The following is a 231,475-nucleotide window of genomic DNA, read 5'->3' as shown; positions in this document are numbered from 1 at the left end:
CTTCCCAGAAGTGGAGCGATTTTTAAGTGGGTGTATCTTTTCTGTGAAACTGTAGCTGTTTTTATTTTAAAACTTTTCATTTAAGCTCCTATTCCGAGTGTAGAAACAGCACTAGCTATGAGGAATTAATAGTTTGTGATTTATGGGGCATATTATTATTATATCAGAAAATGGTAGTTTTTTTTGTTAAATATATTTTTTAAAGGCTCGGTGCATTCTTTTTTTTTTTTTTTTTTTGCGGTACGCGGGCTTCTCACCGCTGTGGCCTCTCCCTCTGCGGAGCACAGGCTCCGGACGCGCAGGCCCGGCGGCCATGGCCCACGGGCCCAGCCGCTCCACTGCACGTGGGATCCTCCCGGACCGTGGCACGAACCCGCGTACCCCGCACCGGCAGGCGGACTCTCAACCACTGCGCCACCAGGGAAGCCCTAGGCTTGGTGCATTCTTAAGTGTGATTTTATTATATCTTGGGGTGCCTTTTCTCCCCATAAAGAATAGATCTGTGATTTATAACACACCTTCACTACTGAAGCTTGTCATGAAAGTATTCTAAGGTGTTACATCATTCCCACAGGTGAAGCTTCCAGGAGCTTCCAGGTTTCCAAGAATATTTCAGGGGAGACCAAATTGCAAGGTTCTTTCTAGAAAGCAGGGTAACCTGACACTAGCCATGCCTATGTCCAGCTACATATTAAGGGGGTCTTAGAAAGGAAAGGGCCCTTAGGCTCAACTCTCTTGTCATTTAGATGAGGGAAACTGAGGCCCAGAGTGGAGAAGTGACTTCCTCAGAGCACTCCATGTCTGTCCCTTGCTCATCCCACATCCCTTACCTGGTCCAAACCCCAGTCCCTGACACGTGGACACTGATGCACAACGCCAACCACTGCTTATGCCTGGGGCAGACACTCTATCTCATGAGTTGCTTTCCAAGGGCCGTGTGATGGAAGGGCTGCTGCTAATTCAGCATTCCAACCAGCTCTACTTGCCTCGGACACATTTTTGTTTTCACTAGCTAGACACTAACACCCAGCAGAGAGTTTATTGGCATAATTTCTCCAGAAAGAGGCTGGAAGACTTCGCAAGTTCAAACTTTAACATTTTTATCAAGAGTCCCAAAGGGCCACCCTTTCCCTCTCCCATTATGACCACCAACCCCAATATGGCTTTCTCTACCACGGGCAGTCAGGGCCCGCAGAGCAGAAACAGCATAGGCCAAACCGGCAGACATGCGGCACATAATCAACTGAGCAAGGAACCGCCTGGGAGCCATCTTTGTTAAGGGCAAAATAAGCCGCTCATGACACTGGAGGATACAGAAAAGACAGGACTATCTTGATTCTTCTGAAGGAGTGAGGGAGGCTGGATGGGGTAAAAAACATGTTCTCAGAAAGCATGCAAAGAAGCTTCACAAACAACTAAGGTGACACAAATATCTCCCAAACTTCCCTTTTCAAAGATGGCCACCCCCGCGGTCCATTCAGAGGGAGCGCGCAGCAGAATCTACTGGGCATGGAGAGAGAGACAGGCAGTGGGAGAGATTTAGTTTGCCACAAAGGTTGTTAGTTTTGTTTTTGTTTTTTCCTTTATTGATGGAATTTAAAGTGCATATAACTGAAGGCAAAGTCCAAGGCCTAGAGAAAGAGATGAGGCCCGAGAGAGAGGCTCAGAGATTCTAAAGGCGGCAGAAGGATACCCACCTAAAAAGGCCACTTGAGCTGCAAAAAGCGTGGGGCAGAGAGATAGAAAATGGGAAAACGAGAAAGGGGGTAGGGGTGGGGTGTGGGTGTGGGGAAGCGTTTGGGAGGAAGAAGACAAACAGCAGTTCAGAAATTCAGACAAAGGTGAGTAGTAGGGGTTAGTCTATATCCCAGGTAGGAAAAGGCGGGCTGAGCTTAAGGTAGGAGCATTAGTTTGGGGAAATGTGAGAAGGGGAGAAACAAGAAGAGCAATAGCCTCTGGCCAGGACACAGCGCCCCAGGGGCCTTTCAGATGATGGCAGTAGTGGTAGGGCTTCTCCAAGCCTCTGTTATGGTCTTCCTTGGAGACCCCACGAGGGTCTAGGGAGACTCCCTCCAGCCAGGGGAAGACAGGGGCTGGGGACCTGGATCTGGGGCCTCCCAGAGCTCCCCAGTGGAAGGCAAGTTCCCTTTGCTACTGGACTATGGCAGGGGCTCCACTCACCCACACAGGCTGTGCCGTCCTCGTTGGGCTCGTAGCCCCGACTGCATCTCTTGTTGGTCCGGCACCTGTAGCTTCCGTACGTGTTAACACACACGGGCTTGTCTCGAGGGCACACGAATGGGAACTGGATGCATTCGTTGGTGTCTGAAAGGCAAGGGGAGCCACTCACTGGGGGCTGTGGGCAGTGGATCCTTGCTCAGGCTCTGCTGCACACCCCTCCCCCGCCGTGACCTTAGGCATGTCCTTTCTTCTCTCTGGGCCTCAACTTCCTCGCTTCAGTCCCCTTGGCTGGCTCCTCCTGTGCTTACCTCTACACGTGGGGGGCATTCAGGCTTGGTCCGGGGTCTTCTCTTCTATCTACCACACTTTCTCTAGGTGGTCCCTTCGTACATGGATGATTCCAGAACTTCCAACTCCAGCCACGACCTCTCCCCGGGGCTCCAGACTTGTAAATCTGTCTACCGTGCATCTCAAACTTACTGGGTCCAAATGGAACTCTAGATCCCCCCTGGCCCTCAAGCATCTTCTGCCCCCTGTTCCCATCTCCCCCAACTCAAGCAACGCCACTGTCAGTCACTTGGCTGCTCAAGCAGACATCGGAGTGATCCCCGATTCCTCTGGTTGCCTGACCTCTGCAGGTGATCTAACAACAGATCCTGTCAGTTCTGCCCCCACAGTACCTCTCCCATTTGGCCACCTCCTTCTCACTCCTCTGCCACCAGCCTGTCCCCAACCACCAGCAGCTCTTGCCTGGATTTCTGCAGCTGCCTCCCTCCCGGCCTCCTGGCTTCCCCCCTCCCTCCAATTCTATCTGCAATTCAGCAACCAGGTGATCATTTGAAAATGTGAACCACATGTTTTTTACCCCATCCAGCCTCCCTCACTCCTTCAGAAGAATCAAGATAGTCCTGTCTTTTCTGTATCCTCCAGTGTCATGAGCGGCTTATTTTGCCCTTAACAAAGATGGCTCCCAGGCGGTTCCTTGCTCAGTTGATTATGTGTCCCATGTCTACTGGTTTGGCCTATACTCTCCTGCTTAACTGCAAAGGGCCCTGAGAGCAAAGTCCAGACACCTTTCTAGGGCCTCAAGACCCTCCTTAACTTGGCGTTTGGCTCGTCCATCGTCTGCTGGCACACTGGCCTTCTTCCTGTCCCTTTGACACACCAAGCCTTTTACCTGTATCCTGGTCTTTGCTCCCACCCTTCCCTCTGCCAGGAAAGCTCCTCCCTCCAGTCTTTCTGTGCCTGGACCCTTCTCATCCTTCAGGTCTCAGCTCAAAGGTCCTCTCCCTGTCCACGCCATCTAGAAGAGTCTTCAGAGAGCACCTTGCTTGAAGGTTTCTTAACTCATCTCGTCCAGCGTTCGGGTCACATGTTTGTGGCCTGTCTCCCAGACTAGAGCAGACGCCCCTCCAGGGCAGGTGCTTGGCCTGCACCCCCAGCTCCCCGAGCGGGGTGCTATGTACGACGCACACAGATGTCTGCTGGATGGTGAAAGGAAGCGGCGGCTGCACTGGGGGTGTCATGGGGTCTGCCCAGCACGTGGGGAAGGAGCTGGAATTTCTGTGTACATGCACTGTCTGTGGGGACATGAAGAGCAGAGGGGACTAATTTCTTCCTCAAGCCCCCCTTCGAGCCATCCTCCTCCACTTCTCACTTGTGGCCCTTTGCCCATGCAGCGCCCTCCACTGGAACACTTTCTCCCCTCTGCCGGGCGAACCCCTCATCACCCTTCAGGTCTCAACTCACACCTTACTTTCTCTGGGACACCTTCTTGGACCCTCCCTAGACTGGTTTAAGACCCCACCTTTGTGCTCCCACAGTCCCCTCCCCTCCCCCGCCCCAGCCCTGCTCAGGCTGTGTGGTCATCGCTGTTTACTTGTGTGCCCCTCCCACTGGCTCTAAGCTCCAAGAGGGCAGGGACTGCGTCCTCCTTGTTTACTCTTGCATCTCAGTAGCAAACGCATTCACCTGGGGCTGATGAGTATCTGCAGAGGGGACTTGGCAAGAAAGCTGCCTGAGCATCTAAAGGGCAGGTGGAATCCTTGGCCTGACCCCTCGTTGCTGGTCACTGGGATGGAAGACATTGGGTTGAAGACCTTCTGGGTGCTGAGCCTCTAGGCTGCCCCTTGCCCATTCCAGATCCTCGGGGGACTTTTAGAAGGTCCCTGGACCCTCACAGAGCTGCCTCACGGAGCCTGGCCATGCTGTAGTTACGTGCCCGCCAGCACTGCACAAGGCTGCAATTTCCCTTCTGTACTGTGACCACATGCTGCACTCTGGTTTGCTCCAGTGCCCCCCAGCCATGCCCACCCTTGCTCACCGGCCCCCTTGCTTGCTGTTCTGTTGGAAGGAGGATGCACGCCCGCCCTAGCCACCACGGCCCCCTGGGAGCCAGGCCTCCCTGTGAGCTCTGTCCAGATGGTTGTGCGTCTGTTCCCCATGCTCACTCTCTCTGTATGCATGGCAGGAAAGCACTGTCAATTCCCAGAGCGGCAGTCATTCAGCCTGCTGGTCACTACCATCACTCCCACCTTGCCGAGTCACCTGGTGGTGGTCTTGGCATCTGAAGCCTCAGGGACAAACAACACATTCGCCTCCTCACCCTTCCGCCCCTTGTCTGCAACCTGAGCCTTGCCAGGGCCCAGGCTGACATTCCCCAGTGAGAGGCCGGCCTCTGCCTTGTCCCCTGGTACCGGCAGGCAACTCACCCATGCAATGGCCATTTTCCTGCTGGGAGAATCCTTGGCCGCACTGCAAGGTAGGCAGAAGCAGAGACACTAGTGAGTTGAGAAGATCCCATCTCAGGTCCCCTCCTAGTTACAGCCGCAGAGCAGCTGTCACCCTGACCCCAGCATGAGGGCTGCTCTTAGCTCTGCGCCTGGGAGATCCCCTTCCCGCCAGGCCCCTTCCCTTGCACTGAGAATAGGAGACTGGGCGGGGAGGCCACGGACAGATCCGTGCAAACTCCTGCTCACTCCCCTTGCATGGGATCCACACGCCTGTACCGGGACACCTAACAGAGTCTGTCCCTCCTGTGGCATCATCCTGAGACAGGCCGGGTCTCAGGAAGGAAAAGTGTAGAGAGGGGTGGAGAAGCTTTTAGAGGTGTCTGCTCACTCCCCGCACCCCCTTCTCTGAGAACCTTCCCCACTCACAAGGGGTGGGTGCCTGCAAGCCAGGCCGTCCCCCACCTCTGGGCAGGGCTGACTGGACAAGAGGTGGACATCCCAGCAGGAGGAGGGACTCAAAGGCTTTGCGGCTAGAAGCTGAACTAAGTGAGGCTGAGACGGATTTTGGCGCCTGGTCACGCCGGGCTGTGGAGGCTTTGCTGTGTCTATGTGGAGGTCTCATAGACAGCAGGCTGGTGGCTGGAGGTGGGGTGGCCGGGGACTCGAAACAGAACACTTTACACAAGACAGCAATGTTGACTGTTGGAAAAGACAAATGATGAGGTGCTGGTGCGGCTTCCTGGGGAAGGATAATTCTCCCCCCAGAGCCAGTGCACTAATGGCAAAGGTCTTTGAGCTCCTGGGGCCACTGAGCTGCCATGGCTCTCACCCTGAGCATCCCTTGCATTTTGCGAGCTCCTCTAGAACCCTCCCTGTAAGCCCCCTCTTCTGTGTGAGTTTACGTGGGCCCCTGTTATCTACAATGGCGTGATCCTCTCCAGAGAGTGGTCCAGATCTCTTTCCTGAGGAGCCCCCAGAGGCCCTGCCCCGCCCTCAGAAGCAACAGCTCTGTCAGAAGCTTTGGAAAGAGCCAGAAGTGAAGCGGGAGACCTGGGGCCAACTGTTAACTCTGCTCACAAATGGCTGTGCGGTTTTGGTGGGTTCTCTTTCTTGGTCTTGGTTTTCCTTCTCTATAAAATGGGTGAAAAATGCTTGCCCTTCCAATACGCCAGGATTTCTGCGAGGAGCAGAAGAGATGTGGGTGTGACACTGGTGTGCAAACTACGCATGGAGGGGTCACTATGAAGCCTGCCTTTTGCTAAGATGATTTCCATCATTCTAGAAACAAAGTCTGCAGATTCCTGGGAATCCAGCTTCAGCCCATGGGTGGGGCTTGCTTTTCTGGCTCTGAGGCCCAGATGCCTTTGCTCACCTCCAGGGGGGCCTGGTCCCGAAGTCTGTCCTCATCCCGCGGGTAGGGAATCTCCAGCACCGAGTTCATCTCCGTGCTGGCCACGTTCCGGCTGGCCATCTTGCCATCGGGCCATGTCACCTCCACGCTGCTGGCCTCATCCTTCCCTAGGGGATGAAAGGATCAGCTGCAGAGCAGGGGGCGGGGAGGGATTCTCCACAAAAGTATCATCATTCATTTATTCACTCACCTAATAAAAAATATGAATTGAACACTGTTCTAAGTGCTGGGGAAATAGTGAACAAGGCAGATGAGGTCCTGCTCTTTTAGAACAATGCCGTCCAGGACAACTTCAGCAGTGATGGCGATGTTCTCTATCTGCTCTGTCAGCTGTGGTAGCTGCTAGTGGCGTGATTAAGGAACTGAATTTTAAATTCAATTTAATTTTAACTGACTGACTTGAAATGGCCACACATGGCTAGTGGCTACCATATTGGACAGCACATTTCTAGAACTTATATTCTAGTGGATTTTGGAAGGGAGAGAGTAAAGCCTGGTGGTAAACATGTTGACTTTGGAGTCCTGGGTTCAGATCTTGGCTGTACCACTTACCGAGCATGCTGGGAAGGACATGGAGGGGGGTGGGCATCTGGGAGACCTGGGGACAAATCTCAGCTTTACATCTGACTTAATCTCAGGCGTGTTGCGTTTATTCGTATTTGTATTTATATTGGATGTTTATAGTCTGCTAGGGGCCGTCACTGGGAATAACCCTCTTTTTAGGGAGCTTCCACTCTAGTGGGGATAGACAGGCACACAGATGAACAAATAATGCCAGATATTGACAAGCTCTGTGAGGAAAACAAAAATAGGGTGATGGGATAAAAAGGAAGTAAGAGTAGGCTGGGGGCTTTTCTAGTCAGGGTGGTGAGGGATAGGCTCTTGGGGAGAAAGCATTTGAGCCGAGCTCCAAATAAAAGCTGAGGCGACAAAGAACCAAAAGGCAGAGAAAGGCCGTCCTACAAAGCTGAGATGTTTACAGAAACGAACGGTGGTGGAGCTCAGAGAACATTCATGGTGAATCCACCTGCACACATCCTTAAAGCAACGTGTTACATCACTGGCAGGAGCAGGTTGGAAAGATTTGTCAGGTGTTTAGGCATCGTCAAAGCCGGCCCCAGCTCCCTGCTTAAGGCAACAGGCCCGTCACCGAGGCAAGGTCAGGCTCATGGTGATGGACTGGGGTGGAGAGGAGTGGGGGGTGGGCCTCACCTGCTGGGAGGGGCCTTTCTCCCATCAGTCACCTGGGGAAGAGGGTCGTGCTCAGCACATGCAGGAGGGAGGCTGCAGCCCCCTCGTCGGTAGTCACCCTCCTGGGCTGACCAGACGTGGGCCTGGTGCTCGGGGGTCCACCAATCCATACACTCCCCCAAGCACCATTCGTAGGCGGAAAAAATGATGTCGCCCACATGTGTGCACTACTTTCCCCTTAATGCATACAGACACTGTTAGAAAACAAGTGAAGCTGAAGAGTGCTGTCAGATTTATAGCAGCTTTTGGTCACTGCTGTCAACCAGTGGATTTTACAATGATCGCTGCTATGGGGGTCGAGGGTGGTCTGTGCAACATTTTCACGTATGAAAGGGGTTCCCATATTTTAGAAAAGGGTTGAAGCTACGTCTAGACTTTGTGGGGAATCTATGTACAGACGCCTCTGTGCAGAGGTCTGCTCTGGGGTGGGAGCTAAGACAGGACGGCGTGGAAGGACTCAGCTGCATCTTTCTCCCCAAGGCCCGGTGCGTCAGTCCGGGGCTTCCAGAAGAAGGTGCACCTTGACAGCCACATCATCCACTTCCTGAGCCTCCCTGTGTTTGGTTCTCTATTACCGTCTCCAACCCAAGGCCCCCAGAGAAGTCTCTTTGTAGCGTTCCAGTCTCGGGCCGCCGTGAATTATCGAGGGCAGGGACCAGCTGCTACCGTCCGGAAGTGTCAAAGGTGAGTAGCCCCTGCCCCTGTGCCCGCGATGGGGCAGCAGCACCAGAGAGAGGCCGCTGGAGCAGAGACTCGCACACAGTGCAGAGACCCGAAGACGCGGTGCAGCTTCTCTTCCTGCGGAGACTCTCCCCTTCCAGGCCTGGTCTTGCTGGTTCTGGGGTTGGCTTTATTAAGCCAGAAAACATTTCTCATAAACTCCTACTGCCCCGCTCCCTCCTTCCACAATAATTCATTTTGGGGGAAGGGGGTGAAAATAGGATTGGGGAGGTATCAACTGCCCCCTCTTCTACTGTTTTTTTTTTTCTTGTGGTACGCAGGCCTCTCACTGTTGTGGCCTCTCCCGTTGCGGAGCACAGGTTCCGGATGTGCAGGCTCAGTGGCCATGGCTCACGGGCCTAGCCGCTCCGCGGCATATGGGATCTTCCCGGACCGGGGCAAGAACCCGTGTCCCCTGTATCAGCAGGTGGACTCCCAACCACTGCGCCACCAGGGAAGCCCCTCTTTTACTGTTTTGAAGCAGTCTCTTGAGGTTCAAGAGATGTGGCATTTTTAGGGTGTTCAGCACCCAAATTAAATGGCAGATGTAAAAAGTAAACACTTGGGCTTCCCTGGTGGCGCAGTGGTTGAGAGTCCGTCTGCCGATGCAGGGGACATGGGTTCGTGCCCCGGTCCAGGAAGATCCCACATTCCGCGGAGCAGCTGGGCCCGTGAGCCATGGCCGCTGAGCCTGCGCGTCCGGAGCCTGTGCTCCGCAATGGGAGAGGCCACAAGAGTGAGAGGCCTGCGTACCGCAAAAAATAAATAAATAAACACTTTTCTACTAAAAAACAAAGGAGACACAGAAGAGCAAATGTTTCTCACCTAAGCCAACAGAACAGCTACATGAATACATTTTCCAGCCTGACAGAAGTGCCACAAATAACTCGAAAGAGCTGCCGAATGTTCATAGACAACCACGAACTTACATCCTGCCTCTGAATCTTGCTTCCTCCCTTCCTCCACCCAGGGAGGGGCAGGACTAGGAGATAAGTCAGCCGCGGGGAGAGCACACCTCAGCAGGGCTCCCTCCTTCGTCACTGATTACTTTGCCGACTTGGGTCCTTGGTTTCCTCATCTGTAAGAAGCGAGCGCTACCCCATCCAGGAAGGACAGCTCTTGCTTGGATGTCAGCCCTGCCCCGGCCGATGTGGACCCTCTGCAGCCCCATCCTCATCATCTCTTAGACATGGGGGGGCGCCCTGCAGTTCCCAAAGGGCTTTTGCGTGTTGGCAATACTGCTAGAGAGTATGCACCCCAAACTGTACCAGGTGATTCTCAGTGTTAGGGCACTGGATCCTCACGGCAGTCCCATGAGAAGGTACTAGTTTTATAATTTCTATTTTAGAGTCAAGGGGGATGAAACTTGGAGAGGAGAAGGGAATTGCTCACAGTTACCCAGAGAGGGAGCATCTGATCCCAAAGCCCGTACCTGCTAAACCCTTGTTCTACTGCGCACCCCACCCCGATGACCAGCCCACCATGGGCCAAGCATCAGGCAGGGATCTGGGATTCAGCAGGAAGGACACAGACCCAGGCCCCATCCTGGAGGAGCTGAGCCCCATGAGGGCAATGAACACAGTGATTATGTTATAATAAACTGGGAAAGTGCACCCACAGTATTGGTACCACTTGGTGAGAGAGGTGGGTGTTAAAAGTCATTTCGTTGGAGGATTCAGGAGGAACAAGAGCTTGTGAGGCAGAGAAGGGAAGGAAGGGGCATTCCAGGCAGAGGGCACAGCACTGGCAAAGGTATAGAGGTATGAAAAGGGCATGTGTGTTGAAGATCAGGGAGAAGCTCAAAGTGGAAGAAGCAGGGTGTGAGCATGTGTGTTAGGTGGGGTGGGTGGGAGAGGAGACAGGGCGGGGGGGGGGGTGATGTGGGGAGGGACTTCGGAGCCCTCACAGGTGTGGCTGGCTTGAATCCTCCCAATTACTCTGAGAGGGAGAGTTTATCCCCACTTCCCGGATGTAGACACTGAGGCTGGGCAAGATGCAGTGACCTGCAGGTGTCTGAGCTGGGACTGGACCCCAGGCTCCTGCCCCCAGGTCCCGCCGTTCCCTCTGCCCCAGAAATCTCAAGTCTTCACGCAGCTGCACAAGCCAACGGGGCCTTTAAGCTGCCAGCCTGCGGGGCCAGTGTGCCAGGGAGCTGGTGCGCAGAGGAGGGCCCCTTAAGAGCAGCAGGGAGTCGCCTCTGGCAGCTTTTAAAGGACAAAGGCCAAGGAGGCACAGAGAATCGCGCTTTTCAGAAGCATTACAAGCAAAACAGATGGTGGGAATACAGTTGGGGGAAGATTTCTGCACTTTAATAAAGCGATTTTTATGTGGGCCACTGAATTTTCCTTCCCTAAATGAGCACCAACCGGCTTGGAGGCAGCTCTGAGTCACTTGCAAACCATCAGCTGAAAGGAAGGAGGGGTGTATGTGCAGGGGCTGGGGATGCCATCAAAGCCTGGGGTGGGCTGGCCCAGGGGGTGAGCCACGGACGGGGGCTGGTGGGGCAAGGAGATTATTGGCGCTTGCTTTCACTTACTGGGTTTGGTAGAGCTGCCTCAGCTCCGAGCTCTCTCGCTCGGAGCCAGGGAGCCTGGGTGTGGGATACGTGCGGTGGGTGTGCAGGGCTGGGATGTCGGTTCAGAGCAGCCGGGGTCCAGTGGGGCACTCAACAAGGGCTGTGAGCAGAAACGCTGATGTATGAGCCTGGCGGGCCATCTGCACCGGGGGGAGCAGGGGGAGGCCAGGGCAGGGTGGAGGGCGCAGCGAACGAGGCCAGGGGCTCCCCCGAGCGGGGGCGCGTGGAATGGTTCTATAGGATGAAGCTGAAGGCCTCTGCACAATGGAGTGGGCCTGCTGGGAACCCCCCGGAAGAATGCAACACAGCAAGGTCCCCGAGTTTTCATTGTGTGATGTGATGCAGTCTGGATCCTCGGGGTGCACAGGGAGGGTCTGAGAAGCTGAGTCCTCTAACCACAGCTCAGTGCTGACCAAGCAAAGGCCTGCAGAGCTGGGAGGCGTTCCTTCTCCAGCCACCGAGAGATGAGCTGGCCAGGCACGTGGGGAAGAGAAGGGCCCAGGAGGCGGCTGCCGAGAGGCGCACGTGTGCACCCACACACAAGTCCACGGACAAGCCGCTCACCGCACCTTGCTGCAAAGTCAGGAGGCAGGGGTGGTTGTGGAGGGAGGAAGGAGCAGGGTCAGAGGGGGTGAGCACGGGCGTCGCGGGTGCTGGAAGGGGGGCTTCCCGCAGCCCTCGGCCCTTCCCTCGCAGCCTCAGGCCCGCATCTCCTTCTTAGTCATGCAGACGTCAAGGCAGCCCTTTCTGCATTCCTGTTCTGGACCTGCCCCTTCTCAGCCCAAATACCACAAAACAAACTGTTCAGGATTGGAAACCATCAAACTGTCCATCAGTAGGGGACTTGCTAAACAAATTGTGGATGCGGCCACACAATGCAATACTGTGCAGCACTAAAGGAAAACAAAGGAGACATGCACAGACTTGGAGTGATGGCCAGGATATTCCGTTAAGAGAGAGACAAAAAGGCAAGTCTGGGAATAACAGGGAGAGTATAATAATTTCTGCTAAAAAAGGTTCCAAGGCATATTTATCTATAAATGTGCTCCTGTGTATTTTGCATGCAATAAAATCATATCAAAAGTATGGAACTGGGAAAAGGCCACCCTGGGACACTATATTTGAATCTGCTCCCTGCCCCTTCCCCTCTGCGTTCCTAATCCCCTCACCCTGTTCTGCATTTTCTTTTTTCATAGCACTTAACATCTAACATTTTATATATTTACCTAGTTGTTGCGTTTATTAGGTGTCGTATGCTACTCCTCCTTCCGCTAGAATGTAGGGTTAGCCGTGGTAAGGCTCTTTGTCTGGTTAGTTTTTGGCACAGAGTAGGTGCTCAGTAAGTGAGTAGAGACTAAATGAATCAAATGACACTGGCGGAGGGTGAAGAGGGAATGTTTCCTTTTTGCTTAATATTCCAAACATAGTGGCGAGATTATGGGTTATTTTTACTTTCTGTTTTTAATGATGTTATATTTTTTAATTTTCCTATAACCAGTATGCATTATTCCTGCAGTCAGAAAAAAATTAAAGCCTTCTAATTTGACTTTATTACATGCAAAATACACAGGAGCACATTTATAGATAACTATGCCCTGCGAGTGGCTCCTGGGCTCCTTCGCGGCCCTGCCCTCCCACAGCAAAGCCTGGCTTTGGCTTTCCTGGCTCCGCAGCTCCCTCTGTTCCGCCCGCCCTCTCCACCTGGCTCTGCGTGCTCCTGACAGTTTGGCCCTGACCTCCCTTTCCAGACTCCGCTCCTACCAGACCTTTCCTACTCTGTGGACACAGTGAACACTCCCACCTCTGGCCTTTTTTCAAACCAGCCCAGCCCCTGGATGCTCTCCTCAGCTCCCATCCACACCTTCCAAATTCCCACCATCCTTCTAGACCTAGTTCAAGGCCCACTTCCTTGGGAAAACTGCCCAGAGCAGAGAGAATTTCTCCCATCTCAGTCCTCACAGCCACTGGGCCAGTATGACGGGGCATCCAAATCTGCTTGCAACGAGAGCTCCTGTGTCCCTCTGCCTCTCTCACAACCGTGAGCCTGGAGGGGAGGGAGCATTTCTCTGTTCATCTGTCTCTTTGCCATGTCTCTCTGCGTCTCTTGGTTTCCCCTGGTCCCCGTCTCTGTCTGTCTCCCCGCTGTTCTCTCTCTTTCCTCAATCCTTCCTTCCATCCAGCCTTCCCATCAGCTCCCTCTCTTCCTGCCCCACTGCTGGCCCTCCATCAATCAGGAAGGCCTGTGCTGTGCTGTCCATGAAGTTCCTTCTGGACGTGGGGGCCTTGGAGCTGCAGGCATGGAGCCACCTGCCCCTCGCTGTGTCCCCGGCTGCTGGCCCTGCTGCCTGCTGAGTGGCCTCAGGGAATCTCACTGCCAGGCCCAAGGCTGACCCACCGGGGCCGGTCTCCAAGAGCAGCCTTCCTTCTGCGCCTCTCTGGGAGTGGATCCGGCAACAGGGGAGGCTGCATGGGACCCGTGGAGCAGTTTGAACCAGAGCTCAGACCCAGAACAAATCCCACAGCCTTGCAAAACAGCAAAGACTGGCGTCAGGGCAGTCAGGGACTCCCAAGCAGGAGCAGGATCTGTATCCCTAAGCAGGGGAGGCAGACTGTTGTGAAGAGGCGTGGAGGCTCTTGGGCCCCTGTGATCCCACCAAACGAGCCAGCTGAGGCTGCCCAGCTGAAGAAGCAGATCTGTGCTCTCGGCGGGGACAGATACTGGCCAGAGAAGAGACCCAATAAGACCTATAATACACGTCTCAAAATAGCAGAGGCAGCTCATGGGACGTGTGGAAGGAGAAACCAGCCCCAGTCCTGGCCTCACCACTGATTTTCTTTGTGAGCCTCAATTTCCTTATCTGTACAATGGGGTGTGGGTTGATATCCAAGCCAGATAACTGGATAAACATCCTACCTATGAGACCATGGCAGTCACCTTGGCATGGATGGCCTCACTTGGGTCATCTAGTAACTGAGGGGTCATGGATGTCCAGTAAGAAAGGGGCAGAGCAGAAGGACCTTGGCTGGCTGTGCACAGAGCAGCTACGGGAGGTCTGGCAGTCAAGTCACAGTGGTTAAGACCTCAGACTGTGGCGTCCAAGGAAGTGGGGTCCAAATCCAGATCTCCCTACTTTCTGGAGGTGTGATTTAGAGCAGGTTACTTAACCTCAGCCTCAGTTTCCTGACCTGTAAAATGGGGGTTATGGTTCTTAATTCATCTTGTGGTGAGAATGGAATAAGGTACCTTATGCAGAGCACCTGTAGATTCGTGCAACTACCACCACAATCAAAACACAGAACTGCTCGTCACCACAAAGACCTCCCTGGGGCTATCCCTTTACAGTCGCACCCACCCCTCTCCTTTTCACCATTTCTAGCCCCCAGCAACTACTGATCTACTTTCCATCTCTATAATTTTGTCATTTTGAGAATATTATATAAATGGAATCAACAGCATGTAACTTTCTGAGATTGGCCTTTTTTTTTCACTCATCATAATGCCCATGAGAGCTATCCAAGTTGCTGTATCAGTAGTTTATTCCTTTTGATTGCTGAGTAATATTCCATGGTGTGGAGGGACCACAGCTTGTTGAACCGTTAACCTACTGAAGGACATCAAGGTCGTTTCCAGTTTGGGCTATTACAGATAACGCTACTATGAACAATCATGTATAGATTTTTGTGTGGACATGAGTTTCCATTCATCTGGGATAAATGCCCAGGAGTGCAACTGCTGGGTCCTATAACGGTTGTGTAGTTTAGTTTTTGTCTTAAAAGGAACTGCCAAACCATCTTCTGGAGTAGCTGTTCCAGGAACGAACGAGAGACCCGGCTTTTCCACTTCCTTGCCAGCACTTGGTTTTGTCACTATTTTTCACTTTAGCTGTTCTAATAGGTGTATAGTGATATTTTATTAACACCACAGGTATACTGTGTACCTGGTTATGTTATATACCTGCACGCACACACATAGAGATATATATACATACGTATGTGTGTCTATATATATCAAATGCTAGTCTTTAATGTGTGTACACACACACACACACACACACACACACACACACACAAGACTAGCATTTTTTTTCATACCACCCCCAGCCAAGAACCAGTTTTCACCCTCTCGGGCCTGACATCACTCCCGCTGATCACGCATGCTTTCCCCAAGGCTTCTAGCCAAGAGAAGGCACCAGGTGTTTGGTGAGACATTTTAACCACTGAACCGACACCCACGCGGCCAGGGAAGCAGCTGGTTTGGGTAGGTTCGATGCAGGCCATTGTTTGAAGGACAAGGCCATGGCCTCGGACAAATGGAGGATTAAATCCTCTGACCCCAAGGTGAACTAATTCGACAGAGGCACCAGGATGCGGACCCCAGCAAGGAGGGGGCATGAAAACCTCCGTCCTGAGCTCAGGTTCACTTCAAAGCAGGGCTGCCTCCAGTGGCTGGTGTCACAGTAACGTGGTATCTAGAAGATGCTCAGGCTGTGAGCCCTGCATCTCGCCGGGATTCGGGATGCAGTTTCAGCACCCACCGTCCCGCCAATAGCTCACTCGCGCACTCCCACCACCGCCCCCCGCCCCGAGCTCTGACTCACCCAAGCCAAAGTGTGCCACGGGCTCCATCTCGCACAGGTAGCCTGAGCCCCCGTCGATGATCCTCAGGTGGGCCCCACTCTTCTTGGTGTAGAGCACAACCTTAGCGCCCCTGGCGAAGGCCCCAAACCGGGTTCTCGGCACCACCCGCAGCCAGTTGTTGCTGAAGCCCTGCAGGGAGGGAGGAAGGTAGGCCCGGGCATCAGCGGGCTGGGCAGAAGGAACAGGGAGGGAGGGTAAGGGAGGGACAGAAGGAGAAAGAAGGGGACAAGAAAAGGGGCAGAGGAAAGAGAGGAGGAGGGAGCCGGGCAGGGAGACAGACTGGCTGAAGTTTGCAAAGAGCAGTCCTGGAAAAGAGGAGGGAAAGCCAATAGACTCGGGGAAAACAGGGTTTGGAGGAGTGCCAGCAGAAGGCTGAGGGGCAAAGGGCTTCTGGGAGGCAGCTCTTCTTGGAGTTCACTGTGCTGCTGGGAATTTGCTTCCTCCAGGGCCCGGGTGTCCATTTCCTGCCGCTCTGGTCAAGCAAGCATCCCGGGCTCCTTGGCCCTCATCCAGCCCAGGCTCGGCACGTTGGGCTGGGCTCTGTGGGTCCCCAGGTCCAGGCACACCTGATTCCCCCGGAAGACGGACAGCGGCTGAGCCATGGACTCTCCGTGGGACAAGATGAGGTCCAGCATCCCGTCTCCATCGAAGTCTGTCACTACACCGCCTGCAACGGCACAGATTTCACTCTGTCCATCGGCCAGGAGACCCACAGGGGAGGGGGGCTCCTGACCAGTGCCAGGTCCACGCCCTGAGTGTGGCAGGAAAGAGCACAGCGCTGGGGATCGAAGACTGGAGCTTGAAGCTCCTCTCCTTTCCAGTGGCCGCTCATTCATGGAAGAGGGGGTCCACTTCCTCCCCGTGGACTTCTGAAGGAAAGCATGGGTGCAAATAATTCAGACCATGAGGGCTGCTTTCTGGTCTTTTATACACACCCTTTATATTTGCACGGTTTTTGTCAGTCTATCGGGGGTTTGCATATACCTGGCCTCCTTTTGGTCCTCACTACAACCCAGAGACGTGAGGAGGGCGGATGCAATTAGCCCCATTTTATGGGTGTGGCGAACAAGATCCGGAAGAGGAAGCGCCTTTTCCAAGGCCACAGGCGAGGCGATGGCAGGGCCGAGTCTTGGGACTCCTGATCCAGTGCTCGCTCGCTGACACCAGGCTGAGTGCCAGGAGGGGTGAGACGGCAGGACGCCCAGCTTCGCCTTTGCCTCTCCTCCCGGCAGAGCATTACCAGAGATGCTACTGCCCGCGGAATCCCACGCCTCTGACCCTGCGGCCCTGGGACTGGGAGAACGGACCGTCCCCTCCTCTGCTTCCCGCCTGGCACTCCCAGGGCCTCCTCCCCCACTCTCACCCCTGCCCCAGGATCTCAGCCCTCAGAGTGGCAGGGATAGGAAAAGCCCTGCTGTGGGACTGGCTGCACCACCCCTCCCGCCCTCTCCCCAGGCTAAGGGCAGCACTGAGACAGGGGAGAGCAGGCCAGAGCCCTCAGGTGCCCTCACCTGTGCCCCGGCCCTCGGGCTCCAAGGCGTCGCCAGGATTGAGCTCCTCGATGAGGGGGTCGCCGTGTTCCCTACGGATGATGCTGCGGGACAGGAGACAGGCTGTTCATGGACGACAATGTGCTGGCAAAGCCCCAGTGGGCTCCCTGGACCTCGAGGCCCACTAGCTCCATTCTCCAGCCCCTGAGCACCCTGAGACCCTGCTGCACGTGGGCTGCCACCTGCATGCCGACAGAGCCACTCTGCTCACAGACCCTGCCTGCGCCTTTCTTGGGTTTTAATTCACGTTGGTAAATATTGATTTTTCCTTCTCTAATGGATGAATTATAGACAGCCTGGGGAAGGGCAGCTGATGGATGGAGAAGGGGCAGGGATGCAACTACCTTCAACTGACCTTCACATTCCTTCTAGCGGCCCTGGGTTTCTGAGTTCTGAATGCTACGCAGGGTTCCACCCCTACTCCGGTGCCACCTCCTCTAAGCCCTCCCTGATCGTCCTGCTAGAAGCGATGCCTTCCTGCTCTGCCTCCGTCACTTTCCTGGCCTTTATCGCTTTCTGCCTTGTGTTGAAGCTCTATATGAACGCATCTTATCTCCTCAGTTAGCCTGCGAACTCTTTGCAGCCTGGAACCATGTATCGTTACTCTTCTTTGCATCTCCCGCAGCATCTAACACAGAGCCTGGCTCTCAGGAAGCTCCAGACATGTCCGTGGGGTGCATGGAGGAATCCAGAGACAAAAGGGAAGAAAGGGTCCCTTTGGGTTGCTAGGGTTTTGTCTGTTTTGAACTCTGAATCGTGATAATATTTGCTGTAGAAACGTCCACTGTGAAAGTCCTGTTCTTTCTGCACGTTGAGCTGAACGCTGATGATGGCTTTGAGCTTTCCTCTCTAATTTTTCTCACTGGGTAGATTCTCACAGCCTTGGGCGCTCTGTCCTGGCTGTGTGGAGCAATCTTGGGGCTGGGGTGGGGAGAAAGGACCAGAAAGGATCTGTATCACTCTCCCCTTACGTTGCAGGTGGGGCTGTCACTTAAATCACAGTCACCAGAGGGCTGTGCTGTGGCCAATGCTTTCTTTCAGGAGGGAGCCAGGGTCCCCTGAGCTGGAGCTTCTGGTGGCTGGATGGCAGAGGGTGCTGGCAGAACTGCAAGGTGTCTGCAGGGTTGAGCACATGTCCTGGGAGGTGTCCTCTGTCCGCGCGGGGCGTCTGTGCTGAGCACACCCACGTGTGCAGTCTGGGCAGTGAGCCGCATGCCCGGCAGTGCTTTTGTGTGTGTGCACACCTGCCGGGGGTGTGTGTCTGCCTCAGCCCGCTAGCATCCACAGTCCCTTCAACCACTCGTGTCCTGCAAGCTCTGTCACGGCTGGGCAGAGCCATCCCTGGGTTCAGGTGACAACGGAGTTAGGGGTTTCTAAGGCTAAAGCCCAGAAGTTCCAGGGCAGAGCTGGGCAAACTCACCCAGATTTGGGCAACCAGGGCAGGCTTCTCGGAGGAAGGGTCAACAAAGCTGAAACCAGAATGATGAGTGAGTCTGTGTCACTCAGAAGCGAGAGAGAGGCAGGTGGTGTGGGCAGCCTGAGAGGTCCAGGCCTGGTGCAGCCCAGAACGGAAAGCTTGGGGTGTCTGGCACTTAGGTGTAAACTGGGGAGCGGAGAGTGACAAGGCTGGGGACAAAGCCAGCCTGTGGGATGTATCGAAGGGAAGGTAGTGGGGAGCCTCTAAGGGGTTTAAGTGGAAGAGGGGTGTGGTCAGATTCGCATTTTCAACAGCTTGCTCTGCAGGACTGGACACAGGGCGGCAGCTAAAGAAGAGGGAGTGTGCAGGGTGGAGCCATGGGACCAGATCAACGCACATCCTGCCCGGCCTGGGACTGTCCCTGCTCACGCCTGTCACCCCGCCATTGTTAACAGGGCCTCTGCACTCTTCTTAAGCACCTGGAGTGGGTGATGAGTTCCCTGGTTTCCCAGGCATCGCTGAAGGGCCGGCAGACTCACACACACCGAGGCTTTGCATCCCTGGTGACTCCTACAAGGAGCCCACCATGTTTCCTTCGGTGACACGTGACAAGCCCACGTGGTATGGGGCAGGTAGGGGCTCAACTTCTAGAGTTGCCAGCTGAGTGGTGGCCCCAGCTGTAGCCCCTACACTCTCTGCTGCGAGCTCCAGACCCAGCCGTCTGCCACAGGGACTCGGGGCACAGCCACGGAACTGGGAAGTGGCTTCCACTGACGCTGTGCGGAAACAAACACACTAACCCATAGGGTGACCGTGTGGTGACCCTGTCCGCAGACAGCCCGGGGCCAGCCTGCCCTTGGGGTGGCGGGAGGGAAGCTGGGAGGTTTGACAGAGGCCAGACAGGCAGAGGAGGTGCCTGGGTGCTCGGGCCACAGAGACTCCTTGGTGCTCCAGGCCCTGGCGAGTGACACTTTATCAGCCAGAGAAGGAAAGCAGAGTCTCTGTTAACGAGCAATTGATCTTCCGCAATTAATCTGGAAGTTGTGAAAAAGCTTCTTGCAAGGCACCTAATTAGCAAATCTGGTGCCTTCAGGGGGTGATTACAGCTGGTCGGGATTGATGCTTTGTTAATAATTATATTTTAAAACACGCTTAGTCACAGCTCTCGCCTTTTATTAATAGTGGAGGGCCCTTCTGGGGGAGGGGACGGGGGCCTTGGGGAACTGAGCAGGTGCTCTGGCCCATTTCCTGCCTCCAAGGCCCCTGGCCCACCCTCCTCTTGCCACCTGCTGCTGAGGCCCATTAGCATGTTTTAGGCCAGGAACCAGGGCTGCATGTGTCCTGAGGTTTGTTCCCCAACAGCAGTTCTCAAACGTTGGTGGGATAAGAATCACCTGATGCCTAGTGTACGCGTTAAAAAGACAGATTCCTGGGCCTCAGCCCCTGAGATTCTGATTCAGGAGATCCAGGGCGGGCCCAGGGATTCTTTACTTTAAATAAACACTCTGGGTGGTTCTGAGGCCAGTGGTCTCTGGACCCCAATCAGAGAAAAATCGAACCTTTCCTCCCTGCATGCAGTGCTCAGTTGCCTCCATTCTTGTCTACCATTCCCTCATCTACCATTAATTGTTTCATTCAGCATTTCCCAAAGGATGTTTAGCAGAGCACCAATCCCAAGAGAAAAATCTCTGAAAGAAGTATCTTGTACTGAAATCTATTTGGAATACTCCATTCACCTCTTGGAAAGTAAAAATACTCATGGTCACGTTAAAGGCTCTGAGAAGTCCTGTAGTCAATACACCTGCCTGTCTTTGCTTCATCCAGATGCACCCAAACAGATTTGGCTCTGGAACCCCTTTGGGTGGTAGAGTGGAGCCTGGCTGCTAGGCACACTTTGTGCACGTCCCCCTGACCATTTCCTCCCCAACAGCAGGAGGCCCAGGACTCCCCGCCTCACCTTTCCACCCCCCATTCTCTCAGCCTCTTGCTCAATCCCTGTCCTTCCAGCTTCTAATGCTCCTTCGTCAGGGGACCTTCCTCCTCCCTCCCCTTGGAGCTCCTCTTTTGAGTCCTAAGCCTTCCTCCCTGACCCCCACCCACGAAGGCTGAGTAGCCGCGAGCCAGGCTGAAGCATCTACCGGAAGAGGCGGTTGGCTGAAGAGCTGCGGTGGGCAAAGTTGTTGAAGAAGATCTCCAGCTCCTGGTCATTGTCGAAGTCGGCAGCGATGACTGTGCGGACAGGCGAGGGCATGGAGAACTTGGGTGAGGCGATGTCCTGGGAGGAGAGAGGGCTGCAGGTCAGCGGACAGATGCGTGGGGCGATGGGGGTGGCCTAGAGGCCAACTCTCCCCACCCCCGTGTGTGCGCGTACGCGCAAAGATAAAATCCTGACCTAGCACGTCCTCCGTCACCTTCCCTGTAAGGGCCCTAGGTATGCTGTGTTTAGGATCACATAAACTTCAGGCTGCTTGTAGGAGAACAAGGAGGTAAGAGGAACAGTCCTAATTCACACTGGTGAAGCACCTTGCTGTTCCCTGGTCCGGACCACATGGGGCCCTCCCATCAGTCACTCGAAGCAAGGCTGATGTGAGCACTCCCATTCTACAGGTGAGGTAACTGAGTCCTGGAGAGGAAGGGGAATTGCCCACTGTCATAGCTAATGAGTGGGGGCCGTCACCAGGGCTCTGATTCCAGACGCTATGCCCTTCCTAGTACGTGCCCTTCGTCCTCCGCAGTGAGAGGCGGAGGCCGGGAGGGCACTGGGCAGCGCTGTGCATTTAAATCCAGGCTTCTCCGCAGACTAGCTGTGTGGCCTCAGGCAGGTTACTTAACCGCTCGGATCTCACCTTCCTCACTGGTGACACGGAGATGAATAACAGCTGTCCAGGTTGTGAGCACCGCGTGTAAAGCGCCTGGCACAGGGTGGGCACCAGGTGGATCCCTGGCACTCTGTCCTGGCCCTGCCCACATCAGCCTCATGAAAGGTGGCAGAGGTGGCCTTTAGCTGTGTTTTTGCTGCCTTTATTACCTTACTTTGTTTCTTGGGAGTCTTTTGATTTTTTTTTTTGAGATATTTGCCTTGGGGGGTTGCAGTATCAGATACCTCTGCGCAGGGCTCACGAGGAGACCCCAGACCCAGGACAGCCCAGCAGGGACGTCAACGTGCTAAGAGGGCCTCGGTGGGCCTGGCGAAGTGTCCCACCTGTGGAACTTGCCTTTGAAATAGAAGAGCTGTGGAGGGCGACCTTTTGGTTCTCAGCAGAACATCCATTCTGGGTGGGTTTGTCCCTTAAAGACGCAGGAGCCTGTCTAAGTCCCAGGGTCCACGTGGGGAGAATTGGGAAGGGCACAGTTGGGGTTTCTGGGAGTGGTCCTCTGCCCTGGCCCTGCCCCTGGGCCTCCTACTTCAGGCCCTCTCCCCTGGCCACAGGAATGAGCTGCCCACTCTGGGTTGCCCAGGGGAATAGGCTGTCCCCAACAACGCAGTGATGAAGCTGACTGGGAGCCTGGCCCGCTGTCCAGGGTGGGCTGAAGAGGGCCTTGAGAGCTGGTAACAAAGAGACCTCAGGATCTGGAAGTTGTTATTATTCTAACGGAAACCTACATAGGCCCCTCGGGGTTGCCCCACTGGCTGCCTGGGCTTCCAAGGTAATGTATGTAAGATGCTTAGCACAGTTCCTGGCACACAGAAGGCACCTGATAAATGGGGTCTCCATTCTTATTCTTATTCTTATTATTGCTCCTGTGAGCTCTGGGGCTGGGCTATCAGAAGAGTTAGTTGACATTTGGGGCTAGATTATTCCAGCCGGTGCGTTGTAGGACGTTTAGCAGCACGTCTGTCCTCTGCACACTGGATGCCAGTAGCACCTTCTATCCCATTTGTGACCACCAAGAATGTCCCCAGATATTGTCAAATGTCCTGGGGTAGGGACGAAATCACCCCTGGTTGAGAACCTGGGTTAGAAGGAAAAGCTGAATAAAGGTGGAAATCATCCAGGATCCCAGGAGCAGCTTCTCCATGGCCAGGATGCACCTCTTTTTCACCCAGAGAGCCTGGGTCTCGAGCCTCTGCAGGGAATGAGTGGCTGGCCCTGAGCACCCCAAGGCGGCTGCCTACAGGGGAGGGGCTGTGGCAGTGCCCCAGGCATAAGGGCCCTGCTGACTCCCCTGGGACCATCAAGCTTCTGGCAAATGCCGCCACTTTCTTGCTTCCTCGGGGGCTTTTGGCAAGACCAGGTACCTCCAGAAGCACCCTGACTCCCGGAGGTCAGCTCTGACCACCCCATGCTCTCCATCACCCTCCTGAGAAAGGCCCAGACTCAAGCTCACTGGGCTGCTGGTACATCCCTTACTGTCACCAGTCTTTCTGAAGAATTCTTGGTGTCACAGACGGTTGATAGCTCAGGGAGGGGGCACAGAGAGGGGTTCAAGGTTACCTTGTCCCCCACCTGCCATTTGTCCAGAAGGGGCAACTGTTGGGAGCTCTGTGGCCTCAACCTCCCCTGTCCCGCCAGCCCCACTGTGCCCTTGGCCTGAGCCTCAATTTGAAAAGCTCAGGCCCAGGCTATGGGAAAATGCTCCCGACCCAGAGTGAAGCCCACCTCACTGGGCCTTTGCCCTGCTGCCGCGCACCTTGCAAGGCTGCTCTCTCTCCTCTGCCCATGACCGTGCGCTGGGCACTACAGACATCACAGCAGCCCAGGCAGGAGCCCATCGTCCCCCAGATGCTACCTTCCTTGTGGCCACCCCGCCCCCAGGCTCTGCAGAGCCACAAGCCCCTACTCAGCCTGGGGGGAGGCACAGGCGGGGCTGCAACCCCAAGATGACAAAGCAGGGGAGCGAGGCAGAGGCTCCTTCTTACCCGAAAGTGCACCTTCCCATGGGCGCTCATCTGCAGATAGAGGCGGTGGGGGCCATTCCAGTTGCCATAGACGATGTCCACTTTGCCATCACGGTTGAAGTCGGCCAGGGCGACACCTCGCCCGTGCTGGTGGGGGTCATCCACACCTGGGGAGGAAAGGCAGGCGCCCTCAGGGCAGCGCCCCCTGCAGGCTCCACAAACACTCACCTTGCCAGGGCCCCGTGAAGAGCAGCAAGGGAGGGTGAGTCTCATCCTGTCCCGATCTCTCCACAGGGGCAGAAGGTGGGCAGCCACCTGGTTGCAGAGAGAACCAGAGACTTGCCTTCAAGCTGCACTTGCCCAGAAAGTACTATTTTTACCCGTTTTGGGGGCAGCATGGGCTGAGGGAAGGAGACTTGTGGAGATTCTGGAGGACTAAAGCCCTCCCCAGCCACCCCTGACACTGGGATACATTAAGTTGATCATCACTCTTTTGCTCAAATTTCAGTGCTTCCCCAGTACTCTTGGGTCAAGTTCAAATTCCTGCCCAGGGAGCACAAGGCCCCTGCCTACCTTATCTGGTCTTTAACTGGTACCACTCTTCCCCCTTCCGCATATGCACCGGCCACCCGGGATTCCTTTCATTTCTCAAATGACCCAAGCTCTTTCCAGCTTCTGGGCTTTTGTTCAAGCTGGTCTCTCCTTCTGGAACGCTCTTGGTTACTTGGCTCCTTGTTTTTCTTCTGCTCCCAGCTGTAATGTCACTTCCTCAAGGAAGCCTTCCCTGACCACGCCCATGAAAATAAGCCCCTCCCACCCACGCTGCTATTCATCCTGACAGCCTCCCATTCTCCTCCATTGAGCTGATCACACGTGCAGTTATGTTCCTTTGTGGGGTCCAGTCTTCCTACTAGACCTTACACTCCATGAGGTGAGGGTCTGTCTTCTTGTTTACCTGTGTTCCCACAGAGTCTATCTCAGTGCTTGTGGTGACCAGGTATTTTTCTGTAAACACTTGCTGAATGAATGAAGAGACATAAATAATTTGACAGAAGGCGACCAGGGACTTTGGTGACAGCAGAGAAAATACAGCACCATGACTAAGAAACGCACAGTGTGCCTTGTGAGATCTGGGAAGAAAGCTTGTGGGTCCAGTGTCACCTGTTTGTGCTGTCCCTGCATCTACCAGTGGTCAGTGGGACTGAGCTGATCCTGGGGGAGGATGGAAGGTGGCTTTGCCCAGAGGGATGGCCTGACCTCCTAGTTGCCCAAGGCAGACATGATCCTTCAGGTCAAGTGCAGAGCTGACAGGCAGTGGAGGCCGGCTCTGAATACCCATGCTGAGTCTTCTGGAGGACAAACTGCCGTTGGTCATCAGGCCCTCAGAGATGGCAGGTGATAGGACAATATGATGGGGGACGGGGATCACAGACCCAGGACACAGCGAGCTCTTGCCAGCTGCAGATACGGAGATCCTGAGGATAGGGGCCAGCAGAAAGCAAGGTGGGGCCCCCCTGAGAACCTTGGGGGCTGGGCATCCCCTTGGGGAGGCGAGGATGGGTGGGGGTGGGGGAGAAGAGGCAGGGAGACCCAGGCTGGAGAAAGAGGGTTTGCAAAGGCATGGGGGCAGCCTCCAACCTCTAGGATGAAATACCCCATTAATTCTCTGCAAAACTCCCCAGCCCGAATGTCGGTGGCCTTCTGTGTTGGCCCATTTCTCTCCTATCTATGAGGCACCTTGACAAGGAGCTGGTTCCCTTTCACGAGAATAATCGGTGCCAGGCTGCACTTCACAGCAGCATCTGTTTGGGTGATGAATGCCCTCTTGACATGTCTCGTTAAACCCCTGCAATCACTCTGACTTTCAATTACGGGCATAGCACCTTTCCTCTCTCCTCCCGTCTGATACCTTCTCCTACTCCAACTTGCTCGCTCACCTCTGCTTCCGTCTCTTTAACACCTTATCAAATCCTCTAGGTTTTCTCCACCACCACCTCCTCTTCATTTTACGATTTTTCAGCAATGAGAAAATTTGCTGCTGGAGCGTTTAACAGGTGAGCTGCATGGGAGGACGGGCCGGGGAGCTGCCTCCTTTTTTAGCTTTGCCCGGGAAGAACAGGGGAGCTGACTGGCTGCAAGGGTGCATTTGTGGGGTGTTCAAAATGGGAACTCCGGGCAGAGTGCTGGAAGGGCAGGTACTTGTAAGTCACAGAGAATGGATTAGTACCTGCTCAGGAATTGGATGCTAGCTGCCAGCACCAGCTGGCGCTTGGAGGACCTTGGATCTATGTGTCTACAGCCCCGCTCACCTCTTCTTCCGGAGGCCGAAGCTCGTCCCTACGCCACCAAGAAGGAGAGATCAAACCTCCCGTTCCTTGGCAAGGTGGGGAGGAAGTGGGTGGGGAGAAGTGGTTGAAGGGCAGACTGATTACACCCACATACTTTTATTATGTGTCCCGGTCTTTGCAGACACAGACAGATTATTATAGTGATGCAGGAGCCTGAGTGAGTGGCACATGCAAAGGCAGTGGGAATACAGAGGAGGCAGTGCCAATCTCTGCCAGGCGGCACAGAAAGAGGCAGGAAAGGCTTCACAGATAACACCTAAGCTGAGTGCTGAAGGACAAATAGAAGTTTTGCAGATAGAGAAGGGGGAGAGGGTACTTCAGGTGGAGAGGATTGGCAGGTGCAAAGGTCCTGCGGCAGACGATGGATGAACACAAAGGGAGGAAGGGGAGCAGAGCTGGGAGCCTGGAGCACTATTTTTGTGTAGATTTTATTCTGCTTCATATCATAGCTATTCGTTCATTTGTCTGTTTCCTCCTCTAAAATGTCAGTGCCTTGTATGGGCGGGTGGGGGGGTGGGGTAGGGTGATCTTAGCTTTATTCAGGTCAGCGTCCCCAGCTCTTAGCACCAGCCTGGCACTTAGCACAGGTTCAATAAATGGCTATTGGATTGAGTTGCATGTTTAAGATGGATGTGGGGAGAAGAAATGGAGAGAGGCAGCTTAGAGTGGAAACCAGTGCTGAGAGACACAGGCAGGACTCAGAGGGGCATGGGCCAATCCCAGTCGCTGGAGAATGGATAACAGTCAGGCGTTCCAGACGCTGTCTCCCCAGCCACAAACATCCCCTGCGTCCTGAACCATGGGGATGTGGAATTAAAGGTGACAAGCAACATTTCCCTGTGCGGTGCAGACAACGACTTGTCCCACTCTCCCTGGGGCCTGTGGGACCTGGAGGGAGCAGGGCAGACCAGAGTCCCCTGTAGGGTGGTGGGGGTCACAGGACAGAGGCTGTTTTACTCACCAGCACTGGCCGCAGCATCCACGAAAGTGCCGTCCCCCCGGTTGTGGAAGAGGAAGTTGGGCCCGTTCTCGTTGTCGCAGAAGATATCTGAGGAACTGCTGCTGAGGATGGGGCCCACGCTTACGCCCCGGCCGCCTGGGAGAGCACAGCGACTCTCACCGAGCGGCAGAAGCAAAGCCCCAGGCCCGCATGGAGGATGGGGGCCGCCTCGGAGGCCCATGACGCTGCTATGGTGATGCCTCGGAAGAGGCAGGGGTGGGGGGCGGGGAGGGGCGGATTCTGACATTCCAGATGCTTCCTGGAGCCCAGATCTGGGCTCACGGTTCCATAAACCAACGTGGAGGGTGACTGCACTGATGATGAGGCAAGTGAGGAGCAAGATGGAGTTACTTTGTGCCGAAGGAATGATTCCGTGAGCTGAGGAACACAGAGGCCACCACACAGAGCCTTCTCTTCCCTTTGGTAGCTGAATGGCACTAATCCTAAACCCATCTCTACCTGCAACATTTTGATCAAGTCACAGATTCCCTGACAGCCCCCAGCCTTACCCTGATCACACATATGCTGGTCGAGATACTGGGTGTGTTCCTGTTCTAAGGACCTAAAGAAACAGGTTCCAGCCACAGGTACAGGGATGCTTACTTTGTTTTGCTTGATGTAGGAAACAAATGCGAGCACCTGCCTGTCCATCAACAGCGGTGCAGAATGGATTACGGTGCATCCGCATGACGGACTCTTCTGCAGCTACTGAAGAGACTGTGTAGAGCCCCGTGTATTGACTTGGAGGAACGCCCATGACGTATTGTTAAATGAAAAAGCAATTCGCCAGGTAATGGTATTGTGTGATCTTATTTTTATTTTCCAGAAAAAGGAAAACAAATGATACTTCTGAATATACGTGTTTGTGCAAACTTGTTTTTGAGTTTGGGGAAGAGTGGGGAAGGCCACACTCCGAGCTGTTCGCATTGGCTGCCCTGATGGGGTAGGACTTAGGGAGGGAAGGAGAGACAGTATGTTGGCCTTTTTGGGGAACGTCTGTATCGTTTGGCTTATTGTAACAAGAAGTGCTTCTGTAGTTTGAAAGGAAAAAATCCAATAAGGTGTATATTTTTCTTAAGAAAGAAAGCAAGCAAGCCAGCTCTCCGTTAGGGTTTGAAATGCCCAAGATCAATGTGGACATGTCACGAAGTCTAATCTTAAGGTGTCTTGAACAAACCACCCCCAACCAGTGAGTTTCAAATAGAGCCTTGAGAGCCTCCCCTCAGCCTCACTCCTACCCCAGCTATGGTGCAGAAAACAGCCTGACCAGAAGCACGACATGCATTCTAGTCCCACCTTGGCTTTTTTACAAGTTGTGTGATCTCGGGCAATTTACGTTACCCGTTTAGCCTAGGTTTTTCTCATCTGAAAAATGCAGATAGTGTGACCTGCCTTTTCTATTTCAGGGCTTTTGAGAGGATCAAATGAGGTGAGAAAAATAAGAGGATCAAATGATGGTAAAGGTCTTTGTGAATCCTACAACCTTGCTACTAAGGTGTATCACCTGTGCGCTTGTTAGAAATGCAGAAGCTCAGGTCCCCACCCACCCAAACAGGACCCCTGGGGGGTTTATGTGCGCAGTAAAGTTTGGAAAGTGCTGCTCTGAAGGGCTGTTCAGTACAATGAGAGCAGTTATTAGAGCACCAGCATGTGATTTTTTAAAAAAGTTAATGGGCACTCAGGCAGACCTGAGTGATGCTAAGCCAGGTGCCCTCACCAGCCCGCTTCTGGACAGGGCAGAGGTTCCCACTGTGCTAATTTGGGATGGAGGTTCTTTTGGTCCCCAGGCTCCTCCCATCCTCTGAGATTTGTCCCTGGAGGAAATCATGGGGCCTTTCTCACCTGTGCAGGTGGAGCTTGCCCACCAGGGGCCGGCTTTGGGGCCAGAGTGGGGCAAATGGCATTGCCGCAGTCATGATTCTCCTGGTGGGGCTCCTCGTTAACACATCCTGGGCCCTGGGCCCCCGGATTTCTCCCAGGTAATCTAATTAGCTCTCAAGGAGAGCTCAAGCCTTGTGAAAATGGAGCCACTGAATCCACAGTACTCCCGGGAGAGCCTTCATTAGGAGAGCCCAGGCGTGGGGCAGGGCGGGAGGCTTTCAGACGCCTTTCTTTTCCTAAGCCAGCAGGGAGGGTGCTGGGCTACAACCTGGGCACCTCTTCTGCCCATTCAAAGAGTGCTGCTGAGTGGCTGCTGGCAGCTGTCCCTGCCCTGGTTCTGCCAAACTCCAGCCCAGGATCAGGCTTTGGTGAGAAACCCTCGGCCTTGTCTGGGTCCCCAGCAATTCCAGGTGGGGGTCCGGGACTTGCTGCCATGCAACTCCATCCTTCTTCCACCGCTCCAGCATCCTCCAATTTCCTCTCTGCCTCTGGCTCCCAAGCTGTGACACATTCCCTTCATTTTCTACAAGGCAGGTTATTTCCCTCTTGGACAAATTTCTAAATCTTTCTAATTAACTAATTGGGTTGGGTTGAAGCCTTGCACCATTTGTAACCTGTAATTACTAGAAAATTGCCATGGTAACCACACTACTAATTAGTGACAATTTATTGCCATGGCAACTGGACCATAACAGAGATGTTACCCACACCTCTTTCTTGGCAAGTTTGCTGCACAGTTGGGGAGCAGGTGAGTCGGCAGCCGGGGAGCCAGCCTCTTGGGCACGAGCCCCAGCAGCCTCAGGATGGAGAGCCAAATGGGGGTCTGAGGCAGGGACAGCCAGTGCCTGCACCCCTCGCTGGGGCCGCAGGGGAAACTCTACTTCCAGGTCCATCATGTTAGCTCTCTTCAAACTAATAAAATCCATCCATCTTAAGTGTAGCCTGACTCTCCCACTCCCTGCCCGGTCCATGACAGAGGCCCCTTATTCTGCAAGTATCTTCTACCTGGACCTTCCCCTCCTCCCCTAGCTCTTCCCCCTAAGTCTCCCTGTCTTCTCTGTTACATCCACCCTGTCTCCTGGCCTCCTAAGGTTTAGCACACACCTTATGGGGCTACTGGGGGCAGTTAGGAACATCTTTATTTAGCCCTGGAAAATGATGTTCCAATAGGGAGTTGAAGTCCACTTTACATCAATTAATTCTTTTATACTTGAGGCAAGAACATCCTCTTGGGGGCAAGCAGTTCCCCAGTTGGGGCTGGAGAGGCACACCGGTTGGTAGGAAAGACTGGGGATCAGGAAATTCGAGCTGTGTGACCTTGGGCATGTCACTGAACCTTTCCGGCCATCTGGTTTCTCACCTATAACGCGAGACTGATAATAATAATAGCCCCTTCCCAGGTTGTCATAAATATTAAGTGAGCTGGTTTTTGGAAGGTACCTTGGAAAACGTCAGATGCCACAGAGTCATTAGTGGGACTATTTCCCACCCGTTGGGTGAATAATGTCCCTTTATTTTTCCAGCACTTTCAAGCTTCAAAGGCCTCTTGTTCTGCTGCTGGGTGTGAATGCTGCTCCCTGCCCATCCCTTCCTGAAGGCTTCTCACTCTGTCCACCAGGCGGGGTGGAGGAGGTTGTGACAAGGGAAAATGCTTCCCTACGGCCCCCTCTTCCTCCTGCCACATTCTGACACCCCCTCTGATCCGCTCAGTGGGCCTGAGCCCACGGGGCAGCCCCGCTTACCCTTAAGAACTGCACCCCTAAACCTCTGAACCCCTACACTTGGGAGATGTAGACCCAAGTCCAGTCTGGGTGCAGCCAATCCCTCTCTTAGACGGCATCAGGGCAGCCCTCGGGCTTGGAGGTGGGGAAGGGAAAGAGGCTGCAGGGAGCAGGGCGTTTGCATGCTGCGGCAACTGTACAGCAGAGGGCCCAGGATGAAGAGGCAGGGGATTCGCGGTGCTAAGCAAAAGCCTCCAGGGGCTGCCCGGCCTCTGCACTTTCTCTGGAGGCAGGAACTTGGGAAGTGTGCCCTCCAGGTCTTGGTCTCCCTCCGTGAAGTGGAGGCGGGAGTGAGAAGGTCTGCAAGGCTCCTTCCAGCTCTACTTTCCAGTGCATCCTCCTGGGCCCCTCTACAGTCTGCACCATGGGGGCTCCGCGGCGAGGCTGTCAGACAAGGAACCTGGACCTGTGGGACTATTCTGCTGATTAATGATTCTAGTGGATGCTAAGGCCTGCAGGTTGCCGAGAACATCCAAGATATCGTAAAAGAATAGCAAAGCACTGGAACATGCAGGGGTGGAGGAATGGACAGTGTGTGTGTGTGTGTGTGTGTGTGTGTGTGTGTGTGTGTGTGTGTGTTGGAGAAGGAGGTGTGAGAAGGGCAGGATAACAGCCTAAACTTCCTGAAATTCTAACACAGAATCATACTGTGTTAGGGCTGGTGTTGCTACCCCCGGGTCCTCTGAGAGTGCTCCAGGTGCTGGGCAGGGTTCCGAGTGTACTGGTGTGGAGGGTATTAGACAAGGACATTCCCACTCACCCCTAATCCCTCTGGTCTGTCCCTGCAGGACATTGAGGGAGATGGGGAGGCAGGAGGACAGGCTCCATCATTTGTCCACTGGTGGGGATTTTCAAACCTTGGGCACCTGGTGGGTACCGGAGGGAAGTCGTTCCTCTCTGTGTGCCCACCCCCCGAGGCAGGAAGGGGGCTGGAAGTAGCTGTTTCACGAGGGAGGGCAGGAAAAGGAGGGGCAGGAATAGCTCCAGTTCAGTCCCGTGTACTAGGTATCACGCACGATTCACCTCACCTCATCATTTTCTAGGTGAGGAAACCGAGGCTCAGGGAGGCATAACTGCAGCCAGCAGGCAATGGATCACAGTTGAAACCCACGTCTGAGTGACCCCAGAGCCACTCTCTCCCCACAGCATGCTCTCAAACATTTCTACTCAAGTTCCCGCTCAGCAGAAGAGGGATCTGTACTCCTGGTAAGGCCCAGAATGGCCAGTCATAGGCTTGACATTAAAAAAAAAACAACTCTCTTGTTTTAGCTGAAGAAAATGTGTACCAAGATTGCATTTGTATTCTATAACATCTGTGTTTGCTTTGAATAAAAAATGATGTCCCTCCCTGTCAATCATCTTATGCTTCTGACACTCCGTGTTTCCTGGGGCTTTGGCGGGCCTGTGGCTGTACTCCCTGGGGGTCCCGGGCCCTGGCTGAGGAGCCTGTCACTCTAGCCCTGCCTGTCCCCAGCTGACAGGTCTGGCTGCACGCCCACTGAAAGGCCAGCACTGCCTGGGAACCCGGGAGACTCTGAGGCCCCCACTCTGCCACCCCGGGTCACCTCTCTGGAGCGGCTGGTAGGGGTCCTCCAGAAGGCCTCAGCTGGGCTGTAGGCATCTCCGTCTCCTCCATTTACTTCCTGTAAATCAGATCTGCCCTCTGTTTTGTTCTACGCTGCTCCCAGCCAACAGCAAAACTCCCCACCCAATATCATAAATCCACCTTCATTTTCTTTCCAAATTTCTTCTAAGTCTTCTTTAATCACCACCTTGCAGCCTGGACAGATGCTCCCTAAAAGGGTGAGGCCAAATTGCAGAGCTCCTGGGGAGGGAGTAGAGGCCAGGGCGAGACAGGGTCCAGAGTGAAGAAGGGAAGAGAGATGGATTCCAGTGGGAACAGGGCTGAAGATGCCCACGCCTGTGCCCAGGACTGGAGGACATGCCAGGAGACACATGCAGAATACCTCCAGGGCAGGGGTTAGCCCTGCTTGCTTTGTGCTTCCCCCTGGGCTCCCTACACCCAGGAGATGCCCAGCAGAGGGTCCTGGCATCCTTCCTTCAGAACCTCAGAGGAGGGTGTTGATGTCTGCTACACTCGGTGGGTACTGCCTGTATTTATCTCCTTTAATACCCCCCATTTTTCAGGTGAGAAAACTGAGGCCCAGAGAGGTTAATAAGTTGCCCACTGCTGCCTGGGAAGGAGGACATGGTGGAGGTAGGATCTGCACCCAGTACTCTGGCTCCAGATACTGTCCACTTAGCAGCTCTGCTCGACGGCTAGTTCAAGGTCCTCAGAGAGCCTATGGGACGTTCCGGAAATCATTCGGGGCCAGAGAGGCAGTGCAAACTTTTTGGTCCCCACCTTCCCCCACCTTGAGTTCCTGCCTGTCTCTCTCATGGGGAGAACTAGTTCTCAGGATTCCCATGCAGGGCAGTTCAGGCTCCAAGAGGCTGCAGGCAGCGGGGGTCTTGGAGAACCAGGAACCATGGGGGAGTGGCCTTCCCTCTGCTCAACTCTGCACCAGCAGCTCTGGCTGCGCCGCCCTCCAGGGGCCCTCGAGTACCCCGAGAGCGGGCGCGCTGGCCGCTAGATGGCACTGTAGACCCAGTAGAGCGGCGGCCGCAGGCAGAATCCCGAGTCCGGACGACATGCCTCCCCTCCTCCTCCCGCGGAGCCGGACAGCCCGGTGCGGGCTTCGCCATTGCCCGGCCTGCAGACCGGTATGCCCAGGCCAACCCACTGCTACCCTGAGCAGCCCAGGCCAGGCAGCTGTTTCAGGCAAAAAAACAAAAACAAAAACAAAAAACCGGGAGCCGCAATTAAAGTCCAGAGGGCCAGTCCCGGGGGCTGAGTTTTCGGTGGTCGGGCCCCTTCCTCTTTCACCAACCCTTTCTGTCTTGCAGGCTGGAGCAGGATTCTCAAGCTGGAGGTCATCAGAAAGGTCAGCTGGTTGTGGCAGTTTAGGCATCAGGGGCCGGGGCTCTAAGTGCTAGTTTCTCTGCAAACCTCCTGTGTGACCTTGGGCAAGTCTCTTCTCCTCTCTGGACCTGGATTTGTTCTTTTGCAAACAGGAGGTTCTCCAGGGTCTGTCTGGCAGATGGGTGTTGTGTGCCTTGGCTCCGGGGACCTGACTGCACATCTGGCCATGGCTTGCTTCCCTCACTGCTTGCGTCTCTCCCCACTCCCCAGGCCCCAGGGCACCAGCCTGGAGCTGAGCACTGGCCACGTGGCAGAGCCTCGGCAGTCAGGCGCTTACATTGGGGTCCATTCCTGGGGCTCAGGAGGTTGCTCTGGGCTAGTTTTCCAGCCATATGTCCATGTGTTGTGAACAGAGTGACGACGGGGGCTGCACGGTAGCGTTGCGGGGCTTGGAGGGCAGGGAAAGGGTGGGCTGGGAAGGCGGGCAGACGGAATAGTAACTTGGTGGGCCAAATAGGTTCTTGTCAGCCAAATGGCTTTTGGAAGTCTGCAACGCTGCTCTAACATGTCCTCTGGGCATGCCAGCTGCCCCGGCCTGCCTGCATGCTCCACGGAAGCTGCTTTCCCTTCCTTGAGCTGCCCCGTCCTTCCAGCACAGCCTGGCACAGTTGGCCGGTGCCCCTATCCCCACCCTGTGCTCCTCAGCGGTCTCCTCTTGGTCCCCTCCTTCCCCGTCCCTGGTTCCTGCCAGCCCTTCTGCCAGCCCCACCAGCGTGAACAGTGTCCCCTATATGCTCACACCCAGCCTTCTGAATTCTTTGATTCTGTGTATAACCCTCGCTCCCAGACCTTGCCTCCCTTCCAGCTCATCATTTTCAAGTGCTTCATCTCCCCAGTCTCCCCTCCTTCTCCTGCAGATCAAGGCACTTAATTGCCAAACCAGCCCAGTGCATAGAACTGAGAACTGTTCAGAAAAATTGTCTGCACAAGTCGAGGCTGAAGCTCCTGCACGTTTATTCCTTTTCCCAGGAAAACATGGTTTATTACTGACATTCAGCCTCTCTGCTGCACGTTCCCAGGCAGAGCTCTCGCGCATTCTGATGGAGCTGAGCTGTGCAAACTGTTTTATTGTCTAGCCGTTTGTTCCCACAAACTTTGTCAGACAGGTCAACATCAATCTTTCCCTCTCACTGAGGTGGAGAGCTGGCTGGAGAGAGGCATGGTAAACTCGGGAGAGGCTGTGGCAACCCTTTCTGGGTAGGGCTTTGAGACGATGCCACCACCCAGGTGTCTGGCGGCAGGGGGAATGGCCCAAATGACCCTTCAAGGATCCTTCCGGCCCCCAAATTTGGATCCAGGCCAGCTGCCACTTGGAATTCTGTAGTGTAAATTGGGATGGATATATCGGGAAGGTCAACCACTGAGGGAATTTCTACACCCAAAGTGCAGGTTGGGTGTGAGTGAGGCCAGAGTTCACGTGAGAAGCCGTGTACACCTCTGGCTTCCTGATTTTTGGCGCCCCAGACGGGAACTGGATTGCTCTGCCATCAGCAGTCTATTGGCAGATGATCAGAGTTTAGTCAGCAGCCGTGCTGGAATTAGAAAAACAGCCTTCCCTAGAACAATCTCCCTGTCAGAGACTCTGACAATAGGTCCCCCATCCAGAAAGATGTGCGGGGAGCGTGACTTCAAAAAAAGTGCTGGAGAGGTTTTGGAACAAGAACACAATTCTTTGAGCTCAGTTATCTGAGACGGGACCCAGCTGCAGGTTAGGGATTTAGCGCTCACTTCCTGGCCGCTTATGTGCAGGTAAATAATTTTACCTGCTGTTTGGCAATAAAGAAGGCTTTAAGTCTCGGCCTCTGTGACTTGTCAGTTTTCTCCTACAGAACCTGTTCACCCATCATTCGGGTTACAGCAGGGAATGGGGCAAGAGGTTCCAAGGAGAGGATGATGTGGTGATGTTCTTGGCTGTCTGACGTCACCCACTGGCCCCCCCCAAAAGCCCACCCCTGCCAGATGTCTCATCATCTGGAGAGGTCGCGTGGGAAGAAGCCGTCTATGGGTGGTGGGATGGAATAAAGCCTTCATCCTCCCTCCCCAGAGACACAAACCCACCCTCTCCGGTGGTCTCTGATGTATTAGACTCAGCCTTGCGGGGTTCCAGCCCCCAGCCCCTCCAGCTCACAGCCCCCCCTTGTCACTCCGCCTACCTGTGTATTTGCTGACCCCAGCCTCAGCAGCGACGTCTCTGAGCGCCAGAATGCCCCGGGAGAGGTCACTGGCCTCCGGATCCATTTCAATGAGGGCGTCAGGGCCCACATTACCGTAGGCGTAATTGGCGATGTAGATGGAGTAGCGTCCGGAGCCCTGAGGAGGAAGGGAAGGAGGGTAGTTGAGCAGGACCACGGCGCGGGGTCGGGGGGCGGGGGGCCCAGAGAGCAGCTCCCCCGCTCCTCTCGCAGGACCATAGCTCTTTCACAGGTTCGGCCTCTGCTCCCGGGGTCTGGCGTGCGTGACCTTGCACGACACAACTCCAGAGGTGCTTTTCATAGAGGCTACGAAGCGCACGACACCCCCAGAGTCCTACAGCAAAGCGGCCCCGCTTTTCCTTCCATCCTGTTCCAGAAGAACATCCCTCCCTCTCCTCCACAACCACCTTTTTATAGACAGTTTTCTAATGTGCCTTCTCCTCTGGCTGAGCTCTCTCCAGCTGCCAGCCGGGGTAGCTGCTCAATAAATATTTGCTGATTGATTGATCTACCAATTCCCATTATTCTCAGTCTCGCTCTCCCATTCTAGCTCGCTCCAGCCAAGATGACAAGCAAATTCGTGAGCCATCTCCCTGCCCCACCTCCACCCTGTACTTCTTCACTCCTCCACTTGGGTAGCTCGATAGGCTCAGCTACGCCAGGCTCCTCCTTCCCACTTCCACCCCCTTGTTTTTCCCACGTTACCAGAAAGAAATAGTATATTGCTCCTGCCTTTATAACACTGTCTCAAATATGTATGTATATTTTCCCCTTTGCATCCAGGAGAAGCCCTGGGCACCAGCTCCTCCTTGCTGTAGGCATTCTCTTCTCTAGTCCAAGACACAGCCGATGAAAGATTCTTTCCTGCCTGTTATTATAATGGTGTTTCTTCAATGGATACCTTCTTTCCCCCAAGAGATCCACACAATTTCTCAATCAGTTTTCTAGCTTTCCTCTTATCCCTTGCAGCATTTCCCTCCAATTAATCAGACAGTACATATTTCTTGAGCTCTAATGATGTGCAAGGTGCTGGGGTATAAATGTACTTAAGACCAAGTCTTTGTCCTTAGGTTGCTTATAGTCTAGTTTAAAGGAAGCTGACAAGGACCTGCTATATAGCACAGGGAACTATACTCAGTATTTTGTAATAACCTATAAGAGAAAAGAATCTAAAAAACATAGGTATATATGTATGTATAATTGAATCACTTTGCTGTACACCTGAAACTAGCACAACATTGTAAACCGACTATACTTTAAAAGTAAAAAAAAAAAACAAAAAACGAAGGAAGCTATAAACACAAAACAACCCAGGAAAAACAGCTGAATTTAAGGCAGCAAAGTGTGCTCTGTCACCACCTCTTCTCAGCCCTCTTTGCTTTCCTCTATTTCCCGTCCAATGGTCCCATGACAGCCCCTCTCACCTAACTGGTCACTTTATCCCTTCTTTGGGACCATTTTCTTTGGGGAAACTGATTAGGAGACACTTGGGTCTAACAGGTGGGTGAAGCCAAGGAAGGAGTTCAGGGTCTCCTGGCGGAAGCAGGTGCATCAGCAATTACATGTCTGATTGAGTGTGTACAGGGTTTCCTGGGTGCACAGAAGAGGGGCTCTTAACCCAGAGGAAGGGCACCTCGCCATGGGGAGTTCAGAAAAGGCTTTCTAAGAGAAGTCTTGGCCAGGTGAAGTGGAGGGGAAAGAACCTTCCAGGCAGAGATGAGACAGAGAGTGATGAATGTCGGGAAGCCACAAACAGTTCGTTCAATGCTGTCAGAATGTACAAAGCAAGGCGGGGCCTGTGGGGGGAGGACGCTGGAGAAGGTGGCCAACCTGTTCTGTAAAGACTTCTCGGCCCCTTCATTTTTGGTTCCCTGAGTCTCTAGCCTGCTATCTGGGAACCGATGCTTTACAAGTCTTTTTACTCAAAGTGGTCCCTGGACCAGCAGCATCCGTGTCACCTGGGAGCGTGTTAGAAATACAGACTCTCAGGCCCCAGCCCAGACCTGCTGAATCAGAACCTGCATTGCCACAAGATCCCCAGTGATCCCTACACAAAAATGAACTTTGAGTTGCACTGCGTTACAACATGGTTTTGTGATTAGGGGATAACTTTGAAAGGTTCTTGCCCATCACAGGAGCTTGGTATATGTGTGTGGAATGGCTGGATGAAGAGAGAATGAGTGGGGCCAAAGGGGAAAGTGCACCACCACTGTGACGCTTCCTGACCGTACCAGCTGTTAGCAATCTCATCGACAAATGGGCAATTAAGCCCAGATGAACTGAAATGCACTCTGCTAGAAATTAGGATATTTATAAAATTCATTTATACCTAGTTCCTTACTTCAGTGTATTGGGTTGACAGAAAAACATAGATGTGTTACAGTTATAGAAGACTGAAGAAATTCACATGTGAACTTGACCCAGTAATTCTGGGAGGGGGAGCTGGTTCCAGGGGAAGGAAGGTGTTTCTGCAGCTTTGCGTCAAGGGCAGTGGGTCTCACCCTGTAGCCAACCTCAGAATCACCTGGGGGGCTTATGAAAACATGGATGCTGGGTCCTATCCCCAGAGTTTCTGATTCAGGAAGCCCCAAGAATCTGCATTTCTAACAAGTTCCCAGGTGAAGCTGGTGCTGCTGTTTCAGGAACCACACTTTGAGAACCACTGGTCTGGGGCTGTCAGTCTGGATCCTAGTCACAGCTCTGTCCCAACTGGCTCTGTGCCCTTGGGCAGGTCCCTCGCCCACTTTGGCCGTATCTCCTCACGTGTTAAGTGGGAATCATAACCCCCCTGCTTCCTGGCAGGGCTGCTGAGAAGATGAAGTGAGACAACGCATGTGAAAGGTCTTTGAAAAGATAAAAATGCTATATAAACATGAGGCAGAATCATTATCGATCAGGGAACGCTTCTTGTAAGAGATCGGCTTTGAGCTGGATCCAGAAAGGTGGATGAGTGATGAGGCACCTGAAGATGAAGGGCAGAGGTTCTCCAGGTTTGGGACAGAGAACGGATGAGGGCTGCGAGGGGAGCGGGAGAGAACGGCACACCGTAGGGGTTGAGGCTATTACCTGGTGCGAAGCTGTCAAGCTTTAGCATAATTCAGAGTCACCTTTGGGCCCAGTTGAAACCAGGGCTGCGGGGCCCCACCCCCAGGGGTTCTGATTGGTAGGTCTGGAGGGCGGAGTGGGGTAGGACCTGAGAATTTGCATTTCTAACAATGCTGATGCTGCTAGTCTGGAGCAGGTATGCTAACAGGCCCCAGGTAGGGGTTGTGGGGCTGAGGAAGGAGGAGGTCAGACGTTGTCATAGAACCTGGGGTTAGAAATGTGTATCTGACACGGGTTTACCCGGAGGCAGGGCAGCAGGGAGGTGAAGGCATCTGATTATTTTCAGCCAGCAGGGCTCAATTCCTGCCTTTGCCTGCCGCTTACTGTGGTGACCAAGGCCAAGTAGCTTACTGCTAGAAGCCTTAGTTTCCCTACCTGTAAAATGGGGATAATGATAACATGTACCTCATAGGCTTACTTTGAGGATTCAATGAGATGGTATGTGGAAACCACTTAGCACAGAGCTTGGCACGTGGCCAGTTCAACAAGCGTTAGCTATTATTATATTATTATTGTCTTTGTTATGTTAATGTTATATTCTTAACGTTATGACTGCTCTTGTATTTTCCCATACCACACTGCATCCCTGTCTCTCAACTTCCACACCGGCATTGACCTCTCCACAGTTCTCAGGCCTCAGGGGTTGCCAAGGTGGTGGCTGGATGCAGCAAGTAGCCCCTCTCCTGGCGGCAGACCAGCTGTGTGGGCGTTTTCTAGTTCCCTGAGGCTGGGCCTGGGTAGGGAGTGAGCAAGCCACTAAGTGCCCGCCTCCTGTGCTTCTCTTTTTGCGCTTCACGTGGCGCCCCCCTCCTGTGGTTAAGTGCGTTGGTGTTCAGATGACCTTGTTAGGACACAGCGAGTCTCTGTGATTAACCTTCAGGCCCTCCCACCAGTGCTGAGAAGATTCCTGCCTTAGCCGAGTGTGGCAGTCCTGGTCCTGAAGGGGTGAGACAGGGAGCCAGGAGGAGACACGGGAAGAGGCCTGGCAGCAGCGCGGCCAGGCCTGGCGCCCCCCAGAACCCCCAGTCCCCGGGGCGGCTCGCTGAGCCGCCTCCCGGTTTCCTCCCACCAGGCAGGGCCAAGTGTGGCTTCACAGCCCGGCCTGGTGCTCTTCCCGGCACCAGCTTGATAAGCAATAGTATTTATACCTGGCACCTGCCTTCTCCCAGGCCTGGAGGCCCCCGCTGTGAAGATCACGCTGAATGCCCAGTCCCCTCAGTGCCACATCAGTCCCCATCTCAGTCCCGAAAGAGTTGGCCCCCTTGTGCCTGTCCCCAGAACGGGGGCCAGAGATGCTCCCATGGAAGCTGGGCAGCAGCTGGGTCCCTGACTTAGTGAGGACTATTTCGTAAAGCCAGGGAGGGGGCGGCAGGGAAGCAGGTGACGGGCGGGATAAATCACCTCCACTCCACGCTCTGGCTCTGGCTGGTTGGCCGGGACGCACGCCCGGGGTGGGGGGTGGGCGCCCCACAGGGCAGATGGCTGCAGCTGCTCCTGCCCTCGCCACTTGGCCTTTCTACCCCGCACTCCGAGTTGAGCACCTGTGTGCCGGGTGGACCAGCCGGGCGGGAAAGGATTGATGGAGCTATGGGTTAACTAAAGTACTTGTCATTCAGGCAACCCTCCACTCACCCACCCACGAGCCACTTTGCTTGTGCCTTCACTTGTTCCATAAGTACTTATGGGGGAGAAGGCCTGATGGTGCAATGCCTGGCACATAGTAGGCACTTCGTAAATAAGAGTTGAATAAACGAATGAATGAGCACAAGGTTCAGAGCTGAGAGAGTCTGATTCATGTCCGAGCCACACCACCAATCTGTTTTGGGTCCTCAGACAGGTCCCTGCTCCAAGCTGGGGCTCAGTGCCCTCCTCTGCCCAGTGGACACAACGATGACAGCCCCTGGTTGCTGAAAAGGCCTCGGGGGAGAAAGGATGTGAAAGTATGTTAGCACCTACTACGCGTAAGGCCCTGCGGGAGCGGCCTTGGGCTCTGCCCTCGGGAGCCATGCTCTGTCCGGGGACGTCTGCCTGGGTCTCCCCTCCTGGCCGACACATCGATGTGTGCCCCCCTTCTCCCCAGGCCCCCATGTACCCCTGGACTCACCCTCCTGTCCACGCAGGCCACAGAGCGCCCGGCAAAGAGGCTGGCCACGCCGCGGGCCACGTTGACCTCGTCACTCAGGACGTCTTCCCAGCGGTTATTGCGGAACTTGAACAACTTGTCCGTGTACGTGGCCACCCCTGGAGAGAGGAGGGAAGGGAGGGCTGGTGGCCGGTGCGGCACCTACCGCAGGGGCTGGGGCCACAGGTGAACAGGTCGCCTGCGGCACGGTGAGCGCTTAGGCAGCTGCGACCCCTCTCCTGGGGACATGCAGGGATTCTCAGTTGAGAGAAGAGACTCTGAGGCTTATGAAAATGGTCGGCCCAGCCCTCAGGAACTTGGGAGGCCGTGTGCCCACTCCTGGTGCTGAGCTGACCCTCAACACGGGGTCTTGGGGCCTGGAGCTGACCCGGGATCTCGCGGTCTGCACTGCGCTCCTGCCGCGCCACGAGCACGACCCTGGGATTGCCAGTATTTCACGCCCAAACTCAACCAAGGACGTCTCTTTCTCCAGGAGCTGCCGCCCACATTCTCTGCTGAACCACAGGACCTGATCTGGGTCTCAGAAGAAATGGTCCGGGCTGGCGGGTGGGTCTCTAAGTCCAAATCGAGGAAGGGGCTGGAAGTTGAGCTCTGACAGGTGTGTCACCAACACTCCAGGAAAACTGGATGGCAGTGGGGTCGGCACTCCGATGGGGTGAGGGTTTGTGGAGAGGCAACGGGCGCAGCCTGAGGGGAGCAGGTGACGCGGTGGTCGGGAACTCGGGGTTCAGAGTAAACGGGGCTGAGTCTCAGGCTCGGTTCTACCGAGATTCTACTTCTGGGCTCTAGTTGTTGACTTCAGGCAAGTCTGAGCCTCAGTGTCCTTATCTGGAAATGGGGACAATAACAGCTGCATTCCAGCTTAATTCAAGGGGTGAATGAGATGATGCACCTGAAAGAGTTAGCACGGCGCCGCCCATCCCCCAAGGGGTTGGAGGTCGATTATTCCCGTTCATAGACAGGGGGACCCTCTGAGGTGCTTCCGGGACCTCAGCTCTGCACTGCAGGGGTGCGGTGAGAGTGAGTGTGGGGAGAGTGAGTGTAAGAGTGAGTGTGAGGATAAGTGTGTGAAAGTGAGTGTGTGGGAATGCACAGGAGTGAGTGGGTGCGTGAGAGTGAGAATGTGAGTAAAAATGAGTGTGAGTGTGAGATCGAGTGTAAGAACGAGTGTGAGAGTGAGTGGATGAGTGTGAGTGTGTGCGGCGAGGGCTGTGCACAGGAGGCTCCTCAGGTGGCTCTGCCTGGGAGAGGACCAAGGGTGCGCTCTCCGAGTGGCCTCACACAGGCACCTCCTAAGACCCCGGGGACACTCAGGGGCTGGCGTATCGTCTGCGGGGCCTGGAGCTGGCCTTCGGGATGCTCCCCGGACTCCAGGGAGCTGGCACGGGGGCAGAGCTGTGCCACTCTGCCTGGCCCTCCCGGCGGCGCAGAGGAGGAGGGGAAGGCCCTTTCCCAGCAGAGCGGAAGGCAGATCCAGGGGTCCTGCCGGCGTCTATGGGGTGGGGCTTGGGCTGAGGAGCCGCAGCTGGGGTCTGCACAGAGCTGCCTGGCTTGGGAGGGTGGCCCACGGGGGCCGCTGAGGAGCCTGATCTGGACAGAAGCGCAGGTGCCGACTCAGAGGGCCTGAGCCTGTGTCCAGCTCTGACTCCTGTTTGCTCGGGGCCTTGGCCGGTTCCTTATCCTCTCCGCAGCCTCGGTTTCCTCATCTGAGAGTTGGGGGTGACGGCTGTGCCTCCTTCCTCCCAGCATCGCTGTGGGAACCGCAGGGGAAAACTCTGGGGCCCCGGGTCGGCACGCGGGGACTGTCCTCTGGCCGCTCTGTGCCACCCCGGCTCCCGGGCCCTCGTCGCAATCCCCGGGGACCAGATGTGTCTAGAGATTGAGATTCTTTTCCTTTCACGTGTCAGAAAGGCAACACAGTGCGTACACCGTTTATTACATAACAGCCCCATCAGGGACCGGGGCAGCACCCTGTAATTAAACACATTAATATTTCTGCAGTGAAATATACAAATAGTCACACTAGGTGGGATAAATATAGCCCATAAATAGCTCACGTCAGCTCAGGACAGGTTTTGCTATCAATTCACTTTCCCACGAACTTAAAAAAAGCACTTGAGGCTTTCAGAGCGTTCTGGATTTCAGGACTGCGGAAAAGGGACTGTGGACTGAGACTGCCATCCTCATGCCTGTTCCCGAGGCAGTGGCAGCCTTGTCATCGCCTTCTGACGCCTGGGGGGCCTCCGAGGACGGCACTGCAGGCTTCCGGGTGCTCAGCTTTCACAACAGCGAGCAACCTTGCCCTTCTCTGTCAAACCAGGGCCTCTTTAGACAGTACCTCCAGCTCGTCTAGTCCCACCTGAAATCCTGAGGTTAAACTCTACCAAAGCTTAGCCTAGGTGAGAAAGCAGCTGCGGGCAGCTGGGCTCTGCAGAGCTCTGATGGGCACCTCTGCATTCAGCGGGAGAAATTTCTCAAGCTGCTAAGTTCCTGCCTCAGCTAGACAAGAGGAAAAAACAAGCCCAGGGTGACTCTATACCCCTCTCTTTGCCTCATCACCCCCAATTCCCCCTGCCCACATTTCCCAGCATTTCCTAAAGTGTGCTTTGTGGAACCCTGGTCTCTGCCAGCTGCCTGGAGAAAAGATTTCGTGAGCGTCTGTGTTCAGGAAAGACTGCACCTTCCATCCACCCTTGGAGATTCTCAGTGGACATCAGTCTATCGAAACTTTGAAAAGTCCTGCAATAAATCACGGGCTTAATTTGACCTGAGCCAGCCTTTCCCAAACACACTCGGCCATGGAACCCCTTTTTGCAGCTCACCTGTCAGCATCCGGCAGAACTAGCCTTGTTCTTAGCAAACTGCTGCGCGGGGGTGTTGACTTCGGGCCACGTTCTGGGCTTTGTGGCCAGAGGGGTTAGGGCGCCACGTACTGTTAGCCTCTTCCCTGCTTCCAGCCTCCTGACTTCTGAGCTGACCAGGGACGCCCAGAAGAATAAACTAAGGTAGAATGTGCAGCAGTGATGCACAGCCTTGTAGATCATAAATGGGAACGGCAAAATCAATGGCAGCCCTTCTGCAGGCAGAGGCCTGGAGGCCTGGGCGACAGGAGGGATGGGAGCCTGTGATTTAGGAAGAGCAAACGCTCTGGCAGCTGCAACCTGGGTAATTAGGTGTGTCAGGAAGACAGATAAACAGTGAGCTGTGTGGGTCGATGGCACTGGCAATAAACACCCAGCACTGGCCCCTGGCCCATGTCAGCGTGTAATCCCACCTTCTGGCTCCTTGTAGCTGCACTCTGCCCTGGGGCCCCTCACTGAGTCGGGGGCAGCAGCTCGGGAAGAAGAGAGGCTGTTAGTTGTAGGAGAGAGGGGCTCTCCCGAGTCCCTGGGGGTGACTCCTACAGCCCGGAGGCCTGGGAGAAACAGGGCATTCGAGGGCAGGGTAGGGGGCTCTGGAGGTCACGGCCCCTCTGAGAGGCACATCTGAGGACTTCCATTCCCACCCAGACTTTGGCCTGTTGGCATTAAGGGAGCATTGAAGGTCTCAGAGCTCAGTGGAACCAGCAGTTGTCGCCAGGTGGCCAGTTGAGAAGGCCAAGTGGAGGAGGCTCAGGGGCCCACCACTCCCTGCTGGGTGCTGGGGGAGGCCTCATGGAAGTAGGAGTCTCAGTCCCTCACTCAGGGCACTAATAGTTCATTTGATGACAGGAGGGATAGGCAGAGGCGATGCCATGGGACTGCGGTAAAACTAATACTACTTCACATTCCTACGGAGCTTTCTACGTGCCAGGCGCTTCACACACATTCACTCACTAACCCTCGCCACAAGCCCACAAGGTAGGTACTATTTTCAGGACCAATTTACAGATGAAGGACCTGAGGCACAAGAGGCAAGGGGACTTGCCTATGATCCCCCAACTAGCAGAGCCCCGCAGAGACAACAGGACAGTACACCACGGAGATGCTGTGAAATCAGGCCACAGTGATCAGGGAGGGCTTCGTGACAGAGGAGGCACCTGAACCAAAGCATCAGAGTAACAACAGCACGGCTCCAGCGTGCAGAGCACTTAGGATAACCAGGCTCTGCGTGAAGCACTTCTTGTTTTTTTACAATCATCATCTTGCCTAAACCCCTCAGGCACCTTGAAAAGTGGTGTAGCCCCATTTCACAGATGGAGAAATTGAGGGGCAGAGAGTTTCAGTTGCCCAAGAGCCAGTGGGTGGTGGAGACAGAGTCAAACCCAGGTCTTTCTGACTCCAAAGCCTGTGCTTCTGAGCACTCACTCCACTGCCCGTTAGGCAGAGAGGAGGGGCGGTGCTAAGGCCAGGTGGGGAAGCATCGGCAAAGGCACAGAGGGGACACTGAGTTTGCCTAGAGGGGAGGGTTTGTGCAGGTGCAGGAGGGACAGCATGGCAGGCCAGGAGATAGCCGCTAATCCAGCACTGAGGGTGAAGGAGCCATGGGTGGTTTCTGATCTGGGGAAGACAGTGTTTCTGGAAGATTCACCTGGCAGTGGAGTGAGGTGTGGGCTAACAGTGGGGAAAATGAAGTGGGGAGGCTGCTTCTGGAGTAGCTCAGGCACGATCCCGGGTGATGCTACAGGGAAAGTGGGGAAGAAGCTCTGGGTGCAGGAGGCTGGAGAAGGAGGGGCGGGAGGGCGTGGCTCGGTCTGGCGGATCAGAGCCAGTCCACAGTGCGGGGTTAGTGATGGAAGCAGGGACACTGGGCCAGCCGAGGGTGGAAGCAGGAGCTTGGCCTTTGAGGGGATCATAAGGTCGCCGAGAAGGCATGCCCAAGGGTTCGCTGGCCATGAGGGATGGCAGGTTGCAGAGCAGTGAGGCTGGAGCTGGGGCGGAAGGGAAAGACCAGTCTTTCTTCCTTCTCAATCTTTCTTCTTCCACCCCAGGGAGAAGAGAGAAATCCGATGAACCTCTGCCGAGTGCATCACCCACATTAGCTCAGTTGGTCCTCTCCACAGTCGCATCAGGAAGACAGTTTCTTTGTTTTACAGAGAGAAATTGGGCTCAGAGGATTGAACCGTTTACCTAATGCACAGCTGTTGTTAAGTGGCAATGCCGAGCCTCCAACTAGGGTCTGACTGCAAAGCCCCCCACCACATATTAAAGAGCTGGGCAGACTATGGAGAACAGTATGGAGATTCCTTAAAAAACTAAAAATAGAGCTACCATATGACCTAGCAATCCCACTCCTGGGCATATATCCAGACAAAACCATAATTCGAAAGGATGCATGCACTCTGATGTTCACTGCAGCTCTAGTTACAAAAGCCAGGACATGGAAGCAACCTAGTCCATAGACAGAGGAATGGATAAAGAAGATGTAGTACATATACACAATGGAACATTACTCAGCCATAAAAAGGAATGAAATAATGCCATTTGCAGAGACATGGATGGACCTAGAGATTGTCATACAGAGTGAAGTAAGTCAGAAAGAGACAAATATCATATAATATCGCTTATATGTGGAATCTGGAAAAATGGCACAGATGAACTTATTTGCAAAGCAGAAATAGAGACACAGATGTAGAGAACAAACTTATGGTTACCAAAGGGGGAAGGGGGTGTGTGGGATGAATTGGGAGATTGGGATTGACATATATACACTACTATGTATAAAATAGATAACTAATGAGAACACACTATATAGCAGAGGGAACTCTACTCAATGCTCTGTGGTGACTTAAATGGGAAGACAGTCTAAAAAAGAGGGGATATATGTATATGTATAACTGATTCACTTTGCTGCACAGCAGACACTAAAAATAAGGAAATAAATAGCTGGGCGGGGGCTGGTGGAGGGCAGTCCTGGCTCCCGAGGAACCGCATTTTTTGTTAGGACCGAGGAAATGGATTTCAGGGCTCCATGCTCTTTTTTTTTTTTTTTTCGCGGTACGCGGGCCTCTCACTGTTGTGGCCTCTCCCGTTGCGGAGCACAGGCTCCGGACGCGCAGGCTCAGCGGCCATGGCTCACGGGCCTAGCCACTCCGCGGCATGTGGGATCTTCCCAGACCGGGGCACGAACCCGCGTCCCCTGCATCGGCAGGCGGACTCTCAACCACTGCGCCACCAGGGAAGCCCTCCATGCTCTCTATGATGCTGCTTTGACAGCCTCATCCCATCCTTGCTTCTTCTGGGGCCACGTGGGAATGAGGCACAGTGGGGATGGGGGCGGGGAGCCTGAGCAGTTCATGCGCTCGTCTCCCCAAATGGGATCATGCTGGGGGAGCCGAAAATCTGGGCCTTGTGTCCAAGGGAAACACGGCTGGAGATCAGGGACCCTAGGATCCATTTTAGGGCTTAGAGGATCCTAGGAAAAGAGGGTGGAGCCTCAGGGTTAGTGCATGTCAGGCTTTACCAGGCACAGGAAGTCCTGGCCATCCTGGTAAAATGCAGATTCTGGTCTAGTCAGTCTGGGGTGGGGCCTGAGATTCTGCAAATTTATGAGCTTCCAGCTGTTGCCAGTGCTGGGCTGCGAAAGCTGCTTTGAGAAGCGAGGTGTAGAGCATCTGGGTGCAGCAGGACTGGGCCTGAGTGAAGAGCTGTGGACAGTGGTGACCTCTCAAGGCAGACTCATTTGCTGTGGGGGGCAGAAGAGCCTGGAAGTGCAAGGCGCCCCCGATTTCCGTTCTTCTCTCTGGCACAGTGACTGAAGCCTCCTCTCTGAGAGGTTCCAGAAGCCCTGCTGAAGGCCTAAGTATAATATGGAGCTCAGAAGCCATCCGAGAAAAGAGTCATAAATCCAAGTTCATAAAAGGAAAAATGTTCTGCACTGCAAACCCCACCGTGAGCGAAGACAAAAGAAAAATGACAAACAAGAGGAAACTATATGCAACTTGTATGACAGACAGAGGGCTGGTTTCCCTAATTTATAAAGAGGTGTTACAAATCAGTACGAAGAAGGCTGATAATCAATAGAAAAAAGAGACTCAAATATAAAGAAATATGTTCAGCCTCGCTCATTTTAAGAAAAATTAAAACTACACTTAGATCCCAATTTTTTTCCTATTAGATTAGCAAATATTTTAAAAAATGATGACATGTATTGGTGACACTATTGGGGTGGGAAAGGCTCACTGGTATCAGGGCTGATAGGGGTGTAATTAGGACTGTCCCTTTGAAGGACATGCCATGCCTATCAAAACTACCCCTGTATATTCCTTCGATGCAGCAATTCCATTTCTATGAACTTACCTTACAGATACAGCTGGAATTGTGGAGAATGGCATGTTGTACAAGCTTATTCATTCGGTGGCACTGTTTGCAAGCAATCTAACTATTCGTCAACAGAGGCCAATTCAACAAATGGCAAATCTATACAACGGAGTACTATACAGCCATAAAAAGCATGAGAAGGCTCTCTGTGTGCTGCTGTGAAATACTGTCCAAAGCTGATTGTCAAACAAAAAAGTAAGGGGCAGTACTGTGAACAGAGCGTGCTACTATTTGTGTAGAAAGGGAGGGAGGTATGTGTAGATTGAAGATGGCGGAGGGTCAGTGACCATCCTGCTGAACTGAATGAGTTAATAAATAAGGTAGGGTGTGGGGCCCACAGTCCACAGTGACCCATTCAGCACCACACTCCTACTACCCCAGGCCAGGTCACGCGGGCAGGAGAGCTCAGGGCCACGCGGAGCAGCAGCTGGAGTAGCCAGTGCAGGAACTCTGAGGGATGGGCTCTGGGCAGGAGCTGCAGCAGGTCCTGGGCTCCTGGATGTGGAGGGGGTGTTGGAGTGGGCCTCTTGTCCGTCTGTCCTGCACACACCCCTACCTGGTTTTTTACAGAGTAGTGTTGCCTGAAACACACTGGCTAGTACTCTTCTAGGTCAGTTAAGCTGTACGCTGCTTTCCTGCTCCAGGCCTCTTGGGATTGTGGTCGGTCTTCCTCTGTTCCCTCCCTCTTACTACTTTCCAGTTCTTAACCCTTGAGCTGTGCCTACCTGATACCCTCATCTGTGTGGTGTCTTATTTACATGATGGTCCTTTTCTCTTTCTGCTCCAAGAGTCTCTCTCTTCAGGCGGCCAGGAGGGAGGCCTGTGGCCCCTCCATCCAGGACGTTTCTAAAGTCTCTGCCTTTCTTCAAGCCACAGAATTATGACAGCCATAGCTTAGAGAGCATGGATTAGGTCCTAGACACCATAATAAGTACTTTTCATTCATTATCTCAGCTGTTCATTCAAATATATATATTAAATGTTTATGGGCTTCCCTGGTGGTGCAGTGGTTAAGACTCCGCCTGCCAATGCAGGGGACATGGGTTCAAGCCCTGGTCGGGGAAGATCCCACATGTCGCGTAGCAACTAAGCCTGTGAGCCACAACTACTGAGCCCGCGAGCCACAACTACTGAGCCCGCGTGCCTAGAGCCTATGCTCTGCAATAAGAGAAGCCACCGCAATGAGAAGCCCACGCACCGCAACGAAGCCCCCACTCGCTGCAACTAGAGAAAGCCCGCGCGCAGCAACGAAGACCCAACACAGTCAAAATAAATAAATAAATAAAAATTTAAAAAAATGTTTACTAAGTGACATAAGTATTTCTTTGGTCCTAGAGATACAACAGAAAACAAGACAAAGTTTCTGTCCCCATGGTGTTTAGCAGAAGAGTAGAAGAGATGAACAACAAACAAATATATAACATATTTTCAGACAGCAGTAAGTGCTCTGAAGAGAAATAAAGCAAGTTAAGGGCGTAGGGAGTGATAGGGTACAGTCTTAAGGCTTTCAGGGAAGACCTCATCTGAGAAAGGGCCTGAATGAAGGGAAGGAGTGAGCCTTGAGAACAACGGTGGGAAAAGCATTTTAGGCGGAGGGAACAGCAAGTCAAAGGCCTCGGGTAGGAAAGCGGCGAGCAAGAGGAAGAGTGGAGGAAACGGAGCCAGAAGGGCGACTGGCTCACAGCCGGAGGGGTGTGGTGGGTGACGGTAAAGACTTTGGATACAGTCTGTGGGGCTACAGGAGGAAGTTGAACTTATGAAGTTGATATGATTTTCCTGTACTACATACAGGTGAAGGGGTTGAGACCGAGAGAGGTCAAGCATCTTGCCCAAGGTCACCCATTAGGTGAGGGGCACGTCCCAGGTTTGTACAGACTGACTCCCACGGGACACTGCCAGGACGCAGGACCCCAGTGCTGACATCCTAAAAGCTGGCTGAGGGACAGGGTGGGTCCGTCCTTCCAGAGGTCTCTCCAACGCTTGGGCACAGGCTAAAGCAGCCCCCAGTCATAAGCCATGGGCAGGTGTGGGCTGGCTGGGGCTCCTGGAGAGGATCGCCAGTTCCTCATTGTGGGCAGGGTGGCAATGGCTGAGCGTCATGCCAGCTGGACCCAGGGAAGTGCTGACCTGACACAAATGGCTCCACACCCCACCCACTGTCGATGAATCAATCGAATCACTCAACTGAAAGATTAACTCAAACCCACAGACATCCCTCAAACCCACAGACGGTCACTGGGAGGTGCACGCCTGGGGCCGAGGCTGGGGGGCAGTGTCACCCTTACCCCAGCTCTGGGGGCCGAGCGCCAGCCTCTCCCAGAGGAACCTTCCTGGGGGCTCCATTTGCCTGCCTCTTCTTGTCTTCCCTCTGTTGTTAAACCTTCTCTCAGGCCAAATGCTTGTGCCTGTTTTTCCGGATTTATTTATCAAGTTTTAATTGTACTCTTAGGATGTTCAAGTTCTGGCTGGGCCAGAGGGAGGCACAAAATAACCAATACATGGACTTTGCCCTTGAGGAACTTAGTGGCTAGGAGAGTGGAGTCAGATTCCTAGAGAAATATAAGACTGCACTGGAGAGACAGGGCAGGATTTTTGTGTTACATTCACTGGGGCATCATCAGTGCCTAGAACAGTGCCTGGCATACGGTAGGTGCTCAGTAAATACTTACTCAATGAGTGAATACATTAGTGAGTAAATGGGGTGATGGTGAGGCTGAGCACGGAACCAACATGACTCTGGGGTATTGCTGTCAACCTCGACTGCACGAGGGAATCACCTGGAAAGCTTTCCAATCTGATAACTGGGTCCCGCCTCCAGAGGTTCAGATTGGACTGGACTGGGATGCTCCTTGGGAACTGGGCACGTTAAAGCTCCTCAGGAGATCCTAGTGTGCAGCCTGGGCTGAGCACCGCTGCTCGAGGATTCCCGATGAAATGCTCTAAGAGCGTGGGAGGGCAGCCGCTTCAAGACCCCTGACGGTCGGGTCCCAGCCCCGGTGCTCCGCACTCAGTGAGTAGAAGAGTCTGTCCCCTTCCTCTGGCACAGTGCCTGCTGAGCCCACGTTAAACACCTCCTTCCACAGTTCTCCCCATTTCTGCGTCCCTCCAGCATCTTCCTGGGCACTCCCTCCTTCCACAGCCGTCCCTTGCTGCTGTTCCCCTCCTGACCTTGCCCCACATTAAAGGTTGATCAGCCCATCAATTAATTGTGTCCTAATCCAGTCTTGGCTTGGCTGGAGAGCGGGCAGTGAATCCAGCTGGGTAATCGTGTCCTGATATTTGTGTGGGATAATTACTATCTCTCAGGCCTCACTTGGTGGCAAGATGAGATGAAAACCCATAAAACACCACTTGGGGCTGTGGCTCATTGTTTCTCGGCTGCACAAAGCTGGCTGTCAGCCAGTCAGCTCCGCCTGCCCCTGCCCCTGGCACCAGCCCCAACCCCTTCCCTCGCCATTCATGCACATGGCAGGGCTCAACAGCAGGGGCAGTCTGGGGCTGGATCCTGGCTTGGGCTCAGCAACCAGCAGGGGCAGCATTATGCGCCCAGGGTAAAGCCAGTGTGTGTGTGTGTGTGTGTGTGTGTGTGTGTGTGTGTGTGTGTGTGTGTGTGTGTGTGTGTGTGTGTGTGTGTGTGTGTGTGTGTGTGTGTCTATGGGAGCAGGGAAGGTGGTCCCCATAGCCAGGCGGTCACCTGCCTCCAGGAGGTTGGGAGGGTCCTGAATGGTGAATTCACAGGTCTGAACCACAAGGTGTTGTTCAGACCAACCCGAAAGGCTGCTGCCATCTGGAATAGTGCAGTGCATGTCCAACCTGGCCCCAAAGGGGCACTGGGCCCTGCATCCTTCAGGAGGAAGCCATGGCCTGGGACTTCCCTGCAGATGTTATGGCCCCAAGGGAGTAGACTTCCACCTGCAGCCCCAAGAACACAGTCCCCCAACTCATGAAACACTGAGCACCAACCATGAGCCTGGCTCTCCACTAGGCCCCGAGGGCGTCGGATTGAGTAAAGCCACAGAGTGTGTTGATTAAAAGGATGGATCTGGAGTCAAACACTTGGGTTTGAATCCTGGGACTTACAAGTTGTGTGGCCTTGGGCAAGTCATATGACCTCACTGTGCCTCAGTTTCCTCAACTATAAAGTGGGCCACACCAGTACCCACCTAACTGAGCTATTGTGAGACTTAAATGAGGTGATGAATACAAAGTGCTCAGGTCGTGGCCCGGCACACAGTAGGTGCTACTTAAGTATTAGTTGTTATCGTTACTCTTGCTATCATGTAGCCTCTGGGTATCAGTTTCTCTCAGCCATTCCTTGGTGTGTAGGACCTCACACTCAAAGTGTGGTCCCTAGACAAGCAGCAGCATCACAGCCTGAGAGCATGTTAGCAGTGCAGGATCTCAGGGCCTAGCCAGGCCTGCTGAGTCAGAACCCGCATTTACACAAGAGCCGAAGTGACTGGGATGGCACTCTGGGCCAGGACAGGCCCCAGATCTGTCTTCCACCAAGTTGTACCCCCAGCACCTACCGCCTCTGGTCTGGCGTGCTGTAGGTGCTCTGCAGGAATGTGGGGTGAAAAAATGAGCTCAGCTGAAAGCTATGGGGGCCTTTGAAGGATTTCAAAGCATTTTAGAAAGTTCCCTAGAAGCAGCACGGAGGGCTATGCCAGGGAGTCGTCTGCGAGCTACGGGAGTGAGAAGCGCTGAGTGGCTGAGCCACCGAGTCGGGGAGAAGGGAGGAGGGGTCAGTTAGGAGGACCGGGCTGCCGCTCGGAACGGGAGGTGAGGAGGACATAAAGTCCGAGGGAGGGGACAGGTCTTCTGCTCAAGGCCTCCCTCTCCAGGGGCTGGGAGGTGAGAAACAGCTTCATGTGTAAGAGAAGAACGGAGCCTCCTGGGGCTGTCTCTGTTGGAATGGAGTGAGGTCCTGGGGAAGCCGGGGACAGTAACCTAGTGCCGGGAGGAAGAAGGTGGGGGCCAGGGGAGGCCCAAGGCCCCCAGCCCTTACCGGAGAAGGCATTATTGGTGTTGAGGAAGTAGATCTCCTCACGGCCATCCCCGTCGATGTCGCAGGCTGTGACCCCGATGGCGTTGCCCTGCCGGTCCCGCAGCGCGTAGTAGGGGGAGCTGCGCTCGTCCACCGCGATGTTCACCAGCCGCTTCTGGGCCCGGTCGTACTTCAGAACCAGGTTGGGTCCATTGTACCTGGAGGAGGAAGGGGGAGGGGACGTTGCGGGGAGGAGCTGGGCCCACCTGGCTCTATCCGACCAGAGCAGTGGGCTCAGAGTATTCCCGGACAGGTCTATGTGGGGACAAATCAGGCCCGGAACGTTCCTGGGGAGCTGCTGTATTCCTGGGGAACCCTTGGCAGCCTTGCCTTGGGGTCCCCGGGTATTTGACGAGTGTCCCTGAATCAGATGTGCACCGAAGCAAAGTGAGAGTCAGCAGGTCCCACGTGGGATGCAAACAAGGAGCAGGGTGGTGGAGGGCAGTGGGCAGTCAGTGATAAGCCCCTTACCACAGGCTTTGCTGAAATAAACCCCCTGACATTTATCTTGCTCATTTCAATGTAAAAGGCACTTTCATATTTATGATCTCATTTATTTAAATTTAACAACAATCAAGTGAGGTAGGCATGGAGTCTGCATTATTAACCCATTTTGCAGGTGAGGCAACTGATGAACTTCATCAGGGAAAGTGAGGCTCAGAGAGGTTGAGTGCCCTTCTCAAGGTAACGCAGCTAGTAAGCATCAGGTGCTGGAACTCAAACCCAGGCCCTCTCTGCTAACCCAAGGGACCTGGAGTGAATTCTGGAAGCACAGAAGGCTTTGTCATTGAGGTCTGGAATGACTCTCTCTTGACAGAAAGTCCCAGCATTTAAACAGTAGGATGAAACTGGCATCCCAGACAGGAGATTACAAATGCATCTAAAGCCATCAGGTGGACCTGCTGGATCGCTTTGTCCGAGGCACTGGAAGGAAAACACTACAGACCTCCTCAGTCCTCACCTCTCTTCGTCTGACTCTCCTGCAACCACGCGACCTCCCTGACGCTTGCTCTTGCCTCAGAGATTCGCACTTGCTGTTCCCTCCACCCAGGATACTTTTCTTCCAGGTACCCACATGGCTGTCTCCCTCCTTCATGTCCTTCAGGCCCTCACGCAATCTTCCCTTCTCTGAGAGGCCTTCCTGCCCACATTCCTGAAACCTGCAACCACCGTCACCCCGTACCCTTGCCCCTCACCCATGCTCTCTTTCCCACGGCTTTTTACCACCGGTTGACCGGTCTCTAGCTTCCCATTTAGCTCTTCCTTCTCTGTCTGGTCCTGCTAGAATGTCAGCTCCACAAGGGCAGAACTTTTTGTCTGTTTTGTCCCCCAGGACCTAGCACAATGCCTGGCACACAATAGGTGCTCAGTAAATCCTTGCTGACTGATTGAATGAGTGGATCCTCAGAGCCCATGTCTGAGTCATAAGGGCTTAGGTGTCCCGTGGTCGATTTCTTCCCATTGCCTTCCCATGTGGAGAAAGTGGTGTGTCCAAGGTCACCCCAGGCAGCACAGCCAGGAATGTCTGGACTCCTCCCTCCTCCTGGAACACCTGTCAGGCTCTCCAAAGGAACCTGGCCACCCCCCATCCATTAGTCCCCGGGCTACTGCCTTTGTTTGAACCTGAGCGTGTACATCCCGAGTGAAGTTCAGCTGCCAGCCTCTGGACGGTCCCCAGCCGAAAACACTGTGGGGAGGGAGGAAAGAACCCTCCAAGGTCTTTGAGAGAAATCACTTCTTGCTTTCCTGAAACAGAACCAATTTAGCCCTTTGTCACCAAGATGCAGAGCCAGTGAAGTCTGGGGGATGCTGAGTGACTGGCCACGCGCCTTCTGGCAGCCACAGTGTGCGGAAGGGGAGACGGAGCTTACTGGGGGCTGAGTCAGCGCTCGGTAACGGGAGGTTGCGCCTCAGACACCGTGACAAAGAGCGTCTGAGGGCTGTGCATTGAGGGCGCGGCATGACCTATGGGACGTGTCTAGGCGGCAGAGATGGAACACTTGGGTTCCAGCACCGTCAGCAGCTGGCTCCAGCCCCCAGGGGCAGGAGGGGCCTCGTGGGTGCTAAACCCTGAGCCTCAAAGCCTCCAGGTCTTCTGTTTACTACCACTGCTGCTCCTCACAAGATAGTACAGTTTACTGTTTACTACCACTGCTGCTCCTCACAAGATACTACAGTTTACTGTTTACTACCACTGCTGCTCCTCACAAGATAGTACAGTGCTGCGGCGCTAGGCCTTGCTAAAAGCACTTTCCCATGCGTTGCCTCACCTGAGCCCTAGTGATCCCAGAAAGAAGGTAGAGAAGGCATTTTTCTAGAAAAGGAAATAGAGGGTCAGAGAGGCAAAGTGAGGTTACACAGCTCGTACATGGCAGCACTAGGCTTCTAACTGTCTCCAGGTCCAACCCTGTGCTCTTTCCACACTGCCTATGATGCCAACACTCTCTGTCCTCTGCATTTTTTTTTCTTCTGGTGGCCTCTCTCAAAGCAGCGACATGGGAAATGCCCAAGAACTTCACATGAAGTGGAGATAATGACCCTACATTTCTATCGCACTTTACAGTTTATGAAACACTTTCTCAGCCTTGATTTCATTTGCTTCTCTGCAGGTCTTGCCTCTTCCAGAGGTTAGTTTTGTGACCTTAGGCTGGTCAGTTCCCCAATCTAGGTTCTGAGTTTCTCTTCTGCAAAACGAGAGTGGGACGAAATCAGAGGGTCACAAAGTGCGTGGACAAACGCGGTCTTGGGGACGGGCTTCTGCCCTCTCCTCTCAGCTTCATCCAGAGCATTTCTATGTCGATGCATTTTCTTTTATGCGTCACGTTCCATAAAATGTTGTTTAAACAAGGCATTCCAGAGCCACTGGCCTAGAAGCCGTGTGAGAGCACTTCTTAGTCTAATGCTCTTGAAACAATAGTGCCTTGCGTCTAACCCACCTCGGGAGACGGACAGAGCGGGCGTGGCCCCCCCAGGCTACGGCTGAGGAGCCTCCACATGAAGTCCAGCACTGACACCCCTCCTCGCACCCCCTGTCCCTTGGGTCTCCCCCAAGGAGAATGTCTTTACCACCCCCAGTGGGGGGAGAGGCCATGGCCTCTGCACTTATTGGAGGCCAGTCCTTTCACCCTGAATGGGGGGTGATGGGCGTGCACACAAGGTCCCTGCTCCCATGGTGGTGGCCCTGGGGGAGTGGATGGCCCTGGACCATCTCTTGTTTGAAGGACTTGGGGGTGCTAGTTCCAGTGTACTCCCTAAGGTGTAGAGGGGTCGGGGTACTAGGCTGGCTCAAATCCTCCATCTGTTACAGAGTGAGCACGTGCCGCAGAGTCCTCCCAAGCCTACATGGCAGCCTGGGATGAATCCTGACACTCTGTCCCCTTGCGTCCCACCACCCGCCCCCCCCCCAAGGGACTACAGACACAAAGCCAGACCAAGGGCTCCTAGGTAGGGGTCCCAGCAACACGGGGTGCAAGGCTGAGAGGTGGGGCACGGAGCTGCCACCCCTTCCCCCCACCCACCTGGCTGGGTCTGCTGCACTGATATCCAAGCCTCTCACAATCTCCCCCCAGGACAGCCAGCCTTATCCCCTCCCCCTCTTCTGCATGAAGAAGGCTTATCCCCTCCCCCTCTTCTGCATGGGGCTGACGCTCCAGTTGGTTCCATCCCACCCCGCCCTGCGCTCCTCACACGAAGCCTGCCCCAGCTGCCTGGGCTACATGTGATCTTCTCTTCCCTGGACACCCACAGCGTTTTGCACCTTGCTTATTACCACGAGGCAGAGTTGTTTGTGTTCCAACATCACTTCCCCTCATTAAAACATATGCTTCTTGAGCCGAGGAAGCATGTGGATACAGCTCTGTGTTTGCTGTGCCTAGAGCCATAGTTGGCAGAGAGAAGATGCCCAGCAAGTGTCTGTCATAAAAGTGAGTGAGTGAGTGAGCAATAAAGGAAAATAATCACGGGCGGCATTCGCAGAGCAGCCACCACGCGCCAAGCACCCTTCTGAGTACTTCACGCCCACTACTTCACTTCATCCTCATGACGATCCTAGGATTTTACAGGTGTGGAGACTGATGTTCAGAGGTCAGCCACAGTCCCACCACGGTCCTTCTGGGGCTGCAGTTCCCACCAGTCGAGGACGATGGATGTGAAGGACGTGGGATTTCATGTTTCCTCTCTCTGACACTGCCCGAGATTGTTGGGCACTTCTAGAAATTCAGGAGGCTTTGAAGCTCAATTAAACAGGCTTAGGGGGCTTCCCTGGTGGCGCAGTGGTTGAGAGTCCGCCTGCCGATGCAGGGGACGCGGGTTCGTGCCCTGGTACGGGAGGATCCCACGTGCCGCGGAGCGGCTGGGCCCGTGAGCCATGGCCGCTGAGCCTGCGCATCCGGAGCCTGTGCTCCGCAGCGGGAGAGGCCACAACAGTGAGAGGCCCGTGTACCGCAAAAAAAAAAAAAAAACAGGCTTAGGAAGTGGGACAGGGTCCTGTGTTCTCGAAAAGCAGCTGCGACTTCATAATATCAAAGGCTGGGCCAGCAGGCACAAGTGATTGGCTCAGTGGAAATTTAAAAATCTGCTTGCGAGACACCAGCGGGGCACAACCCATCCTCGTGTGAGTGCCGCCCAGTTTTCACGCTGGTCCACTGTCGACAGGGAGGGGCCTTGGGGTCAGGCCAAGAAGAGCAGCCAGGGCGTGGGGTCCTGGGCCTGCCACTTCCTGGCTCTGACCTTGAGCCTGTCACTCAATTCCTCTAAGCTTCAGCTTCCTCAACTATAACTCTGTGAGGATAAGAGACAGTGTGTGTTATGATAACGCTTGGTAAACTGTGAAGAGGTTACACAATTATAAGTTCTCATCGTTACTTAAAAAAAAAGCCGAGGAACAAGCTCTCACTCTCTATAGTGATCACTTCGAGTTTCCAAACACACACTAACATTTCTCATCCCCAAACATCCCACCTGTGACCTCTCATCTTCTGCTGGAATATTTCTTCATTCCCCTTTGTCACTAAACTCAAAGAGATTTCTTTACAAGTGCTCTCCATTTTCTTACCGACAATTTACCCCACCTGCTATCCACATTCCACCCCCGCCCAACTCCAGCAAAGCTGCCCTTGTTATGGCCATTGGTGGCTTTCATGAGGCCACAAATAGGGATGCCCTTTCTGTCCCATCTCCTGGGGACCCTCGGCTGTATCTGGCACAGTGGCCTGGGCTCTCGGCCACTTGCCTCTTATAACACTCTGCTCTCTTGGCTCTGAGGATGCCGTCCTCCTCTGGTTTTCCTTCTTTCTCTCTGGTTCCCCCTCCTTTTCCTCTTTGTAGGCACTCCCTCCTCTCTCTGCCTCTTAATGTTGGAGTCCCCAAGCCCGGTCCAGGAGCCCTTTCTCCTCTCTCCATCCCCTTTCACTAGGGGATAATATCCAACCCCATGACTGACAACTCCCAAATTTATACCTCCAACCCAAATCCCCAGTCCAACCTCAGACTCATATATCCGACTGCCTACCTGACATCTCCCCCTGCATGCGCCACAGTCATCTCCGATGGAATGTGACCAAAATGGAACTATTGATCGCTCCTCCCTGCAATGGGCATCCAAATACCAAAGCCAGAAAGCTGGTGTCAGCCTTGGTTCTCCCACTTCCTTGACTTCACATCTAATTCATCAGTCAATCCCGTCATTTCTACCTCTTAAAATATTTCAAATCCTTTCTCTTCTTTCCCCCTCCACTGCTACCATCTCTGGAGAGCCTCCTTTCTCTGCTTCCCCACTTCCCCCACCAGTTGAAATCCCCCACGGCATAGCCAGAGTCATCTTTTTAACACATAAATCAGATCAGCCATTCTCCTGCCTAAAACCCTGTGGTGGTTTCCCATTATGTTGGAATGAAACCCAGACCTTTTATCACGCCTGTCCTGGGAGCATATTCGCTTTGCTTCCTGCCTTGCTGACCGCATAACACCACACCACCTCCCTTTCAGCTCCTAAAGGTCCAGCAGGCAGGTCCCAGCCCTCTGACCAGAGCACCCTCCCTCCACCTCTCTCCTGGGCCGGCTTCATCTCATCCTTTAGGTCTCACCTTGAAAGGCATCTCGGAGAGACCTTCTCCTCCTCCGTATTCCAGTCACGGCCTCCTCTGTCCTACTCTGGTTTGGTTACCTATGTATTGCCCATTTCTCCCAGGAAACTATAAGCTTCAGGAGGGCAGGGACTGTGTCTGCTGTGTTCACTTCTGTCTCCCCATCACCTAGGGCGTAACAAGCACTCAATAAATACTTGCAGAGCGAACGAAATAGAAGGAGCCTCTGGGAGGTACCAGATCATCACTGGGTGGCCGAGCAAAGTCAACTGAGCCACCAGTCTCTTGCTTGGTCTTTGATCCTCTGCTTACATTAGTCCTCAAGTTATGTACAAACATGGTAACGACACCAGGAGGAGGCCAGGAGCTGGTGTCCTGAGTAAAGGTGAGAGAGAGTAACAAGGTATTATAGATAAAGACAGAGGACCAGCCTTTCTCTCTGTTGAGAACTGTTGACCTACATGAAAAAAACTCATTTAGGCAGTTACATAAAGGGGAAGCCAGATGAAGGGATGCAATGATTATTGGGTACCTACTATATATTAGATACTGTGCTACGTAGCTTATACACGATATCTCACTGTACATAAATAGAAACTTGGCTGAAATTTGAAAAATATACTACTTTGAAAACTAAGAATAGGGAACTTTTTTCATTAAAAAGGAAAATAATGAAAAATATATAGCTATTCAACGTTATAATCAGGGGAGAGATGCAGGGAGACGAGACAGATGCACGTATAAATCCGAATGCAAGAGAGAGACACACGAGAATACAGAAAAATGGAAACTGAGGGGCAATGAAGCCCTGAGCATAGAGAGAAAAACACTGTAAACACAGATAAAGAGATTGGCCTGTAAAGACACTGGGACACACAGAAGGGAGGATACACAGACCCAGAGAGAAAAAGAGAGAGATCCCTGGAAAGATACAAAGTCGTGGAAATATCAACAGAGCTCTGAGATATTATCATAGAGAAACAACTCATCTTATGGCCTTTCTGGGCATTTCCTTCAAAGGTTTTTAAAGATGTGTGGCATTTTCAGGACTACAGGTGTAAGGGGCTATTTTGTTCTTGGTTATTTCAATACCCTTATTTTATAGATGAAGAAGTGAATTTCAGAGAAGAGTGACTTTCTGAAAGTCAAACAGCTAATCATTAGACAAAATATATATTGAAAGACAAACTGATCCCTTAGTCTAAAGCAGGGATCAGCAAAATCAAGACCTTTGGGCCAAGTCTGGCCTGCTGCTTATATTTGTAAATAAAGTTTTATTGGAACACAGACCTGCTCATTCATTTACATGTTTTCTGTGGCTGTTTTTCCTGTACAACAGAGCTAAGTAATTGCAACACAGACTGTATGGCCCAAAAGTTGAGAATATTTACCATTTGGTTCTTCACAGGAAACGATTTTAAAGGCTTGTCAGCCTTATATTATGGGCATATTACAGGTTCTAAGTCATCGTTATCATAACAGAACACAAAATTAAAATAAGCTTTAGTAAAAATTAATTTGAGCTCAGTACTTGGGAACACACAGTTTTCTGAAACAAGTATTTAGAGAGAGTATAAGTTGAATGGAAGAAAGGTGTTAGGTCTTAGAATAGAGATTGTGAGGTAAAATAATCTGCAGGGAAAAAAAGAGACTGAGAAGAGTTAAGTAAGATGAGAACAGTGCTCTATACATGGGGTTTATCTAAGGTTAAGAAATGAGCACGTGCCCTCTGAGTGAAGTGGTTATAGGGATACGGTAGCTGATATCCAGAGATGGCTGCCATCCTTTTCTTTCCTCTTTGTATGGACGTGTTACTCCACCCATGAAGAGGTGGAATCCATTTCGCCTCCCTTGACTCAGGGCTGGCTTTGTGACTTGACTCGGTTGGCAGAACGTGGGCCAGTTCTGGGCCTAGCCTTAAAGAGGCCCACCAGCTCCCACGTTGTCTCTGGGGGAAGCCAGGCACCATGTAAGAAGTTCGGCCACTTTGAGACCACCATGCTCTGAGGAAGCCCAATCTAGCCCCAGGGAGAGGCCATGTGGAAGAACACCGAGGCATCAGATAAATGAGCAAAGACTTCGTGGGCCTTCCAGCCCAGCCAAGCTGACGACACAGTGCAGCTGAGTGAGTGACACCAGCTGATGTCACATGGAGCAGAGCACCCCTCCACCCCTGCCAGCTGACCCTGCCCAAATTCCCGACTCAAAGAACTGTGAGAAAGGATAACTTGTTTTTAACTAGCTACATTTTTGGACAAGAAAGTAGACAACGATGACCTATCATTTCAGACCTAAGGGGAAGAAGAATTTATCTCTGGAAAATAGGAAAAAACATTACTCAGTAATCAGTAGAATTCTCTAAGATAGCCTTTTTTTTTTTTTTGCGCAGTACGCAGGCCTCTCACTGTTGTGGCCTCTCCCGCTGCGGAGCACAGGCTCCGGACGCACAGGCTCAGCGGCCATGGCTCACGGGTCCAGCCGCTCTGCGGCATGTGGGATCTTCCCGGACTGGGGCATGAACCTGCGTCCCCTGCATCAGCAGGCGGACTCTCAACCACTGCGCCACCAGGGAAGCCCTAAGATAGCCTTTTGATTCACAGTAGGCAGGTCTACACAAGGGAGGCCTGGATCTGTTGGGTTGACACATGGATCTCAGAATATCTTGAGGGTCTGTGCAGAGCATAAGGGTGGAAGGGTAATGAGAAATACAAGGATTCCAGAAACCCCTATTTTTCTACTCCTCCTTTGAATTCTTCTTTCCTTTCTAGCCACATCTGTTTCCCATTTTGAAAGCGTAACCTTGAACATGGATCGTTTCTTTGGAACTGTGTGTAATGCTCCTTTTTCCTTTTTACGCATTTAATTCTTTGAAAGCCATTGAAGTTAAATAGGACCAGAAAACATATGGGAAGGCATTCCAACAGGAGACTCACAGACTGTATCCTAGAAGGGGACATAGCCAGAGGCCAGGCGTTAGTTTAAAGGAAAGGAGACTGTTAATGGGAGGTTTCTAGCCATGATGAGAAATCTGGGGCTGGAGATCTTACAGGGGAGTGAATTGGATAAGTCTGGAAAGGGCATCCCAGAAAACAAACAAACAAACAAAAACACTTGATCCTGAACTAGGAGCTAACCAGGGTGGAAAAGACCCCACAAATGCAGTGCAAAGAAAAAGAAGGTTACTTTAAGATGAAGGATAAAAACCTTTTGTCCTAAGGGATGGATGGTTTTTCAAGAAAGGGATGTTTGGTACCGAAAGGTCAGAATAATCTGCAGTGATGAGTGTCTCTGTTCTGTAAAAATTCCACGCAGACTGATTGATTTATGCCCTGTTCTAAAAAAGATCTGTGCTCAGCACGTGCTCTGTGCCCTTGGAATTTCTTATATTTTGATGAACATGGAGGCAACCAGAAGGCAGAGGCTACTGTTTGCAGCTCTAGCCCCTCCATACCTAGGACGATGCCAGGAAAAGACGGGTCCTCAGTCATGGTGTTCATGTTGATGGTTGATGATGATGAAGAAGACCATGACTCCATCCCTCAAGGCATGTTTATCTCAAGAAAAGAGGAAGACAGGGAGGCAGGAATTGCATACACTATCAAAGGAGGGATTCAGGTGACAGATGGAGGCTGGGTGAATCAGGACTCTTTGGTTGCAAGTGGCAAACACTCCACCTGAAACTAATTGAAGAAAGTACTGGTTCAGGTGTCCAACCTGCCAGAAGAGCAGGGGAACAGAGAGGCCTTGGGGTGCCTGGAGCCAGGGTTCTGACCAGGAGGTCGTCAGGACTTCCTCTCCCCTGGCTTCTCCCCTCTTCTCTGTTGGCCTCATCGTCTCACACCACCCTTCTTCACGAGGCCTGACCTGTATACACTCTCAGCCTCACACCTCAGCCTTAGCACGGAGTGGACAGGCTTGCTTTCCTCAGTTCCGATGTGAAAAACCCCAGGAAAGGGCCCTGATTAGCCCCGTTTCAGTCACATGTCCATCCTGAGAGCCAGGAGCTGGAGCCTACGGTTGACAGCCTTTGACTAGGACCAATGCTCATGAGAGCAGCATCTCAGCAGTGGAGCGATCACAGCAGGGAGGCCGGGACAGGGTGCCAGGAGCTGGCCTGGGGAGAGGCACAGGCAGAGGTGGAGTACAGGTTGGGCTGGCTCAGGGTGGGGGCAGGTGAGGGCAGGCATTTGGAGTTTTGAATCCAGAATGGGGACTGCCTGCCTCCAGCCCTTTGGAATGGCTGGGAAAAGGCAGTGGGAGCATCTTCTCTTGGGAGTGAGGTGGGCTCTGTGTGGGCAACACGGGACGGCAGAAAGCACACTGGACCTGAAGTTAGAACAGAAAGGCTGAGAGGCAGTACAGCTCCGTAATGAGAAGCTTGGACCACAAGCCAGACTGCCCGAGGGCACGTCCCTGCTTGCAACTCTCCAGCTGTGTGGGCCTCCTTGAACCAGTCATCCAGCTGGTCCAGGCCTCAGCTTCCTGATACCAGCTCCTGTGCCACGGGTTGTGCCAAGGATGAAGATAAAGCCTGTAAAGTAGTCAACACAGTGCTGAGTGTGGAGCAAATGCTCAATAAACCCGAGTTAGTCAGTCTGTCTTCTCCCATCTACACTTAGTACCTGACACGTAACGGGAACTCGATAAATACTTTTGAAAGAATGAATTATTATGATTATTACCTCTGTAGCCTTGAGCATAGAAGACTGTGAGCTCCAAGGAGTTCTAGACTGTATTTTATACTTCTAGTCTCCATCACAGTGTTTGATAAAGGAGCCTGTGTACATACATTCCCGAGGATTCAGTTTCCTCATCTATAAAGTGGGGCTAATAATATTTGCTCTACCTCAAGGTCAGATGAAAGAAAATGTGTAAACTATGACACAGCTGCAGGTTTTGCGTGTGCGCATACACACACATGCACACACACGCATGCACAGACACACGCTCACACACACGCTCACACACGCACGCACACACGCACACACGTGCACACAATATATGGCTGTTGTCTGCAGCAGAGATAGCCTCACTGAGCCCCCCAGGAGCCCTCGTTCTTCTACCCTGTTTGACAGGAGCTGAATGATAGACCCATCGAGCTGCAGGAACGCCCCGTGAAATGGAGGCGACAGGAATTTGCTGAGGGTCTGGTCAGAGACAGCTGTGGTTTTCTCCAGCAGGCAGGAAGTCCGGAGCTGGGCGCTGGACTGGATGCGAGGTGTACAGGAGGCTGCCCTCAGTCAGCCTGGCCTGATGCCCGGGTTGGACAAGCAAGCAGACATAGGTCACCAGACACAGGTCACAGGCCCTGGTGAGGGCAGAGGACAGACAGGTCTTGGCTGGTGAAAGGCAGGGCTGTCATGTGAAGACAAGGACCAGTGGGGTCCTGTGGCTCACAGTTCATGGGCAGATGGAGACGGCCAGCTTCAACTTAGAAAAGGCCTGTCCTTCTAGCCCAGGGCTCTGTCCGCCCAGAGTCCTGGTCCAGACTCTAGCTGGGTGCAGGCCCTTTTCGTGATGACGAGCTTCCCCCGTGACAACTATCTGCTTGGAATTGCTAATACAAGTCACTGCTGGAGCGCTGCACCCATGCCCCACAGGGTACAGGGGCCACACACGTTGTCCCCACTTTGCCTGCTGGGATCTCCGCTTGCTCTCTCCGGACCCTGCGGACGGTGTCGTCCCGCTTGCTGGCCTCCATTCCCTACGCACCTGGCTGTCCCCTCCCTGCGGTAAAATCAAGTTCCTTCCAGTTTTCCCTCATGCTGCAGCTAATGGAGGCATGCCTGGCTGTGTCTTGAGAAATAATGGTTGGAGGAAGCAGCAAAGCCTTCCAGTTGCTATGGAGTGTTAACTGATGAATTAAACTCTTCATTTTGATTTGGAGGAAATAGTCCTAGAAGAGACTCTTGCTTTAAAAACATATAAAGCTGTCAATTATGAAAGGCGTTCATTCAGAGGGGTCCTTGTTGCCACGACGGCTTGAATTCCCTTAGCCACGCATTAACACTAATCAGAATCTGGCTGCTGGAGAGAGTGTGCATTAAAGCTCTAGGGACAGAAAATGTTGTGTGTTAAGTATTAGTGAGAAAGTATCCAATGTACCTAGATATTTATTCCTTAAAGTGCTTGTAGTATAGAAATCACCTACCTGACTGGCAACTCAAGATAAACAGTTGTTTTAATTACAGATGAAAGGTACGTGACTATAATCTAAGGTCTTAGGTAACGCAGACATTTTACGTTTGAACCGTCCATCTAGACTAAAGACCTTGCAGGGACTGGTACCTCGGGATTGCAGAGGACCAGCAGGTAGAGAGACCCTTGCTACTCTAAGTGGGGGTGGGGACGGGTGGCACCAGCAACGTTTGGGAGCGTGTTAAAAATGCAAAATCTTGGGCCTCAGATCTCTGAGTCAGAATCTGCATGTTAATAAGATGCCACAGTGATTCATGTGCACATTGAAGCCTGAGAAGGGCGAGTCTGGATCAGTATTCCTCAGAGAGTAGCCTGTAGACCATTTACCTCGGAGATACCTGGTGAACTTGTTAAACATGCAAATTCCTGAGCCCAGGGATCAGCATTTCAAACAAACTCCTGGGTGGTTTTTATGTTCACCAAACTGTGAGACCCAGCCCTAGTCCTTTCAATCTCCTCAAGATCCGGAAGGACCAGTTGACACGCGGTGTTGTGAGTCCAGTACAAAAGGATCTGGATGGACGTGATCTCTGCCATCCAGGGGTTTATAACAACATTGCTCCAGGTGAACAGGTAGAGAACAAGCTATGGTGTGAATACCTAGAAGCATTATATTATTGACGAATTCACAACCCATTTGAGTCTCCCAACCACACTGGTGGATGTACATCCTCCCTGAGGGTGAAGAATAACAGACAGGTTGTCGTCACCCTCCCTAGCTCTTCTCCTGGAACTGAGTCGACTCCCACTCCAAGGGACCATTCATTCTTTTGAGCTACCAAGCAGAGCCCAGCCCAGGGCTCAGCTTCTTGAGCGTCCCACTCAGAGCAGATAGGAAACTGGTGATTCATTTCATTAGCCTTTTCCTATAAACCCTCCCCCCTCCCCCTCATGCCCACCACCCCTTCCCAGGACCAGCAGGGTGCAGACCTCTGCAGCTCTGCCCACATTGTTCCCCACACACAGGTCAGGAAAGGGTCAGATCAAGCCTAGGAGTCTGCCAGCATCAGCCCCTGGGGATGGCGTGAGCTTTCTTCTTCTCCTTTTGATGTCTGCATTTGGTTCCTTCAGAGAGAAAGAGGCACGACCATAACACTCTGTTTTAGAGATAAGAGAAAACCAGCCAGCATCTTTTGAAATTCAATGTACAAGTGGAGATGGGGCAACGTGTGATGGGAGCCTGGCTGGGGATCTCTCTTGACTCAGAGCTTCAATAAATGGCAAGGAGCCTGGCCCTCAACGGCAGTCCTTTAGTGGAACAGTACCTGGCTAGGGCTAACCTGGCCCAGATCCCAGGACTCAAAACACAGAGACCTCATGGTCTCGTGGGGTGCGTGTGCGGCTGCCTAGTGCTTTCTGGTTTACCTACACATATGGCTTAATCCTCTCAGCGATCCCGTGGGGTTATTATTTATCTCCTCTCCCCTTTAAATGCAAAACTAAGGTCAGGGGTTAGTCATGTGCCCATCACACCGCTGGAAAGTGTCAGGGCTGGGTCTTGAATTTGCTTCCTTTGATTCCAAATTCTAGTTTCTTTTTACCCCACCATAAGGCCTTATTTTTCTTCTATTCATGAACTAACATATTATTTTGACTAGACCAGGGATTCCTTTCGGCTAAGCTCCCTCCAAATTATACCAGTGAGTGCAGAGCTAGCATGTGATATAGTCCCTCAGCAGGTGTGGTGGCCCAAGAAGAGTTACTGCTTCTTTCCTTTGTGGCTCTGGGGAATTCTCAAAGGTGGAGGTGAAAAATCAGTGCCAGATGGTTCTCACGGAGAAGTCTCCACAGCCTGGCGGCCGAGGAACCACCAGGGGAAGAATGTCTCTGCAGCTGAGGAACATGGCACGACCCGGCCGGACCCCAGACCACACAAGCCCCGCACGGCAGCACACACCTGACCTGGCTCAGCTCCACACGCAATGTTCAAGACTGACAGTCGAGTGAAACGAGGGCAGAGGTGCTGTAGTGAGAGCTGCCTCGAGGAGGCGTGACTGCTCGTCTTGAGAGCCCCCTCCGGGCCCGGATGTGGACAGTGAGGAAGCTCAAGGGTGGCAGCACGACAAATAAGGCTCCCGTCCGCACAGCCACTGGCCTCAACAGAGAGACACAGACGTGTTGTCAGAAATGACAGTCTGGGAATTACAAATACCCGACCGAACGTTGTGATTGTCGGGGATGAGGTGCAGGGGGAGAGTGGATATCTGAGCAGGAATGCACAGTGACCGGGAGACTCCACCCTTGGAAAGGTCTTGTTGGAGATGAGAGGACTCCCGCCTGCTTGCCCATGTCCAGGAGTGAGGTGCGTGCGCGCCTTTGACGTCTTTTTCCAAGGATTCCAGCACGTGCCCTCCGCGCCTGCCTCTGTGTGAGACAATCCCCGTGTGTGGAGTGTGCGCTGGGGCCGAGCGGGGGCAACGAGCCCCTGTATTAGTTTCCTATGGCTGCTGTAACAAACGTTACCACAGCCTGGGCGGCTTAAAACAGAAATGGATTGTCTCACAGTTCTGGAGTCCAGATACCCCAAATCAAGGTATGGGCAGGACTGCATCTCTTCAAGTTCCAGGAGAGAATCCCTTCCTTGCCTCTTGCAGCTTCTTGCAGCAGTAGGTATTGCTTGGCTGCGGGCCGCCTCCCTCTAACCGCTGCCTCAGTGGTCACATTACCGCCGCCTCTTTTAAGCCCCACCTGTGCCTCTTTCTTTTAAGGAAACGTGTGATTGCATTTAGGGCCCACCTGGATGGTCCAGGACATGCTCTTCTCAAAATCTTTAACTTAATCCCATATTTTCCCATATAAGGTAATGTTCACAAGATCCAGGCATTAGGCCGTGGGTGCATTTTTGGGGGCTCACCAATCAACCCACTACAGTCCCCTCTGAATTAACTCTTATTTTCCCATAAGACGTACCAGTTAGGATAATACTGATAGTAGCCGGAGGGCGGGGGCCTACTAGATGCTTCATACGCATTAGCCACATACTCTTCCCCACAACTCTGGAAGGTCAATACTTGTATTCTCCAACGCAGAGAAGAACCAGAAGCTCTGAAGCCCACACTCCTTCAGCTTCACCAGAGCTTTTTGGTTTGTGTCCTGTGGGACCTGAAGGTCCTCAAGGATCCGGGGGAAAAGAAGAGAGGATGATGAGAAGGGCTCTGGGTCCCGAACCCTCTTCCACCACAGCAGCCCCACTTTGGTCTGATTTAGACGTTTGGAGACTGCAGAAGATTTCTCTTTGCTCCAAAGGGTTAGGCTGAGAAAATAAAGTTTGCAAGCCACAGCTCTGCACTTCACTGCCTGGCATTGTTTGGGCATCGGCCCAGGTTCAGGAGCCCCACCTTTGGAGGCAGACACACCTGGGCTCTGTGTCTTTGGGCAAGTTACCTAACATCTCTGAACATCATGTTTCTCATCTGTGCAGTGGAAATAGTAACGCTGTCTACCTCAAAGAGTTGGCGTGAGAACGGAACAAGCTTAGAGTGCACCTATAATGCTTAAAAATGCTCAAGAAAGAAGAGCTATTATTTTCATTGTTATCTTCATTGGCTTGTGCATTTCTCTACTGATCAGTTCCCTTGATATTCAATCTGGGACCTCTTGAAAGTGAAAATGTTTCTCCAGAATAGGTGGGTTTCCCCTCACTAGAGCTTCTAGAGGAGAGGGGTGGTGTCAGCCCAGGACAATGACATGTGACGTCACTCTTCCTGGCTCACGTATTAGGAGCTGTCATCCATACTTATGTCTAAAGGGTCTGAGTTCCAGTCGTGGTGAATTCAAGGTGCAGCCATTGCCTCAGACAGGAGTCCCTGAAGAGGCTCTAATGATGAAACTTGCAAAAGCTGGGCCCTGGAAGGAGGGGTGGGACTTTTTTGACATCTTTGGTAGTCACGAAAGTTTACTTGCCGATATCTGTGGGGTTCTAGGTGACCTTGCAGTATGCAGCTGCTGCCTCGATGACCAAGTACAGCTCCTTGTAAGGTGTGATGTAAGTGGCAAAGGGAAGCTTACCTGACTCTGCTAAGGGCTTACGATTACATTTGCTTCCGTTTGAATGAGACACGTGAGTTTCAGGAAGCAGGCTGACACCAACCTCTTCAATATATTCCAAAACAGCTGCTTTTTTAAAAAAAATTAGTTTATTTTTGGCTGCGCTGGGTCTTCGTTGCTGTGCGCGGGCTCTCTCTAGTTGCAGCGAGCCAGGGCTGCTCCTCGTTGCGGTGCGCAGGCTTCTCATTGCGGTGGTTTCTCTTGTTGTGGAGCACGGGCTCTAGGCGCGTGGGCTTCAGCAGTTGTGGCTCACGGGCTCTAGAGCACAGGCTCAGTAGTTGTGGCGCACGGGCTTAGTTGCTCCGTGGCATGTGGGATCTTCCCAGACCAGGGCCCGTGTCTCCTGCATTGGCAGGCGGATTCTTAACCACTGCGCCACCAGGGAAGTCCCCCAAACATCTGCTTTAAGCACAGGTTCCGACGGAATTTTAGAACGTGTTATAATGAGAACTTAGCATTTATTGACTGCTTACAGCCCGCCAGGCACTGGGCTAAGGACATTATCTGAACGTTCTCATGTTCCCTCCCAGTGAACCGATTATCCCTTTTTACAGGTGAGGACCAGGAGGTCATGTGACTCCCCAAAGGTCACTTAGTTGTGAAGTGGTGGTGCTCGGTGCAGACTTGGTCTGCGTGAGCCTCTGAAGGCTGTGCTCTCAATCCCGCCCGTGACCACCCTCTAGGACCAGCGCTCTAGAGAAAGGATTCGCACTGCCTGTTCGTTTACATCTTCATTTTGGAAAGAATCTTCCCCTGATCATTAAATGTTATATTCAGTCATAGTGGTAATTAAGCAAAAAAAAAAACCACAAAACACTGCTACCATCAACAAAACCCAAACTAAGAAAAATTTTGCTTTGGGTCAGATTTTCCTCTAAATCACAGAAATCTACAGCTATTGGTTCACAAAAGGAATGAGCACTAACACAGATCTTGACTGTTCCTCTTAAGGCACAGTGGTGTGCCAGGGTGACAGACATGCCCCCAGATGGAGGTGACAGGGCAGGGAGAACTTTCTGGAAAGTGCACTGTGAGAAGCAGAACACTCATTTTACGAGAAGAGGCGGGGCTTCCCTGGTGGCGCAGTGATTGAGAGTCCGCCTGCCGATTCAGGGGACACGGGTTCGTGCCCCGGTCCGGGAAGATCCCACATGCCACGGAGCGGCTGGGTCCGTGAGCCATGGCCGCTGAGCCTGCGCGTCCGGAGCCTGTGCTCCGCGGCAGTAGAGGCCACAGCAGTGAGAGGCCTGCGTACCGCAAAAAAAAAAAAAAAGAGAGAAGAGGCATGGCTCTGGGGCAGAGTAGGAAATGCTCCAAAAAGACGTTGGGGCAAGGGTGTGTCTGGCATTGGTGGGCTCTCTACAGGGGCCAATGGTAGATGTTTTTAGAACGCGGCGAGAGGTAACAGAATTGAGGGGTAGGGAGAGAGGGAGTGAGTGATAACCAAAAGAGTATGTTTTCACTGGGCCCTGGGAAGGCGGGCTTGTTCCTAACAGCATCAGCAATGTCAGTCAACAGCAGAAGCAGCCGCTGATATTCACGGAGTGCTTACAGTGAGTAATGTGCACTTTTGCCAAATGATCTCATTTAATCCTCACAACAACCCTATAAGGTAGGAACTATTATTACCCCTATTTTACGGATGAAGAAACTAAGGCTCAGCAAGGTTAAACAACTTGCCCGAAATTGCACAGCTGGAAAGTGGCAGAAGCCGATTCAAACCCAGGCCTGTGGGATCCTAGAGCTCATGTTCTTACATAGCCTTCTGCTTGCCTTTCAGCTGGCTGGTCCCCTGCACTCAGAAGGTGGTACCTTTTTGAAGCAGTGGGGCTGTCTCCCTGCATTGGTTGTAGCTATTGCATTAAAGGGAGATGAACTGTTCACACCCTTGAAGTTGGGTTTACAGCGTGTGAAGAGTTAAAGACACATTAGTGGGGTGATGGGGAGGATGGGGGAGGGGCTTAGAAACCAGAAGTGGCGATGACATTTGTTCACAGGTACTATAACCTCTCATCACTTCCCGTGTCAAGCAGCAGAAGTGGGTTTGAATTTGGGTGCACTGGGGCAGGTCCTATGAGCCCTCCTCCTTCCCGTCCCTGTACCACCTCCAGGGCTGCATGCGGGAAGTCCCTTCCTTCTTTGCCTCCTCTAACTCCTGAGAGGGTCCTGTTGCAGCCACAGCAGACAAGGGGTGGGGGGCACTGGAAACAGAATACTCATACAAAAGGTAATTCCACGCTAAACCTCTGGCTCCCTCAGCCCAGGGCACCTTAGGTGAAGGATGCAGTTTAAAGTCAGAGAACTGGGCATTCCATGCCTTCTCAGGCTGGAGGAGAGGACAGACATATCATATCCCAGTTGGCAAAAGAAAAGGGACAATTTCTTCTCTTTCAAAGATATTTCAGTGCATTTAATAAAGATAGTAGCAGGGGACGTTAGAAATTACTTACCCTCTTAAGAAAGTGGTGATCTTTTGCTGCCCTAATCCATACCCCAAACCACACCTGGAGAGCTAGAGCATGTCCTTTTTTGTTTTTTTTAATGAATAAACTTTATTTTTTAGAGCAGTTGTAGACTCATAGCAAAACTGAGCGGAAGGCATAGAGAGTTCCCATGTGCCCCCTGATCCCACACACATATAACCTCCTCCACAATCAACATCCCTCACTGCGGTGGCGCATTTGTTACAAGCGAGGAACCCACACTGACACATCGTTATCACCCAAAGTCCATGGTTTATGTCTTGGTTCTACATTCTGTGGGTTTGCAGCATGTCCCTTTTCTTATCTGATAGGAACAGGGAGGGATGACAGGCTCGTGGCCATGTGGTGGGGTGAGGCTGCAGCCAACGTCAGCCCCTAACCCTTGGTTAGTCTCACACCGACACCTTCTTCACCAGAAAATACAATCAACTGGTCTTCCTGAGGCAGATAACAAGAAAGAGGCGTGGAGAGAGTCCACAGGGATGAAACTAACAGGAATAAATGCCATGGGCCTGAAGAAGTAGGAATCACCCCTCACCCCTGTTGCTTCAAGGTGAGCTGTTCAGTGATTCATTCTCACCCCCAGAAGACACTTAGATGAGCCTGGGAGACTGTCTGGAAATCCAGGAACAGCAGGACTCTCCGTGAAAGTCTCAGGGCCCGTGTCAGAGGGAGTGTGAAAGAGCAACACGCTACTCTGTGATTCCAAAGACAAGCGAATCTTTGGAGTTAGACCTGGTTCAAGCTCTGGATCTGTGAGTTACCAGCTATAAATATAGAATTGCTATAAAAATTCTATGATGTAATGAGAATCAAGCCTGTGGATCAGGGTTCCCCAAGTCTACCCCACGTTCAATGATTCTGCAGGAGGATTCTCAGAACTCAGCATATAGTATTCACGGCTACAATTTATTAGAGAGAAGGGGTAAAAAGCAAAACAAGCAGAGGGAAAAGATACACGGATGAAGTCTGGAAGAACAAGCTTCCAAGAGGCCCCTGCCAGTAGATTCACACAGAATGTGCTTAATTTCCCCAGCAACAGGTTGTGACAACCCGTGTGAAGTGCTGTCTGCTTGGGAAGCTCCTTAGAGACTCAGCACCCAGGGTTTGTACTGAGAGCTGGTCAAATAGGCACCTTTGCTCAGACATACCAAAAATCCACACTCCCAGAAGGAAAGCAGGTATTCGGCATAAACCACAGTCTAGGCGTGGTAATTCCTGGGGGTAGGGGTAACTCTCCCCAGGTCCGAGTTCCCATATGCCAGCCAAAGGCCAACTCTGCAAACGGGGTTTTCTAAGGATAACAGGCTTAGGCCCACTATGTAAACTCTTTTCTGCACAGCCTGCTTTGTCATTGGGCACACGGTGGACGTTCCATACATTGCAGCTATCATTACCAGCAGTGTCATGTTTTTTCTACCTTTCTCTACGGGAAGGAGAGCTCATCATACCATCACTAGTGTCCTCCAAGTCAAACCAGGTACCCACTTGGAAAATGAAAAACACTTGTGCACACAAGTGCACACACACACACACACACACACACATCTATACATGCAAGTGTGTTTCTAAGATAAAGTAACTGCTTGCATACTAAACCTTTTCCTCTTCAAATGTCAGATCATAATTCTTTCACCTCTGGTCTTAGTTGCCATTTACAGTTCTGATTAGTACGATTTCCATTTCTTCAGCCGAGTCATTGATAAGAAAGAGGTTCAGCAAGGTAGGACCCGGGACAGAGCCCCAGGCAGTCTACTTTAAAGCCTCCCTTTCGGAATCAACTTTCAGGACCGCGATCCTGCTAAGAGAATGATCATCTGCCTCATGGGTCAACATATTAATTACAATAATACGTGGGGAGACTGTTAACTGCTTCACTAAAATGAAACTAAGCTATGTCCCTAGATAGCATCCTGCCAATCCACCAGCCAAATGCCTCCTTGCAAGGAAGCGAGGTTAGTTGTGTATCGATTATTCTTAGGCAGCCGGTGCTAGGTCCTGGTGATCACACGGTGTCCTAAAAGTATATGAGCTATTTGTTCCAACTTACTGTTGGTTAGTTGACAGGCACTCTTTTTTCCCCGTTTGAAACAATTTGCCTCTTCTCTTCTCCAACTGCACCATTCTTCCAGCATCACCATGTATCCTTAAGAGCACAGCTGCTGGTTCCCAGTCCCTGGGATGTGCCTTGTCTTGTGATTTAATTTCAGTTGTGCACCTCACCTGCCTAGGCTGCGTTCCCTTAGTAGATTATTGGTTCTACCAGTCCAAGTTTGAAGACCCCTCAGGGAATGGAAGTCAACAGAAGTGGTAAATTCTGCTCTCTATCACTTGTAACACTGTATTCCACCCCACCCCCTACCTACTCCAACAACCTGTTCTTTTTCTCATCTTTTGTTACTTCGAACAAGAGATACCAATACTTCACTCCAGGACATCAATGACTGGGAAAAAACCCACCCCAATTACAGGGGGTTCATTATACTATTCTGTCTACTTTTGTATATGTTTTAAATTCTTCAATATAATTTTTTTCTAAAACCAATGAAAATAATTTCAATGATATTAGAAAACATATCAGTCTGGATCTTGGGTCAGAGGGAAAGGAGAGGGGGGGAATGTGTTCATGGAGTAGACCAAGTCGATGTAGGATCTTGGGGAAATTATTAACTCCTCTAAGGCCTCCCAATCCTAAACCCAAAGCCAATATACACTCTCTTCTCGTTCTTCCTCCCCTTAGGGTGGTGGTGGCTAAGGAAGAGAATTCTGACTCCACTTAAACATAAACACCCCAATGCTCACATGCATTGATCTCATGCCTTTGTCTACAATAAGCACCTACCCCAGGCTTGCATCTAATTTGAATGGTAACTGGTTAATTTCCATATGCATTTATTGCTGGTGTCTACCCTTTTTGGTGGTGTCTGTTTTAGAACACAAGATCCCAGAAGACAGTTTCCATGTCTTTAACTCTCTTCAGAAAGCCCTGGGACCTCACTGTGCTCAGGAACAGATCCCTATTCTTGGGCGTGCAGCCTCCATACCTGTGGCTGTGCCCTTCACTCAGCGCCCGTCTGTAACTGGGTCTCAGGTCACAGGGCTGGGTCTCCCTGTCCAGTTTCTTAGGCAACACTCTAGGTAAAAGAAAGGAGAGGTTGAGAGGATCCGAAGCAGCCTTCCCAAACAAGACCAGGAGGGGGGGGGGGCACAGCCAGCTACCCAGGAGAAGTTTTCTGATCCACAGAAAACAGGACACCCTGCATCAGTAAGAAATACTCAGAACCATTTTTCAAAACTAGCAGCTGGAAAGGAATTAATGCAGATCACCGTTTAGTGCACACACAGACTCATTCCAGCCTCAAAGAGCTTCACAGTCATTATTAAAGAACACATTTCAGAGCATAATATTATTAGGCTATTGATTGGTGTTTGTTTCGCTGTTTGATTCAGTAACGGCTCCAGTTGCGGAGAGCTTTAAACGAAACGGATGTTCTGAAGACCTGCACAAATGTTCCAATTTTCCACTGGCTTTCACAGGAGCTTTGGCAATGCCGCGGGGACCGGGGGTTCCTGGTGCCACGAGGATCTTACAGGCAGGGAACTCGGGGCCGGCTGCTGAGCAAGCCTCTGCGGTCTTTCCGTACAGAAAATAGAAAAGGTGGAGAATTCCACATGAATCCCAACAACAGCCGCTCTCTCTGTCACCATGCATTAAATGATCCAGGACCGAAATTCAATACACACCTCGGGCACTCTTGCGGAACGGTACCCGCGCAACTTGGCGGCATCAACATCCCGGGAGGAATAGAAAGGCATTTAAAAAAAAAAAAAAAGGCTCTCCTCTGAACATACACAGAGATAGAGAGACCACATTGGGAAACCCTGCTGGGACAACAGGACTAAAGATTCCAAAGGTACGGCCAGCCCACAATGGCCAGCACCTCCTCCTTACCCCTGAAGCTGGTGGGCTGGCAGGACCCCAAGGTGCACAGAAAATCCAAGGACAAGCAAACCTGGAAGCTGGATGCAGAGGCTGCCCAGCCACAGTGTCCCTGGGGCCGTGTCATCACCATTTCCTGTCCGTTTTAGAACCAGCTCCGCACCATCCCTAGTTAGTGCCTACATCTTCTTTATGTTTTCACGTTCTCCTCTTTTGCCTGGACTGGCGGTTCTCAAAGAGTGGTCTCCTGACCAGCAGTATCAGCATCCCTGGAGCTAGTTAAAAATGCAAATTTCTCAGACCCCAAACCCAGACTCCTCACATCAGAAACTCTGAGGATGAAACCCAGAAAAATGTGTTTTTAAGTAGGCCTCCAGGTGATTCTGATGCCCATTCAAGTTTGAGGACCACTGGCTTGGGCCGTCGCAACGGTCTGTAATGATCTCTTGCCTCCAATCCATCCCTCAATCCAGCCACCAGAGCCGTCTTCTTAAACACAGACTAATCAGCTCCGGTGCTCATCGCAGCCTGGCACGTAGTAGGTGCACAATAAATCTTTATTGGCTGACTAAATGAAATACAAACTCTGCTTTTAAAACCTTGATGGCCTGTACAAGATAACCTAGAAACTCCTCAGTAAGGTAGAATCGTATTTGACTGTTACTTCTTGTTAGTACGATTTTTATTAGTAGCTATCATTTGTGGAGCAATTTACTGACAATTTGGTAAATACCCTGCACTATGATATTTATTCTTTATTCCCTTTTTAAACCTGTCAGCCCTGAGAGGTAGAGGCAGGTAGGTGCCCTTTATGGATGAAGAAATTGAGGCTCAGAGAGCTGATATAACTTGCCTAAGAACATACAGACACCAAGTGAGGAGCTGGAGTTCATTCCAGTTTGTCTGTCTCCAGGGCTCATGCCTTAAACGTATTTCCGTTCAAAATCAGATCTCAGTGACCATTTTACTATCTTTCCACCTACATGAGTTCTCAGGCTTCAGCTTGTGCTGTAAGCCTCCGTGAAGTCTCACTTGATCCTGTTTCAAGACAGAAGGAAATACTTGCTAATGACACCTATGATCCGAGGCCATCATGGTGGGTGGCTTATGGGCGACTGACAACCCTTCGATGAGTATTTCCTAAAGTGTGGTCGTCAGATCACCTGCATCAGAGTCACCTGGGGAGCATGTGAGAAATGCAGAGCCCCAGGCCATGACCCCGCCCCCTCCCCGCCCCACAGTTCTAACCCAGTGGGCTTGGAGTAGGGTCTGGAGATGCCTCTCTCCTAAGCACCCCCTCCCCCAGAGTTATTCTGCACATTGATGTTCAAGGCTCACTGCCCTGGACCATGAGCTCACCTTGTCCACTTGGGTCCCCCTGCAGCTAATGCACAGGGCTGCCTCTTGACCCTTGACAGGCCGTCAGAGAATGAACGAATGAGCTCTTTTCTCTTAAAAGGATTGGGGTTGGGTGTCCCATAAAACACTCATAGGAGAAAAGAAGTCTCAGCAGAGACAGGCTTTCCAGATGTGGCACCAGCTGCTGGCACATAAGAAACAAGCCCGAGCGTGAACAGAAGCCACATGTTTCAAGTCACAAAAACTTGACACATTGACTCTGGCGGCTTGGCAACCACACGGTGCTGATAATGTTATTAATGCTGAATGTATTTGCCTGACCTTATCAGGTCTTATAAGGAGCACAGGAGTCTAATTAAGTTCAGATGCCAGCACCTCTAACTTCTTTCTCAGTAGCTACTGAACCCATCATTTACCCTGATGTTCCTGAAATGACTGGTCTTTAAAAGCAAAGGAAGCTGGTCATTAGCATGTGTAAGGCGCTTGTCATAATTTGTGCGGAGACCAATCTGGTGCCAAGAGATGAAGGGTATTTCATTTTCCCAGCGTCACCCCAGCCCAGCTGGTGGGAGACCCAGCCTTATCACCCCATCACACTTACCACTGGGCTCTTCCCTCCATCCCCTTCTATTCAACATGCACACAGATGAACTGGAACGGGACACTGATGGGCCTCCTGATCAAATGGGCAAATGACATAAAGCTGGGAGGGAGCCAGGATCCAAAAGGGACCTGGGTCAGGAGTGATTTATAGGGGCTGCTGGCAGGTCTTATACTTGGACCATCTCCATCTTTGAAACAAATATTAAATAGTAACTTCAAATAATAGCAAATGCTTATAGAGTACTGTGTGCTAAAAACTGTTCTAAGTGCCTTTATACATATTAATGTACTTAATCCTCAACACCATGCAAGGTAGGTTCTATTGTAATTCTTGTTTTAAAGATGAGGAAAGTGAGGCAGGAGCAGTTAGGTAACTTGTCCAGGGGATTTTAAATGTTATTGGATTCAACTTCCTTCTTCAGTTCCACCTGCCAAATCTCCCCTTTCTTTGTACTGCCAAGTGTACTTGAATACTCCCATTGATGGAACACTCACTACCTCCAGAGGCAATCCCCCATCTTTTGGGTAAGCTTCAACTTTGCAGAGAGTTATTCCTTATGTTGATTGTAGTGAGTCTGTTTGAAAAACATGGGGTGTTGAGTTGAGATATTAATATGAGGTGGCAGCCCCCCAAAGTACAAGTCATTGAAGTCACTGTGGCTTATACTAATAGAGATATAGTGTACCAACTGAAGGAGGTGACAGAGCCCTGCTCTTCCCTGGGCTGAGCAGCCACACTCAGAGTGCTGTGTTCAGTTCTGGGCAAGTCAATGAACTCGGGGGGCAGTTGTCAAACTGAGCTGCCTGGAGAAGGGTGATCTGGTCAGTGAGAGACACTGAAACCAGGACTCAGAGGATCTGATAAAGGAGATGGAGATAACTGACTTGGAGATGAGAAGGGGGAGAGGTGAGTCTGATGGCTGTGCTGGGGAGTGGACTCAGGCCAAGGACAGAGCCAAGGTGAGTGGTAGGCAGGAAAGGCTGACTTTCTAAAAAAGAAACGTTTAAGTTTGGGATAGTTTTAGATTTACAGAGAAACAGCATATATAGCACAGAGTTCCCATATATCCCATACTCAATTTCTTCTATCATTAACATCCTACATTAGTACGTTACATTTGTCTCGAGTCATCAACTAAAGTCCATGCTTTCTTCGGATTTCCTTAGTTTTGACTTAAGGTCCCTTTTCTATCCCAGATCCCATCCATGACACCACATTACATTTAGTTGTCATGTCTCCTTAGGCTCTTCTTGGCTGTGACACCTTTTCACTTTCCTTAGTTTTGATGACCTGGACAGTTTCAGGGGTACTGATCAGGTATTTTGTTGAATGTCACTTAGTTGGGATTTTCCTGATGTTTTTCTCATGGTTAGACCCGGGTTATGGGTTTTGGGAAGAAAAACCACAGAGGTAAAGACCCATTTTCATCACCTCATATCAAGGGTACCTACTATCAACAGGACTTATTCCTATTGATGTTGACCTTGATCACCTGGCTGCGGGCGTGTTTGTCAGATTTGCCCGCTACAAAGTTAGTCTTCCCCTTCCTTGACATACTGCACCCTTTGGAGGGAGGTCCCACACTTAAGGAGTAGGGAGCTATGCTTCACCTCCTTGAGGATGGAGGATCTATATAAGTTATTTGGAATTCTTCTACATGGTAGATTTATCTATTCTCCCTCACTTATATATTTGCTCATTTATTTGTTTTATACTTTGGGTTATGATTCAATACTTCTTTCTGTTGTTGTTCAAACCGCTCCAGCCTTGGCCACTGGGAGCTCTTCCCATTGGCTCCTGGCCTATTTAACATACCCATCATTGTGGATTTTTGATCACGTCCTGACATTCTAGCACTACCAGATGCTCCAGGTTTGTCTTGTATATTTCCTGCCCTAGTCCTAGAATCAGCCATTTCTCCAGGAAGCCCTGGTTCCTTTTATTGAAGAATGTTTTTAGAAACATAGACATAGGGACTCAGTGTGCTCATTGCTACTGAAGTGTCCACTGCTTCTAGGCCCTCAGATGACAGAGCAAGGAAGTATACTAACCCATGTATATATACGTATCTATAAATATTTTTATATGTAACCATCTGTATCTATATTAAGCTAGACGTGAGGTCACAATGATGTCTCCAACTCTAATCTATTGCCACATGAATCATTCGATCTTAGGGGAGGCTGATTTTTAAGCAGCAACAACAAAAAACATTTTGTGAGGTGATGGCTGTGTTAACTAACCCTATTGTGGTAATCATTTCAATATATATGTGTGTATCAAATCATCTAGCTGTATACAAAAATTATACAATGCTATATGTCAATTATACCTCAATGAAGCTGGTGGGGACACCATTAAAAAGACATTCTGCAAAGCTGGAGCTGGTGCTTATGGAAGTAGCGAGTGCTCTGTCACTGAGTATACTCCAGCAGACGGGGCAACTACAAGGAAGGGGGAGATCTGGTGGGTGGAATTGGAAAAGCTAGTTCAACTTGCCCATGTTCAAGATCCCTTCCGGCCCTATGATTGTTGAAATCGTTGTGCCGTATAAGGAAAGGGTCTGTATGGCTTCCCCTAAAGATTCATCGCCTTTTGGGACTTCCCTGGTGGCATAGTGGTTAAGACTCCGCGCTCCCAATGCAGGGGGCCCAGGTCTGATCCCTGGTCAGGGAACTATATCCCACATGCATGCCGCAACTAAGAGTCCACATGCCACAACTAAGAAGCCCACCTGCAGCAACTGAGACTGGGCACAACCAAATAAATAAATAAATATTTTTTAAAAAAGAAGCTATTAGTGCTTCATTAAAAAAAAAAAAAAGGATTCATCGTCTTCTACCTTACAGGAGTCTAAGAGCTGGGCAAGGAGAAAGACCTGATATCTAGGACAAATAAAGGAAGCACTATTCAACAGGTCGAAAATTTATGGCATTTGTAATCCAAAGAAAAGAAAACAAGCTTAAAATATAAATGAAACTCAAAAGGTTTTAAATTCACAGACGACAGAGTCAGAATGGGTTATGAAAGGGGAGTGGCTGGCTTGTGGGCAGGACACATGCCAGGCAACTGACATCTAAGGAGTTAATCCTGCTGTCCTTTTAAGAGTCCTGAGTGTGCATAGTCAGAGGGATAATTCTTTGTCTTACCATCACAGCCCAAGGTCTAGTCAGGGAAAATGTAGCAGCACAGTGTCCAAGAGAAGGAGACAAGGAATTGACCGTCCTGAACACATGGTGAGGGCTGGGTTTCCCAGGAAGGCGATGCTGCCACAGTTTTAGGATGAGTTAGAAACAGAATGGCAACCCACTGTAGGAAAAAGGAACCCTCCTCAACCAGCAGTTCTTCCTTCTTGCTAAAGCCCTGTCCAAAAAGACTGTAAAACACCTCTGGAGGAAAGAAAAGAGAGATGAAGGGATAAAGAGAGACTTCCTCCCCCAAGGGGGAGTCCCATTCCCAAATACTTTGAGCCAGTACATCCGGAGATGGGCTCAGAGATTTGTCTTATTTTTTATTTTTATTTTTTTGCGGTACGCGGGCCTCTCACTGTTGCGGCCTCTCCCATTGCGGAGCACAGGCTCCGGACGCGCAGGCTCAGCGGCCATGGCTCACGGGCCCAGCCGCTCCGCGGCATGTGGGATCTTCCCGGGGCATGAACCCGTGTCCCCTGCATCGGCAGGCGGACTCTCAACCACTGCGCTACCAGGGAAGCCCTCAGAGATTTATCTTTAAAGTAATCTCTTTTAGGTGATACTGATATTGGAATTTCTCAAGCACATTTGGAGCTATGCTGGTGGTTTAACACCAGGACAATCCCAGTTTGTTTCTTGTTCTGGGAAATTATTAGGTATTTGGGTATTATGTCAGAAGTGCCCTGGTTTGAGTGACAAATTATATAGTCATGCTTCTTAACACTGATATGTTCCTGAGCCACATAGGAGAGACTCATGAATCTGCAAGGCATCCTTTTGGCCAAGCTATTCCATCCCAGCTACAATCTGAGAGTATATTTGCCCTTGAAAGTGAGGGCTCTCTATCGGGGATGGGGAGAGGTTCATGTTGGGGCAGGGAAGGGTTCTAGAATCTCCTGGGGTCAGGAGTATGGGGGCCAGGAAAAAGTAGGTTGATAAGCTCCGTAGGTGTTTTGATGCTCCTCCCTTTCCCCAGCCCCTTAAGCATCACCGCTTTAAAGAAGGAGTGGATGGATATGAAGACAGTGCTGCCCTAAGCCCTGAGCCTCCCTTTGGACCCCTTGCTCTTCCTCTCTTTCTCCTCCTTTCTTTCTCCAAAGCCTGCATTTCCCCATGTCAGTATCAAAGGGCTGCCAGTGTGCTTCGTCCTGTTGACGATGGCTCTCGAGATTAGAGAGTTAGCTGATCTTTGGTCAAACGTAAATGGAAATCTGAGACATTCACCATTGCCTGCTGGGGACCTCTAATGGGAAGCTCTCATATTCCCTCCATGCTCAGGGGAGATGGGATAAACCACGGGTGACCCTGCAGAGCCACTGATGTGAAACACAGATCCGATCACGTCTTTGCCCCCACCCCTGCCCGCTCCCAGCCTGCTAACCCTCAGGATGCCAGCACCATGCTGCAGGGTGCAAATCTCTCCTAATGTTGGAGGCAGCAGCCTCAGCTCTGGGGCTTCTCCCTCTCTCCCATCCACTTCCTCCTCCTTGGTGACCTCATACAGTATCAGGGCTTTAAATACCGTCTACATGCTGACAACTTCCAAATTTGTATCTCCACCCTGGACCTCTTCCCTGAACTCCAGACTCATATATCCGGCTGCCTACTCCACATTGCTCTTGAATGTTTAATAGACGTTTCAAATGTAACTTGTCAAAAACGGAGCTCCTCATCGGCCCCCTAGAGCCACTCATGCTCTCTTTCCTTTCTCAACTGCTGATTTCCACGTGCTCGGGCTCACAGCTCCAAGTCTTTTGTGACTCCTCTCACTCCCTACACCCCATTCATTAGCAAATCCTGTTGCCTCCGCCTTAAATATAACCAGTGTCTGGTTGATTTCTCACACTTCTGCTGACCTCTGGTCTAAGCCCCACTATCTTTCAGCTGAATTGCTCTAAGATCTCCCCAACACTCGTCTCGGCTTCCCTCCTTTCCTTCCTTCAGTCTATTCTCAGTGTGGAAATAGAGCTATCCTTTAAAGTGGAATCCACAGCACATCACCCCTCTGCTCAAAATCCATCTCCTAATGGCCTCCTCACTCAGAGGAAGAAGCCAAAGGCTTAGAAAGCAGCCCTCAGGACCGACATGGTCTGCTGCTCTGGCCACACCCAGATGTGATTTCTCACCGCCCTCCCCTTCCTAACTTCACGGCACCAGTGTTCCTGCCTCAGGGCCTTTGCACGGGCTGGACCCTTTGACTGATGACCGTGGGGCTCCCTCCCTTACCTCCCACAGGGCTGGTCTCAGACTCCATGAGGCTCCCCTGACACCCAGCCCCAACACTTTACCTCTCTTTCCCAACTGATCCTTTCTCCTTAGCACTTACACCATCTAACATATTACATGGTGTGCTTATTATCTTGTTTAATGTCTCCCTCAATAGGACGTAAATTCCATGAGGGCAGGGATTTTGTCTGATGGTTCACAGCAGTATCTCCAATGCCTAGACAGCGCCTGACACAGATGGGAGGGGCTCTGAGAACACTGGTGACTGTTTGAAGGAATCGTTAATCTGTAGGCAGCACATATAAAGTAATAAGTAAAACACTAGATCTTTAATAGAAAAATGATTAGAGGACACAAAAATAATTTACAAAGAAGGAATATATCCAGCTAATGAAGATACAAGAAAAAGTTCACCTTCACTAAGAATGCTCAAAGAAATGCATGTTAAAAAAATGACGTTATTTTTCTAGTATCAAAGTAATAAAAATAAACCAAAAAATAATACCTAATGCTGACATGCATACTTTTTTTTTTTTTTTTTGGCTGCACTGGGTCTTCGCTCCTGCGAGCAGGCTTTCTCTAGTTGTGGCGCGCAGGGGCTACTCTTCGTTGCAGTGCTTGGTCTTCTCATTGCAGTGACTTCTCTTGTTGCAGAGCACGGGCTCTGGGCGTGCGGGCTTCAGTAGTTGCAGCACGCGGGCTCCAGAGTGTGGGCTCAGTAGTTCTGGCGCACGGGCTTAGTTGCCCCGCGGCATGTGGGGATTTCCCGGACCAGGGATCGAACCCATGTCCCTTGCATTGGCAGGCGGATTCTTAACCACTGGACCACCAGGGGAAGTCCTGACATGCATACTTATACACTGATAGAGTACAGATTTGTATAAAGTTTTTGGAAAGCAATTTTGTATACATGTCAAGGGTTAAAAATTTTTTTTAATATCTCTTGATCGATGACTAAGAATCTATTCTAGAGAGAGAGTCCTAAATTCAGATAAACGCTTATACACACAGATGGATGAATGGATAAACAAAGTGTGGTATAGACACACACCTTAAAAAGGTGCATTTTAAGGAATATTATTCTGTCTTAAAAAGGAAGGAGTTTCTGACACATGCTACCACAGGATGAACCTTGAAGACATCATGCTGAGTGAAATAAGCCAGTCATAAAAGGACAAATATTGCATGATTCCCCTTGTAGGCAGTACCCGGAGCAGTCAAATTCAAAAACATAGAAAGTGGAATGGTGGTTTCTAGGAGACGGGGGGAGGGGAGGGAGGAATTATTGTCTAATAGGTCCAGAGTTTTAGTTTGACAAGATGAAGAAAGTTCTGTGGTTGGTTGGGGGTGACAGTAGTACAACAGTGTGAAGGTCCTAATGTCAATGAACTGTACACTTAGAAATGATTACGATGGGAAGTTTTATGTTACGTGCATTTTACCACAGTTAGAAAACAAAAGCTACGGAAGTTTTCTAATTACTGAATTAGAAAAAAGGGACTGAACAGAGAGCTGCAGCTAAGTTCACTAACAGTTTATTTATATCCCTTGGAGAGATAGAAAGTGTAACATATGTTTGTCAAAGATAAGTCTTATTATACAATATCAATGTTTAGCTTGTGGTGTATACATTTATCTTTGAGAAAAAAAATATATTTTTTGGCTGCACTGCACGGCATATGGGATCTTAGTTCCCCAACCAGGGATTGAACCTGCGCCCCTTGCATTGGGAGCACGGAGTCTTAACCACTGGACCTCCAGGGAAGTCCCTGAGAAAAATATTAAAAACAGAAAACAAAATAAAAAAACTATGTACAGTAGTAGAAATCAACATAATACCTGTTGATAGGAAGATAGTTGTATAAATTGTGGAATATCCCTGCCATGGAATATTACACAGTTGTTAAAAATCATTTTTACAAATACTTTTATAACCTGAAAGAATTCTTGTGCTATAATTCTGAGTCAAGAAGCAGGATGCCAAATTTGAAACACAAGGAGAATTTAAGTTTGAAAAAAAAAAAGCCTTATTTCATCGATTCCAAGGCACAGATTTCCAACCCCTACCCCCAACGTTTTAACCCATCTGAAAAGGGGTGCCTCTCTCTCTGAAAAGAAGCATTGTGTAAGTGTAACTGCACATAAAGTAATGATGTGCTCCCCAGTGATGGTGTCTTAGATTAAATGAAACACAGTGTACGAGAAGAAGACTAAGAGTAATATGCCAAAATGTTAACAGTAATTATGTGTATGTTTCTTTATAATTTTTCCACATTTTAAAGAAATTTTATAATGAGCTTGTATGGCTTTTAGAGTCAGAAGGGGGAAAAAAAAGTATGTTTAAAAATCTCTCTTCCACGACTGCTCGTTGCCTGACAGGATGAAGCACAAACTCCTCAGCCCCTGTGCCCTCTGGCTTCTGCCTGCCTTTCAGTGACACCTCCCTCCCACTCTTCTCCTCACAGACTCCGAGCGCCAACACATTATTCCTGGATCTCCAAATACAGCGTGTGGTCTTTCATGCCTCCGTCTCCATGAAAATGCTCTTCTCCCCGCCTGAAATGCCCTCTGTGGCCTCCCTCTTCTGCCTGGTGAATTCCTACTTATTTTTCAATGATCCATCTCAAAACCCCTGTCCTCTGAAGTCTTCCTGTTGACTCCCCACCCAGAAAAGAACAGCTCCCTCTTCTGCGTTTCCCAAGCACTTGCTGCCTCTCCCTGCTCTGGCCCAAGATTTTGAGGACGGAGTCTACACTAACCGTCCCCCCATCCTGCCCCTGGGCCACACCTGGAAAATCTGACTCCTTCCCCTTTTCCCACTGGAACTCTTCTCCCATGTCACCAACAACAACCTGCCGAGTTCTAATTCGAATTAAAACGTCTCGGTCCTGTTCTCCGAGCTCCCTGAGACACTTCGTGGGCACCACTTCCTCCAGCCTGAACCCATTACAGCCTGTGGCGTCAGTGACATCTCCTGCACTGAACTTCTCTTCCCTGACCGCTGTCACTGCACCTTCTTTTTGGACGGTCACTGAAATGTCTGTGTCCCCAGCCTCCCTTCCCTGGACCCATGGCTCCTCGTTGGAGGTTCAGCAAGTCTAAGGACAGGCCCCAGAGGTTCACCATTGCCCACAAGGGTATGCAGAATTCTGTGATTGTGACAGCATGCATATCTCACCTGGGGACACAGCCACAGCATTCTTTGTCTCATAAAAGAACAAAAGGTTACAAATGATTGCCCTACACGTTCTCCACTGACCTTAGCTACTTTTGATTTGAAGATAAAATATCACTTATATTTTTATCTCCCCTCCAAGAACTTCTGAACGATGGGTGCTGCGTGCTGTGTGCGGGAGATATTTTTGCATGGGGAAGAGGCGTTTCTCTGAACTCACAGCTCAGCCTGCTCTGCCCACACACACGAGGAGGAGGGGATGGAGTCTCAGAGACTCCCAGGAAGGCCTTGTGTCTGTGTGTAGTAGGGAGGAGGACTGGATAGAGTGAGGAGCTGCCGTGAAGCCATGACCCCAGACGAGGGAGCCGGCCAGGCATTCACCCTGGCGTGTAACATGCAGGCTAACTTTGTTGTACATTTCATCTAATCAGAACACTGAAGTCTGGTGCTTCACCCAACCCTTACTGCTCAAGCAGCAAGGTCATCAGCTTCCAACTTAGAAAAATATCAGACAACATTGCTTAGGGCATTCAAACAGAAAACTTTCTCCAGGACTGGCAAGTCAGCCTCCTTCAACACTGCACAATTGCCTTAAAAATAAAGGAAAAAAAATTAATCTAGATGGGGAGAAATAGCTTTGGTGGAAACTGTCTCCAGGGCTGTTTAACTCTTGAAGATATAGAATGGATTGCATCCCTAATGCCGGGTGTCTCCCTGGCATGCCCTGCACCCCACCCCACTTCACCTCTGCCCCTCCTCTTGGGGTCAGCCCCCTGCCTGTGCCTGGGAGGGGTGAACTCCGGTAACCAGGCTGGCTCTGGACTACCTGCCGTTCAGGATCAGGGAGGACCAGCTTGGATCCTAAGGCCAGCATTTATTCTCCCTGCTCAGAGATAGGAAAAAAAGACCCTTTTCTTCTGCTTGATATATTTAGTAACGACCTTAAAGAGTCTGTGAGGCTGAATGAATTGGTGCATCTCACTGCACTGGAAGCAGCTGCCACGGCAGGCAGCGCAGACAGGAGGAGGGAGAGACTGGAGGAAAGAGGGGAAGGCGGGAAGGAGGGAGCGGTTCAGAGAAAGGGAGCGGGACGCTGGGGAGAGGACGGAGGGAGAGCTGAGAGCGGCAGGGAGGAAAGCCAAGAGGATGCACGGGCAGCGCCGAGATGGGCTGGAGTGTGCACAGGCCCCTGGCTGTCTCCGGTGGGACTGGCCTGGAATCGATTCCTGGGTGACTCTGGAGGGGTCAGCGCAGGGAGGGGTGGCGGTGGGGAGTGGCGGTGGCCTGAGCCTCCTTTACATCTGGCTAAATGGCAGCACTTAAGAGCCCTATGAAGGAATCCAATTTGCTCACAAGGAACGTCTACAAATTTATATGTCGGCTTTTAACACAAAATGCTACCAGACCAATCCCAGGGCGGAGAGGGACCTGGGGCCTGGCTCGCTGCTGTGGCTGGCTCTCACTCTCCGGCCAGAGACTGTGGGGTGCGAGAGGCGGGCAGCTCCTGTCCCTGACCTCCCTCCTGGCTGGAAGGTTCAGAAGACTTCAGACCTCCCAGCTCCTGAGTACGGAGATGTGGGCTTTGCTGGGGGAGGGGGCAGGATGGAGGGATGGGGGTGCGGGGCTTGCCAACCTCTCTTTTCTTCCTTTTCTTCAGAGGAGAAGTAGCTGAAAGATTCAGCGTCACTTGGCATCAAAGAGGAGAAAGAGGATTAACCCTGTCAGTACTCTGGCCCAGGTCGAGACTGAGCCTTCTTAAGGACACGGCGTTGCTGTCAGGTGGCATCATTCTGTCCAACCTGTCAGCCACATCTTCGCAGAGCGCTAATGGACCCTTTGCTTGGATGGCAGAAAGGTGCCCCTTCCTCCAGGCTGGTACAGCCCCCCACTGGGGGCAGGGCTGGGGGGGATTTCTGAGCCCTCCGCTCGCGGGCAGAGGCCCTGCCATAGCTTGCTCCTGGGCTTGTCCAGTGAGGAACCAGCTGCTGTCTCTTGGGGGCCATGAACAGCCCCAAGCCATGAAGCCATGGAAGGCAGAGGAATCTTCTCCTCTCTCGGGGTGTTCTCCTTATCCCCCAACCACATCTTACATCTTAGTACCCTAAAGGGACCATGTACACTGAGCTCAAAGCCCCGGTGGACATGAGACGGGCTGAGCTGGCCTCTGAGGACTGGAAAGGGTCTCCGGGGTAGGGGATCGGCCAGCCTGGAGAGCGCATTCTTGGCTTTCTAGAGCTCAGAAAGGCAGGCTGCAGCAGTCCGCTGTCCTCAGGGGCCTCGCTGATTAGGAAGCTCAAAAGCCCGCAGTGAAGGAGTAAACAAACATCTTCAGTAGGTTCTCAGTGCTTACTCTGCTTCTAACAAAGCTCAACAGAGTTGATTCGTGTTTTTTTTAAATGAAAGTAATAAAAAAGGAAACCAAATGTCTTGTACGTGGAGGCGATAGAGTTTCAGAGTTACCAGCTTAGCCACTGGCTCCAGCCTGCCTGCGTTCAAATCCCAGCTCCCCCTGGACCAGTAGTTAGCCCGGGAAGTTACCTGACCTGGCTGGGCTTCACCTGTCCCACCTGTAATATGGGGATGATAATATAGGCACCCACCTCACAGGGTTAATGAGATGATCGAATGAGCTAAAATGAAAAGCACTTCGAACAGCGTCTGGTACATGGTAAGAGCTTAAGACATGGTAAATACTGTTCGTTTCACTAAAAATGCTCATCCCTGGGTTGAATTTCTATCTATCCCATGGGCAAACCAGATCCATTGCTACCCTTTCCACGACATCTTTACAGACTTCCCCAGTTAGAATTAATCCCTCTCCTACCAGCTCCCAGTCACACTCTGTTCCTGCCTTGAAACCCGGATTTGTCACATCCTATTTTGCGCGCCAGATATTTGTGGATGTATCTACGGGCCCAGCGCTAACAGATTACAATCTTCTTGACAATAAAGACTGCACCTTTTACATCTTTGTTCCTTCTCAAGTCATTGAAGGTGACTTGAGAGTCACCTCTCAAGTGAAGGTTGAGTCAGTGAAGGTTCCTTCACACAGCTCGAGAAGCATTTGTTGAATTGAATAAAATGTAGACAAATACAGGTCAGCTCAGTCATTTTTGCTAATTTGGGTCTATGGATCATTTTGGTGAAAGGTGAGAAGTAGATAATTCCCTCAGCAAGTCGAGAACCTTTGCTGGACCTTCAGGATATCACATCAAGGTGGGAGTGCTTGCCAAGCATTTCTATGCAGTTGGTACTCCCGGGCAGTTTACTGACAAATTAGTATTGGGTTTGCCTAGAATTTACGGGTAAGTTCTGAACAGCTGGGCCAGGTGGGCCTCTGACAGCTAAGCAGGCCCAGGTAATGGATAAAGGGGCTTCCACACGGGCATCTTTTGTGGCAGGTTCTAGGAGTCCTTTGGCAAGCTGCTCATCGTGGCAGGAGTGGAACTGTGATGTCTGGAATACTATGGTCAGGGAGGAAAGCAGAGTTCCGGGGACACTGTCTGGCACATGAGCGAGATGGGAGCGAGGCTCGGGAGCTGTAATTTCACCTCCGTGGTTTCTGGGAGCAGGGCACTGTGAAAGGTCCCCCAAATCACATCTTGTCAGTTTTTTCCCTCTCTGTAACACTGGCTGCTGCAATGACATTCCTGCTGTGAAAAGGAAAGCCAGCTATTTACAGTCTATGCTGGGTTTTTTCCTGGGGTGGCCTTAATGGCATCTCTCCAGGGTCCCAATCCAAATTGGAGACTGGATGGACACCAGCTCTGAGACTCCAAGAGAAGCAAGACCTGGTTAGCAAGGCACCCAGAGAGCCAGAAGACAGCTGTGCCATCCTTGGAAACATAACCGAGAGGAGAAATGTTGGCTTCGTAGAGTTGGTTCTTGCTATCAGAACTGAAAACCTAAACTAAGTCAAGAGGTTGACTATAGGAATCGATGAGCACTTCACGAGGGTAAATCAGAGTGGCAGGGAGCCAATACGCTGATCAACACGGACCGCCTGACCCAGAGGCTGCGCCTCAGACAAAGGAAGGATTTCACACCAGCCGAACTCTGCCGGCCTTTTTGGTGCCCCCGAGGGGGCGGAGTGGTCCCCAAGGCCTCTTCCTGGGTGTAACGTCAGTGTCTGGAAGGACTGCAACATCTGATACTGGAGGCCTGGCTAGGTCGGGAGGAGGTCAATTCCAAGGACGTGGCCTGCCTGATCAAAGAGCCAAAATACGAAATAATGACCTCAGGCAGACATCACCTGGGGACTTGTCCGAAATGCAGAATCTCAGGCACCACCCCAGACCTACCGAGTGAGAACCTGCATTTTAACAAGGTCCCCGGTGACCTGTGTGCCCATGAAAGTTGAGAAGCTCTGCCTTCAGCTCCATTTCTTATTACCTTGTCACCTTGGGAGAGACCCTTTACCTCCCTCCGGTGTTTTCATACAAACAATTGGGGACATACACTCTCTTTCCTCTTACATCACAGGGCTGTTATGAGGCTCCCATAAGAAGGCATGTGAAGAACCTTACAGTGCTAGGAAGCTCCAGTGGCAGGTTCACACCTAGCAACCTTGCCTTGCTTTCTTGCTTTCTGTTCCTCACATGCACCAACCTCCCCCTGCCTCAGGGAGTTTTGCATGAGCTTGTTCCCTCTGCCTCTGACCCTTGGAGGTGGCTGCCTTCCTCTGTGCCCTCATTATTCTTAAGAAGCCAGTTGTGATATTCTTGATAGAGGGACTCTTCAATCAGGTCCTTGAAAGACCAGCTCTTTTTGTCACTCAAGGCTCAGCTCAAACGTCCTCCCTTCAGATCTGCTTGCTTCATATCACTTACCACTCGCTGAAATTATCTTGGGTTTTTTTTTTTTTTGATATGTTTGCTGGTTCCCTACAAGAGCTTTATGAAGGTAAGACTCTGGTCTGACTAGTCTACCTTTTTTCCAGCTCTTAGAACACTGCCTGGCATTCAGGAGGCATTGCATACATTTTGTTGAATGATCTGATGAATGAACATTTGTGTCTGGAAGTGTGTGTGTGATGACCTGTGACTGAGGGCAGGGATGGGGTGCGGAGGGAACGGGACTGGTCCTTGACTTATCTGTTTAGATGCCTCCGTGGTGATTCCTGCAAAAGTCATGGTCAAAGGGTCTAAGACCCAACTGAAGGCTCCCTCAGAGAAATTCTCCCTCCAAAGCACAGTTTTACACGGGCCAGGAAACAGGGCTGGGCCACCCTTGCGCTAATGCGGCACGTGAGTTCAGTGACAGCCAAGGTGCTACAGCAGTGGTCCGAAAAGGGTGGCCTCCCGACCAGCATCAGCCCCACCTCCAACCAACTGCATCAGAAACTATGGACCCAGGGTCCTGCCGCCTGTTTTAACAAGCTCCCTGCCACCTGCGATTCTGATGCCTGCCAAAGTTTGAGGACCACTGCAGTAAAAGAGCAAGAGAATCCCCCTCTTCGTCCAAGCTCTGGCCTACGATGTGCCTCCAGGGTTTCAGACCCTGGTGTTCAATCAGGAGCTGGGGAGCAAATGGACAAAAGGGAGCGATGTCACACCCTGCTGGGTATTTTGCTTTTCTGCCTTCAGCCTTCACATGACTGCCTCTGCTTGCGGGCTGGAAGTGAGAGACAGTTGGTCGGCACCGAGTGATTCTTCTTTTACCAGTGTTTTTCTAGAGTGAGTCAGGCTGATTTAATTTTAATCAGCTGAGGCAGCAGAGCCGTGGTTCTCAGCCCTGACTGCACTTGAGAATCACCTGGAGTGCTTTAAGATACTGATGCCTGGGTCCCGCCCGAGTCCGATTAAATCAAAATGTCTTGGAGTGGAGCCGGGCACCAAGATTTTTAAAAAAGGCTCCCCGGATGGTTCTAACTCGCAGCCAGGCCTGAAAACCATCACAGTATTGTCAACGTGGGTTCTCCCAAGCCTTCCTCATGGTAAGAATCACCAGGGGAATTTGTTAAAACTACCACTTCCTGGGTCCCTCTCTAGACCACCCTGTCAGAGCGGCTCCAAGGGCCTGGAAGCTGTCTCTTTAACAGACACTCTGGGCGATTCTTCTGAGCAAGCTTGGGACACACTGGTCACACGGCCTGTGTGAGCTCTGGGGCTGAATTCTAGCTTTGCAACTTAAATCAACCTCAGGAAAGTTTCTTAAACCTCTGTTGTTTCCTCATCTTTAAAATGGGGCTGGGGTGGGGATAATAGTATCTATCTTAGAGGACTGCTGAGGAGTACATGAGAAGATTCATGTAAAGTGCTCGGCACAATGCCAGGCACACAGTAGGTGCTCAATGAATGTTACTTGTTCCCCCTCCCCCAATAAGGTGGGTTTTGGGAAGCCGTATCTAGCAATGCACCTCATTTCAATGCAATCCATTTAAGTTATGGGAAAATGTTTGGGTCCTGCCTCCCCTTTAAATCAGAGACCCTGTCTGTCATCTGCTTCGAAGCCTCTTGAGCTGCCAATACTATATTCTACACTCCAAGAGTTCCATTCTTGTCAACTGAAGGGTGGGTTTTAATCCACCATCAGTAGTGTCTGTGGAAGTCCTGGGAGTCACTCCCACAAAACATCACAATTGGGTTCTGAAGAAAAGTGAGGGGGGACTTCCCTGGCAGTCCAGTGGTTAAGACTTTGCCCTTCCAATGTAGGGGGCGTGCGTTCGATCCCTGGTCAGGGAACTTAGGTCTCGCATGACGTGCGGTGAGGCAAAAAAGAAAAAAGAAAAGAAAAGTGAGGGGATAGAGGGAGTGACCGACTTTAAACCACACCTTAGATCATGTAGTCCAACCTCCTCAAACCACGGCTGGGAGGTAGAGGCTTTTAATTTCCAGGTACTGACGCCCACTCAGAGGGAGAGAAACTGAGGCATCTATAAAACAGGGCAGAGGCTCAAAGAAATTTGGCACAAACAAGAGGTGGAAAAGTGACCCCATGAAACCATCTAGCATTCCTCCAACATTTTATAACATGTGTAGATTTAAGTGCCACAGACACACACACACACACACACACACACACACACACACATAGAGTAGCCCCCAGCCCGCTTGTTATTCCTGGATGGAGTGTTGTTAAATAAGAATGAAGCTGTCCCTGAGCTCTGGAAAGAGCGTTTCAGAGGCTTTACCAGTTAAGACAATTATTGAGGAACACGTTTTCAGCTCTATCCTGCGATATCAGACAAAAGAATCTGCAGAATCCCTCTGATTCTTGACAAGGTGCAGAAAATTGTCAAGTGGCTGAAAAAACAAGGCATCTGGAGCCCAAGGAATTTCTGCTAAAACTTTCCAAATTAGTGACGAGAAACACGTAATTGCTCCCCCCGTTCTCGTCCCGAGGATCTGAAACGCTGGAAAAAAACTCTGGGGTGACCCTACGGATGCTGTGATTATGATCATTAAAAGTTTTTCCTGATTATAAAAAAATACTTCGTGCTAATTTTTCAAAAATTGGAAAATACATAAAGTCATAAAGAAGGAAACTTAAATCAGCCACCTAGAATAACTTTTAATATAATTGTGTATTTCCTTCTAGTCTTTTTCTGTGCGTATTTAAATGTTTTACAAGGTGAGGACCGTACCGTTTCAAGTTTTACATTCTGCTTCTTTCCCTTAGTTACGACATCATGAATATTTCCCTCACGCCTTTAAATATTCTTTGAAGAGAATTTTTGATGATCGCATAAAATTTCACCATGTTGGTGTTCCATAATTTACTTAACCATTTTGTTACTAATGGATAATAAAGTTGCTTCTGGTTTTTGCTATTATAAGAAAGGTGCAGTAAATAGCTTTGCACGTAAATTTTTGACCATATATGTCTGATCATCTCCCTAGGACAGAGCTATAGACGCAGAATTACAGTCAACGGGTCTGCATATTTTTAAGACTCAGTATCTTTTTTTTTTTTTTTTTTGCGGTACGCGGGCTTCTCACTGTTGTGGCCTCTCCTTTTGCGGAGCACAGGCTCCGGATGCGCAGGCTCAGCGGCCATGGCTCACGGGCCCAGCCGCTCCGCGGCATGTGGGATCTTCCTGGACTGGGGCACGAACCTGTGTCCCCTGCATCGGCAGGCGGACTCTCAACCACTGCGCCACCAGGGAAGCCCAAGACTCAGTATCTTTTGACAAATTTCTTTCCAGATTTTTGAGCTCCTACCAGTAGTTCATGAAAATACCCACCTCGCTGCATCTTTGCCAACACAGAGTAGTATAATCTGTCTGTGTTTTTGCCAGTTTTGTTACTGAAAACTATTGTCGATTTTACACTGCATCTTGAAAACTCTTAGTGAAGTTGTATATTATTTTCCTGTCTATTATCCATTTGCATCTCTTCTTTTGTAAATTATTGGTTAGGATTATTTTAAGAATTCGTATACAGAGTGAAATTTCACACATTACCTTATAGGAAATTCCTGCATTTGATCGCTCATGAGCTTTCTCCTAGCATCTCACTGTGGCTTTAAGTCATATAGACTCGGACTCATAAATGGTTACTTTCACTTCTCGCCAGTGGCAAGAAAAATCCAGAAACCATAATCCTATTCTTTTTTTTTACCATATCTGATTTCATGAAAGCCTCTGACTCAAATGATAGCTACTGTTTGAAGACGCTCATCAAGACAAATGTCCACCAAAACGTGTCAACATTTATTTTCTCTATGATGCTCTACGGGTAGAAATCTTTGATAATGTGTACATTTCCAGCCCCTTCGAGGTCATCGCAGAATTCAAACAAGGTTAGGTGTTCATGTCAATGCTCCTTGACATTTCTTTTTCTGATGGTAAGTTATGTCACTAACCATCTTCCATCACAAAGTTAAATCAGTCGGTGGACAGTAAATCTCTGCTGACTCTGAGGGAGAAGTAAAACCCACTCTGATCTAATCAAATCTAACCATCAAGCTCAAAAACGCTGCTGCTTTAATTTCAGTTAACAGATCTTCACACAACTGTCAACATCATTACCAAAACACATCAGAAAACTGGATGAGAGCGCAACACGTAGACAATCATAATCCCCCGTCATCAATCTCTGGCGGGTCCCCAGTTGACAATTCAGACTAGGAGCGAGCCTCTAGGGGACACACTTTGTAAATCAACTTCACAAAAGAGCAATATTAACCCCAGAAGCACCTCAACTGTGCAAATCCAGGAATTAGTCAACCGAGAAACAGGAATGCAAAGAGTGACTCAACATTTGAACAAAGTTTATGGTCTCGCCTCTCTGTTATGGGTGACATGACATAAACAACTAATAAAAGTTGAAGGAAACAGGGGAGGTGTTGTCTACAAAAAGGTTTTAAAAAACACAGAGTAAATGAGCAAACAACTTTTGACAAGCCAAAGTCAGGTGCATTGAGCAATGGCGGTCAATGTCAATTCTGGGTAAACCATGTGAACCCTGAATTCTAGACTCCCAAGATGAACCTTATATGCCTAGTGTGGTACCGAACATGCTGAGGAGGATGGCATAACCATGCTTTTGAGAATAAATGCCCCAAATGAATATGAAACATGCCCAGGGGCAACAGAGATGTCCACCACAGGGAGGGAACCCACTGTTATATTCCCTTCAATTACCAGGAAAGCCACAGGGCATTACAGCTGAAAGGACCTGAGAAATCATCTCATTCACTCACACATACTTACTGAGCATCTGTGTTGTGTCAGATGCTGTGCTAACACTCAAGAAAACAGGTTCGGAGAGGTTAAAGAATTTGTCCAAGGTCAGACAGATAGTTAAAGACAAGACATCCACTGAGAAACTAGCATTTCAACTTTTTATAACAAGAGATAGAAAAAGAATGTTTGACAGAAATGAGTTACGAACAAATAAAGAATCCAAGACTGTCTTGGAGCCTGCCAAAAGTAGAGATTCTTCTTTCCCTCCCCTTGTTGGACTGTGATCTTTTGATCACAGAGATGGAAATTGTAAGACACCAAAAGACAGAAGTCAATTCTGAAGCTTCACTCTTCCTTTTTTTTTTTTCCCTATCAAAAGAAATACCAAGAGCGACCACATTTCTCTTGCCTGCTGCCTGAAAGTGGGATTCTTCAGTTGTCAGGGTGGTCCAGGACCCTGAGCCTGGCAATGACGAGGGAGTGGATGAGGGCAGATTTATTGTTCTTCTTGTCTGACTGGATGTGTACACAGCCAGGTGATCACATCAAGATGGGGGTGAGGGTGGGGAGGGTGTGTTCTGTCCACTCTACTGTTTCGATTTGGTGCCCACAGTGTCATCTAAACGTATGTACACACAACACACACACACACACACACACTCACACTCACATTCTTATTTGGGGAGACTTAAGGGCAAGACTTTTCCCAATCTAAGAGAAACTTAAAAAACAAGGAAGCATGATGCCTACATAAGAGGCTCTAGAAGCAGGATTTGCTAATGGATGTCCTGTGTTCTCTTGTTTTTAGGTTTGCAGTCCATCCCTGAGCAGAGGACACACATCCTGCTTAAGAACAACGGATTATGGTCACTGCTTCCAGTGTGAAGGGGGAAATCCTTACCTGGCCAAGTCTGCAGAGTGAGTTTGGTGCTGGGGTGGGGCAGTTTTCTCAGGCTGTATGTAGGGGATTTTCCAAAGGGTTTTTAAAACGGAGTCTAATTTTTAGGCTTAGAAACATGTCTCCACCATGGAGTATGACTTTGAGATAATGAGATAATGAGATGAGCTATTTAATAAGTATATCGGAATATATCTGTCCAAACTGGTACCCCTCCCCCTGCTGAGCAGTCACCCAGAGACGCCAGTTATTTATCCCAAGGCTGCTGCCATTGTTCCAGACACTCTGGGGACTCCCTGGAGAATTGTCTTCAAGATCGATGCCACGTTATTTGGAATAAGCACAACAGTGGCAGATCCTCACCCTGTGAGGCTGGATTTTATTTTTGGAAACAGTCAAAAGGCTTTTTTGGCATTTGTAGCCAAGTCTGGTGAATAACCAGCCGATTGAGCTGGTAATGTTGTTTTGGGTCCAAACTGAGGCATAGTTTGAAGGTCACTTGTTCTTGTGTGACATGGAAACAGCCCCCTAAAGCCATTTCAGAGGAGGAGGCCCAGCACCGACTGAGCAAGGGCCGCACCGCTGAGCCAGGTGTATGGCCTTCCAGGGGGCCACCGAGAAGAGGACGGCACTGAGCCAGGTGTATGGCCTTCCAGGGGGCCACCAAGAAGAGGGCGGCACTGAGCCAGGTGTATGACCTTCCAGGGGGCCACCAAGAAGAGGACGGCACTGATTTGGGCAAGGGAGGCTTGCTGGGGTTCTCTGGTTATAAATAACAGAAACTGACTCTGTCTAACTTCTGTGAAAAGGAACTGATTGTCAGGCTACTGGGGAGCTTGTTGGTTCAAAGGGAAGGCCTAAGGACCAGGCTCAGGACAGACAGACAGCTCCAGAAGGAGCCAGAATCCTCTGACAGCCCAGCTCAGATGCTATAGCAAACATGGCTAAATTCCAAATGTTTCTTCCATCCTTACATTGCTCTGCCGCAAAATGACAGTGTCGGGGAGAATCCAATTAGATGTGCTTAGGGCTCGTGCCCCCCTCTTGGCTCCACCCCTGGCATCTGATGGAAGAATCTTCAAAAGGGGAGAAGCAGTTTCCCACAAGGAAGGAAGGGAGGGTGTTTTTAGGAAGAGGGACTAACGACTAAGCACCCAAGAATGACAAACAGGAACCACAGCTCAGTCCTGCTATGATTAGTACCACTCCTGCCTAACGTTATGTATAATGTTCAGCTTTGCTCTATTCGTCAACATATCTCTCACTTTGTAAATTACACTGGCCCCGTTGGCCATCTCCAGTTCCAAAAGCTGATGGAAGTTTTTCCCTTTATCTATTATCGCCTAAAAAATACATAGGTCTACAGTCTGGTCCATCTTCTCCAGGCAGAGCCAGACCCTGTCTCTTTCCCCCAGAGACTCAAGAGTCCAGGGAACAAGCTCAGTTTTCTCCTCTCCCAATGAAGAAAGCAGGCCCTCTTCCTGTCTGCGAGAATGGCCACCATCGCAGCTGGCAGTCACGTGAGGCCACACCTTGAGGCTGGGACTGTGGATCAGCTGGGGCACGAGTGAGACCCAACCCAAAGGTGCATTTGCCTCTGCAAAATGCCGAGGTCCCCCGGTGTAGACCACATGTGCATGCTCCCAAGACTACCAGCCCCAGCCTGCACAGGGGAAACCACACTCCACACCCCGCTCACAGAGGGAAGGCTGTGTGCACGCACCCGGACCACTGTGAACGTGCAAGGCAGGCCCGAGGCCCTCTGGGCAGCCGCTGCCCCCCACCGCCCCGACCTGGCCTGCACTCAAAGAAGAGACCTCCTTGCGAACTGCCAAGGGCTCCGGGGAACTTACTCGACCTCAGTGGCCCTGGCCGATGAGCGACAGACACACCGAGCTCACCACCTCACTGCTGAGTTTCTCCAGGAAGTTATTCCAACCAGAGAACCAGAACAGGGTCGCCAAAGCTGGCCTCAGCGCTCTAACATGCTGTTTATGGAGGCTGTGAAATCTATCAAGCTTCAGTGTGTGCGGGAAGCGGTGGGCTCTGCGAGAGGCAGTGTGACGTGAAGAGGAGGCTGTAACCTCAGCCGGGAACACTAGTGTCTCCCTGGAAGTGGGAGGGGGCTGCTCGGGGGTGAAATACACAGCGGGTGGGGAGACGCTGGGCTCACAAGCAGCCTGCATCCTTCCCTGGGAGAGTGAACGTGTGGGGCTGGAGCGCGAGAGCTTCGGCAAGGACCCTCACCTCTCTAAGCCTCAGTTTCCTAATCTGTAAAACCAGGGCAAGGCCTGCCTTTAGTGTTTTGATCTGAGATAATGGATGAAAACTATCCAGCCCAGTGCCCGCACGTGGCAGGCCCTCAATGAAGGGCAGCTCTGCTTTTCTGAGATGCCAACGTTATATAGAGCAGTCCTTTCCACACTTGGAGATATCATGGCACAGTAAAATTTCAGAACACAGACTTTGCAGCACTCACACGGGATTGCCAATGTTTTATTTTGCCAGCTAAGGGCAATGAAGAAAACAACTACCATCTATGATGTGATAACCATAAAAATATTTTTAATACCAAAAAAATCAGAAAGGACAGGATCTTAGAATTAAAAAATCAGTCCTTTGGATGAAATATTTTTGGCTTTATGAAAAAATTACATCATCCTTATTTAGTTAATTTTGCTACAAAGTGAAAACAACTTCCTCCCAGACCCTCCCAGCTCAGGAACCTGTGGCAGGAAGGAAAGAGTCTGGGCCCTGGAGCCAAATGGGACACAGTCTTCTCCCAGCTCCACTCCTTAACAACTGCATGACCTTTAGCAGGACCCTCTGGGTCTCACTTTCCTCCTTTACAAATAGGAAACAATAGCACCTCCTTAAATGAGAATGCATGTGAGGGGCAAAGCAGAGAGTTTGGTACACAGTAGGTGCTCATTAAACGCTAATACCAGACCTTCCCAAAATTTAAGAGGACTGGGTCATTTCCAGTTTTTGAGACTCTTAATATATTTTAAAAATGAAGGAACGCTAAGACAGGGTTGCCAAAATCATTCACATAATTTTAAAAATATTCAAATTAGAAAAAAATATTTGGAACACATCCACACGAATATACATCCAACGCATCCAATAAAAATACATGCATCTAACATGCGTGAGAGTGAGGTTGGAATGCTGCAGCCCCTTGGCCCCCTGTGACAGGCCCTGCTTAATTCCTTCCTAAGCCATGGTTCTCATGGATGACACACTCTGAGAAGACACCGATTTTATTCTCTTCTCTTTTGTTTTTTTTCCTGACTGGAGTTCATGTGGAACATTTCTCCAGACATCCCTACCTTTAGTTCATAATTCTGAACATGCAAATTTTCTTGGAAATTTAGCTGGTGTCTTTTTTGCATCACTGGATCTCAATAGGTTTCAAAGGACTAAAATTGAGGGTTAGAAGGGAAGATAAATGGGTGCTGAAGTGGATGATTTAACTGAGGGATTCTAGGGCGGCCTGGAAAGGGGAATGGGTCTGTGCCCAAGGCCTCTGGGGGCGATCATGAAGGTGTATCAGCACTTGGCTGTGTGGGATTTTCCCAAGAGGCGTGTGTGTGCACGCGCGTGTGTGCGAGTGTGCGCGTGTGTGCACATTTGTGCATATGTGTGCATCTTCTCTCTCTACAGAAATTCAGATTTCCTGTTTCTTTGTTTATTGTTATCTCTGCCATTAGCATGTTAGCTCCATGAGAGCAGGGCCATGGATGTCTTGGCCACCTCTGTGTCTGTAGTGTTGAATACAGGTGTGGGCACATAGTAGGTGTTCAATGAACGTTTGCTCAGTAAGTGGCTGTATCACGGTTGTCTGCCTGCTCAGCACTCTGCCCTCTTAGATCTGGGAACAGAACCCCTTATATTGGGAGGATCAACCCTTTCCCCTTTCCTAACCAGATGGTTTCCTTGAGCCACAGGGATGGGCACACGGCTACTCAGAACCCCTTTCTTGTAATTGGAACTTTTTCTCTGGTGGCCAGGCTGGGAAGACATATAGCCAGGAGCTGCTGGCTGTTTTGGTTCCAGACTCAGGGAGAAAGATGCTCTGAAGTAATCAGGCTGACAGGCCAGGATGCAGAGGCAGGAATGAGAGTCAGAAGGTCAGGGAGAGTGATCCCAGCCGTCTCTGGATTCTGGCTCCTGTCAATCCTGACGTCCCCCCGCTTCCCCTGTGCCCGCTTTCTTGAGGCTCAGTTGGTCAGATTTTCTTTGAGTTATGTGAGTTACCCCCATATGCCTCCACTACATCCTCTTTTGTTTTGGTGAGGGGGAGGATAAGTGAGCAAGGGTTACTTTCTATTGCAATCAAAAGAGTTCTGACTAATCCAGTTCATTAAAGGTAAAAATTGACCAGAAGGTACAGTCAGGTGTTTGCTGACAGGTAAGACTCTGAAAGATCTCATGGACAGATGAAAGGTGGGACAGTAAGAAATGATGATGCTGGTGGTGGTGGTAGCTGACCTTTGAGTACTTTCCACGCGTCAGACACAAGACCAAGCATTTTGTGTGCATTATTTTGTTTAACTGTAACCACAAGTGCTATGAAGTAGGCTATCAGTTATTCCTGTCTCTACTTTATAGATGAGGAAACCAAACCTCTGAGAGGCTAGGTAACTTCTTCCAAGGTCCCACAGCTTGAAAGAGAAAGAGCTGGATGTTGTGTTAATTTCTGCTGTACAGCAAAGCGATTCACTTATACATATATATATATATACATTCTTTCTAAAAACATTCTTTTCCATTATGGTTTATCACAGGACATTGAATATAGTTCCCTATGCTCTACAGTAGGACCTTGTTTATCCATTCTATATATAATAGTTTGCATTTGCTAACCCCAAGCTCCCACTCCATCCCTCCCCCACCTCTCCCCCCCTCCTTGGCAACCACAAGGTTTTTAAGAGCTGGAATTTTTTTTTTTTTTTTTTTTTTTTTGCGGTACGCGGGCCTCTCGCTGTTGTGGCCTCTCCCGCTGCGGAGCACGGGTTCCGGACGCGCAGGCTCAGCAGCCATGGCTCACGGGCCCAGCCGCTCCGCGGCACGTGGGATCCTCCCAGACCGGGGCACGAACCCGTGTCCCCTGCATCGGCAGGCGGACTCTCAACCACTGCGCCACCCGGGAAGCCCCATAAGAGCTGGACTTTTAATGCAGGTTTGCACGACTCCATATTTCCCTTCCATATCTCGTGCACATTTCCTCTTTCGCTTCTTTTTCTCCTCCTACTGCTCCAGTCTCTCATCCTCTCTCCATCTCTTGTCTGATGGCTTCACTCTTTCTTCTCCTTTCAGTGACCCTTCTCTGGCTCCTTTTAGCCCCATTCCTTTGACAGTACATGAGCACATATTTTAAGACCATGGCTTTTCAACTCTTTTCAAGTATGAAGATACCTTTTTAATGTTAAAAAAAATCTCTGTATAAGAGTCGCTGTGTGTCTATTGATAAAATGCCCACGCACAGGTAGATTCTCAGCTGGCTTGTAATTATTCTGCAACCTCTACGGTGGCACCCGCTACTTTAAAATATATGGGAGAATCCATATAACCACCCCTCTTACTGCTACCTGCTTGGTTTATTACAATATAGAAAAGGCTTATACATGCTACTGTAGAGCTCCTTTTTGCTAACCCTCTGCCTTCAGGCTACTAATTTCTTCTGAAATGCGGTCTTTTGGTCCCTTCTTTAATAGGTTTAATTATTTAAGAAGGCATGCACTATGATACTTACATTTTATATATCACCTCTTGATTATTCAGGAGCTGATTAATTCACGGACTGCCCAAGTCATGCCTTCTCTTTTCTATCACTATTTGTTTCATCATTCTATTTCTTATTAGCATATTTTAGCAAAAATGGACAGTGGAAGCGAGAAACCTCTCTGGTTACAAATTATGAATTCTGATACAGGATTTGGTTAAAGGAAGTTGAAATTCTTTCCCAAAGTACAAATTTCTTTAATTCATCAGGCACATTGATTCTCTTTGAGCTTTGTGAAGGCGGGAGTTGTTCTAGTTCACTGCTAATCCCCAGGGCTCAGCAAGGTGTCTGCCACATGGTAACTTAATAAAAAAAATTGCAGAATGAATGAATAAAAGCTGAGTCATATAATAGGGGTAAACAAACTTTTTTCTAGGTGGGACATTGATTTATAGGAAACTAAGTAAAATACAAGACAACTTATTTTAGGACAGCGTGTCTTCAGACGGCACAGTATAAAAATGTGTAAATGACTGTGTTAAAAATTAACAACAGAAGATATATAGTTCTAATTTAAAAACAGAAAATGTTCCACAGTGCTATCTTTTTCCATTGATGGAAAAAGGGATAGAGAGAAACACTTAGGTTTCTAAGATGAGAGTTGGTTCTGTTATATTAGGCATTAAATAAACATAATCACCCTCAACATGCTAAAAATTGAGCATTTAGAATGTGCCAGATGCTGTTATAAGCACTTCATATGTCTTATCTCATTTGTCTTCACCACAGCCTTGGAAGTATTATTGTCTGAAAGTCATCATAAAGTTACCAGTGTCCCCTGAAAATTTCTTTAGCTCTCTAGCTTTTTGAACCAAGAATGAAGTTTTCCTCTTTTTAATTCCTAGTTTTAAATTAAAGATTTATTTCCCCATGAAATGTTAGATATGTTCCAAAGATTGACTTGGATTTTAGATACTTTGAGATATGTTATTTCACTAGCTCTTGCCTTTTGACATTCATGAATTGTATGGAAAGGAAACTTTTATAATGACACTTGCCATATGTTTCAAAGTTTTCCTAATTTGTGGAGGCAAAATGGTTTGTGTGTGGGTGGGGATGCAGTGGGGGAAGGACAGCGTTCAGCCTCTGGGTCTGTTCCAAGGCTCTGGTGCTGTCCAGGAATCAGGGGCTGAAATGGCTTAACCAAGGCCTTCCCGGGCCAGCCAGATGGAACAATGAGCGATGGGGGGATGGAGGAATGCAGCCTTGGCTATAGCCTGGTGCATCCACAGCTTCCCAGAATAGGGAAACAACTTCAAAAGATACTAAAGGAACTAGAATTATGGCCCATCTTATTTGGAGGGAATTGGGGGAAATGGCTAGCTTACTTCTCCCTCCTTCTTCTTCCGTAATTTGCTTTGGCTTGGAGGGAAGAATATGGACAACAGATGACTGATGGAAAAGTTTATGTTAAGAAAAACACAAAGAAACGAAACAAGGCTGCTGGCACTTGTAGCTAGTGGTGCATTTTACTGCCTCTCTGAGGTGTTAGACAGGAACCGGGAAGAACCAGGACTGGAGGCTCAATAGTGTTGTCAGTTCCTTGGGACTACTCAGTCAACAAACAATTATTGTGGTTTAATGAAAGGGAAATGAACACAGGGACCTTGGCTGTAATAAGAGAAGATCTAACGTGTGACATCATAGAGAGATTCCAGACGGGGAAAAAGCTTTATGACCGCAACCTCAGATCAAATTCAGTGTTTTAAGAAACTGGAAAACTGAAATATTCACTGGGGAGATGAGCCTGATAAGTGTGCTGAACATGGACTGAGTTTCTCCTCTAGAGCTCATATGACACGCTGCCCTGTTACTTCCACATGCGCCTTATCTCCATTACGACTAAGATGGCTTGAAGGAAGGGTCTGTATTCTTGTATCTGCCAAAGCACAGAGCACACAGCTATGCACGTGGCAGGTAGGCATATGTAGGATTTGTTTATTGATTTGACTGAGGTTGCTCTCAAGACTAAAGTCCTTGAATCAATTGCTTCTGAGTATAGCTAATGCTTATTATTGTCATTAACCCCCTTACCTAAGACCCTCTATCCATCCTTGAGACTCCTGCCTATCTCACTTCATTCATTTATTGAACTCTACGTGTTAGGCACTGTAGGTGCACAGACGAAAAAGAGAAAGTTCCTGCCTTTAGGAGTCCACCATCTAAAGTGAGGGCAAATTTTAAGAAGAATTCTTGATCAAAGTATATATACAGAATGTTTACTGTTTAATTGAATACCATTATGGTATTTCTTTGGTTTGAGTTTCCTTTTCAATCTGATCCAGCTAGCAAAAACTCCTGCAGAAACATAGGTTAACACTAATCACAGATCGTCAACCGCTCTTATATATCCTTAAGAATCTTTCCTCTGATTAGGCAGCCACAGGATCTCCTTTGGGGCTAGGACGGTTAAGCTCTCGTCTGCGACACAGCACCAGATAGGGTGCTTGCTCTAGCATGTAAAGGGGCTGCCTTGTCCAAATTTACATATCATTAGTTTTGGCATTAGATGAGAAAACTAGGTCTAGAAAACAATGGGGAGAGGAGGATTTATTGAAGGTATGCAAGGTGCTCCCAGAACTGAAGGAGAGGTGCAGGAGACCCATAGGTTTAGGGACCTCAAAGGTACAGGAACCATGGCCTTGATGCCCCTAGAATTCTCTCTTCTTCTTTCTGGGTGTAACCTTTATTCTCTCAGCTTCCTCCATGGGATGGGGGATGGGGACATGTCTGTGGTAGTACTGTAATATAGTCTTACAACTCATGATCCAAGAGCAAAGGTAGAGCTTTCCTTAGATTCAGGATGAAAAATCTCAGATCAAGAAGCTGATTGGACAGTCTTAGGTCACAGAGAACCCCAGACTAATCCCTAGTGGCCAAAAGGATACTTTGGCAGCCCCAAAGGATCCTGTGATTAGAACAGTTCGCCAAAGGAGAAGGAATGTTCTTCCCAAAAGAAGGAATGAAGAGAGGGTGGAGGTTCAAAGAGAAGATTCTGCTGCCCTATTCTGATGATTCCACCAGTGCAATGCTGCTCTCCAGAGTAGCTCCCAACCAGGTAGACTCATTAGCCTGCTCATCCTACCACTGCCCACTCGTGGCCAGCAAACAGGGTGACCAAAACACTAGGGCATGTCAAAGGATACTGGGTAGCTGCCCATGACTTCATATGGCTGTAATCCTATAAACAACATGGAAAGATGGCTGCTGGGGCGGAAGGGGTCCTTTTGGATGTGCACAGTCACACATTTCCTTGGTTGACATAACCAAACACCAGTGACCTTATATGGTATCATCTACACTGGAAACGGACTTTAATCTTGACTTTCCCATGTTCCTCCATTGAGGCACAGTCCAAGGGTCTGGCCTGGCTACTTGAGTGCATGTGGCTTATTGCACAAGCTTCTCTCCCCATAAACACACATCCTTATACTTCTCCATTTCACACCCAAGTGTCCCATGCTATAGAAATGTTTCTATTTTGCAAAAAGTAAATTAAAGCATCTCTGAAGAGATAAGGAAGAGAATCTCTTAAATACTACTTCTTTCAACTGCACATACCCTCCCAAGTCTTCTTGGTAATAGAAAAATAAGTTTCGGAGATCCTAAACCTACTGACAACCCCAGACTTATGTTTCCATCCATATGATAGATTGCTGAAGGACCTTATCACTACAAAACAAGTAGGTCCCAGATAAAACATATCTTTAATATATTACTGGGTACAAACTTAAGGGAAATCTCCACAAATTACCCCATCCCACAGAAAAGTGAGCCAAAACTAGATCTGGCAGCAATGAGTGGTAAACAAATAGGTTGAACTGGCAGCATGGTGGAGATGCTGAACCCTAGAATCCTACATTAAATCCTAAATTAACCCTTGGAGAGACCTATAGTGTTCCCAGGTTAGTAGGACCGCCAGGCCCTCGGCAGAGATAACTACAAATCCTCTCTGGTAAAAAGCATTTCCATTTTAGGGCCACAGATTTCCCACATTTTAAGATCAAGCAAATATACTAAGAAGGGAAGCCACTCCAAATAAGCATAAGAAAAAAACAAAAAGCTAAGAACACATTAAACCCCCAAGGACTGTAGATATCAGAACTGTCAAATACAGAATATATCTATGTAAGAAATGTTTAACGGAACAAAGAATGAAATAAATGAGTAAGCAACAAGACACTATCAGAAATGACTGGGGAGATTTGCAAAAGGATATGAAACTCCTAGAAATGAGAAACAGTTTTTGAAATTAAAACTCAACAGTTTGGATGCAACTGAAGGAAGAATTAGTGAACTGGAAGATATACCCGGAAAGTTACCCAGGATGCAGCATCACAGAGAGACAGGAGATGAATAAAATGAAAAAGGTTAAGAGATTTGGAGGCTAGCATGAGAAAACTTGACATGTCTGAGTGAAGTCCTATAAGGAGTGAGTAGAGAGAAGGGACAGAGTTTTAAAATGATGATGGCTGAGAACCATTAAGAGCTGATGAGAGACATGAATCCTCAGACTCAGGAAGCACATGCTGGGTTAAAAAAAAGACCCATATCAATACATATAGTAGTGAAACTGCAAAATCCAAAAGACAAAAAAGAGAGGCAAGAGACAGACCACCTACAAAGGAGTGACATTACTAGTGATTGGCATCTTAGCAACAAGTGACAGAGGAATAAAAACTGTCAGCCTAAAATTTTTGAATGCAGAAAAATTATCTTTCAAGAATGGAGATACAATAAATATAATTTTAGATTAAACAACAACTGAGAGATTTTACCAGCAACTGGCATTCAGTAAGAACAGCTAAAAGAGGTATGCTGGGAAGAAGAAAAATGATAGGAAGGTCTTTCTGAGATGTAAGAAGAAAAATGAGCAAATAAGATGGTAAAAATGGATAGTAATAAAAACACTGCTTTTAGATAAAAACAATAACAATAATTATAACTTACAGGGTTTGCAAAGGGCAAGACTAAAGTACTATATGTATACCAGGAAATGGTGTTCAGAGTTAAAGAGTACTAAAATTCCTGTATTGTTATAGAAAGGGGTTGATAATTTTAGAGTTTGTTAGGTTAAAAATGTACCATAAAATTTCAAAGGGAACCACTAAAAGTACAGAAGTAGAGGGTATAAATCTCAAATCAGTAGAGGCAAAAAATGAAATTTCAAAAACAAGAATCTTTACCTCACAACCAAAAAAAAAAAAAGAGAAGCCCCTAAATCAATCAATTTTTAAAAAGCAAGAAAGAAAAAGAAAAGAAGCATTGAAAGCTTGGAAATTAAAAAAAATAAGATAATAGAAACAAGTTTAAACATATCAATGTTCCCATTAAATGGAATGGACTAACCTCATTAGTAACAGGACAGCAGGACGGACATGGTTAAACAGTTGAAAAAAACATAAGCCACACTTATGCCACACTTATGCTGCATACAAGAAACATACCTAAAACATAGGGGCTTTGGAGAGTTCAAAGCAAAAGTATGGAAAAAAGATATTCCTGTCAAATATTAACAAAAGGAAAGATGGAGTGGCTATAAGAACATCAGACCAAAAGCATAATTAGCGATGGCTGGGGTCACTTCATAATGATAATGGCTTTCATGCACCAGGAAAATATAAGAATTCTTAAGACACTGCAATATATACAAATAACAAATCATTATGTTGTATACCTGAAACTAATATAATGGTATTTGTCAATTATATCTCAATTTTAAAAAAAGAATTCTAAAATTGCATCTAATAAAGCAGCCTCAACATATACACAACAACACAGAACCACAGAAAGGAATGGACTACCGTTACGACTGGAAAAACACAATTAACAAACCTAATTTAATGGGCACATATAGGATAACAGTTCCGCCTCTCACCATCTCTGTGACTCTCAGCAGATCTCTGGGCCTTGATTTCCTCATCTGCAAAATGGGGATAACCCTATCTACAGTGCTTTCATCAAATCTAAAATATCATCAGGGATCAGACACCATTTTTTTATGTATCTTTAGAGAAAAAAACCCTGCCAATTAAATGCAAGCTGCCAGTTGTAGGTCACATCCCAATTTTAGAGATGTTAAAATCACTAGGGTAGGGGATTAAGAGGTACAAACTACTATATATAAAATAAGCTACAAGGATATGTTGTACAGCACAGGAAACGTAGCCAATATATAATAACTATAAATGGAGTATAATCTATAAAAATTTTAAATCACTGTGTTGTACACCCAACACTAATACATAACATTGTAAATCAACTATATGTCGATAAAAAAGTGTGAAAAAATGTGTGACTTAGACTCAATTAAATACTACACATCGTATGGACTGCTGTGATGGTTTAAAGTGAGATGATGGAAGTAAAATACAAGACATTGCTTCTGCCCTCCAGCCCTTCACAAGTTTAGTCTGCAAACAGGTGAAGGTAAACGAGGGGAGAGCATGCAAAAATCTGAAGTGGGGAATGTTTGCTTTTAGCTTCTTCACATCCTTGAATGCTTTCTTAGATACCTGCGCCTCAAAAGTAACTGATTCCTCAGAGGGAAACTTAAGTCAAAACCATAGCATTCTTGAAAGAAAGTGACTCACCAGGTCAGTAGCACTGGGGAGAAGGGGTGTATGAGGAAAAACACAAGAGAGGGAGGCAGGGGTCAGATTGGACCCCCAGAGCAGAAGTGATTCCAGGAGTGGAAATAGCACCTGTTCCGGAGGGAAGTGTGAGGTGAGCTTGGGAGAAGGAAGGGGAGGAGGAGGGAGGGGGGAGAGGAAGAAGGCCTGAGGCCTGTGAGGGTGGGGTGGAGGGTTGGTCTGGGCTCCTGCCTGCTGTGGGCCTGAACCTTGGGGAGCCTGGTGTGGGACGCAGTGGACAAGGAAGACCTTCCATCCAGCCCACCGCTTAAAAAAATGGGAGAAGAGAGTTTAAAGCAAAGTGACTGGAGACAGGGCATACATCTACTTTCTGCACGGATGAAAAATTCAGACTAAAAGTAGCTTTGCCGTTTTCAGCAAAGGCAATTTTAGTGTCTTAATTATATTACTATTTTGGAGCAGCTTTTTTTAAATACTCTTCAATACTCTGTGAAAATCAGTCTTTTGTTAAAATGCTTTAAAAAAATTAATTTAAAAACAAACAAACAACAAAATCCAAATAAGCCTAAAGTTCTCTTCAACATGGAGAGGCCGTTGCCCCCTTGTTAAATAGACCTAACCTATCCTTCCTGTGACCACCCAAATGCCCCTCCAAGGCCTTTGTGATTCTCAGCCAGAAGTGCTCTCCACCTGCTCTGACCTCTCGGAATGTTTGCATCTCCCCAGGGGCACAAGTCACTTATGACCTCACCCAAGTGAGTGTGTTTGCCTCAGCAATGACAGTGAGATCTTTAAAAGTTCTGAACCCCTCTCCCCACCTCCAACCACCCATGGTACCAGGTGTCACACAGCGAGCTGCAGGGTGAATTAATGTGGATGGCCACCTAGGAATGAAGTGTGATGTAAGGGCTTCTTTCCAAAACCGAACCTGTTCTTAGGGGAATGTCACTGAATAAAAATAATACTTCTGTTGGGGATGTATTTCTTTTAAATATATTCTTTTATTCTTCTAAATAATATGTTTGTGGGTGGTGTATTTCTTTTATTGCTGTGAAATTAGTAAAATAATACTATTAAAATCTTCGGAGGTAACGGCCATCACCTCTCTGAGAAATGTCGCCAAGCACCTGACCTTTACCTAATGTATTAGTTTCATATTGCTGCTGTAACAAATCACCTCAAACCTAGTGGCATAAAACAATACAAATTGATTATCTGACACTTCTGTATGTCACAAGTCCAACGCTGGTCTGTGCTGAAATCAAGGTGTTGGCAGAGCTGCATTCCCTTCAAGAAGCTCTAGGGGGCTTCCCTGGTGGCACAGTGGTTGAGAGTCCGCCTGCCGATGCAGGGGACACGGGTTCGTGCCCCAGTCCGGGAAGATCCCACATGCCGTGGAGTGGCTGGGCCCGTGAGCCATGGCCACTGAGCCTGCACGTCCAGAGCCTGTGCTCCACAATGGGAGAGGCCACAACAGTGAGAGGCCCGCGTACCGCAAACAAACAAACAAACAAAAAGAAGCTCTAGGGATAAATCTATTTCCTTACCTTTTCCAGCTCCTAGAGGCCATTCACATTCCTTGTCTTGGGGCCACTCCCTCCATGGCCACTCTCACATCAGATCACTATGACCTCCTCTTCTGCCTCTCTTTTTCTACGTTTAAGGACTGTGACTACATTGGGCCCACTCAGACAATCCAGGATAATGTCCCTATCTTGAGGTCCTTAACTTAATCACCTCTGTGGAGTCCCTTTTGCCGTGCAAGGTCACATGTTCATGATTCTGGGGTGTAGGACATGAGCATCTTTAGAAGGCCATTATTCTGCCTACCATACCTCCTGACACCTTGCTGTGTGTGTGTGTGTGTGTGTGTGTGTGTGTGTGTGAGACCAGGGTAACGACATAGGGGCCTCAGTCCTTTGAGCTGTCAGGAGAATCTGTGACTTGAGGTGGGGAGTGGCATTTTTGCCCATTGCTTCTGGCTGCCCAGGGCTGGGGAGAAGGAGGTTCAGATGTAGCCTTGAGATGTCTCTCAAAAACCTGTCATGCACTACTTAGTAACCCTTTTATAAAAGTTTTAAGAATGGGTTTAAAAGCCCTGGCTCCTGCTCCAGCTCCTGTCTTATTAGTATTCAAAATCAGGGGCAGGGCTTCCCTGGTGGTGCAGTGGTTGAGAGTCCACCTGCCGATGCAGGGGACACAGGTTCGTGCCCCGGTCTGGGAAGATCCCACATGCCGCGGAGCGGCTGGGCCCGTGAGCCATGGCCACTGAGCCTGCGCATCCGGAGCCTGTGCTCTGCAACGGGAGAGGTCACAACAGTGAGAGGCCCGCGTACCGCAAAAAAAAAAAAAAAAAAATCAGGGGCAGTCCATGCTTAACCATAGCAGAAGAGCTGGCACCCTGCAATCATTCTTCCATGATACCGAGGACAATGAATCTTAGGGTTAAGGGTGAACCATTTAAGAAATATATTTTTGCAGAGGAAGCTTTAGAGGAAGTCTTTTTAGCAGTTTGAATCAGAGTATTGAAGTTCCTCAATCCAGTTTTTAACAGCAGCAGCTTCTTTTACAGATGTAGAATAGGACTTCCCCTCCCCCCCGCTTCTTTATTACATCTAAATTGATAAAGTTCAGACCCTGGAGCCTATGTGGCAGTACACACAGTAGATGTTTGAATAGCTGTTGATATCAATAATCCCCCAAATTACCCTTTATTTCTAGGCTATGAATACATAGAAGAAGATTGAGATTGGTAACACTGGCAATATCTATTAAGGTATAAAATGTACATATCATTCCCAGCATTTCCACTTCTTGGTATCATCCCAGAGAAACATCCACATATGTGTGTAAGGATGTGCAGTACAGCATTGTCTGCAATGGTCACAGATTAGCGACAGCTTAAATGTCACTTGAGGAGTGGCAAAACAAATGTGGCACATCCACACTAAGTAACTTAAAAAATAGGTTAGATCCATGTTCGAACAATGAATATGTTACACTGAGAAAAGCAAGCTCTGGAACAATGTGTATCAGTTTGATTCCTCTTGAAATTACATATTTTTAAAAAATATATATGTAACATAGAAATTTTCAGAAGTATAAGCACTAAACTGGAAACAATTGTTATTCTGGAAGGGGACTGGGATGAGCTTAGAGTAGGGATGGGAAGTTGGTAAAGATGGATTTTTACTTTCATCTATATTGTGTGGATTTGTTTTTTTTTTTGCGGTATGCGGGCCTCTCACTGTTGTGGCCTCTCCCTTTGCGGAGCACAGGCTCCGGACGCGCAGGCTCAGCGGCCATGGCTCACGGGCCCAGCCGCTCTGCGGCATGTGGGATCTTCCCGGACTGGGGCACGAACCCACGTCCCCTGCATCGGCAGACGGACTCTCAACCACTGCGCCACCAGGGAAGCCCCGTGTGTGGATTTTTTTGCAATAAAACATTTGTGTTATCAAAATGTAAAAGGTATTTTAAATTAAAAAAAGAGAAATTGATATAATCTAACTTTTTAAGTTGTCAAAACTGATGATCAAATCTATTAGAACGTCATATTGATATTTTACAAAACAGCTAAGACTGAAAGTTCAAAAGTACTTTTCCTATTTTGTTGAAAGTATGTGTGTGTATGTATATGTACTGTATATATTCATATTTACTACATACACCTAAATATTTGTACATGGATACTACATCTATCTACTACGTCTATCTATACACACTATATACATCTATATATACTGCATATATCTATATATGCTGGTAATAAAATGCATAAATGCTGCTTTGGTTTAATCATAGATAAATATCTCATTCTTTATCATTGTTCTTATTACTTATAATGGCAAAAATATCTCCTATATGATTATGATTAATCTGGTAACTGAATACTGTTTGCCTTTAAAATAATTCAATTAATTTTAGTAAATTAAAAAAGTTTTCTGACATAGTTGCAAAATTAAGAAAAAATGAAACGCTGGTTTACAATACGTAGCATCTCTTTAAAAGAAACCCTTCCAAGTGTGAAGAATGCGTTAAGGTTTTATCAAGTGAATGCTCTTTGTGTAGAAAAACTGATCTAAATCATGATTTAAACTTTAGAACCACTACAATCTTTCCATTTGGGCAAAACTTCTTGGAAACTGACAGGGTAGAGGGGTTATTTCAGACCTCTGGGGATATCCCAGGAAACAAAATCTCCTCTAAAGGAATTGTGCAAGATTGACACCAACAGGGATTCCTTTCCAGACTGCGTGAGACTGTAGATTGGGTGTTTAGTGCCACTGAGAAAAGGAGAAGCCACCAGGCTTTTTATTTACCCAGGGAACCCGTCTCGAAGATATTCAATGGTCTGTGCCTGCGCCGACGTCTCCTGGGGGTGATCAAATCCTCCCCCTCACCCCGCAAAGAGGAGACTGTACCCAGACCCGGGATCATGCACCTGCCGGTTAACAGATCAGCCCTCCACATGCAGAGGCACTCGCCCAGCTGTGTCGGAGGATCAGAGCCGGCCCTCTCCCTCCCCCACCCCTGCGGAGCAAAGGGCGGTCATTTTCTGCTCCTCCCAGAGTCAGAAGTGCGCACATGCCTTCCATCACAATTAACTTAAGACTCTGAAACAACACAAACTCACCCACAACACGCTCAAAATCAATGCCATCAATACCCAGAAGGAGGATACCAAAAAGGCAAAACAAAACAAATCTATTCAGAGAGTAAATACTCAAAGCAACAGGGCTGGAGTCAGACACACTACAAGGTCAACAAATCCAAGACTAGTTCAAGTGCGGGCATTTCATAAACTGAAGAGCTGCCCAATATCCCAGGGGTCAGAAACGCAAAGGCCTTCAGGTGCCAGCTCATGGAAAGGTCTATAAGATAATAGAGGGTGGGCCTGTCAGGAGCTGGACTGCAGGGGCCCCAGGTAAAGGCATTCACATTCAATTTTTAAAAATTTCAATTCCTGCTGTGTGATTCCTAAACAGAGTCTACCATCAAACAGAGTTAAATATGGGTGTAGGGTGGATAAAACTGAATAAAGGTCAAAGTCAGATATGTTGCCAAGGAGTCCACAGGGCATGAAAGGCAGGGCAGTGATCCTAGCTGTCATTATTTGAAAGGGTAGTGACCACTTGGTTTAAATCTTCAAAGGTAACAGCAAAACAAAAGTTAAAAGAAATGGCTTACTAAGCTCGAATATGAGGGATTCAGATTAGTCACATAGATTCTTGACATAAGTAACTGAGCTGGATTACGAAAAGATTGCACACATTCCCTTGGAAGGCTCTAAATAAAGGGAGCCTCCAAAAACAATAGGTGTGACCTTATTGGAAGGCAAGGGGTGGACCGAATGACCTGCCAAGGTCCTGATTTAAATATGTCTGTATAGTCAGCCCCTGGTTATCCAGCCCAAAGAAGAAGACAGTGACAAATCATCCTAAGCTGAAGATAATAAAGAGTTATATTTGCCTTTGGAATGTATTTTGGTACTTAAATTAGAACGTGTCTTTCTGATGCTCTGAGAATTCACAATGCGTCAATAACAGCCACAAAGGAGGCCTGACCTGGAGCTGGGAGGCTGCCCAATTTCGCCATCCTGTCCTCTATGTAAATCTCCCTCTTTGCTGGTGGTGAGCAATGTCATCTTTTAGAAGAACACCTGGCAGCCCAAGTTTTCTCAGACAGGGGCTGCCTGGCTCAGCCCTTCGCTGGGAGAAGAGACAAGGGCCTTTCCCTGGTCTCTGGCTGATTCAGAATAAAGACCCAGGATGGTCTGGTTCTTGCTTCTAGAGGATGACTCCGAAGTGCTACAGGCCCCACAGGAAGCAGCAAGCTAGGCAAGGTTTAGACATCTACTCTAAACTGCCTACGAATGCTGGTCTAACTGCTCTGCCACAGAAGACACAAAAGCAAATTTCTTGAGTTCCTTGGAAGAGAAAGAGAAAAAGGCTTCACTGAAAAGGAAGGTGAAATGCATGCCCAGCACTGGGAAAGCAAGAAGCTGGGTGCTCAGGAGATGCAGTAACAATCCCCTGCCCCTCAAAGGATGGGTGGGATGGAAATCTGAGCTTGCCACCCATCGTCCAAGATGAAAGGAGAACCTGGTCATCATTGTGGGGGCCCAGGAGGAGGGAAAGGTAGGAAGAAGGGAAGTTGCCTCACTGTCCTCTGTCCTCTGTCAGCTCCCAGTGCTTACCAGAGGGAGGCTGGTGTCATCTGGCAGGAGGCAGGGCCAACTAGAACATCTCAGAAGTGCATCGCCGCCCCTTACCCAGAGACCCTGGCAAGAGCAGCACAGGCTCCAGGAAGCAGGATTTGGCCAGGAAGGCTTCTCTTGGACTCAGAGAGTGACTGGACGGTCACAGAACAGAACACAGACAAGCTGCTTGGCTCCGGCCCTGCACAGGTCACCCCGGCAATAAGGGTCATTACAACCATTCCTATTTCCCCCTTTTCTATCACACTCTTTAGTTTTCCTTCCGAAGTCCCAGACAGTGCTGTCTAATTTAAATGTGGCTGTGTAATATTAGAATGAAATAAAATGAAAAATCCAGTTCCTTGGTCACAGTAGCCACATCTCAAGTGCTCAACAGCCACACGTGGCCAGTGGACACCATATTGGACAGAACCAAGATAGAACTTCTACGTCATCGTAGAAAGTTCTATCTGTCAGCACACTAATCTAGACTTCCATGAGATCTAGAATCTAGGAACTTCTACTCTTCATGGTGTACAAGAAAAGAATAAATGAAAGAAGAAATGCACTTACAAAGTATCTTTTCTATACATCATCAGCACTAATCCTCACCACTGCCCTGTATGGTAGGCAGGGGTAGATTTCAACATGCCCATTTTACAGATGAGGAAAGTGGGGGCTGTGTAGTTAAGTAACTTGCACAAGGCTCACAACTATTGGATGACACAGGATTAAAACCAGGTTTTCCAATGCCAAAGTCAGTGGTTTCTACTGTTACATGCAACTGCTACAAATAATGTTACTTGCCCTTTACTTTGTTCACTGCTGCCATAAAAGCTCCAGCCTTCTAGAATGAGGTTGACAGGGCCCTGGAGTGTATTTATTGATTGGCTGGTTTTTGAAGTGATAACTAAACTTTGTACAATGTAGTTTAGCAGCTCTATAGTTAGGGAGCCGTGGGGTTCAAATCCTGACTCATCCACTTACTATTTACTTGATAGAGGGCGAGTCACTCACCATCTCTGAATCCTAATTTCCTTTTCTTGTATATTTACTGCATAGTGTTGTCAGGACGATTAAATAAGACAGTGCGTGGAAAGGCTTAGCACAGTGCCTGGCACATATTAGTGCTCCATAAATAAGGATTATCAATGGTGACTGGCAGAATTTACAATGCACTCACGTGCAACAGCGATTGACGCTTCACAATAGGGGGGCGTCTTGCTATCTCCATTTCTGCAGGTGATTCATCTGAATCTCGGTGCATAAGGGGCTGACTCAAGGTCATGCAACTAGAAAGCTGTAGATCTAAGGCATGAACTCAAGCTATTTGGACTCCAAATCTTTTCTTGATACACAATGTTGCGTCTCAGGAGAGAAGGGACCGGGGGCGCCGAGGCATGGTTTAGAGGAAGTTTAACTGTCCTTCTTCATCGCCAACTTCCCCCCTTCTCTGAAACAGGCAATTCATGTTTTCTGAGTCTTGTGTAAAATGCTGTGCAAAGGCAGCTTTGAGCATCCCCTTCTACCATAATTGTCACCCTTAAATCCCTCGTATATAGAGATTCCAGTGTCTCACTGGTGAGGAAGTAACACCTGCAGAACCAAGGAGGCCAAAATATGAACAGAGTGCCTTGAAGCAGGGCATTCAAATCTTCTCCCTGGAAAGCCTGTGGATTAAGCGCTTTTCTTCCAATCTACCCTCCATCCCAACTCACTGCTACAGCAAAAAGGCAAGGACACAGCCTACCAGAACCCAGCTGAGTCCGGCCAAGACCCAAGTGCATGAGAATGTGTGTTGTTGCAAGCCCCTGGGCTTTTGGAGCTATTTGTTATCTGGCCCTATTACAGCAAAAGCTGACTAATGTATCTGTCAAACCCAGGGCGGGAGGTACTTACCCTGCCACGACAATCTCAAAGTCCCCGTCGTGGTCCACATCAGTCACCGCCACTCCATAGTTGAGCTGGGTGGGGTTGCTGTCATAGTCAGGGGGCAGGACTGAGTTGGTGACGGCCGTGAACATGGGTTCAGCGCGCAGGGACCCCTCAGTCAGGGGCAGAAACCACAGCAGCAGCAGGAACAGAAACATCTGGAACATCTGAAACCAAAAGTTACAAATGTTAGGTGCAGCAGTACCTTTCTTCCCTGTTCCTGGAGGGCTTGGCAACTCCTAGGCTGCCACTTTTCCACAAGACCTGTCCCGACTATGCTCTTTAAAACTGCAACCTGTCCCCATCATGTCAGGTCACCCTTGTCCTGCTCTGCCTTTTCTTTTTCTACAGCACCTATCACTTTATAACATGCTGGATGACTTCCTCATTCATCATGTTTTGTTATTTAGTGTCTGTCTCCCTCAGCCAGAACATAAGCTCCACCAGGGCAAGGCTCTCTGTTTTGTTCATGTATGCATTCAAAGCCAAGGACAGTGTCTGGCACAAAAGAGGCACTCAGTACATATTTAGGGAGGGAGGGAGGAAGGAAAGGAAGGAAGGGAGGGAGGGAGGGAGGGAGGGAGGAAGGAAGGAAGGAAGGAAGGAAGGAAGGAAAGGGAGGGAGGGAGGGAGGGAGGAAGGAAGGAAGGAAAGGGAGGGAGGGAGGGAGGGAGGAAGGAAGGAAGGAAGGAAGGAAGGAAGGAAGGAGAGGGAGGGAGGGAGGGAGGGAGGGAGGAAGGAAGGAAGGAAAGGGAGGGAGGGAGGGAGGGAGGGAGGGAAGGAAGAAATGGTAGAGTATAAACACATGGGCATCTCCCATCCTCTGGGAGAAAGGCTGGGAGAATGAAGAAAACAACAGATCTCAGACAGTCCAGGGGTGGGTGAGAGCCCCATGAGGGTCCATGTCTAGAACAATAGTAGAGGCAGTAAAGGATTATCCTTCTGTGGGACCTACCCCAGAGGCAGCCTGGAGGGAATCTGTGACTTGGAAGGTTCCCCTGCCAAGGTCCCTCCCTAGGGCAGCTGGCCGTCGCCTCCAGACCAGGAAGCAGTCAGTTATGGAATGTATTCCAGCAGGATCTGGCGAGCGGCACATCCTTCACTTGGAGAAATTAAACCACTGTGTGTGTTTTATTATAAATTAATTATGTATAATCCATTGTATAATTCATTATCGTATCTCTAACATAACTCAGGGCGTTGCCAAACAGCCTGGAGCTGCGAGAGCTGGTGGCAGGCGCGCAGGAGACAGATGAGAGTGGCCAAGGAGGTGGAAGGACTCCATCCTTCCCTGACGTGAGCCAGGGAGACACTGAGACCGCTACAGATAGCACCACCCCGAGCTGCTGCCCGCAGGCTTAGAATCAGAAGGCTGAGAGTGTTCCAAAGGCTCCCCTGGAACAAGGCCCACAAGGCCTGCACAGGCAGCCCCGCAGCAAGGCGGTGCCTTCCTGCCTACAGAGGGCGGCACACCGCTTCCTGATGGAACTTTTCCTGCTGGCTTGTCAGTGTGGCTGGCAGCCAAGAGCAAGGCTGAGTGAGGCTGATGTCTTAATGAAGAGAAGACCTGAAGACTGACTCCCCAGATGGAGACAGACATTCCTGCCAGCAAAGGAGCCTGCTCCAGTTCAGGACCGAGACACCAAAAGGAAGGGCCCAGGCACTGTCTACGGAGCCAAACGTGATTCAGAAGCCTTCCTAATGCCTCGCTGGGGAGGCTGGAGAGAGACGCGGGGCAGGGCTCTAACTGCAGGGCAGAAACTAACCTCAGCGAGCCTTCCTGGGAAGAAAGTTCTCGTAGCGTGCTTAGAGGGCACACGCCGGGTGCTGCACTATCAGAATGAGGTCAGTCCCAATTACAGAGATGTCTGAGCACAACAGCAACATCTACTGGGCTGTCTAGTCGCTAAAGGCAAACACATCACTCCGAGAGTTCTGCAACTTGGCAAGAAGTTTGGTTGCATAAAGGAAACTCATAATTGGATTAATGAGCAGCTGGGGTGGGGTGGGGGAATGAGAAGCTAAAGAGTATTTAACAACCAGGTTAGCCATGCTGAAATGTAGCGTGATCTGAAGGTCACAGGACTTTTCAAGGTATGAATTCTATTGTAGGGATGGCAGATGAGTTTCAACTTGACAGAAAAAACTGACTGGCAGTGGCTTGAAAGAGTACTGTGATCAGCTTACAACATTTGCAATCAATGGGCATGAAGGAAAGACTGGTATTGGGCCTGCATTCTAGAAGCTATTAAGTTCCTCCCAGGCACTACTACACTTGCAGTTTGGGTCACTGCCACCAGGGAGGCAGGACCTATTAGGGTAATATAAGCATCTGGTAGAAGTTTTCTAACGAAGGCCACGAGGGGCAAGAACCGTGATCCAGCCTCTTGATTTTTACCTGTGTTTGAAAAGTAGAACTTTTAATTAAAGGAGACATCTGAAAGAAATAGCTCCTCTGTGTTATCCAGTTCCAGATAAATAACCTAAAGCAAGATTAAACAGAAATAATACACCTGTGGGATGACCTCTGTTTTGCTTGGTGACCTTGAACAAGTCACAGCCTTGCCGGGTCCGAGCTTGATTCTCCAAAATGAGGGTCTGGGAGATCTCTAAAGGTCCTTTCCGGCTCTAAAATTCTATGATGAATTAAAGGATTCCTTTTAGAAGCAGACCTTCGGCAGTTTTTCTTCCCAGCTTCTTCTATAAACTTCAGACCAACCTGTGTGGTTTTCCTTTCTGAGCATATTAAACATATTTTGAGCAAAACAGCTATTCAGCAGAGCTCTGTAGCAGTTCCCTTGCAGGGGCCAAGCCCAGACAGGAACGTGCCATCATTAGTGTGGAACCGGATGCACTAGGCACGAGCAGACCAGTGGACGGCCTCCCCCCGGGGGGGTGGGCTGAGAGTGGAGCAGGGAGAGCAATTCCTTTATATTTCATTCTTCTGACATGCCAAAGGCTCCCAGGGCTGCTCAGCAGCAGCTGAAAGTTAGAGGGTTAGCCGAGGGCCTGCTGGGAAACAGTTGTGGTGGGAAACTTAGGAAAAGGCCTGGTAAATATCCCCCCTCTAGCTCAGGGCTCAGACGAAGGAAATCACTGAAATGTCCCTCTACACTCTGGCTACTCAGTGGTCGCCAGACCAACGGCATCGGCATTAGCGAGGAGTTTGTTAGAAATGCAGAATCTTGGGCCCTACCCCAGACCTAATAAATCAGAATGTGCATTTTAACACGATTTCAGGTGATCTGAATGCACGTTAAAATTTGAGAAACATTGCTCGACCTTAGCTGTACGTTGGAATCACTTGGGGAGCTTTAAAAAATACCGTTGTCTGAAAATGATTTCTTGGATATGACACCAAAAGAACAGGTGACAGAAGAAAAAATAGATTACATGGACTGCATCAAAATTTAAAACTTTTGGGGACCACAGGACACTATCAATAGAGTGAAAAGGCAACCCATGTAATGGGAGAAAATATTTGCAAATCATATATCTGATAAGGGATTAATATCCCAAATATATAAAGAAGTCCTACAACTCAGCAACAACAACAGAACAATCCAATTCAAAATGGGTAAAGGACTTGAATAAACATTTCTCCAAAGAAGATATACAATTGGTCAATAAGTATATGAAAAGATGCTCAACATCACTAATCATTAGGGAAATGCAAATCAAACCCACAGTGAGATAATACTTCACACCCATTAGAATGGCTATAATCAAAAAAACAGGAAATAACAATTGTTAGTGAGGACGTGGAGAAATTGGGACCCTTATGCATTGCTGATAGGACTATAAAATGGTGCAGCTGCTGTGGAAAACTGCTGTGCAGCAGTTCCTCAAAAAATCCAAAAAACAATTACCATGTGATGCAGCAATTCCATTTCTGGGTATATACCCAAAAGAATTGAAAGAGGGGACTGGAACAGATATCTGTATACTCAAGTTCGTAATTGCATTATTCACAGTGGCCACAAGCAACCCAAGCGTCCATCAATCCATATGTCCAAAGTGTGGCATGTTCATACAATGGAATATGATATGCCTTAAAAAGGAAGGAAATTCTGACACACGCTACAACATGGATGAACCTAGAAGACATTATGCTAAGTGAAATAAGCCAGTCATACAAACACTGTATGATCCCACTTATACGAGGTACCTGGAATAGTCAAATTCATAGAGGCAGAAAGAAGAGTGGTGGTTACCAGGGGCTGGGGGGACAGGGGAATGGGGAGTTAGTGTTTCACGGTTATGGAGTTTCAGTTTGGGAAGATGAAAAGTTCTGGAGATGGATGGTGGTGATGTTTGCACGACAACGTGAATGCATTTAATATCACTGAACTATACACTTATAAATGGTCAGAATGGAAGTTTTATGTTATGTATATTTTACCATAATAAAAAAATACTCACGCCTGGTCTCATCCCAAGATATTCTCACTCACTTGGCATAGGACGCAGCAGCGGCATCAGAATTTTAAAAGCTCCCTACATGATTCTAACATGTTGCAAAATTTGACAATTTATACCAGTGCTCCAGTGCTTCTCAAACTTTAATATGTACATGGATCACCGGGTGGTCTTGTTAAAATGCAGATTCTGATTCAGCTGATCTGCAGGAGAGCCCAAGATTATATATTTTGAACAAGCTCCCATGTGATTCTGACCGTCCTGGTCCATAAACTACATGTTGAATAGCCAGGGTTAAGAAACCATACTATATATATACTCTCGTTTCTCTTCATATCGAATAAATCTTTCGCCTTTTACTAAAAAAAAAAAAAAAAAAAAAAGAAACCATACTATATGCTATAGTGATTCGTTCAAGAAACTTCTCCTCTGCCTCTAGATCTAAGGGTCTGAAACCAATCCTAGGGCCATACAATCCTCAGGGCTGCAGGCTCGGTTGATCATTAGATACTCAAAGTACTAGCTATCTTCAGCTCAGTCAAAGTACCACAATTGATAGGGACTGACAAAGAGGGATTCTGACTCTAATTTTTGCAAAGAATTGAGAAGAAGGAAAGGGCTGGAACTGGAGTGGGGGGTCAGGTCTAGTAGACAAAAGATAGCTACCATTAATGCCCAGAGCCTAGAGAAGATGGGGTATGGGCAGGAATTTGCAAGCCAAGATAGAGATGCATGCCAATGTGTTCCCCCAAACCATCGTGGTGCCCAGTACTAGGAGGCACTCAATTAACATTTGTTAAATGGATGAAGGAATAAGTCCAAATGAAAATGTGAATCAGCAGAAATTGCTTGCAACTTGTCATACAGTTATCTTAAAACTGTTCTTTCGGGCTTCCCTGGTGGCGCAGTGGTTGAGAGTCTGCCTGCCGATGCAGGGGACACGGGTTCATGCCCCGGTCCGGGAAGATCCCACATGCCGCGGAGCAGCTAGGCCCGTGAGCCGTGGCCGCTGAGCCTGCCTGTGCTCCGCAGCGGGACAGGCCACAACAGTGACAGGCTTGCGTACCGCAAAACAAAAACAAAACCAAAAAACAGTTCTTTCCCGAAAGCAATTCTTCTTAAACTGTAACGTGCTTACCAATCACCTGAGGGTCTTGGTAAAATGCAGATTCTGATTCGGTAGGTCTGGGGTGGGGCCTGAGATTCTGCATTCTAACAAGCTTTCAGGGGATGCCGAGGCTGCTGGTCCGCAGACTTCACTTGTAGTAGCAAGGCTCTAGACCAGTGATTCTAAACCTTAGCTGTCCAATCGAATCACCTGGGGAGTTTTTAGAGCTATGCTGCTGCCCAGATCCTTCACCCCAGTTTCTGATTTAACTGGTCTGGGGTGGGGGTCGGGTGTATTTTTAGAAGCTCCTCTGATGATGTTAAGGGGCAGCCTGGGCTGAGAACCACTGCCCCAGACTTACAGTCCCCAGCTGGGAGTGTAAGCTACACTCTGATTTGAAGTGAAAAATGTTTCTACTACCGGAATTCATCACCAGCTTGTTGAGGTCTACCAAGAAAATCTATTTAGCCAGAGAGTATCACAGGAAGAGGCGGGATATGGAGTTTGGGGAAGAAAGCAGAGCCGGATGGTACTGCCTGAAGCAGAAGGACAGCAGGTGCTGGAGTGACCTCAAGTTTTACACAGTTGGCTCAGAAACCTGTCACCCCACTGGGAACATCTCAATCTTTGGGGAGAATGTGGAGAAAAGCTAAAAATCGAATTTTAAAAAGTATGTTTGGGCTTCCCTGGTGGCGCAGTGGTTGAGGGTCCGCCTGCCGATGCAGGGGACGCGGGTTCGTGCCCTGGTCCGGGAAGATCCCGCATGCCGCGGAGCGGCTGGGCCCATGAGCCATGGCCGCTGAGCCTGCGCGTCCGGAGCCTGTGCTCCGCAAAGGGAGAGGCCACAACAGTGAGAGGCCCGCATACAGCAAAAAAAAAAAAAAAAAAAAAAGTATGTTGAACTGAACTTTTTTGTTTTCTTGAATGCTGTGTAACAAGCACCTACTAGCTATCTACAGGTAGCAGTGGCGTTAAGTAGTAAGTAAGTAGTGTTTAGCGCAATGGGAAGACATCTGGGGCAGTGCGGCCCGGTGGAGGCAAGGATAAATATCAGTGGCAGAGCTTGGCCAGAGGGTGCAGGACCGGAACACCTGGGCTGCTCCTGCAGGGGAAGGGAGAGGAGGGGGCAAAGAGGGCTCTTAACAAGGGCGAGAGGTGGTCGGGCTTGTGTTTCAGGCGGTGGGAAGAATTGCTTTGTAATAATTTCTTAAAAGTATTCTACAAGCTAACAATCCTCAGTGGGATCGAGAGAAAGATAAATAAACAAACCAAAGCCCAGAGTCGGGGACCTGGATTTGGACCTCAACTCCACCAGAAACTAGCAGGTTCTTAATCTTTCGGATCTCCAGTGTCCTCATCGGTAACCTGGGAATCCTATGACATGCCGAGGTTTCCAGGGTAAAGTGAGCTAGTGAACGGCTCTCGGGGGCCAGGCTCGCTGCTTATTTCCGTTCCTTTCACACAGATAGCTGTAAGGCTAGACAGCCTTTAGACACTGGCTGTGGGTCACATGCAGCCGAACTCAGTTTTCTGCGGCCTCGGGACTTTCCTGAATTGGGTCTGAAAACTGGTAACCAAGCAACCTAGATCTCTGATGTAGGGTCAGGCAGCTGTGGCTTCCAGGGCAATTTTTAGGGCACGCAGTTCTTTAGCAATTATCGCAAGAGCCAAGGACACCGCCCTGAGCTCTCACAAAAGGAAGAGCCCTGAATGCTTCAGATGTTGGGAACCAGCAGGGAGCACAGACCCTTTCTAGAAGCTGTAGGAGGGCAAAGGCTTGAGGAAGAGAGGCAGCGACAGAAGCATTCCGCCCTGCATGGGCTGGGCCACCGGATCTGCACAGAGGAGCGCCTGGGACTAAGGCATCGTCAGAGGAGAGCTAGGGGAGCTTACTGACCCACAGTGACACTTCCTGTGGACCTCCAATGGGCCTGGGGCTGTGCTCGGTGCTGGGGTCACAGGGAGAAAGCTAGTCAACATTTGCAGTACAAGGTGAGGGGTGCTGTGGAGGAGGGGCACAAAGGTATCTAAACTAGCCAGGTGGAGGGGGAAAAGAAGAATGTTTTGTGGAGGTAGGATGGTGTAGCTGAGTGGTAAAGGATGCTAAGAAGTTAGCTGGATAAGGAGAGTGAGGAGGAGAAGAGAAGGAAGACAGCAGACTCCTCAAAGGTCTGGCGAACCAGATGCCATCCCAACCTGCCCTCCTAGCACTGCCTATTTAAAGGTCCCACACTGGGTCATAAGTTAGAGGGAGCACTTATTTTTCCCTCCCCAGGTTTCCATCCGGAGGACCTTCCATTGGATGAGAGCGCTGGTTCTCAACCAGGGGTGATTTGCATCCCTTGCCCTCAACAGCTGGCAATGTCTGGAGGCATTTTGGGTTGTCCCACCAGGGAAGGGGGGTGCTACTGGCATCTAGTGGGTAGAGGCCAGGGATGCTGCCAAAACATCTTACAATGCAGGGGACAGCCCTCTACAACAAAGAATTATCCAGCCCAAAATGTCAGCAGTGCTGAGACTGAGAACCCCTGGACTAGTGTATCATTCCTGACTCCCCTCCTTTTCCCACTCCCTCCTCCCAAGGGCCGGAGCAGGGACTCACCAGACGGGTCAGTTTGGAAAAACTGGGCCCGGAGAGCCTTTTCTGGACCTGCCTCCCTGCAGAGGCCACTCTCTGCCATGCGCTGAGCTTGGCCAGGCAGGCTCAGGCCTGCCCCCACCCACAGGGAGGGCTGCAGTGGGGATGCAGGTACATCAGCTCCGTGAATCCCACTTTGAAGCCTGGCCTTCCAAACAGCTGTATCTGTAATGATGGTAGCGTTTTAATCTCCATCTGTCTGAGCCCTGCCTCTCTCTTCCCCTCCCCTGCCCCTCCCCACCTTTCTTTCCCTTCATTGGTCCTGAATCTGAACAGGGAAGTGGGATGCTGTTCATTGGACCCTTTCAAACCCCAACACTCAAACTGGAGATCTGGAGTCATATTTGGTTCTTGCTTCTTCCTTATTCTTCACAACTGCTGGATCACCGAGTCAATCCACTTCATGAATCTCTCTCGAAGCTGCCCACTCTTTCTATCCCCACTGCTGGGGATTTGCCCCCTTTATCCTTCAACTGAACAGCAGTAATATTTGTTCACTGCTCCCCCTTTCTTCTCATCTCTCCCTACTTCCACATTAGAGCTCCCTTTCTAAATCTCGGAGCTGATCATGTCACTCTTCAACCTAATTCACGGGACCCTGTACACAAGGCAAACAGAGATTTGTTTTTAATTGCAATTTCATATAACAAGTACTATATGAGGAATGGGTAGTAATAACAACACTTACCCACCACCGACTATGTGCCAGGCACTACTCCAACCCTTTACATGGATGATCTCATTTAATCCTCATAGTAACCTTGTGAGGTAGGTACCACTTTTGTCCCCATTTTACAGATGAGGAAATGAAGGCACAGAGAGGTTAAGTAACTTGCTCAAGGTCACACAACTAGTACGTGGTAGAGCCAGGATTTGTGTCTAAGCCATTTGGCTCCAGAAATGGTGCCCTTGGACACTACACTAAACAGTGTCTTTCACTACACCAGACTTGTCTTAAAGGAAGTAAGATGGGAGCACAATGGAAGGAGCAAGCATCTCTGCCTGGGGGTGCTGGGGAAGGCCCACGAGGCAGTGATGAACTGGCCAGAGGGCCAAGGTGGAGAAAGCATTCCAGGCTGAGGAGCCAGCACGGGCATGGTGGCTGAGCAGGGTCATGCAGCCCCAGGAGGCTCGGAGTGGCTGGGACAGGACGGGTGGTGGGTCGGGGCGTGGCTAGGAGGTCCGAAGAGGCTGCGGAGGCCTGGCACAACACAAGCCAGAAGGGTGAGGGATGACTTGGCTGGAGGGACGTGTTGGAGAGAACACCGCAGCAGCGGGGTGTGGAGGAGGCCGTGGGAGCGTGGGCCTGGAAACAGAGAGGCCAGCTAGGAAGCAAATACTGTGGCCCAAATGGAGAGAAAGCTGCCATTCAGTCATTCACTCGGTCATTCATTCGCTAGTCTTATGCACCTCTGTCAGGCACTGTCTGGGCATCGGGAAAACAGCTGAGAACAAAATGAAGTCTTTGCTCCCGTGGAGCGTATATTCTAATGCCTCAGTCATCGGCGTTTCTCCACCCCGTCTTCCGCATTGCCAGCCTGGAAGACAAACACCAGACCTTCTGTACCTCCCCAGCCCCCCGGGGCCACCATGTCCTATGCATCTTCCCCAGCACCGTGAAAGTATAAGCCTTCCTCTTCCTTCCCGCCACCTGGAGAGAACTCCAGATGCTGCCTGCGGCTGCACTTATACAAAAGAGGCTTGGTCCTGCTCCAGAACAAGGCAGACGAAAACGCAGGGGACCCAGGCTGGGAGATGCCACAGAGACCCGCAGGCTAGTGAAATGGTGTTTCTGAAAGTGAGAGGACAAATGGAGTCTCCCAGCCTCACGCACAAGGCAGTGCAGGTCCTTAATGAGTATTATCAACTGCTCGGACTTCCGGGTCTGTAAAATGGGAAATGAAATGAGATAACGCATGCCCAGTGCCTGGCAAAGTCCATACGTGGTAGGTAATGGCGACGACAGTGATGCTATTACTACCGCATAAATGTTTTTCGAATGAACGAATGCATCTCAGGAGACGGAGTCCAGGCCCACCAGGTGCTCCCTGTCGGGGAGTAGCTGCCGAGTGTCGAATGGAACCCACGGGACTGTCAGACATTGAGGCATAGGCTGGCTTCTGTGACTAATTCGTCTAGGGACCTGGTGGAGTTCTTTGACATTTTAAACACTGCTTTCCAAATGCAAAACCCCTCGGTTTATAGTCACATACACATCCATTTTCAAGCATTTTGCAGATGCTAAGGGCCAGGTTAGAAATGATGCCTGAGGCATGGCTTCTGACCTCAAGGAGCTGACAGTCCTCTAGGGGGGACACATGATACAGGCGTAGGCATTCAGAGTAGCAACAGGTACAAAGTGCAGACGTAGCCCGTAGGAGGGAGGGATTAAGTATCGAGGTGTGTAGGGGGTGGGAAGGGCAGGCAGGAAAGGCCCCCTGGAGACAGGGAATCTGGATTCCAATGGGAGCTACATTCCAGGTGGATTTGACTCAGCTCGGTGCAGGTGGCAATGCCTTTGGAATGCAGTGTCTGGGGTGCGGAGTGGAAGGTGCAGGAGAAGGCGGAGACAGTCTTGCGTGGAGGCAGCAGCTGGGGCCTGTAGAACCCGCCTGGCGCATCTGGGAAGGAGCCTGGAGTCACCCGGTGAGGGAGGTCTGAAGTCGGGTAGAGATCCGATTAGATTTGGGGCAACAGTGTGCAGAACGGCTAGACTGGCTGGTTTCCAAAAAGTGAGTGAGAGTATCACAGAGGGGACCTTGACGTCCCGGAGCTGTGGGCAGTTGACGGTGTGGTACTGGATGACCTCCAAAGTTCTCTTCCGAGCCTAAGTGTCTACGGGTCAGGTTTTTTTTCTAAATCATTTAAAATGCATTAGCGGACCTTGCTATTTAAAAGCGTTCTCCTGGGAATCTTTCCGTGAAGCAATGATTCACTCTCCAGTCTGTCTTTGGTGGAAATCCAAATGATCATCTCTTCTATCAGCTTACAGCTACCAAGATAGACCTGCACGGAGCTTCCTTGTAGCAGCCTGGTGGAGGATGGGGGCAGTGGGCACCCACAAGAAGTGAAGGGGAGGAGAAACTCAGCCCTGCTCCAGGCTTAGAGCTGGTACCATCTCACAAGTGGGCCCTGTGTGGGCTCCTCAGACCCTGCTTGATCCGTGGGACCTTTGGAGGTTGACAGAGCCCTGGGGCCAAGCGCCAGCTCTGGGAAGAAGGAGCCCGAAGGAAAGCTGGCCTTATGGACCCAGGCCTGTCTGGAGATCCACTTTAATACCAAGGGCCACATCTGCCCCAGACTGGCCGCCTACATTCACACATTCATTTGTTCACCCACCGAGCACCTGTGGAGCCCCTCCATATGCCAAGCACTGTGCAAGGCACTGGGTTTACAGCTGAGAACAAAAGACACATGTCTCCACCCCCGCTGCTTGCAAGGCAGCATTTCTCCTTCTTGGGAACTCTTCTTTCCCCACCTGCAAAAGGCTCTTTGGATATACATAGCTTCTCGGATGACTGGTGCATGATTGCGATTCCAAGAAAGAGTCTGTTCTTAGACTAGGGCGAAAGGGAACGTGACATCACTAAGGCAAGGCGACAGAAAGGGCCCGTGTGCTCACCAACTCTGACTACAGGGACTGACCTCCAGAGGCTGGGCTGCCCTGGACACGCAAGATGCTCACCACCTGCACGACAGGAACTGGGTGAGATTTATGAGTGAGCTTGCCCTCCCAATTTGGGCAGGGAGGGGTGGAGCCTTGGTCCTCTAAGGACAGCCTCTAGGAACGTCCCACCTCCAATCCTGAGGGCAAGGGCAGGGCGGGGCCTTCTGTGAGAAACTCCAGCCGAGGCTGCTCCCATGACCCCTGCAAGGCTCCTCTGCCTGTCCAGGTGGGGGACAGGGGTTCCCCTGCAACCTGCTGGTCCCGAAGGAGGGCAGGGACAAAGGAAATCTGGAGGAGGGGGTGGCTCTCAAGGTAGGTGGAGCGGCTGTTAGGGAGGGAAGAAGTCCCCATGGTCCCTTCCTCAGTCAACAGGACCCCTTAGCTCCACAGTGATTCCCATGACCTTGTCACTGTACTTGTTGGGTGCAAACAAAGATAAGAGTAACTGGAAGCCACAGGAAGGGTCATTTCACACTCTCGGCAACACGATTCCTTTGTGGTTAATTCAAGTAATATGTCAAAATGTCCCTTGGACGAGATCTTTAAGAATATGTCTTTTAAGTAAACAAGGTTTTCCTAATTAATGACACGCCTGCCCACCCCTCCTTCAAGTTCCTTGCAGAACTTCCCTGGGCCAAGAGGGCTGAGCCGGAAAGGGTGGTGAAGTCGCGGAGGGAGCGGGGACAAATCCAGCCGCTTGTCAGTTGGGGAGCTATCGGTTTCTCCGCCGGATGTTGATCAGATTTCCTGGGCTGGAACCAACTCACAGGGCCCGGGTACTGGAATTTTTCCAAGAAGCAAACGCTTTGCTTCTTACGAAGTCAACATGATTTCTTTCAAGGAAAATTTTTATCCTTTCTTTTTTGTAAGTGTCTAGGGTTTTTGAAGGGCAAATCTTTGGGCTTTTCTCTAAAGACAATGATTATGATATAATTATCATTCGCTAAGACCACCCCTGACCCCACACGCACTCACAGAGAGGCCTGGGGGTAGGGGAATGACGTGCCCACTTGTACCATGAGTCAGTGGCATAGCCAGAAATAGAACTTTCCAAACTCCCAAGTTCCTAATCATAGCAATATTAATAATAGTCTCTTTATAATTTTCTAAGTGTTTTCACAGCTCACATTGAATCTTTACAACAACTTTGTGGAGAGTCTGGGTAAGTCATTCTCAGGAGACAGCAGATCTGAGGCCCAGACCAGCTTTGCCACTTGTTTGCTGTGTGACCCTGGCTGGTCTATTCACCTCTCTGGATCTCAGGGTTCTCAGCTATGAAGTGGGAGCATCGGGTGAAAATACTTCTAAAATCCCTCCCACCTCTAACATGCTGTGATTCCATGATGTGATGCTCTGGTCCGGGGTTTCTCCACCTTGGCACTAGTGACTTCTCGGGCCAGACAGTTCTTTGTTGGGGGGCTGTCCTGTGCATTGTAGGATGGTTAATGTCATCCCTGGCCTCTACCAACTAGATGCCCAAAGCACTCCCTGCCCCAGTTGTCACAATCAAAAATGTCTACACACATTGTCAAGTGGGCAAAGTAATCCTTCCGTTCACTGCCCAAGGACTTCAATAAGGTCAAGACCATGTGGTTCAGTGGAGAAAGGTCTTCCTGCCCCCGCCTCTTCCCCAACCCCTGCACACTTTTCCACACGCTGTTCAAACACAACCTCCTAGTTCTTTGCTACTTCTCATTTCTTAAATGCCCTCCGTGGTCCAGCGTGTGTTTGGTGTGATAATGAACCGATTGATTTCATACCTTCTCTTAAAGAGAGTTCACAGGTTTATGTCCCCTAAGCAACCAGCCAGGCTCCCCAGAAATCCCTCGCAGAACCCTGGATGGCCTGGAAGCCTGTATCTGCAGCCCGCAGGAGGCTCGGTGAGCACGGACTTGTCAGCACTCTTAAATCACTGGGCTCTGAGGAAGCCTTCTCCCAGCACAAAGATCCTTCCTTAGGAATCAATAGCTCAAGGCCTTCTGTCACACTCAGAATTGTCCTGGGACCTGTAAAATTTCTTTTCCCCAAGCATGGCAGAACCCCGAAATGAAAACCCCAACACGGGGGAGGGAAGAGGGCAAGGAGGGAGTCCTGCCAAGGAGGCCTTGTTCGCAGCCCAGATGTTGCTGTGAGCAGAGGCTGATGTGCGAACCTGGACACTCGGTCTCATTCGCCGGGAAAAGGAAGACCCAGTGTGGTTCCCAGGGGTCCTGCAATAATGTCCTCTCCCAGCTGAATACCTCTTTACATCTCACCAAGGGTAGAGGCACGTTAAAGACTATCTTCCTTGATTTTCACTATCCTACACTCATCACAGGTTGCCAGCCTCATCATTTTGCAGAGGAGGAAACTGAGGCATGCAGAGGTTAAGCGGTTTGTCCAAGGCGCCTGAACAGGAAGTGAGGAGCCGGATTCTAAGCCTGAGTCATTTCCACTACTGAGCTGCCTTCCCAGCGAGAGTAAGATTAAGGGTCAACCATCTGGTGGGGTTCATGAAAGAGGCGACTTCTTGTTTCCTCAGTGTCTAATGCCACTCCCCCATTCAAACAAAAATACAGAGGTACTGTGCTATAGCTGTATTTTATGTAAGTATATTCCTCTGGGCTTATCCAGAACCAAACCATGCCTTGGGAATGCTGGCACAACTCTTCAGCTAGAGCTGGAATCAGGCACAGATCCCAAGCACAGCCTCTCAGAAACCCTGCTTTCAAGGAGGGGGCTGTGGCTCTCCGGTGTTCCACATTATCCTACCACCTCCCTCCTCTACCTGAAGAAAAAGACCCAACTTGTCTGTGAGCCTGAAGGAGATGAGGAAACTCAAGCACCTTCCCTGGCAACAAGCATCCCTCAGGTGAGCCTTAGGGACAGAAGAGGATCCGCCTCTTGGAATCTTGGCTCCGCAGCACTGGTCCCTCCTGAGGGTTGCTGGCAAGTCTGCAGAGGCTCGGGGCGGGGGGGCTCTATGCAGAGTGCAAAGGAGCAGGGTGGGGAGAGGACACAGAGGGGGCAGCCCACAGGCCACTCAGCAAACCTCCTTCCCAGGGCCTGGCTCAGATGTCAACAGCCAGCCTCACAGAAAAGAAAAAGGGCAATGGAAATGGTAGTATCTTCCAGGTCACCCAAGAAGCCCTAATATGAGGATTTTGCAAAAATAGAACATCCTAGAACTCTGACCTTGAGCTGGGAGCAGCAAGGATGGGGAAATGGGCAAATACTGATTGGAAACTCTCCCCTTCACCCAGGATCTGAGTACTGGAGGCCCCATAGGCAGTGGTGTGACGACAGGTCAGAGAGACCTCACTCAAGCATGCCTGAACAGAAGGAAGGAAAAGCTCCAGGCTTGGGTTCCAAGACCACCGCAAGGGGCTGGGCATTTCTGATTCCTACGTGCGTGGACAGAAACCAGGAGTCGCATTGCTTTTGCCTATAAGACCACTTGAAATAACAAGACAAGATAATGGAGGAAGGGGAAAGAATAATTAGGAATTTCTGTTACCTGTATATGTACATTATGAGAACTTTATCTGCTCCTCACCTCCTCAGTCTGAATAACAGATTCAAAGGAAATTTCCCCCAGTTTACTAGATTTATTAATTTACCGATGTCTGATCAGTCAGTAATTATGAACACTTACTGTGCAGAGAACACACGTCCATCTCCATAGTAAAGAGGAAGCAGGTCATGGGAGCGGAAAGAGCTCTAAGTAGAGGACTGGAAATCCTAGGACCCAGTCCTATCCTTCCACCAAATAGCCATGTGACCTTGGGCAAGATACTTGCCTTAACTGGGTTTCAGTTTTCTCATCTGAAAATTAAGTGTGCATGTGGGACGGCGTTGGAGTAGGTGCTCTTCAAGGTTCCTTTCTTCTAGCTCTAATATTCTTGGGCTCTATGAGTCGTAAACAAGTTCAAAGAACACACCAGCACCAAACACAAAGGATGATCTCAGAGAGCAGGTGGGGCTAGGTACCAGCTCTATTTCCTTGGAATGCTGTACATGTATCTGTCTCATTGCACCTGAGACCACAGACCACCTGAAGTCCAGGAAGTACGTGGTAGAAGGGTTCCAATCATGAAGGTGATGGTTAAAGGCTATAGCCTGAACCTGCTTAAAGCATTAAGTTACTATGACCAATGAAGGGCAAGAAGTGAGAAGTCAGTGGTCCTGAGCTGGGTGCCTTTGGCGCCCCCTACTGGGCACCAAAGAGCCTGCTGGGCAGCTTCCATTGCCTCAGCAGGCAGCAAGCAAGACTGAGAACGGGACTGTCACAGCTGTTTAATAGGACTACCTTCCTGGTCTGTAGGCCGGTCTCTATAAGAGTATGTTTCACTCTCCAGAATTACACAGACCATCGGTCCACACATTCAGAGGGCACTACGGTGCTGCTGTAGGACGTCTTAACCAAACATCAAGGTGCAGAGTAATAAACCTCAGGGTTCAGAACACCAGGTGCAGCCCAGATGGAGAGGAGAGAAGAAAGCAACAAGCAGGTATTTCGCTGTACAAATCCCCAGTGGAGAGAAGGTCTTGGGAAATGCAGCAGAAAAATGTTGACTGCAGGTAGAGGATGGAGCTGGGTTTGGGGGTATGAATTGAGAGCCCCACTAAAAGATCTACAGGCTGATGCAGCTGCCCTAGGAGTTCAAAACACTCATTCATGTTCAGGGATGAGGTACAGGATACAGCCCCAACTGAGCAGCCCACTTTTGACCTTCTCCAGAGACCATTAGTACCAACTGTAAACCAGGATATTCTAACTGTGGTCCACTGAGCCAGCATCAAGACCTTAAACTCCCTTCATTGTCCCTTAAATGGACTTTAGGACCTGCTGCCAGAAACATGTTCTTAATCAAGTCAGACTGAGAGAAAAAGCTTCCTCAAGGGCCATATTGGAAGAACCGCCATATTCCCACTTTCCATTCTCCATCTCCCCTTCCTCATGGCTGAGAATGAGGTACAGGGTGACTCTGAATTCGCTCTAATTCAGTCTTGGGGAGCTGCAGCCCCAAGTCATCAGGGTCAAAAAATCTCCCACCAACAGCGTTTCTCTTCCCACAAGAGTTCTCCCCTGATTCAAGCAGCACTACAGAGTTGTCCCCTATCCCTGGAACCTTCTTGCCTTCTTTTCCACCTGGCTTCACTTGGGAAATCCTGCACCCATCCCAGAAGACACCTCAAGTGTGACTCAAGAATATGTCTTGCCTGGAGAGCTGAAGCACCTCCTGGGACACACAGAAGCCACACTACGTGCACACCTTACCACCACCAGCGGCAATATTCATTAGTCATTCCCCGAGGAAGGAAAGTGACCCCCCTCCCCAACCCCAGAAACACTTCCCGGCCACTCTGGGAGGCTCCTATCCAGGCTGGGATGGCTCTGGTTTCTTGAGTTGGTTTCTGCAGAAACAGGACTAACCAGGACTCCCAACTACTGTACTGCGAAGAAGCGCGCTGCATTGCTGGGCATGCCCCCAAGCTCGGCCTGCTGCCCCATCAAAGCCTCCATGTGTCCCCACTGGGCTGAGGAGGATCCCTGGTCCCCCTGGAATGCCTGAAGCTGGCTTGCCTGAGATAGGCTGAAAGCAAGCGGACCACACCTCGGTCCAGCAAAGGCAGCCGGCAGCTACGCCGCGCGCTGGGCTGGCTCCCCGAGCTCTCTGCCACCCAGCGCTGTGCCCGGGAGCTCGGCTTTCCCGGGGAAGAAGAGCTAGCTTCCCCTAGGGCTCCTCCCCATCTTGGAAGCCTAGGCACCCGGCCGAGGCCAGTAGCTTCCCAGGCCCGGAGCTGAGCCTGGTTCGCTGGGTGACTCCCCACTACCCCAGGCACATCCCTCCTCACCTGCTCCGCCCCCTCCCAGCCCCGGTGCCCTCTCCCCAAACAGCTGACCTCCAGGACGCCCCCGACACCTTCTCTGCAACTATGAGGGCTATCGCCCCCGCACCTCCGCTCCCACCTCTCCTCCACCTCCGGCCCCGCACCCGCCTCTACCCCAGCCCGCGGGAGGCTCTGCGCGCCAGTCGAGTCCTGCGCCTCTTGGCAAGTTGGAAGCCAAGCCGCCGCCGCCTTAGCGGTCTCCGTCTTCCCCGATTCCCGGGCGGCACCCCCGCCAGCCCGGCGGGCGGATCGGGGTGGGGCGCAAAGGGCGGGAGAAACTTTCTCTGCCTGAGTGGGTGAGGGGCACCGGAGCGGGTACTCACGCCGGCGTCTGCGCTCGGAGCCATCCTCGGGCTCTCTCAGCCCCACCGCCTGGGGGCGTCGGAGAGCGGGAGCTCGCTGCCGCCTCTGCCGCCGCCGCCGCTGCCTTCCAGCTCCCAGCCCCGGTCCCGGGCTGGCCTGGAGCCTCCCGCCCCGACGCCGCTCGCTCGCTCGCTTTATACAACTCCACTCGAGCGCGCCCGGGCTTATGTAAAGGCTGGCGGAGACCCGCAGCCAATGGCGCCGCAGCTGGAGCTGAGGGCCCGGGGGTGGGGGGCGCCCGCGTGGCCAATCGCGGCCCGGGGAGCCCGGGGAGCCGGGTGGGGGGAGGGGCGCCTCCCCTCGCTGATTTAGAGCCGGGATTGCGGTGGCAGCCGCCGGCAGCCCGGCCGGCCGCGCGCGACGCGTCGGGCGCTGGGGTGGGCGGCGGCGAGGGCGGGTGCCCCCCTGCGCCCCACCGCGGCGTCGCGTAACCTTCAGGAGGCAGCGGGACCTGGCGAGGGGGGCGAGGGCGTCTGGCTGGGCGCTGGGGGCCGGGGGCTGGCGGGAAGCAGGGGTCCCCCGGGAGGAAGCGCCGGGAAGGAAGGCGGGGGGAGGGGGGGCGGCGAGCCCCAGGGCCCCGCGGTCACCCCTGCGCGCAGGGCCGAGAGTGGCGGCTGGGACAGCGGCGTGCCTTCCCGTTTCCCCAGATAGCGATCTGGCGTCGCCGGGCCGGGCCGGGCCGGAGCGGCCGCGCGAGCCGCGGTGATGGCGAGATTTCGCGCTGCGGAGCGAGCGCTGAGCCGATCTTTATCCGGTCAGGGGACGTGTCCGAGTGCCTTCCGGGGACTGCTCAGTATGGAGAGCGGAGCTTCGCTACGGCCCCAGAGGGCGGGGAGCGGGCGAGCACAGCTCGGAGATGAGGCGCGGCGGCGGAGGCGGTCGCGGGCAGCGTCTCTCCCTCCCGCCTGGTCCCCCGCCCGCCCGCCGGCCTTGCGGGCGGTGCCCCCACCCCACCCTACCCCTCCTAGCCCCTGCCCAGACAGGGCCGAGGCTGAGCCCGGCCCACCCACTCTGGTCCGGTGCGTCCATCCAGCCTCCCTCACCGCTTTGCTCACAGGTACTGCTTCCCCCCCTCCTCGAACCCCAGCCCCCTGCCGTGGGCGGGACGATCTCAGCCTCTCAGGGCAGGGTGCAGCGGGGGGCTAAGCTTGGGAGGAAAGCCCTTGGTCAGCAGTGCCCAAAGTGCCCGTGTGCGGGGCAGGAAACTGGCCTAGGTCGATAACACTCTCAAGTCAGGTCCCTTATTTTGCGCCTAGAATAGGGCCTGGCACGTAGTAGGCGCTCAGTAAGGATTTACTGAATGAACCTTGAACTGAATAAGGACTTGGGGTTTCTGAGAGCTGGGGTACTGGGCTTGGGAAGAGAAAGACCTGGGAATAAGCCATCAGAGAGGGAGGGACCTAGGACTGTTTTCTCATCTATTGATGCCTTTATGACCACCACCCTGCTGTCTGGGCACTTGACTCCAAATGTGCTCTTTCGTGGGAGACGCCGACAGCCAGCCCCTGACCCCAGACCCGGTTATCCCCAGGTTTTGAGCAGAACTACCAGAGCCTACTCTGGGCCCTGATTTCAGGTGGCTGTGATCGTCCTCTGGAAAGACATAGCTAAGGACAGGCAATCTTTCTCGCTTTGGGGGTCCTGGATCTAGCTCAGGTTCTTAACCTTTTGAGGGTGATGAAAGCTTTTGGCTGTTTTCAATCTGATGAAAACCATTGAATCCTTTCTCTAGAAAAATATACACGTACACATTTACAGGCATACACACACACCTTGAGTATAATTTCAGGATCATTAGGGACCCTGAGTCTCTCTTGGGGCTCTGCCCAATGTCAAGCTCCTGTTTCTCTAGGGGTCTAGGACAGTGGTTTATAATCATCCTCCTTTTGGGGAATCACAGAACTCTTTTGAGCCTTTCAAGAATCTGATTAATGGTATGAGTCTGTGTCTCAGGAAACTGCTCGATCACATACACACGTGTTGACATGCAATTTTAGGGAGTTCGTGGATCCTCAAAACCAGATTCAGAAGCTTCAGCAAAGAGCAAATAGACTTTGCCCCATGGGTACACCTGATCCCCAGCTCTCTCCACAAGGAGTCCGGTGAGCTCTGTACCATGCTGCCTCATACCACCACCGTATTCTGAGGGCATCTGAGTCATGTGGTGATGGCCCCGGCACCTGAGAGACCATCTCCACACTTGTCTCTGCATCTCGGTCCCCGCCACCCTCTTAGTGTAGAAATAAGTTGCAGGTTGTCATGTTCTGTCTGATCTATGAGCATTCCTTAGCCAGAAACTCCAACTCTGGGAGACAGCAAGTGACTGGTAATTAACCAGGTTCACTCAATCCCAAGCTTCTGAGCACATCTTTCGTGGTTTTTGTTCTCACCTCTCTCTCTTTGCCGGTGAAGCTGTTAGCAGGAGCCCCAGCTGTGGAGCCTCACCTCACCTAAGCCCGACAGATTTAGTAACCAGCGCAGTAATTATCAGCATTAGCCATCCAGATGTGAATAGGCTTTCTGTACAAAACAGCTCTATAATGATCTCACACTTTCTGGCAGCTAGCCAAGTAAGGGTGCATCAGACCAGAGGTGCTGGGGAAGGACAGAGAAATGCAGGAAATGACGGAGACAGTCTCTCCAGGAAGTTCTTTAGGGAATGCAATTTGGTTTCTGCACTTGAACTTGTAAGGGTTCAGTCGGTGGACCAGGCCTTTCTGGTCCTGTAATTTCTAATTCCTCTAATGTCCTCCATGTCCATTCACTCAGTTCATGTCTGTGCCCTGCCTGTATCATTGTAGACATCTTGCCCTCACAAATTTCCCAGACATATCTTGCTTTCTCGGGGCACATGCACATTTATGGACTGAATTGTGTCCCCTTCAGATGCATATGTTGAAGACTTAACTTCCAATGTGACTATGTTTGGAGATAGGGCCTCTAAAGAGATAGTTACGGTTAAATGAGGTCAAAAGTGTGGGACCCTAATCCTTAGGATTGGAGACCTTATAAGAAAAGAAAGGGACACTGGAGATCTTCCTGTCTCTCTGGGCACACACAGAAGAAAGGTCATTTTAGGACACAGACAAAGGTGGCCGTTTGCAAGCTAAGGAGAGAAGCCCCCAAAGAAACAAAAACCTGCCGGCACCTCGGTCTGGGACTTCCAGCCTCCTACTGTGAGAAAATAAAATTCATTTGTTTAAGCCACCTGATCTGTGGTATTTTCTTATGGCAGCCCGAGCAGACTAACACACATATGTTTTCAACACGCTCCTTACCCCCATCCAGCTTGTTCAGTCTCCTCCCAACACGCTGACTCTCTCTGTACTGTCCCCCCACAAACCTTGTCCATTCTTACCTGGGACACTTGCCTAAAATGTTTTCTCATCTTCTGGCACCCGACTAAGTCTCACTTCTCACAGCATCTTCCAAAACTGCTCTGGCCTGCATTGGAGCTTTGCCTTTTCAGCCCTGCTGCAGGTCTGCAACATCTTAGCACTCTATTATACATATTGTCCTGCGTTCTCTCTAATTGTTTCTTATGCAGAAAAACTTGGCCTTCCTCTCAGAATAGAAGCCCCTTTAAGTCCAGAGTTTGTACCTTGTACTTGACTACCTCATAGAACCCAGCGTGAAACTGGGCACAGAATGAACACAGGGTTTGCTGATTAATTTATTCCAATTAAATGTATTTATGTTTCAAAAAAAAATACTAGAAAAGTTTCATAGCACTTCATTTTCTAAAAGCTCAAGACATTTGGGTGTGTCATTTCAGTCATCTCGAAAGCCCATTGGAGCAGAGGCTGTTGGGAACCAACCCTCTCCTCTGGTTCAGGATCAGAGGGTTACACAAGCTACTCAGAGTCACACAAACTCAACCCTTCTTTCTCCAAATCAGAAGATTTGCTCTCCTTGGTTTCCTTTTGACCCTCACTGATCCACCTGGCTGTCTTCGCACTCTCCAGATAGAGAGGAAAGGCTAGGGAATCTCAGCTCTTAGAGATGCTTCTGTTTCAACAAATCTTACCTGAGGCCCTTGAAGCCAGAGGTGCTTTAGAATTCAGAAAGGTACCGAACGCACTGAACATGCCCTGTGAGATCCTGGGCAGCATCTCTTAATCAGCCTCATTATTTCTGCAGTAAAACATAAAACATTTAGTGTGAATGTTCACACTAAATGGGTATGAGGATAAAATGGCTTCACTTCAGTTTGTCTGGTTTTGTCACCAGATGAGTTCTGGCATCAAACTTGTAAAAAACCAAAAAAACCCCCAAATCCATGCCTTGATTTTCAGAGATTTGGAAATTTGGAATTGCAGGTAGGGGATATATGGAATGATATTTTAGGCTTGGTTGTCCCAAAAGAAATGAATGTTTTGTGAGGGTGTGGAAAAGTAGCACTCATAGCAAAAGAGAAACCATAAACTGGGAAAGAAGTGAGGGGTTTAAGAGAGTGTGAGGAAATAACCCCTTCTCAAACCAAGCTGTACTGGGTTGTAGTTCCTTTTTTCTAAGGAGTACAAATTTATCAGCGGCTGGTGAGTTTTCAGATGGACTTGTGTTAACAGTGGCATATAAGTGGCAGAAGTACAGAATGCACTTTTGAGGGGAGGCAAGTAGGGGTGAAGATGACGGAAGCTCTTGAAGAGAAGCCACAAACCATGGTGGACTTCCAGATGGCCAGAGAGTTAGTTCCGAACAGCTTAAAACGGGAGCACAGGCTACAGGCAAGCTTCTCCGGGTGCAGAGGGCAGACCTGGGAAAGGGAGACTAGGTAAAGGGGGACATTATGAGATCCTAGAGAAGTCTGGTGAGAAAAGTCAGAGCCCCTTAGGGCTGGGGGGAGCCTGGGGGTGATGATGAAGGTAGATGACTGATCATCATGTTAATATGTACCCAGGCAGCCTGGGTGCTTTGAGGTTCTGCTCCACTGTAGTGCAGTGGCTTTGCAGTCTGAGTGGTTGGCTGAGAGCACAATGCAGAGAGGAGGACAGTAAAAGGGAAGGCCATGGTGGACCTGGGACTGCACAGCTCTCTATGCCGGCTTGAGATGCTCAGCCAGTCGTACCCTTCATGGTCAGGGGCTTGCCGGAGCCCAAGGTCAACAGCAGGGAAGCTTCATCTTGAATCTTAAGGCTAGCCACGTTGCTGACCTTCGTCCTGCTTTGCCTTTGTTCCCAGGTCCTAGTATCTGCTCTTACCTTTTTTTCTTCTGACAGAACTCTGTCTGGTACCCCCAGATAGAATAATGGGTGTCTCCTTCATTCTCCCAACCTGGTACCCTAACCTATGACCCAGATGCTCAGGGACTAGGATTCCTGGGTCCAGATACTCTACTTCCCTCCCTGTGGTTGAGTCTTTACCACCTCCTGCCTCACATTCCTGACATCAACTGCCTTCTCAAGGCTCTGCCAACTGCCTCATGCCAGCTTCCGTTGACATGCCCAGCCTGGCCTCACGTCTTCCCCCCACCAGCTGCCAGGACCTCCCTAGGTCCTGGCCCTGCCTTGGTGGGTAGGTCTTGATTCACCTTCCAGCCCATCCTGGTCTGTCATATCCAGCTGCCAACCCAGCAGGATCTCTGATAGACATGAGCTCATGGTCATCGCTTAAAGAAGAAGAGAAAAGCCTTTAGCAGTTGGGAAGTGATGACAGCAAACGCCAGGGAGCTCCTGGGCTAGCGGTGCCCTGGCCAGTTTCATTCTAAGAGAAGAGAGGGATGGGTGGAAAGTGAACATGAGAGAAAGGTGAGCCGGAAGGAGGAAATAAAAGGAGGGAAAGAAACAAGAGGAGAGGGCTTCCCTGGTGGCGCAGTGGTTGGGAGTCCGCCTGCCGATGCGGGGGACACGGGTTCATGCCCAGGTCCGGGAGGATCCCACATGCCGCGGAGCGGCTGGGCCCGTGAGCCATGGCCACTGAGGCTGCGCGTCTGGAGCCTGTGCTCCGCAAAAAAGAAAAAAAAAAAAAAAAAAAAAGAAACAAGAGGAGAGAGAAAGGGAAGGGAGGTTAGGAGAGGAAGCGAAGGGTGGCGGGGGGGGGGATGTTTCTAGTCAGTATTGAATGTCTAAACTGAGCATGAAGATCTTGTCATCAACAAAGAGTCAGCATTGACATAAAAGATGATGGAAAGGGTAGTTGAGCCAGGGCGTGTGTGTGTGTGTGTGTGTGTGTGTGTGTGTATGTGTGTGTATGGGGAAGAGAGAGAGAGAAGGGAAGAGAGAGAGAGTGTGTGTGTTAGAGCTGAGGTGATGGGCTATCCCAGGAAGTAGGTAGGACAGAAGTGGAAGACCGATAAGAACAGGTGGACAAGAGTTGATGGCATCTGGGAAAAAGAATCCATGTTTGGAATTTGCAAGGGACATTATTTCTGATCACTTCACCCTGATTTCATTAACCAGGGTTTGCTGAGAGCTCCCCTCCCCACCACCTATCTCAGCACCTCTTGGTTCTTCCGCAATTTGTCCTAAAACTCCACCCTCATCTTGACACCAAATTTCATTAGAGATAGAATGGATTTCTCACAGGTTCAGCTGCAGAGTCCAGAACTACTGTTACGACCTGCCAGATGCAAGGGTAAAATAAGGATAATAGAACTCATTATAGGGCTTTTCTAAGGAACACATGAGATAATGTATGCAAAGCACCTAGCAGAGCGCCTGGTATGTAGTGAGTGTTCCATAAACAATGACTACCGTCATTCTTCTCTTCTCTCCTCCAATCTCTGTGCCCAACCTGTCACCTCCACCTGCCTGTCCTTCCTTTGAAATGCCACTCACTTTCATTTCTCTCTCTTCACTCCCAGGCCTTTAGCACCTCGCAACTGTATTCCTACAAAGTAGATCTGTAGGTCTCCCCGCCTTTGTATTCTCCTCACCCAAGCTATAGTAAACCTTTCATTTGTGTAGCACTTTACAGAATTAAAACATCCTCACTAACACTTACCTCTGACGTAGGCACATAAGCAAAGGCTCAGAGAGGTGAAGTGGTTGCCCAACGTGGCACAGCTAATGAAAGGCAGAGCTGGGATGTGAATTTAAGTCTCTTGGGCACGGCCCACTGTCCACAGAGTTGAGTAAGTAATTGCTTCTTTAATGGTGCTATTCTTGAGAATAAAGACCCAGCTTTATATTTCTCATAAACATCTCTATGTTTTGGCCTACCAGAGGTTCTCAACCAGAGTCAGCTGATTCCTCTCCTCCAGGCCCCCAAAGCAGCACACAGCCACCCTTGACCCAGCCCTGCCTTGGTGGTAGGAGGGCACACTCTGCCCCCGTGCTGCTCTGCTCACACCTCGGAGCTGGGAGCCCAGGTCTGACCCAGGGCTGTGCACGCGGAGGATGAGGGATGACCAGAGCAAAGCCGATGTTCCACACTCTGGCTAGCAAGGAGAAAATCAGGAGGAATTAGGGTTAAGTGTAGCTCAGACCAGTAGAGAATAAAAGCAACTCCAGGCTCATTGCAAGAGGAAGGAATTGCGATTTCATGAAAAGAAGGCTTCTTCTCCGTGAGAGTTGTGTGTTAGAACGAGATTCCTGCAGAGGTTGTAGAAACTGTTCCTCTGGAGGTCTTTAAGAGCTGGAACACAATTTTCTTTCCAGGACATCTCTCAGGAGGCAGGCAAGAGCTCCAAGGCAGGCCCAGGGGCTGGGCCAGGGAGGGGAGCGCAGGCCCTGCAGAGGTGGGGTCAGAAGGTCAGGCAGCAGGAACCACGGTGAAGTGAAGACTGGGGTAGAGTTCTGAGCGAGAGCCCGCAGGCTGTTTGTTTTCTGATCTGTCCAATTACTGCCTGCTGGCTGGGGCGGAGAGTGGGGCAGCCTGCAGGGAAGGGGCTCCTTGTGGACCCTGAGGGGGCCATTGGACCCAAACAAACAAAGACCATGTGTTCTATCTATCAGTAAGTAAAGCAGGGTGCACAGGATGGCCCACCAAAATATTAAATACAAATAATTAAACCTGTGCTCTTTTACTGTGCTTCTGAAACAGGGGTGTTTGGGGAGTGTTCCAGAACCACAAATTACTCCAGATAAAAGTGCCTCATCTTCCTGGACTATCCTTTTTGCTAGAAGATGTGCTAGGGGTGGGGGAGAGAGGAATAGAGGTAGGTAATTTCGCTGGTAAGACTTTGAAAATTACACTTTTCATTTCAATCCATTTGGATATATCACGGACTCCAATGCAAAACTGCATGCATATTTTAGACAAAAGGCCTTTCAGGCTTCCTGCTGGGTGAGACCCACAGAGCCCTGGAGTGGGGTGTGTGATAGCCCTTTCTTCTGCTTTTAGAATTCTTTGGTAGAAAAGTTTGACCACGGCTGCTTCAGTATTTACAGTGTCGGAGGCACTGTCTCATCAAGATATTCCACAAGCATTTAAGCCCTTTCTGTGGGCCCGGCATTATGCCCTTTATGACAAAGAAGTGGGTATTTATATTTTCTTTGTAGCGGACTTGAGGAAACAGACCAGAAAGATGGAATGGTCACTCCTTCTCATCCAACAACAATTCTCCTGTGGCAAAGCAGAGCTGGCAATGGGGGTGCTCCTTTGGGGCAGCCGTGCCTGTCCCACGTGCCCGCGCCTTCCCCGTGATTCTCTGATTCCTCCTCACACCTATGTCTTCCCATTAAGCAATTGCACGGCACTCACTGCCATGGGCCCCCTCCTAAGAGCCTTTCAGGCAGGAGGGGCAGGTGCAGGGCACGTGGGGAGCCCAGGAAATCCAGCTGGTGCCTGTGCCTTTTCTCCTTCTGCTGGGGATTCTGACATGTTCCGCATACATTTACAGATGAGGACATTAGCACAGAGTCATCAACGTCCCCATCTCATAGGCAGAGCACCCAATTTCCAGGGCGGGCTGGAGGAGTTCAGGCTCAGTGCATAGCCCAGGGCTGTCTGGGATGTGAGTGGTTCCCCACATGGCCCAGGATGGATGGGTCACCAGCAAGCATTTATCCAGAGCTTGTTAGGTGTGGGCTCTGGGTTAGGCCAGGGGAGGAACAACGATGAATAAGAGCTTCTCTGCCTTCAAGGAGCTTACAATACACAGGGAACTGCTGCCCAACTGGTGCCAAAAGAGACAGGGAACAGGAATGGTCCGGGGAGACATGCCCCTCCTGCATCCTGCAAGGTCTGCTTGGGAACTATGGGGCAGGAGATGGTTCCCTGATTGGATGACTGGGCACCTTCCCTCCCCATCTCCATGTGGAGTTCTCCCGCCTCTCTGCTTCTTCGTGGTCCTCTGAGAGCTTACCCTCTGTCAAATGTTCTTCTCTCTCTGCAGTCCCCAGCAGTCACCGCATCAAAGCCACCACAGCCCGTGTTCACAAGCTGATCTGCCTGAGCGGTGCTTTACAGAGGCTGCCAGCTCACACTGAGGCTGCGCTGACACATGCTGGGTGCTGTTTGTGTGCTATGACTGCTTTCATCGTCCCAACAAACCTACGATTCTATTATTATGCCCATTTTGTAGATGAAAAAGCTGAGGTTAAGTAAACAGCCAGTCAGTGACCACCTGAGACTGCCATTCAAGCACACTTTGTACAGCCTCTAGCCATTCTACACCCAGTACCTCCTTTGGGCCTCACGGTGTTGCTGTGATATAAGTAGATGGGGAAACTGAGGCCCAGAAGGATCAATGCATTGCCAAGCTTGATTGGTCTGTAGGTAAAGTAGAGACTAGAATCCAGATCTGACTCAGCCTGACTCTTAGCCTCGTGTTCTTTTCATTACATTTTGTTGCTGAAATCAGAAAATATTCCCTATACATTTCCGATAACCGTGTACCCAATCAGTCTTTGGAGGATTGGGTCTTTGCACTTTCCTATTGGGTGAAAACAAGGACAAAAGTCATGACCGGAAACTGGTGAAACTAGAAAAGCTTGAAAGCCCGCCACCTAGTGGCTTTCTCAGTGGTGGCGGCTGAAACTGGGCCTAGGGCCTGTGAGCCGTGACCTTGGAAGTCTGTGATAAGAAGTCCATGAGAGAAGAAGTTGGAGCTTATTGACCACTAACTGGATACCAGGTGCCCTGCGAAGCCCTTTCAATGGTGCCTCTCATTTATTCCTCACGTTAACCACCTGAGGTGGGTCCTATTATCATCATCGCCATTTCAAAGACGAGGAAGCTGGGGCTCAGAGCTTAAGCAATCTGCTCGAGGTCACGCTGCTGGTAAATCTTAAAGCTGGGATTCGAAGCCAGGTTTGTCTGCCCCCACGGGCCACATCTACTTCCTCCCCACGCCTTATGCCATCGGGCCACTGCCACCTGTCCTATCTCAACCCACAGCCCTGGCTCCCCGGGCTGCAGCTACTCTGACCTTCTCTGTTTTTCGAGCTCATCCTCACGCAGGGCCTTTGCGTTTGCTTTGCCTTCTGCCTGAAATGCTCTCTCAGCTTTACTCATCATACGAGTCTAGGCTTATAGAGGCTACCTCCTCAAAGATGCTATTCCAACCATCCACCTGAGGGGCCCCTACTCAAGCCCAGTTCCTCGCTGTCTCGTTAACTTACCGCGTTGCCTTCTTACGGCTTCGCACTCTCTGAGATTATCTTATTTCTCTGTTTAAGGGCTTGTTTGTCCTCTGTATTTGCCACTAAGAATGTCAGCTCTGCAGTGGCAGGAACCACTGTATCCCCAGTGCCTAGTATGGTGCTTGGGAAGTAATTGCTCCATAAATATTTACTGGATGAATGATTAGAAGGAGGCAGGGGGGAAAAGGCCCTTTGACTCCTATTTTATGCATTTCAGTCAGAGGTTCTCTTATCCCTCCTGTGGTTTCCTGTCCTCCTTACCCCCTTCTTTTTTGAACGCCTGCCTTATACATCCAGGACCAGAAGTGAACTGAGGCCAGTACTAGGACTTGGTTTAATTTGACAGATAGTAAAATATTAGATGCAGTAAAAATAAGCTGGCTTGCATTTCTGGTCCTCAGCATTTGATATAGTTGAAACGTCTGTGTTTTTTGGTAGTGGTTGTTGTTAATTCTTGTAATTAGCTTGTACCTTATAGATATTGCTCTTGGTCATTTGAAAAGAGGCTTTACTGGTCATTCAGGCCTGGAACCTCTTCTGTTCTCCAACTTTATTACTGCTTCCACCGCATTCACAACCCGGAAACGTGGATGAGCATCTCAGGGTTAAAAACTGCCGGTTCTCACTCACCCACACTGGATGTGCTCCAGAAAAGAGACTCTGGCTTGTGAATTTGAATTTAGAGTCCTGCACTTGTAAGGGGAGCCCCAGACCCAGGCACAATTCTTAAGGTCTGCAGAAAACATGAGGGGAGTACAAATGCTTGTACAGATGAGCTTACAGCCAAAGGCATGAGCGACCTCAGAAAGGAAAAACCATGGTGGCTAATGGTCATTAGAGCTTCCTTGATGTAATTTCAGAGAACAGGAGAGCCACAATCCCAATTAAATGAAAGCAGGAGGATTTAGCTCTGAGTTGACAGTTCTGCTATGGTGAGTTGGTGACAGGGTGATACTGAAGGTGGGCACGAACTAGGAGAGGGCAACCTGACCCTCCTCTGGCCTTGCCTCTGTCTCGCTGTATATCTTTTAATAATCTGGAAAAATAAGACTGAGCTGGCTGGGCTTTCAGATCCCCTGCAGCCCTGATGTTCTAGGCCTTTACCGGGGTTCAGGGTGGGTGTGGGGGGCAGAAGAAGAGACTGGAGGAAAGGAGGCTAATGTTGATTGAATTCCCACTCTGCATCCGGCACTGATCTTGGCACGGTGACACCAGGTCCTCATAGCAGCCTCAAGAGCAAGGTAACTATTTTGCAGATGAGAAGAAAAAAAGAGGTTAAGTGACTTACCCCAAGTCACATAGCTGGAATGTGACAGGGCTTTGCCACAAGGCATCTGGCACTTACAAACCGTCTCCACCCAACGCTCCAGAATATCTAATTCCTAGAAGTAGCACTCGCCTCCTAAGCAGCTCTGCTCTGGTCTGCACAGCGACTGCGGGGTAGGGGGGGTGGGGGGGTGAAGGCGGAGCACAGCTGGTGTCAGATTTCTCGGTTTATTTCAACACCATTCTCAGGCCCCTAATTAGGCAGCTCAGGGGTGAAAAGCTAACGTGGATGTAAGTAATGAGCAGGAGGCCTTGTGTCACAGGCTGACCCTGGATACAGGACACAGGATGATTCCGTAATTATACCAGCCAGTGTTGACTGAGGGTCTCTTATGTGTCAGGTCCGACGACAACAGCAACAAAAACAATAAAAACAGCAGCAATGGCAATAACAATAGCTACAGCAGCAGCAGCAGCTGAGGGCTCACGATGCACCAGGCAGGGCAATGTACTTAGCAGGACATTTGCTAGGAGTGGAGTAAGACGACTCCTCTTTTTTACTGGTCGAGGAGATGGGCTCTCAATGCCTGAGCAATGAAACAAGTACCCCAAGCCCGGACTATCAGGATTGCTATGTTTTGGCTTCTAGATAGTGGGGAAGGTGTTAACTCACCAGGAAAGCTAAGAAGCTGTATTTTCTGAGTGACAAATCAGGACACATGGTCTGATGTAATGATTGGTGACGGAGCAGGCTCTTTGAAAAACCCAGGGGCAGTTGCTATCAACACAGTCATCTACCTCTCAGTGTCCCCTCTGTTCCATGTCCCCCACACCACCCTCCGGCTGCCCAACGTCTTCCCTCACCGGCTCCTCACCCTGGCCTCCCTGTCCCATAGTATCTTGTGCTCCAAAATTATGACGTCTTCTGACATACAACCAACATTCTCAGGCTAAATATTTCCCCATTTTTGCAGGAGGGGAACTGGAATAAGAAGACTGGTGTAATTTATACTTAGTTATGAGTGACTACCGAGCTGCCCATTACTGGCAGGTGACCTCCTCTTAAAGAGAAGCTGGACAGCTTCTCCCGGACAGGGTCCTAGCTGCATGATACTCCAGGCTCTGTGGCGGCAGGCTTGTGAAGAGAGAGCTCACCTTCCCCAAGCGGCTATTTCCTGAAGGGAGATAGATGCTTTATCTCCTCTCTCTCATCTCCAGCAGCGTGCAGTGGCACAGTGGGAGCTCTTAGAAAACCCTAAAGGCACAGTACCTATCTTATCAGCATTGTCTCACCTTTTGAGACCCTTTCTTCAGTGAGAAACCATTTTAATATGGCTGTAACTTCGTTACAAAATTTTATAATTAAATATCCTTAAAAGAAATGAGGTTGCAGGTACCTATCTCTAATTTATCATAGACTTAATGCCCCAGGTTACACAGTGTTTAATCAAGAATGTATCCCCATTATAACTCCGTGTAGGCCTTAGAGATTGGACGTGCTCTGAATTTATCACGAAGGTTGCTCTCTGTTCTTGAGATGTTATTCTGTTTACCAAGTTGCAAAATAAACGGTGTCTTCTTAGTCAGAAATAACAGGCTCTCCCTCATCCCTGCCTTCATCCAAGGCAGTGGGCCTCTCTCATCCTCAGAGGTAAATCCACCCATCAGCTCTCCACAGAGAAAAGGTTCAGAATTGGCCACTTCTTTTAAGGAGCGAACGTGCTCCCCCTGCTGGCTGAGGGCAGCCAGTACATGGGTGTGCTGCAAAGTCACAACATTCTTCAGACTTCCTTCAAACTACAGTATGAACACCTACTGTGTGCTAGATGCAGCGCTAAGGGGTATGAAGATGAGAAGGACCAGGCCCCTGTTCTCAAAGAGCTTAGAGTCCGGTCAGAGAGACAAAAGGTGCATATATATTATACCTAATACATAAAACAATGTGTTAATATCTGTTAATTGCAGGGTCATGGAGAAGGGAGAAATTACTATGTCCACAAAGATAAAGGAGGCTTCATGGTGGTGATAGCATTTTGCTTGCATTCTGAAAAAAGCAGTGGGATTTCAGAAAGTGACAGAGAGAGAAGGTCAGTGTATGGAGTCCTAGAAGTTAGGCATGAAAGACACCCAAAGGATCATGTACTTTCATCTCCTCCTTCTATAAGCAAGGAAAAAGGAGCTTGGAGAGACCACATGCCCCAGATGTAAGAGGCGGAACAGAGACTGGAACCCACATCTTCTCACTCCCACTCCAGGCTCACCAAGAATTCCAGGCTGAGGGAGGAATGAAAGGCAGGGTGGGAAGTGCCGACCATGTCAGGGAAATGGAGAACCGAGTCTGGGTTCCAGCCACAAGAAATTCAATCCCATTTACTGAGGAAGTGAAATGGTCTGTTTAATTTCCTAATTAGATGGAAGTTCAGTAGAAAGGCTCCATTGTTAGAAATGTTGATCTTTGAAAATTTCCTAAAATTTTTGTTTCACTTTTCTGCCTTTGAAAGTAAAGTAAAGGTAGCAGATCATTCACTGATAATTCTGGAACTTGCAGGATTTGACAATACTTTAGAAGTAGAGAGTATACAAGCTTATAGGTATGGACCCTTGGAGGTTTTTAAAAGATGTTTAGTAGCAATATACTTTCCTGTCGTTTGTCTCTTTATCATCAACCATAGTATTTAGACGTATTTATCAGAGTGGGGTAGTTGAACACAGAAAAAATCCGATTAGGTGAGTGTCCTGGCTCACTTTGCTCTGGTTAATCGAGGTTTTGCTGGGTTGTTTAGGGTGGTCCCTGCTGATCCCCCTACACAGCTCTGTTCTCACCCTTGCAGGGCTATGCTGGGCAGCAGGGTTTCAGCGAGGAGCCCTGCAGAATTCCTGTGCTTGCTTTGGAAAGGAGCAGGCAGGACATTCCATTGATGATACTGGCGGGCTCATGCCTGAACTCTCCCGCCTGGGCATTCCTAGAAAATATGAGTGGTGGCCTTGTCTAAATGGGGCCTTGTGGAATTCGGCTCTGGCCTGCGTGTGTTAACCAGCCTCCCAGATGGCCCTCAATGATCCCCACCTCCCGAAATTCCAACCTGTGTACCTCCTGCCTATATCACACCAGGATTGATCTGCATAACCACTAAAATACAACATAATTCATAGCATGTCACTTCCTGGTTAGGTTACAAAAAGGTATTGCAGCTTTCATCTTGGTGACCCTCTTTCTCTCACAAATTGCTTGCTCTGGGGGAAGCCAACTGCCATGGCATGAGCATCACTAGGTAGAAGTCCATGGGACAAGGAACTGAGGCCTCCAGCCAACAGCCATGTGAGTGAGCCTGGGAGCAGAACCTCCACCTGCAGTCAAGCCTTCAGAGGACTGCCACTCTGGCCCACGGCTTGACTGCAACCTTATGCGAGAGCCTGAACCAACTGCCCAGATTCCTGACCCTTAGAAACTGTGTGAGATAATAAATATTTGTTGCTAAAGTTTAGGCTAATTTGTTACTCAGCAATAGATAGAGACTTCCCTGGGATGGGAGCTCTAAGGCACTGCTCTTTCCCAGAACCCCTTCTGGATAGCCTGAGGTAGTTTTGACATCCTGGAATCTTAAATCCAGAAGGGACCTCAAAGCTTAGCTGTCTAGTTCCCTCCTTTTACAGATGCAAAAAGAGAGGCCAGAGGGGAAGAGGCTTTGTGTGGAGCCAAGCTGGGGCTAAAACTCAGGTCTCCTGATTTGAGGTTCCTCCTTTTCATTCCATATTCCCATTCCTGGCACCTAGTCATCTTTCCTGGTCACTGTTTCATTCACCAAATATTTTCTATGTGCTTGGTCTGTGTTAATGTTAATGTTAATGTCCTGGAACATTATAGAGACTCTGGGCATATGTCAAAAGTTATCATTTGAGTAACACATAATTATTATAATAGATATATGTTGAATGAATGAATGAGTGAGAAAGACTGGATTCAATCAGGAGACCCATGTGGTAGTCCTCACTTTGCCACGAATGTCTTGGGTCTTCTTTATCATTCTCTGTAAATGAAGGTTCCGGGCTAGAGTGGAATACAAAGTCTTAGATTAACACACAGAATCTTAGAATTTTAGAACTAGAAAGGATTTTGGCAGGTGAGTGATGCTGAAATTTTCGAGTGATAGCAGATCCCTTTGAAAATCAGAAGACTTTATGGGCTCCTTTAACCACATGCACAAAACACTCTGCATATAAATTTGGGGGAATTTCTAGAACATTTGAAGCCCATCTATGGACTTCCTAGGGATCCGTAGGCCAAGAACCTCTGATCTGATCTAATCTCCTGCTATTTTAGGTATGAAAACTGAGACCCAGAGAAGGAAAGTAACTTGTCCTACGTCACACAGCAATTCAGTAGCAAAGTTCATGCTTGAACCAGGTCTCCTGAAACCTTGTCCCGCTGTCTCTCGCCACAGAGCCCTGACTTACAGGAAGCACACAGGTAACAAGGAAATTCCAGCCTCTGAAACACAGAACCTTAGGAAATCACACACATGCATATATTTACTTTCTGTTAGTATCTCTTGGGGACAGACAGAGTGGCTTAAGTGGCCAACTCTGTCTCCAACAATAGGCTAAAATGCATCAGTGGGTGCTTCCTAAAATTTGGCGAATGGAAAGCCCTAGAGATGAGACTGACAGCCCTGGGGAGTGTCGAGGATGGAGGAGAGTGGAGGAAAATCTGGCGTTGTAGGTAGGCAGCAGTGGAAGCCCCAGGGACCGTCAGCTTTGCTCTGCCTGCCCGCTGGTCCCAGCTGCTCGGGGAAGGGCGGGGGGCTCTTTGGGGCAGACAGTCCATGTTTAGAAGGGACCTGGTTTCTCACTATCACGTAAAGAAGCAGCTAAGCATAGTGTCGAAGAACAGGGCTCCGGTGCCAGCCTGCCTGGCTGCTTTTAGCTGTGCCGTCTTGTCCACCAGTAGCTTCTCTTCCTGATCTGTAAAATGGGGACCACGATTGCTCTTACACCGCAGGATTGTTGTGACAATCAGACGAGTTAGTTTTTGTAAAGTGCTTAGAACAGAGCCTCACATGTAAGAAGGGCCATATAAATGTGTGATAATTAATGGCATAAAATCCATACTTCTTCAGGCATCAGTTTTCCTCTGCTGGGTCCTTCAGAGGCCACTAAACTTAAAAAAAGGTTACATTTTAAAAATCAACCTTGTTGAAATACAAATTGTCTACAATAATATATACCTGTTGTAAGTGTACATTTAGTGGATTTCTATATTGTGCATCTACCACCATGATCAGGATATAGAACGTTTCAGTCGCCCCCAAAGCTTCCTTAACTCTCATCCTAGTCAACTCCCTTTTCCCCTAGCCCAGATCACTATGATCTTTGCCACCAAAGTTACAACGGCACGTTTCTGACAGTAAACTGGTGCTGAGTTGCCGAAATGTATTTATGTCTCGCAATATATGGGTGCATTTACTTATATATTATATATGTCCTGCTGTCAATCTGTATCATCCACACTAGAAAAGCTTATTTTCTGTTTTACTTTTAGATTTTAAAAATGAGAGAAATTATTACGGAAACGGACCAAATATGAATAATTGGTGAATCTGAGTAAAGGGGATATGACAGTTTGTTTATACAGTTCTTGAAATTGTTCTGTAAATTCAACATTATATCAAATTAAAAAGTGACAACAAATAAACTAAACATATGTAGCAGTAGACAGAGCTACTGTTGGGTCCTTAGAGCACTGGCCTTTCTCAGAACCCCCTGGAGGGTTCACTAAGCCTGCAAAGTCCCAGGCCTCGCACAGGTGGAAGGGGTCAGAAGCTCCAAAGGGAGACCTTGGGCATCTGCCTGGCACCTAGTAAGGGAGCCAGGGCTCCTCAGGGCCATGGGGCCTTTGGCAGGAGAGAGCCCCTCCAGCTGGCTGAGGTCACATTGGTCTTGGGGATGAAATGGGCCAAGTTTGAATCTGGGGGGGCAAAGAGTTGGCTCAAGTCGGCAGAGCTGATGTGTTTGTGGAGATGCTTGTATCTCGAAGGCACTGTATATGTATGAGGGCTCAAAGCATCCACATCCTTTAGGAATGAGGCAGCTGAAAAGTGAAGAAACATAAATATGATATAAATATAATACAAAGCATCAGCTAATTATTAGACTACCTGTGATGCTACTATTACTACTACTACAAATATTACCATTACTACTACTATTACTGCCGCTACTGCTGGTAGCTAGGATGACCAACCGTCCTGGTTTGCCTGAGACTGTCCCAGTGTTAGCACTGAAAGCCCTGTGTCCCAGGAAACCCCTCAGTTCTGGGCAAAGTGAGATGGCTGGTCACCTGAGAGCCTATTACTAGTTTTCTGATTGCCACAATCCCTTTAACCATCACTGTATTAGTCTGCTCAAGCCACACTAAGGAAGGACTTAGACTGGGTGGCTTAAACAACAGACATTTATTTTCTATAGTTCTGGAGGCTGGGAAGTCCAAGATCAAGGTTCTGACTGACTCGGTTTCTGGTGAGAGCTCTCTTCCTGGCTTGCAGATGGCCACCTTGTAGCTGTGTCCTCACCTGGCCTTCCTTCTGTGCATGCATGGGGTGGAGGGGACTCTCAGGTGTGTCCTCTTATAAGGACACCAATCCTACCAGGCTGGGGGGTCCCACTCTTATGACCTCATTTAACCTTAATTTCTTCTGTAAAGGCCCTAGCTCCAAAAGCAGTCACAATGGGGATAGGGCTTCAACACAGGTGTTTTTGGGGAGACCATCCACCATCCAGTCTGACCATTACCATCACAGTCATAACCATGTAACCAGTCCCTTCCACTCTAGGCTTTGGCTGTACCTGCCCCCTCTTGCGACAGCTCCCCACTCCAGGCATTCACCTGTCTTTACCCACTTCCTTTGCTGCTCCCGAGGAATGCTCTGTCTTTGAACGTGATGAACATAATTTTCCTCCACTGCTTGCCTTGGCCAAGGGAAACCTGGCTTTCATAGGAGCTGGATCTGTAAGTCCAGAAAATGAATTCCCTAGACCCCTCTCCTACTGGCAGCCTATGCCCCTTAAATCATTCCCCAGGCTCCCCCTTCTCGAGATTGTCATGACAATGACCATCTGAGCAGCAGGCAGCCCACCGGCTGCATGAAGGGCTGCATGGGGCCCTCATGAAAGTTAATGAGGCTCAGGCTGCCGGTCCTCTCCTGGAGGTCGCCATCGCCCCCAGTCGTGCCCCAGAGCCCTGTGCTGGCCTCTTCCTGTCGCCGGGACATCATTAGAAATGTTAATTATTAATTATCCCTAAAAGCTCTTTTTGCTGCATTGCTGTTCTCCATCACTCTCACTAGCTCTCTTTCCTCCCCTTTCTCTCTGTAACTAGATCCTAGTTCCTGGGTCTCCTGTTGTTTTTTTAAATCCTTTTCCTCTGAGAGGCTCTCACCTGCAGGCTGTGGAATTAGGGTGTCTGGGGCAGGGGGCACCCCGGGAGAGCCCCCTGGATACATCCTTTTGCTGTATTATTCTGGCCAGAGCACCCACTTCCTTCTTTCAAAGCACTGAGGATTCAAGGACATAGAAACTAGACAGAACCCGGGGAAGAATTGGGTTCTGATGTTGTGACGTATGTTTAGTGAAGCTAAGAAACTTTCATTCCCTCCACGCCCTCTATACCTTCGGCTCAGGTGCTAAGGCCCAGTTTTCTTGGCACACTGGGAAAGCCACCTAAAGAGATATAATTTGAAGGAATCCCTGGAAGGATCACTCCACCAGAAATGTCCCCTGCACCCTGTTATGGGGCCACACGTCTACCCTTGGGCAGGCAGCTGGGTGGAGGGGAGAGCACTGGGGGACTCAGGTGGTGGCTCAAGGCCCAGAGTCATCACCACCTGCTCTGAAAGCTTGGGTCACCTCTTTTCATCTCAAGCCACAAAATTCAGTGAAAAGAATAGAGTTTTGGAGTCAGCAGACTTGGGTTAGAATCCCTGCTCTGCCGTGTACTTGCTGTGTGGCCTTGGACAAAGTTAGATGACCTCTCTGACCTCATCATTAAAACATGGCAATGGTCTCTCCCTCACTGGGTTATTGGGGAATTTAATGAGATCATGACCTCTAGCTCTGAGCCTGACAGACTGAGGGGCTTAATAAATGTTCATGTCTTACGTATAAAAAAGAGATGAAAACTCCTGCCCTTCCTATGTGACAGAGCTGGGAGGACTGAATTTCTGAGCACTTGCTCTGTGCCAGCCACTATTCTGTATGCTTTATACATATTAACTCATTTACTCCTCACAACAGCTCCGTGATGGAGACACTATTATTATTCTCCTTAGTTATGAAGGAGGTAATTCAGATAAAGAAAAGCTAAATAACTTACCTGAGATCATGTGCTAGTAATTAGAAAAGCTAAGAAGTTTTTAGGATCATTTAGGGTCTAGAACTCTGTTGTCCAATGATGTTGCCATTTGCCAGATACGGTTATTGAGCTCTTGCTATATGGCCAGTCTGAAATGAGATGTACTTTAATTGTAAATTATAACCCCTATTTCAAAGACAGTAAGAAAAGAGAGAGACAATGTAAAAGAGTTCATTAATAATTTTTATATTGATTATATGTTAAAATGGTAGAATTTTGGATATATATTGAGTTAAATAAAATGTGTTATTAAAATGAATTTTACACAATTCTTTTTCCTATTTTATTTATTTATTTTTTTTGCGGTACGTGGGCCTCTCACTGTTGTGGCCACTCCCGTTGCAGAGCACAGGCTCCGGACACGCAGGCTCAGCGGTCATGGCTCACTGGCCCAGCCGCTCCGCGGCATGTGAGATCTTCCTGGACCGGGGCACGAACCCGTGTCCCCTGCATCGGCAGGCGGACTCTCAACCACTGCGCCACCAGGGAAGCCCTCCTATTTTTAATGTGGCTACTAGAAAATTATTTTTTTAACATCGTTATTGGAGTATAATTGCTTTACAATGGTGTGTTAGTTTCTGCTTTATAACGAAGTGAAAGTGAATCAACTATACATATATATATATCCCCATATCTCCTCCCTCTTGCATCTCCCTTTCACCCTCCCTATTCCACCCCTCTAGGTGGTCACAAAGCACCAAGTGGATCTCCCTGTGCTATACGGCTGCTTCCCACTAACAATCTATTTTACATTTGGTAGTATACATAAGTCATGCCACTCTATTATTTCATCCCAGCTTACCCTTCCCCCTCCCCATGTCCTCAAATCCATTCTCTGCATCTGCGTCTTTATTCCTGTCCTGCCCCTAGGTTCTCCAGAACCATATATATATATATATATATATATATTTTTTTTTTTTTTTTTTTTAGATACCAAATATATGTGTTAGCATGCAGTATTTGTTTTTCTCTTTCTGACTTACTTCATTCTGTTTGACAGACTCTAGGTCCATCCACCTCACTACAAATAACTCAATTTCGTTTCTTTTTATGGCTGAGTAATATTCCATTGAATATTTGTGCCACATCTTCTTTATCCATTCATCTGTCGATGGACACTTAGGTTGCTTCCATGTCCTGGCTATTGTAAATAGAGCTGTAAAGAATATTGTGGTACATGACTCTTTTTGAATTATGGTTTTCTCTGGGTATATGCCCAGTAGTGGGATTGCTGGGTCGTATGGTAGTTCTATTTTCAGTTTTTTTAAGGAACCACCATACTGTTCTCCATAGTGGCTGTATCAATTTACATTCCCACCAACAGTGCAAGAGGGTTCCCTTTTCTCCACACCCTCTCCAGCATTTATTGTTTGTAGATTTTTTGATGATGGCCATTCTAACTGGTGTGAGGTGATACCTCATTGTAGTTTTGATTTGTATTTCTCTAATGATTAGTGAGGTTGAGCATCCTTTCATGTGTTGTTGGCAATCTGTATATCTTTGGAGAAATGTCATTTAGGTCTTCTACCCATTTTTAGATTGGGTTGTTTTTTTTTTTGATATTGAGTTGCATGAGCTGTTTGTAAATTTTGGAGATTATTCCTTTGTCAGTCGCTTCATTTGCAAATATTTTCTCCCATTCTGAAGGTTGTCTTTTTGTCCTGTTTATGGTTTCCTTTGCTGTGCGAAAGCTTTTAGGTTTAATTAAGTCCCATTTATTTATTTTTGTTTTATTTCTATTTCTCTAGGAGGTGGGTCAAAAAGGATCTTGCTGTGATTTATGTCAAAGAGTGTTCTGCCTATGTTTTCCTCTGAGAGTTTTATAGTGTCTGGCCTTACGTTTAGGTCTTTAATCCATTTTGAGTTTATTTAGTGTAAGGTGTTAGGGCGTGTTCTAATTTCATTCTTTTACGCGTAGCTGTCCAGTTTTCCCAGCACCACTTATTGAAGAGGCTGTCTTTTCTCCATTGTATATTCTTGCCTCCTTTATCAAAAATAAGGTGACCATATGTGCGTGGGTTTATCTCTGGGCTTCTATCCTGTTCCATTGATCTATTGTTCTGTTTTTGTGCCAATACCATACTGTCTAGATCACTGTAGCTTTGTAGTGTAGTCTGAAGTCTGGGAGCCTGATTCCTCCAGCTCTGTTTTTTTCTCAAGATTGCTTTGGCTATTCGGGGTCTTTTTTGTTTCCATACAAATTGTGAATTTTTTTATTCTAGTTCTGTGAAAAATGCCATTGGTGGTTTGATAGGGATTGCATTGAATCTGTAGATTGCTTAGGGTAGTATAGTCATTTTCACAATGTTGATTCTTCCAACCCAAGAACATGGTATATCTCTCCATCTGTTTGTATCATCTTTAATTTCTTTCATCAGTGTCTTATAGTTTTCTGCATACAGGTCTTTTATCTCCTTAGGTAGGTTTATTCCTAGGTATTTTATTCTTTTTGTTGCAATGGTAAATGGAAGTGTTTCCTTAATTTCTCTTTCAGATTTTTCATCATTAGTATGTAGGAATGCAAGAGATTTCTGTGCATTAATTTTGTATCCTGCTACTTTACTAAATTCATTGATTAGCTCTAGTAGTTTTCCAGTAGCATCTTTAGGATTCTCTATGTATAGTATCATGTCATGTGCAAACAGTGACAGCTTTACTTCTTTTCTGATTTGGATTCCTTTTATTTCTTTTTCTTCTCTGATTGCTATGGCTAAATTTCCAAAACTATATTGGTTAATAGTGGTGAGAGTGGACTTCCTTGTCTTGTTCCTGATCTTAGAGGAAATGGTTTCAGTTTTTCACCACTGAGAATGATGTTGGCCGTGGGTTTGTCATATATGGCCTTTATTAAGTTGAGGTAAGTTCCTTCGATGCCTACTTTCTGGAGGATTTTTATCATAAATGGGTGTTGAATTTTGTTGAAAGCTTTTTCTGCATCTGTTGAGATGATCATATGTTTTTTCTGCTTCAATTTGTTAATATGGTTTATCACATTGATTGATTTGCGATATTGAAGAATCCTTGCATTCCTGGGATAAACCCCACTTGATCATGGTGTATGATCCTTTTAATGTATTGTTGGATTCTGTTTGCTAGTATTTTGTTGAGGATTTTTGCATCTATGTTCATCCGTGATATTGGCCTGTAGTTTTCTTTCTATGTGACATCTTTGTTGGGTTTTGGTTTCAGGGTGATTGTGGCCTCATAGAATGAGTTTGGGAGTGTTCCTCCCTCTGCTATATTTTGGAAGTGTTTGAGAAGGATAGGTGTTAGCTCTTCTCTAAATGTTTGATAGAATTCGCCTGTGAAGCCATCTGGTCCTGGGCTTTTGTGTTTTGGAAGGTTTGTAATCAGAGTCTCAATTTCAGTGCTAGTGAATGGTCTGTTTATATTTTCTACTTCTTCCTGCTTCAGTCTCAGAAGGTTGTGCTTTTCTAAGAATTTGTCCATGTCTTCCAGGTTGTTCATTTTATTGGCATATAGTTGCTTGTAGTAATCTTTCATGATCCTTTGTATTTCTGCAGTGTCAGTTGTTACTTCTCCTTTTTCATGTCTAATTCTCTTGATTTGAGTTTTCTCCCTTTTTTTCTTGATGAGTCAGGCTAATGGTTTATCAATTTTATTTATCTTCTCAGAGAACCAGCTTTTAGTTTTATTGATCTTTGCTATTGTTTCTGTCATTTCTTTCTGATCTGATCTTTATGATTTTTTTCCTTCGGCTAACATCGGGGATTTTTGTTCTTCTTTCTCTAATTGCTTTAGGTGTAAGGTTAGGTTGTTTATTTGAGACATTTCTTGTTTCTAGAGGTAGGATTGTTTTGCTATAAACTTCCCTCTTAGAACTGCTTTTGCTGCATCACATAGGTTTTGGTGTGTCGTGTTTTCATTGTCATTTGTTTCTAGGTTTTTTTTTTTTTTTTTTTTTTTTTTTTTTGCGGTACGCAGGCCTCTCACTGTTGTGGCCCCTCCCGCTGCAGAGCACAGGCTCCGGACGCGCAGGCTCAGCGGCCATGGCTCACGGGCCCAGCTGCTCCGCGGCATGTAGGATCTTCCCGGAACGGGGCACGAACCTGTGTTCATTGCATCGGCAGGCGGACTCTCAACCACTGCGCCACCAGGGAAGCCCTTGTTTCTAGGTATTTTTTTATTTCCTCTGATTTCTTCAGTGATCTTTGGTTATCAGGTAGTGTATTGTTTAGCTTCCATGTGTTTGTATTTTTTACAGATTTTTTACTGCAACTGATATCTAGTCTCATAGTGTTGTGGTTGGAAAAGATACTTGATACAATTTCAATTTTCTTAAATTTACCAAGGCTTGATTTGTGACCCAAGATATGATCTATCCTGGAGAATGTTCCATGAGCACTTGAGAAAAATGTGTATTCTGTTGTTTTTAGATTGAATTTCCCATATGTGTCTCGGTGTTTTTCTCCTTGGATTTATCCTGTATGAGACTCTCTGTGCTTCCTGGACTTGATTGACTATTTTCTTTCCCATATTAGGGAAGTTTTCAATTATAATCTCTTCAAATATTTTCTCAGTCCCTTTCTTTTTCTCTTCTTCTGGGACCCCTATATTTTGAATGTTGGTGCATTTAATGTTGTCCCAGAGGTCTCTGAGACAGTCCTCATTTCTTTTCATTCTTTTTTCTTTATTCTGCTCTGCAGTAGTTATTTCCACTATTTTATCTTCCAGGTCACTTATCTGTTCTTCTGCCTTAGTTATTCTGCTATTGATTCCTTCTAGACAATTTTTAATTTCATTTATTGTTTTGCTTATCATTGTTTGTTTGCTCTTTAGTTCTTCTAGGTCCTTGTTAAATGTTTCTTGTATTTTCTCTTCTATTTCCAAGATTTTTGATCATCTTTACTATCATTACTCTGAATTCTTTTTCAGGTAGACTGCCTATTTCCTCTTCATTTGTTTGGTCTGGTGGGTTTTTACCTTGCTCCTTCATCTGCTGTGCGTTTCTCTGTCTTCTCATTTTGCTTAACTTATTGTGTTTGGGGTCTCCTTTTCGCAGGCTGCAGGTTCGTAGTTCCAGTTGTTTTTGGTGTCTGCCCCCAGTGGCTAAGTTTGGTTCAGTGGGTTGTGTAGGCTTCCTGGTGGAGGGGAGTGGTGCCTGTGTTCTGGTGGATGAGGCTGGATCTTGTCTTTGCGGTGGGCAGGACCGTGTCTGGTGGTGTGTTTTGGGGTGTCTGTGACCTTATTATGATTTTAGGCAGCTTCTCTGCTAATGGGTCGGGTTGTGTTCCTGTCTTGCCAGTTGTTTGGCATAGGGTGTCTAGCACTGTAGCTTGCTGGTCGTTGAGTGGAGCTGGGTCTTAACATTGAGATGGAGATCTCTGGAAGAGGTTTTGCCGTTTGATATTACATGGAGCTGGAAGGTCTCTGATGGACCAATGTCCTGAACTTGGCTCTCCCACCTCAGAGGCACAGGCCTGACACCGGCTGGAGCACCAAGACCCAGTCAGCCACACTGCTCAGGAGAAAAGGGAGAAAAAAGGAAAGAAAGAAAAAAAAATGATAAAATAAAATAAAAAAGTAATTAAAGTGAAAAATAATTATTAAAAGTAAAAGAATTAAAAGTAATTAAAAAAAGAAAGACAGAAGAGAGCAACCAAACCAAAAAACGAATCCACCAATGATAACAAGCGCTAAAAGCTATACTAAAAACAAACAAACAAAAAACGGACAGACAGGACCCTAGGACAAATGGTAAAAGCAAAGCTATACAGACAAAATCACACAAAGAAACATACACATAGACACTCACAAAAAGAGGAGGAAAAAAATATATTTATCTATCTATCTATCTATCTATCTATATATATATATAAAAGGAGGAAGAGAGCAACCAAGTCAATAAACCAATCTACCAATGATAATAAACTCTAAATACTAAACTAAGATAAACATAAAACCAGAAACAAATTAGATGCAGAAAGCAAACCCTAAGTCTACAGTTGCTCCCAGAGTCCACCTCCTCAATTTTGGGATGAGTCGTTGTCTATTCAAGTATTCCAGAGATTCAGGGTACATCAAGTTGATTGTGGAGGTTTAATCTGCTGCTCCTGAGGCTGCTGGGAGAGATTTCCCTTTCTCTTCTTTGTTTGCACAGTTCCTGGGGTTCAGTTTTGGCTTTGGCCCCGCCTCTGCATATAGGTCACCTGAGGGCATCTCTTCCCGCCCAGACAGGTTGGGGTTAAAGGAGCAGCTGATTAGGGGACTCTGGCTCACTCAGGCCGGTGGGAGGGTGGGGTACAGAATGCGGGGCGAGCCTGCAGCGATAGAGGCCAGCGTGACGTTGCAACAGCCTGAGGCGTGCCGTGTGTTCTCCCGGGGAAGTTGTCCCTGGATCACGGGACCCTGGCAGTGGCGGGCTGCACAGGCTCCCGAGAGGGGAGGTGTGGATAGTGACCTGTGCTTGCACACAGGCTTCTTGGTGGCTCCAGCAGCAGCCTTAGCGTTTCATGCCTGTCTCGGGTCTGTGCTGATAGCCGCGGCTCGTGCCCATCTCTGGAACTCATTTAGGTGGTGCTCTGAATCCCCTCTCCTCACGCACCCGGAAACAGTGGTCTCTTGCCTCTTCGGCAGCTCCAGACTTTTCTCTAGACTCCCTCGTGGATAGCTGTGGCGCACTAGCCCCCTTCACGCTGTGTTCATGCAGCCAACCCAGTCCTCTCCCTGGGGTCTGACCTCTGAAGCCCGAGCCTCAGCTCCCAGCCCCTGCCAGTCCCGGCGGCTGAGCAGACAAGCCTCTCGGGCTGGTGAGTGCTGGTCGGCACCGATCTTCCGTGCGGGAATCTCTCCACTTGCCGTCTGCACCCCTGTTGCTGCGCTCTCCTACGTGGCTCTGAAGCTTCCCTCCCCCGTCTCCCCACCCAGCCCCTGACCAGTGAAGGGGCTTCCTAGTGTGTGGAAACCTTTCCTCCTTCACAGCTCCCTCCCAGAGGTGCAGGTCCCGTCCCTATTCTTTTGTCTCTGTTTTTCTTTTTCTTTTTCCCTACCCAGGTACCTGGGGAGTTTCTTGCCTTTTGGGAGGTCTGAGGTCTTCTGCCAGCATTCAGTAGGTGTTCTGTAGGAGCTGTTCCACATGTAGATGTATTTCTGATGTATTTGTGGGGAGGAAGGTGATCTCCACGTCTTACTCTTCCACCATCTTGAATATCTCCTCGAGAAAATTTTAAATGCCACAGCGGCTCACATTATTTTTCTCCTGAACTGTGTGGCCTAGGAACCCTGCTCATAACCACCCACTATGTGTCTCCAGTGAGTATGGGAAATACTGAAATGCTAGGTTCTGACATGATAGAAAAGTCACCACTCACTCCTCAGTGAAGGTTCGTAGGGTTTTGCCAGTATCAGGAGTCCCCTTAGTAAGGTGTGGTCACCTCGGAGAGAAGGGATGCTCCAGGCCTTCCCCAGGGCCGTCCAGGGGTGGCCGAGCAGAGACCGAGTCTTTGACCTTGAGTCTTTACCCACCTCCCTGCCACCCAAACCGGAGGGAGCAGTGAAAGGAAAGAGAGCTTGTCCAAGACCAGGTTTTCTTCTCAGTTCTCAGTTCTCCCAGGGTGTGGTGGGGACTCACACCTAGTTCCATGACATCCCAACCAGCTGTTTAGAGACCCCAGCGCGGGGAGAGGGAGGGAGGCAGGCTCGGCCAGTGCTGCTCTGCCTGGGGTCGCTGCTGACCTGCTCTGCCGGTGGGTGCTCTGGTGGGTCCTTGTGTGCATACCTCCCATGAGACGGAGCCCAGGGCCCCTGTCTGCCCACCAGTGGAAACTCTTGTTTTATAGAAAATTCTTTTTATTGATCCTCCCTTTACATGATGCTTAAATTCCATAAATAAATCCTGGTTCTATTTTCTGGAACTGCGCTTCTCAATATTCCAGAAAACGTGGCATGGAGCTCAGTGTCCCCCAAGATACACAGAATCAAAATCTCCAAGGGGTAGGACTTAGGAATTTGCATCTCTCTCTGTTTCTTTCCCCCTTCCCCTTTTTCTCTCTCTCCCTCTCTTTCTACCCCATCTTCTGCTCCCTCTCTCTTCTCCCTCTATGTCTCTCTCCCTCTCCCTCTTATACACACACACACACGCACACACACACACACACACGCACAGTGCTGTAAGAACCAGGCCCACAAGCAGGGTCTCAGCTTGGTGTCACAGTGTCCAACAGTGTGATCTGTTGTGACATATGCTGCTAGTAATTTTTCCTAAAAATAAAGTGGCAAAATTTGCAAATTATTGACTTCTTAAATTGAATTGTGCAGATTCAAGATTACTCCTATAATAGTGTCGCCTTTACTCGCTTTCTGGATGTTTTCTTGATTAGAGGAGAAGAATGTGGTGTTAATGGCCGCTCACATGAATCCTAGGAGAGTGAGGAACCATTATTAGCTTCATTTTACAAGTGAGGAAACTGAGAGGAGAGGTTAGGTCATGTGCTTGAGGTCACCCAGCTGACAAACAAACCAACCAGAACAAGATCTTGAACAGGTAGGTAGGGTAGGTCTGTCTATCTCGGTAGTCTCTAACTGTCCCATGATTATTGGAGGCAGTTGGGAAGACCTGTAGAATCCTTGTCCAGGAGCCCAAATAGGGGGATCCTGCCACTTCCAGAATCATAGAAGACAGGGAAAAAGGCAAAGCAAAGGAACAGGTTATTCCTGTTGCACTCTGTCCCGGATCCCCATTGCAGGTGCCAGTGAACCATGCTGGAGCTTGGAGAGAACTCGTTTACCTCAATGAGGACACCCTAGAACCAAAGCCAGCTGAAAGGCCCACTCTGCTGACTTGCACACCAAAATGCTACCCAATTCTTGGCTTTTAACATTTCAGCTCAAAGAAAGGCTATACTTGCTGGCTAGAAGTAGACAAGAGCCTGAGAGACCATGAGCATCTTTGCACACCGTGAGTTTATTTATTCCCCACCCTGCTCAGGCTCTACCCCTAGCAGGATGCCCCAGTCAGCACACCCTCAGACCTGATGGTCTGCTGAACACACTCTTTCCTGGGAATTGAGGAAGCAGGAATAGAAGCTGAGACATTTTCTTGACCACTAGACTCCTGCTGGAGGCCGACAGTCACCACAACTAACGGATTTCGATTGTTGTGACAATGACAAGTTATTGTAAGTTCTTTACTTTCCTGCAAGAATTGGGGGAGGGTGCGGTGTCTAAAAATGAGGATCTGCCATGGGAATGTGTTGGGTATGTGAACCTTATCTGTCCTGTGGGTCCCAGCAGATAGACACTGTTGGGAATGGCTGGTCTACAGGTGCCCACTGAGGGAGTCCGTAGCTTCCACGTGACAACCTGTCCATGTTGGAAGCAGCACTCACATGCCCCTTTGTTTGCCCCTTCTCCTGGACCAGCGTTTTCCAGTTCCCTCAAGCCTTCTTGGTGGACATGACTTTCAGCTCCTGCAGCATCTGGCTGCCATTCTCAGGAAGTGCCCCAATTTCTCAGCGTCCTTCTTACCCTATAATGCCCAGCGCTGAGTGTTGTGCTCCAGACAGGACTGACCAGTTCTCAGCACATTAAGATCATGTTATGATTTAGACCAGAGACACTCTGCTTCCCTTGATGTACCCAAGATCGTGTTCACTTTGTGGATCATGTATCAACCGCATAACACAGTTGGACCAGGCTGAGCTAGTGGCCAATTTACAGAATAACAAACAAATAGGGCATTTTCTCATGGATTGCTGCCAAACCAGGCCTACCCCATCCGGTACTCGTGCCATTAATTTTTAACCTAAATGCAGGACTTTGCATTTCTCTCTTCTCATTCCATCATGTGGGTTTCAGCCCTGTGTTCCTTCCTGTTGAGGTCATTTCTTATTTCCACTCTGACATCTGTAGTGGTAACTAGTTGAGGTCATTTCTTATTTCCATTCTGTCATCTGTAGTGGTAACTATGCTTCCCAGCTTTGCGTCTGCTGCAAACTTGATTAGAACACCTTGTACACTGTCTTTTGAGTCACTGGTAACAATGCCAATGAGGTCAGCACCAAGGACAGAGCTCTGTGGCATGCCACTAGAGACCTCTGTGGGGATGACACAGAAAAACTAATCAACATTCTTGACTGAGGTTGCTCATCCAGCTATGACTCCACTTCCTGTCCTCTGACCCAATTCTCATTTCCCCATCACATCCTCAAGGGCACCAGGTAAAGCATTTGTCAAATGCCACGCTGAAATCAAGATGCATTGGGTTCATATCACTTCCTTGATCTGCTCTGAGAACAAGTCGAATTACTGCTGACATGTGATGGACGAGATATTTACCTGTCTGGGGGGGTGGAAAAGAAAAACAAGTGTATAAATGACTGAGAATATGAGGATTCACTGTGGAGAATGTGGATTAGTACATTAACCTCTCCCACTGGCAAGTATCACCTTGCTCCTGCAAGTGTTCATATTGCTTTGTTATAATGGTCTATCCTATATGGTCATTATTGCATGGATTTTTATCTCCCCCAAGAACCTCTGAATTTTTTCTGCTTTTTTTCTTTTTGCTCAAGTCATTTTTATATTTCTTGTTAGCAAATGTGTTCAAAAGTACATATCTTGGGGGCTTCCCTGGTGGCACAGTGGTTAAGAATCTGCCTGCCAATGTAGGGGACATGGGTTCAAGCCCTGGTCCAGGAAGATCCCACATGCCTTGGAGCAACTAAGCCTGTGTGCCACTACTACTGAGACTGCCCCCTGGAGCCTGCGAGCCACAACTACTGAGCCCATATGACACAACTAGAGCCCGTGCTCCACAAAAAGGGAAGCTACCGCAATGAGAAGCCCATGCACTGCAAAGAAGAGTAGCCCCCTCTCGCCGCAACTAGAGAAAGTCCGTGTGTAGCAACGAAGACCCAATGCAGCCAAAAATAAAAAAAGAAAATTAAAATAAATAAATAAATAAAATAGTTAAAAAAAAAAAAGTACATACCTTAGAACTTCCCTGGGGACTCAGTGGTTAAGTCCCCATGCTCCCAATGCAGGAGGACCAGGTTCGATCCCTGGTCAGGCAACTAGATCCCACATGCACGCTGCAACTGAGTTCCCATGTCACAGCTAGGGAGGCGGTGAGCTGCAACTAAGGAACCCGTGAACTGCAACTAAGGATCCCACGAGCCGCAACTAAGGATCCTGCCTGCTGCAACTAAGACTCAGTGCAACCAAATAAATAAATTAAATAAATAAATATTTTTTAAAAAGTACATACTTTAAGTCAGGTTCTGTGCCTTAATCATTGAATAAGAATGTATGAAAAGCACCCAGTCCAGAGCTCCGCCCAATGTAGGTGCCCAAAACATATGAGTTCCCTTTGTGTGCCCACAGCACATAGCTCAGGGCCTTACGCTCAGTAAGTGCTCAATAAATGTGTGAATGGATGCATACCTGCCTGAATGGCTGTCTCATATCTCCCTGGCGTTCAGACGGACATAGTGACAGACTAATCAGTGCATGTCTGATTCGTATCCACCAAACCAACTTGACAAGAGACTGATTGTTAAACAGAATGCAGCATATATATTTACTCTGAGAACTACTGTCTGACCCCACCTGGAGGGAAGAGGTACATGCATGGCTGGAGAATGTTGACCAAATAGCGGGTAGGACAGGGGACCCCAGAGAGGGCAGGGGCAAGGACAGAGGATGAGCTCAAACAGCATCTGTGAGAGAGGCCAGGGCTCCATGAGAAGTAAAGCTCAGTTGGTCATCAGGTTGAAGGGGCAGGCGTGGGGCTTGGCATGGGAGATAAGCCAAGAGGGCAGGTACCAAGTAAGAGCTAGAAAAATCAAGGAGCAAAAGTGGGCATGCTCTGAGAGGGTCCAGGGCTGTTGGCAAATGGGCCTAAGCCCAGAGCTTGCTGTGACTGGGGCCAGCTGGGGTGGTTTGGCCTGGCTGAAAGACCCAGATCTGGGTAGGCTATTATGACAGTTAAGTGTATCGACACACACATTTTTTCCTGTTCCATGTTGGAGAAACACGAGTATATATACACTATCCAAATGCTCCTTTTAAGCTCCTTTTAACCAAACAACCTGTTATTACAAAAATGTTTGCTTCACATTCTAAGGATCCCTTATATGGCCAGGATGGGCTTTGCAATCAGGCAGTCCTGGGTTCAAATCCCAGCTCTGCCACCTGTGATCTTGAGTAAGCCATTCAGCTTTTCTAAGCCTCAGTTTCCACATCTGCAAACTGGGAATAATAATAATGTCTACCTTATGGCACTGTTGGGAAATTAGATTTAACATATCTAAAATGCCTAGCAGGTACTTGTAGTAAACTCTAGCTATCAGTACTAACTGTGTGACATTGGGCAAGAGTCACTTAACTCCTCTGAGCCTCATTTTCATCATGAACGTAATAGTTGTAAGAAGTGTGAGGGTGTGGAATGGAAAATATTTTAAAAAGTGGGACGTACTCGATAAATGTAAAAATTCTTATTTCTTACAGGTTGCTTAGATAGCTTAGGAAAATCTCTTTCTTCTTTAAACCCACCAAACCCAAGGATGCGCCATGAGTCAGGGATACAGGGACAGTCTTCAGAGGGGACTGTGATGCCTTCAAAACTGTTTGCAAAATGTGAGCAAATCAGACAACATACTCTTCTGGAGAGAGAGCCCATAGCTTTAGTTATATTTCCAAAGAGGTCCATAGTCCCCAAAGGTTAAGAAATACTGCCCTGGCGTCATGAAACTCTAGGAAAACTATAGTTTCCCAATATTGCTGTTAACTCTGGATGTGTGGAGTTCCTTACAGTGTGGAGAGAGAATAGAGTCAACACTGTGGACATCTGGGACAATTCTAGATATGGGTCCATTTCCCTTGTATCTTTCTCCAGCACCCAGGAATCCAAGGTCCTACCCTGCCAGACCCTGCTTGTTTTGATAAGCGCTGCACATGAGTCTGAGCTAGCTATTCATTCCATCTAAATAGTCCTGCCCATTTGCAAAGGCCTCTCACGCCGTTCCCAGAGTAATTCCAGACAAGCCTGTGAGCTCATTTAGAAGGATGACCCCCATCGTTTCACTGGTGAAAACGGTTCAGAGATGCTCAGGACAGTGGCCAACAGAGTTGATGTGCAGAGTGAAATTAGCACTGTGGGCAGTCAGGACAAGAGTCAGAGGATTTGAGTTACACACCAGGTTCTGCCTCTGTGTAGCTGATGGAACAGGCCAATTCAAGGGCTCTGTTTGGCCGCTACAGAGGCTTGGTGAAGAAACACAGGGCAGTGGAGGTTAAACCCCTTGTCAGATGATATAGCTGGTCCTGGCCACCTCACTTTCTGGCCCACCCCTGAGGATGCTGAAGTTGGGTTATGGTCCAATAGCAACAAGTCTTGTGAGAAGGTGCCATTATCTCTTCTCATTCCATTACCTCTTCTCTTTTCATTTCTCCCGGAGGCCATCACACTTGGGGCTGCTCCCCAGACCTGAGGAGCCTTGGGGAGGACGCTTAGGCCAGCTTCATTCTGGGCATTGGGACAAGCACCCCTCTCTTGCCCTCTCACTCATCCTTTGGCTTGTATCCAATAGGGGCTTCATGTTCTCAGTCCTGAGTTTGAATGTTGAAGGGAATAAATGGTCTCCTTTGGTACAAGGAAAGAGTGTCCCTGCACAGTCCAGCCTACTGGGATATGAGTTCAAAGCCCCACCTAATCATGGCAATAACAGCTAACACCTGTGTAGTGCGGTGCCAACTACTAAATGCAATTAGTTCTCCCAGCAACCTAGCAAATAAACCCTATTATAACCCCTTTCTCAGAGGCAAGGAAATTGAGGCATGAGGAGGGGAAGCAAATGATCAGCCTGAGGTCAACAGCTAGTAAGTCTTGGTGCCAGGATTCAAATCTAGTAAGTCTGGCTCCATAATCCATGCACTTAACTACTGTAGCATATTCTTCAAGAGGAGAGCACCATTCCCCTGGCCCTGTCTCACTTGTGCATCTATCCATGCCGGGGTCATTGCTGGGAGGAGGCGTGCCTGGGCCAAGGCAGAATTTATGAATCCCTGGTTCGAGTGTCGTATCTGGCCTCAGTTTCCTCACTTGTAAAGTGGGGACTGTTCATGCCCTACTCTCTTACAGAATTATAGTGTGCATCAAATGATCCCGGGTCCAAAGGCTTTACAAACACTGAGCATTGCCCAATTAAAGGCATCGCCATTAGCATTATTGGTTGAGTGGCTCTAAGCGTCCCGGCTGCCTGGGGTGATGTGCAGCCTATGATTCTGCTGGAGCTGGTGACTAGAGACTTCTCCACCTGCTCCTCTAAGGTCCCGCCTCCTCCCCCCACAACCCCGTTTTCCCTCAGAGGAAATCAGAGGAGGCATTTTGTCCTCTAGCTCAGAACTCGACCCAAATCCCAGGAGAAGATGTGCCAAGACACTGACTTGTTTTGCCAGTGCTTTTGCCCAGGTGCCCTGGCCAGCTCCCAACGCTGGCAATGAACCATCGCCAACCTCTACCAGCCCACGTGCTGCAGCGTTACCCTCCTTGTTCTCATTTGCCCTCTACCCCATCCTGCCACATAACATTGTGGGTCATAAATAGGTGTTGTGTTCCACTTCTGAGAAGATCAAACTCCAGGTCCCAGGACATGGGGTACAGGGAAAAGGTGTGGAGAAGAAAGAAGAATGGGTGGTCTATGTCATGTCATGTTTCTATTGTCCCTTCTTGCCCATTTCCCACTATTTACAGCAACTGATTCAGTTGAGCATCTGCCTGTTTGGCCAACTATTCTAATGGCAAATGAAGGAAGAAGGCCCACCCTATCCGCTCTCTCTCACTCTGAGCTGGTAGGCTTCTAGAGGGAGAAGCGGTTCTTGGTTGGTTGAGGTTTAAAGGATGGAGAGAGGAAGTAGTTTCAGCAAAGGAGCTGGTGTGGAAGAGGGAGGAAGCTGATGGCCGGCAGTAGCTCTAGGAGTCAGGCTGGCTCAGAGGGGGGAAGGTGAGTGGTGGGATTGCCTGGCCCACTGTTTGCTGGATGGGGTCCAAGCTGCAGAGAGACGTGGGGTGTCCAGGCGGTACAAAGGAAGACTGGTGGGGGCGGGAGGGGCTGCGCTGATGCAAAGACAGATCTGGAAATGGGACTGTATTGGGTGGGTGTCCCATGAGCTCCTTGTTTTACCGTTGGGGAAAGTGAGGCCCGAATAGATGAAATGGCTTGACAGGGTTGCATGAGTAGTGGCAGAGCTAAAACTACAGCTGGGTTTCAAGTCAGACCTGGGAGTTACTTCCAGTTCTGATGCTTATTAATTGTGTGACCTTGGGCACCTTACTTTACCCTCTGAGCCTCAATTTTCCCATCAGTAAAGTGGGGATGGTAATGTTGACCTTGCAGTGTTGTTCTGAGGCCTAAATGAGATAATCCAGTTGGCACACCACCCTTGTCCTTTCCGCTGCACACACTGATCTTCCAGGCTGGGCAGCCTTTCCATTTGAGGGATCCAGAGGCTTGAAATATTAATAATCTGAGTCATTTTGAGGTTGAATTTTGGTGAGTATTTGGGTAGCAGATGCAACAAAGAACGCAGACGGGTCAGAGAAGTAACGGGGAAATGTGGGTCTTCCCATTCACTGGCGGCGCTTTCCTCTTCCCCTTTTGCTGCTTCTCTCTGGCTACAACCTTGATGACGTTCCTTCCTGCATCTCCTCCTATGACCACTCTTACTTAGCCATTAAAAGAAATATACTCATCATTATTTTATTTTTAATGAATAATACATTATTCTTGATTTTAAAATCATAGCTCTCTCTTTGTCAATTTATTCAATACTCATTCATTCAATAAGCATTTATTGAGCATCTATTATGTGCCAGTCACTGTGCCAGGAGTTGGGGGTACAGCAGTGAAAAAAGTAGTTTAAATTTCCTGCTCATATAGAACTTATTTATAGAGGGGTTGATTGCCCACCTCCACCCACCAGGCTCACTTAATATATTTAGTTTCTATTTTTACCACTTTTCTTCCCTGGCTGATATGTTTTTGTGAATCAGTGGTCTGCCATATAGAACAGTCCCCTCCATGACTGAAATCTCTTACCTGGTATAGTCAGACTTGGTTATAAATCAACATATAAAGGAAAACAGAAAAAGTGGCAAAGCAAATAACACCTCCTCCCCAGGTCCCAAGGCCCACCATGTGGACTTCCAGGACTTGAAGACCATTTCATTCAGCTAAATGAGCTGTCCACACAGCCCTCTCTTCTGTTGTTCTGCAGAGTCAGTGGGAGCAGGCTTGGTGTGCTCCAGGGTAACACAGTGCTGGGCATACAGTAGGGGCTCAGAAAGATTTGCTGAAGAAATGTGGATAGATGGGTAAATGGGTGGGGGTGGGACCAGGTACTCTAGGCATCTGCTTTGGTGTGGGGTGTCTGGCAGTGGCAGGGCTGGACCAGACCTAATCCTTCACATGGGGGGATGGAGCATGAGCCCTTTTCTTCTTGCTGAGTCTCTTCCTCCTAGAAACCTAGTTGTTAGCCTTCCCTGAAACTGTTGAGGTTTACAAAGTCCTGGGGAGTGTCTGTGAGTGAGGGAAGGTCCTGCCTACCTAGAGATGCTCTTCGCAAGAGCAAAGACAGAACAAGGGAAAGGAAGGCTGTCTGTTGCTTGCACAGTAAGTGCCTATAATCTGCTCAGCGAGGCGAACTGGGCCTTATCCCTCTGAGCAGGAGATTAAAGGCCTGAACTTGTGATTGCTGCTCCGCGGGAGCCTCTGCCATTCACCAACAGGGAGCCTTGAGAGCACAGAGAGCACAGCTGCCGCTGGAGAAAGTCAGCGTGGGGGACCGCCAGTGGCAGGCTGTTGAAAACAAATGGGGCAAAGCAGCAATTCTGATGCTATCGATTGGAGCTGATGTTTGCAGAACAGCCGGAAATGACTTACTTGCCTTCAAAAACAATTGGGAAACTGAAGTCAGTGAGTCTAGGACAGACTTTGCTGAACCCTGCCCTTCTCCCCCCCTCCCAGAAATACCCACACATCAACCCAAGCACCAGAACGACACGGAAGGCCGGGCCTGGGAGATGGGTTCGGGACCCCCTGCTGCCCCTGCTCGGTCCTCCCCACTCGTATCCTCAGAGGGCCTCCAGTGTTAATGTCTTCCTCAGCCTCCCACCGGGCTGGCTGCTGCCACCACATCTGGCCTCTGATCCCCTCTTGCCACTGTCATCAAGGCTTCTGCTGCTTGTGGGTCAGGACGTGCACGAGTGCCTTTCTCGCCTTAGGTTAGCTGAGATAGCACGGGAGCTTTATTGTTGTCCTTGTCATTTACTTAAAAGGAACTCCACTAGTAAATTACCAAAACAAATCAGGAAAGGAAAGTACAAAGGCCTAGAAATGGACGAGTTTGCAGAGCAGGGACTCTTCAACTCAAGATCACTCAAGACCAGCTCAGTGAGCACAGCCTACTTAAAATGTGGGCCTCTTTTATTTCTTTCCTTTTCTTTTCCTTTTTTCCCTTTCCTTCCTTTCCTTTTGTCTCCTCTCTTCTCCTGTCCTCTCCTCTCCTCTTTTCCCTTTCCTTCCCGTTTCTTCTTTTTCTTCCCTCCCTCCCTCCTTTCCTTCCTTCCTTCCTTTCTTTTTTGTCTCCACCTTGCATTAGTCTGGGTCTTCCAAGAAGCAGATGTCAAGATGGGATTAAAGGGGCATCAGTTCTACTGGGAGAAGCACCTGTGGGAGAGAAAATAGGGAGGGAGCTGAAAAAAGGCTGGAAGAAGCAATGCAAATCTGACCTCGAATGCAGGGGGAGAAGGTTGGGCAGAAGTGTGTTCGACTGCCCTGCAACATTGGGAATGTTCAGCAAGGCTGTCGGGGCATCCTCGAGCCTGGGTTGGCCGTTGGAGGAGTCTGATGTCTCCAGAATGGGCCTGCCACGGCATCCCTGCTGTGCTCTGTCATTGGCTGGGAGCAGCTTGTGGGAAGCAAGGACTCGGTGTGAACTGGGCGGTGGGTTTCAGAGCCAGATACCGGGAGACTTGGTCAGTCCTGCAGCTAGAGGTCTGTCGGGCACATTTTCATGGGCACCATGACCCTGTCTAGTTTGGCATGCCTGAAGCCAAGTCACAGCCTGATTCTATACTCCAACGGACACTCTTTCTCTAGGCTTCCTCTGGATATCCACATGGCTTACTTCATCTACAGGTTTTCTCTACAAGGCCTTCCCTGGCTATTCCAGCTAGAACTGCAACTTTCTGTCCAGCACCCCCTTGCCTCTTTCTCTGCTTCATTTTTCTCCCTAGCTCTTATCACTACTGAACCTACCATACATTTTTCTCATTGGTTGTGTTTACTGTCTCACCCCTACGAGGTTAGGTTTCATGAGGGCAGGGATTTTTGCCTATCTTCTTCCGTGTTGTATCCCTAAAGCCAAAACAATGCCTGGCACTTCATAAATATTTGTTGAATGAATACAAGAATGACTATTGTTCAGAGTAAACTTTGGGCTCAGTATCTCTAGTAGCTGTGTGGACCATGGGAAAAGGGTTGCCTTCTTTGGAGCCTGAGGTCTTCACATCCCTTTCCAGGCTGGAAAGATAGGCGATACAGTTAAGGGATTACTAGCATGGGGGTAACAGATTCAGTTACTGGTCCCAGCTCCATCACCACTAGCTGTGTGACCTTGAGCAAGGCACTTAACCTCTCTGAGCCGTAGCTCCCTCACGGGTGAAATGAGGACAGTGACCTACCACTGTTAGGATGGTTTTAAGGTTGCGAATGTTCTGATTACATCCAAGTAAGTCTTGAAAATGATTTTTCTACTTAAAAGTCAGCACTCACTGATAGTTTGTTAACAAACTATTTCTTTAGTTGAGGGAGGACTTCAGCTCAGCCCACTTCCCCAAGTCCTTTGGGGCTGTTTCCCATGCTCTTTCCCTCTGTCACACCCCCCCCACCCCCAAAATAGAGGTAAAGTTTTGGAATTCCTGGGTCTCCATTATACTAATAACTACCATTTCCTATGGGGCAATTACTTTGCATACACTGTTCCATGACTTAAATAATTAGAGCTCTTTGATGACAGGGACCACATATCTGTTCCCTGCTATACCCCCCAGGGTCTGGCATTGAGTAGGTCCTCAGTAAATATTTGTTAAATGATAGCCAACTGGAAGGTTGGTATTATCATCCCTATTCTACAAATACGGAGACTGAGGCTTGCCTACAGCCATGGAACAAGTAGATGGTGGAGCCAAGACTTAAATCCAGATCTGTCTGATCTCCAAACCTGAGAGTTTTCAACTCTATGGTGCTGCCTGAAGAAGATGGTTCTTTTATATAATCCCCAGAGGAAGAGCCCAGGATGCAGGCACAGACTCATGATGGTGTCCAGACTCATCCAGCCCCCTGGTTATAGGAAGTCTCAGGGAATTCCAGTTCAGTGTTGGGGGACAGTATGACCTCACAAACATCGTGCCTTTAGCCCACCGACTTTTATGGCCAGCACGTTTTTTTTCCAGGTTGAATGAATCATCCTTGGTTGGCAGATAGTAGACCTCTCTTCAGTGTTTTTAGCTCCTTCTGAATTCTTGACAATGTTGAGTCATTCCTTGGCAGGACATTGCCAGTGTTGTGGCAGCTGGGACTGCTGATGGGGGCCAAATAGCTTAGTTAGCTAACCTATAGTTTTTCTTTCAACACGGTGCGGCGTTTAACCCTGTTCTAGACAGTCTAGAAAGAGTGGCGGCAGTTCTTTAATCTAGCAGAATGCTTTCAAAGTCTCAAGGGTGGGTGGAGGTAGTTGGAAGACAGAGGGGGGTATGTTTACATATTTGCAAATGATGAAGTCTTTTAACGATTCAAGCTGGGCTGTGTGTGCTTGAAATGAGACTGAGGCACGCACACAAATACACAAATATCCTGTGGTGAAAAAACTTTATTGTACAAACAGCTGTGTTTGCTGGTAAATGATGCAATTAAAATGGTGTTCCATATAAGTAGCGTGTGGCATAAGCTAGGGTCAGCTCCTTGAGAGTCGGGGAAGAGCTGCTGATGGGGTATGGTGTCTGAGAGGCACCTCAAAGGCCATTCTTTCTCAGAGTTCCTGTACCCTCTCCTACTTTGGGTTGGTGATTTCTCACCATTGGTCACTTGTAGAGGGTGTGGCGTTGGGCCTTCCATTAAAGACCAAGTGTATAAATATGTGATGAGAAAGTGGTGACTTATTAATGCACTGGTGCACAATAACACTTCAGTCATTTTAGGTGTCAAGCCAGCCAGCTGATGACCTGGAAAAGCTGGGAGAGTACAGGTGAGAAGAAGGTATGATTTGGTTGTGCCTGCCCAATGCCTTTTTTTCTAGACATGGGATCCCGATTTTTATTTGGGGAACCATCTCACCTTTCATCTTCATCCATGGAATTTCACTGGGCATGTGACCTAGTCTTAGCCAATCAGAGCATTGCATTCTCTTGGCCACTGTAATTGTTTCAAGAATAAGCATGTTACTTGAATCAAGCCAATAGGAGGCGTATCCTAGACTTGCTATTGAGACAGAGTTATATTCTTGGGGGTTGCTAAACTACCCCCAAGGGTGTAGGGCTGGAGCATCTGGGTGGGGGTTGGAGGACATAATAGAGAGAGAGGCTGTCTGAGAATAAAGGCAGAGGAAAGCAGAATGGAGAGAAGAGAGTGACACATTCCTCAGGGCATCATTTGAGGTCCTGGTTGACACCGTGCCTGAATCCAGTTTACCCTCCAACTTTTAAGTTATATGATCCAACAAACTATTAAATTCATCTCTCCTTACTCCCCCCGCCCTCGCTTTTTTGCCTAAGCTGGTCACCCCCAAACTGAAGCTTGACTGATTCATTTTGCTTGTTAGCTGCTCTTTCTGTCTCACCAGACTCTAAGCTTCCCCAAAGCAGGGACTGTTGTGTTATTCATCTTTGCATCCTCAGTATCTAGCAGAGTAGAACTTCAGTGCTGAACTGTAATGTAGCAGGCAAAAGGAGAAGGTGCTGAGAGAGTACACTTTGAGCTGGTCCTGAACAAGAAGATGGTCTATTCTGCAAGGCAGGCTGAACACACGTGTCTCTTTTCTGCAAAGACACGTGTCATCGTGCAAGGGGCTTGGCGGAAAACATAAGAATGACATATGAAGAAGAGAATGGAAGTTGATCCAAGAAAGATCCGCGATGATCATCAGCAAGGAGTGGGTGGGTGCCGATGCCAGCATCCAGAGAGGAGCGAGGAACCGAATGGGGGTTGGAAAGTCAGGAGAAGCAAGAATTCATATAGAGAAGTCAAAACTGGTGAATGACAGGGGGGTGACTAGATGGATTTTGGAGACAGGAGTCAATACCCACAGTTTGGCATTTGATATAGGGGTCAGCTCCATTCAAAGGGGGCAAGGGGGGATGGGTAGGGATGAGAATGTTACCAAACTCATGTCTGTGTGCCCAACGGACAGTGAGGCCAAACAATACCAAAACGTGGGAGTTCGGAGCAGAGAAAGGTTTATTGCAGGGCCATGCAAGGAGACGGGTGGCTCATGCCTTAAAAAAACCCTGAGCTCCCCGAAAGCTTTCAGCGAAGCCCTTTTGTAGGAAAGGTGAGGGAGGGGCATGGTTAGTTGTTGCAAACTTCTTGATGTCAGATTCTTTGTTCTTGAAGTCAGGTCACAATGTTCCTGTAAATCTCTACCAAAATAAATGTAATTCTCTGTTCTGACAAGAAAGGGCAAGGTCCCGAGATTCAACTTTCACCCTCTGAGTCCAGGCCCTGAAGGAGGGGGTCCCTGCACGGGCTGGTTACCTTGCCTGGGAGCGTTTGTCCAGCACCCAGTCTGGGTCCCCCCACCTAGCCTAGGTGCTCTGAGGAGGTAGATATCAGCTGGCGGTGCCCTCAGGGCCGGGTCCCCAGACTCTGCCCAGCTGTCATCACTGAGGGAGCCAGGCACCCAGGACCCAGCCAGCCCTCAGGCCGCCCAAATGGGGGCCAGGTCTCGGGGACTGCAACCCATGGAGACTGCCACCGCCATCAGGTCGCGTAGGTGGGGATGGGGGAGAGGTTCGCTGCTGCTTCAAGGCCTGGGCCCGGCCAGTGGGCAGCCGTGGCAAGGGCTCTGGAGCTCTGAGGGGCACAGCCCTCAGCCTGTCCCCCGGCCCCCCCGGCTCACCCGCTGGCCTGAGGCCACAGGGCCTGGAGGGCTCTGGGGAGAAGGCCATGATCCACCTCTCACCACTCTCTCTGCCCCGAGGACCACTGCCAGGCTGACTGTCGACAGAGCGGGACTCTTAACCTCGGGCGCTAATGGTCGCGTGCCTGCCTCGCCCCTATTACGAGAACACTGGGTGCCTTCCTGGGAGACTGGACCCAGAAGAGGTAACAGAAACAACATTTCCTCTTTCCACCTTTCTTCTGAAATATTTTAATTTGGTGGCAGACGTTGTTGGTGCCTCTCTTCCAACTCTGCCTTTTATGGAGGTGAATTAGTTAGGGTGGGAGAGGCAATTTACGGGCTTTAGAAGCACTTCAGCATATCCTTGATTATTCCATAATTACACAAGGCCCCAGAGAGCAGCCCTTGCTCAGGTGCCCCCTCTTCCAAAGTAAGTCCAACCGGCTGTCTTTCTCACCCACCAACCAGAAGAGATCATGTTACCTTCCAAACCAGCTCAGGACACCTGCTACCGAAACACTGCTGAGCCAGGAGCCAACTTTCTCTTTCATCATCAGACTCCTCGAATCTGTTCTCAGGTCTCCATCTCCGGTTGCAATGCTCCTGAACAGAGACTGGGAAAATGTCTCCACGGCTGAGGTAAGCTGAACACTGAGTAAGCCTGAGCCTTCAGTGCTGCTGGTGGTGATGGAACAGAGACCAGCACTCCATGGTTGTCCTGTTTAGAATTCCTAACTGCATTCCACAGGAAAGGGTTTTCAGTCTCCTTTCTTCTCTGTCCTGTGATTCTCCCAAATCTGTACTCTGGCGCCAGTCAGAAGCTGTGCGGCACAAGGTACGTCAACATAGTCTTCTTTTCCTACCTTCAGCTCTTGGGGTTCCTGGCTTCTTTGTCCCCCTCTCCACGATGCCACCATGGGAATGGGCTCTGTGGCAGATTCAGAGGGAGTCACTGGTGAACCAGGAGACCTGAATTCTAATTACAGAATTTTCAGACCTTCAGTCCTTGGCCTTGGGAAAGAGTCTTCCTTCTCTGAGCTTCAATGGCTTGTTGATTCTATAATTCTGGAAACGGATAAAATGAATCTCTGTCTCTCTGTGTGTCTCTCTCTGTCTGCTGAGGAAGTTGAGTACTTGGTCTCTGTGTCTGGGTCTTGCCTTGTGAGCTGCTTACATCTCTTTGGCCCGACCCCTGCCCTGTATACGTACCCTCTCAGCCACACCTTCCTGCAGATGCTTGGAGTTTTTAGTTGGGAAATCCAAAGTTGGCAATAACTTTAGAGGAGACCTAAATATTGGGCCACTAGAGACCAACAGGTGTTTCAATAAATGAAACTTCAGCATTTAAAAGATTCAAGTCTAATTCCCTCAGAAAAGTTCCTGAAAATAAAGATTATCCAGTTAAACACCCAATGATAGCATTTACGAAAAAGGCACTTTGCTGGGAAATCAGTCTTAATGTTGCCTTTCACACGATTCCAAGTCCCTTACGCTCTATTAAGAAGTGGCCCTTTCACCTTTCCTTGGGTGTCTCTTCACCAGCACGGGCCTCTCACTACTGCGGCCTCTCCCGTCGTGGAGCAGAGGCTCCCCAAGTGGACCCAATCCACTTCTGCTTGGGGTTTGTCTTCTATTCTGTAATGACAATTATGGGAAAGCTGGAGGATTAACGATGGTACAACAACCCTGCACTAAGCATTGACATCAGGAAGGATCCTGGTCATTCAGTTCCCATCTGTGAGCAGTTACAGATGGGAGGAAAGGTAGTGAGAGGAATGGAGAACCTCCAGCTCAAATCCAAACTTTGGGATTTTCTCTCAAAATTCTTATACAGAGAGTGGGCTTTTAGAATCCTTTGCTTACCACTCATGCACATGCTTCTGAGTTTCCTTTTTCCCAAGGAAAAGAAGCAAAACCTTCTTACTGTCTTTGGATTAATGTTGGGGGGAGGGTAGCTTAGAAGTTGGCAAAATATCAAGTGATAAAGTGAACAATGATATTCCCTTCTTATCTTAGATCAGTTTTTTCCCCGCTACAGCAGCATTTAAAAAATAGTAAGACATATGTGAGAAGCATAGTATTTATTCATTCTGTGGCTTTTTCTTAGTTGTCATGCAGGACTTGGGGTTCCCTTATAATAATTCTGGGGCCCTACTAAGGTCTATTGCCTGCAGATTGGACACGACTATTCTAGAACAACAACAAAAAATGTGTTGATATCGTATACTGAGCATCGCCTACATGTCTGCCACTATGCTAAGTGCTGAGTGCTTTATGTTCATTCCATTTCATTCTCATGACAACCTTATAAAATAGATACTTATAGTCTCCGTTTTATAGATGAGGAAACATAGGCTTAGAGGGGTAAAATAATTCACTCAGGCCCACAGATAGCGAGTGGCAGAGTTAGGACTTAGACCCACATATTTCTAATTTCAAATGCATGTGCTTAATCACAGAACTAGAATTTGGCATACGCTGTGTATATCCTTTATAACTGGCTGCTTTGAATTTAGCTCTTTGTGTTTTCTGTAAATCCTGGCACATAGAAAAAGCTCAATAAATGCTTTTTATTTTATTTATTTATTTTTTAATAGATCTTTATTGGAGTATAATTGCTTCACAATACTGTGTTAGTTTCTGTTGCACAACAAGCGAATCAGCCATATGCATACACATGTCCCCATCTCCCCTCCCTCTTGAGCCTCCCTCCCACCCTCCCTATCCCACCCTCCCTATCCCACCCCTCTAGGTCATCGCAAAGCACCGAGCTGATCTCCCTGTGCTATGCAGCTGCTTCCCACCAGCCAACTATTTTACATTCGGTAGTGTATATATGTCGATGCTACTCTCACTTTGCCCCAGCTTCGCCCTCCCACCCCATGTCCTCAAGTCCGTTCTCTATGTTTACCTTTCTATTCCTGCCCTGCAACTAGGTTAATCAATGCCTTTTTTTTTTTTTTTTTTTAGATTCCATATATATGCGTTAGCATACGGCATTTGTTTTTCTCTTTCTGACTTACTTCACTCTGTATGACAGACTCTAGGTCCATCCATCTCACTACAAATAACTCAATTTCGTTTATTTTTATGGCTGAGTAATATTCCATTGTTTATATGTGCCACATCTTCTTTATCCATTCATCTGTTGATGCACACTTAGGTTGGTTTCATGTCCTGGCTATTGTAAATAGTGCTGCAGTGAACATTGTGGTACACGTCTCTTTTTGAATTACGGTTTTCTCAGGGTAAATGCCCAGTAGTGGGATTGCTGGGTCATATGGTAGTTCTATTTTTACTTTTTTAAGGAACCTCCATACTGTTTTCCATAGTGGTTGTATCAATTTACATTCCTACCAACAGTGCAGGAGGGTTCCCTTTTCACCACACCCTTTCCAGCATTTGTTTTTTCTAGATTTTTTTTATAATGGCCATTCTGACTGGCATGAGGTGATACCTCATTGTAGTTTTGATTTGCATTTATCTAATAATTAGTGATGTTGAGCATCCTTTCATGTGCCTCTTGGCCATCTATATGTCTTCCTTGGTGAAATGTCTATTTAGGTCTTCCACCTATGTTTTAACTGGATTGTTTGGTTTTTTTTTTTTTTTTTTTTGCGGTATGCGGGCCTCTCACTACTGCGGCCTCTCCCGTCGCGGAGCACAGGCTCTGGATGTGCAGGCTCAGCGGCCATGGCTCATGGGCCCAGCTGCTCTGCAGCATGTGGGATCTTCCCAGACTGGGGCATGAACCCGTGTCCCCTGCATCGGCAGGCGGACTCTCAACCACTGCGCCACCAGGAAAGCCCGATTGTTTGTTTTTTTGATATTGAGTTCCATGAGCTGTTTGTATAATTTGGAGATAAATCCTTTGTTGTTTCATTTGCAAATATTTTCTCCCATTCTGAGGGTTGTCTTTTTGTCTTGTTTATGGTTTCCTTTGCTGTGCACAAGTTTTTAAGTTTAATTAAGTGCCATTTGTTTATTTTTGTTTTTATTTCTGTTACTCTAGGAGGTAGGTCAGAAAAAGATCTTGCTGTGGTTTATGTCAAAGTGTGTTTTTCCTATGTTTTCCTCTAAGAGTTTTATAGTGTCTGGTCTTACATTTAAGTCTTTGATCCATTTGGAGTTTATTTTTGTGTATGGTGTTAGGGAGTGTTCTAATTTCATTCTTTTACATGTAGCTGTCCAGTTTCCCCAGCACCACTTGTTGAAGAGGCTGTCTTTTCTCAATTGTATGTTCTTGCCTCCTTTGTCATAAATTAGGTGCCCATATGTGTGTGGGTTTATCTCTGGGCATTCTATCCTGTACCATTGATCTATATTTCTGTTTTTTGTGCCAGTACCATACTGTCTTGATTACTGTAGCTTTGTAGTATAGTTTGAAGTTGTGGAGCCTGACTCTTCCAACTCCACTTTTCTTTCTCAAGATTGCTTTGGCTATTTGGGGTCTTTTGTGTTTCCATACAAATTGTGAAATTTTTTGTTCTAGTTCTGTGAAAAATGCCATTGGTAGTTTGACAGGGATTGCATTGAATCTGTAGATTGCTTTGGGTAGCATAGTTATTTTCACAATATTGATTCTTCCAGTCCAGGAACATGGTATATCTCTCCATCTGTTTGTGTCATCTTTGATTTCTTTCATCAGTGTTTTATAGTTTTCTGAGTATAAGTTTTTCACCTCCTTAGGCAGGTTTATTCCTAGGTATTTTATTCTTTTTTTTGCAATGGTAAATGGCAGTGTTTCCTTAATTTCTCTTTCTGATTTTTCATTTCTGGTGTATAGGAATGCCAGAGATTTCTGTGCATCAATTTTGTATCCTGCAACCTTACCAAATTCATTGATTAGTTCTAGCAGTTTTCTGGTGGCATCTTTAGGATTTTCTATATATAGTATTACGTCATTGGCAAACAGTGACAGTTTTACTTCTTCTTTTCCAATTTGATTCCTTTTATTTCTTTTTCTTCTCTGATTGCCATGGCTAGGACTTCCAAAACTATGTTGAATAAGAGTGCTGAGAGTGGACATCCTTGTCTTGTTCCTGATCTTAGTGGAAATGGTTTCAGTTTTTCACCATTGAGTATGATGCTTGCTCTGAGTTTGTCATATATGGCTTTTATTATGTTGAGGTAAGTTTTCCCTATGCCCATTTTCTGGAGAGTTTTTATCATAAATCGGTACTGAATTTTGTCAAAAGCTTTTTCTGCATCTATTGAGATAATCATATGGTTTTTATTCCTTAATTTGTTAATGTGGTGTATCACATTGATTGATTTGCATATATTGAAGAATCCTTGCATCCCTGGGATAAATCCCACTTGATCGTGATATATGATCCTTTTAATGTGCTGTTGGATTCTGTTTGCTCGTATTTTGTTCAGGATTTTTGCCTCTATGTTCATCAGTGATATTGGTCTATAATTTTCTTTTTTTTGTGATATCTTTTTCTGGTTTTGGTATCAGGGTGATGGTGGCTTTGTAGAATGAATTTGGGAGTGTTTCTCCCTCTGCAATTTTTTGGAAGAGTTTGAGAAGGTTCGGTGTTAGCTCTTCTCTAAATGTTTGATATAATTCACCTGTGAAGCCATCTAGTTCTGGAGTTTTGTTGTTGGAAGATTTTTAATCACAGTTTCAGTTTCATTACTTGTGATAGGTCTCTTTATATTTTCTAATTCTTCCTGGTTCAGTCTTGGAAAATTGTACCTTTTGAAGAATTTGTCCATTTCTTCGTGGTTGTCCATTATATTGGCATATAGTTGTTTGTAGTAGTCTCTTATAATCCTTTGTATTTCTGCAGTGGCAGTTGTGATTTCTCCTTTTTCATTTCTAATTTTATTGATTTGTGTCCACTCTTTTTTTTTCTTGATGAGTCTGGCTAAGGGTTTATCAATTTTGTTTATCTTCTCAAAGAACCAGCTTTTAGTTTTATTGATCTTTGCTATTGTTTTCTTTGTTTCTATTTCATTTGTTTCTGCTCTGATCATTATGATTTCTTTCCTTCTACTGACTTTGGGTTTTGTTTGTTCTTCTTTCTCTAGTTGTTTTAAGTGTAGGGTTAGATTGTTTATTTGAGATTTTTCTTGTTTCTTGAGGTGAGATTGAATTGCTATAAACTTCCCTATTAGAACTGCTTTTGCTGCATCCCATAGGTTTTGGGTCATTGTGTTTTCCTTGTCATTTGTTTCTATGTATTTTTAAAATTTCTTCTTTGATTTCTTCAGTGATCCTCTTTTTATTTAGTAGCATGCTGTTTAGCCTCCACGTATTTGTGTTTTTTACAGGGTTTTTTTTCCTGTAATTGATTTCCAATCTCATAGCGTTGTGGTCAGAAAAGATGGTTTATACGATTTCCATTTTCCTAAATTTTCTGAGGCTTGATTTGTGACCCAAGATGTGGTCGATCCTGGAGAATGTTCCTTGTGCATTTGAGAAGAAAGTGTATTCTGCCACATTTAGGTGGGATGTTCTATAAATATCATTTAGATCTATCTGTTCTATTATGTCATTTACAGCTTGTGTTTCCTTATCTATTTTCTGTTTGGATGATCTGTCCATTGGTGAAAGTGGGGTGTTAAAGTCCCCTACTATGAATGTGTTACTGTTGTTTTCTCCTTTCATGGTTGTTAGCATTTGCCTTATGTATTGAGGTGCTCCTATGTTGGGTGCATATATATTTATAATTGTGATATCTTCTTCTTGGATTGATCCTTTGATCATTATGGAGTGTCCCTCCTGTATCTCTTTATTTTAAAGTCTATTTTATCTGATATGAGTATTGCTACTCCAGCTTTCTTTTGATTTCCATTTGCATGGAATATCTTTTTCCATCCCTTCACTTTCAGTCTGTATGTGTCCCTAGGTCTGAAGTAGGTCTCTTGTAGACAGCATATGTATGGGTCTTGTTTTTGTATCCATTCAGCCAGTCTGTGTCTTTTGGTTGGGGCATTTAATCCATTTACTTTCAAGGTTATTATCGATATGTATGTTCCTATTACCATTTTCTTAATTGTTTTGGGTTTGTTTTTGTATGTCTTTTTCTTCTCTTGTGTTTCCCGCTTAGAGAAGTTTCTTTAGCATTTGTTGTAAAGCTGGTTTGTTTGGTGCTGAATTCTCTTAGCTTTTGTTTGTCTGAAAAGCTTTTGACTTCTCCATCAAGTCTGAATGTGATCCTTGCTGGGTAGAGTAATTTTGGTTGTAGGTTTTTCTCTTGCATCACTTTAAATGTCTTGCCACTCTCTTCCGGCCTGCAGAGTTTCTGCTGAAAAATCAGCTGATAACTTTATGGGGATTCCTTTGTATGTTATTTTTTGTTTTTCCCTTGCTGCTTTTAATATTTTTTCTTTGAATTTAAATTTTGTTAATTTGATTAATATGTGTCTTGGTGTGTTTTTCCTAGGGTTTATCCTGTATGGGACTCTCTGTGCTTCCTGGATTTGGGTGACTATTTCCTTTCCCATGTTAGGGAAGTTTTCAACTGTAATCTCTTCAAATATTTTCTCAGACCCTTTGTTTTTCTCTTCTTCTTCTGGGACCCCTATAATTCGAATGTTGGTGTGTTTAGTGTTGTCCCAGAGGTCTCTGAGATTGCCTTCAATTCTTTTCATTCTTTTTTCTTTATTCTGCTCCTCGGTTGTTATTTCCACCATTTTGTCTTCCAGCTCACTTATTCATCCTTCTGCCTCAGTTATTCTGTTATTGTTTCCTCTAGTGTATTTTTCATTTCAGTTATTGTGTTGTTCATCTCTGTTTGTTCTTTAGTTCTTCTAGATCTTTGTTAAACATTTCTTGTATTTTCTCAATCTGTGCTTCCATTCTATTTCTGAGATTCTGGAGCATCTGAATTCTTTTTCAGGTAGATTGCCCATTTCCTCTTCATTTATTTGGTCTTGTAGGTTTTTACCTTGCTCCTTCATCTGTGACATATTTTTTTGCCATCTCATTTTTTTTTTTTTTTTATGAGTAGGATTGTGTTCCTGTCTTACTGGTTGTTTGGCCTGAGGCTTTCAACACTAGAGTTTGTAAGCTATTGGGTAGAGCTGGGTCTTGTTGCTGAGATGAGGAACTCCATGAGACCTCACTCCAGTGAATATTCCCTGGGGCCTGAGGTTCTTTGTTAGTCCAGTGGTTCGGACTCAGAGCTCCCACTGCAGGAGCTTCAGCCCGACCCAGGCTTGAGAACAAAGATCCCGCAAGTGGTTCACTTTGGGGTTCCTCCTGTCTCCTTGGGCATCAGAGTCCCCCACCAGCGGCTAGCAGGCACCCTAGTTGTGGGAAGTCACTAACTCCACATCTTCCTACACCGCCATCTTGACTCTGCCTCAATAAGTGCTTTTCCTTTTTTTTTTCGTTTGTTTGTTTGTTTGTTTTCTTGCGGTACGTGGGCCTCTCACAACTGCGGCCTCTCCCGTTGCGGAGCACAGGCTCTGGACGCACAGGCTCAGTGGCCATGGCTCACAGGCCCAGCCGCTCCAGGGCATGCGGGATCCTCCTGGACCGGGACATGAACCCGTGTCCCCTGCATCGGCAGGCGGACTCTCAACCACTGCGCCACCAGGGAAGCCCAATAAGTGCTTTTTAATTAATTGATTAGGGGTGAGGATTTTAAAAAGTCTTTTTGATTCCTATGATTTGACTACTTATTTCCAAATAGTTGCATTTTAACTTCTTTGAGTATAAGCCATTGAAGATCTTGCATGGCCTTGACTGACAAGTATCATTGTAAGTTTTGGATTCCAAATCAGGAATTAATAGATAGATGTCAGAAAATGAACTGAATTGGAGTCCTGACTCTTGATGTAATTAGAGAGCTTGATGAAGATTATTTTGTTTGCAAACCATGAGTATCAGTCCTATTTCCCTGGTCATTCAGCTAAGTTTCATCATCATCATCGCTACTATTAATATCACCATAAATATTATCATTGGTATATACTTACAGAGCTCATTTTTCTTGCAAGAAACTTTTCTAGATCCTGGGGATAGATATATAGAGGTATGATATAGGTGCTGTCCTTGAGGAGCTTCCAATCCAAAGGGGCAATCAGGGAAAGCATCTATGTGGCGGTGCATGTAGCCTGGGCCTTCAGGAGGGAGTTTGGAGGAAAGAAGGAGCAGAGTTTGGACTTGTAATATTCTATACAAAGGGAACAGTGTAATCAAAGGCAGAGAGATGTAGAAGTGCATTTTTAAAAAATCTATGTTTAAAGAACTGTAAGCAGTAGAATTAAGGGTGTTTAAAAGTTGTAACCTACCTGGAATATATTTATGTGTTGTGAGGTAGGGATCTGACTTTATTTTTCTCTATATGGATGGTTAATTGCCCTAACACAATTTAATTAATCTCCAATTCTTTCCCCAATAATTAAAAATAACATCTTATTTTTATAACAAATTCCCTTAAATTATTGGATCTCATTCTGGATTCTGTTCCATTTCATTGTCCTCTTTCTCTGCACTTGAGCCAGTAGCACATTATTTAAATTCATATACCTTTGTAATATGTCTTGACATCTGGTAGGACAAACTCTCTTTTTTCTTTTTCAAAACAGTTATGGCTATTCTTGCACAATGACTTCTCTGTATGAATTCTAGAACTTGCTAATCAAATTCCCTGAGAAATCATAGGGGGCATGAATGGAATGCCATGAGACATAGAGGGAGTGTAATGGACCATGAGGTTGGTAAAGTAGCTTGAAGGCCAAATAATGGAGGCTTAGATTGTCAAGCCAAGACATGCAGAGCCCACAGCACTTCTGGGCATTTCTAAAGAAGCGGAGCTAACTTCTGGTGTCCTGCCACCCCCCCACCCCCACCTTAACAGACTTGTCTGCCAAGCCTTGCACAGAGACTGCCACAGACTGGCCAGAACACCCATGTCCCCAGAGCCTGCATGGTGGGCTGGAGAGAGAGCTCAGTCTGTGTTAGAAGGCCAAAGAAAGGCTTGTCCATCTTGCTTATTCAGAACTCAGAAGTGACCTGAATCTGAAACCCTGAGGCAGCTCCTTTCTCTCTGTCCTGGTCTTTTCACTGCCTCTGCCCCTTTTCACACGCAGCCCTCCCTGGCTGCCATCTGTCACAGTTACAGATGATTGGACAAGGATAAGGAGAGAGAGTCAGCTGCCCGTTGTGTCTTCCCCTGAAGACTAATGTCAGCCCTGGATCAGAAATCATGGGAAGCAACCCTGGCCCTTGGGTGAGGGGAGGGAGTACAAGGGCCCTTCAGACAAGCCTCTGAGGACGGGCTGCCCTCTCATCCATCCCATTCCATTAGCTATAAGACGGAGACATGTGCACAGGGAAGTGCCTCTCCTCTGCTTGACTCTTCAGTTTCTCTTCTTTGTTTTTTTTTTAATTTCTTCATCTAACAGGTATTTATTGAATACTTGTTGCCAGGTCCTAGGTAAACAATGTGAACAAAATGGACTTGGTTTCTGTTCTCATGGAGCTTATAGTCTGGTGGGGGCGATAGCCAGCAACTAACAACCATAGGCATACTTCTTTTCTCCTCTGCCCTCCTATCCTCCATGCACAGCTCTCCTCCAGGAAACCTCTTTCCAGAAATGGGTAGAAAGGGGTGGGGGTAATATATCTGCATAAAAGGACTCTAAGCATACCAGCCTCATGGTGGTAGAGTGTAAGGGGCAGTCTGAAAGGGTCTTAAAAATCTTACCTGGGTTCCCATATTTCTGACCCTACCGGGTGCTTCCTATCTCCATTTTTCTTTGTTTTTTTTTTTTTTTTTTTGCGGTACGCGGGCCTCTCACTGCTGTGGCCTCTCCCGTTGTGGAGCACAGGCTCCGGACGCGCAGGCTCAGCGGCCCAGCCGCTCCGCGGCATATGGGATCTTTCCGGACCGGGGCACGAACCCGCGTCCCCTGCATCGGCAGGCGGACGCTCAACCACTGTGCCACCAGGTAAGCCCTCCTATCTCCATTTTTGAGGGTCAGATAAATGTCTCATATCTGAATAACATCCCTCTCTGAATGACATGAACTATAGGAAGATGGAAGAGTTTTTCTGCTCTATACAAGGGAGGGGAGAATGGTGAATACATTCTATACCCAAAGGTGATAGGAAGGAGGACAAAATACTCTGACAGAGGCATCCTGGCTTACCAGAGGCAATCTGCAAAACACATCCTCCCCAGAGGTGTTCCTGGTGTTGGTGACCATGACGTGATGTAGATGATTGAAATTCTGGGCCAGCTCTGCAGCCAGATTAATCTGAGAACAAGGGATAGAGCAGTGATGCGGCTTTGAACACAAAGCACAGGCAATCTCATGGGGAAGAAGGAGGGGGAAGGAGCAATGTAGACCTATGATGAGGAGTGCCAGAGGGCTGTTGTTCAGAGGGAAAATTATGAAGAACTTTGGGCTGCCCTCCAGAAATCCAAAGATGGAAATCTTTTAATACTTGAATAGAGGCCCATGGAATTTGTTGAAAAACAAACAGCAAACCAGAAGTGTGGCCTTGGGAAAGTCATGGGGCATCAGTCTCTACATTTATAAATAAATAAGTTGTGGTGGGGAAGGTGGGTTGTGGTGCTGAGAGTGGAATATAATGATTTCTAATGGTTTTTCTACTTTTAATATCATGAGATTCTGTTTTCATCCCCATGAAGCCTATGCCATGTGCCTAGAAATGTGTAGAGGAAAGGTCTTTTTTTTTTTTTTAGGTTTACTTTGGGGAGTCTATAGGCTCTTTGAGAAATATAGGTATCTTTCTAGGAACTTGCATAAAGTTTTATTGGATGAATGAAGGAATGAATGAATGAGGTGAAAAATAAAACATATGAAAAGTTCCCTCTTGCCAAGGAACCTACTTCCAGGTTGGAGAGACCAGGTAATACACCTGAAATAGTTAAAGAAGTCTGCTAGACAACTCACATTCAACTTCTAAATTCTGACTCTACTCCCCACTTCCAGAGTACTGCGGACAGCTCCATGGTGCTGAAGGTAGAGCTATAATGAAGCGAATGCACTTTGTAATTCAGTGTTCACTGACTCATTTACCCCATAAACATTCATTAAAGGTCTATTATGTGCAGGCAGCATCTAGGTACAGTAGGGAAGAAGAAGACTTTGAGTATCTTAAAGTTGAAGATAACCTTAGGGGAAACCACCAAAAACTGTTACAACATAGGTTTACAAGAAAAACAGGAGAGAAAACACAAAAGAAAGACAATTTCAGTTTAGAAAGTTGAATTCAGAATGATTAGGAAACTTCTCATAACAGATACCATTTATTGAGTGCCTACTATAAACCAGGGTCTGTATGTTCATTCTTTCTAAATAGTTCTGTAAGATGGGAGCCCAGAGAGAGTATGGGTCTCAAATCACATGGCTTAAAAGTAGGAGCAGGATCAAGACCCATACCTGTTTCCCTCTAAAGCCTGGGGTCTTTCTAAATTCTCATGACTCCCCCTATGAGGCCACTACAGAGGAAGGAACATTCCAGTCTGCACACAGCTTACTCAAGCTTATGATGGAAAGACCAGCTCCTCTGCTCCCTTTCCTCCTCTATGTGTCTCCTTGCCATCTTGGCCCTGGAACATTACCAACTGGTGGTGAGAGGGAGCAGAGGGTCCCCAGAATTATTTGAGATGCGTGAGGTGTATTAGATCTTTCAGTAGCATAATAGTTTCTCAACTCAAATAAGCCTAATCAGGAAGGTAGGTAATTAGCTCACAGGACTAGGAAGTTTAGGTATAGGTATAGATCCAGGTTCAGATATGCTGACTCAATGGGGGGGGGGAGGGAAGGAGGAGAGGATGTTTATCGCATGATGTCATCATGACTCTGCCCCTTCCTCTAGCCCTCATTCTCCGCTTTGCTTTATTCTGAAGACAGGCTCTCATTTGATGACAAGATGGCTCTCAGGAGTCCCAGAATCACACCATCTCTGATTTGCAACACCAGCAGAAAAATACCTTCTCTTTCCCAATATCCATGTATCAATCGCAGGTAAGATTCTGATTGGCCCTGCTTAGGTCACCTTATTGATCAGCCTGAGTCTCATGGCTTCACCTGTTGGGAGTAGAAGGGCAAACAGGGCATGAGAATAACGGCTCAAATGGTGAAGTGAGGGAGGACCTTCCTAAAGAACCAGAAGAAAGATGATGGGGAATCAGACTGGACAGTAAAAATGTTAAGTAGAAACACACAGCCCCAGGCAGTTAGGTCAGGGAGTCTCCAGGGGTCTTATTTTCGGAGAGGGAAGTGGGGAGGCTGTAAGAAACAGGGCTCAGGAAAGCTGAGCAGCCCTGTTCAGTGGGCTCTTTGGGATAAAATGTAGCTCTGGCTTCTGCTTTTATTCTGCAGAGCTCACCTTTATGAGGCAGAAGATAAAGCCTATCTGCAAAAACAATGACCCCTATCTTTATCCAATTCTCTGCAGTTTCCCAAAGTCTCTCTTCCCATCTCCTCAGAGCCTCATAACAACTCTGGCAGGTGTCACTTCCCTATTTTACAGGTGAGGAAGCTGAGGCTCTGAGATGCTAAATGATCTGTCCAAGGTCTCTCAAGTTAGTTAAGTTGCAGAGTCGTGACTGTCAATCAGCTCTCTGGCATACAGGATGAATTACAGTCCTTTGGAAAAAAACCAGAAACAAAACAACCCCAAAAACCTCCAGCATGAACAAGATTGGTAAGTGATGAGGAGAAATCTCATTGGCCAGACAAAAAGCTGCAGAGGGAACAGATCTGCCAGTTGGAAAGGCAAAAACAGGAAGCTTGGCCCGATCCCCCAAGAAAAGAACAAAGAAATAGCCAGAATTTATAGGTGTGAGAAGAGGAAAATCAAAGAAAGGAATGAGATGCAACCTAAAAACACATAAAAGGAAATAGAAAAACATTCTTTAAAATACACCAGGAACAAGAGGAAGATAAGGGGGAATGTTTCTTCCTAATAGATGATGAGGGAAAGCTGATAATAGATGACACCAGAAATGCATAGGTTTTTAATGCTTTATTCCTCGGGTAGCTGAAACAAACTGCATACAGACCAGAAAACAAGAAAACACAATTGGAGAGTAAAAGGTGAAGGGAAAGAGGCTGCATGGAACTAAAGGTCTGGGATCAGGATGACAAGGAACCTAGACTATCAAAGCTGGAGGGGCCCTAGATGTCATCCGGCCCCACCTCTCACTTTACAAACAATAAAACTGAGGATCAGTGACCGGGGAGTGAGCTGTCCAAGGTTACCCAGTTGGTATTAGAAGAGTCAGACTCTGTCTCCTGGTTCAGGGGGATTTTCTGGTACCCTGGGGAGATGGAGAGAAGGGGAAGGAGAGTGATGGATAAACCAAGACGTATAAAACCTAGTATGAGAATTAGGCAAATGCACGTGTAACTTTGATTGAAGGAAGGTGAAAAGCAGGACTTGGGGAGGGTCAGGGATACAAGGTAAGGAGGAAGCTGCCTTGACATCAGGGTTCAAGTCTGACTGTTGCTCTGGTCTCTGGACCTCTGGAGGGTCTCTGGATCACTGACTGTTGTCTGGTACTTGGATGCTCGCCGTCTTGCTTCGTCTCTTGCATCAGTTTTATGTGGCCACAATAATGCTAACAAACTACTCCAATATTCAGTGTGTTAAAAACAATAAGCACTTGTTTAGCTTGTTATGGTCAGTGACTGGGCTTAGCCGGAAGATTTTCTTTTTTTTTTTTTTTGTGGTACGCAGGCCTCTCACTGTTGTGGCCTCTCCCGTTGCAGAGCACAGGGTCCAGATGCACAGGCTCAGCGGCCATGGCTCATGGGCCCAGCCGCTCTGCGGCATGTGGGATCTTCCCGGACCGGGGCATGAACCCGTGTCCCCTGCATCGGCAGGCGGACTCTCAACCACTGCGCTACCAGGGAAGCCCCTGGAAGGTTTTCTTATTCTGGATTCTTCTGCAATTGTGGGGTGGTTGGCTTGCTGTCGGCTGATCTAGGATGGCTATGACTGGATTGCTTGGATGACTGCAATGAACGAAGTGACTCAGCTCTCTGTCAAGTGTCCGCACAGAATATGTCAAGCCCAGACATGTTCTCATGGCATGGTACATGTCCACAAGCTGATCACACAAGGAATGGAAACACACAGCCAATTTTCAAGTTTCTGCTTGCAAATATTTGCTAACATTTTGTTGGCTAAAGCAAATTACATGGCCAAATCCAGAGTCAGAGTGGGCAGGACTACAAAATTACAGGTTAGGGGGTGTAATTCAGCAAGGCCATTAACTAGAGCTATTAGCACGATCAGTCTACCACCAGGCCTCCATTCTCAGGGTCTTTGTTCTGTTGCCTTATTCTACTTCTCACCATTTTGGTCCTGCTGAGTGAGCTTGGGACAGCTTGGGACAACAAACTGAGTCTTGTACGTTTGTTCTGTGCAGGTAGACTTTTGGATGGCCCAATCTAGGCTGAGTTTGTCTCTTCTAGGACAGTGAAGAAGACACTGCATGCCAAAACCTGTCTGCTGCTGCCAGTCTCTAAAAGCTCTTTAACTGGAAACCCCTAAGCCCGTGGGCATTCATCAGTTGCTATTACTTCCAAGCCTTCCCTGCCCATGGACATGCGTCAAGAAGAAGCCAGGTAGGTCCTCTGCAGCCTTTATCCTATGTCCATTCCACCCTGGACTCTGTCCCCTGAGAGGATGTTATGGGCTGAATTTTGGTCCCCTCAAATTCATGTGTTGAAGTCCCCTGGCACCTCACAATCTGACTGTATTTGGAGAGACAACACTTAAAGAAGTAGATAAATTAAAAGGAGGTCATTAGTGGGGGCCTTAATCCAATATGACTTGGGTCCTTGTAAGAAGAGATTAGGACACAGATACTTGCTAGCATAGAGGAAAGGCCATGTGAGGACATAGGGAGAAGATAGTCATCTATAAGCCAAGGAGAGAAGCCTCAGAAAAAAACCAACCCTGCTGACACCTTGATCTCAAACTTCTGGCTTCAGGACTGTGAGAAAATAGATTTCCATTGTTTAAGCCACCCAGTCTGTGGTACTTTGTTTGGGCAGCCCTGGGAAACTAATACAGAGGGAGAACCCCAGTCTTGGATGCTTGGAGAGAGTCCTCCCTTCAGTATGGTAGCTCCAGACCCCAAGACAGGGAAGCACTCAGTGGAGATACCATTCTGCGTGAGACCACCTCCCAGTTTCCTTTCTGAAGACTGTGCATGTCCTGACCACGCTACTTGATGAGCCCCTGGTCAGAGCTGACCTCTGATTCCCGCAGACAAGGCTAAGGTTCCCTCGGTTCCGGCCCCTCTGGCTTCTCCTGCCTGGCCCTGCACCCACTTCTGTCCCTCCCCTCCCCTTCCCCATCAGGCCAGTTCAAGAGGTTCTTCATTTCCTGGCCTGGGATCCTATTGCTGGGAGATCAGGTCTGGACTTTCATTAATTTAGAATGTCAAAGCCCATTCTCTCCTTTCTATCACCCTCAACAATATATACCTCCATCTTTTTTTTTTTTTGGGAAAGAAAAATATTAGTGCCCCTATAATTTGAGAAAGGAGGGAGAGTATGTTTCATTACAAGGCAATGAATAAGGACCTGTGTTCAGTCCTGAGGCAGGAAAATAGCCTGTCAAAGGAAGCTATGATTGGATGTTGAGGCATAGTTTAGATGGCAAGGGATGAGCTGGCAGCTGGGAGAGAGTCAGGTGGCCACTGCACTGGCGGGGTGAACAGAGCCCTGGGCTGAGAGTCAGAAGACCCAGTTCTGAATCTGCTTCCATCAGTCAAGCCTTGTTCGTATCGAGTATGAGGCTGTGTGCCACTTTGCCAGGCGCTGAGAATACAGAGGTGAATACGGCAGACCTGGCCCTGCCCTCATGGGGCAACCACTCTTTTTCAACATGACACTGGACCATTGGTTCACGCCAGAGCCTCAGTTTCCCCATCTCTAAAACGAGAAGTCTGGACCATGATTTTTAATGTCCTTTCCTGCTTGAACATTCCATAAGGGCTGTCTCTCGGGTATGAGGCGTTGAGGACTAAAACCTCTAAAAATGGGAAGGGAGGGATGAACCCAGAAACATTCCTAAGAATGAATTAGCTCCTTAGCTATGGGGAAGGAGTAAATCTGAAGAGGCAAAGATGTCTGAGGTTTTTAACCTGAAGGTGTTATCCACAAGGAAAATGGAAATTAGGAAAGGGACGAAGATGATTGCTCGCCCATATTAGACTATTTTCTGTATTTTTATTTATACAGGCAAACGGATCAAAACTATGTTTTTCTCCAAGGAGAGAGGAATAAACTATATGAATGAAAAGGAGTGTGGGGGAGGTGAGGGAAGTACCCAGTGTCTATCTATTCATAGGGATGAAAAAGACCCAGACATCCTAGTAGAGAACAATCTGATTCCGAACCAGAAATCAGGACTGCTATAGAAAACAATCGCAATGTGGTGGTGCAATGACAGATGGGAATTGGATATCAAGGGATCTTTCCCTATGGACACTGGTGGCCACAGGCCTGGAGAGGAAAACTGCCAGGTCATTGCTCCATCCTTGGGGGATGGATGAAGCGCCTGAAGCGACATCCTTCTAAACAGCACACTTTTTCATCGTCCGAGAGAGCTGAGTGCTCCGTAAACCAGCCAAACCGTAGTGTCTACCATTTAGTCAACTCAATAAACGTTATTGTAGTACCTTCCATGTTCCAGGCAACAAGCTAGGTGCGGAGGAGGCAGAAATGAATGAGTGAAGCTTCCTGTTTAAGAAATTAGAGGCCGAGTGGGGAGGCAGCCACATGACTGAGCCTAATGCAGGCAGCCTGTGATTTGTGCTTCAAACACTGTTGTTAGCAAAGTGCTGGTGATGAATTCTGATGGCTCAGCTCTGGGAAGGCCTCATGGAGGAGGTGGCATTTGAGCTGGGCCTTATGTGCCATCCACGTCGGAAGAGGCAAGCTAAATGTAGGGACTTATGGAGGCATCATCTGCAGACTTTGGCAGGAGGAGAAGGGTGGAGGGTGGATTGGGGAGTGGAGAATGTTCTGGACCAAGATTGTGATTGAATTTGGAGGTGGCTTGGGAGGGCGGGGATCTCCTAACATGACCTTGGATGTCTAAGTGCCCATACAGGCCATAACCAGATATACTGATTTAATTCAGAACTAAGTGGGCCCACCATGCAGAGGATGGGAGAAGCTACTGGTGAGGGGTGGGGAGAGTCAGTGAGCGGGGAGGTGAGGGAAGAGGCAGTCACAGCCTGCGGGAGGATGTGGGAGGTTTCAGACAATGCTGCCCTTTTGGAAGGGAGAAGCAGGCCAATGCCGCAAAGGCGTGGAAAGCTCCAGAGCCAGAAGGACAGGGCGCTGACGAGCTGCTTGGTCAGTGAAGCAAGGAAAGGAGCTGGGATGGCAGCTGAAAAGATCCGTGGGGTCAGAGGAGGAGGGCGGCAGTAAGCAGCCTGGGAGATCTTAGTTCCTACCTACGCTGCCCCGCCTGAGCCTGGGGCTGGAGGGGAGGGGGACGCAGGCTTACCAGGACCTACACAGAGGGGCTGTGGGCCAGCTCCAGGCCTCTGAGCAGCGTGCGGAGTGGTCAGACTACACCGCACAGAGCTGAGCTTCTGAGGCAGTGCTGCTGACCAGATGCAGGCTGCTTACCTGGCAGACATGGTGGACAGGGAACAGGTGCGAGCCCAACCCCCATCAGCTCCCCTGGCTTCCTCCCTTAGAGCCTGCCTTCTCTTTCCTCCTCTCCTCCCTTCTTCCTCCTTCTCATCCTCCCTATCACCTCCCTTCCTTTCAACAAAAATTTATTAAGCATTTATTACATTTGCACTAGGCTTTTTTTTTTTTTTTTTTTTTCTGCATAGAGCCTTAGAGATCCTCTTAAAGAGGAAACACCCAGGCTCAGTTATAGTTACACTAGCCTGGCTCCCAGTCCAGAGTTTTTGCAAGACCCTCCCTGCACCCTGTATCCGGGCAGGGTAAACCTTGTTGGCTGCTCTATTCTTATGCCCACTCCCACAACTGATGGCATGCCAAAGGGGGTTTGAGGTAGGGGTCTCAAGTTCTCAGGCAAAGTCTTCTCCCTACACAAGCTTATTTTCTTCTCAGCCATAATTATCTTCCTAATGTCAATCTTACCTTCGTTCTCCCAGGTGCTTTACTTCCTGGCCTTCTCACGTAGTTCTGAGAGAAAGCTGGAGGGTTCAGCTGGGAAGGTCATTAATAATAATAATGGCTATCACTTATTGAACAGCTATAATAACATCAAGCATTAAGTTAAGTAAGTGTATTTAATCCTTACAACAAGTTGGTAAGGTAGATATTATTCCCCCCATTTTTCAGATGAGCACACTGAGGCTCAGAGAGGTTAAGTTAACTCGTCCAAGGTCACACAGCTACTAAGTGGCAGAGCTCATATTCCATTCCAGGTTTACCTGATTCTGAACCTGTGCTAATAAATCCCACTTTAGACTGATCTCTTTAGTCTTTAAACAAAGCCTCAGAGGCTTTGTGTCTCACCTGTGATGAGAGAGCAGATGGCGCCTTTCCTTCAGACCCATGTCCGCTCCCCTGTGAGTCGAGGCACCTTTAGTTCCAGCACCATCCACACCCTAATGCATGCAGTTTAGCTTTATTACCTACATGGGGAGGTCATTTCACCGCCAGCTTTCCAGAGCGAGGGGAGCAAAGGTAATTTGGCAGCAAAAAGGACAGAGCTCAGACACACAGAACACCCGAGCACAAGGGCAAGGGAGGGAGTTGGTTCCATTTTTCAATCCTGGTGACTTTATTGGCAGGACAAGGTAACCAAGCGTTGCCAAAGCTAGTTCATCAACCTCCTGCACTTTCCTCTCCGGCGAGAGCTGAAGCTTCCATCCTGATATAAGCTGGTTGGCGTCCCAGGGGCAGCTGCTGGCTCCTGTCATGAGTCTGCTACCTCTTCTCCCTCCAAAGCCCTCAGTTTCCTTCTTTGATAATCCAGAGATGATGATAACTAGGATATGTACAGCAATCTAACACTTACGGTGCACTTTCATAGGCGTCATCTCATTTCCACCTTAGTAATAAGGCCCTATTTCTGGAGTGCTTTGTGGCCCTGAAAGGCCTAGACTATCTGAAATGCTGCTCCCCAGCTCTTTTCCTGGGTTCAAGTCTTCATCTGTCTCCTTAGCCAGGTTTGAACCCCAAACCCTAGCTCCTGCCCCCAAAAAGACCCTGTTACCTGGGAGGGAAATGGTACTACCTGTATTTAAGATATGGAGAGACTGACGCCCAAAGAGATTGTGTCTTGAGTGAGGGTACACAGCTATTAAGGAGAGAAGCCAAGATTCAAGCCCAGGGCACTCTCTACTACACTGTGCTCTCTCCATGCCTGTAGGCTGTCCCCCTGCCCCGGGGGTGGCGGCCGTGGTGGGGGGACAATGTTTGAACTGGGCCATGGTGCACAAGCAGGATTTTGATGGTGAGGTTGTGTGTGTGAAAGCCTCATGTGGGACATGAGCATGGCAAACACAGCCGGCGGACAGACAGGGCTAGGGATATGGTAGGGACATGGGGGCCCACTTCGAGGGGCTTTCTTACCATGTTAATGATTTTGACCCTCATTACAGATATGGCCAATGGGGAGCCACTGGATTTTGGAGGTAGGGCGTAGGATCACCTAATCTGGGCTTTAAGGTAGGTGGAATCTCTGAGGGAATTATCTGACACTCCAAGGAAAACGCTGGCACTAGTCCTTGGAGAATCCGATGAAAGAATTAAAGTTGGATCTAGTGGTTTTATCCAGTGAGAATATCATTGGAGCTGGGGTCAGTCTGAGGCTTCTTGGTCAACAGGGATGTGGTCCTTCCCTGGGCCAGGGCAGGGGTCTGAGGGGTTGTCTCATGGGGCACTGGGAGAGGATGGGTTCACTGGGTTCCCGTCAGCTGAAAGACCAGGTGTCAGGACTTCAAGAAAGAGCCATAGGGGTGAGAAAAATTACTTTCAGGCATCAGGTTCCATGGGGGCAGGCGCCCATGGATCTGGGGAAAGGGGCCGGGACTCTGGGGGCAGTGCTGAGTGGACTCTGTGGAACTTCCCCTGGCGACCCGGGGCCTGGTCTCCCATGATCTTCCAAGATCGTAAGAGAGAGCAAGTCTGGAACCTTGGTTTTCTTACTCCTGGGGCTAGACCCCTTTTCCCTATGTCCACGATGCCTTCACTGGAGGTGGTCGTCATCGGGACACACCTTTCCCTGTCCTCAGGCTCCCAGTTCAACTCATCTTTGAATCCAGGGCGGTTGTTGTTTGACAGAAGAGAGACTGTCCACCCAAATGAAACTTTTTTTGTCCACCCAAATGAAACTAACATCTTGGGGGCACTCCCGGTGTGCCAGGCACAGTGCTGGGGCTGCCGTGCTTGTACTCCTTCCTGCCTTCCGTCTTTGTTACTCCTTCAACAATCCCGTGAAGTAGGGCCAATGCTGCAAAATCATTTTGCAGAGAAGAAAATTGAGGACCAGAGAGGGTAAGTGACTTGCACAGCTGGGATTCAACTCCCTGTACATTGGACTCCAAAGCCCATGGGCTTTCCACATCCTCACTTTGCTTCTCATTACCATGTTCTCTGGGAAGAACCCTTGAGAAGACGGAATGCAGATGTTGGGTACCAGTTGTCTTTAACTGGAGGCAGGAGTCAGCTACTCCAAGAGATGTGATTCGGTCCTTCATCCTCTCTACAGGTTTACAGATAAACTGAACGAGGAGGATTTTCCCCCAGCTGTTACCTATCTCTTCCTGTACGGGTCAGGCTGTACCCAGTGACCAGAAAGTTTATTTAGAAGCTTCAAGAGTGTCTGCCCCCAAAAGAGATATGAGCAAGCGCTGGGGCATTTGTCAAAGGTAAAAAACAGGAGAGAAAGGCTTCCCTGGTGGCGCAGTGGTTGAGAGTCCGCCTGCCGATGCAGGGGACACGGGTTCGTGCCCCGGTCCGGGAAGATCCCATATGCCGCGGGGCCCGTGAGCCATGGCCGCTGAGCCTGCGCATCCGGAGCCTGTGCTCCGCAACGGGAGAGGCCACAACAGTGAGAGGTCCGTGTACTGCAAACAAACAAACAAACAAACAAACAAAAAACCAGGAGAGAAGAACAAAAAGTCAGTGAGAGGCAGGGAGAGGAAATAGGAGTCAAGAGGATGGTGGACAACAGAGAAAGACAGAATGACTCAGGAAGAGGGATGGGTGCCCTGGGGGAGGGGTTGGGAACAGGACTGGAGCTGCAATTTGTGAAGTTTACAGATAAATCTCGGTTCTTTCAGCAAAGCTTATCTGTAATGGGCTCAGCTCGCTGAGGCCCCGTCTCCTGTAGGCATAAATCATTTTCTAATTTATAACATGAATAATTGATTTTGCCTCTGTAGCCTCAACAATAAATCTCCCGATCCCACGTGCATAAGAAAATAATAATAATGAAAACGATCAGGATATGCTGCCATCGATTACCTGTGAGAGGGGCCACTTGACTCGCGATTCATGTTCTAAGTATTCCGGGTGGCACCGGGCTCACAAGCCACTTCTGCCCCTTGCCCGCGGGTTGTGCCTGCGGCTAATGGGGAATGGATAAGGCGGGGAGCAAAGGCTGAGAGGGGAGGGCAGGCCAGGTCTAGCCATCGGGCCACGGACAGGATTAAGCCAAGTGTTTCCTCCATGGTTATTACTCATTTACCAGCTATTTACTGAATATCTCTTACCTGGAATGTCCCAGGCAGGTGTTGTCCAGGGCAGAGCAAGACCTGGTATTTGGCTTCAAGGAGCTTATGATCCAGTTAAAGGGCAAAGCACGGAACACGCGATTTGGTGTTCAGGAGGGACTGAATTCAGGGGAAAGAGTTCTGCTGTGGTCATCTCCAAGCCAGGAACGCTGTAATCCTCCCCAGCTTCTCTGGCTCCCTCTCCCTCCCCGCTGAGTCCTGCAGATTCTGTCTCCACGGCCCTGGCATCCACCCGCTCCCCTCCGTTCCCCACTACAGCCTCTGTCAGGGCTCTGCCATCTTTCTGCTGGCATCACAATGATGTCCTAAATGGCTGCCCTGCCCCCCTCCTGCCCCCTGCCCCCTGCCCCCATCCATTCCCCTGTAGCGAGAGTGGTCTTTAACCTGACAAGGTGGGCTCCCCACAGGCCCCTGGCTTCAATACCTCCCCCTCCGCCCCCAGCCTCTCCAGCCTCATCTACCAGGACTCCTCTCCTCTCTCAGCTCAAGCCATATTCAACTTGTAAAAAATGTCCAAGGGTGTCGTGTTCCTCTTTGCAGCCTCAGACCTTTTCCGTGGTTCCCCTCTGCCTGGAGCTCTCTTCTCCCCACCCCTGCACCTCCTCACCCATCCTTTAGGTTCAGCTGAAATATCTTCCCTGCCTCAACCTGGTAAGCACCACTACCTACCACACCTGGTACTTCTCTTTCATGTCACACATGTCATTGGAAACTTGCTGTTCAATACGTTTCCTTTCTGCTGGTCATAAAGTTCACGAGGCCAGGATCCATATCTTTTTTGTTTGCCACTGTTTCCTCAAGACACAGTCTAGTGCATGGCGCATAGTAGGTGCTTGGTAAATGCTTGTTGAATGAATAAATAAATGATCTTCCTGCCTCCAATCTATTTCCTTTCTGGATCATCCTATATAGAATAATTTTTTGGGTGTGAACATCATGGCCAGACTTTTCTGTTCAGGAATTATCACCCGTCACCAGTGCTTGTGTGTGACATCCAAATATCCCAGCCTGGCCCTGACGGCAGCAACCTGTCCTACTCGGTCATTCCAACTTCCTGTCTCATGAGTCCTCTCAGTGGGCTCTCTGCTCACTTCCTGAAATATACTCATCCTTCATGACTTGGCTCAGATGCCAACTCTAGTTTGGCACTGTTTCTTTGCTTAAAAACTTCTGATGCTTCCCCTTTGCTACTGGATGGAAGAGGAGGAATTGAAAAGTGTTTTAAGTGGAAAAGTGATGTGGGCAGATTTGGGTTTGGGGTTGATTGCTCTGAAAGTGTCATGAGGGATGGGTCTGAGGGGGAGGGGACTGAAGGGAGGCAGGCCTTTCACTCTGGTCATGACCCTAGCCCGCCCCTCAGATCCGGGGAGCCAGGGGCCTGCTTCGGGCCTCACGGTGATTCACCACCAGACTTACCTTTATACCCAGTCAATACCAAGGCTGCTGCCTTTCTATCCACAGAGGTATGTTGCTGATCCAGCCCCTGGGACTGTGGTTTCCCAGCTCCCTGGATCCTTGGCCTGAAACCCAGGGTCTCCCTTACAATGGAACCTAAACATAGAAGCCTCTCCTATAGCGTAAGGGAAGAGGCGAAGGACCCAGGCAGGGTTTGAATAGACAGACGTGACACTGGGAGGGCTCTCTGGAGAGCATGGGGACCGGCCCAGGAGACCAGGCCTTCTGGCAGGAGACACAGCGTCCCTGACGGCAGGGACTGGCTTCCCTTTCCTCACCTGCTCACGACCCCTCTTCCTACGCCTCTCGTGGCTCTGAGCCCAGGCCTTGCCCAGTGCCCCGTCCTCAGCCATCACACCAACACAGGAACATCAGGGACAGCTAAGCAGCCACCAGACCAAAGCCAGACAGGGGGGACGAGGCTGGGGTGCAGTGGCAGGGGAGGGAGGGGACGGCTCTGGGAATCTGAAGTGACTGACCACCATCCTGAGCAACACAGAGCTCTTTCTGGATGCCAATCCGTGGACATCACTGCTCCCACCCAAGGGTCACTGCAAATGCCCTAGATGGGCCCACGGGTCAGGAGGACTGCATCACAAAGACCTCGGAAGGTTCCCACTCCGATATATGATTCTAGACAAGTTACCTTCCCGAACCATAGTTTCCTCATATTTACAATGATAATTTTTTAAATAGTAGGGTTTTAATTTTTTTTTAAAAAAACTGAGGTTTAACTCACATGTGACAAATCATACAAGTCTTAAGTGTACAGCTGATGAGTTTTTACACATGAGTACATCCATGTAACCATCACCCAGATCAAGACACAGAACATTGCCTGTGCTCCCCGGGGCTCCCTCTGGCTCCTTCCTAGTCAGCACCACCCATCCACCCCTGCTCCACCAAGGGGAACCACTATTTCTGATTTCTATCATTATAGGTTAGGTAGATGTAGTTTTGAAATTTATACAAAATCATACGGCATGTGCTCTTTGGTGTCTGGATGTTTTCCCTTGGGGAAAGGGTCTTGTAAGAATAAAATGAAACAGTCCATATCAAAGGACCTAGGATGGTACCTGGCCTCCTGTAGGCACTCCATGAATATCCAAGGAGATGGGGTGGTTTGAATCAGAAAGACCTGGCTTCGAAACCAGCTCCATGTCCTGCCAGCTTTGTGATATTCTGAGCCTCAATTTTTCCATCTGTCAAAGGGGATAATAATTGCTACCTCACAGGGTTGTCATAGCCGTTAACTGAGATGGAGAAGGTGTAGTACCTGAACAGTAAGTGCCCGATAAATGTCCGTTTTGCGCTCCTCCCGACTGTGGTTCTGAAGCCAAAGCCCCAAACTGTTCAGGAGAGCCAGGTACTTCGCTCTATTCCAGTGGTTTTCAAATTGCATTTCTCGGAGGTTCAGAGCTCTGCGGTCATGAATCAGAGGCTGAGGGGAAGGGGGAGGAGAACAGGGGAGGATGGGAACTTGGCAGAGGGGGTTGGGGTTTTCTACCCCAGGTCAACCAGAGCAGCTCTGCCCTCAACTGTTTGATAAGTTGGGGGATGGCATTTGCAAACAGCGTTCTGTTTCTAAAAAGGGTTTGAAAACTACTATTGTATTCTATAACCACAGAGTATTGCCCATCATGCCCACCAGATGTTGTATAAAGGGAAGAACAAATGAGAACATATCCATGCTAATTGATTAGACCTTCCCGAAAACCTCTCCAGACAAATGTCCTAGACTTCAGTGCAAGGACACTGCTTAAGATGCCACCAGAAATGAATGAAGCAGTTTCATTTTTAGTTTGCTCAAGTATAAATTGCTTTCAAGGGATATCTACATACCTATCTATTTTATGAGCTGTAATATAAGAATCAAGTTAAATTTTAAAAGAAAAGCCTTCATGATCCTACCCTTTTAATATGGCGACTATGAAACACATTAAAACAAAAAACAGTGGGTATCTGTTGTTTTTGTCTGACAAGCAAGAATTTGCCCCTCTTCTACTGGTACCAGCATCTCATTTTTTCCTCTGTGGAACCATTTCTTTCCCACTCTTGGTCCTTGTGGGATAATCTGGTTTTAAGAATACACATATGACCCAGAACTGGTCATTCATGAATTCCAACCCCTTGACCATGGTGATCGTTTAGGGAAGGGTATCACACAAGACAGCCAATGACAGTCCATCTTGGGGCTTTTGTTGAAACTGATGGGAAAGTAAAGCTCTCTTTTCCATTGGATTTGAAGATTGAGTGGCTGTGGACCACCATGTTTGGAAGACTGGCTTGAGAGTGAAGAGAAAGCAAAGGAAAAAACCTGAGAGATCAAGAAAGGCCGGGTCCCGAATATATTATTTCAGCCCGTGGATCCAGGTATGCCTGAAACAAGACCTAACTGTGTGTGTGCCAATCACTGAGACAATTAATTATTTCTTCTGCCTTAAGGATTTCTTTCACCTGCCACCAAAAAGTCCTGTTTAATATACAAGTAGGTCAAAGCTGAATCATGTAAGTGCCTTTTCTTTCAAAGCTGTCACCTTGGGAAGCAACACTTACTCCAAAGTAGTTTTTAGAACTTTTCATTGAGACAACCCTTGTATCAATACAATGAGAATGGCATCTCCTTACTTTATATCATTGTGAGAGAGGAGAAGAGCTTTCTGTTTGTTCACCAGACAATTTTTTTTTGTAACATCTTTATTGGAGTATAATTACTTTACAATGTTGTGTTAGTTTCTGCTGTATAACAAAGTAAATCAGCTATACACATACATATATCCCCATATCCCCTCCCTCTTGCACCTCCCTCCCACCCTCCCTAACCCACCCCTCTAGGTGGTCACAAAGCACAGAGCTGATCTCCCTGTGCTATGCAGCTGCTTCCCACTAGCTATCTATTTCACATTTGGTAGTGTATATATGTCCATGCCACTCTCTCACTTCGTCCCAGCTTACCCTTCCCCCTCCCTGTGTCTTCAAGTCCCTTCTCTACGTCTGTGTCTTTATTCCTTTCCTGCCCCTAGGTTCATCACAGCCATTTTTTTTTTAGATTCCATAAATATGTGTTGGCATATGGCATTTGTTTTTCTCTTTCTGACTTACTTCACTCTGTATGACAGTCTCTAGGTCCATCCACCTCACTGCAAATAACTCAATTTTGTTTTGTTTTATGGCTGAGTAATATTCTATTGTATATATGTGCCACATCTTCTTTATCCATTCATCTGTTGATGGACATTTAGGTTGCTTCCATGTCCTGGCTATTGTAAATAGTGCTGAAATGAACACTGTGGTACATGTCTCTTTTTGAATTATGGTTTTCTCTGGGTATATGCCCAGTAGTGGGATTGCTGGGTCATATGGTAGTTCTATTTGTAGTTTTTTAAGGAACCTCCACACTGTTCTCCATAGTGGCTGTATCAATTTACATTCCCACCAACAGTGCAAGAGGGTTCCCTTTTCTCCACACCCTCTCCAGCATTTATTGTTTGTAGAGTTTTTGATGATGGCCATTCTGACTGGTGTGAGGTGATACCTCATTGTGGTTTTGATTTGCATTTCTCTGATGATTAATGATGTTGAGCATTCTTCCACGTGTTTGTTGGCAGCCTGTGTGTCTTCTTTGGAGAAATGTCTATTTAGGTCTTCTGCCCATTTTTGGATTGGGCTGTTTGTTTTCTGATATTGAGCTGCATGAGCTGCTTGTATATTTTGGAGATTAATCCTTTGTCAGTTGCTACATTTGCAAATATTTTCTCCCATTCTGAGGGTTGTCTTTTCATCTTGTTTATGGTTTCCTTTGCTGTGCAAAAGCTTTTGAGTTTCATTAGGTCCCATTTGTTTATTTTTGTTTTTATTTCCCTTTCTCTAGGAGGTGGGTCAAAAAGGATCTTGCTGTGATTTATGTCCTAGAGTGTTCGGCCTATGTTTTCCTCTAAGAGTTTGATAGCGTCTGGCCTTACATACCAGACTTAATTGTGAGTGACCATATCCAACACTCAAATCTACCCTCAGAAGATGGAGACTTGCTCGCTAGGATGCCAGCTGAAAATGGGGTGCAGGTACATCTTTGAAGTGGTGTTTTGCTTTGTGAGGCGAATCTTTTTTGCGTAGATGGATTGTCATCTGAAATATCAACCTCATTATCTCTGGTCATACCTCAAAATAAGAGCAGTGCTTGTTCCTCTGACCTCTCATCAGAGAACCGTATGGACTCCATCTCCCCCAGTCCTGAAGAGAGGACTTAGAGTCCCATTCACAAATAAGAAAATGAAGGCAAACTTAAGTTCAGAATGAGGTGAAACCATGTATGTGTTAGTATCCAGAACACTAAACGGAATCACCGAGAGGCAGGGCCAGAAGATGAATCTTAGGATCTGGGCAGGGAGAGGCAGGGCCAGCAGGAAGCAAGATGAGGAACATGGGAGGGGAGGCTCAGGCAAAGGCAGTGACTCACCAGGAGCAGGTTGAGGCCAGGTAAGAGCAGAGGAGACACCTAGCAGAGGAGTGAGGACCTGGCTCTGCGGGCATCTCTTCCTCCAGCTGTCAGTGGGTTGTGTGCTGGGCCCAGGAGCATGGCCTGTGCTCCCTGTAGGGTCCCTGTCAGTGTGTGCGTGACCTCAGGGGAGAGCCAGGAGGGACTCCAAGGCTCCTGGCTTCCAAGCTCTGCCCAGGAAGAGGTGTCTTATCCTGAGGAGAGGTTTACTGCATCCAGGCAATTTAATCCTCCCAAGCAGTTGGGCAGGCCCTGGGGACAATAAGAAAGAAGGTAACAGAGTGGATCTGCAAAGCCTTTAATACACAGCATTAAAGGGTAATGGGAAAATCGATGGGACTCTACAACAGGGTCGCCCCAACTGCCAGCAGTCCTGTCGTTAATGGGACAGTTGGTGCTCTAGCCACTGCAAGGCTGCTGGACAGAACCGGGGCCCCATCCTGACCTCTTCAGAGCTCAGATGGCTTTATGGACTCTGGGACTTCCCACCTGGGTCAGAACACTGGGGGACGACCTTCTTGTCTCCTGTGGGCACACCTTACCCTCCTCACCCTGGCCAAGTGACTTCATAATAGTTACCATTTATTGATGACTTTCTCTGGGCCAGGCTGTAGGCTAAGAGCTTTCTGAATTGTTGCATTTAATCCTTACAACCACTCTATACATTGGCTACTGTTACTGTAGTTTCCATTTCATATGTAAGTAAAGTAAGGTCCAGAGAGACACATGTGCCCTTGATCATCAGCTGGGTGAGAAGTGGGTGGATGCGCACAGGTCTTAGGATGTGAGCGCTGAAAAGGGTCCCACGGGACATCTGGATGGACCCCTCAGGACAGAGAAGTAAAGTGACTTGCCGTGGTTCACACAGCTGCTCAGAAGAAAAGGTGCAGTTATAAAGCAGGTGTCCCACCTTTCAGTCCTGTGTTCTTTGCCCCCATTTTATCACCTGATCATTTCCATCCACAAAGCACACACTCCACTGGCTTTGGGCGTTGGAGTCATTCACTGTAATTAAAGGGATGGTCATTTAGGAATTGTTTCCATTCAGTGCAAAGTTACTAAGGCCCCTCACTGCGCTCTGGGTGAGGAGGTGCTGCAGAGCAAGGGATCTGGTCATTGTTCTTCAACAGCAATAGCATCTGGCTGGGGAGAGAAAAACATGCAGACCCGAAACAACCTTAGACTAATTCTAAGACAGCAAATAAGTGTGAGAGTATGCGATGCCAACCGTGCACACGGAGCATCAGGGAATTAAAGGTGAAAGAGGAGGCTTTGTGGAGGCGAGGAGTTTGGAACTGGGCTGTTAAAGGAAGGAAGGGTTGGGATTAGGGAAAACAAGAGGGAGGGCTTGACTGGCAGAAACCTCAGAAGCAAAGGCCTGGTGGCTGGAAAGAACGTGGTATAATATGTTGGATCTGTAGGAAAGAAGATTCATGCTGCTGAAGCAGGGAGATGTGGGCTGGGGTGGGAGGGGATTTTAGACTCAGCGTGGAAAGCAATGCGGAGTCAGGGCAGACAGTTAAGCAAGGTAATGCAAGATGACAGCAGCGGGTTTAGGAAGACGTAAATGACGCCAGCCATCCAGGAATGTTGGAAGTTTGGAGGACTGAATTCTAGAGAGGAGAGAAATGAAGGAAGTCTTCCGGGCATGGATGGTGGTGGTAGCGGGGGCTGGTGTGAAGGCCAGAAAATAATCAAGGGGTGAAGCCCAGAGAGGCTGCAGTGAAGGGGTCGCCAGGGTTTGGTGTAAGGGCTAAAAGATGGAGGGTGTCAAATGGGATATCTGCGTACAGGCCTGGAGCATGGTGGCAAACTGGGTAGTTTGGGAATTGAGTTCAGGGGTGTGGGGTGGAGAAAGGAGAGAGTTATTTGGGATGAGGGCTATCAGGCCAAACACAGGAAGGTCTAGGGGAAGGGAAACAATTGGGAAAACAGGTCTTTTCTCCTGAAGACCATTTTCCTTTGAACTTCTTGTGGGAAAAGAAGTTTCCTAAGTGGAGAGCGTGGAGCAGAGTTTGGGGCATGGGATGGGGAGATTGTCAGCTCAGGCCTGGGCCCTCCTCTGCCTTTACTGGCCTGGAGCCCTGGGCCAGTCACACAACGGCAGTGAAGGGAATAAGACCCACCTCGGAGCGGAGGCAGGGGATTTGATGAGAGGCTCACAAAGTGCTTACCCGGATTCCTTCCACACTTGCTCAATACACGTGAGCTACTGTGATGACAAAACCAACTTTGACGTATCATACAGTTCAAGTTCCCAAACCACCAAAATGGCTCAGGACTTAAACACATGGATCATGAAAAACAGTGGAGTTGGATAAAAAGCTATTGGATGGGGTTAGCAGGAGTCTGAGATGGCAACCTGTCCGAGCTCACCCCTGAGCTTCTTGAGCAGTGGCTGCCGGCCTCCTGCCTAGGTCTCCCAAGGGGCTTATGGAAACAGCAATTCCCTGGCCCTTTGCAGGCCTGGAAAGCTGAAGCTCAGGCGCAGGGCAGGAACTGTGTTTTTAATGACATACCTGAATTCTGAAATTCTAAAGCAAACGAAAGTCTGACAACCACATTTTACGTGCTAACATGAATCTCCTTGGCAAGATCTCCAGCCTGTATGATCACCACCAAGGTGACAGGGAGCTCGATCCCTCACCGGTCAGCCCATCCATCTCATTGGAGCGAGTGGCCTGTCCATAAGGTCCCTCCCAGCCTCATGTCCCTCTGCGAAAAATGATAGGCAAGGGAGAAAAAATGAGAGTGGGATTGGCAGACGGGAAGAGGGGGAGACAGAGAAAAATACCTGGGCTCAGGGGGAGAAGGCAGGTGGCACTAGGGTGAGAAGTGGCCAGCTCTGGTTCACTCCCCAGTGCAGTCGCCCTGGGTTATTAAAGGGAAGAAGAATGAGCCTCTGTATCTCAGCGGAGCAGGGCAATAGTCATCGGCAGCCATTATTAAAATCTTTTCTTCACCAGTGAAAGGCACTTATCAATCTTCATCACCAACGCACTCTCTTTTTCAAAAGGAAAATCAACTTAACAGGTGGGGCCTGACCTTTCACTCCTCCTGTGAAAGAGTCCAAGGCTGCCCCCAGGCAGCTTCAAAACTGGTGCGGGGCTCACAGAGCACCCCCAGAATGGCAGGAGAGCGACTTTGGAGCTCAGTGTCTTGGTGCTGTGTTCACACTGCAGGGAACACAGTGTGGGTGGCAGTGGCGGCAGCACCTGGATACTCCGGGTGCCGGGATTGACACACTGCTGCGGAGGGGCCCTGGATCCCTAAACAAGAAACTGTTTGGGAGGAGCCCTGCTGCGTGGCCACGGGGGCAGGGCGGATCCCAGCTGCAGCCTCCGCATGGGCGTCCTTGCCCCTTCTCTCACCTCCCTCCTCCAGTCCTCCAACCCGCAGACATCTCTCCTGAGCACGTCACTCCCTTGCTGACAAATGCTCAGAAACAGCCCACTGCGGCAGGAATCCATCTACACGTCTTAGCCCAGGCCCTTGGCTCAACGCTCTTCCCAGACTGACCCCAAATGACCCTCCAGCCCTCTACCCATCTCCCCTGCTGGGCCGCAGGCTAGCTGCACTAGTCACTGTTCCCCAGTCCCATGCTGCTTTTGCTCAAGGCGGCTGCTCTGCCTGTAGTGCCTTTCTCCTTCTTCTCTGCTAGGTGATCTGCTTAACAGCCCAGTTCAAATGTCCCCTCCTCTGGGAAGTCCTCCCTGACCTGTCCAGGCAGAACTAATGATTTCCTCCTCCAGGCTCCCATAGCAGGCATGCTACTCTTTTAACAATGACCCCACTATATTCTAGTTGGTTGTAATCCTTTGTTTATATCTGTCTCTCCTCATTACAGGGAGTTCTAGGAGGAAGGGGAGGAGGGCTGTATCTTGCTCCTTTTTGTACCTCCCACGGAACTAGGCGTAGTTCTTAATAAAAACATGCACTAGCTAGCACGTACTGAGGGCTTACTCAGCACTCTGAAGGTCCTTCATGTACATGATTTCATGTGATCCTCCAGGTTATTAAACCTGTTTTGCAGATGAAGAAACTGAGGCTCGGAGATGTGAAGTGACCTGTCCAAGGACACATGGCTAAATCGTGGCAGAGCAGGAAGTAGAAACCAGCACGGCTTGAACTCAATAAATTTTGCTGACGGGCTGAATGACCCCCTCCCCCTGGCTTTGGTGCCCGCAGCCCCTTAGGTAGACTGGCAGGGGGACCTGTGGTGGTGTCTAGCTCCCGAGCCAGATCCCATCCATCCATGCCCTTCCGCATCTCTGTGAGCTCAGGCTTTCTCTGCCTCCAGGGCATAATACTACTTGCTCTGAAGTCTTTTATCCATTTTCCCCTGGACAAGGTAAGGCTCTGGAGAAAGTTCTCTGCCACCTCCCCAAAATGAGCCCCCATCACCCCACCCCTCTCTCTCTCCCCAGTCAGCAGCCCCTCTGGCCATCCCTTTCTGTGCCCTCCCCAACCTCAGCTCCTTGAGCAGTATTTCAGGTTCTCTCTCCTGCATCCCAGGCCCCAGTGCTCCTCCGGCTTCAGGCTAAGCCCTGGAAAACCTGCACAGGCTGGTGTTCTGGTTTCTGCCCCAGGTTTCAGGTAATTCTGGAGGGGATAGAGCCCAGCTGTCTCACAGCTTCTTCCTTCACTGGGGGATTCAGGAGGAATGCCTCTCTTCTTTAGCCCCAGTTTTCAAGACCAACTCTGATTTTAAAACGTGTAAACTTTCTGAGAACAGCAGCTGAGTTTCTTTCATCTCTGCAGGCACCACCATCCCTCGTCCAGAGCTGTGCACCCAGGTGACGCCCGGTAAATGGTGAATGAATGACTCCACGGAAAACCCCAAGAACACTCCATGAATATACTCTTCATCATGCAATAGCCTATCCTTGCATCAATCTTCTTATCACTCCCTCTGGTTCTAGAAAGGATGGTGTCTCCTCTCCTCTCCAGCTGACCCCTTCCTCGTTATTGTCCCACTTCGTGGGGCAGCAACTCTCCAGCTGCTCCAGGGCAGGTCAGCAGCCCTGAGGACCTGCCCTCCCTGTGCTTCCGGGGCTCAAGCACACTGAATGGACCCCACTCTGAAAGACCAACGGGATTCATCTCATTTCTGTGTTCAAGTAACAAAAGGTAACTGAATACCGATCATAAACTAGGACCTGCAATCCAGAGGAAATGTGGGTCAGGGCCACCCTGAAGGGTGCAATCGCCAGTAGGGCAAATCTCATTGTTTTGTTCACTGCTGGTTCCCTACTGCCTAAAACAGTGCCTAGTACATAATTAGAGCTCAAGAAGTATTTGTTGGGTGGATAAATGAATGAATGGCCATTGTGTTTCTTGTACTTTTCTGTTCATTGTAGACAAGTTTCTCTAATATCACCATCCTTCTACCTTGCTTACTCCAGGGACCTCTCTCCACCCCCACCTCCCAACCACACTCAGTTCTCACTTTCTCATCACCCCATGACCCCAAGTTCTGTGACACCCCTCTGAGGACCCCCAAAGCTCCCACTCATCCACTTCCATCAGCACAACTTTTCAGCCCCTGGGATCTTCAGTTTCTCCCCTCCTCCCAATTTCCTGAATAGCCCCATGTGTCCTGTCTTTGCTCGCGTCGCTACAAAGCCTGCCCCACGATGAACCATTTCAGCGAAGAACTTAGTCATCTCTTGGTGACCCCTGCCGTCCTCACCCACCACTTTATCAGTCTTTGGCTCTGAAAGCCCCCCACTTTCATTTTCCCTGCGAAAGGAGATTGCCTGAGAGCCCTGCAGATCAGCTTCACTGCAAAGCCATGCTGACTAGCTTCAGCTGCTCAGCACCTCCTTAAAAAATGTGTATTTAAACAATTTTCTAAAGGAGAAAAAAAATCTCTTCACCTCCTCACACCAACTGTTTGTGTAATTCAGTGACCTTTTATGAACCATCATTGTATAAGCATCATTTTCCAGGGTAGAAATCAACTTATCCATCCCATTTCGTACTCTACCTTGTTCACCTAACATTTGTCTGTATACACTTTCTCATGTATTGAGAACTCACATTTATCATTTGAAATGGTTATATAATATTCTACCATATTAATGTCCCATAGTTTGCTTAACCATTCCCCAGTTGTGGAGCATTTGGGCAATTTCCAGGGTTTTCCAATAATGGACAGGGCAACAATAAACATCTTCTTGCAAATAGTGTCTATTTGCTTTTCAGTTATTTTCATGGTGTATATTCCTAGAAGGAGGATTATTGGGTCAAAGGCTAGGAACACTTTCACGACTTTTGTTGCAAGGTGCCAGGCTGCTCTCCAGAAAGACTGCACTAATTTGCAATTCTCCAGTCTTTTTATTCTTGTTTTGTAACCTCCTAGTGTATTCCTCCAGGGGTTGTTCCAAATCTTCTGGACCTGCCTGGGGTGTTCAGCTACCCTCACCCTCCAGAGGTGGTTTTACTGAGAAAGTTATAGGCATGTGTCCTCAAGTTTCCTCAGCTTCCTTCCAAGGCAACCTTTCTATTTTCACCCTAGCTCCCCTCCTGGGCTGATCTGCAAGGGAGAGGTGTCCAATTTCCTCTCCAAACAAACCTCCTTCTAGCATATTTGACCTCATTTCCTCCTTTCTCTTCAAAACCATGCTGCATTAGTTATTCTCCTCTTCTCACATCATCTTTTTCTCCCTCTTCTCCTGATCTTTCCCCACAGCCTGCAAATATCCTATTCCTAAAAGCAATAAGGTTTCCCTTCTCCCCCGAACTACTCTTCTCTTCCATCACCATCCCTCTTGCTGAAAGAATAGTCTACATGTCACCTTCTCATCTTCCAGTTCCTTCTCAGCCTTTTGCTCTCTTTAGCTGATGCCCAACACGCAACCAAAGCTGCCAACTCAAGGCCACCAGTCATTTTCTTAATCACCCAAACAAATGACCTTTTATCAGTCATCATCCCCACCACCTTGTTGGCTATTGTGTCCTCGTTGAGACTTTCTCTGGTCTGGGGTTCCATGGCAGAGCAATTTCCTTAGAGCTCCTTCCATTCTACCAGTGTTGTACCTGCAGAAGAATCTGTTCTGGGACCTTTTAGTGAACTCTAAATTATCCCTACCTCCCATTGTACAGCTGCCAGGGGAATTGGATGGAATTGATTTCATTTCCAGCTCTCATGGTGAGCTTATGACTGATCTAAGCCCTTTAGTATAAACCCATTCCTCTTCCCTCAGTGATGGTTCAGGGAAAAGAAGACCAAAGCAATCAACATGTGACATTTACACGTGACCTATGGTGATTCAACTAGAACAAAGCTCAAGACTTTAGCTTTATAGTTGAGGGAAGCCAGTTCTTTCTCTCCTCTTGGTATGAATGATAAAGCATTAAATCTAATTGCTGCTGGCCACCAGCTTACAACCTTGAGAGAATCTAGTGTAAAGGTGAAGGCAAAACACGGAATAGAGAAGGGTTTAGAAAACTGAAGCATAGTGGATCCAGATTCCCGACTGAACCATGCCTGAAGCCCACTTTACTGGATTTTACAGTTACAGAAGTCAATAGATCCCTTGTTTTATTTATTTATTTATAATTTATTATTATTATTTTGAGCAGAGAAAGGTTTATCACAGGGCCAAACAAGAAGAACAGGTGCCTTATGCTCAAAAAAACCCAAACTCCCTGATGGTTTTGGGGGAGAAATTTTTAATAGGCAAAATTTAGGGTGAGGGCTGCTGAGTGGGTTACTTTCTTCTCATTGGTTGGTGGTGAGGTAACAGGGCAGTCTCCAGGGATCTTGTGCTCAGCCTGAAGTTCCTTCTATTATTTAAATCATAATGTGTAGAACTTTCTGTTATTTGCAGTTGAAACTTATAACCATTATAGCCCTCTTCACTGTTCTCCCTTTATAATTTATATCTCATTGTTCTCACCCGTTCCAGTAGCTTCCATGATCACATCTATGTGGATGATTCCTCTACACTCCTACCTGACACCTGTCTCCTCACCTCCAACTCCAGCACTACTAGCTTTTTGCTAGGTAGCTGTATGTGGTCTATGAAGCTTTAATCTTAACATGTTAACACCAAGATTTTCACCACCATCACCCAAGCCAGATCAACCTCGCTTCCCTATTCCCCTATATCTGATTATTCCTTTGACCAAGTTTGAAACTTTAGAGTCATCCATATCATTCTCTCTTTTATACCCCACAGCCAGCCGGCTGCCATGAGCTTGCACTTTTGCCTCCGGCCGCTTCTTGACCTTTAGTACCTCTCTCTCAAACTGACTCTCTTCCCAGTTGGTCTTCTTGCCTCCTGCATACCCCAGCTTCTGATCACCCTACACACCTTTATCAAAAACATCTTCCTAAAACTTCAAAGCAGTCAAATATTTTCAATGATTTCTCAATATGTTTCAGATTTTTCAAGCAAAATCTAATTCTTCCACAACAGGGTCTTTCCATTATCTTCCCCGTCTTATAATCTCTTTACTCTCTCGTTGGTGCCCAAGCTACAGCCAAAGTGGGCTGTTTTCTATTTCTTCCACATCTTGCTGCCAATGAGATGAATCCCATCTGGACCACCTTCCCTTCATATTTCATCTATTAACATCCTACTCAGCCTTTAAGATTCCTTTCAAAAGAAATCTAGATAAAGTGTACTCTGATTTCCCTGAATAGATACTTCTTTTTTTGAACACACCTCCGACCCGTCTCTCTTGTGTCACACATAAGAATAGAAAAACTGACTTTTATTTTTGTTTTCCCAAAGCACATGGCCTTGAAAGTAGTAGGTGCTCAATAAATACTCATTAAATTAGCTTGAATCAAGGGCAACCTTATGGGAACGAGATGCCACATGAGCGTGCTTGAGAAGATTCACTAGAACCTCTTTTTTCTTTTTCTTTTTTATATTCCAGCTAAGGATTTATCAAGTCAACAAATATATATTTAGTGCTTACTATGTGCAAGTTAACACTGGGATCTGGGAGAAGCTAGCTTTGAAATCTTGTACCCTGAGATGACTCAGAGCTGTGGTTCTCAGAGTATGGTCCATATGGATGTTCCTGGCAACTGAGGTCTGATCTACCCTCCTACAGTATCAATATTTAGGGCAGATTCTGAGCTGGAGAGCAGTTAAGGCTAATGGGAAAAAAGCAATGGACTAAGAGTCCATAGACCTGATCTGGGCCTGGATCTGTCACTAATTAGATGTGTGACCTCACACAAGTCTTTAAACCTCTCTGGGGCTCTATTACTTCTTTACCTGTGAAACACTAGGGTTAAACTCCAATGTTTCTCAAAATGTGGTCCTCAGAATACTTGCATCAGATTCATCTGAGTGGCTTTTAAAAATGCAAATTCCCTGGACTCAAACCAGTGGAAAACAAATCTTTGGGGATAGGGTCTAGGGGTCTGCATTAGAGCAAGCTCCCCAAGTGCTTCTTGTTCCATTCAAGTTAAATACCTTTAGAATTTTGGAATTACAAGGTTCCTCCTGTTTTAAAAGGTAAGGGTTACAGGATTAAGTAAAAATTTGAGTTATTTTGCAGAGATCAGTAGCATGGTCGAGTGAGTAACTGAGAAGACATCTCGCCCTAACCGTGTCTATGAAAGAAAGCTTAGGAGAACCCCTGTTCCATGTCCTGCTACCCAGGCCACAGCCCCAGGACTATGCTGCAGCTGGTGCCTGTCTGCCCACTTGCCTCCTTTCTTATCCCTCCTTCCCTCTGTCCCTTTCTTTTTTCCTTTTTCATTCTTTTCTTTCTTCCCTGTCCTTCTCTCCTTGCTCCTCTATCTTCCCTCCCTCCATTCCTTCCTTCTTTCCTTCTTTTCTTTTCCAGTCCTTCCAAAATCCCATCAGCACTTGAGTATACACATCCTAAGCAATACATTTATTTGCACTTACTTAATGTACTTTTTTTTGGTGAGGTCTTTCCGGCTCCCTCAATCAGGTATGAGCATTTCCTGCTCAGAACACTCACAGCACTTTGAACCAATCTTATGCCATTAATCATACTTTGCCATGCAATATTTCTAGGTCTACTCTATTGTATGCCCCTGAGGAAAATGCTGTTTTATTCACAAACACACACGCCCCTTCTATAGTGCCCAGCCTAGTGCCTTGCACATGTTGATGGTATTTTACATTTATGTGCTGTACACTAGTTTAATAAGTATTGTCACAGACATTAGTGAATAGCAAACACTGAACGAATATTTACTGAATGGACCAATGAACAGATTCCTCTACTTTCCTTATCCTTTCCTTGAGATTGTCTTATCTCCTGTCCGAGTGGCAGGTTTGCACAGTGGCAAGGCCACTGACCTTGGAGTCAGAAGCTTGAGTTTGAAAACTTGTTCTTCCTCTTTAATAGCTGGGTCGTCTTGGGCAAATTGTTTACCCTCTCTGAACCATATTTTATCTGTAGGGTAGAATAATACCTTATTTTTAGGGTTGGTGATGATGAACCGCAATTATCTGTGAAATAAGTATGTACCACATTTATGGCACGTAGCAGATAATTTTAAAAAGCTGGTTAAATGACATTCTTCCCTCCCCCACCTTTCATGTCCATTCGAATGTCCCTTAGGACAAACACTGGCTTTTCTAATTCTTTCTCTCTGGGTTTGTACGCTGTGTCTTGGTGCACTGCATACAAAGATGTGCAGGATACATTCTGTGGACTCTTAAAAATAGTCAATGTCATAAGGTGAAACACATATGGAAAACACTCAAACTGAAATGAAAGGATTATATTTGTCAAGATTCTTTGTCGCAAGGTCCATAAACCCAATTCAAACAATCTTAAGGAAAAAAAAATTTTAATTGGCTCCCATAATTGGGAAGTTCTGGAGAGCATCTGGCTTTAAGCAGAGCTGCACCCAGGGGTTAAAATACTGAAGTCAGGATTCTGTCTCTTTTTCTCCAGCTTTGGGCCCTGCTCCAATGGCTTCATCCTCAGGCAGGATCTCTCCAGTTTGTGGGAAGGATGGCTACTGACTTACAAGCTGAAAGGAAGAGAGGCCCTTTTTATCTTTGTGTTGCATGCAAATCTCATGGAAGGATTTTCACTGACTCTGGTTGGGTTCTGTGCCCACATCAAGACCAGTGGGTCTAAAGGACGAAGTACGATAGTTGGCTCAGCCTGGGTCACATGCCCACCCCTGTGGCCCATGGGGAAGGACACAGTGGTTGACAGTCCTTCAGACCACAGGAATGAGGGAGAGGTAGTTCCTCCAAAAGAAGGTGTGTCAGCAGACAAGACCAACTTGTTCAGCACACAAGTAGAAAATACACCATTTCCCATAAGATGCCTGCCTACTTTGTGTCATTTAAAGGGCCCAGCTTCATTTACTTATTAATTTATTCATTCACTGTTACTGAGGAAAATAAAATCATTTTGAGAGTGTCCTAAGCCCCAGGCCCAGTGCCAAGGGTTGGGGTAAAGCGGTGATGAAGACAAACATGGGTTTCCTCTGGTGGAGCTCAAAAACCTCTCCCTGCATGAGCCGCCGCAGTTTCTAAGGTCTCTCCGCTAACCATGACCCTTGGCTTCCAGTAATGATTTCCGGAAGAATCAATGGGACAGTATTTTACCTGGGAGGCGCATCACTTTATCCTGTTATCACCCACTTAGCACAATCAGTTTGCTGGCTGAACTGGCAGAGATCAGAGAATCAGAGGCTGTGGGATGAAAGGACTTGTAAGGCCAGCTCCCTCAGAGCATGTGCTCGGTTCTGGAGAAGATCAGGCTTGTTTGTTTGTTTGCCTTGTTTCTGTTTGTTTTTGTAATAAAAATTTTTTTAAATTGTGGTAAAATGCATAAACATAAAATTTATCCTTTTAGCTATTTTTAAGTATATAGTTCAGTTGTGTTAAGTACATTCCCATTCTTGTGAAACCAATCTCTGGAACTCTTCTGTCTTGCAAAACTGAAAGTCTGTACCTATTAAACAACAACTCTCCATTCTCTCTTCCCCCAGCCCCTGGCAGCCACCATTCTACTTCGTCTTTATGAACTTAACTACTCTAGGTACCTCGTATAAGTGGAATCATACAGCTTTTGTCCTCCTGGCTTTTTTCACTTAGCACTATGTCCTCAAGGTTCACCCACGTTGTAGTGTGTGTCAGATTTTCCTTCCTTTTTAAAGCTGAATAATATTCCATCGTATGTCTATACCATGTTCGGTTTATCCTTTCATCCACAGATGGACGCTTGGATTGCTTCCACCTTTTGGCTACTGTGAATAACGCTGCTACAAACCTGGTGGGGGAGATCAGTTCTGATGGCAGGAACCCAAGTGTTCCGGAGCTTGGCAGGATTCACATGAGGTAGGGCCCAAGTAGAACCCTAAATGGACAAGTCCCGCATGTGAAGGGGCAGCACGAGCGTTCAGAGTGCCCTCTTCGGGGGTGGGCTGGGGTTAGTGGAAGGGATGGTTTCCTGGCCTGAGGCAGTGTGTCCATGTCTGAAGGAGAGGGTCCAGAGGAAGGGAAATGCCAGACTTTATCTTCCTCACAATTTGTCCAGCCCTGGCCCTGATTTCACACCTTGTTGATCAATCTTTAGAGCTCTTGTCAGGTCACTGGAGGTGACTTCCAAACTACAACAGTGTACTCATTGCTTTAGGAGGGATCTTTACTCATTCTTCAGGACTCACCGCCCTCCTCTGCCGCGCCTTCCCTCAAGGCACACCCAGCAGCCCCCAGCAAGCCCCCGCCACGCCCCAGCAGAGCTCAGCTCCCCTCCTGTGCCTCCACCTAGCCCCAGCTTCACTTTCCTTTGCCAGTATTGCCTGTATCAGACTTGGTAATCTGTCTGTTTTTCAGTTGTCTACACCGGACTGAGATTTGGAGCCAGCCACATGCCACGTGCCCAGCGTTGTTCCTGGCACCTAAGAGGTAGGCGTTCAATGTGGCTTTGTTTGAAGGTGAAAAAGGAAGGTCTAAGCGGGGGCTGCTCAGTGGTGCCCAGCCTCAGTAGATTGTTAGCTGGAGGCTAAGCCAGATAGAAGTGGAGTGTCTGGGGGACTTTGAAATGGCCACTGAAGACAAGGAACTAGGCGACCCAAGAGCAGGTTTCACAGCCCAACAGATCAATACCCTTCCTTCTAAGAAAGCAAACAGGATCGATGCTGGCTGCCGCAGGTCGCTGAGCAGATCTGAAAGCCACGGGGCCCATGGGTGGAGGCTCCACGTGGACCTCGCAGAACACAACAACGTGCACCCATTTGGGAGACTGAACGACACTTTACTGAATTTCACACCTGCCTTGTTACCCGAGCCACCGAAAGCCCCCTATACAAGGCTACAGCAACAGAGGAACACACAATTGAAGCGTTGAAAGCGCCTTTCAGTGTCGGGGCTGGCCTTCTTGCTGCTGTTCCCTACTCCTCTACCCACGGCAGACATTGCCCATGGGCATCCACACACTTGTTTGCCAAGCAGAGATGCAGCCTCAAAATGTTCTCACCAGTGTTTCAGGCAGCCAGTGCCCAACAGCGTTCACGGCTGAGACCTAACGTGAACGCCTTTTGCCTTCTCTGGTCTAATCCAGTCTAACATCACTTCAGCAGGACTACTTTCCATGGCTTTCTAGAGGGCTGCTCTGGAAGCTTTGTGAGCCTATTTAGTTGCTGAACTCCAATCCAATTAAAACACGTTGTGTTCCTACCACAGGAAAGGCCCGGGGCTGGGTGTTGAGAGGGTTTTAAGCAGGACAGAAATCTGCCTCCTTTTAATTACAACCCTTTGGTCCTATACCCGCCTTCTGGACGACACACAGTAAGGCTCTCCCTGTGTCCTATGACATTCCTTTCACTACTTGAAGAGGGCTGTCATGCCTTCCATCCCACCGCCCCCATTCCACCTCAGTCTTTCTTTTTTCTAGCGGAAATTGTCTAAGTGCTTCTAGCCATTTCTTATAGTATTTGGTTTTTCAGACCCCTCCGTCTCTGGTTAGCCTCCCATGGTCATGCCCCAATTTGCCTACATTCCCCTTAAACTGTGGTGCCCAGAACACACACAGTGCTTCACCTGTCATCTTACTAAATCACAGCACAAGCCAACACAAAAGGACATTTGGTTGAGTCGTGATGGGTGAAAAGGAGTTGACCAAGTTGACAAGCTCATCAAGGTGTCTCTAGGCAGGGAGAATGAGAACGTCCATGAAAGTGTGACCATGACTTGTTTGGGGTGGATCACGCAGACTCTCGTATGGACCAGATCATTTTATTTTTCATGACTTAACCAGTATTGTTAGAATTACAAAACCTCAGAGTCCCAAAGATCTTTAAAAGGCACGATCACCCACTGGAAGATGTAGTTGCCAGGCTACCACGTTCCCTGCGAAAGATTGGAGGTCTTGAGTATCTTCTCTAATAGGGAACTTTGTTATTTTTGAAGGCAGAGCGTTCAATTTTTTAACTTCTGTGTACAAAAGTTCCTCCTTTTCAGTTGAAACCTGCCTGATTGTAATGTTAGTCATTTTGGGGGCTTATCGAGCATTTTATTTGCTCAGCACTGTCCTAGGCATCGTGTGTACATGGCCACATGTGTGCCAGGGAACATGAATGCTCCACAGGGGTAACTGAGGTGGAAGGAAGGACAAGGACAAATAAACTCATATTTTTGTCTCCTAGGAAATTACAGGCCAGCGGGGAGACACACAAAAGAGTAAAACAAATACTATCATCAAGACATGGGCTAAATGGTGTACAAATACAGAGGAAAAGGTAGTTACTTCCAGTGAAGAGAGTAGAGATGGTTTGTTCTTGTGTCTACACAGCAGCCAGAGTTCTGTCTTTAAAAAAAAAATCAGATCACATTACTTTCCTGCTCAAAACCCTCCAAGGTTCCCATCACACACAGAAATAGACCCGAGGTCCTTACAGTGGCCTGTAGGATCGTGTGTGGCCCGACATTGGCCACCTCTCTTTGCCCGCGTGAATGTGCACTTTTCCACTCTGATCACACAGACCTTCTTTTTTTTTAATTAACTAATTTATTATTTATTTTTGTCTGTGTTTGGGTTTTCGTTGCTGCACATGGGCTTTCTCTAGTTGCAGAGAGCGGGGGCTACTCTTTGTTGCGGTGCGCGGGCTTCTCATTGCGGTGGCTTCTCTTGTTGGGGAGCATGGGCTCTAGGCGCTCAGGCTTCAGTAGTTGTGGCACACGGGCTCAGTAGTTGTGGCTCGCGGGCTCTAGAGCGCAGGCTCAGTAGTTGTGGCGCATGGGCTTAGTTGCTCCGTGACATGTGGGATCTTCCCAGACCAGGGCTCGAACCCGTGTCCCCTGCATTGGCAGGCGGATTCTTAACCACTGCGCCACCAGGGAAGTCCCCACACAGACCTTCTTGCCTCGAACCTGCTAGTTGCTATCTTAGGACTTCTACACTGGGTGTTCCATCTCAGGAACCCCGTCCCTTGGTCCTCCCCATGGCTTGATCCCTCACTTCACCCAGTCTCTGCCCCATTGCCACTTGTGCAGAGAGACGTTGTCATCCTCTTATCCTGACTTATTTACTTAGTAACATTTATAACTACCTGAAATTATCTTTATATTTATTAACTGACATTCTCCTAGTAGAATGTAAGCTTACAAAGGCATGGATTTTATCTGTTTTGTTCCTGTTATATCCCCAGTGCCAAGAATAGGGCCTGACACATAACAGGTACCAAATAAATATTTGTGGAGTGAACAAATGAGTTAGTCTCCTCGAAAACCTATTCTAGTAGCCGTTCCTAGTAGCATCCAGTGTTCTTGCCTATAGTTTCTCAAAACAAGTCCAATCTTTTTGAAAAGGAGCCCAGTTTCTCATTTGAAATCCTGTGGCATTTCCTAATTTTTATGATTTCTCAGAGATTTTGATGGTGACTCTGAGATTGCAAATTCTTTCAGCTGTCTGCGAGATTTTCCTCCTAGGCTTAGGGACCTAGACAAATTGCAGGCACAAAGGATGCACATCTAGCATGAAGGTTACGTTCTCGAGCCAGCATAGAAAGCTAAAAAGTGACATACTGGAATTTTCCTTGAATATCCTTAGCACTGCAACAAATCACTGATTCTGTAGTTCTGCACCCAAGGGATTGGTTTGTTTGCATTAGGAACCCACTAGTATGAAAAATCTGGATCTCTGACTACCTGAATCACTCTCAGCCCCTTAGATGCTTTTCTTATAGGAAGTGTTTGGGAACCAAGTCTAGTGAGTGCTGGAGCCAGACTGTCTAATTTTGAATTCTGGTTCTACCACTTGCTATGTGACTATAGGCAAGTTACTCAACCTCTCTATGCATCCATTTCTTCGTCTGTAAAGTGGGATAATAACAATACATACCTGTCTCATAGGGTTATATTGAGGACCAAATTCATCAACGTGTATGAGGTCCTCAGACTAGCACCTGGCACGTAGTATTTCGATTAATGTTAGCGATTATTTTACTATCTCCCGTTTCATGTTCATACTGGGGCATATGCTCAGTGGGTGGAAAGGCAAGCAGAATGTGCTAGACTATTTAAATTGTACTTGCTTGCCCATCCTCTCTTGCTCTCTTTGTCTCTATTTCTCTCTTTCCCCAAATGCCAATAGTTGAATTTGTATGATGCGTCCTCACCGTAAATTGCTTAGGTGCTTTCCTTCTGCTGGAATTCTATGCATTCATATATTGATTTTCGTACCATTTCTAGTTTGAACACCTTTGTAAAGACTGGAGAAGGCGAGAAAAAACAAACACGGACTAGTTTGACCTCCTTGTCTCTGTCACCAGCATATTCCCACACTTTCTGCCAACAGCGGCTTAGCCTTTTCTTAATGTTCTCCTGTAAACATGGGTATTGAGTCCCTTTGACTGCTTTTAGTTTTTCCTGGAGCACTGACTCCTCCTTTGGCTTTAGCTTTTTCGACACTATTCTTACATATTCATGTTTCTCCCTTTCTTTTAGCACTGAGAAAGTTAAAAAATCAGGAAGAAAGGCAACACTGCAGAAAATTCATAAAAAATAGCCAACCAGTCTTGTTGTTGTTTTTTAATGTGAAGAGCAGAAAAGAGAGAGGAGGCCTGAGGAGCTGGCATGAGAAGAAAGGAGCATTTGCTGTTATATAGGCAGAAGCCACTGTCCTACAGCATGTGCTGAACTCCCTGGGGCCAGATTGACAGGAACCATGCAGGGCTCTTGGGGGCGCTCCCACCAGGTGTGCAAGCAAGTTTTGACCACATCTGGAAGGTTCAGTTATTACAGGTATTTGCTTTCCTTCTAAGCCCTGGGACAGGATTCCTTACTGGACTCATTCATTCATTCAGCAAATACTTACTGAGCACTTATGTACTAGGCATGAGGCAAAACATTGAGGGTAAAAAAGATGAAGTAGGGGCTTCCCTGGTGGCGCGGTGGTTGGGAGTCCGCCTGCCGATGCAGGGGGCGCGGGTTCGTGTCCCGGTCTGGGAAGATCCCACATGCCTCGGAGCGAGGCCTGAGTACCGCAAAAAAAAAAAAAAAAAAAAAAAAGATGAAGTAGACAGTCTCTTCCCTTAGGTTGCTTATGTCTGGTGAGAAAGTAAAACACAAACAGATAATGTTCCTACAGCAGGGTAAGTACCATGTGTTAAGCTGGGTGCCCCAGAATCTGTCCTGGGTGGCAATCCGAGAAGGACCAGTAGAGGAGCTGAAGCTGAAATGGGCAAGTAAAGAAAACCAATACCGGGTGTGTTAATGAACATGTTACTGCTGAGGGCAAAGGGGGCTCAGTCCCATTGGAGATGTCTCACAGCTAGTGTGGAAGCTATCTCAGTGTTTCCCCATCTGAGGCTGAGAATCTGGGGTATTTGCCCATTGACTCCCACCCTCTAGTCTGCCCTGACCTCTGGCTATGCACATGCATGGCCCTAGGCAATAGAAAGCTATGGGTGTGTAGAAATGATGGCTTCGATAGGATGTGAGCAGAGAGCATTGACAGTATCTGCTGCACACACTTATAGGAACAATTACAAAGCACTACAGAAGCTGTAAAGAGGAGCTTTCAACTCAACCTAGTTAGATCTAAGAAGTCTTCCTGGAAGAGGTGACAGTTGAGCAGGGTCCTAAAGGATGCCTTACTCCAGAGCTGTTCAGCAAGGTCTGGGGCAGAGTCTTTGCTGTCTGGTCACACTAAAGATTTTGCACTGAGAGTTCTGGCTAAGATTAACAAAAAATCTGTTTATCACTCTATGCGTGGGGTTTGGGAGGCTGAGAGCACGGCAAGAATTCAGAGGGTTGACGTCCTCACAGTGCTGTCCCCTCCAGAATTGAGTCATGAAAGAGAGAACAGCAAGCAACCCGTGTCCCCTGCATTGGCAGGCGGATTTGTGTTTGCTCTTTGTAAAGAAAGCCTGAGGACATTTCTGGGTTTGCCCCAAACCTACCCTGGGTTTCTGTCGATTTGTGGATTAGGTGCTTCCTCAGAACATCCTTCCTTCCAGAGCGGTCACTCTGCAGTGGAGCCCAGCCCCCAGATGCTCTCTGCACTCACTCCTTCATCAGTACCACCTCCCAGTTAGGCCGAGGATGTGGCAATCGGGCTGCCCAGAATTGCTCTCCCCACCTTCAGCTGCCCTGAGCAGAGTTCAGATTGCACATTTCCCGACACTCAGAGATACCCATTAATATTTAGCATGTTACATTTCCAAAGCACTTTGCTAACACAAATTGATCTTTTCGGCACCCCCTTGTGAGGCAGTTCAGTACTGTTAGCCCTACTGGGGACAGCAGGCTTTGGGAAGATAAGCCACTTAGGCAAGGGCCATGGCTGGGGAGTGACGGATCCAGATTGGAATCAAAGGTCGATGAGACCCATTGTCTGAGCCTCCAGGTGGCACTCCAGAGTGGCCCCAGCGCCCCCTCTCTGCCCAGGATGTGTTGGAACAAATCCAGCCTTCTGAAGTTTTAAATAGAATGGGCTTGTCATGTCTAAGGTTGGACTGTTACACACCAGCTATTGTTTAGGGAGTGCTTATTATGTGCCAAGAGCTGGGTGCTTTACATAGAATGTACCATTTAGTTCTCACAACACTTGCCCACCTCTTTGATGTCACTACTATTATTATTTTATGCATCAGAGAACTGAGGCACAGAAAGATTAAGTAACTTGCTTAAAGTTGCCCAGTAATTGGTAGAGCCAGGATTTAAACCAAGCTATTCTTCTTCAGAGAACTTTAACCAATATGAACCAGGCTAAGGGTGGGTAGAGGGACCGAGTAAAGTGGAATTACTCTTGCTGAAGTTCTGCCTACTCCCAGGCAATTCATCATATGCCTTGCAAGATTATTTCTGAAGGTAAAGGAATTAGGTGGGGGTGAGGGGGCTGTCTGCGAAAGTGTGCTTCAGGAAGGAGAGTGTAAACGAAAGTTGCTGGTTACTTGATTTCCTTTGATTCTACCCTTGGCTCCGCATTCCCAGCCCTGCCTAAAAGGACAGAGAGAGGACTAGTTCATCCAATAAGCGAGGGTGGGGCCCATGTGCCATGCATTGTGCTTAGTTATGACGCTCGCGCTGGTGGGGTAGAGACACACGTAAATCATTATGATTGGGTCGGGAGTACTACAACCAAGCGGTATGAGAGCTCATGCGACAGAGGAGGCAGAAGCGACTTGTTGGTCTAGGGAAGTTGGGGAAGTTTTGTGGCGGTGACACAAGTTAGATCCTGGTGGAGATGGAGGAAGGAGAGAAAGGGCATTCCAGGCAGAGGGGAGAACATGTACAAAGGAAGGGAGATGTGAAATAGCGTGGCAGTTTGGAGTGCAACAAGTTCTGTTTATGTGGAAATGGGCTTCTCGCTTTCTTGATTTGAGTAAGCGGATCTGGGGTCCCACTGCCCTAGATGAGGGGCCAGGTTACCAATTCTAGGTTATCCCTGAGAATGTAACTCTTTGTGACCTGTCTAGCCCAATTCTTGGCGTTCTACGGCTGAGTAGAGAAGATGATTGTTTAGCTACTATTTAGCAAGTTCCACTGTATGCAAGGCATTGTGCTGGGTGTTGTGGATAAGGGATCAGGACTCTGAGTGCTATGGGGACGTGGGAAAGAGTCTGGGGCCGAGGGACTGTATGCCGGGAAGGAAATTTTGTAAAAGGGTCACTCTGCCCCTACTACTCTGCTAAGGGAAAAAAGAATTAGTGTTGCAATTTAAAATATCTCTTTGTTCCCTACTCACCCCTGTCCCTTATGAGCAAAACTTTGTGTAATGTGTATGTCCCTTTTCCTTGCTGCCTCTCTAGAGTTTACCAAACCATTTCCCATCCATTATATACTTAATCCTCATGATAACCCAATGATGCAGGTGGCCTTGGTTGGTCTCCATTTTATAGATGAGGAAACTGAGGTTTGGTGACTATCCAAGGTTACATGCTTTATAGCAGTAGAAAGTTTCCCTATCCTGATCTCATGTTTGTTCTATTACACACACCGCCTTGCCTTCTAAGTCAGCGGTCATGCTGTGCATGCCAGGGGTTCCCAATGGCACCCTGGGGTGGGAGGTGTCTTGCTGTACATCCTGAGGTAGGTATTGAGAATGTTAAAATCAAGGCACAGATGGTGTTGCATTGGAACCTAAAGCCCAGCTGTAAATATCTGGCTCAGTTAGAGCTGAGCCAGGAAATTCTAAGTGGCAGAAGTTATTACACTATTTTCTCAATTATAGCTCCAAGGAGTCAAGTTGCCCTCAGATCAGGATGAATATGGACATAATATGACCTAGCCCTTCCCTCCAAGTGACATTGTGGTTTTGGATAGTTTAGCCGGACAAGCCTTGAGGTCAAGAGGCGGGTAGAATAGGCTTGGTGCAGGAAAGCTAATTGTGTGTGCGTGTGTGTGTGTCGTGTGTGTGTGTGTGTGTGTGGTGTGTGTGTGTGTGTCGTGTGTGTGTGTTGTGTGTGTGTGTGTGTGTGTGTGTGTGTGTGTGTTGGAGGTACTGGCACAGCTTGCTGTTGGATTAGAGCATCAGATATGTGACCTCACAGCAGACAGTCAACCAAAAAAAAAATAGTTGCTGCCATGCCCTTTTTTTTTAAATAAAGGTATTTATTTTTATTTATTTATTTTTGGCTGCGTCGGGTCTTCGTTGCTAAGTGCTGGTTTTCTCTAGTTGCGGTGAGCGGGGGCTGCTCTTCATTGCGGTGCACGGGCTTCTCATTGCGCTGGTTTCTCTTGTTGCGGAGCACCAACTCTAGGTGCGCGGGCTTCAGTAGTTGTGGCATGCGGGCTCAGTAGTTGTGGCGCACGGGCTTAGTTGCTCCGCAGCATGAGGGATATTCCTGGACCAGGGCTCGAACCCGTGTCGCCGGCATTGGGAGGCAGATTCTTAACCACTGCACCACCAGGGAAGCCCTGCCATGCCCTTTTAAAGGTGGTTTCAATTACAGCCGGGAGATTTTTCTGGGCTCCTAACTAAGGCTTGGGGTCTGAAGTCATTGTTGCTCGTCAGAGTCCTCTGTCATGTTTTCCTCATGAATTACATAGGAGCTGTCTGGTTGATACTCTGCCCTCCTATTGTCCTAAAAAGTCTTATTTTTCCTCCAGTTGATACCCAAGACTGATACAGTTCTAGATAGTAGCACTTACTGATGCTAGTCATGAGGGAAGGAACCAAGTGCCCAAAAGCCCAATAAAATTTGGATCCTTCTGCATTTATTGGTTGCAGGTCACTGAAGGAAAGAATTCTCAAGTTAGGAGGGACCAATAGGGCCCACATTTCCAAGGGGCAGACTCATTTAGTCCCTCTTTCCTAATAACATTTTCTCCTCCACCATCCATGCCATCTGGGTAATTATAGTATTATATTAGGAGGATATTGAAACTCCAAGGAGACTGTGAAATGTCCCCAGCAGAGTTCTTCTCTTATATATGCCTTGTTCAAATTGTCCATTTTGAAGCTAGGCTGTAGATGACCAAGCCCTAATCATTGAACAGACAGGCAACATGGAATCTCCAAGAGTCCGAGGACCAGATATCCTCTATTAGTTACTCAAGGATTCCGAAGGGTCACACTACTAAAAGAGGGGACCTGGCATCAGGAGATTGTGAATGAGAGGTGATGTAATTTAGTGGTTGAGAGCTCAGATTCCAGAGCCAGATTGTCTTGGTTCAAATGTCAGGTTTGTCAGTTATTAGCTGCACAGTCTTGGCTCTCAGCTGCCTCCACTCTGAAATGACGGTAATAATAGATGATACCTTGTAGGGTTGTGTGAGGATTGACTCAGATCAGGCATATAAAGGGCTTAGCACAGCTCCTGCACACATTAAGCACCTAAGTGTTAAACGCTATTATTTCTTAAAGGGAGAATTCTTTTCCTGCTCTAGGGTGTTTCTCCTCCTTATGTCCTTAACCCCCCATCCCCCTTGTTTATATTTCTGAAGCCAGCTGCTCCAATATCCTCTCTTCTTCTGGTCAGGCATGCAAAGGAAAAACAGCTTGCACATGGGCATATTTTCTTCTGTATTGCTTATAGCATCACCGTAAACCAATATACCACAGTTCATTTTAATCCAAGAGCTAAGGGCCCTTTAAACCAGCCATTCCTTATTTATTCTGTTAAAAAAAAAAATCAAGGTCCTTTTGTTTCACATTCCTTTATTGTATTTTGTAAGGCACCGAGCACATATTGGATGCTATGTAAATGGGAAATACTCTAACAATAGTAACTGAGACAGATGAGAAACTCAAGGAAGCAAAGTTACCATTTTGAGTTTAGCTCTTTATTGATGGGCTGAGTGATTTGGAAGAGACAGTGTGGCTCCAAAGCTAAAGAGCCCACAGGGATTAAGAGGGCAAAGGTTTGGCTCTCAGTCACAGCAGCAGCTCTGGCGACCCCAGGCAGGAAGCTTCCTTTCCCTGGACCTCAAATTCTCCCCATGAATACTAGGATTAATTCCACAAAACCGTCTCCCAGGGATGTTAAGCCAGGGCTGCCATATGTGGTTTTACAGACTATGCAGTGCACAAGGGTGCCAACTGAGCGGGTAAGTGGGTGCTGAAATGTAGCCCACACTCTGCTCATCAATCTGTGCATCCTGGTGATGGACAGGGTCCACCTGGAGAAAGGGACACTTTATTCTAATTTGCACAAAGTAGTATATGGGCTCGTAGAGGCCCTGTGTGAAGAAAGGTGATAGTGATAGGGCACAGAGCTCAGCTCATAGAATGGTTGCATTTATTCAACACCGGGTTTTTGAACACCTACTATGTGCCAGGCCCTAATCCAGGGGCTGAGGATATGGAGATGAATGTAAACAGCTTCTGCCCTTGGGTCCTCTTTCCTTCACCGCCCATCCTCCCCTAACGTTCAATCATCAGCAAGTCTTGTAGACTCAAACTGCAAAACATATGTCAAGTCCACTCAACTTTTTTCTTTTCTTTTTAAGTCTTTAAAGCATTTTTTTAACTTAAAATATTTTTATTTTTTAGCTGCGTTGGGTCTTCGTTGCGGGGCGCAGGCTTTCTCTAGCTGCGGCAAGCGGGGGCTACTCTTCGTTGTGGTGCACAGGCTTCTCGCTGCGGTGGCTTCTCTTGTTGCAGAGCATGGGCCCTAGAGCGCACGGGCTTCAGTAGTTGCGGCATGTGGGCTCAGTAGCTGCAGCACTCAGGCCCTAGGGCCCGCGGGCTTCAGTAGTTGTGGCTCTCCGGCTCTAGAGCACAGGCTTGGTAGTTGTGGCACATGGGCTTAGTTGCTCCACAGCATGTGGGATCTTCCCGGACCATGGATCGAACCCGTGTCCCCTGCATTGGCAGGCGGATTCTTAGCCACTGTGCCACCAGGGAAGTCTACCAACCACCTTTTTCACTGCCAGCACTTCATTTTATAGTTTCTTACCTAGACTACTGCAGCAAATGGGCTTCTACTTCTACTCTGGTCCTCCGAACAAAAGCAAGAATGACTGTATAAAAATGTCAATCAGATAACATTACCCCCTTGTTTAAACATTTTCTTGGCTATAATTTAGTCCAGGGTCCTCATCATGTCCTCAAGGCTGTGCACATCTGGTCCTAATTACCTTGTCACGTCATCTGGATCACTCAACCCACACTCTTGCCATCTGTATGAGTCAGGGGTTCTTCACAGAAATAGGAACCAATAGGATATATATGCATCTCCTACATGTGTGTATATAAATAGGATAAATATGTATCTCCTCTATAGCTGTATATATGTATGTGTGTGTATATATGCATATATAAAAGGAGATTTATTGTGAGGAATTGGCTCATGTGATCTTATTGAGGCTGAGAAGTCCCACAATTTGCTGTCTGCAAGTTGAAGACCCCGGAAAGCCAGTGGTGTAATTCCAGTCCAAGTCCGAAGGCCTGAGAACCAGGGAGCCAATGGTGTAAATCCCAGTTTGAGGGCAGAAGAATACCAACAGACTGATGTCCCAGCTCAAGCAGGCAGGCAAGAAGGGAAGGACTCCTCCCTTTCCCCTTTTTTATTCTATTCACACCCTCAGCAGATTGGGCTACGCCCACCCACATTAGGGAGGGCAAATAAGCTACTTATCTGAGTCCACGCACTCAAATGCTAATCTCATCTGGAAACATCCTCATAGACACACCCAGAAATAATGTTTGATCTGGTCACTCAGTGGCCCAGTCAAGCTGACACATAAAATTACCTTTCACACCATTCCACAAAACTGACCATACTGTCCTTCAAACAGCCTAGCTCATTCTTTGTGTGGTCTCATCCCTTTGGCTGGAACACTGATTCCCTGGTTCTCCCCTTGATCATCTCTTTCTCATCCTTCAGTGCTCACTGGAAATGTAACCTCCTCAGAGAAGCCTTCCTGGACCACCTTGTTAAAGTAGCATAGTATTCTATGTCCACCGCCACTCATTGCCAGTATGTTCTACAACAAAGCAGCCCAGCTCAGTTTGTAAGCACACAGTTCTTTGTTTACATTCTGTCGTATCTGCTAGATTGTAAGCTCCATAACAGTAGGGACCGTGTTTGTTTGTTCTTCACTGTAAATCCCTTCAGCATTTTGCTAGTCTCAGGTGCACAGTGATAAATATCAATAAATATTTGCTAAATGAAGTCGTTACAAAGAATT

The 231,475-nt window shown here is 48.6% G+C and overlaps 1 protein-coding gene across 3 annotated transcripts; it reads right to left on the bottom strand.

The window, feature by feature from the left end:
• Nucleotides 1-1,127: 1,127 nt before the first annotated feature.
• CRTAC1 (cartilage acidic protein 1) lies at nucleotides 1,128-135,565 on the bottom strand. 3 transcript variants are annotated; one of them, XM_079899322.1, is made up of 15 exons: nucleotides 135,407-135,565; nucleotides 117,345-117,544; nucleotides 52,995-53,191; nucleotides 40,710-40,846; nucleotides 35,462-35,618; nucleotides 26,625-26,759; nucleotides 23,337-23,482; nucleotides 20,614-20,750; nucleotides 17,020-17,102; nucleotides 16,075-16,175; nucleotides 15,469-15,637; nucleotides 6,286-6,431; nucleotides 4,893-4,935; nucleotides 2,182-2,325; nucleotides 1,128-1,715 (listed from the first exon to the last, which is right to left on the bottom strand). In XM_079899322.1, exons 1-15 carry the CDS (start codon nucleotides 135,428-135,430, stop codon nucleotides 1,597-1,599), a joined length of 1,938 nt encoding a protein of 645 aa, XP_079755448.1. In that variant the 5' UTR covers nucleotides 135,431-135,565; the 3' UTR covers nucleotides 1,128-1,596. The 3 variants fall into 3 exon arrangements, with proteins under 3 accessions (XP_079755448.1, XP_079755447.1, XP_079755446.1); XM_079899321.1 differs by having other exon boundaries at nucleotides 1,128-1,359; XM_079899320.1 differs by lacking the exon at nucleotides 4,893-4,935 and having other exon boundaries at nucleotides 1,128-1,359.
• Between the last annotated feature and the right edge of the window lie 95,910 nt (nucleotides 135,566-231,475).

This window comes from Stenella coeruleoalba, assembly GCF_951394435.1.
Source record: "Stenella coeruleoalba genome assembly, chromosome: 16".
NCBI lineage: Eukaryota > Metazoa > Chordata > Mammalia > Artiodactyla > Delphinidae > Stenella > Stenella coeruleoalba.
The sequence above is the reverse complement of the archived record's forward strand: the minus strand, read 5'-3'. Positions and strand labels throughout refer to the sequence as shown.

Bases quoted from the DNA above. Each gene is read 5' to 3' on its own strand.
- CRTAC1 (XM_079899322.1), bottom strand. From the start codon at position 135,430: ATGGCTCCGAGCGCAGACGCCGGC. The intron at 53,192-117,344 runs GTAAGTACCTCC...TTCCTCCTCCAG, and splicing joins TTTGAGATTGTCGTGGCAGG to GTACAATGGACCCAACCTGG. The intron at 2,326-4,892 runs GTGAGTTGCCTG...CTTGCCTTTCAG, and splicing joins GGAAAATGGCCATTGCATGG to ACACCAACGAATGCATCCAG.